The sequence below is a fragment of the Leucoraja erinacea genome, chromosome 29, assembly GCF_028641065.1.
Source record: "Leucoraja erinacea ecotype New England chromosome 29, Leri_hhj_1, whole genome shotgun sequence".
NCBI classification, from domain to species: domain Eukaryota; kingdom Metazoa; phylum Chordata; class Chondrichthyes; order Rajiformes; family Rajidae; genus Leucoraja; species Leucoraja erinaceus.
Window position 1 is genome coordinate 23,334,838 of NC_073405.1, and position 269,381 is coordinate 23,604,218.

At 42.3% G+C, this 269,381-nt stretch overlaps 2 protein-coding genes across 2 annotated transcripts; one reads left to right on the forward strand and one right to left on the reverse strand.

Moving 5' to 3' along the window:
• The first annotated feature begins 349 nt into the window (after window positions 1-349).
• polrmt (polymerase (RNA) mitochondrial (DNA directed)) lies at window positions 350-69,642 on the forward strand. The gene is made up of 21 exons (XM_055658900.1): window positions 350-659; window positions 7,043-7,141; window positions 8,164-8,942; window positions 9,510-9,643; window positions 21,046-21,232; window positions 24,383-24,532; window positions 25,125-25,292; window positions 27,199-27,369; window positions 28,163-28,402; window positions 35,836-36,624; window positions 37,819-37,941; window positions 41,774-41,896; window positions 43,053-43,232; window positions 46,197-46,283; window positions 48,388-48,501; window positions 55,126-55,178; window positions 61,621-61,719; window positions 64,285-64,357; window positions 66,404-66,495; window positions 66,827-66,900; window positions 68,282-69,642. The coding sequence occupies exons 1-21, from the start codon at window positions 536-538 to the stop codon at window positions 68,329-68,331; spliced, it is 3,909 nt and encodes a 1,302-aa protein (XP_055514875.1). The 5' UTR covers window positions 350-535; the 3' UTR covers window positions 68,332-69,642.
• A 39,542-nt stretch (window positions 69,643-109,184) lies between these two features.
• Window positions 109,185-221,387, reverse strand: hcn2b (hyperpolarization activated cyclic nucleotide-gated potassium channel 2b). Its single transcript, XM_055658901.1, has 8 exons — window positions 220,530-221,387; window positions 201,004-201,427; window positions 168,807-168,968; window positions 163,705-163,923; window positions 132,305-132,451; window positions 127,499-127,739; window positions 124,257-124,421; window positions 109,185-113,957 (listed from the first exon to the last, which is right to left on the reverse strand). The coding sequence occupies exons 1-8, from the start codon at window positions 221,183-221,185 to the stop codon at window positions 113,029-113,031; spliced, it is 2,943 nt and encodes a 980-aa protein (XP_055514876.1). The 5' UTR covers window positions 221,186-221,387; the 3' UTR covers window positions 109,185-113,028.
• Window positions 221,388-269,381: the final 47,994 nt, after the last annotated feature.

Consider the following 269,381-nt stretch of genomic DNA (forward strand, 5'->3'; position numbering starts at 1 on the left):
GAAAATTTAGGTCGCTGTGCTTCACGGTCACCCCGACTAGCACAGAAAATTTCAGCTCAAAAATCGGCCGTTTTCCATGTTTTTAACGGGTGGGAAAGTGCGTGTTTCCCCATTCACTTACATGTACCAAACTGAGAGATGTCCTCCAGTTAAAATTTTCGGTCACGTGAGGGGGGATCTACGCTCATTTTACCTTGAAATCACCCTATAGGAGGCCAATTCACTGGATGTTTTCAAGAGAGTTGTATTTAGCTCTGAGGGCTAATTGAATCAAGAGATATGGGGAGAAAGCTGGAACTGGGTGCTGATTTAGGATGATCAGCCATGATCATATTGAATGGCGGTGCTGGTTCGAAGGGCCGAATTACTTACTCCTGCACCTATATTCTGTTTCTTTACATTGTGCGCGGTGGGTGCTGGGATATGTAGTTCTCCTCCACTCTTCTTCAATTCCCGCCATGCACCGCGGCGGGTGGTGACTGACGCATGCGCGCCGGTGGAAGATGTGGCCCTTGACAACAGACGGCGAGGCGGCATGTCGGTGCTGAAACTCTGCACGGCCCGGAGCGCCGGCGTCCTCCCACTCACGAAGCTCTCGCTCCTCTCCCCGGGCTGCCCGCGATGTTTGCAGCTCAGGAGGCGCTCCGCTGGAAGTTCAGGTAGTGCCGCAGTCGCCCGGGCGAGGGGGTGGCCGGAGCCTGTGCCGGAGGCCAGGGCTGCAGCAGCAGCAGTCGTGGGATTCCCCCTCTCCCCCCTCTCTCCACCCCGGTTACTACTCTGTCCTCCTCTCCACCCCTGGCCACTGCTCTGTGCTCCCTTCGCCTCCCCAGGCATTGCTCTATGCTTCCCCTTTCCACCCCGGTCATTGCTCTGTGCTCCCACCGAGCCCTTTGCTCATGACAACCTCCAACCCACCTCGTGCAACAACATGAACTGCCCCTTCCTGCATGCACACAGAATAACCCCGACTGCATGTCCAGTTTTGCAACATGACGAAAGAGACAAAAAATCTGGAGTAACTCAGTGGGCCGGGCAGCATATCTGGAGAGTCAATGGATATTTTTATGGTGGAGGTTGATTGCTTGATTAGTACGGGTGTCAGGGGTTATGGGGAGAAGGCAGGTGAATGGGGCAGTGAGGGAAAGATAGAGTAGCGAATGGTGGAATGGTAGACATGATGGACTGAATGGCCTAATCCTGTTCCTATCACTGGAGAGAATCAATAGGTAACGTTTCGGGTCAAGACCCTTCTTAAGACTCCGAAGAAGTGTCTTGCCTGAAACGTCGCCTATTCCTTTTCTCCAGGGATGCTGCCTGGCCCGTTGTGTTACTCCAGCCTTTCATGTATGTCTTTGGTTTAAACCAGCATCTGCAGTTCCATTCCCTCCACAGACGCTGCCTGACACGCAGAGTTACGCCAGCATGTTATGTTTTCACCAAAAATGTTGCCTGGATTAGAGGTAGCCTCTAGAAGGAGAGGTTGGACAGACTTGGTTTGTTTTCGCTAGAGTGCTGGAGGTTGTGGGACACCTGATAGGAGTGTATACGTTTATGAGAGGCGTTGACAGTCAGGACCAATCCTTGCCCCAGGGTGGAAATGTCAAAGACTAAACGGTGTAACTTTAAGATGAGACAGACAAAGTTAAGTCTGGCAAATCTGAAGAGGGTCTCAACCCAAAACGTGACCCATTCCTTCTCTCCAGAGATGCTGCCTTCTGTCCCGCTGAGTTACTGTAGCATTTTGTGTCTACAAAGCTAAGAGATATGCGGGGAAAGATTTTTACACAGAAGATTCTTTACTCAGAGAGTGGTAGCTGTGTGGAATGAGCTTCCAGTGAAGGTGGTGGAGGCAGGTTCGTTTTTATCATTTAAAAATAAATTGGATAGTTATATGGATGGGAAGGGAATGGAGGGTTATGGTCTGAGTGCACGTATATGGGACTAGGGGAGATTATGTGTTCGGCACGGACTAGAAGGGTCGAGATGGCCTGTTTCCGTGCTGTAATTGTTATATGGTTAAGATGCTTGGAATACATTGCCATTCTGCACATGAGTACAAGGGGTGTTGAAGGAAACAGATAGAATAGTGGTATTCAAGAGGGTTTTAGATATTCCACTGGGTATGAAGGGATATGGATCATGTGCATGCAGAGGAGTTCAGTTTAACTTGGCATCATGTCTGACAGACAGATGGGGGCTGAAGGGCCCATTCACTTGCTGTTCTGTACCATATTCCTGCATACAAATGCACACGTACGCAAGTCACCACCCCGTTTGCCCTGGAGCCATGCTAGGGTGGACCCGGCGGCCGACGAGAACAACCAGCAGTTTCCCAAGAACAAGGTTGTACCCAGCAGGCGATGAGAAGAAGACCTGGCAGTCCACCCGCAGCTAAGGGCGGCAGCAGGACTGGGGACCCAGTGGACCACTGCATCCAGGAAGCTCAGAATACCTGAAAAGTGGACAGTCGAGGAGGACAGAGCCGCTGGCGACGACGGATGTGTGTGGGACTGAGGTATTGCCTCGAGCACCGTCAAGGTTGGTTGCAGGAGGTGCCCACCCCAGACACAGATGCGGTCGGGCAAAGAAAGGGACGTCAGGTCGTGGGCCTGCAACAACCTGGGCTTGCTTGGATTGGGATGCTCCAGTATTTCCAACATGTGGACTGGACTTTGGACTTTTCCATCGCTTTGTAAACGGCACCAAAATATGGCGACTCTGCATTTGTGATTGTGCAAAATAATTTCACTGTGCTATGCATACATGAGAATAAAAAACCATTGAACCATTCCACACTAATCAGACTATAATTTGATAAACCTCCTCCATCCATCCACTATGAAGGTTGAATCCAGCATCTTTGGTTCGCACCTGCTATCGCTGTCTTCTCCTGCCCATTTGCACCAAAACATACGAGTCGCAACTTTAAATAAAAGGCCAGGAAGTGTGTGACTTGGGCAGCATTTCTGCATACCTTGGATGCTTTCTCTGTAACAGGATATCGTGCACTCTGGTATTTTTCTATTGCATTTCCTATTCTACTTGGGTTTAGTTTTATTATTATTGTCACGTGTACAGAAGTACAGTAAAAAGCTTTGTTTGCATGCTATCCAAGCGGATCAAATAATACAATGCACAAATATAATCAACTCACAGATGATACAATAGATAGAACCAAGGCTAAGGTACAGATTGCAGAATACAGTTCTCAGCATTGTACTACATCAGTTCTGTGCGCATCTACACATCTGTTGAACTGATTTGCTACAATGTCCTCAACTTGTGTATAGCTTGATTGCACTCATATACAGTGACCTGATTTGACTATATATTATGCAAACAAAGCTTTTCACTATATCTCTGTACAGGTGACAACAGTATTAAACCAATACCATCCATGGATATTCTCTGCTGAGCATTTCCAGCTTTTTTGATTTATGTTTTGTGTTTGAGTTTAGTTTACTGTCACGTGTACCAAGGTACAGTGAAAGGTTTTTGTCTTTCCGCTGACTGATTAGCATAAAACAATGCAGGATTACAATAGAGCCATCCACAGTGTACAAATACATGATAACTGGAATAATGTTTAGTGCAAGATAAAGTTCAGTAAAGTCCGGTCAAAGATAGTCCCAAGTGTCTCCAATGAGTTCAGGACTGCACTCTTGTTGTTGGTAGGGTGGTTCAGTTGCCTGATAACAGCTAGGTAGAAACTGTTTCTGAATCTGGACGTCTGGGTTTTTCATGTTCTAAACCGCTTGTGGCGGCAGCAATTATCAGCTATCCGTGGGCAGTCCATCGCCATCTGCTGCCCACACCGACTCCAGGGCCCAGCCAAACTAATCTGGAACAGAGCAGCAACGGAGCGGGTGAGATCGGTCCGGAATCCGATGTCGGAGGCCTGAACCCCAGGGTGAAAGGCCCGATGTCGGAGCCCTGAGGTCAGAGTCCTGAGGTCGCACAGGGGGACCACCGAGCCCTAAGGGGGACCTGGAGTGGAGAACCATCGAGAACGAAAGGAGGGGACACAGTGTGGGAGGGGGCAACCAAAATCTAAGGGGAACCGACGCAGTGGGAGGGAGGGGCCATTGGGGCAATAAAAAGGGGTACTTGTACCTTTATTGGTACCCATTACGTGGCGAATCTTTGTATGCATAGGTATGCAAAACAAAGCATCTCACTGTGACTTGTCACGTGACAATAAAAGTATTTCATCTCACTTCTATACCTCTTGCCTGATGAGAGAGTGGAGAAGAGGGAGTAGCCAAGGTGTGATTCATCCTCGATTGTGCTGGTGGCCCTGCCACGGCAACGTGATGTGTAAATGGAAGGGAGGTTGGTTTCTTTAATGATCTGGGCTGCGTACACAATTCTCTGCAATTTCCTGCGTTCTAGGATGGAGTTGTAACCAAACCGAGCTGTGATGCATCCCGATAAAATGTTTTCTACGGCGCATCTGTAGATATTGATGAGTGTTGTTGGGGATATGCCCAACTTCCTTAGGGAAGTAGAGGCGTTGGTGTGCTTTCTTGGCCATTGCTGCAATATGGGTGGCCCAGGACAAGTTGTCAGTGATATTTACTCCTTGGAATTTGAAGCATTACTTCGGCGCTGTCTGTGCAAACAGTGGTATGTGTACCACTTTGCTTCCTGTAGGCGATCACTACCTCCTTTGTCTTGTTGACATTGAGGGGAAGATTGTTGTCTCAGCACCAGGCTATGAGGTCAAGTAGCCACAGTGTAGAGGGAAAAAGAGTTACACACAAAGTGCTGGACGAACTCTGAGTATGGCAATATCTGTGAAGGGAATGGGCAGATGGCATTTCGGTTCGGGAGCTGACGCAGTTTTGGAGGATATTCCCCAAAATTTTATCGTGCTGCCCTCTCAATTAACCGCACTGCTAACACCATTACCAAAGGAATGAACTTGGTTGAATTTTTGCTGTACCTCTTCACATTGTTAGGTAATCATTTTCTTTGGAGTTGACTACTTTGAGGATGTGTTACATGGGCAAAATACTATTATTTTCTTCTTGTATATTAGTAGTTGGGATTTATCTGCCAAATTCATTATTATTTACACACGTTATGGTTGCGTGTTGATTCTGAAATATTGGCAAAAATAATTATTTTTTAAAGTTTTTAATGATTTATGATCTTCTGTAATTAATTAGTAAATAAACTGTTCTTGCTAATATGCTTGCTGCAGAATTATATGCAATAATACATTTTGCCCTAGTGCATAGAACAGTACAGCTCAAGAACAGGTCTTTTGTTCCACAATGTACCGAATATCATGCAGTGTTGAAACTAATCTCTTCTGCCCGCACATGATCCATATCCCGCCATTCCATGTATATCCATGTGCCTATCTAAAACATCTTGAATACCGCTATCAGTTCTGCTTCCTAGTCCACATTCCTACAAACGTTTCCTATTGATGTACCTGCTCAAGTGTCTTTTAAATGTTGTAATTATACTTGCCTTTACCACTTCAGCAACTCCTTCCATGTATGCAACATCCACATTTTCCTTATATCCTCCTCCTTTCACCATGAACCTATGCTGTCTAGTTTTCGACTCCTATCTAGGGAAAGGATAGGATTATGATTATTCGCCTCATCTATGTATTGCGTACAGTTTTGGTCTCCAAATCTGAGGAAGGACATTATTGCCATAGAGGGAGTGCAGAGAAGGTTCACCAGACTGATTCCTGGGATGTCAGGACTGTCTTATGAAGAAAGACTGGATAGACTTGGTTTATACTCTCTAGAATTTAGGAGATTGAGAGGGGATCTTATAGAAACTTACAAAATTCTTAAGGGGTTGGACAGGCTAGATGCAGGAAGATTGCTCCCGATGTTGGGGAAGTCCAGGACAAGGGGTCACAGCTTAAGGATAAGGGGGAAATCCTTTAAAACCGAGATGAGAAGAACTTTTTTCACACACAGAGAGTGGTGAATCTCTGGAACTCTCTGCCACAGAGTAGTCGAGGCCAGTTCATTGGCTATATTTAAGAGGGAGTTAGATGTGGCTAAGGGGATCAGAGGGTATGGAGAGAAGCCAGGTACGGGATACTGAGTTGGATGATCAGCCATGACCATATTGAATGGCGGTGCAGGCTCGAAGGGCCGAATGGCCTACTCCTGCACCTAATTTCTATGTTTCTATGTTTCTATCTGTCTCCCATGATTTTATTTAAATGTCACTCCTCAACCTTGAATGCTCAGCCTATCCAGCTTCTTATAGCTCAAACCATTCAGACGCAGCATCATCCTCGTAAAACCTTATTTTCTCTCTCCAGTTTAATAACATTCATCCTATAGCAGGGTTGTCGGAACTGTACACTATGCTCCAAAATGTGGCCATACCAACGTCTTTTACAGATGTAACATGACATCCTGACTCCTGTACTCAATGCCCTAAAAAAACAAGACAAGCCCTCTAAACTCCTCCTTCACCACCCTGTCCACCTATGTCATTGCCTTCATGAAACTATGTATCTGAACCTCTAGATCTCTCAGTTCTACAACATTCTGCAGTGCCCTACCATTTGCTACGTATATCCTTATCTGGTTTGTTTTACCAAAATGCAATACCTCGCATTTATCTGAATTAAATTCCAGTGCCGTTCCTCGGCCCATTGGGCCGGTTGTTCAAGTTTCCATTGTAATTGTAAATGTAATGTCAGATACCAGATTTATTGTAGTTGCCTTAATTTATCTTTTCAGAATTTACATTTGTTGCAGGTTTTAAGGAAGATGTACATTATCAAGTTGTCGGCCTGTTAGACATATATTAATATTAATTAATGAAAATAATATTTATATTAATAGCCACTTTGCTGGTGAATATACAGACACTTCAAGTACAATGATAATTCAAATAACTGAATAGATGAAAATTGAATGAATCTCACAGATTAAATATTTATTGCATCTATTCTGCAATGTTCTGAACCGAAGAACACATAGCAGATAGTTACAGTTGAATATGTCCTAGTTTCATGGTCAGCATAACTAAATCCTTTGACTTATTTTTGCAGAGCATCCTTGGGATTTCTTCAGAAGAAATTACTCTTCTTTTATGGTTAAGAAGGATGATGGAAACGATCAAAACTGTGGCAGAGCTCATTTGTTGGAGGGTAAGATGGTGGGAGAAAATTGAAACATAGTGTGGGAAAATTAAGCATAGTTTAATAACATATTTCTAGTTTATGAATTACAAGGAGCGTTATTTGTGTGGCACTCTGCCTGTATCCATGCCACAGTATTAATTTTCCATCATTTGTTTTGCTAAGCAAATTATTTTAACATATGATCTTGATTTACTTAAAGAAACATTGTTATTGTGCCAATGATCTGACCCCTATTGTAGTCACTCAATGTGTAATGTGTTTTCCTGTAAATTTATTTATTATAAATTCAAATATTTTTAATATTGAGGTTTGTCGGTGCATAGGTCGAACTTTACCTAATTTCAAAGAATATCCGCCTCCTTGGCCAGATTTTCTCGCCCATCCTCCAATTCTCCCAGAGAATTTTTACATATTCCATCACATTTCGGATTAGTTCGCCGTTGCAGGAGCCCCGAAAAAGCGGTCCCGCTCTGCCTTCTTGACGAGGGTCGCACACCCGGTCTTGATGTTGGAGCCCCGGTGTGCGCTCGCAAAGTCCCGCATTCCAAGCCGCGCGGGCAGTGTGCTAGGCCCCGCTCCAGGAGCTCCCGCTCAGCCGACTCAGCAGCAGCTGAGACTGAACACTACTACTCCTTGCACACTACAGGTTTCTGCCTTCTTGAGAAGCTGAACACCTACTACTCCTTGCACACTACAGGTTTCTTGTTCCTTTGTGCACAGCAATAATGGAACTGAAATACTATGTGTTAAAATGTCATTTCTAGTGGTATCAAAATTAAGTGTACTGTTCATGGAAATTTTGGATTAACAAAGCTAGGAATTGTGATATGAAGCTTTGTCTCATTGCCAACATAATCTCCATATTAGACAACCTCATCGGTTGGTATCTTGTATCAGTAAGCATCCTTTTCAAATCATTATCAACCACTGTAAATGCTTTTTTTGGCACATGTGCATCTCTGAATTAATTGATAAAAGTTTCTAATTATCTTTTTTCAAATTTCCTTAATTCTACCCCCAAATGCCAGTACTTGAAGCTAGAATGCATCAACTTCAGGCAGATAATGTGACTGAAGTGAAATGTACAGAGGTACAATTTATGGATGAAATAAATGTAACCCAACTGGAAAGTCACACTAAGTCAAAGAATCTCACCTTTTTGCCAGCCAGAGAGTTTAAGAAATCCATTAACCCAAGTACAGCAGCACCCAGAAAGGAAAGGACTACTGAAAAGCAGCCTGGCAAAAAAGTTTGTGTGCAAGCAGCATATCCAAAATCTACGTTTGCTCCCAAAAAATGGATTGAAAAATTAGATGAAGAAAAACGCAACAAAACCAAGAGGCAGCTTAGTATTATTAAAAAAATGAAAGAAACTTTTACATTTCCCAAGAAGAAAGAAATGCCCAATGCTAAGTCTATGGAACCTGACAGAAAAAGTGCTTCGAAAGGCAATTCCACCAAGACTTCAGCAGCACAGAGAGGCAATTCGAATGCGTCGGGTACTCGAAGAGCAGTTAATGTGAACGCAGAATCCGCGGAATCCATGAAAGCTATTCTTTCTGAAATAGAAAAGCTCGAACAGCAACTCAACAACCGGGACCCATCAGCTAAACAATTTGAAGGTGGTGAGGGACATAAACATGTCGACACCCAACAGAATATATTATCTTACATTGAGGCCTGTGCATTTAACGATGACCTGGACAGAGCTCATCAGTGTGTCATGTCCAATCACCGGATTCTTACTCGTCGTAAGCAGTTAAATACTAAGATTTACAGTACTTTGATGCACCTGTGGGCTAAAAAGGTTAGTCGATCTACATTTACCTTTGCGCATGCCGCATCATTTACCATAAAGCACAGTTCCGTGGTTCTTTGATGTTTCTTGTTCATTAATTTCAAATTATTGACAGCCTTTCTATGTAAATAAGTTTTTTCATGAAGCCAGAATACTTTTACAAACTGCTGCAGCTTTATATGGGGAATTTTAATTCCCAGGTCTTGGTAGTCAGTAAAAGTAACCTTAATTAGTTTGCTACCAGACTCTACACAATGGCTGATGTAGCATTTTCCATTTTCAGATTGATGAAATGTAAATGATTTTTACATGGAACTGTTAAGAATAACTTGCTGTGAAGTTTATTTTGTATTTAACCACATCAGACAAAGGGTATTCTGTGGCCTGAACCTGTTCCCCCTTTCAATTAGACCATCCCTTAACCTTACTGATAAGTCATGTCTCCTTGTGATCTTTTGTAATTATCTTTATTCTACATTAATTTGCTAATGTTCCTAACAATTCTACTTGTCAATGAAATAGTATTGAGTAGAAAAGATTAATATTGGGAAATAACCTAAAATGATGTAATTGTAGGGTTCATTAGATCAGATTGGCAAGCTATTCAACCTGGTGGAGGAAGCAGGATTGAAGCCTAATTTGAACTGTTACGTGGCAGCACTGGAGTGTATGGGACGCATGGAAAATTGCTCGGTCCATGTGATTAGAAGGTAAGCAGTGATAACAATAAAAGAGCAGAATTAGACAATGAGCGTATCGAACTCTTACATGTTTAAATGAGCTATTGGAGTAAAAGAGCAGAGCAAAGCAATGGAATCTGGCTAGAGTGGCGTTGACTACACAACCTTGCATCACTGATTGGGAAAAATATTTTGAGGGTCTGTTATAAATAAGAAATTACCACCATTGATCTTTGATGCTGTTCAATTATTGACACAAAAATAGTAAGTGTATTTTGACAGGTAAAATCTGCTCCAAAATCTTTAGTTTGTGAAGGATATAGTCTCCTCAAGAATTTAACTTTTGTGAAATACAAACGTAATTGCGATAAATTAAAGATATTCTCTTCCCAAACTGAAAATGCTCTTGTCTTTGAAGTAGTGTATTAAATATCACATTGATACAAAAACTTCATGTCTTCGAAGCGGATACTTTGCGAGTTTAACAGAGGTTTTAGCCACTCCAACGCGGTATAAAACACAAAAATCTAATAAGCGAATTAAACATTTGTATGTCACATCATACATATCTTCCAGCCACCCTTTTAAAGAAAATGCATTTTTATAAACTTTATGAAATCAGTTTGTAGAAAAAACAAACACTTTGAAGCAAATATTTTGAACTTGAATCTGACTGATACATGAAACTAGTATAAAATTCTCTTGTTTTTCAATGTAATATGTCTATTTGAAAATTAGTAAGACATTTTTCTTTGTGGCAATTCTTTTTCCCCCTCATTTTTCCTTAGTTTAAACTAGAATTTTCTACGCAAACTTCTATATTTTACTCCATATCCAGAGTCGTAACTAGCGTACGCTGTAGCTTCAATCTTAATGTCAACATGCTCAGAATCTAAGGTTACACAAAAAAGCTGGAGAAACTCAGCGGGTGCAGCAGCATGCTCAGAATCTAGATGCTTCCTCTTAACATCACCTGAAAGATTGGGACCAAATTCCAATGATATGTTGATGACATTTAATTCTATACCTCTACATTATCTAACAATGCACATCGTGCTGAAGGTACTCAACAGGTCAGACAGCATCTGTGGAGTGAATGGGCAGGCAGGTCAAGTTCTTCTGCCTCCAGCACCAAACCATGTCTTCCAGAGATGCTACCTGGCCTGCTGAGTTCCTTCAGCACTTTGTGTTTTGATCAAGATTCCACCATCTGCATTTTTTTTGTTCTCTATCAACTCTTTTGACTTTTAAAATTTTATAATATTTTCCCGAATTGTTTTTAAACAGTGATCATATTCATACCATGAAAGACATGGATAGATTCATATTACTGATTACTTGTCAAGAATTAATTTCCCTCAGTGCACAGCAACATAGCATTAAGAGGAGGTTATTTGGCTCATCAAGATTATTGTATCATACAGCAGGATAATGGCTGATCTGTGACCTGACATCCCCAGTATTGCCCTCATAAGGTCATAAGTGGTAGGAGTAGAATTGGTCCATTTGGCCCATCAGGTCTACCCCACCATTCAATCAATCTCTCTCCTAACCCCATTCTCCTACCTTCTCCCCATAACCTCTGACACCTGTACAAATCAAGAAGTGCATGAAGTGTTAACAGACATAAGGTCGGCAAATCTTGTAAGAGATGAAAAGGCTATCATTGGCAAATTGGATGTTATGTTGTATCCCAATTGAATCACCTATATTCCAATTATGTAACGGGAGATAAGCATTGATTACCTGTCTTATCCAGAGGATGGCGCCACTGATCTATTGCCACAGATCGTGTAGAATTAGTAATGTACTGCAATCAAGGTTCTTTTTCAGCAGATAGTTTCTAATATATTCAAAAGCCTTCGTTTGATTTTTAAATGTAAGCAATTATCTCATATTTGCATTTTCCACAATGCATATAAGTGCCTGTAATTTAAAGTAGCTGGCCTTGGTTTTATGGACCACAAGAAAATAGAGAAGAGGGTACATAAATGACAAACACTATTCTTAGTGGAAAAATGTTGTACAGGGTACTTTATTTATAAATCAATTGTTCATATCCACTAATTTTGATGTCAGATGTGAAGCATAAATAATTTTCAGTTGCTAGATTGACAATTGTACAAAATGATCGACCAAACACGAAAGACCTCACCCTAAATACCATGATGCCTACTGTGTGATCTTATCATTCTATGAGGTGTCACAACAAGCAGCAGCATGACATGTATAATGGGTTTGAATTGAACCAGCACCAAACTTATTGTTAGAGGATTGAAATCTATTCAGCTGTAACTGTGTATAGGCGATGTTATATAATCATATCAGAAATTTAGTGAAGCATTTTGAACACGTACTATTATACATGATCTGAAGAAGGTCTCAACACGAAACATCACCCATTCTTTCACTCCTGAGATGCTGCCTGTCCCGCTGAGTTACTCCAGAATGTTGTGCCTATCTTCCATTATACATGGCTTGCAGTTCCCATGGGAGTATTTGGATAATTAAATACATTTCCTTTTTTATGACTGGTAAGGTCATTCTTGAAAATTTAAGAATGTGTTAACCTATTTCTAGAGTTGTTTTGGGAATCAGGATGACAAAGGTTGTCTGTTTGGTAGATTTCATGTCTTAGTTGTACACTGGGAGGATACATGGGTTGAAGTGAGTAGACAATACAGTGAAGCTGGTGGATGTTGATGTTCTTAACTACTCCAGAAATTATAACCTCCAGAGCAGTATTTATTTTTTTAATTAATCACTTTAAGGGATGTAAATATAACTGACATGCCCAATATTTATTGCCTGTCAACAATTTCAATTGAGAAGATAATGGTAAGCTGCCTAGTTGAACTGTTGCAGTCCTAGTAAGGCCTTGGCCTTGTGTTGATGGGTAGAAAGTTTTGACCCAGTGATGATAAAGGAAAGGCGATATGCTTTGAGATCAGAATGGTGTGTAACGTGTTGGGGAATGTGGGGTTCCCATTTGCTCTCCATCTCAAGTCTGTCATTGACTGCTGGGGAATACCGTTCTCTGGTGACTTCAGGAAACATTTTCAAAAATAAAACCTTATCAAAACACATGGCATGATGGAGGCAGTTTATCTCATTTTCTGAATGATGACTAGAAATTTGGGTTAATTAAACTTCTCTGTTCTCGGTCCATACCAGATTATGGGTTTTTTTTAAAAATATAAATGACCATCCAAGTACTTTTTATGTATGGTGAAGGTTTTTACTTCCTAGGCCACCCTTTAAGGTATTGCATTCCAGATCCTCACCATTTTTTAACAACTAATCCTTTGACAAATTAAGTTAAATGTATGCCACTTAGTTATACATGTTCTTACCTCTCAGAATTTAATATACCCCAATGAAATCTCAGTCAGTCTCCTTCCCGTCTGCCCAGAAATATACAGAGCCTGTCATCGTAGCTATGATTTGCCAGTGCTTCCAATGTGCTTGTAAATCTCCTTTGTATCTTCGCTCATTTGATCTCAGCCTTGTAATATGGTGACCAGAACTTTAAACACCCAATCAATATCTTTTGCAGCAGCTCTAGCTTGTATATTCTATGCTTTGTCCAACCATGCATGTCTACTTACCCGTCCTGATAATTTTCAGAAATTTATGGATATAATTTCAAACCTTCTGTTCCTCTGCCAATTGTAGAAAGCATGACAAAGGAAGACCAACTTTCATGAGCTAGAAAGGAGATAATCCAATATGGTTCAAATAATTTCGAAGTGTAAATTAGTAAGTTTATGTAACATTTCAACAAATTCAAATCAAGGTGAATGCTAGAACCAGTTTGTGGGTTAATCAATAAGCACAACTTTAAACATATCAACTAAAAAGTATCTATTTCCTCAGCTTTAAATGGGCAGCTCCTTATTGGAGTGTAATAAAGATTTGGCAATATATCCATTTGAAGGCTGATGTTTGTGTCTAGTTTTGCTAGTCCACGCATTTGGTTATTTTGGGTTAGGTAGTTAATGTCTAACTCTTCATTGTTTTTTTTATTTTTTTTTTTCAAAACGTTGTCCTTTGGAAAAATTATAAAGGATGGACAAGTCCTGATCATTTTACAGAAAATTTAACAGATATTTTGTCTTGATTGTGATGGTGTAATTTCTGGACCCGGCATAGAAATTACACTAGTGTTAGTTAATCAATCGTGTATGCACAGTCAGCTGCTAGTGTAAACTAGATTATGTTTAGAGGTAGAGCATGGAAACAGGCCCTTCAGGCGACTGAGTCCTCACCAGCTAGCAATCGTCCATTCACACTAGTTCTGCATTATCCCACTTTCTCATCCACTCTCTACACACAAGGGACAATTAACCCACAAAACCCACTCATCTCTGTGAAGAGGGAAGAAACAAGTGGGTCTCTGACAGTGTGAGGCACAGCTCTACAAGCCAGTTAGCAAATTGATTCATAGTGTGTGTAGGAAGTTGTATAGATATATTTTAAAACTGATTTTTTTTTTTTTAAGTATCATAAAATAGGGATGACATGTTTAGAACTGAAGGGAAACTTCGTGCCCTGTGACCTACGTATCGTTTTGAAGAAGCACAAGGTCACATTTTAACTCACTTAAAACTTACACTGGAAACTCTGGCCTGCAAAGCATCAGCTGTGTCACAGTGCACATGCAATATTTAAGTTAATACCTTTCTATGTGTTGCAAAACAGTTGGAATAATTAACAGATCTGAGTGCTGGCATCTGTGGTAGTTGAGCTGTAAAGACCAATTATTTATTCAACTGCATTGTGCTTCAGAAATCTCGTTATGAAACACTTGGTTTCCACGGGGTTGTTATCAAACAAAATCTGGAATAAGCGGTCAGTGGCCATAAACCAGAACAAAGCAGTAGGTTTTTTTAGAAACTACTGAAAAAAGGAGAAGATAGAGTTGGGAGAATTTGGGAAAGCAGGCTTAGAGCTGAGAACTTGTATAACAGAATGCATGCTGTCATTTAAAAATCATCAGAAATGTTCAGGACACTGACATTGGAGAAAGACAGAGATTGCATGACAAGGAAATTGATGGGTGCAGGTGTAGAATTGGTGGTGATTGTTGGATTGGAAGTAGGTAGAGCAGGTGCCTAGGAGAAATTGAAGGCAAGAATGAGAACTTGAAATGGAGACTTGCAAAGGGTGAAATGGGCTTGGTATACATAGAAACATAGAAATTAGGTGCAGGAGTAGGCCATTCGGCCCTTCGAGCCTGCACCGCCATTCAATATGATCATGGCTGATCATCCAACTCAGTATCCCGTACCTGCCTTCTCTCCATACCCCCTGATCCCCTTAGCCACAAGGGCCACATCTAACTCCCTCTTAAATATAGCCAATGAACTGGCCTCAACTACCCTCTGTGGCAGAGAGTTCCAGAGATTCACCACTCTCTGTGTGAAAAAAGTCTTCTCATCTCGGTTTTAAAGGATTTCCCCCTTATCCTTAATGCATTAGGATACAAGCAGTCTTTGAGTTGATATTGTACTCATCTGCTCTGATATTTGCGTGGAGGGCTCTTAATAAAATGCTGCTTTTTTTACTCCTGTTTGATATTTTACTGTCCCCATTGCTAGGTTACCTTGCGTTCTACATCTAGGGTTATATCTCTTAGGATGGTCAATTGATCCAGCATCTGACATGTTGAGATCATGGGAGACTCTGGCAGGTAATGTTAACAAAACCAGCTTGGTGTGTAAAAACTTCTGACCTGGACAGGACTCGCAACTATGGCCAAGTGTCTCTCCTTCCCCCTCCACCCCACAATCAGCCTAAAGAAGGGTCCTGACCTGAAGAGTCGCCTATCCTTGTTCTCCTGGGGTGTTGCCTGACCCGCTGAGTAACACCAGCACTCTGTGTCTTTTCTAAGCCAGCATATGCAGTTCCTCGTCTCTGCAATTACAGGTGCCGACAGTGTCACATGATGCAGCCCATGACAGGTTCAAATAATTGTTTTGAAAAGAACTGCAGATGATGGTTTAAATCGAAGGTAGACACAAAATGCTGGAGTTACTCATCGGGACAGGCAGCATCTGTGGAGAGAAGGAATGGGTGACGTTTCGGGTCGAGGCCCTTCTCCAGAGATGTTGCCTGTCCCACAGGTACAAATAAAGTTGTTTGAGATTCTTCTGCTCCTTCTGTCTTCCTTTCACAAATAACAACATCCATTCGACATCCAGAATTTTAAATATAACTTTCAAATATTTGATTATCAGAACAGTGTTGCAATAAACTAATACAGTCATGGGGACTTAAAACAGAAACATCTACAGAGAGAGAAACATTCAGAGCTAGAAATGTCACTCACATAGGTTCCATTGCTTTTGGCTATCAAAGTGAATCAGTCTGAGATTTAAAATCTTTATTTAAGTTTGCATCTGCATTTTGTAGTAGAGTGTTCTATAGCACTGCCACCCTGTCAGTACTATAGAAACATCCTTCAAATAGTTTGATTATTAGACTTTCTTTTCTGTAATATGTAATGATGTCTTTGCTGTTCAGCATTGAAGGGGTTGATGCAGGTATTTCTATACCACTGATTCATGATTGATTCAATCCAATCTTAACCTCTGACATCAAGAAGGAAGTCGCAATTCCACCTCCAATGATTACAGAATTATCAGTATTTTTTTATTGGGGACTGCATTCAAGGTGGAAAATTAAATTCAGAACTGTTTCAGGATTATCTCACACTAATCTACATTTCTATCATTGGTGAATGCATCAGTCTTTTCTAAGACAGACACAAAATGCTGGAGTAACTCACTGGGACAAGCAGCATCTCTATTAACATTTGTTGCGCAAGGTCATAGAATATAAAATGTGACTTATTGATCATTAATACACTTGGAGTTTTGCCACCTCATTAAGCATTTACTGTTCTATTTTAAGAGTTATTTCAACCAGAGACGACACATAGATCATCGAGTAACCAGTTTTCTTCATTGAATGAAAAGTGATAACTTATAGAAATATTCATGTTTAATGCATTGCCTTTTGAAGGGAATTGCAGTTCCATGTCATAATAAACACCTTCACAGTATATATTTCCTAATGCACTAATTATTGAATTGTACTTACAGGATGGTGCAATTACATAACATTTTAAGCTTTTAACATATTAATTGGTTTCCTGTGGTTTGCACAGTCAATTTTAAGTGCAAGCAGAGTAAAATGGCAGGCAATAATTGAAGTGGAACTGAGAGAGGCCTATTGCTGGACGTCAGAGAGAAGAGCTGAAGGTAAAACCATGTGATGGTATGAATAAGCAGGTGAAAGAGGGTTGGAAGTCAATTAAACAGGGTTTGAGATTTCTGGAGGAGTGTGGAGCTGGCAAAGGTAATAGAATAATAACGTGGCAAGTTTGAAGTTGGTGATCAAGAGGAGAGCGAGAGAGAGTATATTGCATTGAAGTCACTTTGAACATACTTAAGGAAATATTTTTGCATATGACGGAGTGATGAGCAAATGTCATCAATATATATGACTTGCATATGCATTTGGCGTTGTTCAAATCGTATGAGTGAACTATGGAATTACACTTGATTTCAACTGTGGAAATCATCCATACAGCAACAGGATTAAGAAATAGTGCATTGCTCCTGATCAAGTGAAATATATACAAGCAAATTAAATAGGTAATCCTGTTTTAGTGATTAACTTTGCAGAATTCATTTGCTGAATGTATTACAGGGAGCTTGAAGGAATCAGATAGTGAAATATTTTTGACTATATAATTTTCTTCACCCTCCCAGTATGTAGTCTTTGTTTATGGCCTAGCTGCCTGATGCCTCCTCCTATTACTTTTGTATTTTGCTTGTGAAATTAAGTAGGAAGCTGTGGTGTGGAAGTCTTTAACCAAAATATTCTCCTGTTTCTCTCCTGTTCAACTGATCAATGGATGCAATGGTCCTTCAGAACCTAGTCAAATAAACATATGTGGCAGTGTGTTAGCTAATTCATAAATGTTCATGCGCATTGTGGCAATCGATTTTGCCTCATCCTCTCCACATCCATATCCTGGTGTGGACTGAGACTATTCTGACTGCTGCTCTCTACTTAGATTGCCAAGCTTATTTGCAGTGCTCGTGGTCCACCTCTGACTCATAAACAGTAAAAAATGGAAGTTGAAGGTGTGGACTTTTTGTTTGAATGCTTAGAGTCAAACTTGTCTTTCTCTCTTGTTCTAATCTTGGCAAATCTTTCAAAGTGCTCGAAGGCTAGATACAAGTGCTTGGCATCCTAAACAAATAGTGCAAGAATGGAGCCATCTTGCAGTGCACTATTATTATATTATATATTATAAATATTTATAATTATTAACAGTGCAGTGCACTATTATTATAACTATATGAGATTTTACTTAATGCCTACAGTTTCAAAATAGAATGCAATGAAGCTTGGATGTTGCAGGAAACTTTCTTTACTAAACTGGGACCAAAGGTAGAATTTTTGCATGCTGAAATCAAAAACAAATAAACATCTTCAGATGTTGGAAATATTAAATAAATAAAAAGCTGCAGAAGCTCAGCAGGTTAGGAAACATCATGGAAGTAACAAGAGTTAGTGTTTCGGGCTGGGGATCTTTCATTAAGATGTTACCCAGATATCTGAAGATAGACACAAAAAGCTGGAGTAACTCAGTGGGGCAGGCAGCATCTCTGGAGAAAAGAAATAGGTTTCGGGTCGAGACCCTGCTTCAGACTGAGAGTCAGGTGAAAGGGAAACAAGAGATATAGACGGTGACATGGAGAGATATAGATCAAATGAATGAGAGATATGCAAATAAGTAACAATGATCAAAGAAACTGTCCATTGTTGGCTGTGGGGTAGATGATAACGAGTTATACAGACAATGAAATTCACCAAGACAACAGTGAAACAAGTACGACTAAGGTGGGGGAAGGACAGAAAGAGAAGGGTGAGGTAGTTGCCAGATATCCCCTGACCCCCCTCCCCTCCCATCCCCCAGCCTTCTGGACACCTCCTCCCCCGAGTCTGAAGAAGGGTTTCGGCCCGAAACATTTCCTTCGCTCCATAGATGCTGCTGCACCCGCAATTTCCCAGCTTTTTTGTGTAACTGTTTGTTGGCTGTGGGGTAGAAAGATTGACAATGAAACTCACCAAGACAACAGTAAAAAGTATAAGGTACATTTATCTGACCTCCCTCTTGGTCCTCCCGACTTTGTTCACAAATTCCAGCCCCCCCCCCCCGTCCCGTCCCCCCCCAACATCAGTCTGAAGAAGGGTCTTGAGCCGAAATGTTGCCTACTCCTTTTCTCCACAGATGCTGCCTCACCTGCTGAGTTTCTCCAGCATTTTTTGAGCTTTGAAACCCAAATGATCTTTTAAATCTGTAACAAAAGCTTTATGTAGAACAAGCATGATATTGTAGGATCCACAATTTGCTCAAATATTATTTTAAGTAGAGCACTACATGTAATAAATCTGTGCTAATGTTGAAAGCATTAATCTCCCACACTATTTGATATGTATTTATGGAATGTTAAGCTCATTTATAGATTCATGTTGCATGGAACACTGTGCACAAGCTCAGTATCAACTTACCGTTTATGATTAATGTGCTGGACAGTGACTCTGCAAATTTGATTTCATTATCTATGTTTCCTTATGATTGTTATAAATTTGTACAGAGTGAAATTAAAAAATATATATATATTAATTCTTTAATAGATGCTTATGAATGCAAAATTAATGTTACTGCCTGCCCAATTAAAAGGTTCTAGACTATCAGTCAGATTATGGTTGGTAATTAAATCATAATTATTAACTTTTGCTGCAGAATGTATTTATAAAAATACCCAATGGTGTTCATTAAAACTCATGACAGAGAAAGCAGAATTTCATCCTTATTTGGCTGATCTCTGTTGAATTAGTAGCAAACGTGGGGTGATTGTCATCAGTTAGCCTTGATTAAGTCAGGATAAACCTACAGTTAGATAGCCCCTACTACCCTCCTTGGAAAAAAGACTAAGAATAAAAATGTACTCCTAAGTGAAATGCGGCTGTCTGTGTTAGTTGTCAAAAGTGACTCAGTTCACTGATATAATTTGGACTGCACGGTCCAGGTTCTGATGGGTATAGTTGTTAGAATGAGTTTGTAGCAGGTAATGCTCGAACTAAGCTAACATAGGACTGTCACAGAACCATGCTTCAACAAGTTCTGAGATCAGGATTCATCCATGATCATGTTTATTTTTTTAATTTTGACTTGGGAAGGTCACTTGGTAACTGCAATAAATATTGTGTGTTCTGGGTGAAGAATCGTGGCATATTGAAGGTCTAAAATAAAATTAGTTGAACAAAAATTCAATACATCGCCCGATATAGTGTAATTATACATTTTGGTTGTGAAACATGCAACTAGATTGTCCGCTGCAAAGACATTAAAAAAAAATTCATTTCAATGAGATGACTTGGGGCTTTAGTCAGGGAGCAGGTGATATGCAGGGCAATGATATATCCTTGTATGTAGATTTTAACTCTTGTAAAGAGATGAAAATGAGACAAGAGCAATGGCTGGACGAATGTAACGGTTTATTTCTAATTGTGGATAGTGCCTTAATGCATTTAAATATCTCATATGGTTTAATGGCTCAAAGTGACTTAACACGTGTGGATTTGAAATATTCCTATGTTATCAACTTCCCATAAATAGCTGTTAAAAGAATGATCTATTTTTTCTTTCTTTGATGTTAGTTGAGGCTTAAATCCTGCCAAGACAGTGAGAAATCTTCCTGCTTTTCATGTGTATATTCTTTCCAAAGTCAGCACCTGCAACAGTGCAATATAATTATGGTACTACAAGTATCAGCTTTTATTTCTGAATCAGACCCTTTTTAATGAGCTGATGCCCACAATGTATTAACTGTGTGTACTGGCCTATTACAAAGGATCTAAATCAGAATCAAACGTACAAGGGCTTCTGTCAGTCACTTTATTTGGGTCGTATGATTTATTTATTTCTCAAATAAGTATATTTTGGAATTTTAAAAAGTATGATTTATGACTGTGTTGCTCTAACTTCAGTGCTGCCTTTGGGAGTTTTCTACAGATATCTTTCTTTGTTAACAGAGCCTGGTGACAATTCTCAGGTGTAGTCATTGATTCTACCCTCTCCTAAAGAAAATGCCACGGGGAATACTTTTCATCATAATTTGAAATGCAGATTAACAGAGGAATTTGCATTTTTTTAAAACTCAGCATACATTTGATTTCAGTGATCAAATTTATATTTGTGTGTTACAAACACCGATTTAAAACTGTCCAGGATATTATAGTTTGAGCAGTACGTTACATGAGATGGGCCTAACCCATGACAATTAAAAATTTCTACAATATCTATTGAATTATTGTTGCTCATTATCTGTATGAATTTATGTTCCTAGGTGTATTCAACAGCTGGAGGAAAATGGCTTCCAAACTCAAAATATATTTAAAACTTGTATATTCCATAAAGATGAAAGAGAAATGGTAACGAAAGCCATTCGTGTTGTAAACCCCAACTTCCAGCCCTTATCGGAACCTGAAGCAGCGATCTGCCAGTCTCCATTAGTGTCACGTTTTTATGCAGAGGTATGGAGGAGAGAGCGATGGTACAGAGAAAATAATTTCAACTAGATTCATTTACTGTGCACAATTGTAATTAGTAATAATATTTAATTTGCACTTTTAACATCTTGATTATTAATAATGATGAACATAAAGACTGCATTTGGTGGATCTCCTAAAATGTAGCTAAGAACTAAAACTTGTTCACTGAAATCTGATTTGCAAATTCTTGGTGAGGTTTGTATCAGTTGTGATGTATCTATATTGCCATTTCTGGCAAATATCATTGACTAAATAGCCCTGCATTATCAGAAGACGTGGAGATAGACCCTAAGTACTGGAGTAACTCAGCGGGTCAGGCAGCATGTCTGAAGAAAGGACCTGACCCGGAACATCACCCAACCTTTTTGTCTGACCCGCCGAGTTACTCTAACACTTTGTGTCTATCTTTGGTATAAACCAGGATTTGCAGTTCCTTGTTTTAATTATCAGAAGAGGTAGCTTGTGTGTATGGTCAGAAAGATATCAGTGACTTTTCAGCATCTGGTGAACAGGAAATATGATTGTACCTGTGACACACCAGCAAGCAGCAGCTTTGTAAGCTATTGGCAATAGCACCACCGCCGACTAAAGACCCGACTAAAGATTTGTAAAATCAGAATGTTCTGCCAAATGAGAAACCACTGCTGAAGAAAGCTGAAATTTTAATAGAATTAATTTTTATAATAGTGGAGGCTGCACTCGGCTTAAGTTTAATTGTACAATTGTAACCTTTAATATATCAACTGTTGTCAGAAAGCATTTTCAGAAGTAATATTTTAACACAAATCACAGGCAATATATTTTGAAAACATAGAAACATAGACATAGAAACATAGAAAATAGGTGCAGTAGGCCATTCGGCCCTTTGAGCCTGCACCGCCATTCAATATGATCATGGCTGATCATCCTTTATGTTGAATGTGCGCACATTGTTCCTGTATTTTGTGCTTATTTGACTCCTGAAAATTATACCTGCTACAAAAAGAAATGGGTTAATCAAGTTGATTGTCTCCAAGATATTATAATTCATCTGGAGCATTGTCTGAATTGCCAAGCATGTCTAAAGATTTTCTTCCAAAACAAAAAGGATACAGAAACGCAGCGGTTCATATTGTGTTCTTCTTTAGCCAGCCTTTCAGGCCTTATTTGTCACATAATAGTTGAGTGTGGGTCACCAGATTCAAACTATGCAACTATTATTTAGTGTATGTTATTTTCAGAGATATTTGAAAAGGCCATCAATTCAGACCAATGATCCAATCTGAGGTCCATTCACCACTCACTTACTGCTGGATGGCCATGGCAGCAATGCCTTCAGCTCCCTTTAGACCATTCCATGCAAGGATGCAAAACATTTGCAAAGAGGAAATGGGCCAGAGTGTGGCTGAGCAAATATTTTAAATTCACTACGTATACTAGACGATCAACAGCACCACCTTATAAATATTGAAGCTTCAATATTAATTGGGCAAAATTACAAATTATGAATTGATACAATTTTAATTTGGAGATAATTTTTAGTTACTCTTTTGTAAAAATAAACTTTAAACTTTGAACATGAAATATAATACTAGACATCTGCATGGTTTCTAATGGCACACATTGGATGCTTTTTAATTTTGTCTCCATTCAACATAGTTGTAGGGATGATACATAGAAGATAGACGCAAAATGTTAGGGTGTTTCAGCGGGTCAGGCAGCATGTTTAGAGAAAAGGAATCGGTGATGACTCGTCGAGACTCATCCTCACACCTTTCCTATCCCAGTATTTCGTGTCTGACTTGAAAGGTTGAAAGGTCAGTTTATTGTCACGTGTACCAATTAAGGTACAGTGAAACTCGAATTACCATACAGCAATACTAAAAAAAAGCAACAAGACACAACTGCATAAAAGTTAGCATAAACATCCACCACAGCGGATTCCCCAAATTATAGTCTAATCTTCTTCTTCTAATAAAGTCTAATCTTCTTTCCCTTTAGTGTTAACCAGCATCTGAAGTTCCTCCCTGCACAGTGATGGTACATGGTGTTCCTTGCACTAGATAGACAAATTATATTTTAAATACATCTTAAACTGACAAATAATGAAATCTAAAACATTTCAGGTTCTGAGCTTCATTTGTAATAGCTCTCTTGTTCCCTTGAAGAGAAATATGTGAGTTTATTACTCTGAAGTTAAATGTTGTTAATTCTTCAATGTTTAATATAGATGATTATTTTATTTAGGTTTAGTTTGGAGATATAGCACAGAAACAGGCCCTTCGGCCCACCAAGTCTGCACCAACCAGCAATTACCGCACACTTACAGTATCTTACACACACACACACACACACTAGGGACAATTTAGAATTATATCATGCCAATTAGACTACAAACCTATACATCTTTGGAGCGTGGGAGGAAACCGGAGATCCTGGAGAAAACCCACGCAGGTCACTGGGGGAATGTACAAACTCCATACAGACAACGCCCGTGGTCAGATTCGAACCCGGGTCTCTGGCGTGGTAAGGCAGCAACTTTACCGCTGCGCCACTGTGACGCCCAAAGGTACTAACGTTTCTAAAGTACTTTAAATGCAGATTTATAAAGTATGGATTAGTAGGTGCTCACTAAATAATTTCTTATTCTCAGAGTGAAATAGTTTCTGGAACAATTCCATAGCTTATGTAAATAATTTGTACGGCTACAAACTACAATTAAATAGTAGTCTGAGGTTGAGCTGCATCATGACATTATTCCTTCCTTTAACTACTTTGATCGTTTGAAATACAGCCCTGTATTCCCACAACATGCATGACATAAAGTGCTAACATTCAAAACAATGAATCCATTATTTATGTTAGCATTAATTGGTACTATTGTTCTAACCTTTATACAAATATATCACAAGGCTTAAATATATACTGTTAATCCTAGAGATTAAATATGTGATAAAGGTAGCAAAACTTGTAATAGTGGAGTAACTATTACAATTTAGCTTTCACATTGCCAAGTGAATAGTGCTTTCCAGTTTTTTGTTAAAAAAAATAACCGACATTTTTGAGTTGATGTAGTGCCGTAATTATTAGGCTAGTAGAATCCTGCTGCAAAAAAAATTATACCATTTGAGAAAGTATTGTGCTTTATTTTAGGTTGGGCCGGTGGAATATCCCAAATTGGATCTCTGTCTTGCAGAACTGAGGGAGAGATTTGACAGACAGCTAAAGAAGGAGCAAGCGGATACTGTTACTATTGATTCTGTTGAAGCAACAAAGTCTGTTACAGAGAAGATGAAAAAAATGGTACCAGTGCTTTTAAGTTTTCAGACTCGATAAAATGTGGAAATATATATATATTTTAAAATTTGTATCTCAGTTCACTTTGAAATGAAAGAAAAAAAAATCAAGTGTTTTGTATCACTTTGCAAATGATGTTCATGGAGATGGAAGTTTGTGGAGTTGTTTTCAACAGACTGACAAGAATACCTCCTCTGATTTTTCAGCTCTATATTTCATTTTTAGGATAATATACTGGGGCATAAAATATAAAAACTAAAGTGATTATGTCACCTTACCGATTTCCTTTTTTAAATACATAAGCACAGCCAATATTTAGTCATTATTTGCATAATTGATTTCCAGATGATATTTTTAATTGCACGCTAAGTTTGAAACACGGGGATTTTGTACCACTCTTATTCTGCCATTAAGCTACGGGACATTTGTATTAAGGGCTTTAAATCTATGAGGTTCCTGATGTAAACTTTAATAATAGCCATCTATTTTCAAAAAAGAAAGTATAGTTTTTCTAAAAGTCAAAAGTTCTAAACATAGTTTTACCTGTTGCTTGTTTGTTCTGATAACCACTAACTGAAATAATGTTGATTAAAATCAGCGGAAACGTCTGGCAGATTTACGCGCCAAGTGGCAAAAATCTCTTCTGCGGGCATTTCATGAGTCCAAGTTCCATTTGGCTGGCAATGGAAATTGTCCCTGGAGAATGAACCTCTATCCTTATCTATGTCTGCTGGATGATAAAGAGTATGTGGACATTATGTTACAGGTATGAAAGTAGTTTTTATAAAAATAAGATTCATAAAAGATTTATATTTAATATCATTAGGTATTTAACTATTTTAAGGAGTATGTTGCAGCCTCGTCTGAATTCAGCCCAGAAATTGGGAAATGCATGTATGCTGCCAAGAAATTGATATGTGAATGAATGTATCCCTTTTGTGTAAGCTAGTGATTTGTTTGAAATCTGTCAGCTGAAGTTGATTATGTCATATTATAACTAGGTGTTTTAATCAATCAAACTAAACATCAACGACTGCATCAGTGCTACCACCTGCACCTATGCAGAACGCACTGACTTCATTAACTTCCATCCTGGACTCAAATTCACTTGAACCATCTCTGACATCTCCCTACCCTTTCTTGGTCTCATCCTCGCCATCACAGGAGACAAACTATCAACTGACATCTATTATAAACACACCAATTCCCACAGCTATCTAGATTACACGTTTTCCCACCCTGCTTCCTGTAAAGACTATCTCTTACTCTCAATTCCTCTGTCTACGTTGCATCTGCGCCCAAGATGAGGTGTTCCATACCAGGACATTGATGATGTCCTCATTCTTTAGGGAATGGGGGTTCCCCCTCTTCCATCATTGATAAGGCCTTCATTAGAGTCTCCTTGATATCCCACAACTCCGCTCTTGCTCCAACATTTTTGCTATCTCCCAACGGAATCTCATCACTAGCCACATCTTCCCATCTCTTCTTCTTTCCTCAGAGACCGTTCCCTCTACAACTTCTTGGTCAACTCGTTCCTTCCTACCCAAACCGCCCCTTCCCCAGGTACTTTCCCATGCAACCGCAGTCTTTTCAGCAACCTTCCCCTCAACTCCCGTCCAAGGACCCCAACAGTCTTTTCAGTGAGGCAGAGGTTCACTTGCACCTCCTCCAACCTTTTCTACTGAATCCGCTGTTCTGTTGTGAACTCCTATATATCTTTCAAAAACAAAATTATTTCATACTGATTGTTTATGTCTATCTGAACAAGATCGCCAAAGCCAGATTAGACCACATGTATACTTCGTAAAATTCATGTTGTTTTAATGCTCCTTACAAATCTTAATAGTATTCTGCACCATTATGTACGAGGTTAGACTAATATCTTGTGCATTGAAATGTTGCTTCAGCAAGGAAAGTAGTGGTCACTGAATGGCCAGTGGGAAGACACTTTAGCGAACACACTTTTAAAAGGGCAGGATTGGAGATTAGAAGGTAGGAAAGTGAGGAATTCATACATATAAGTAATGACAGCATCTTACTTTTACATGGACTCTTTGTGGATGACAATGGCCTGAGGCTTTGCTTAATGGAATAGAAGAGGGCAAATGGCATCACAGAAATTCAGACTCGAGGATCTAGAAAATCATATCACTTGGGAATCTTCAGACTGAAGAAGGATCCCAACCGAAAACATTGTCTATCCATTTTACTCCACAAATGGTGCCTAAGGAGTTGAGTTCCTCCAGCACATTACTTTCTTGCTCAAGATGCCAAGCATCTGCACTTTCTTGATTGTCTCCAACTCTTCACAAATTTGTATCCAAGATTGGTTTCTTATTAAATAAAAAGTTGGATCATAATGATGGTTTGTTATATTGTTAGCCTTGAATGTACATCATCTAGGGGCAAGAAAACAACAGATCCATTAGGCCATTCCTGCGGTCTAAAATATGATGTATTTGTATGTGAGGAAATGATTAGAGAATTACCTGAACCTCGCAAGATTTTTTCCATTATCTATAATTATTCCTAACGGGAAACATCCAAGTCTGTAGAATGCATAAAATGGCAATGCTTTAACAATAATTTTGCACCTTAGCCTATTTGAACTATTTAGCGTACAAGATAATTGGAGATGTTTGAAGTGTAATATCTATGCTATTTTTCAGTGTATTGGCAGCATCCATCCAAATGGAGAGGCATTAGTGGTAATTGCAAAGGAATTGGGCAACAGAATCTACAACAAGTATTCAATACGAAAGAAGACTAAAAATGAGATGGTGGACAAAACGAGAGACATTTATCATGCCTATGCTGAACTGTTGGCAAAAGACACTGAGGTAATATTGACTAAATTTGATTCTGGTTAAAAAAATATTTGATAAACAGATAGTAGAAAGTAGTCATTAAGAATTTGTATAATGCACGTTTTTCTAAACTTTCCAAAACGGTCAAATTGGCAATTGGTTAAATTGAAGGCCACTGTCCATCAGCGGTAGCAATCAAGAAGATTGCTTTTCTACTGCAATGTAATAAAAGGTTAAAATCCCGTCTGACTTTTTTTTTAGAGTTAAATTTATGCCATATCAAAATTGCAGATATTCAGGAGCTTGCATTGAGAGGGAAAAAAGCAACGCAAAGTATCACAACATATTTTTTGTCACCGCTGTATTTTGAAATGTTCAAAATCTTTTGGGGACACTGATGTGACGCCGGCAGTCGTCGAAAAAATTGGCAAGTGGGACAGGCCTTTTAAGGGAACATAGACAAATTGTGGGATGGACAGACAAGCAACAGTTTGCTGTAGAACTGTGTAAACTAATGTATATTTGGAGGGAAAATAAGCATAGGGTATACAAGCTGAAAAGTCCGAAATAGGAACTGAAAATGTTGGAAGCACTTGGCAGGTCTGGCAGTTTTATTCCATCCTGGTGTCATTCCTATTTCCATTTTCACTGTCTTGCTGTTCATTTCCAGCATTTCTGTTTGTATTTTAACATTCTAGCAGGATCAAACTGGATTTTATGTAGTGATATTAAGAAGCCATTCAATGACAAATTCAACCAGCTTCTAACCTTTTATTTCTTTGTTATATATGATGAACATATTAATTAAATTATCTTTTAATTTCAGCTAAACAACTTCCTGCCTCGTGAATACATGACGCACCTGGAAAGGAAGATGAATGCTGGTCCTTCTCTGTTCAGTGAAGATTCGTCTTGGTCTGATGTTCTGACTGTACAATTGGGATCCCATCTCGTGGATCTGATGGTTCGCGAAATTAAAATCCCCACAAACATCCAACATCAAACTCGCGAGAAAAGTCTCATTCCCGTCTTGTACCACATGTACAGCTTTCGCAGTAACAGACAGGTAAAGCACAGTGTAATTTTTCTTTTGGACATTGCCTAGATTTGTATTGTGATTTTGAAGAATTTGGATTAACCCATTACCTTCCATTTTGTATTGTGAGAACAGATTTTATTTTGCACATTAGCTTAGCTAATGAAGTTTCTGAGCAAGAAAGATTTCTGAGCAACGCTCATGTATATTTGCCCTTTGTGACAGGGCATTTCAAAGTACTTTATAGTCCATTAAGTATCTTTAAAGTGTAATCTTTATTGCAATACAGGAAACGCAGTAAATAATTTGTGTATTTGTATGATAAAAACACAATTTTTTTTAAGCTTGTTGACGGAGGGATAAATGGCACCTGAGGCAGCTCTTTAAAATAATGCCTGGGGATATTTTGTTTTCAACTTGGATAAGGCCCTGCAATATCTCATCGGGAAAATGACGCATCGGGGTACAGTGCTTCTAAGCTCATGCATTTTAGATTGCATCAAAAATACCTACAAAGTATTTGACATATTTGACTAAACTTGCTTCATTTCACAAATGCCGTGAGTTTTGTCTAATACACCAAGGGGAGGTAACAAATATGCAGTTCATGGCAGACACTTAAAAGAGTGGTAGTGACCCAATGATTATCTAATGAGGCAAGTATGCAGGAACAGCTCCCAGCAGTCAGTATTAGGAGTATCGCTTTGCTTGTTGTATGTTAATGTACTAGATGGGTTTGGAGTCAATTGGGCAGTTCTGAACATGGTGCAAAACTCGACAACATATGAGCTAGTGAGCATGATGGTAGCAGGACAGAGACAGACAGGTGTAATGAGCACACTCATGCAGAAAACCATCAAAGGTCAATATATGTGAAGTGACACGCACTCATGTATGACAATGTGATTAGGCCATATGATGTAAATAGCACCATTTGTAAGGTCCTCAGAAACCTTGCCTGTTGCTAAAGAGGACACAAAGATCATTGTCAACCACCCCAGGAATCAGGCCTTGTTGTCCTCTCTCCAGGGCAAGGACATCCTTACTTTGATTAAGGAGATACAAAAATTGCACACAATATTCAAGATGTGATTTCACCAAGACCCTATATAATTGCAGCCAGACATCCCTGTCGACGACTCTTACAACGAAGGCCAACATACCATTTGCCTTCTTAACCACAATTGGACCTTGCCTCCAATCCCACTTGCTTTAATTTAGCATGCCAAACTATTATACTGAAAGCCAGTGGGATTCCCAAGTGAGATTATCCTTTTTGAAAATCCAAGCTGTTTTCAAAGTACTCTGCCATTGTTTTTTTTTATAATGCTCCAAACTCTGCTGTTGCATCTTTTATCATTTTCCGGCTACTGATGTCAGGCTAGCTGGTCTATAATTTCCTGTTTTCTATCAACTTCCATTTTTAAATAGTCACACGGCACGGGAACAGGCCCTTCGGCCCAACTCATCGATGCTGACCAAGATGCCTCATCTAAGCTAGTCCCATTTGACTGTGTTTGGACCATCTTTCTTTCAACATTTCCTATCCATTTACCTGTCCAAGTGCCTTTTAAATGCTGTTATATGCTGTTAAATCCTTCCTCAGTTACAAGCCCTGGCTGCTGGTTCCATATGACCACTATCCTCTGAGTGAAAAAGTTGCCCCTCAGGTTCCTATTAAATCTTTCCCCTACTCTGAGTAAAAAAACATGATATTATATGCCTCTAAAAGATCACCCCTCATCCTCCTGAGTTGCATGAAAATAATGGGGTTTTATTAGTTACCCTCCAATCTGTTAGAACAATCCAAGAGTCTATTTAGCATTGGGAATAAATCCAAGCAATGTATCCACTTCCCAAAGTCTCTAAAACATAGATTATCGGCTTTCTATGCCATTATTTTCCTTCATACCATTTCGTTACTGATACAGATCGCATGTTCCCCAATATTCCTGGTAGTTGTGTTCTCCTTTGTGATGACAGAAGCAAAGTATGATTTGATTGGTCTGCCATTTCTTTGCACGATAGAAACAAACAAATAGCTATGACTATAAAACTAAAGCTCAAGAATAGATCAAGCACAATTGGATTCCGCTAATCTAAAGGCACAGTTGACCCTGCACCAGAAATCTGTGAACAGCCCTGTTTGATATTGGATGCTGAATGCACAGCTAAACATTGTTTTTATTTCATATTTGCAGCATTTCCACAATTCTTCTCCCCATTATTCAACAAAGCATATTAAACTGTTGCTGGTTCAGTAAAAGTCAGTAAATTAATCCAAATAAGGCTGAGATTGAGCCTTGTTAATTATCAGATTGTTCATTATATTTTCTTATAACTGCAGTGGCACATGCTCATTTTAATTGTTTGTATTCTGAGAACTAGTTATTAATGACTAATTGAATAGCCATTAAAAACTTGAAGAAATCTGAATATACCACCATATGATTTTAAGAATCGGGCTGTAAAACGATCCACTCTGATAACCCTTTTAAAAACACTTTCTGTTATACAGAAATTAATCATGACATGCAGCAAGGGATAGTGGGTCAGAAGGCACTGCATTTGGGTTATGCATTGATTTCACCTTCACCTGCTAGTACCACCATTGCATTTGCAGAGCTGCCAAGTAGTACGGATTTTCCGTATTTTGTACGGAAATGCGATAAGAATACTGATGTATGATTTTGTGTTGTTAAATACGGATTTTAAATAGAGAGTTCAGTTCAGTCTGAAGTAGGGTCTCGACCAGAAATGTCACCCATTCCTTCTCTCCAGAGTCGTTGCCTGTCAATTTCCAGGTTTAAACAGAGTGCTGTCAGTTTAACTTGTGGGAATTTTAAATGAAGAGCTGTCGGCTGGAACGCTGTGGGATCTAAATATAGCGCTACCGGTTGGAGCACTATGGGCTTTAAACATAGCGCTATGGTCACAGACTGTTCAGGAAAATTCTCGTATAACAATGAGTCTTTGGAATTCTCTTTGCGCCTTTGATTATTTTTCAGGTAATGGTAGAATTCTGGATAAGCCTAATGGTGAAAGGTTACCAGTGGGATTGCAGTTACATTGGGATTGACCTTGATTTTACATAACAGTGGGTGGACTCAAGATGGAGAGGGAGGGGTAGAGAGAGGGGGAGGATGGAGAGGGGAGGGATAGAGGGAGAAGGAAGGAGGGAATAAGAGAGGGAGGGAGAATAAAGGAAGGCTCTGAGAGGGTTGGCAGCTCTGCAAAGGGCTTTAGGGAAAGAGGGAGAGCCAATACAGAGATGGGGTTGCTGGAAGGGGAGGAATGGAGGAAACTAAGGCTTCCAAAAGGCTTCTCCATCATCATCTGGTGCTAAAAGCAGGAAACAGCAGTGTAAAAAGAGATGGCAATGAATGCACTGTCAAGTAAGGTGCGTAGAAGACATGTCAATTGGTAGCAAAGTTATGCATTCTTGTACTCTTACATGGGTATGACCGCACATAAAAAATAAAAAGATTTCAGCAAAATGGCACCGCGAAAAATTATTGATTTCCTCAGCAAAATACTAATTTTCAGGCACTAGAATACTGAAATGCTCTGACAAAACTTGGCAGCTCTGCATTTGGCTTTAATAGCCGCATGGTTCCCAATACACCACTGGTGTTGCTGCTGTGGCTATCCCATGATTGGAAACTAAGCCATTAGCCATAGCAACCAAGTCCTTGCCCCCAGGCTGCACTCATAGCTTTCTGACAGCTTGTGCTGTCACAAGGCCAATTAGTCTCCAAATGTTTATGATCAGAGGCAATTAGAAGGAAGCGAGTTAATTAAAAATTAATAAAATGTAATATAAATTCATAAACACATGTAACTGTTGCAAAGTGGAAGCATTAATATTAATAAAAGTTTCAAACAAAACAGTCTTCACAATGAAGGTAGCCAACACGGATCAATTTAATGGGGTTGTGCTGATATGCCACAAGAGCTGGTATAAAGTGGAGGGGCCAGGTATGTGTGTATCCACCGAGGAGAATGTGAAATGCTCCTGGATTCAGCAGGAATTTCATAGATGGTGTGAGAGAATAGATGTTCGTACATCTAACCTCTTGTGCGTTACCGACTCTCACACTACATAGCATAGACATGCATGTCTATAATGTATTGTGTGAAATAGGCTAAATGTTGGTCCTCTATGGATCAGCAAATGCAAATTAGAAAACTGTGACAAACTCTGCCCAAAGTCAAAACATCCTGCCATTTCAAGGTTTTTAAATGAATGACAGCCAAATCTTGATTCTTCCAAAGCATTGCTGTCTAGATATTGGATCCCAATGAATTGTTTTATTTTCCATCCAGTGGGATCCTCTTTGGATAGGCAAGATGGAGACTGCATCATTTTCTGCTGTCTTTAATATTACAGTAGAAATTTCAACTGTGCTTCATCCTTGTAGTGATTGTCCAGTTAACATATTCTCCAACGTCATGTGTATGATTTGTAGAAAATTGATTCTATTTGTTGAGGGTTAATTGTAAGTCAGTGATCACTCCTGGAACAGTGTTATTTTTGTTTATTCATATGATTGGATATTGTTGAAAATTATGGCATTTATTGTCCATCTCCAACATCCTTCAATGTTGAAGCAGCCAACTACATTGGTGAGTCTGAATTAAAGATAGATGACAATAAATGTATTCTTGTAAAAGTCAACCATGTAGGTTTATTGCAAAAATCTGCCACTACAATTTTATGTGTCCTTTTGAAATGCAACATCATACAAACTGGAAGAAAACAGCATTTTTTGTAAACCAGCATCTGCATTTCCATGTTTCTACCCAACAAACTAGATCTGTCTGCTAACCTTTGCTCACGCCGAACCTTGTAAGAGCAGAAATAAATCACCGAACCCTGGAGCCTGATTTGTCGTTTTCTTGAATTTGAGGCAGCAGAAGTCTGCAGCAGGGTGATGCCATCCAGTTCGACATTCATAGGTGCCCGCCCTAAAAAGGGCGCATGCTCCAGGTTGGCGCCAAGCTGCGTTGCTGCTGCTGTCTCTGTTGTCGTTCGCCTGACTGAGGTCAGTTGTCAGGGCTCACCACGGGGAGTTCGACTACATGAGCCCCACTGATTTGTTATTCAATAAGATCACCACAGATGTGGTAGAAATTTCAACTCTGGCTTATCAAGTGTTTATTTAATTCTATCAATAGTATTCAAAGGCACTGCTTCCATTTTCCTTTGAAGAAGAATTCCCAAAACCTATGAGCCGATGTGAAAAATATAGTGTCATAGACGAAGTGGAGGGGAGGGCTGGTCCACCAACGCAATATTCCACCTCTCCACTAATTCCAATGTTGGTGGCCAGTGGGGGGAGGGGCTTTCTGGAGCGCTAGTATGGGTGTTGTAGGCTGAAGGGGCTGGTTTCCAGAGGGCTAGTATGGACATTGTGGGCCGAATGGATTCTTGGGCTGGCGGGTCAGTCACTCAAGCCTGATGTGCTGGCAGCTCACTCACGGCTGGTGGGCTGGCAGTTGACTCGCAGCTATTCCTTGAAATTCCATTTCAAGCAGGGTGCAAGGCCACAAAATTCAAGTGCAGTTTCATACCATTTCGAGCAGGGTGCAAGGCCACTAAAAGCAGCGAGTCATGACCTCTCCTCCATCTTGCAGAGACTGAGCCACGCCTACACGTCTGGGTTTTATAGTCAGTCCCTCCCTCCCATCAGAAGGGGCGTGGGCTTCATGGCATGATTGACAGGAGAGAGATTCTCAACATTTTTTAAACACTAATAACTCTTATTTTTCATCGATGTGAAAAATCCTCGGCACCTGATGAGCGGAGGGGAACTGAGTAAGATGGCCAAAAATCACAGCCGTACGTGGTAGCGTTGTTTCTAAAATCAATATAAAGCGCAAACAGGCAGTGGTCAAGATTAGACTTTTAATTATATAGAAGGCAAGGCAGCTTTAATTAGGCAAGGCAACTTTAATTAGGCAACACAGCTTTAGCATTTCCAAACCAAAGGCAACACAGCTTTAGCATATCCAAACCAAAGGCAACACAGCTTTAGCATTTACAACACAGCTTTAGCTTTAGCATTTACAAACCATATTTTCAAACCACATTAAAGGCACTGACAGGTCAGTAAAACCACTCACAGTTTAGTAGACATGTGTTCAGTGTTATTCACAGCTCAGACTGCGGGACTTGACCCTCTTGCTTCCCCATCTTGCAGAGACTGACTGAGGCACTCAACACTTCCGAGTTTTATAGTCCCTCCGGAAGGGGCGTGACCTTCAGGAGAGTGAATCTCAACATTTTTTAAACACTAATAACTCTTATTTTTCATCGAGGGGGACTCTGAGTAAGATGACCAAAAATCACAACCATAAGTGGCAGCGTTTTTTCTAAAATCAATATACAGAACAACAGGAAGTGGTCAAGATCAGACTTTTAATAATATTTTGTGTAATAATAGGCTTAAACCATGAAACTCTAGTTCTGAGTTCTGAGTTCTAGTTCAAAATTCCCCCACGTTCACCCTGTCAGGATCCTTCAAGAGCTCCGTAATTAATTTTAGTTGAATTAAAAGGCCATATAGTTTGCTGTCTGAATGGCCAGGAAATGGAAAACTTGTTCTAGGCCACTAATGGAGAATAACATGCAAGTGATTGTAGAGTTTAGGTGGTGAATATTGCGTAAAGCGACCTCTTATATTTCCACTTTGTTTCTCTGACCTTTGTTTCCCAGTGAATAACTGCCTTCAAATTTCAACTGGGTCCTCAGGCATAATACATAATGGTGTGATAATTGAATCATTTAGGTAGTGATTTGGGAGAGAAGAAATGGCTCTGTTCGCATTGCTTTACAGAAAGCCGTTGTCATGTAGTAATGGAGCATCACAATCAATAATAGAGGAGTCTTAGTTTAGTTTAGATATACAGGATGGAAACAGACCCTTCGGCCCACCAAGTCCACGCCGACCTGCAATCCCCACACAGTAGCACTATCAAACAAACACCAGGGACAATTTACAATTTTACCAGGCCAATTAGCCCATAAACATGTACGTCTTTGGAGTGTGGGAGGAAACCGGAGCTCGCAGATAAAACTCACACAGGTCATGGCGAGAACGTACCAATAGACTGGATCTGTAAGGCAGCAATTCTACGGCTGCGCCACCATGCCGCCCCTTCGTGTGAAAGGGAATGGTAAACCACAAAACAATTGAGTCAGGATTAGAAAGGAACCTAAATTAAAATGTTAATCTTTAATTTAACGATGAAGCAGTAAATTTGTAAAGAAGATACAGAGTTTCATTATTTTAACTAACACACACACACACACACACACACACACACACACACACACACACACACACACACACACACACACACACACACACTGCACACACACAAATATACAAAAGTGGGAAAATCTGAAAAATTAACATTTTTGTTTGCGCGTTTTATTTAATGATTCTTTTCTTTTGCAGATTGGTTTCATCAAGCCACATCCTATTCTAATGCAACTCCTTTCAGAAGCTGCGGAGACAACTTTGAGCTTTGACTCCTGCGTCATGCCCATGGTGTGTCCTCCCATCCCATGGACTTCACCCAAGTTTGGTGCCTATGTTCTGGCCCCTACCAAACTAATGCGGTGCGTGGAGGGAGCTGTACAGCACCAGTTACTTTTGGAGAAGTGCAGCAGGTCTGACTTGCACGCCGTATTGGATTCCCTAAGTCAGCTTGGAAACTGTGCTTGGAAAGTGAACGAACCAATGCTCGATTTAATTATCTCTATTTTCAATGACAAAGGGAGCGAGAAGCTGGAGATTCCACCTCCGCTTTCTGAAGCCCCAGCCATGCCCAAGTATGATCCAAAAAGTGACATGAGTCCAGCAACAAAATCTTCATTGAAAAGAAAAATTGCTTGGATCAGGAAAAGATCAGCTGAAATGCACAGCCTCCGAATGGATGCCCTTTATAAGCTTTCCATTGCCAATCATTGCCGACATGAAATATTCTGGTTTCCTCACAACATGGACTTTCGTGGAAGGACGTATCCTTGCCCACCGTATTTTAATCACCTGGGCAATGATGTTACCCGTGCCGTACTGTTGTTTGCAGAAGGAAAACCGTTGGGTGAACATGGGTTAAATTGGTTGAAGATTCATCTTGTTAATTTAACTGGCTTTAAAAAATCATGTTCTCTCAAAGAGAGACTTTCCTATGCTAATGCCGTAATGGATGACATCTTGGATTCAGCAGATAATCCTTTAACCGTGAGTGAAAACTGTCTCAAAGGTGTCTTTGGTGGATAAATGGTAGAATATACATGTTATAACTTGTCATATTACTGTTTGAAATGTGTATCAAATAGTGAGCGTTGAATGTATTCTGTGGATGTAAAATAATGGAGTATCAAGTGATTTTTACCTCCACATGTGGTTATTCCCTTGAGAAAAAACAATTCTGCAGTATTTGCTCCTATTAATTATTTACGACAATGGAGCCAGCTAAAAGGACATATACTTATAGGATGAGGAAAGCAGGGTCATATTCGCTCCTTGGTGTCATTAGATAATTCAGTTACAGACTCAAGAAACTTTGCCTACCAGTAACTTCAGAGTTTTGGATGAATACAAATTTACATTAGAGTTTACATAGAAACATAGAAAATAGGAGCAGGAGGAGGCCATTTGGCCCTTCGAGCCAGCACTGCCATTCATTGTGATCATGGCTGATCGTCCCCTATCAATAACCCGTGTCTGCCTTCTCCCCATATCCCTTGACTCCATTAGCCCCTAGAGCTCTATCTAGCTCTCTCTTAAATCCATCCAGTGACTTGGCCTCCACTGCCCTCTGTTGCAGGGAATTCCATAAATTCACAACTCTCTGGGTGAAAAAGTTTTTTCTCATCTCAGTCTTAAAAGACCTCCCCTTTATTTTAAGACTGGCCCCTGGTTCTGGACTCGCCCAACATTGGGGAAATTTTTCCTGCATCTAGCTTGTCCAGTCCTTTTATAATTTTATATGTTTCTATAAGATCCCCTCTTTACATAGAATAAGGGTCGTGGGCTTGAAGAAAATTGACTAATTATGCCCAGAGTTAACTAAGCGTTGCATAAAAATGACGGCTGTTTTAAATGAAGATTAAAATCTTTTGTGTAAAAAAGAACTGCAGATGTTGGTTTTCACCGAATATAGACACAACCGAGTAACTCAGCGGGTCAAGCAACATCTTTGGAGAGAAGGAATAGATGATGTTTCCGGTCAAGACTCTTCATCAGACTAAACTCTTTGTTCATTGTAACAGTTTAATGTGAATATTATTTTTCATTTAAATGGTCGACACCATCCAAGTTCAGTAAAAAAGAGATAGAGAGAGATAGAAGTAGGAATCACTTGCTGTTGATTAATGCTTTTACATAAAATAAGGTGTCAGTGTGTCTGAATAGCTGTTTGCTTTTCCCCAGGGGAGGATGTGGTGGATGAATGCGGATGAGCCTTGGCAAACTTTAGCCTGTTGCACAGAGATAGCACACGCAGCAAGATCACCTGATCCAACCAACTACTTCTCTTATTACCCGGTCCATCAAGTAAGTTCTGAAATATTTAGGAACATGTTTATTGTTCAGTTACTCCAGCATTTTGTGCATATTTTTGATTTAAACCAGCATCTACAGTTCTTTCCTACACATTGTACATCTGACTGACTGTGCTGACAAATGACTACAGACATGACTACATGCACCAACCATCTTCATGTGTGGATGTCCATATTGCATTGCATGGTCCTCAGTTCATTTGCAATTACTTGCCACTGAATAATGCCTGTACCTGCTCCATGTGGTAGTTGATATTTAATGTTAAAATAAATCGCATCCAGGCAACTTCTGCTCCTCGGTGTGACATTCAGGATCTGGAATTTCCCGAGTGAGACATGACAGGTAGAGGCAGCCAGCTGGAAATGCAAACTGGCAGAGGTATGCTATCTTCATGGGAAGTGCTTTGCCATCAAGACAAAGTAAACTCTGGGATGTGATCATCTTATGGCCGACTGACTCATTCCAACATAGAACCAACACATAAATCCCAAACCTGAATATTATGGCTTTTTAGCCAAGTGAAAAAAAACCTTGGCTAGCATCCCATATGGAGACAAACTCTTGGAGTAGTGTTGTCATAGCCAAGGATCAGTTTTGTCGGAGATGTACACAAGATATTAGATCGGTCTTTACTGGACTTTATCATGCACACAACGTTATTCTTTTTATCATGTATCTGTACATGGTGGATGGCTTAATTTTATTCATGTATTGTCTTTCTGCTGACTGGTTAGCACGCAACAAAAGCTTTTCACTGTACCTCGGTACAGGTGACAATAAACTTAATTAAACTTATAATGCCCTGATCCAGGCACTGGCACCTGTTAGATTCTATAACCAAAGATAGGCACAAAAAGATGTAATAACTCAGCGGGTCAAACAGCATCTCTGAAGAGAAGATATGTATGGCCCAAATACCATACCCCAAGAGCCCACAATTGAAAACCTATCAAGGACAGAGAGGTAGTCAACCTTCACTGGAAAGAGTAAGCATTCCATAAGCTATCCTGTGTAATCCTGACTGACAAGGAATTGAAAAGACAATAGACTATCTGAAAAAGAAAACTATGGGGGCAGGCAGTATCCCTGCTCAAGTACTAAAATTGAACTTGGGATAACTTCGGAATATCATGTGGGAAATTGCAAGTCAGACAATCAGAAAAATCACATCATTTTAGGCAGTTTAGGAAATGATCAAATGGACCAGTTCTCATTCTAAACAAATTTAACATGTGAGTAAATCAGGCAATTTGGAGGGGAAATGGTACTTCAAGAGTCAATTTAATTGTCATTTGGACCCCTGGAGGTCCAAACGAAATGCCGTTTCTGCAGCCATACATTACACACAAATAGACCCCAGACACAACATAATTACATTTAACATAAACATCCATCACATAGCTGTGATGGAAGGCCAAATAAACTTCTGTCTCCACTGCACTCTCCCTGCCCCCCCCCCCCCCCCGATGTCAGAGTCAAAGTCATAGCCCCCGGCTGGCGATGGCGATTGTCCCGCGGCCATTAAAGCCACGCCGGGTGGTGCGAGGTCGCACACCGGGTCTTGATGTTGGAGCCCCCGGTGTGCGCTCGCAGAGTCCACGGCCATTCCAGCCGCGCGGGGCAGTGGTGTCAGGCCCCGCTCCAGGAGCTCTTCGACCCCGCAACTCGGGCGGGAGAAGTCGCCGCCGCAGAAGCCCCGAAAAGCGGTCTCCCCCCAGGGAGCCGTGGGCTCCCGGCGCCGTCGTCCACAGACCTGTAGAGAGCCTCCGACTCTCCGCCTTTTGCAGCAACAGCATCAGCAGCAGAGCGATCCTCCACCGCTCCGGACTCGGCCAGCTCCGCGACGGCAACGGTGAGTCGACCAGAGTCCCCGGTCTCTTCCTGTTGGAGGCCGCTCCTCGTTGCGGCCTCAACGACGACTGAGACCCGACGAGAAAAGGTCGGGTCTCCAGTGCAGGGAGAGATTCAAAAAGTTTTCCCCCCCCCCCCCCCACCCCCCCCCCCACCCCCCCACACACACACCAACATAAAATAACAAACACTACATAAAAACACAGACAAAAATAATAAAAAATTTCACTTTTTGATTTTGATTTTTTTCTCCCTAGTGTGTAGTTAAGTGGTATTAATATGGAATTACAGTGAATGGGTATTCAGTGGCGGACTTATTGGCCAAAAGGCCCATTTCCCTGATGTTTGACTCGAGGTCAGTCTTGCAAAAGGAACAGAATTAAGCTTTTTGATCATATTCAACATTTTTCTAAAATGTTTTATAGTTTTTACAAGAATATTCTCATTGAAATCTGCACTTTTTGCAGGGCTGAACATGCTAGAAGCAGGAATGTTGTTTTTCTTGACTCTGGAGTCTAGAACTTGAGAGTCCATTTTGGAATGGTGAACCATTTAAGAGTGAGATGAGGAGACATTAGGGATTGTTGAATCTATCGCATTCCCTACTCCAGAGGGCGGTGATGCTCAATCATTTAATTTGTTCAAAATGGAGATTGATAGATTTCTGGATGTTAATGTGCTGAGGCAGATGATTGACCATGATCGTGTTGAAAGGCTGGAAAACCAGATGGCCTAATGCTGCTCATGATTCTTATATGATTTAGGAACATGTTATGTTTACCTTTTTCCTACTGCAAAAGTATGTCAAGGACTCAAATGTTGGTCTAATCCCCATGTGTAACATCTTGGAGCTATTGACCCAGAAATTGCTGGTAAATGCCAGCAGCTTAGAACAAAATCACTGGCATTTACCTGTCTAAATGGAAGCAATATCTTAGACTTGCACGTTAGTGTTGCCAAACAAGTCCCACAATGAATGACCGATATTTGAATGATGAGAAAAACCCAGCCCTTTTGATTTTAATTAGGAATCTTGGATCGCAGAGAATAAGAAGGTGTTGTGGTTTGGTTTACTGTTTTTAGTCATTTGTCACTGTGGATGTATAGTGAATTGTTTTCAAAAAGTTATTGCAATTATTGATATTTATTAATTTTTTTAATATACATTTGTTATTATATTTGGGGTCTCTTGGATCTCTTGCAGCTTTTGCAAATGGTAAAGCCGAGAATAGTGCTACACTGGCTTTGGGATAGGGCTTCTTCGATGTGCTGCTTAAGCTCCTGTTGTCGTTCAAACCTTGTTACTGGAGTCCCAAATGGTGATATTTCCACTAGTGGGAGAGTCTAGGACTAGAGGTCATAGCCTCAGAATTAAAAGACGTTATTTTACGAAGGAGATGAGGAGAAATTTAGTTAGTCAGAGGGTGGCGAATCTGTGGAATTCTTTGCCACAGAAGGCTGTGGAGGCCAAGTCAGTGAATATTTTTAAGGCAGAGATAGATAGATTCTTCATTAGTACCGGTGTCAGAGGTTATGGGGAGAAGGCAGAAGAATGGGGTTAGGAGGGAGCGATAGATCAGTCATGGTTGAATGGCGGAGTAGGCTTGATGGGCCGAATGGCCTAATTCTATTCCTATTCCTTATGACCCAAATGCTCCAGGCAAACAAGATCTCCAATTCTAGTAAAGTTAGGCACCGGAAGAACATAGGTAAAAAAAATTCTAGGCTAGTAAGATGCAGAGAGTTCTGTACTTCCAAACAGTTGACCAAATAATTTAATGGTCGTTTAGGAAACCAGCATGGTATGTTGATTTTAGTTTTCCTTTTGAAAAGCATGCAACGGTCAAAACAACAATGCACAAATGTTTTATTTGACATTGACGCCATATTTTTAGACTGATTTTCCAAGGTCCTGCGCGATATTCAACTTTGACCAACTCATCGGATATATTTGTGTTTTATCTTTTAACAGGACGGTTCTTGTAATGGCTTGCAGCACTATGCTGCTCTAGGACGTGATGTAATTGGCGCAACCTCTGTCAACCTAATGCCCTGTGAGGTGCCACAGGATGTCTACAAGGGAGTCGCACAGCAAGTAAGTGGGATGAGCTGCAACGATCCCTGTGATTGATCTGTTTGTCATTCACAGTTCATAGCCCCTTGGTGAGTGAGGCAGCAGCATGCTGTCACACTGATCTGACAATCTGCACCTTATTTCGCATCCCACTAAAAATAGAAGGATGTTAATATCACACATTGGTGATAGTATATACGTTTGTATCTGTTGGAAATAATTAATTCCGTTTTTATATTAATTTTGAAGATATATAATTACTTGTTTTCCATTGCAAAACAGTTGTTGAAAATATGACTCCCAAGTGTTAGAGTAACTCAGCCAGTCAGGCAGCACCTCTGGAGAACATGGATAGGTGATGTTTCAGGTCAAGACCCTTCTTCATTCTGAAGAAGGGCCCTGACATGAAAAGTCACCTATTCATGTTCTCCAGGGATGCTGCCTAACCTACTGCGTCACTCCAGCACTTTGTGTCTTTTTTGTAAACCGCCATCTGCAGTTCCTTGTTTCTGCCTATTGTTGAAAATATGTTCTGTTAATACCTGAGAATTACACTCATGTTGTACAAAAGTATAATTCAATTATTTTAAATCATAAATAGTTTTGCTATGCTTACTTCTAATGATACTCCCGATCTCTAATACTGTGGACAAGATACAATTGCAGATAAGTGATGTTTAGTGTAGTTTCCTTCGTCAGTGAGGAAATATTAACAATTGTGTAACTGTCGTGAAATGTGTACTGAGCTCATGAAAATTGAATGTTTTCTTTTAATTATGGTGAGGAAAAAAGATAAATTCATTCTCCCGAATGAGCTTTAGTCCAAATCTTACGTTATATTAGAAAGCCATGTATCAAATAAAATATAACGCTAGATCAATAACTTGCATTACGTTGTCTTGTATGACACTGGAAGCTGGCAAACAATATTCATCCGTTGCCTTTGGCACTTGCTCTATCCCTCTTTCTTTGAAGATGCATCATAACGCCTGTCTTTGATAAGTGTTTAGTCATATGTGTTAATAACTCCATGTGCAGCTGCAGATCTGTTTTTGGCTGGATTATGTTCTTCTGGATTATAGTGCCTTAGGACATTTTGCAATGAAACAGTGCTACAGATGGTTGAGTATCTTTTCCTTTGCTTCATTATTTAATGAGCTTGAATTTTTCCCTTCAGGTCGAGCAATTCAGAAAGCAAGATGCTGAAAAAAATGTAAAAGTTGCTCAAATCTTGGAAGGTTTCATCAATCGTAAAGTAGTGAAACAGACTGTAATGACCGTGGTCTACGGTGTGACACGGTTCGGTGGGCGGCTCCAGGTTGAGAAAAGATTGAAGGAAATTGAAGATTTTCCAAAGGTACTTAAGAATGTAGTGGTTTTATGGGCAAAGACTTAAAGGTTATTTAGTTTTATCTCTAGGGTAAGATGGAGCATTCTAGTCCATATAAAACTGATTTTCTGGACAAATAATTTAAAAACGGATTAACCTGCTGACAGACATTCCAGTTCTGTTTTCTTGCCTATCATAAATTAGTATGCGCAGCTTAGAAATGTTTCAGTTTGAGGATGAGAGGAGTTTATAAATGAGATATCAGCCTTAACTTGATCACAGTGCAAAGTTAAGATTTGGGCCAGAGGAATAGAATGAAAACCATTTCACACAAAGCTTGAAAAAACATAGAAATGCTCAGCAAATTATTCAACATGGAGCATAGAACAGTACAACACAGGAACAGGCCTTTTGGATCACAATGCCCGTGCCGACAGTGATGCCAATTTAAACAAATCCTATCTGCCTGCATAGAATCTACATCTTTCCATTCTCTGCCTATTCATCTGTCTGTCTAAATGCCTCTTAAACGTTACTATCATAGCTGCCTCCACTACTTCCCCTGGCAGTGTTTTCCAGGCACCGACCACTCTGTGTGTTTAGAAAAAAAAACTTTCCTCATAAAACATCTGAAAGAGAAATAAAATTCTATCCATGATTCAGTCAACCTCATTTAGTGCTCATTAATCTTTGAACTTTCTGTCATGCAAACTACTGCTTGGCTTTTTGAATAAGAACTTTGTTTTTGGTTTCAAAAGTAATATTTTGATATGGTCTCAGATTCAAAGAAAGTAACTGACGTAATCAGATAGTATTGTGATTTAACAAGGAGAGTCCATAAACGCATAAGAGTTAACTATGGGATTTTAGCAGAAATGAAACACAAAGGATCATAATTAACATTGTTTAGTTACAGAACAGTTTGGTTATAGTAAGTTAGGATGTTCTATATTTGACCCTGAACATCCTACAAAAAATCAATGACTTGCACTGAGTTGCAATGAAATATAAATGACCTTAAAATAAATTTAATCTTGTACATCAGTTGTTACTTCAAACAGAAATTACTTGAATTAGACAATTTACAACATACCAAGTATCTTAACACAGCAACACAGCATACTAGATATTAAACTTGGGGGTAATCTTCCATTTCTTCAGATGTATTAGTCTGATTTAACCATGAACACCGTTGTCACGGCTAGAGGAATAGTATGCAGCATAAGTATGTTGATTTTCAACAGAATGCATTTCCGATTAAACTAAATAATATTTTTTTAGTTTTGAATTAATCTTTGTTTCACTTTGGACTTCTATGTTCTAGTATTAAAACTTTATTTTTAAACACAAAATTGAAGATAACAACACCAACTTCAATGTATTTGCCGGTTTGACCTTGCTAAAACCTTATGACATTAATTGGGAAGGTCTATCCCTCAAATTTGGTTACATTCAAGCCCTGATCGTCGCCAACCTTTCAAAACGGGACTAATCTCAATGCTAGCCAGCATCGAGCAAAGTTGCATCTTTGCCTGTAACTGTCATTTTCACCTCATTTCCTGTCCTCTCAATGCATTTGTGTCTTGCCTACAGCAGGCACCTAAGGCACAAGGGAGAAATACCATTGATGCTGCCTCCGCAAAATCCTCCAAATCTACTGGCAAGAATAATATAACCCCCTTCTGTGTCAGTCACTATTTCCAACATTGAGGCCAAGTAACGCGCAGTTGGTGCCATTAGGCAGGCAATACCATTTGCATACCTCATACCAGCCTTCAGAAACAGACATTGTTACAAGTCCTTCCTCTGCTCATTTGTTCTACTCACAAAGCAAGGTTTCCTTAAAATTGCAAAATCCTTCCTGACTCTCAGGAATCCTTGGTCCACTCAAAAAGGAAAAAGAACATTCAGAATGACATAGGGGATCTTGCACCCAACTGTCAGGAGCACAAAAAAGTCCAGTGTAAACAGCAGAAGGAGCCTATCACCTCATAAACCATGCACCTGTCAATCTTAGAAGCAAGGAACTCCAGATGCTGGTTTACAACAAAAAAACACGAAATGCTGGAGTAATTTAGAGGGTCAGGCAGCGACCGTGGAGAATATCGATGGGTGATGTTTTGAGTCGGGATTCTTCTTCAGACCATTCTTCAGTTAGAATCACAAAACACTGCCCCTCTTCCTCCTTCCCCCACAACACCCCTCTCCGTCCCCTCCTTTTTCTGTTCCTCGCCCTCCCCTTTGCCCCATCTGGACTCGTTCCTATTTCTCCCCTCCCCTTTCACCTACATTCCTTCCTCCTGCGTCACAATTTACAACTTCAATCCTTTTGTCTCGCACATTTTGTCTTTTCATCTCTGGTCTTTGTCCTACCATCTGCCTATCCAAAACCTTCCTCACCTTTGTCAACCTATGAATCAGAACCAATTTGCCAGGCTTTATCCTGTCCCAGTGCTCTTTCACCTCCCCACAATCAGCCTGAAGAAGTGCCTTGTCCTAAAATATCACCCATTCATGTTCTCCAGAGATGCTGCCTGACCTGCTGAATTACTCCAGCACTTTGTGTTTTATTTCATTTGTAACTCATATCAGGCGTCACCTGTCGCATCTCTGGTGGTGTATAAGAGGCTATACGTTGATCTGATCAATCACCTCAGAACCCCCAGAGTTGGTCTGAAAGAAAGCCATCCGCAATTACCGGCACTACGTAAGAGAAGAGTAAAAGGCCAGATAAAAATGCAGCATTTTATGCTTTGCTACATTAAATGGCTAAAATGCAATTACATTTCTATTGAATATTTTAATTTCATCAATACAAAATGTATTTTAAGCAATCCATTACAGAAACTCCATTTGTTGGAATGTATAAAACTAATAATGTTATGTCATGCAGCTTCGTGTTCCTTCTGAATTGATGTGTCTCCAATGTCACTTCACATGTCTTTTGTTGTATGGGATGACCATCATATTTAAAGTGGATTTAACTTGCAGGACTACGTGTGGGAAGCTTCTTATTACGTGGTGCAACAAGTGTTTAACAGCTTAAAAGAGATGTTTACAGGCACCAGAGAAATTCAGGTAATTTCACTCAATGTGGTTATGTTGACGGCTAATCATTTGACAGAGTGGTCAAAGCTGAGCCATTATAATCAACTTTAAACTAAACAATTGGGATATTACCTGATCCATTTGGGATATTAATGTTTGTAGCATGACAGAAAAATGGACATGGTCAGATGTGTTATTGTTCTTGATTGAACTTGGCATTTAAATTAAACCAAAAATACTTCTTTCTAGATCCACTTTCTTGAAGTCATAATTATGTCTATGAAGTGAAAAAAAGAATATTTGAGAGCTGGAAGCAAAGCAGATTTCCGAGTGTGAAGAACAGAATTCAATTTTAATAAGAATGTGCTTTCTTTCAAATTGGGCAATCTTCCGAATTTTAGAGTCACAAAGTGCTGAAATAACTCGGCAGGTTAGGAGCAACTTGGAGAACATGGACAGTTGACGTTTCGGGTCGGGATCTTGTACAAAATCTTGATGCTTACTGTTGTGCGTAATTCTGGTCGCAGCATTTCAGGGAGGTTGTCATAGCAATCGAGAGTGCAGAAATGATTTGCTGGGATGTTGCCTGGAATGGAAGGCCGTAATTATGAAGTGAGATTTGAGTAAAAAGATTTCTTCTCACTGGAATATATGAGGCTAACGGGTGACCTTATAAAGGTTTATAAAATTCTGCAGGGCATAGATGGAATAGATAGTCAGTATCTTTTTTTTCCCCTTGGGGCAGGAGACCCTAGAATTAGAAGGTATGAATTTAAGATACGAGTGTAGAAATTTAGAGGAGATCTTTAGAGAATGTTTACTGCAAATGGGATTAGCATTGAAAGGCAACGCTGTCAGCGTGGTTGAAATGGGCCAAATTGTTGCATGTTTCTATGGTTCCTTGAGAGAACATTAATATTTAAATAGAAACATGGAACTGCAGATGCGGGTTTACAAAAAAAAAGACACAAAGTGCTGGAGTAACAGTGAGTAGCATTTCTGGAGAACATGGATAGGTTACATTTTGGGTCGGGACCCTTCTTCAGACTGCTTAGACTGGAGAAGGATCCTGACTCGAAACGTCATCTATTGATTTTATCCAGAGATGCTGTCTTACCTGCTGAGTTACTCCAGAACTTTGTGCCTTACTTTATTAATATTTCAGAGGTCTTCAGTCTGCAATGAAAATGACTAATAATAAAATAACCCAAAAGCATAACTAGCAAAATATATATTTGCTTTTTAAATTGTCTTGGTGCCTTCCAGTCCTTGGCAATGCTGCCAAATTCATTTGGGAATCTAAACATAAATTTGTCACATTGTGTAAACACACTGATTCATAGGGTGTTTAAAAAATTGATATTTCTACTTGAAAAATGCCCAGAGAAAGTGTTCCAAGTCTGTCTAGACGCAATATCCTAAACTAGATTTTTTTTTAAACCACATTTTGAAATCCCCAAGGATGAACTGAAAATACAGTTTACTAAAATAAAAACTCAAAGCAGGTCAGGTAACATCTGCAGAGAAAGCAATGAAGCATTTTCTTTCATATAATTGCCCAGTCTTCAAAACTTCCTCCCAGACATTACAGTTGAGTTCTCCGAGATAACAGGTTCCTCTGGCCAAGGAGTCCAGAGCAAAGGGTCGCTGTCACAAAGTGAGAGGTGGGCCATTAAGTATTGAAATTTCTTCACCCAGGGAGTGCTGAATCTTTGGAAATTGCTGAGAGCCATGGAGGCTATCATTGATTGTATTCAAAACAGAAATTTGTATATTTCTGGGCATTAAAAGGCATTGGGGATTAATCAGGAAGATAGGGAAAATTGAGGAACTTAAGGACACAAAGAGCAGTAGTAATTCAGCAGGTCAGGCAGCCTCTCTGGAAAACATGTATCGATGACATTTTGGGTCAAGGCCCTTCTTCAGACTACTTGAGGGAGAAGTTCAAACATAATCTATTGACTGACCGACTGGGCTCGAGTGGGCTAATTAACCTGTGGCTCTTTTTATTTATGTTCCTCCCAATGTAAACTCTCCATTAATGAGGATCAGGTTAAACTAAAACCCAACTAACATTAATAATTGCATGTTTTAGTGTATATTGGCTTCTTCATCTAATTGGTTTTCTCTTTAGGACTGGCTAACGGAAAGTGCCCGACTAATTGCCCGATCAGGAAGTTCAGTAGAATGGGTAACCCCACTGGGTCTGCCGATTGTACAACCATACCACAGGACCAGAACTACATTAGTAAGTACCACATGGAACTCTATTATCTATCTCCCCTCTCAGATCTTTTAATCAACTTAAACAGCTAAATGTGTAAGAAGGAACTGTAGATGCTGGGTTACACCGAAAAAAGACACAATGCTGCAGTAACTCAGTGGGACTCTGGTTTTAGTTTAGTTTAGAGGTACAGCGCGGAAACAGGCCCTTTGGCCCACCAAGTCCACATGGACCAACGATCCCCGCACAATGACACTACCCTACACACTAGGGCCAATTTATACTTGTTCCATGCCAATTAACCTGCAAACCTGTATGTCTATGGAGTGACTGAAGAAGGTTCACCCATTCCTTCTAAACAACTAAATCACTTCCCTAACCATATCATATCTCATGGTACACCCACACCCCTTCTGAAAGTCATTTAACGAACAATCTTTCTGTTTTCTGATATTCCTACCATAATCTAAAGAAATCCATGAATATTCTTCAGATTTGAATGACATGCACATCTTATCAAGTCTCTTTGGCTATCTTGTGACATCACTGCTGATCTATAACTCATTAACCTATCTTTGTCCCATATTAGTTAACAGAAACACAAATATAATAATGTCAAATTGAAGTAACTATGAAAAGGTTCATAAGAGATTGCCAGATATTGGCATTATTAATAAAGGCATCAAGTTTAAAGCAGCACAATTATGTTAAATCTTTATGAAAGATTAAGCTTCGACTACAATATTGGTTTCAACGCTGAGCATCTGACGGAGATGTTCTGACCTTCATGATTGAGGATTTTATTTAATAGATTGGAGAAGCTAGAATAATTTTACATGGGACAATTATGATTGACTTGATTGATATATTCAGAATTCAAGCTGCTCGATTGATTAATCATTGGGAAATTGCATGGTGGGGGGGAAAAGATCTTTAAGCAGAGGCTATAGATTTAAGATGATTGGCAAAAGCAGCGGGGCAACACAAGGAAACGATTTTTAATATTGAGTGCTGAAATGTTCTGCCTGAAAGATGGTTGAAGCAGATTTCTTTTTTAAAGGAATAGTACATGGGAAATTTTGTAGGGCATTGGGGAAAGATCAGGAGACTGAACTAAACTAGATTTCTCTTAACTCCACAAGTATCAATTGATATTTGATAATCTGACTATTTTATTTCTGAAGGTTTTACCTTCAAAAGGCTAAAATTAACTATGCAAATTATTTTGTAATGTTTTATATTACTAAGGAGAAGGTTCCTGAGAAGCTGAAAGGTCAGAAGGTGAATAAGCCACTTGGACCAGGTGGATTACATCCCAGGGTCTGAAAGGGGTAGCTGTAGAGCTTGTGGAGGCCTTGGTAGAGACCTTTCAAGAATCAGTAGAGTCGGGAAAGGTTTCAGAGGACTAAGATTGCAAATGCAACTCTACTGTTTAAGAAGCGAGTGAGGCAAAAGAAAGGAAATTATCAGCCTGTTAGCCTTACTTCAGTGTGTAGGAAGAAACTGCAGATGCTGGTTTGAACCAAAGATAGACACAATGTGCTGGAGTAACTCGACGGGGCAGGCAGCATCTCTGGGGCAAAGGAATGGGTGACGTTTCGGGTCAAAGTGTTTGGGACAAAGACCCGTCATTTATTTATTTGCCTCTGTGCTCCACAATTTGAGATTTGTAATCACATCACATGTGGCACATTGTCAGATTTTAATAAAGGCCATTTTTATACATTTTTGTTTCACCATGTAGAAATTACAGCAGTGTTTATACATAGTCCCCCCATTTCAGGGCACCATAAAGTTTGGGACACATGGCTTCACAGGTGTTTGTAATTGCTCCAGTGTGTTTAATTGCCTCCTTAATGTAGATATAAGAGAGCTCTCAGCACCTAGTCTTTCCTCCAGTCTTTCCATCACCTTTGGAAACTTTTATTGCTGTTTATCCACATGAGGACCAAAGTTGTGCCAATGAAAGTCAAGGAGGCCATTATGAGACTGAGCAACAAGAATAAAACTGTTAGAGACATCAGCCAAAGCTTCGGCTTACCAAAATCAATGTTTGGAACATCATTACGAAAGAGAGTACTGGTGAGCTTGCTAATCGCAAAGGGACTAGCAGGCCAAGGAAGACCTCCACAGCTGATGACAGACAAATTCTCTCTATAATAAAGAAAAATCCCCAAACACTTGTCCATCAGATCAGAAACACTCTTCAGGAGTCAGGTGTGGATTTGTTAATGACCACTGTCTGCAGAAGACTTCATGAACAGAAATACAGAGGCTACACTGCAAGATACAAACCACTAGTTTGCCACAAAAATAAGATGGCCAGGTTGCATTTTGCCGAGAAGTACTTAAAAGGACAATCACAGTTCTGGAAAAAGGTCTTGTCGACAGATGAGGCGAAGATTAACTTATATCAGACTGATGGCAAGAGCAAAATATGGAGGAGAGAAGGAACTGCCCAAGATCCAATGCATACCACCTCATCTGTGAAACACAGTGGTGGGGGTGTTATGGCCTGAGCATGTATGGCTGCTGAAGGTACTGGCTCACTTATCTTCATTGATGATACAACTGCTGATGGTAGTAGCATATTGAATTCTGAAGTGTATAGACACATCCTATCTGCACAAGTTCAAACAAATCCCGTAAAACTCATTGGCCGGCAGTTCATTCTACAGCAAGACAATGATCCTAAACATAGTGCTAAAGCCACAAAGGAGTTTTTCAAAGCTAAAAAATGGTCAATTCTTGAGTGGCCGTCAATCACCCGATCTGAACCCAATTGCACATGCCTTTTATATGCTGAAGAGAAAACTGAAGGGAACTAGCCCCCAAAACAAGCATAAGCTAAAGATGGCTGCAATCATCAGAGAAGACGCCCAACTGGTGATGTCCATGAATCGCAGACTTCAAGCAGTCATTGCATGCAAAGGAAATGCAACAAAATATTAAACATGACTACTTTTGTTTACATGACATTGCTGTGTCCCAAACATTATGGTGCCTTGAAATGGGGGGACTATGTATAAACACAGCTGTAATTTCTATATGGTGAAACCAAAATGTATAAAAATGGCCTTGTGTGCTATTTTGTCTACATCTCACAGTCTGCAGTCTTGCAGATATTCTTACGTTCTCTCCGTAACTTACTTTCCTGCCTTTCTTTTGGTTTATCTGAAAATTCACTAACCATATCCTTGGTGCCTTCATTCAAGTCATTTAAGTAAGCTGTAAAATATGTTTGAAGGCTCAGCCCTGATACCCGTGCTTCACTACTTGTCACATCTGCCAACCATATAAAGACCCACTTGTGTCCGCTATCTATTCTTGGCTCGCTTTATTGCAATCTCTAATTTTCCTTTCCTTGTCAATCTTTTAGTTTGATTTTATATATTCAATTCAGGCATCTGACCAGTCGGCTATCTTTACATTGACGTACATTTTAGTTGGCTTTAACCTTAATACTATCTTTAAGTTAACAACAGATAGTAGAATTTTTCTTTTTCCTCTTGAATGTTTCTGCAACTGTATCTTAACTGACCAACTCCATAAACCTAATTTGCCAGTTTACTTTAGTTAGCTCTGCTTTTGTGCCCTTTTCTTCCCCTTATGTGTCAAATTCTCTCCTCACTCTCAGAATTGAATGTAAGATTCAATTGTATCAGGATCACTGCAATCGATAGGTCTCATCATAATTAGATCATTAATTAATCCAATCTCATTACACTACACAATGTGAGGTATAGACTGCTTCTTTTTGGTTCAAGGACCATATGTTCGACAAGGCTTTCCCACAAGCACAATACACTTCCCATCCATGATGTGTAGGAAGGAACTGCAGACGCTGGTTTAAACCGAAGATAGACACAAAAAGCTGGAGTAACTCAGCAGGTCAGGCAGCATCTCAGGAGACATTTTGGATCGCGATTTTTTTTTTTTTTCCCCCGATTATAGGAATAGCAATAATTTTAAGATTAAAACCCCTTAAGATTATTGTCACACCTTTCTGACAAATTCCCATTATTTCTTATTTCGAGGAAACTCAGGAGATGATTTTTTTGTCTTTTATCTCCTTCTCCATCCAAACCACCCCTATATTCTGAATTCCTGAATTTGCATTGTTGCGTTCAACACGTGCTATTATTAATTAATAAAACAACACCCCCACCATGTCTTAGCTTCCTGTCCTTCCTAAATATCATTGTAATGAGAGAAAATTGATCACACTGAAGCTTACAGAATTCTTGTGATGCTTACGACGGTGGTGTTTCTCATGGCTCTCTTGAAAGATACTTTCAAGAGAGAGCTAGATAGGGCTTTTAAAGATAGCAGAGTCAGGGGATATGGGGAGAAGGCAGGAACGGGGTGCTGATTGGGGATGATCAGCCATGATCACATTGAATGGGGGTGCTGGCTCGAAGGGCCGAATGGCCTACCCCTGCACCTATTGTCTATTGGCTGGAATGTTTGGAATGAGGCCAGCAGAGTTTCAAAATAAGGCCTTGTTAATCAGAGCTTAAATAAGATGAAATTTCTCCTAGAGTAAGGAATCTTTAAAAATGTCCCACTGAAGAGGGCCTGTAGCTGAATATGAGAAGCTTTGTTTCTCGGTACAGGTGACAATAATAAACCAAAACCTATTCAAAATAGATGTAATTATACTTTTAGATATTAAGGAAATCAAATGATGTGTGGTGAGTATGGGGGGATGTGGTGCTGAGTTAACAGATAAGCTATGATCTTGAAAGGTGGAGTTGGTGTAATGGGTCAGTGGCCAAACTTCCTATTTCTTGCACTCTTATGTGTTGTGTAACAAATTAGCCTCTACCTGCGCCACTTTATTAATACAAGTCATTGGTATATGTGCAGGAGTCTGTGTCTCTCACGTTCTCTATCTCTCGGAAAAAGCTCTCTGCCTATTGTGCTCTGACCTATTGTCACAACTTTTGCTTTTGGAGGCAAAATAATGCCTTTTCCTGTTGCTCTTCTACAGAGATTTTGCAGATTTTACAGGATTCCCAGTTATAGAAAATGGAAATAATTATTAGGAAAGAAATATGGTATTTGCAGTAAGCAAAAGCCTAATATGTGTAACATTACATGGGTCAGAGAGGCTTTTAGGTCCATTTATCCATCAACACTTTAAAAGAATCATGCACTTCCCCAAGTTCCAACCCCGACTGTGGCATTTTTATTAGGGAACTAATTCAGAAATCTTGCCATGACACTGATTTCAATGCAGATGCTTCCATTTGATATTGTTAAAGTATAAAACACTTGGTGGTGGTGGACTGAACCGAGCAACAGCATTTCAGCTTTGCATTGTATAAATTAATGCAACCAATGTATGATACTTTGACATTGCTGCCAGAATTTGATATAACATAAGCCAATGACCTATTTTAAAACAAAATCTTTTATTTATGTTTGAAATTTAAGAGCATCTATTTTAAGAATGGGAATGATTATAAATATACTGTGTTGAAGGTGACTCTTGGTAAATGGAATAGGTTGTAATACATGAGAAAACCATCCAGATGATTTGTAGCTATATTTCAGAGATAAATGTGATCTGCATAAAACATATTGATAATCAAATGTAAATATATTAATGCAATTAAAGGATGATTAAATGTTTCTTTGCAGGATACATTAGCTTTTCAGTTACTCTCCCTTCCCGTCTACCTCCTCCACTCTCTTCTCTCTCCCCAACTTCCTTCTGATGGTTTGGATACAGTTTCTCTCCTAATGCCCATTCTTTTTTTTAACGCTTATTTTGATGGGATATTAATAAATAAAAAGATATTGCGTGCATATGTACTCCTATTTTCAATTGGCACCCACACTTTTTCTTCTGGTAAGGTTTCTGGGATGCGTGTCACGAATTATTTCAGGAAACGTTCAGTATCTTCAATTCTATGTGGCTTTGCTTTGGCACCAAGTCAGAAATGAACAAAAATACAGACTGAAGGGCCTGTTCTACTTGGGCGTCATTTGCGCGTCACGCATGTGGCTCGCGAGGATTTTGAGAATCCCAAAATCCTGGGGCGCTGCGAGCTACCGCGCATCACCGCCTACGCCAACATGCGCGCATCGTGACGCGTAAGTGATGTCGTGTAAATGACGCGCAAATGACACCCAAGTGGGACAGGCCCTTAATATTGCAAATTGTATGAATTAAGTTCAAGGGGTTCACTTCAACGTATATGTTTGCAGGCTTTCTTCTATTAGATTTACAATTGTTTAACTAAATTAAATTGAATGCAGTTTTTAATAGTATTTTAAATAAAAGCTAAATAGACAAAATGTTGAAATACCACCTAATAGAAATCAGTTGTGTGGGAAGGAACTGCAGATGCTGATTTATACCAATGGTAAACACAAAATGCTGGAGTAACCCAGCAGGTCAGGCAGCATTCCTTCTTAAACTCTCTGGAGAAATGGATTAGGTGACGATTTTGACTGAAGACGGGTTTCGACTCAAAACATGATCTATTTCTTTTCCCCAGAGATGCTACGTGACCCGCTGAGTTACTCCGTGATTTTGTGACTATCTTCAATAAAATGCAGTTGTTCCAAATCAAGAAATGGTTATTCTTTATTTCATTGAAAATATTGCAAGTGAAACCACATTCATTTGTTTTGCAGCTCAGAAGCCCTCTTCAGAATTTAAAACTTCAGATAAATCATGATGCAACTCAGTAAGTATTTGACTTTTTAATGAATGGCATATGTTGTATTTCTTATTTTCCAAATGCTTCAGGAGCTGCATTTAATCCTGAAGTATGCGTACACACTCATCAGGTGGATTGGTCAAAGAGAAGTCACTGTTCCCAAGCAAAGTGAACAAGGCAATTTACACACTCCACAAATCAGGTTGCAGGTTCTGGCACAAGGTTCTGGTTCAGGTATATTTTAAATATGTTGTTGTTCATCACTTCCTTCCAAACAACAAGTCTAACTCTTGTATCACTCTTGGGTGAAAAGAAAATCCTTATCTTCATTCGAGTCTAGGAACTGTAATTTTATTTCATCAAGATTTTGAGCTCTGTTTAGGGAAATTAGTATTTCTTTCTCATCCTGTATGAAACTCAAGAGGTTTATATGCTTTTTGTATGTTGCATAGTTCACACATTTCCCCCACAGATGTTCGTTGACCCTAGCACTTTGTGTTGCTTATGATTCCAGCATCTGCAGTTCCTTGTGTCTCCACTTGCTGGACTTTGGCCTGCCCCCACCTCTCTCCTCCAGCTTTCTCCCTCGTATTCCACCAGTCTGAAGAAGGCTTGCAATCCCAAACATAACCTGTCTGTTCCATCCACAGATGCTGAGTTACTCCCAAACTTTGAGTTTTGGTCAAAATTCCAGCATCATCAGTTCCTTGTGCCTCAAAAAAAGTCCCAATTCTTACATACATTATCTTGCCTGATAAAAAACACTATCTATATGCCTTTGTAATCACGTTATTGACTTAACTAACTTCATTGATCTGAGGACCTTCATTTCAAGGTCCCGATGTTACAGATATCCTCCCAGTATCCTGTTTTTTTAATTGTACATTCCCTTGCCTTGTTTGACAAATGCATTATCTTGCATTTCTCTAGCATAAAGTTTAGTCTTTTTTAATGAGCTGGCCAGTCTAATCTTAAAACTGAGACACAAGGAACTGCAGAAACTGAATTCTTGAACAAAGCACAAAGTGCTGGAGAAACTCAGCGGGTCAGTTGTGGAAGGAATGGACAGAAAATGTTTCGGGTCAAGATCATTCATCACAATGATCATAAAGCTGCATGTTTAAGTTAGTAGAATTTGCAACATTCAATACGATTTACACATTGAACAGATGTAAAATATTAAAACATTTATCTCGGTTCTGGAAATAATACTATTTAAATTTGCTCAATAAATAGAACACTTAAATGTTTTGTTGAGCTGTTCAGTGTTTTACAACAATATTGACCAAACGTGGGGAATTTATTTTGCATTCTGAATTAATTGCCCTGTTTAAAAAGCAAAGGCTAAAAATATAATATTTTGCACTTTTAATTTACATTGTTGCAAAACCCCAACCTGTGCTCAAGTTTTTTCTGGTATGAATCTTGAGGATGGCCAATAGTTCTATGAAACTTTAGCTTTCAAATGTAAGCACTTAATTCCTAACCAATTCCAAATAACAAAATAGTTTACTTTAGACTACAGAGATACAGAGGGGGAAAGGGGCCCATCGGCCCACCAAGTCGGTGCCGACCAATGATCACCTCATACACTAGCACTGCCCTACACACAAGGGACAATTTATAATTTACAGAAGTAAATTAACTTCCAAACCTGTACATCTTTGTAGTGTGGAAGGTAACTGGAGCACCCGGAGAAAACCCACGCGGTCACAAAGTGTAAACACCATACAAACATCACCTATAGTTAGAATAGAACCTGGGTCTCTAGCGCTGTAAGACAACAACTCTACTGCTGCACCACTGTGCTTAACTCTATTAGATTTATTTTTCATTGGTCAATTTATACTTTAAACACAACGCTAAGTATTTCTACAATTTCAGTGTCGTAAGTTGCCACATTTTGTTGTAATATAATTTGATAGGCCCTCGTTGTGTGAATCATTGAAGTCCTCCACGATTTATACGTTGAGCAGATTTGTTACATCTGACAACATTTGATTTGTGAATGTGATGAGCAGAAAATTGCTTTGTCTCCTCCAATTTGTGGTTCATTCTTTTCACATAAAACACCATAAAAATCTTTTTTCAGCTGAAGCCAGTTTGGAAAATCAAAATTAATAAAGCTTATAACATTATATGCTTGTAACCAATACCAGATTGAAGATATGAATATACATTGCAATAAATGCACTCTGATCATGAAGATTTGAAGCTTCAAATCTTGGGCTGAAAAAGAATTGTGCCAGAATAGTCACATTCACACCATGAAGGCCATTTTCTGAATGAAGTTCTGGCTGCAACTCCCTCTGGTAATAATCAAACCACCCTAGCCATCATTAAAACCAAAATTAAATCATTCTAGCATCACATTATCTCTGTTTGATTGCTCTTTTAATTTCGAATGTGAATCTTGAATGGCAAAAAATGACACTGGCATTACGATAAATTTGAATGAATTGCTTCAACTTATTACTGGAATTACCTCTCTGGTTAGTAGCAGTGAAAATGTCAAAAGAAATTATGAAGACCATGAAATTCAAAGCAGTTACCAGATGCAACTATCATTTTGATCTTTCTCTCCTTATTTTGCCTCCTCCTCCTCCCCTCCCTCTCTCTCTCTCCTTCTCCCCACTCTTTCTCCTCTGTCTATATCTCCTCTTTCTCTTTGCCCCCCTTCTCTCTCTTTCCCCCTCCCTCTCTCTTTTAACCCCCCTCTCTCTCCCATTCTCTCCTACCCTCTCCTCCCTCTCCACCCCCTCTCTCTTCCCTATTTCTTCCCTCCCACCCCTCTCTCTCTCTCTTCCTCTCGCTCTTCCCCCCCACCTCACTCCTCCCCCTCTCTCCCCCTCCCCCCCTCTCCCTCTTCTCTCTCTCCATTCACTCCCCCTCTGTCTCTCCCCTCTCTCCTGATGAGCGTGAGGGCGTGAGTCTCACGCTCAAAGCGTGAGAGTTGGCAGCCCTGACATTCGCACTAACATTTATCATTGGTGCGAAACTCATCTGTGAGGAAATGTGGCCCAACACTGAAGTAAAGCAGTGCAGATTGCCTCCTGCCAGCAGCGTGGTTTCTGTTTCACTTCATACTCTCCAAAGTGCAACCTATTCTGAACCAGTCATACTTAGTTTAGTTTAGTTTACAGTCACGTGTACTGAGGTACAATGAAAAGCTTTTATTTGAGTGCGGGAGCCAGTTAGGCTCTGGGAGATCGATAGGCCACAGGTCTCGGCGGACGCGGTAGGCCTCACTAGTCGGATCCTCATGATATTTGTACCACATCTGTTATAGAGCAGAACAATTTTGTATCAAGATTATCCGAAGATAAAAGTAGGAACTTTATATGGTTGGTCCAGATTGGTATTGAATCATTTGAGTGCAAGTGAATCCCAGGAAATAGGCCAGGATAATTCTCAAATTGATTACTTCTGTAAAATGTGTAAGATAGTTTCCTTCATGGATCTGTTCCCCAGATCATCCAGCTTTCAGATATTTACTGTCATCGGGCATAGTCATAAAAGACTTCACCTCGAATATTAGAGACTGATGTCGATATAAAACCATTTTTGTGTTTCACAATAAAAAATACTTCTGTTAAGTGGACACGCAAGAGACTGCAAATGCTGGAATCTCGAGCAAAAGAAGGAAGCCACTGGTGAATTAAATGTTTCAAGTCAAGATCTTGCATTTGGAGTGCAGATGAAGGATCCCAACCTAAAATATTGACTGGCGTATTTCAGAACTGCCTTCCAACCAATTGTGTTAACTCCAAATGAGCACTGACAGAAACAAGAACATTTAGATTACCAGGAAAAGTAATGCCCATTTTCACCTCGATCCTGCCCTCTTCTCCCCTCTCCTGTCGGATAGAAGATGCATAAGCTTGAAAGCACGTAGCACCACATACAGTAGCAGATTCCTCCCCGCTATTAACAGACGACTGAACTATCCTCCCATAAGCTAAGGTGTGGTTCTGTTCTTCCAACCTACCTTATTTTAAATGCTGTAACAGTATATCCTGCTCTCTTTACTCTACCCATTGTACTTGTGTATACCTTGATTGCACTCATGTACAGTATAATTTGATTTAACTAGGTAGCACGCAAACAAAATATTTTCACTTCATCTTGGTACACGTGGCAATAATAATCCAATATTAAATAATAACAAAAAAATACAGATTCTGGAAATCTGAAATAAAAACTGAAAATGCTGGAAACACTCAACATGTCGGACAGAGAAATAGTTAATATTTCAGCTCAGAAACCAACATTTCACGTCAAGAGTGTTTAATTGTCTTATGCATCGACATCGGAGTAATGAAATTTATTTTCTGGTTGTGTTTGGATTACCCCAGAGATCAGTCCTTTGTGGTAATTTTTATTCACCTTACGAAAGGAATATCTTTTTGAGTTACTAGGATATAATAATGACACAAACTTAAAATGATTAAGAAATGGAAATGTATAATAAATTGAGTAAATTGAATTTGAATAAATCAGAAATAATTTACCTTTTCAGCAGTTTTCCAGCTTGGTGTGAATAGACTTCTTTTTTTTTTAGATAGTTATTTGCTTTAAAATTGGGCATTTATACAATTTTACAGGGATCGTTGGTCGGTGTGGACTTGGTGGGCCGAAGGGGCTGCTTCGCACTGTATCTCTAAAATAAACTAAATCTGGATAGTGAAAAGGAATATTAAAGCGTGTTTTAGTTAATAATTAGCATTAAAACAAATATTGTCATTATAATTACTGTTGCTTGTTATAATAATTATAAATTGTCATCCTGTCAATTGAAGTAGCACGAGCATAAACCCCAAACAGTTAATTGCTTAATATATAGGCCGATCGTATCAAAGACAAATGTGCATTAGCTGAAACTAATACCGAATAAGTTTATATTCCTAGTGTAGTCGTTTATTTCAATTTCGACACTCATGTCTTGCTCTATGCATTCGCTGTAGTTTCTCCCATGTTCCTTCATGCTGCTCTGACTTCAGTCTAGTTCTTTGATCTTCTATGTCCCTGGCCTGTGCTTCTGTTCTTGATTACCAGTGAATCAATGCACCGTGTCTCCTGGGATTGTAGCACTTCCTGCCTTGCATCCTCTTTCATTTCGATAAAAGTAACTAAAAATACTTGCTTCTTTCCACATGAATATGCATCGGCCTGGTTGATTATTTGTGACAGTGGATTTCGTTCTTTTTAGAACTGTGGTAGCATTTTGTTCTGCAAACCCAAAGCGCACGGTGACATTTTCATCTTTAAATTAAATTGGCTTACTTTGAAGGTGGTTTTACAATTTTAAAAAGTTATTTGGTACGCCAAACGAATGTCAATATTTCAACAGAAGAATTACTATCTAAGCAGATACATCTGGTGTTGGTCCCATCGAATTGAGGAACAACGAGCCTTAAGATTCAACTTCCACCTGTCCTCAAATTCATGAGGCTTTCTATTCTAGGACATCCAAGATTCTTTATTAGGCATGCCTCCATCCCCTTCCACCCTCCCCCTGCTGTCATAGATGTATCCCTCACCTACATATCTGCATCTCCTCCGTGCCCCATAGTTCTGTTCTAGTTCCCCATCCCGCAGGCAGCACCAGGATTGAGTCTGAAGAAGTGGGTCGACCCGATACGTCACCCATTCCTTCTCTCCAGTGATGCTGCCTGTTCAGCTGAGTTACTCCAGCTTTTGTGTGTCTATCTTAGAGTTCCCCTGATCCTGTCCATTCGCCGCACCAGCTTCTGCATCCAACACATCATCCTCTGACATTTCTAGCACCTACAATGTGATCCCACCGCCTGCCACATCTTCCCATCCTCACCTCTTTCTGCTCTCCACAAAGACTGTATTCCCTGCATATCCATGTACCTATCCAAAAATTTCTTAAATAACATTATCTTGGCTGAGCGTTCCAGGCACTCGCCACCCTCTGGTAAAAAACAAAAAAAGATTGCCTCGTATATCTCCTTTAAACTTTGTCCCTCTCACCTTAAAACTATTCTTCTTCTTCTTAAGCCCTTTGCTCCTCTAGGAAGCATGGGCCATTGACAAATATCCTCCACCTCACTCAGTTGTTGGTCCCATCGAATGAGGAACAACCAATCTTAAGATTCAACTTCCACCCTGTCCTCTAATACATAAAGGATAATAAAGCTATTGCCTCTCGTAATTGATTTTTTTCTTCATCCTGGGGTAAAGGATCTAACTGTATAACTTTGTTGGGTCTTTCATAATTTCATATTCTTCTATCAGGTCTCCCTGTAACCTCCAACGTTCCAGTGAAATCATTCCAATTGATGGATTATGGATATTTAAGATTCTCATTGAATTGTAATCATATCTGGTAATATGTGGTAATTGGAAATTCATGCTGATGAGTATTGATGTAACTGTACGTTCTATAACCCAATGGCTCATGATTTATGGAAGTCTGACCACGATGTTTCTCTGTTTGCTGCAGGCGGCCTGACACAGTCAAGCAGAAGAATGCTTTCCCCCCGAATTTCATTCATTCCCTTGATTCAACTCATATGATGCTCACAGCACTGTATTGTTACAGGTAAGTTATTGATGGACAACCAGCATCTAGGTTAAACCGCACTACAAAAGGGTGTTTGTAACTCATTTCTGTAAGCAGATTTTAATCCTCATGCACCCTTAGGTTTTTCAGTTCACTTCCAAGCCTACGCTTTTAATCATTTATTTTACTGCAGCAAAATGTGTAATCTTTACCCTGAACATAAATCAAAACACGTACCAATGGTATTAACATTGAATTCTCCAGTTTCTAGAAATATCACCCTTCTGCCCCTCTCTTTCCTTACCCCCACCCTAAAACGCACCAATTTTTCCCACCCCCCGACACCCTGGTCTATTCTCCTCTGTATGCTGATCTTTCGTCCCTCGGTACCTTATTTCCCTTTTATTCCCCCTCCTTCCCCTCATGCCCTTCCACTCATATCCCTCCCTGTAGCTTTACATTTCACTCCTCCACTTCTCTTCTTATCTGACAGCCTTTTGTTTCCTTTTCACCTCGATCCTTTGTCACTTACTCCACCCATCTGCCAATTGCCCTCTCATCTGTATCCACCAATCACTTGCCAGGCTGTGTCCTACGCCACCTTTCTTTTCCAGCTTTCTACATTCTCCCCGTTCCAATCAGCCTGAAGAAAGATCCCAACCCAAAACGCCACCTGACCATTCCATCCATAGATGCTGCCTGAACCACTGAGTTCATCCAGCACTTTCTATTTTGCTCAACGAGCCCTTCATGTTTCTTGACAAGAATTGTATACATATGTAGTGGTATATGTATAATTAACAAGATAACATGCTGATTAACAACAATGTGGGAGTGGAAGGGCAGAACAAAGTGTGGGATGTGAACACAGGCAAGGGAGGCTTTGATAGGCAGATGGTTGGACAAAGGCCAGTGATTAAAACAGAAGGTATGAGATAAGAGGATTGAAGGAAGAAATGGAGGTGGAGAGGGACAGAAAGGGAGGTGTGGGGGGGGGGGGGTTAAATCTCTATACTTATAAAACTCTGATCTTGGGTGTGTGTGTTTATTTGTTTGTATATAATCACATCTTTGCGAAAAAACGACGCAGTAACGGTAAAGATGTTACATATTCCGGTAGGGATTTTCCCCGTGTAGTCCGAAATCGTCATTTCTGAAAATATCATGCTTTTATTTCTCGAGATATTAATGAAAATGTTCAAAACCCCGACAAAACTTTGAAATGAAAACGACTGTCTTTCGCCAATGACGTCACAATGGATCTGCATGTCTGCCGTCTTGCTCGCACTGCGAATGACGTCACCCCTTGACCACTCCTCCCCCCCCTCCCCATCCCCCCCTCCTCCTCTCCCCCTCCTCCTCTCCCCTCCTCCTCTCCCCCTCTCCTCCTCTCCCCCCCTCCTCCCCCCTCCTCCCCCCTCTCTCCCCCTCCCCCTCCTCCTCCCCCCTCCCCCTCCCCATCTACCCCTCCTCCTCTTCCCCCCCTCCTTTTCCCCCCTCCGCTTCCCCTCTCCCTCTCCCCCTCCTTCTCTCCCCCCCCCTCCTCCTCTTCCCCCCTCTTCTTCTCCCCCTCCTCCTCCTCTCCCCCCCCCCCCCCCTCCTCTTGTGTGTGTGTGTGGGGTGCTTAGTGTATATGTTTGATGCCACAGGCCGCCCCCACCCCCCAACCGGTCCCACTTGGTCTAGTGTTATCTAAAATTGGAGAATTCAATGTTCATTAGGTTGTAAGCTACCCAGGCAGAGTATGAGGTGCTGTTAATCATTTTAAGCAATTACTCAGTTTAGTGTAGCACCGGAGATGAGGGATATTCACGAGGGTGGGAACAATGGAAGAACTAGACCTTTTAAGGAAGGAGAAACGTCTGTAAGGTTTTGAATTGAATAATGTATTTGGAATATAGCAGCATGATGAAAGTTGCTTGAGAGGTACTGGTTTAGTGTGGAACAGGTTGCAGACCTAAATTGGCAGTGTTCTGGAGATTAAATTAATGGTGATCTAAATGTAAAGTATTGTGGGAGTGTGGACTTCAAATGTGTCCGTAGTCTTTGTGTCAATAGGAGAATTTTATTGCCGTAACTTGTCAACCTGGAATGGGTCCAGAGAAGATTTACGGGGATGTTGCCAGGACTAGAGGATCTGAGCTATAGGCAGACGTTGAATAGGCTGGGACACTATTCCTTGGAGCACAGGAGGATGAGGGGCGATCTGATAGAGGTGTATAAGATCATGAGAGGAATGGATCGGGTAGAGTCTCGTGCCCAGAGTAGGTGAATCGGGAACCAAAGGACAAAGGTTTTAGTTGAAGGGAAAAAGATTTAAAAGGAATCTGAGGGATAACTTTTTCACACAAATGGTGGAGGATATCTGGAACAAGGTGCCAGAGGAGGTATTTGAGACGGGGACTATCCCTACATTTAAGAAGCAGTTAGACAGGTACATGGTTAGGTCGGGCTTGGAGGGATATGGACCAAATGCTGGCAGGTGGGACTAGTGTAGCTGGGAGATGTTGGTTGATGTGGGCAAGTTGGGTTGAAGGGCCTGTTTCCACACTATCATTCTGTGACTCAATGACTCTAAGACTAACTTTCTACGTTTTCTTTCAGAGCTGGCATCACATTTGTCTCTGTACATGACTGTTTCTGGACACACGCTCTTACTGTAGATATCATGAACAAGGTAACTATTCTCATCAAATTAGTTCTGCCTTTTCAATAATGCCCAAGACTGTTGTGTAAGAAAAAACACTTTTTTAATATTTTTTCCATTTTGCATGCGATGTGATCTTTTGTTTCTGCCATATTTATAATAAAGTCTAATTGCTGGGTAGTGCATTGAAATAAAGTTATCTGCAAAACAGAAAAACATAGTTGTCATCTCCTCTCCTCTCAATTTTCTAATTCATGCTTTAAATAGCAGTAGCTTACAGGCTTTGGGGCTGTGAGGACGGGGTGGGAACAATACATCATAAACCTGACAAAACATAGCTCATTGACTCCTACAATGTGAAATCAGGCCCTTCGGCACAACTTACCACACCGGCCAACATGTCCCATCCACACGAATCCCACTTGCCTGTGTTTGCCCATATCCCTCTAAACCTGTCCTGTCCATGTATCTTAAACGCTGCGATAGTACCTCCTCCGGCAGCTCGTTTCGTACACGCAGCACCCTTTGTATGAAAAAGCTACCCCTCAATTTCCTATTAAATCTTCCCCCCTCACCTTAAACCAATGTCCTCTGTTTCTCGATTCCCCTACAATGGCAAGATACTCTGTGCATTTGCCCGATCTATACCTCTCATGATTTTGTACAGCTCTATAAGATCGTACCTCATCCCCCTATGCTCCAAGGAATAGAGTCCTAGCCTCCTCAACCTCCCTAAGGCTCAGGCCCTCAAGTCCCAGCAACATCCTCGTAAATCTTCTCTGCACCCTTTCCAGCTTGACGACACTTACAACTACTTACCATACTGCACAGTTCACTCACTTTTTCATGCAAATTTGTGATCTTGTGTTCTGCCATATCCAAAATAAAGTCGAATTGCTGGATAGAGCATTGCAGTAACGTATTGTGCAAAACAGAAAAACAAAGTTGTAATTTCCTTTCCCCTCAATTTTCTAATTAATGCTTTAAATAGCAGCTGCCTGCAGGCTGTGGGGATGAAGTGGGAACAATGCATCCCATAGTGTGAAGATTATTATCATAGTAATGACATATCATTATCATAAACCTGGCAAAACATAGCTCATGTTTGTTAATATGGAACAAATTAAAACATTCTATACTTAAAAGCAAAGTTAAAAACTGGACCTACATAAAGTGATGTTAAGGTGTTTTTATTTCTTAAACTAGCATCTGTTGCATTCAGTCTTATGGCTAATGTCATAATGGCTAGCATCTGCAGTTTCTTGGATCTCCAAGTAAATAAAATAATTCTACACCATCAATTGAATGAAAGTACCTTTGCTAAACAATGACAATTATAAAAGAATCACTGATCTGTTGCTTTAGAGATTTCCATAGCTGGCATATGATTTAATACATTTTACAGATTAAATAATCTGATACTCGAGTTATAATTGAATTAAGAAGTAGATAAAAAGTGTATTTTAGAATTGTACTTTTGATTGTTATCACATAACTTGATTTTGGAGTCACACGGTCTGTATATATCAGACTCTGATCAAAATCTGTAACATGGAATGTTCAATCAGCTGAAAATATAAGTGTTGGTACAATATAAGCTCTGCCAATTGTGAGAGATACATCAATCACTTGAACTATCCTTGGTGAATCTCTCCCCTAAAACCTTATCCCACCTGTACATCTATGTCAATGTTGAAAATCCACTCCAAAAAAATCTTGTCTAGTCTTTGTCTGTTTATTCTCACAGTGCAATTCTATAGTTTTATATCAAAATAGTTGTTTAACAAATGAATAGCCAAAGCTGTAGTTATAAGAACTCCACAGTAGATGAGCCAGCATCTGTGTAGAATGAATCAATGAACATTTGAAGAAGGGTCCTGACCCAAGATGTCACCTATCCATGTTCTTCAGGGATGCTGCCTGACCTGATAGAGACAAAATGCTGGAGTAATTCAGCGGGGCAGGCAGTATCTCTGGCGAGAAGGAATGGGTGACGTTTTGTGTCGTGACACGACATTTAGCACGTGTATCAATAACTTGATTGTTTCCATAATAAATGATGTGTGTATGTTGCAGATTTGCCGTGAGCAGTTTGTAGCCCTACATGACCAGCCCATTCTTCAAGATCTGTCCAGGTTCCTGATAAACAAATATCGTTATAACATTCCGTGAGTATCCTGTACAACAAACACATTCAAACATATGTGTAGGAAGGAACTGCAGATGCTGGTTTAAACCAAAGATAGACACAAAAAGCTGGAGTAACTCAGCGGGTCAGGCAGCATCTCTGGAGAGAAGTTCATAAGTCAGTCTGAGGAAGGGTCTCGACCAGAAACATCATCCATTCCTTCTCTCCAGAGATGCTGCCTGTCCCACTGAGTTACTCCAGATTTTTGTATCGACATGTGTATGATGAGAAGCACTTAAAATTGCTGAATGTCTTAATTTGTGTTTAAGTAATATGTTAATCTGGGCATGGTTGAATATGTGTCTTTGCAGTGTTGACAAGAAACCAAAACGACTCCAGGAGTACAAAAGGATGATGGATGTGCTGTCTAAAGTTCTAACGAAAGGTACCAGGAAAATTATTTTAAGAAAGAAAACAAGTCTGGCATTAGGTTAACTTTTGTATCTGTGCAATGAGTCAAGGGGGATAAATTAATACACATATTCTCACAGTAAAATGTAACGGTTTTAGAGTTTTAAGTTGAAGCTACAGAAGGAAACAATTGCAAATGGAGTAAAAAATAATAGCTGCATAATCGCCGCAACTCTTTGACGAACAAAACAAAAACTGTGCACAGCATTGAGAGTATGTTTTTTTTTAACTCGTTGCTAACAGTTTTTAATTCGCTTTTGTGTGGATACTGATCCCATGTACACAGCCTAAGGGTTTCGGCCCGAAACGTTGCCTATAGCTTCCCTCCATAGATGCTGCTGCACCCGCTGAGTTTCTCCAGCATTTTTGTGTACCAGCCTAAATAGTTGTTGTTCCCACTTTTTTAAGGATGGTACACAATGGTTCTGCTCCAAATTGTTTTAATGTATCTCATTTAATATATTTAATTTTTAAAGTGATTTTATGCTTATTGGCTTGTTAAATCAGAAGTTGATTGGTCACAAAATGAGGGGTGCATATGTGATGGGATAAATGTTTGTTACATGTAACTTAATTTTTAATTAATATGCTTACTTGCTCCTTGTATACAAAAAAAACACTGGTTATTCCCTATGTGAATTTTGGCAGTATGGCTGATTGTCATTCCCCAAGGGGAAAATGGTAAACCTAACTTAATGCAATGCACATACAATGTTTCCGCAAGGATCACTGAAACACTTGCCTTTTGCTCTTCCATGAACAAGATTGTTTACAAGAGGTGTGGTACCTCGCCATCATTAGAGTCATGGAGTGGTGCATTGTGGGAACAGGCCTTCAGCCCAACTTGCCAACATGTCCCAGTTACACTAGCCCGACCTGCCTGCGTTTGGTGCCAGCCTCAACTACCTCCTCCGGCAGCTTGTTCCATGCACCCACCACCCTTTGTGTGAAAATGTTACCCCTCGGATTCCTATTAAATCTTTTCCCCTTCACCTTAAACCTATGTCCTCTGGTCCTTGATTCACCAACTCTGGGCAAGAGACTCTGTGTATCTAAATATTGACTTTTGATTCAACCCACATGGATTAATTATGGGGCACACACTGGACCATCTGGATAGCTTTACACTGAATAAACCCATTAACCTACCACAGGGTCCGGGAACTGAATTCCCATCTGAAATTCTATGAACAGCGGCCCTGGTTTTCATAGTGATTTTGGCATTTGGTAGGTTAGACCTGCAAAGAAATCAAAATTGCCACTTGATACTTTTGAAGAATCATTTGCATCATCTCTTCCTTCCTTGTTCGACCTTGCATCAGGACTCTCAGCTTAACGTTCATTTTCCCTTGCAGGTGAATTTGATCTACAGAAGGTAAAAGACTCCACCTATTTCTTCAGCTGAAGATGGTAGAATCCAAGATTATTTGCCTTAAATGCCCTGTGGAAATCTCCCCCCATCGTACCTTTGCTGAGGGACAGTAACTTCTATTTCAATGAAATTGTTTTTTATAAATACAGTGGACTTGTATAAATTGTTGTATATTTATGGTATGGTCAATGAAAACTGAAAATAAAACTACTACATGCACAGTTGAACTACATTTTTATCCAAACAATAAAGTATCATTGACGTAAAGGAAACGGCAAAACTTGCTGGAGCAAACATTCAATTTCTTACAGTTATTCTGTTATTGGTCATTAGTCGTACAGAATGGAAAGTAGGCCTTCAGCCTAACTCATCCATGTCAACCAACATGGCCTATCTCATCCCATTTGCACTTTTAAATGTTGTTATGATTCCTGCCTCAACTACTTCCTCTGACAGCTTGTCCCACCACCCTCTGTATCATTCTTGCACCAGTGGAAGCAAATATTTGTTCTTTGCGATCGCAGCACAGTGTTTGGATATTGATGAGAGAGTTCACAGCATTCAAAGCCTCTGACTCTCAGTCTGAAGAAGGGTCTCGACCCAAAACGTTGCCTATTCTTTTTCTCCCGAGTTGCTGTCTGATCCACTGAGTTACTCCAGCTTTTTGTGCCTATCTTCGGTTTAAACCAGCATCTTCCTTCCTACATATCAGAGCATTGTGGGATGATTACATTACAGGATACTGTTTTTTTGCCATTTAGTATTGAAAAACGATTTGTCCTTCTTACAGCAAATCTTTAAATTTGTTTTATTGCAACAATAACAGAAAAATCCTTCCCTAAGGTGAACCCTTGCCATTCTATTTCCATGGAAATCTAAGCATCTGTTCTTGGTTATTTTAGAGGCAGGACTTTGGTGCTACATTACTTTGACAATAATAATGTCATGATAGTGGCAGTAACCAGAGGAATGTAAAGTAACAACATCCACAAGGGTGACAAAAATCTCTGGGTTAGAAGGAATTTAGCAACACATGGGCCATTTCTCTGATCTGAATTGTTTTCCGTTGAATTTTTCAATCATTGGCTTTGAAACCTCTATGATAAATGGTGCATTGATGCAGATGTCAATTTTATTTTGATTTAAAAAAATAAATGCCACTGAAGCCTTTATGACATTAGTTGGGTACTGTGGTGATCCATCACCTAATCTTAAAAAAAACGAAGAAATTGTGACATTCCTTGTTACATTTGTGCTGTTATGGATTGTTTCCTTTTTTGCAAACGGTTGAGAAATTTTATTTTTTGTAATAAAATGGTGCAATCCAAAAATATGGCTAAGAAACATTCTGTAGTATTTAGTTTGTTTCCGCAGAGGTTTTCGCAGATTCACTGAGCCCACACCAATCATCGATCACCCATTCACACCAGTTCATAGTTATTTCATGTCAGCATCCACCCCCAACACACTTAGGGCAATTTACAGAGGCCAATTAATCTACACACCCACATATCTTTGGGGTGCGGGATTAAACCGAAGCACCCGGGGAAAAACTCACGAGGTCACAGGGAGAACGTGCACATTCCACACCGGGGGTCAGAATCGATGCCAGGTCCCTGCTGCTGTAAAAGAAACATCTCTGCCACTATGCTGCCGTGTTGCCATTGGGAAACCTGATTGTTGACATGACCCTTGCATCAGGTGTATCCTCATTTCATTTAATGAATCGATTAAGTTAAATATGTTTGATATGTTTGTGAGATTTCCTCTGATTACATTCTAAACAAACTCCAGTAGATTTCCCCCTCATAAATATATCATGACTTGGAAAGATGCAGAATGGAAACTGGCCCTTTGGCCCTCCAGTTCTACGTCGCCATCAATCACCTGTTCACACTGGTTCTATGTTATTGCACTTTTACATCCACTCCCTACACACTCAGGGCAATTTACAGAGACCAATTTACCACCAAACGCACACATCGTGGTGTGTGAGAGGAAACCCATGCGGTCACGGAAAATGTGCAAACTACACATGGATTGCTCTCAAGGTCAGGATCAAACCTAGGTCTCTGGTGCTGTGAGGCAGCAACCTCTACCAGCTGCCCCTAATGCCCCCGTCCCACTTAGGAAACCTGAACGGAAACCTCTGGAGACTTTGCGCCCCACCCAAGGTTGCTGTGCGGTTCCCAGAGGTTGCACATAGTGGAAGAAGGTAGGGAGACTGACAAAAACCTCCGGGAACTGCATGGAAACCTTGGGTGGGGCGCAAAGTCTCCAGATGTTTCCGTTCAGGTTTCCTAAGTGGGACAGGGGCATAACTTTGCTAAATTTCATTAATGTGTTCCAAGAGTTCTGTTATTGCATTCTTCGAGCATATTCCCCATTACTGCCACTCGGCTTACTAGTCTGCAATTCCCCGCTTTTTCCATTTTTTTTGTTTTTTTTTAATTGTCTCCCTACATTTTTCACCCTCTAACTGCAGGGAAAGTTCCAGATTCCAAGAGTAAAGGTCTTGAAAGTGCAACTTTATCAGACTTGGGTTAGGCTGCATTTGGAGTATTGTGTGCAATTCTGGTCACCTCATTACAGGAAGGATGTGGAGGCTTTGGAAATGATGCAGAATGATACCACTCCATACAATGTACAGAGGCCAATCAACCTACAAACCCGCAATGAGGCAGCGGCACTACCAGCTGCATCACTGTGTCAGAAGTAAGAATTTCGTTCTTCTGTTATCTACATATGACGATTAAACTCTTGATTCTTCTTTCTTGGCTTTAAATGCTCTTGCCGGTTTTAGAAAGGACACTACAGTTGGCCGGGAGAGTATGACTCTAGATAGAACTTACTAAGTTGATTGAAAGATACAGCATGGAAACAGGTCCTGTGTCCCACCCAGTCCATGCCGACCATCAAGTTCTATGGTGTCCCACTTTCTCATCGGCTCCCTGCAGGGGCAACCACGAGGCCAATTAACCTACAAACCTGCACATGTTTGGGATGTGGGAGGAAAAACTGGAGTGCCCAGGGGAAACCCATGCAGTCACAGGGAGAATGTGCAAACTTCACATACACAGCAGCTGAGGTCAGGATTAAACCCAGGTGACTGGTCCTATGAGGCAGCAGCCCTATCAACTGTGCCAATAGAACATGGACATCAATGTGTTAACTAGAATGTACACTGGTTGGGTTTGATGTGGCAAAATTCCAGCTGGTGTCAAAAGCAGTCGCTTCCAGCCCTGCAGCAGCCAGCCAATCCATCCCACCGGACTCCCAAATGCTCATTTGTATTTGCGGTCTGTACATTTGTAAACTGGCTTCACGATTGCAGCTCCACGCTTTGAATCAATCTACAGGGATTTAAATCTCTATCAGAAAATGATCATTTTGCAGTTTCTTAGTGGGATAATCTCTGAATAAATCAAAGAAGCCTTCCTGTTATTCCTTAAGAGGTATGCAGGTAGGAAAAACACCTTTTAAAAGGAAAGACACAAAATACTGGAGTAACTCAGCAGATCGGGCAGCATCCCTGGAGAACATGGATAGGTACTTTCTTCAGTCCTTCTTTGGTCTGAAGAAGCGTCCCAACCCGATACGACACCAATCCATGTTCTCCAGGGATGCTGTCTGACCCGCTGAGTTACTCCAGCATTTTGTGTCTTTTTTTTGGTAAACCAACCCCCGCAGTTCTTTGTTTCTACACATTTTAAAAGGCAGGTTTGTACGGAACAAGTACTAGAGATACTGCAGAAGCGAAATGATTCATGATTATATTGTATCGTATTGTAATTCATTTATTAGCCAAGTATGTAAACACAAGGAATTTCATTTGCCATACAGTCATACCAAAAAAACAAGGCACACAACTACATAAAAGTTAACATAAACATCCACCACAACAGTTCCCGCACATTCCCCACTGTGATGGAAGGCAATAAAGTCTTATATTCTTTCCTCCTTATTCTCCCACAGACGGGGCAGTCGAACTATACGCAGTAGGGGTGATCAAAGCTCGGGGGGTGACACCTGTTTGGTCGTGAGTAGTGGCCCAAAGAGTCGCACCTTTTTCTGGTCGCCGCTGGATTTTCAACATTTTGAACATTTTCGCCGACCTGCTACGACTATGACGGGTGCCGACAAGTCGCCAAAAAAATTGCACGTGGGACAGGCCCTTTAGAGTTTAGTTTATTGTCACATGTACAGAGGAACAGTGAAAAGTTTTTGTTGGGAGCTAACCAGTCAGTGGAAAGACAATGCATGATTACAATCGAGCTATCGCCAGTGTACACATACATGGTAAAGGGAATAAAGTGAATAACGTTTAGTGTAAGATAAAGTCCAGTAAATTCTGATCAAAGATAGTCGGAGGGTCTCCAATGACGTAGATAGCAACTCAAGAATGCTGTCTAGTTGTTGGTAGGATGGTTCAGTTGCCTGATAACAGCTGGAAAGAAAATGTCCCTGAATTTGACATAAAGTACCAAAGGTACAATGATTTTAAACTTGTTAATGCGCAAAAAGTTGAGAAACCGCGATTCCCTTTTATTTTTAGCCAATCAGATTCCAAAATTATCTCTTGCGGGGCTTCACAATCTAAAAACGATTAGCAAGGAACATCCTGTGTGAAAGTGTTGCTGGATTAATGGTTCAGGAATGTATTTGTCAGTTGAGGTGAAGAATTATTGCCACTTCCTATTCTGGTACACTTACTTGTTGACAGGTTGGTGAAAATGTGCGGTTTTGCAGGCCGATAATTCAAGTGATAAATATGTCCCTGGTGCCTGCACCACCTGTACCTTACGTTTTCTACACATTCCTACACAGGTTTCTAGATTAGACCGTGTGAGAAGATTCGTTAAGTTTATTTATCACCAAGATAATTTTGGTTATCAACCTAAGTGCCCTCAACGATTTTAAAAGTACTGTGCCACAAGAGTTATTTGTTCTTATTTGGCCTCCAAGTACCAATTTAAAAAGAAATAGCAGAACTTAGAACAGTATAGCACAGGAACATTCAACTCGGCCTACAATGTCTGCAAAGCCAAATCCAACTGATCCCTTCTGCCTGCACGTGAGTGTGACCCATATCCCTCCATTCCCTGTATATCCATGTGCCTATCTTAAAGCCTCTTCAACACCACAACAGTAACTTCCACCACCACCACCCCTGACAGTGGAACCCACCACTCTCTGTTAAAACCTTGCCCGACACATCTCCTTCCTTGGCTTTGTTATTTCATGACTTTATTATTGCCACATGTACTAGGGCAGCACAGTGGCACAGCGGTAGAGTTGCTGCCTTGCAGCGCCGGAGATCCAGGTTCGATCCTGACTACAGATTGAATGTTCTCCCCATGACCACGAGGGGTTTCTCCAAGATCTTTGGTATCCTCCCACACGCCAAAGGCATACAGGTATGTAGGTTAATTGGCTTGGTGTACGTGTAAAATTGTCCCTTTGTGTGTGTAGGATAGTGTTAGCGTGCGGAGATCGCTGGTCCGTGTGGACTTGGTGGGCCTAAGGGCCTGTTTCTGTGCTGTATCTCTAAACTAAACTAAATATAGTGAAAAGCCTTTGTTTGTGTGCTATTCAGTTAAACCATACCATACATGAGTACAATCAAGCCATGCAGATGTACAACAGGTCGGCAAAGCGTAAACTACCAGAGTGCAGATTGTAATTTTACAGTGTTATAACATTACAGTTACATCAACAGTGCAGATTTTTTTTTTAAGTGCAAGGTCTGAAATGAGGTTGGTTGGGAGATTGAGTCAACACCCTAGCTTACGAGAGAACCGTTCAGCAGTCTGATAACAGCGGGGAAGCAGCTGTTCCTGAATCTGGTGGTACAGGTACATGTTTTTGTATCTTCTGCCCAATGGGTGAAAAGGGAAGAGTGGGGTGAAAATGGGGTGAAAATGGTCCTGAATTATGTTGGTTGCTTCCCATGGCAGCTTTAAATGGAGGGGAGGCTGTCAACAGGAGGAGGCTGGTTGGTTTAGTCGAAGGAGGCGGAGACTGGTTCTCTGACCTTAAAGCTGTGCCCTCAAGTATTTGACATTTCCAGCCTTGGAGAAAGATTCTAAGTTTATATTATGCCTCTCATAAAATAAACATATCAGGTCTCCCCTTAGCCTCTGACTAGAGAAAACAATTGAAGTTGGTCCAATCTCTTCTTAGCCTCTAATCCAGGCAGACTTCTGGTAAACCTCTCCTGCACCCTCTACAAAGTCCCAACATCCTTCCTGTAATGGGGGTGACCAGAACTGCACACAATACTTCAAATGGGTCCTAACCAAAGTCCTATAAAGCAACGGAATGTGTAGGAAGGAACTGCAGATGGTGGTTTACACTGAAGGAGTAACTCAGCGGGATAGGCAGCATCTCTGCAGAGAAGGAATGAGTGACATTTCGGGTCGAGACCCTTCTTCAGACCCTCTGAAGAAGGGTGAAGAAGGCTCTTAAATCGGCATCCATTGGTCTACCATGAGAGACCTTATCAGTCTTGCCAATGTTTATATAGATAACATTAATTGCCCGGCCCTCATCAACCAATCGGAGTCTGAAGAAGGGCCCCAACCTGAAACGTTGTCTATTCATGGTCTCCTGAGGTGCCGCCTGATCCGCTGAGCTACTCCAGCACTCTGTGTCTTTCTCATCAATCACTTCTTCAACAAACTCAATCAAGTTTGTAAGACATGATCTGTCCCTGTCCCCAACTATGCATTATCTTCCAAATTGGAGAATTCCTATCCCTAAGAATCTTCTCCAATAACCTCCATTCCACTAATGTGGCCTGTAATTGCCAGTTTGGTTTAGATTAGTTTAGTTTAGTTCATTGATACAACGCGGAAACAGGCCCTTCAGCCCACGGAGTCCGTGCCGACCAGCGATCACCGCACAATAACACTATCCTACATACACTACGGACAATTTTACATTTATACCAAGCCAATTAACCTACAAACCAGTACGTCTTTGGGGTGTGGGTGGAAACCGAAGATCTCGGAAAGAACCCACATTTGAGCGCACGGTCTAATTTTGTTTAATTGTCACCTTAGCACCTTATCAAAGACATTCTTAAAATCTAAATGCATCACATCAACTACTTTCCCTTATTTATTCTGTGAGTTAAAAAAACCTCCAACAAGTTTGTCAACCCTGATTTCTCGGACACAAGTCTGCGTTAGCTCTGCCAAATGTTGTAATTTGGTAACTTAAGTGTGCTGTAGTCACTTCCTTAATAATAGATTCCATCCTTTTCCCTAATGTTAATGTCAGGTTAATTGGTGCTTGGTTCCAGCTCTTCTCCCGCCATCCCCACTTCCTACCTGGTGGAAGATTCCAGAATCTGTTTGATTACATAATATGCGGACATTCGAAGAGCTGACAAGGAACTGCAGATGCTGGTTTCACGAAAAAGGACACAAATTGATCTTGCGTTCATCAGTGATAGGAGCAGAATTAGGCCATTCGGCCCATCAAGTCTACTCCACCATTCAATCATGGCTGACCTATCTCTCCCTCCTAACCCAAATTTCCTGCCTTCTCCCCATAACCCCTAATACCCGTACTAATCAAGAATCTATCTATCTCTGCCTTAAAACTATCCATTGACTTGGCCACCACAGCCTTCTGTGGCAACAAGTTCCACAGATTCACCACCCTCTGACTAAAGAGGTTTAAAGTGAGATGGGAAAGATCCTGATGGGCAACTTTTTCACTGTCTTCTTGTTCTTGATTTCCGCCACAGGCAATGCTGTGTGGAAAGCATACCTGGAATAACCCAGCAAGTCAGACAGCATCTCTGATGAACATGGATAGGTGATGTTTTGGGGACCTTCCTTCAGACTGATTGAAGTTTGGGGGGGGGGGCAGAAAGCTGGAAGAGAGAAGAGAGAATTGGGGTAGGACAAAGTTAGGCAAGTGATAGGTCGATACAGGTGACGGTGGGGGATTGCCAGATGATTGGACAAGGGCCAGAGCTGAAAAGAGCGGGATTTGGAGATACGGATAGAAGAGGCATGAATTGTGAAACCAGGGAAGAGATATAGGTGGAAGAGGATGAGGGGAAGGGAGAAAGAGGTATTGGAGCAACACTTGTAGGAAGGTATTGCAGATGCTGGTTTAAACCGAAGATAGGCACAAAAAGCTGGAGTAACTCAGCGGGACAGGCAGCATCTCTGGAGAGAAGGAAGAAAAGTCTCGACTCGAAACATCAGATTGAAGAAGGATCGCGACCTGCAACTTCACCGGATCCATTGAGTTACTCCAGCATTTTGTGTTAAGCGAAGGTTAATCATGTGTCTAAGTTATTACTATGCTGATGATATTGTAGATTATCGTTTAAATTAAGGAATAACCATTTTGATAAAGTATAAGGGGAAGAAGCACATCTGTGAAATTGAGTTAATAAAGTATTCGCCAGCTAACAAGATGAATGGACGTGAGGTTTAGACTTTGAATTCAAATAAGATAACACCTGGAGCCACTTGAGTTATCTTGGTTAGTTATGGGCTGGAAATGAGTTGGATACAGCAATGATTAATGATCGAGTCCTAGAAGTAATGGAAGGCGAGAGCGATGAAGCAAGTTTAATGATAATAATTACATATAGGGGATATTTGGGAATTGCAAAAATTCTGCAATGCAAGGGGTCAGCAAAATGAATAGTAATGAACCTGGAATCAAGCAAGCAAGGAGATGTGAAGTGAATATTCAATCCATATCTGCAGACAATAGAAGGGACGGAGTGCATTGGGCACCAATCTCCAGAAAGTGGCGATCGCACAATAAAATCCCAGTCATAAAACTAAACAGCCAGCACAGAAAAGGCCTACAAAATGCTGGAGCAACTCAGCAGGACAGGCAGCATCTGAGTGACGTTTCGAGTCGAGACCCTTCTTCACACTGGGAGTCAAGGGAGAAGGAGTCTAGAGAAATGGAGGGGTAAGGTGTGAAAACGACAGATCAAAGTTGAGGGCGATAAGGTAATGTAGAATGGTTCATTGTTAGCTGAGGAGAAGGTGACAAGGAGGCATACAATTAGTAAAATCAATCATAAGGACAGTCTGAAGAAGGATCTCAACCCGAAACGTCACCCATTCATTCTCTCCAGAGATGTTGCCTGTCCAGCTGAGTTACTCCAGTATTTTGTGTCTATCTTCGGTGCAGTTCCTTCCTACACTGAAAAAGCCCATCTTGTTCATGGCGGCCAAGTTCACATACAGAATTGGTCCCCTTTGCCTATATTTGGCCTGTAGCCCTCTAAACACTTCCTACCCAAATATCTGTCCAAATATATTTTAAAAGTCATAATTGTAAGCTCTTGTGTAGCTTCCTATGGTACATGGTAACTTGTTATAGATACGGACTACTCTCTGAATGAAAAGGTTGCCCCTGAGATCACTCTTAAATCTCTCCCCTCTCACCTTAAGCCTATAGCCTACTTTAAGAATCCTTCACATCGGGGGAAAAAGACTGAGAGCGCTCACTTTATCTGTGCCTCTCATAATCTTGTATGCTTCAATAAGGTCAACCCTCAGCTTCCTATAATCAAAAGACAAAAGTCCCAGTGTCCAATCTCTCCCTGTAACTCAAGCTTGCAAGCACAGGTAACATCCTGGTGAATCTCTTCTGTACCCTTTCCAACTTAATGTGCGAAGCAAGCTTTTTACATGGAGAGTGGTGGGTGCCTGATGGACCGGAAGAAGCAGATACGATAGAGGTATTTTAGAGGCTTTTAGATAGGCACGGAATGGAGGGGTATGGATCAAGTGCAGGGCAGAGGAGGTTAGTTTAACTTGGCATCATGTTTGGAAATGGCATTGTCGGCCAAAGGGCCTGTTCTTGTGCTTTACTGTTCTATGTTCAATGTTCTCTGTTCTATGTTGGAGGAACTCAGCAGGTCAGGTCCGAACCCCTGAGTTTCTCCAGCAGTGTGTTCTTTGTTCCAGATTACAGAATTTGCATCCTTGTATCTCCGCTGCCATTAATTTCCCCAACCAACCCTGACAACAAATTCCAAACCAACAACCACAAGGAAGGACAAGAGTGACAGAACCATGAGACTCCAGCAGCACGGTGGCACAGCTGGTAGAGCTGCTGCCTCACAGTACCAGGGTCCTGGGTTCGATCCTGATCTCGGGTGCTGCCTGTGTAGAGACTGCGTCACTTTCCACAGGGTGCTCGGATTTCTGTCACATCCCAAAGACGTCCAGGTTTTGAGGTTAATTAGTGTCTTTAAATTGCCCCTAGAGTGTAGGAAGTGGAATAACATAGAACTAGTGCCAAATAGGTAATCGATGATTGGTTATTGACTAAGTGGGCTGAAGGGCCTGTTTCCATGCTGTATATCTAAAACTAAAACTAAATCACCTGCAAGTCACCCTGTACCCTGACTTGGAAGAGATTTGCCGAACTCTCATCGTTGCTAAGTCTAGACATTCAGACTGTCCACCCAACACCATTGTGAGAGCAACTTCACCAAGAGGATGTTCCTTTAGAATGGAGATGAGCTGGTATTTCTTTAACCAGAGGATCTGGGAATTTATTGCCACAGATGGTGTGGATGCCAAAATCATTAGCATTTGTAAAGCGGATAAGTTCTTGATCAGTAAGGGTATCAAACCTATGGGGAGAAGGCAGGAGAATGGGGTTGAACGGGTAAAATAAATCAGCCATGATCGAATGGCAGATCATACTGGATGGGCTGAATGGCCTGATTGTGCTTATGATCTTATTTATAGAAACATAGAAATTAGGTGCAGGAGTAGGCCATTCGGCCCTTTGAGCCTGCACCGCCATTCAATATGATCATGGCTGAATCCAACTCAGTATCCCGTACCTGCCTTCTCTCCATATGATCCCCTTAGCCACAAGGGCCACATCTAACTCCCTCTTAAATATAGCCAATGAACTGGCCTCAACTACCCTCTTTGGCAGAGAGTTCCAGAGATTCACACTCTCTGTGTGAAAAAAGTTCTTCTCATCTCGGTTTTAAAGGATTTCCCCCTTATCCTTAAGCTGTGACCCCTTGTCCTGGAGTGGTTCAAAATGGAAGCTCACGGTAGGGTTGCCAACTTTCTCACTTCCAAATAAGGGACAAAAGGTCAAAATAAGGGACTATTTCGCGACAGCAATTCGTTGACCGACTCGGCCGTGGCTGGGTGAATCATGAATTGGCCCAGGTGCTGGACTTTGTGTGCAGCAGAGCACAAAGCCCAGCCGGTGGGCCAGCTGAGAAGTTTTGGCCTGGGCGCTGGACTTTGCGCCTCCTTAATGCTCGTCAGCTGGTCCGCTGCTGGGCTTTGTGTTCTGCTGCACGCAAAGTCCAGCACCCGCGCCAACTCATGAACCGATGATCAGCCATGAGAAGGAGGGGTGATGGTGTCGACGGTAAGCAAAGGTCCGAAGGTCGGACAGCTGGCCGGGCTGTCGAGGCCACGGGCGAGGCACTGCTGCTGCACTCCATGGGCTGCACCACATCAGGATGGGTGAGGCGGGGCCGGACACCACGTGGCGGTTCCGACCCGACAGTCCCCTCGACCTGAGTAGTAGCAGTCAAATAAGGGACAAGGGCAGTCCCATATGGGACAAACCAATTTAGCCCAATATACGGGATGTCCCGGCTAATACGGGACAGTGGCAAACCTAGCTCAAAATCACCTTCTCAAGGGCAGAACCGGAGTGGAAGCATCCTTGACCCCCCGAAGGAATGATGAGAAAAAAACATGCTGTTTTCTAAATCACGAAGCACCTCAAGTACATTAACGGGGATGTGAATGGTTCGGAGTTGATGTATCTTCCGGTTCTCCTCACTTGCATAATATTCCTGTCCTTCAGGTGATCTTGCAGTGCGGTCTAGTGTTTGCTGCCTACAACAGCCATCTCATCATACATGCGGCTGGAGTTATGTCTGCAGTGGAACCGTTGAAGCTGGAAATGACTGATGGTAAAAATCTGCAGACCAAAAATGTTGCATTAAATCGCTATTAGCAACTGGTAATGAGAAGTGAAAATCATTCCACAGGGAGGTGATTCCAACTGCAATGAAGAATTATTCTTTTGTTTTCCTTCCGAATTATTTTATTTTACGAATACTAAATTCCACGTTTAGTAAGATGGAATGTATGGAAGTGGTGACAAGGGAATAACACAAACACATGATGTAACAAGGCATAAGACTGAATGTCAAACAACGTGTCATCTTATCTTTAAGTCTGAAATTTGAATTAAATATTGCCATGCACTCGTGTGCCTGGTTGGAAGGGTGAAATCTATCATAGACACAAAACACCGGAGTAACTCAGCGGGTCAGGCTGGTGGTGACAAAGGAATAGGTGGCATTTTGAATTGATATGATATCCCATTTATTGTCACTATACATGTACAGTGAAACTGAAAGCTGCTCGTACTCGGTGCATACATACAATTTAGCACAAAAAACAAGAGACAGAAAAACAAAAAAACAGAAGGGAGAAGGGGGGGGATAGGTGCACAATTTCTGCGACGCTACATACATATATACAGATGGAAGTCCGTGATGTTGGGCAGTGAAGTCAGTGCATGTGTGAATTAGAATTAATAGCAGTTATAATTCTGGGAAAGCAACTATTCCTGAGTCTATTTGTCCTGGATTTGATGCACCTATAGCGCCTTCCAGAGGGCAGCAGGTCGAACAGTCCAAACGCAGGATGGGAGCTGTCTTTGATGATCTTCTTTGCCCTGCTAAGGCAGCGGGAGTTGTAGATGTCCATCAGGGAGGGGAGAGGGCAGCCAATGATCCTCTGCGCTGTCCTAGTTACCCTCTGAAGCCTCTCCCTGTCTGCCATGGTGCAGCTACCATACCATGCTGTAATGCAGTATGTCAGCAGGCTCTCGATGGACGAGCGGTAGAAGGTCAGCAGCAGGTTAGAGTCCAGGTTGTGCTTCCTGAGGACCCTCAGGAAGTGCAGCCGCTGCTGAGCCTTCTTGATGACCGCCGTCGTGTTGTCCGTCCAGGAGATATCAGCAGCGATATGGACGCCGAGAAACCGGAAGGTATTAACCGTTGATGTGTAGGGGGGCTAAGTCGGTGCTGTGCCTCCTGAAGTCGACAATGAGCTCTTTTTTTTTCCTGGTGTTCAGAGCCAGATTGTTTTCTGAGCACCAGGTTGTCAACTTCAGGACTTCCTCTCTGTAGGCTGCCTCGTCTCCCTTTGAAATAAGTCCGACTACAGTAGTGTCGTCAGCAAATTTGACGATGCGGTTGTTGTTGTGGGCCGGACTACAGTCGTAGGTGTAGAGACAGTATAAGAGGGGGCTTAGAAACATAGAAACATAGAAATTAGGTGCAGGAGTAGGCCATTCGGCCCTTCGAGCCTGCACCGCCATTCAATATGATCATGGCTGATCATCCAACTCAGTATCCCGTACCTGCCTTCTCTCCAGGCTGAGCAGTGGCTGCAGGAGGTGAGGGGGTCTGTGTGTGTGTCAGTGGGTCGATGTGTTGGCGGGCTGGAGAGGGCCCCTGCAGCAGTTGGGAGATCGTGTGGATCGGACGCTGCTGGAGGCTCCACTGAGGCAGAGTGAGCGGATCAGACACGGCCTGCAGTAACACGGAGAGGCAGAGCAGCAGTGGAGGACACCAACACCATCGCCAGGCCAGGTCAACCCCTGTAACACTGACCCAGTGCCGCCACCATGAGAACAGGACTTTAAGGACAAGATTAGCCTCTGTACCATTAAGAACGTTTAACTTGAAGGGCAAATGTTGGTGCCAGAAACATGGCAACCCTTTGTTTGGTTTAGTTTAGTTCAGAGATGCAGCACGGAAACAGACCATTCAGCCCACCGAGTCGACATCAACCAGTGATCTCTGCACATTAACACTATCCTACACACTAGGGACAATTTTAACATTTTTTACCGAGCCAATCAATTTACAAACCTGTACGGCTTTGGAGTGTGGGAGCAAACCGAACATCTCGGAGAAACCCATGCAGAACGTTCAAACTCTGTACAGACAGCACCTATAGTCAGGATTGAACCTGGGTTCTGGCGCAATAAGGCAGCAACTTTACCGCTGCGCCACTATGCACTGCCTCAGTAAAGTCTGCCATTCTTAAGGGGCTGTCCCACTTGGGCAACCTAATCCGCAAGTTCTGGCGAGTTTGCCCCCGACTCATACTCGCAGTATGGTCGACACGAGGTTGTAGGAGGTCTTTGTAACTCTCCTTCATGCTCGAGAGTAGTCCCCGTGCACTCAGCTAGGTCGCGGCGTATTTTTCAACACGTTGAAAAATGCCCGCGAGTAAAAAAAGGTCGCCATGGAAAAAATCTATACTTTTTTACTCGTATGTTTAGTTGTAGTTTGTCGTAGTAGGTCGGCATGTTAGTTATGGTAATCGAGAGTAGTCGAAGGTAGTCGTAGATAGTAGTTCATCATGGTCGAAGGGAGGTCGAAGGAGGTCGTCTTCACTCTCCACTATTCGGTGCCTAATTTTCCCAAAGTTAGTCATAGCTAGTCGTAGCTAGTCTTCAACATGGTCGAAGGAGGTCTTCAACATGACATTTTTCAAACTCTCCTAAACTCTTCTAAATTTGCCAATTAGGTTGCCCAAGTGGGACGGCCCCTTTATACCTACAATTGTTGAACTTTTGTACTTATCTATAATTGTGCTTATCTATAGTGTTATTTTACCAGATTGTATACAAAACAAAGAATTTCACTGTAGATGTGACAATAAAGTATAATTGACTCATTGGATCATTGAACTGTCATATTAAGAGGTTATATTTTAAGGCAACGAATCAACTTAACATGAAAAGTAAAGGTGTGTTGAAAGGTAGGTATGCAATTAGATCTCATTAGGCAATTCAAAATGTATTAAAATGTATGCCATGGATTAAAAATTGATGTAAATCATTTCTATTCCCACTGTCTTTTTTCCTGAAAAATTGGATCACTCTTCAATATTATTTTGGATAAAATTCCCAGGAAAAATGTGAAGATGGTTTTCAAGAATTCTGGATCAGCTGGGCACGTGGGCCGAGGTATGGAAAATGGGGTTAAATTTAAGTAAGAGTGCGATGTTGTATTTTGTGAAGTCAAAGCAGGGCTGGACCTTCACAGTGATCGGTCGGGTCCAGAGATGTGTTGTAGAGCATAGGAATGTAGGTGTGGTGTACAAGTGCATGGTTTCCTGAAACTGGCATTACAGGTAGATAGAATGGTGAAGAAGGCTCGCTGGCCTTCATCAGTCATGGAAATGAGCATAGAAGTCGGGACGTTACGTTGCAGTTGTACAAGACATTGGTGAGGCTACCATTGGAGCATTGTGCTAAGTTCGGGTCACCCTGCAATGGGGAAGATGCCATTAAGCTGGAAAGAGTGCAGAGAAGATTTACAAGGATGTTGCAAAGACTCAAGGGGCTGAACTATAGAGAGAGGCTTTGCTTTATTCCTTAGAGCACAGGAGACTGCTGGTGACCTGAGAGAGGTGTATGATATCATGAATGGAATAGGTAGAGTGAATACGCAGAATATTTTCCCACAGGGCATGGGCTGCCATAGGAAGTGCTTGAGGCAGGCACAATAACAACAATTAAAGCACATTGGGACAGGTGCGTGGATAGGAACTGTTTTGAGGGGGGAGGGCGGAGGATGCAGGGGAAAGGGGGAAGGGGAGTTTGTCTACCCCACGACAGAAGGGCGATGAGTTGTACAGTTTGATAGCCACAGTAAAAAAGGATCTCCTGTGTATTCTTTAATTGTGCACTCTGGGCAACTTGGTTGGGTTTTTTTGATTAAATAGCACACAAACAAATGTTTTTCACTGTACCTCAGTACACATGACATATACTAATAGATGGGCATCTTGATCAGCATGAGTTAGTTGACCCAAACAATCAGGTTCTGCGCTCTATGGCTCTATGAGGAAAATAGAGCATGAGTATGGAAATTAAACACTTGAAAGAGGTTTTGGCTTGCGAAGGTAATATATGATTGAATGGTTCATAGTTAGTCTCAGAACCCTCTCCTGTCCAATCGTGCAAGAATCAGTGAGATCACATTAGAAACCTCTGCATCATTGGCAGGCTGCATGTTATCACTCTGGCGATAGATTTTTCAAATAAGGTACTTGGTTGTTCATTGTGTTTTAATAGTTAGGATTCAATGGATAGATTTCAAATGTCATTGCTCAGTTTATCGAGAAATAAATATTGCACTTTAACACCCACAAGCAACTCGTCTGTTCTGTACGGCTGAGACACGAGACGCTGCAGATGCTGGAATCCTGAGCTAAAAAGAAAATTCTGGAGCAACTCGGCGAGTCAGGCAGCATCGACAGAGAGAATGGACATATGACATTTTGAGCCGGAATCCTTCTTCAATTTAAAGGAGTCGGAGGGGGGAAAGCTGGGAAAGAGGTGGGGCTGGGACAAAGCATTACAATGAAGACACAAGAAACTCTAGATGATGGAATGGAGAAATTCGACCACAACCTCTCTTTTCCAGCTTTCTCGCCCCAACTCCACCAGTCTGATGAAGGGTTCTGAACCGAAATGTCACCTGTTCATTCCCTCCACAGATGCTGCCTGACCCTATGAATTCTTCATGCACCTGCTCTGTCCAGTTTAATTCAGGCATGAGCATCTGGGGTCACCTATTGCCCTTTATGTTTGCATTGAGCTGGGCACATGATTACTGCTGGCTTTACAGAAATGCTGATCAGGGATTTATTTAATAAAACAGGCCAGAGATCCTCATTCCAAAGTTAAATGCCTTTGCGGTTGGGAGATTTGTGGGACAGCACAGGGGCACAACCAGTAGAGCTACTGCTTCACAGTTTCAGTGAACTAGGTTCAAACCTGACCTCCAATGCTGTCTGTGTGGAGCTTGCACGTTCTCCCCGCAATCACATTCAATTCTCCCCACATCCAAAGACATGCAGGTTGTTAGGTTAGAATTGGGTGGGGATGGGTGGGCATTCAATGAGAACGAATAGAGAATAAAATGGGATTAGTATAGGATCAACACCTTTAGATGCTTGACAGCCAGTACAACTTCATTGGGCTGAAGGGCCTGAAAGAGATGTAGGACTCTACAAGAAGCAATGTTAATGTGACAGACAATACAGGGATTTCCTTTCCTCTCTCCACTCTTCGCTGAGCTGAACACATCTTATACTCATGATAGACACAAAGTGCAGGAATAATTCGAAGGGTCAGGCAGCATTTCTGGAGAATACATGATGGGTGACGTTTCGAGTCGGAACCCATCTTCAGACATCTTATAATTGCAACCATTCCAGCAATCCCATGAGAAACAGTGTCCTGTCATTAACTAGTCATTCCATGAATCCTGTCAGGGAACGGCTAGTTCCTCTCTACAGACTGCAGTGACATTGTGCCCTCTGTCAAAGAATAGAAATTGCACTCCTCCTCTGAACCAACTCTTGTCACTCTCCCCCTCAGCCTTAACTAACAATATTTCAGATCTTTCCCTTCTCTTCCTTGTTTTTGCTTTAATGAGAAGTTAACATTGCAATGTTAGAATTTGTAAATTGCTTGTAATTTAAATAGTTACAATGAGTTGCTTCAATATTTCATGAGAATGATACACTTGAATGATAGGCAATTTTACAATCTCAAAGACTTTTACTGAAACACACTAGTTCTTGTCAATATTCTAGAGTAGACACAAAGAATGTCAATGCTGGTTACTCCAGCACTTTATTTCCTTTTGAGTGTTAACCGGTATCTGCAGTTCTTTGGTTCTACTCCAGAATTTGAAACTCGCTTATTTTAGCAACGTTCCAAGATAATATTGCAGAAATAGCTAGCTTCTGAAATGCTAAAACTCCAGATCTAGCAAATTCCTGTTATTGGCAAATTTGAATTATATTTTAAGTGTTTCCTATTGTTGATGAATTTTACTTTTGGCGAATAGACTCTGGAGTAATTCAGGCAGGCAGCATCTTAAGTTTAGTTTAGTTTAGTTTAGAGATACAGCGCAGAAACAGGGCCCCTTTGGTCCACCGGGTCCGCGCCGACCAGCGATCCCCGCACATTTAACACTATCCTATACCCACTAAGGACAAATTTTACATTTACCAGGCCAATTAACCTACATATCTGTATGTCTTTGGAGTGTGGGAGGAAACCGAAGATCTCGGAGAAAACCCACACAGGTCACGGGGAGAATGTACAAACTCTGTACAGACAGCACCTGCAGTCGGAATCGAACCCGGGTCTCCAGCGCTGCATTTGCTGTAAGGCAGCAACTCTACCGCTGCACCACTGTGCAGGCTGAAATGTTAAAACTCCTGACTTCAGTTCTTTAGTCTGAAGAAAGGTTCCAACCCGAAACATCACCTATTCCTTTTCTCCAGAGATACTGCCTGACACACTGAGTTACTCCAGCATTTTGCGTCTATCTTCGGCATAAACCAGCATCTGCAGTTCCTTCCAACACATTTTGTTACAAACCATTTTCTTCTTCAGCTCCTAGCCTGACCTAAGGCTGGAGAGCAGTGCAAAATGTTCCTGGGAAAATTGCAAATTTGTGCAAAGATAAATCTTCCAACCTTCTCGGGTCTGTTTGAGAGTAACTATTTGTGGGAATTAGGCGCTAGACTGGGACACCTGAAACATGAACCAAAATAGTTTAGTTCTGCCGTTTATTATTTATTATCCAGGTCAGTTCTATCTCAATCAAGTTACTATTGTTTCTCTCCTCCCCTGTGCCCCACCTGTACTCCCACCTTTTTCTCCCCACCTCCCCCATTCTCCTCCTGCAACTTTCCTCCCTCTAGCTCCACAATTTGAAACTTTTTAACCCTGTCTCACACCTTCAGCTTTTATCTCTGACATTTGTTCCGCCCATCTACCTATTTAAAAAAAACGCACTTGCCTGCTTCTGCCTATTGCCCGCCATGCTTTGTCCTGCCTCTCCCCACTTCTAGCTTTCTTCACCCCCGCTGCAATCAGTCTGAAGAAGGGTCTTAACCCAAAAACAAAAAACCTATCCATGTCTCCAGAGATCATGCCTGACCCGCTGAGTTACTCCACCCCATCACTTTTAAAATATGAATCTTTTTGCTCATTAATTCCCTCTGTATGCATGGCTGTTCCACATACATGCAGCATTTTATGTTAAAGTTTTAATAGTCCCGTTTCACTTTTAACTAGTGGAATAAGATGTAATTTTCTATTTGAATCATCTATTAAAGGGGAGATTCATTCCCAATAAACTTTCCAATTCCGATTGGTATTTGGAGTTGCTAGTTATATAGCATTTTAGTTTTAGCACCTGACAACATAACCCAGGAATATCTGGTTTTACATTACTCAGCTCTTTCATATCCTAGTTGATATCCTATTAAATCACTGATAGTCCTCCTTCAAGGTAAAATGCATTCTTGGATTTCATCAACAATTTACAATAATAAAGGGTGAAACTGGTAGTTTTCTGCCTCACAGCACCAGAGACCTTGGTTCAATCCTGACCTTAGTGCTGTTTGCTTGGAGTTTGCATGTTCTCCCTGTAGCCGACTGAGTTTCCTCCAGGTGCTCCGGTTTTCTCCCCCATCCCAAAAACTTGCAGGTTTTTGGATTAATTGGTCTCTGAAAATTGCCTCAAGTGTGTAGGGCTAAATATCGCATCTCAACTGTAGGTACATTACTCAAGTATTGTCAATAGAAAAGGGATAGCAAGCAATTGAAGGAGATTTGGGGTGTGGGATGGGAAGGGTTGTACTTGATTCTCCCTTCACCCACTTCTGTTGTCCACACATTCCATCATTCTCTAATCCTCATCCACTCTCCATTTACGCCTCTTCTTAAATTCAGCTCTTAAAAAAATGTTCAATCATCCGCCTTGTGTTATCTCCCATTATACTTCAGTGTCCATTTAGTTGGCACATGACATTCATTAACTGTTGATTATTTAGAACAGCATCCAAAGTAATAGCTGTTTTACAGCAGGAGACTCTGCCCTGAACGTGCATATTATGGAGAGACTGAAGCTATCTTCACTAGCCAGGATCTCATTAACTGGCCATCAACCCCCGTTATCAACTCGTGCTTTTTCCGCTGTTGCTCGTGAAGCCATAGGGAAGAAAACGGGTTTTCTTGTGTTTAGTTTAAAGTATAAAGACATAGCATGAAAACAGGCCCTTCGGCCCACTAAGACAACGTCAACCATCGATCACCCATTCTAACCAGTTCTATGTTATCCCACTTTCGTATCCACTCCCAACACATCAGGGGCGATTTACAGAGGCCAATGAACCTGCAAGCCCACATGTCATTGGGATACCAGACCACCAGTAGGAAACCTATGCGGTCACAAGGAGAACGTGCAAACTCCACACAGACAGCACCAGATCAGGCTCGAACCCTGATCTCTGGCACTGTCAGGCAGCAGCTCTACCAGATGCACCTTCGATGGAAGCATTAAATTTCAAGAAAGATTCATGCCAAAATAACTTTAACTTGTAATTGTTAAGTCATGCAATCCTCAATTAGTCTAATATACTGTCTTTAGCACAGGTAAAAATATTTATCACACTCATACATACAGCAATTAACACATTAGCACCTTGAGTAACAAAACTGACAGAATGTTTCTGAAAATAAAAATGGAACAATTCCCATTGAAAACTGGAGATAATTTTATCACTGGCAACATCTCTGGCAGATATATAATTTTAACCTTACTAATTAACTTTCACTTTCCTTTGAACCCCACTCCCACAACACGTTAACCGTAAGGTTACATCATGCCCACTAAATTTTCGTTTATTGCTTGCTGGGAGATTTGCTCCAAATAGAATCAGAATTTCTCTCTTTTCTCTCTCAGAGTTTGCACTGTTTTATTGATCTTTAGTCTATGGATAAACAATAGACAAATTACGGTGGCGTGGCACAATTGCATAGCGGTAGAGCTACCGACTTAGTGCCAGAGACCGCGGTTTGATCCTGACTACATGTAGTGTAAGGGTTAAACTAACAATTTCAGCTAAAATGTGAAATGGAGTTATCAGCTAAGTTAGCAGCCCTACATTCCATAGCCTCTCGAAAACAAGTTTCCACACGCGTTATCGCTTGCACCTGTGATCATTGCCTGGGAAAGGCTACGTTGGCAAACAAAACACAACAGCAATAATTGGGTCGACCACCCGTGCCCCCTGGCTCTAGTAGTTGCAGACAAGGGGGGCTTATGATTTGCTCGGGGTGGGATCAGTGGCGCGGTCTGCTCTGATCAGAAATCCAATACAAACTGGTGTTGGGCGCCCTTTCGGGGCGAGAACCCCAGCTTTGGACCGTTTCACGAACGATGCCAGGTAATCTTGAACAGAACACCCTGTGGCGTGCTCTTCTGTGTACGCGGGGATTGCACGTGCGTTCAGGGATATTCATGGATACGTGAGTGGATGTTCCTTATTTAGCAGTGTAATAAATTATTAAGTGAATGAAACTCTGTTTTCTGAATCCGATGATTTATCGAACACAACATTTGGCGTAGTCGGCAGGATTCAGATAACAGACACTTAGAAATAAAAATGTGCAAGTCAAAGATAGCAGTGGAGCCTGAAACTTGTCGGATTCCAGGAGGGTGGATATTACGGATGTGAGTTTGGCCAACTTAATTGCTCAGTCTGGGATGCCCATCAACAGGTCCGATGCACTAAACAACAATCCGAATGTTACAATCGGACATAATATATTGACACAGTTAAAATAGAGCGGGTTCCCCGAGGAAAAGGGAAGCCACAAAGGAGCATTCTGGCTCTTACTATCAATAGTTAAATCTCAACATGAGAATCTTAAACAAAAAGAACAAGAAGTGAAAAACCTAAAAGGCGAAATTGATAAATTAAAGGAGCACCCACTGACTCTATCAGAGGCAGCAGAGACATGCAGGAAACCGGGCAGCAGAGATGGAAAGCCGGACAGTGGACACTTATTGTGCGTTGGCCAGACTCCAGCATGATGAGGTGGCTAAGCGTGCGGACTGGCACGTTGACCCGATTTAAAGTCCGTTCACTAATGATAAGGGGGGAGGACATTCAGTATGATAACCACAACGGGGAACAGGCAGTGAATTAGGGTCCCTACCTTCCCCCACTGACAGACTTATGACCCCCCCCCCCCGCCCCCGCCCCCGCCTCCATGGTTCACAGCTGAGGAGGTGGCTGTGGCACTGAGACAATGTGCCCTGATTATGTCATTGTGTAACAACAATTGGAATATGAGAGTCCTGAGGATCGTGACTTTACTGCCTCCCTCCTTTCTTATTTGGTTAAGACTGCGACGCCTGGCATCGGGGGGGGGGGGGGGGGGAGAGCAGCCCCTAAATGCCCCCGAGGGGTTGGACCATTTGACTGCCCACACCTTCCTCAGGGCGACAAGTGAGGAGATTAGATGCATCCAATCCCAGACCAGGGGGTTGGGGCTAAGGGGCATCTATCCAAAAATGAACTCTTTCTGTCCCTCCTCCAAGCCGGAGTGGATAAGGAACAGATAGACAGCATTCCCACGAGCACCCTCTATGCCCTTCGGAAAATACGTTGTGAGAAAAATGGGAATTTTGGGCAGAATGAAGAAAACCCAGCCCAAGACGAGAGCCCCCTGGGATGGACCCCGTCGGTTCCCCTGCACTAGGGGTGTGGCCAAGGTCTCGGCGGCCCTCGCTCAACCGGGTGACCCTAGGCCTTATGACCTGTTACCCTCCCTGATGGAGTAGCTATGTCCCACTACATGGCTGAGAGGATAAATAATAGATCCAAGAAAAATAATGGATTGAACATTTCAGAAGTAAACTTCTTAATTTTAGTGAATGCTGTCATCCAACTGGATGGGAAAAGTAATAGAAAAATGTATAACCAATTCATGCTGCAAATTTCAATGAAAGGAAATAAATTACATTTTATTACATATTCATGATGTACTGTGCTATGTTATGTCGCATTCTATTGACAGTGCATTATGAACCACAGGAAGGGAGACAGAGACAGGGGAAGAGATGGCCTTGAAGAGATAATATATCAATGGTTTGATTGTTGGACAAGGTGATCAATATGTAATTGAGGAAGCCTTAAATAATGTGCATTAAACAGACATAATGGGCAGCGAGTGATTGGTGAGCCTTTTTGTTAGTTTAGTTTTATTGTCACATGTGACGAGGTACAGTGAAAAGATTTTGTTGCGTGCTCTCCAGTCCAGACTTGACGAATGGTCACATTATTTTTTCCCTGAGTAGGGGAGTCTAAAACTAGAGGGCATATGTTTGAGGTGATAGGGGAAAGATTCAAAGGGACCTAAGGGACAACTTTTTCATACAGAGGATGATGGGCATATGGAACAAGTTGCCAGAGGAGGTAGCTGAGGCAGGTACAAAAACAACATTTAAAAAGACATTTAGACAGGTGTGTAGATAGGAGATATTTAGAGAGATTTGGCCAAACAGAGACAAATGGGGCATCATGGTTGGGATGGATGAGTTGTGCCCAAAGGTCTGTTTCCATGCTGTGTAACTACAGGACTATAACCATTTTTCCCCATTTTTTTGCCACTGATCACTCGATTGCAATGTTCTGGCATCTTTTTATTACATTTCAAACTGGATTGATCTTCAGATCTGAATTGAACAAAAAAATAAAATACTGCAGTTGTAGAAAATCTGCATCAGACAACCCAGAAAATCCTGCAGTGCTAGCATGCAAGCTAAAATACAGGTATAGGCAGAATCTATCTATCTCGATCTCTATCTCTATCTCGATCTCTTTCTCTCTATCTATCCTTTCTATTACATAACTAAAACTCTGATCTTGTGCTCTTCCGGTTTGCACGGTTTTTCTATTTGTGCAAGAATGGTACAAGATAGCGCTACGATTGTTTGCCAGATTACTCATCGTTCTCCTGTGCTGCGAATGCAACAAGTTTTGTTCCGATCGGTGGTATATTGTAAAAGTTATTAAGGTTTAAAAATCTTAAAAACTGCGCATGCGCACATCCCTTCAGTCAGCGCCACACAGATTGGTCTCTTCTCCTGTCAGTCAATGCCATGGCCGGGGTGGCAACGCCCCTTCCTGCCCCACTGGTGGAGGCATCTCCCTCACAAACTCCTGAGGGTAGGGGAAAGGACAGGGAGAGGTGAGGGAGGGATTGGGGAGGAGAGAGGAGAGGGGAAAGATCCTGGGGAGGTGAGGAGGGAGAGTATAGGGGATTGAGGGAGAGGAAGGGGGTAGAGAGGGAGAGGGGGAAAGTGGGGGATGTGAGGAGAGTGGGGGAGAAGGGGGAATCGAGGGAGAGGAGAGAGCGAGTGGGGGATAGAGGGAGAGGAGGGCAGTGGGGGAGGTCAGGAAGGATAGTGGTGGGGATAGGGGGAGGGATAGGAGGGGGTAGGGATGGGAGAGGAGTTATGGAGGGGGAGGGAGTGACTGAGGGTAGGGGAAAGGAGAGGGAGGGAGAAGTGAGGGGGGGGGGTGGGGGAGGGGAGGAGGAGAGGGGAAGAAGAGGGAGGGTGAAGAAGAGGAGGGGGGGGGGGAGTGCTGGGGGATGGGGAAATGAGTCGCGCCTGTGCAGTTGGGGGCTATGCGTGAGTGGTGCAATATTGCGTCGGGGAGACGGGTTGTTATTGGGGGAATGGGTGAGTGGTGGAATATTGCATTGGGGAACGGGTTGCGTTGGGGGTCCAGGCCTCCCGTGTGACAGGGACCCAACGGGTCACACTTAGTCTAGTACTTTCTAAAAATCACAAAGGTTCCCAACAAGGGTGACACTGGGATTAGCATAGAACATACAACATAGAACACAGAACACAGAATATAGAACACACAACAATACAGCAAAGGAGCAGGCCATTCGGCCCTCAACATCTATGCTGACCATTAAGCCTATTTAAACTGTATATCTGCCTGCATGTTGTCTGCATCCCTGCTATGTAATGAGAAATTATATTTTTGGTTAGTCACCAATCAAAAAATGAAACAAAGCACGTCAATTAGTACAGTGCAGTTTAATTTATTGAATGATTGTAAATGAATGGAACTTTGCTCCGGTTTGGTTTTCTCAGCAGTGCCTTCTATTGGTGGTCTCCATTTTCTTGCTGATTTACGGCCATGTCCTGGAGAGGTTGGTGACGGGGCTCCTACACCTACATCCTCCAATGGTTCGCTGTTTCCCTGAAGTGAGCTGGCATTAGGAGAATCAGACACTTTTTTACACAGAGGGTGATGAGGGACATGAGGGTACACAGAGGGTGACAGAGGGTACATGAAATTGGTTGCAAGAGGAAAGACGTTTGGATGGGTATACGGATCGGAATAGAGGATAAAAATTAAAAGCTGGCAAATGGGCATAGCTTAGATGGGCGCCTTGGTCAGCATGGGCAAATGAGCCAAAGGGTTGTTTTGCATGCTGTATAACTCTATGACTCTAAATAGGCCAGTAAGCCTGACTTTAGTGGCTGCTAAGATTTTAGAGCCCATTATAACAGATGAGGTTTAGTACTTAGAAGTTCATGAATAAAATAGGTCAAAGTCAGCATGGTCTTGTCTGATGAATCTGTGGGAATTCTTTGAGGAAGTAAATAGTAAATAGCAGAACAGACAAAAGATAGTCAGTGAATGTTGTTTACCTAGACTTTCAGAAAACCACATGAAACTGCCAAAGAAGATGAGACAAAATCTCCATTGGACACCGGGAGCGTCAGAATAGATTGTGGCATCTGTAGAACCTGTGGAAATCATTGCTACAGGCAGCAGTGGAGGCTAAGTCATGGGTATTTTTAAAGCAGAGATTGATAGGTTCTTGATTAGTACAAGTTAGTTACAGTGAGAAGGCAGGAGAATGGGTCGAGAGGGAAAAATAGATCAACCATGCTTGAGTAGCAGAGCAGACTTGATGGATCAAACAGCCTAAATCTGCATCTATGTTCTTGTTTTTTAGTTTCAAAGATACAGCTTGGAAAAAGGCCCCTCGGCTCACCGAGTCCGCACAGACCAATGGTCACCCGTACACTGGTTCTATCCTACACAGATGGGACAATTCATAGAAGCCAATTAACCTACATACCTCCACGTCTTTGGAATGTGGGAGGAAACCAGAGTACCTGGAGAAAACCCACACAGTCACAGGAAAAATGTGCAAATTCCGTACAGGCAGCACCCATAGTCAGGATCAAAACCGTATTTCTGACGCTGTTTGTCAGCAGATCTACCGCTGTGCCATTGTGCCGCCCAGGTCTTTGACAGCCACCGACAGCACAGGTATGGTGATCTTAGCACTGACTGAGTGCAAAGTGACATGAGCATCACGGTGAGAGACAGTGAAGATAAATGTGATCAAAGGTACACAAAATTGCTGGAGAAAATCAGCGGGTGCAGCAGCATCTATGGAGCGAAGGAAATAGGCGACGTTTCGGGCCGAAACCCTTCTTCAGATTGATGCAGAGTGCTGGAGGGTGGGATAATAAAGGAAGAAGGAGGAGGAGGAGGAGCCCGAGGGCTGAGGTAGGAAGGGGAGGAGACAGCAAGGGTTAACAGAATTGTGAGAATTCAATGTTCATGCCACCAGGATGCAGACTCCCCATTTGGTCCTTGGTAGCTAAACATTGTCAGTCCCTAGATGTATCTGCTCTCTCTAATTTCTGTCCTCAAGCCAGAGATGTTCACTGTGCACATTGGCAATAACATCAAATAAACAAATGGCATCAGGAAAACTGTGCGAGAGTGAATTGTAACATGAAGTTTCTGGTCCCAGTTCTCAGTGGGTGGAATTTCAAAGGGAAATTATGATACACACTTCTAGATTGCAAAACAGCTTGCTCATACATAACTTGGGAGTTCAAATATTCATACATAACTTGGGAATTGCTTCTTGTCTGATCCAATTTCCAAGTTATTGTGCACGAAATGGAAAAGATGACAAAACGGAAATACCTGTTTTGTTAATGCTACTGCAAGTGATAATGTTAATTCTAGATAAACACTCATTGTCAGATTATGCCATTAGACGCGTCTTTGGGATGCGGGAGGAAACTGAAGCACCCGGAGGAAACCTAACACGATTACAGGGAGCTAGACAGATAGACACAAAATGCTGGAGTAACTCAGCGGGACAGGCAGCATCTCTGGATAGTAGGAATGGGTCAAGACCCTTCTTCAGACTAAGAGTCAGGGGAGAGGGAGATACAGAGATAAGGAAGTGTCTGTCAGGTGTGAAAACAAGACATCGAAAGGGGTGGAGATCAAGAAAAGATCATTGTTAGCCAGGAGAAAGTAATAACAGAGCAAAGAGAGGTAAAAAGAGATCACAGGGAGATTGTGCAACTTCCTACAGACAGCACCCGAGGCTGGGGTCGAACCTGGGTCTCTGGCACTGTGAGGCAACAGCTGTGCCACTGTTGTTTCATCAACCAAATTTATGCACCAGAACCTGATTGAAGAAAGGTAATTTGATTGTCCAGGTGCACAGACTATTCATGTAAGTTAATTTAATCAGAATTCAGTCAAGGAATGAGTCTTCCAACAACAGGCGGTAGAAGGCCTTATGCTTCAAAATCTGATTTTGAGCAATTATATGGATTTGTGTGGAAACAAATTAAATTAATGATGCTATTTAAAGATAAACAGTGCACGGCCTTGTTACTTTTTTATGTCTGTTTTACCTTGAAGATTTAATGAAATGCCAGTCCTTTGTTCTCAATAGCTACATCTCAGCAATAATCAGGCACTTGAACACTGCGCACACTGACCTCTGTAACTATCTTCTCTGCACTGTCTTTGGTTGGACTGTGGACTTTTGTTTTGAACTACTATGGTTACCTAGTATTCCAGTTATTAATTTATTATACAATTGATTAGTATATATATTTATCTGTGTGTTATATAGTTTACGGGCCTGTTAAGCTGCAGCAAGTAGGAATGTCATTGTTCCATGGCTGGTATATATGACAATTAAACACTCCTGATGCTTGACTGAATTATGAGACAACAGTGTTGGAAGTTTTTGAATCATAGCCATCATAATAAATGTGAATTATGAGCCAGTTAGTGATGGACTGCAGTTCAGCCGTCATGAGAGCCACTTAAAAAAGATCAACATGATCAAAGTGACAAAACAAATGGAACATTAATATGCAGTTGATGTATTAATCTCTGCCTGTTATCCATTGTTAAAGTTTATGATTGCATGTCTGTGCTTTCAGTAAACAACGTAAAGAATATAACTGGACTGAGATTATGCTTTGTGATTTTCTTAATTAATAATTAAAATGTCCAAAATGTATTAAAGTTATTTCATATGAATTCATGGTCATGTATAATTTACATGTTATAAGGATGTATTTCCAATCTGCCAAACTACCTAATTCAGGAAAAAAAAAAGACACAAAGTGATGGAGTAACACAGTAGGTAATGTTTTGCGTCGAGATCTGAAGAGGGGTACCGACCTATCAATGTTCTCCAGGGATGCTGCTTAACCCCCTGAGTTACCCCAGCACTTTGTATTTTTTTCTTTCACAAAGCAGCATCTCCAGTTCCTCGTTTCTACCTAATTAAGGATGTACTCCCAATCACCCAATCTACCTCACTCCATCCCTTGCACTTTTTTAAATCTGCACTTTCCTTGTAGATGTAACATTATATTCTGTACCCTGTTTCCTTCCTCTTTTTTGAACTGATGATGTACTCATGTATGGTATGGTTAGCTTGGACTGCATCAAAACAAGATATTCATTGTGTCTTAGTACTTGTGAGTACTAAACCAATACTATTTCAATATTAGACTGTTTTAATCCTTCACCTGCATCATGAATGCTGGGAGTTTATCAGCAGAAACTGAACTTTATAAAATGAAGTACAATGCTAATTTATTTTTAAGACTCTTCGAAGGGCTGCACTGTGACCTTACAGTGCCAGAGACCTGGGTTTGATCCTAACTACGGGTGCTGTCTGTATAGAGTTTGCACATTTTCTCTGTGACCATGTGGGTTTCCTCCCACATTCCAAAGACATGCAGGTTTGTAGGTTAATTGGCCTCTATAAATTGTCCCTAGTGTGTTGGATAGAAATAATGCACAGTGATCGTTGTTTGGCGTGGACTTGGTGGGCCTGTTTCCAAGCTGTATCTCTAAACTAATCTAAACTTAACCACACTTAACTAGATATCCACATTATTTTACTTCCTCTGCTTATTTCAAGTTTGAAAAATATTCAGATTGTTTAATTTAAGAGATGAGGTAGAAGGTACAGGGTTGGTTGTAAAGCCTTTTACAAATCGGATGAAGCTCCATCTAACTGCAATATACCTTTTCTTTATATGTGGCCAGGGAGTTCACTTTAGATCGCACATTCACTTGGTTTTATTGCAAAACAGTAAGAGGTTCATGACGTCGGTGGCTGTCAAAGTTTGATGATTTATTTAAGATCTAAATTTAGCTCACTGGGAGTCCACATTCCTGCTACTAAACCATCTTCAGATCACAACCAACACCTCAACAAATAGGCTAAGACATAAAAAGTGGAGATGTGTGAAAACATGTTGCTTTTTGAATGATGGACGTAGAAAATGGATGCTGAGGTCTTGGAGTTGGGCTGTTTTCGATCTACTTTGTGCCTTATCTTTGGGCACATTTTGTAGATGACACAAAACTTGGATGAGTGATAAGTAATGGGGGAGAAAATAATACATTTTGGGTGGACATTGAAAAGCTGGGATACTGAGCAAACACATGCCAATGGTTAACCTAAGCCAAGAAGAGCAACATCTTTCCCTGAAATGTATGGTTAAGAATTAGAATCCACCGGCTAAAGTGGTTCTTAACCTTTTTGGCACCAGTACGTGCATAGGAGAACAAAATGTGGTATGTACCTTTGTTGGGTTCCTAAACATGGGCTCAACAAATTGATATGTTATTTGTGTCCCCTTCATTACCACCGGCAAAGCCCCAAACGACCCCCATAGGGGGACCCCCAGGTTAAGAACCATTGGGGATGGTGGATATAGATTAAAAAGTGATGCAGCTGGTAGAGATGCTGCCTTACAGTGTCACAGACCCAGATTTGATTCTGACCTTGGCTGATGTCTGTGCGGAGTTTGCATGTTCTCTCTGTGACTACGTGGTTTCCTCCAGGTGCCCCAGTTTCCTCCCATATCCCAAATTCATGCGGGTTTGTGGGTTTACTGGCCTCTGTAAATTGCACCTAGTGTGTAAGGAGTGTGTAAGGAGTGTGTAAGGAGTGTATAAGTAAGTGGGATAACATAGAACCAGTGTGGCACAAAGCGCTGGAGCAACTCAGTGGGTCGGGTAGAATCTCTGGAGAACACGGATAGGTGATGTTGTGGGTCAGGAACCTTCTTCAGGGTCAGGACCCTTCGTCTGAGTCTGAAGAAGAGGTATGACCCGGAAACATCAGTTATCCATGTTCTCAAGTCAAGTCAAGTCAAGTTTATTTGTCACATACACATACGAGATGTGCAGTGAAATGAAAGTGGCAATGCTCGCGGACTTTTGTGCAAAAGTCAAACAACAAAACAACCAAACAAATTATAAACACAATCATAACACACATATTCCAGAGTTGCCGCCTGACCTGCTGAGTTAATCCAGCACTTTGTGTCTTTTTTCATAAACCAGCTTCTGTAGTTCCTTGTTTCGACATAGAATCAGTGTGACTGGGTAATTGGTGGTTGCCATGGACTTGGTGGGCTGAAGATCCTGTTTCGATGCTGTATTTTTATTCATGCTCTGGAGCACAGGTGGGTGCATTTCTAAGCCTCAAAAGAAAAAAAAGGAATAAATGCCTCAGAAGAAAGAGTGGGGGAAATTGCATTAAATTAACTTGAAAGAGTCGCCACAGACTCAACAGACCAATCACTTTTTCTTAAAGGAAAAGACACCGTGCTGGAGTAACTCCACGGATCAGGCATTATCTCTGGAGAACATGGATAGGTGACCTTTTGGGTTGGGACACTTCTTCAGGCTTTTTCTTTGCTATGCTATTTTCTGACACTTTGTAATGGTTTGATTTCTGATGTTTGCCTTTTGGAAAAAATCTAATTGAAGAAGGACCTTGCCACAACATTTCCGCTTGCACATTTCCTGCGAAATATGTGATGCACCCTGAGGCTGCAGTCTCAGGCTCACCTTGTTGTGTCAGTCTAATGCATCCCAAGAGGTTGTCTGATGAATTGGCTGAGATGAAATGAAGTGTGATTAGAAACAATTGCTTGGCGAGGACTGCAAATCGTTGCTCTGACTCATATCCTTGGACTTGTAATGTTTTGAACTGTGCCCGCATCCAAAGATAAACAAATTCCCATGGCACTGATAGCAATTACTGAACTACATGTTAGAGATATTGAAGATAAGAGGTGGATAGTAAACAATTCAAATTTTCCTTTTTTCATGTTTCGCTGATGTGTCCGCAACAAATATGGCAGCATGAGGAGAATTGTCATCTCACACTACTAAAGTCAATTATTCGAATTAGTAAGCATTCAATGTAAAATGGTGATATCTAGGTGGGAACTTGGGTGAGGGAGAGAGTGGCTAGGCTTCGTCAAAGAGACTTGGAATTCTCATCAGTGAGTTGAATGTCCGAAGGGAGATCCTGTGTCCTGTGGGGAAGGGTGGCGGAACAGTGTGAGTCAGGAGACCAGCCAAGAGGAAATCATAAGGTTGTAAGGTCATGTGATAGGGGTAGAATTAGGCCATTCGGCCCATCAAGTCTACATCGCCATTCAATCAAGCTGATCTATCTCTCCCTCCTAAATCCCATTCTCCTGCCTTCTCCTCATAACCTCTGACACCTGTACTAATCAAAAATCTATCTATCTCTGATAGGAGCTGTTTGAAATCTTTGTCAGGAGCTGCCTTGTCAGGAGTCATAGTCATTGAGTCATAGAGCATGGAAATATGCCCTTCAGCCCAACTTGCCCATGCCGACCAAGCTGCCCCATCTACACTAGTCCCCCTTGCACACTTTTGGCCCATATCGCTCGAAATCTTTCCAGTCCACGTACCTGTCCGAATGTCTTTTAAATGTTGTTATATCATCTGCCTCAACTACCTCCTCAGGTAGTTCATTCCATATACCCACCACTCTCCGTCTGAAAATGTTGCCCCTTGGGTTCCTATTGAATCTTTCCCCTCTCACCTTAAACCTATTTCCTCTGGTTTGTGATCCCCTACTCAGGGTTAAAAAAACTGTGCACCTACTGTATTCCTCTCATGATCTTGCACATCTCTATAAGATCACTCCTCATCCTCTAGTGCTCTAAAGAATAAAGTCCTAGCCTTCCCATAGACCTGCACCTGTTTCCTCTGTGTGTAAAATTCCTCCTTCAGAATAGCAAGCCTTCTGTGTGACTGGATTAGTGATTCACTTATTGTGTTCCTGACATTACTGGACTGTGAGGGATTATTAAATGTAATTTGGATTCACCTGCTTTATCATTGGTGTACTATGTCAATAGTGGCCCAGTGATGCAGCAGGACGAGTTGCTGCCCACTCATCTCTAGAGACCCAGATTCCCATTTGTTGTCTACAAAGTTTGTCTGTTCTCCCTTTGACCACGTGGCTTTTATCCTTGTGCTCCGGCTTCCTCCCATACTTCAAAGATATTCAGGTTTGTCGATTAATTGGTTTCAGTAAAAAAATGTAAATTGTCCCTAGTGTATGTAAGAAAGGGGCTGGTTTATGGTGATCACTGGTCGGCGCAGACTCGATGGGCCTGTTTCCATGCTATATCTCTAAACTAAACTAAACCGAACTAATTGCTTCCACATGCAGGCAGAAGATGGTGATGAAGAAGGCTTTTGGCACATTGGCAGTCATCTGTCAGAGTATTGAATATAAAAGGTGGGACATTATGTTACAGTTGTACAAGACATTGGTGAAGTCACACCTGGAGTATTGTGTTCAGGTTTGGTCAGGAAAGATGCCATTAACCTCGATAGAGTGCAGAGAAAAGTTACGATGATATTTGCAGGACTTGAGGGCCTGAAGTGTAGGGAGAGGGCAGGCTACGACTTTATTTCCTGGAGGGCAGGAAGATGTGACGTGATCTTATGTATGAAGTCATGAGGGGGAATAGTCAGGGTGATTGCACAGTCTTTTGCCTGGGGGAATCAAGAACCTGAGGACAAAGGATTATGGTGAGAGGGGAAAGGTGAAGGTCGTCTTTTTTGCACAGAATGTGGTGGGAAAATGGAACAGGTTGCCTGGAGAAGTAGTTGAGGCAGATACAATAACAACATTTAAAAGACATTTGGACAGACACACACGGACAGGAAAGGTTTAGAGGTAGATTGGCCAAACGCGGGCTAATGGGACTGGCTTGGATGGGGCTTCTTGATCAGCATCGACGAATTGGGCCGAAAGGCCTGTTTCTGTTCTGTGTGATTCTATGACAGGATGACCTTCTCTGCTATAAAGAAATATGAGAGCAATGAAGAATGAGAATTTGAGCATTATACTGCAACCTTCACATAATCTTTTAATGACATTAACTTATGTCAGTGGTTTTCATTCTGGAACAAATTTCTATGCCTTTGTGAAATGTGAATGTGGAGCTTCTTGGTAATAATGTCAGCTCTTGATCAGATGCCTGGGGGTTCAATCTATACTGAAAGTCCATCAAAAAAACACACTGGTTTATTGCTCCACCATTGCTGGTTAGCATGTGTGTTGGCTTACAAATCCCAATGGAATCCATTGGTTGTGAAGTGTATTTGGATATCCCAAGATCACTTAAATTGCAACTTTCCTAGAGTTTATTGCCCAGAATTTGGATGAAATAGGCCAGTTATAGTCATAGAGCTATACAGCATGGAAACAGCCCTTTGACTGTCCATGGACATATTGGTATATTGGGTTAATCCCATTTGCCTTAATTTGGCTTTTATCTCTTTAAAACCTTCCAAACAAAGGTTGTAGAAAGACAAATGAATTGTGTTCTAAAGGTTGAATCTTCTTTTCAAGGATGAAGGTAAAATTCCTCTCAAATAACCAAACATCTCAATACGCTTCAGGGCAGGGTGACACTTTGGGTCGGGACCCTTCTTTGGATGTTGTAGGGAGGAGAGTGAGTCAGCCTCTACTCCCCACCCCACACCCCAATCCCCCCCCCCCCCCCCCCCTCTCTACAGTCCCCAGTAGAAGGGTCCCGACCTGAAATCCACCCAAGATAGACAGAAAATTGTGGAGTAACTCAGCGGGACAGGCAGCATCTCTGGATAGAAGGAATGGATGACGTTTCAGGTCGAGACCCTTCTTTAGACTGAAGAAGAGTCTTGGCCTGAAACTTCATCCATTCCTGCTCTCCAGAGATGCTGCCTGTCCCACTGTTATCCCAGCCTTTTGTGTCTATCTTCGGTGTAAACCTGCATCTGCAATTCCTTCCTACACTGAAATCCTCCCATGCATGTTATCCAGAGATCAATTTAGTTTATATTGTTTATTGTCACGTGCACTGATGTACATTGAAAAGCTTCAGATGCTGCCTGACCCAGTGTGTTACTCCTACACTTCGTATCTTTTATTTGGGGACAGTTTCTTCCCAGCTGTCATCAGGCACTGAACCATCTTATCAACAACTAGAGAGTGGTCCTGTGCTACCATGTACCTCATTGGAGGCCCTCGGATTATCTGACTTTATCTTGCACTAAAGATCTTTTCCCTTTATACTGTCTCTGTACACTGTGGACAGCTCGGTTGTAATCACGTGTAGTCTTTTCATTTACTGGACAGCACGCAACAAAAAGCTTTTCAATGTACCTCGGTCGGTACACGCAACAATAAACTAATCTAAACTAAACTAAACTGAACTAAACTAAACCAGCATCTGCAGGTCCTTGGTTCCAAAGATTCTATAGCGAGCAAGATAGATCACTCGACGAAAAAGACGTAGTACGGTCGTGGGCAGATTCATGGGTAATTTTCGGCCCCATTTCCGTAACCGGCTTCCGTCTCCGCACCAAAGATCCCATAGCGGAGCAAAGATACTAGTGCGGAGACGGAAGCCGGTAACGGAAACATCCTCGTAAAAATAAAAGTTCTTTGGTAAAAATCTTCTCCTCATTTTCAGAATTATAATTTATTAACACAAACTGTTCCCCTGCAACAGTTGATTACACTGCGAGTCGGGTCGGGTCTAGTCGGGTCAAGTCGGGTCAGGTTACTGGAATGGATGAAAAAAAGGCCCACGTTCCGCTCCGTTGCTTACTACACGTCAGCCCATTGCATTTAGAAGGAGTGGTCTATCTTGCTCCGCTGTAGGATCTTTGCTTGTTTCTACCTCAACGAGCTTGATCTGGAAGTGATTAGACTGCTGTTCTTGGAACAAGTCCAATGTCTGATGAATAGCTTTGTTATGAAAACGAAAGATGAAGCCTACTAGGTTTGTGTGCCTCGGTGATTTTAGTAGAAAAGGACAACTGTTACAGAAGGTGCAGTGAAGGTACAGCCATGGACATTCATTCCAAATGCGTGTCACCTTGGCACTTGCCTTTTATCTTTGCTACAAAGTATGTACTATTGTACCTGCCAGCAATCTGCTATGTAGGATGTCTGAATCAAAGTAAAGTCTCTTCCATCATTGTATGGAAATTGTATTTGAATTTTTGTTACAATGCTGAGCCAGGATGCCCATTATCATTAGCACTATATTTTACCCCTCAAAGTTTGATTAATTTGTTCAAATAAAGAGGTGTGAAGAGAGAAAGGAGAGGGAGATTTCATCAGAAGGATATAGAAGTCCTGGTTAATTAAAAAGACGTGAAGACACCCCCCCCCCCCCCCCCCCCCCCCCCCCCCCCAGGACCATCGTGAGGAGATCATAGACGAGGTGGACTTTTTCTTTGTAGCGTCAGAAGCTGATGGGTGACCTTATTGAGGTGTACTGCCCTTCAGCCCAACTTGTCCATGACGACCAGGATGCCCCACCTGCATCTAGCCCCGCCTGCCTGCCTGCCTATGGCCCAGGTCCCTCTAAACCTTTCATATCCATGTACTTCCAAATGTCTATTAAATGTTGAAAAGCATGGATAAAGTGAACACTCCCAGGGGAGACTATGCACAACGTGGACAAAACTGGACAAAAATCACAATGCCACTCATTACTCATTTAAAACAGGCAGATGACATGTGACATCGCTCAAAACAGACATGTGACATCGCTCTGTTCATTGAGCACATCGCCCCACTCCTCTGAGACCCATTGTCACACGCAGACCTTCAGTCTGCTCATGTGTGTGACAGAGGCCAGATTGTCAGTGAAATCAGAGTCTGACCACTAAAAAACAGAACAGCTTTATGTGACATCCATTTGTGCGCACACAATAGGTCTTGCCTGTGAGGATTGTTAACAATTCCGTGCAAAGGTGTATCGACTGCAAGGTCTCCTGGCTCTGCAGAATATCTTGCGAGGACAGGAAAATGGAGGCCACCGTTCTCCTTGACATCATGGGTGACAAAAAGCGCTGGAGGAACTCAATGGGTCAGGCAGCACAGGCAGGAGGGATTAGTTTATGTTGGTATTATGTTCACAACAGACATCGTGGGCAGAAATGCCTTTTCCTATGCTGTATTGTTCTATGTTCTAATTAAGCAAAAGAGGGCTCATGGTCCACTCAAAACCTCCTGGTCCTCCAGCAGAAGCAACTAAGCATCACCGAGCATTTCTCATTAGCATTCTCCGTTGTCTTTGGATACCTCAAGTAAGGGCTGACCCTCATTCAAAGATTCAAACCTGACTTCAGGTGCTGTTTGTGTGGAGTTTGCATTCTCCTGTGACCGTGTGCTTTTCCTCTGTAGCTCCGGCCTCCTCCAACATTCCAAAGATGTTCAGGGCTGCAGGTTAATTGGCCTCTGCACATTTCCTCTAATGTGCAGGGAGTGGATACAAAAATGGGATAACATAGAACTAGTGTGAATGGTGATCGATGGTCAATGTGAACTCCATGGGCTGAAGGGCCTATTTCTATGCTGTATCTTGCAATCAATCAGTCAAAGAATTTCATTAGGTGCACTGGCAGACAACATTGCCATTGGCACTTCATGCAATAATCATTTGCTATACATCTGTATTAATAACAGATTTCTAAGCCAAAATATTTAGATGGGAGAGGGATGGAAAATACACTAGTGCAGTTTGGGATGATTCATATGAAACAATCAAATCGCTGCTCACACTCCTGGGTTAAACCTTTTGTAGGTTAATGCATTCACGCATGCTCACTCACTCTCCCGCTAGATGTGGGGTTATCACACTCATTTATTCCAAACTGTTTGCACGCTTGCATCTCTAGGTCCTCCATCCCAATCATTCACGCCAGGAGACATTGAGTAAAGAAATTGGGATGGCACGGTGGCGCAGGGGTAAAGTTGCTGCCTTACAGTGGCAGAGACCCGGGTTCGATCCTTACTACGGGTGTTGTCTGTATGGAGTTTGTTCGTTCTCCCTGTGACTGCATGGGTTTTTCTCTGGGTGCTCCGGTTTCTTCACACATTCCAAAGACGTGCAGGTTTGTAGGTTAATTGTCTTGGTATAAAATTGTCCCCAGTGTGTAAGATAGAACTCGTCTAAGGGGGATCGTTGGTCGGCGTGGACTTGGTGGGCTAAAGGCCTGTTTCAACGCTAAACTAAATGGAGTTGCATTTTAAAATTGAGCTGGAAAAATTGAACAATACTAATAAACCAGTGCACATTATTACACTTTATTTTTCTTTGGAATTCTCAACGGGCTTTAAATGAGTGGTTAAATCCAGCACTATTATATTTGTAACACCATTGATTTACTTCAGGCACAAACCTATCAGCAGGAGAAATCTGTACTGACATATAAAACCAAGCATTTTATTATGGAGAGAGATGATATATTATTCCATCAAACAACATGTTAACACAAAGACCTTAAGGTAAATACGCACATTTTTACGATTGCAAGTGTTATGATAAAATTGATAAGAATATATTATTTTGGCTGATGATAAAAAAAATTCAGGAGCTAAAATTTGACCCAGAGTTGTATGCATATTTCATAACAATTTGTTTTACTTTCATTCTATTATCTGGGAAGCTTTTGGAGTTTAGGTTTGAAAAGATTATTTCTATGTTATTATATTGCTGATAGTGGTAGAAGCGAATACTTGGTCACCACATCTCTGACATTACAACAGTGTGAATACAATTCAAAAAGTACTTGATCGGCTGTGAAATACTCATGAAGGTCCTGAGGTCGGGAAGAATGCTGATTAGAAGCAAGCCTTCGCTGAAGTAGATCAACATTGCAGCAAATCTACCTGACATTAACATCACATCATATATTATATTCCAATTAAAAAATAAAGAAGTTGAGAGTATAGTTAAAAAAAAATTTGAATTAGACACATTAGAGTCAAATTAGTTAAATGTAGCATATGAAGGAATTCCTTATCTCCAGATGCATAGCCATATAATGAAGCAATGTTTGGTTCATTATATCTGTGTGTAAATATATACATATATATTTATGTGCGTGTGTGTATATATATATATATATACATATATACACACACATATATATATATATATATATATATGTGTGTATGTATGATATATGTGTGTGTGTAATTAAACAATAGATAGATAGAATTGATATTAATGAAACCAAATATTATATATACAAAGCTAAATAAATATGGAACTTTTTGTTTAACATCTTATTTAGTCATTGTATTTTTCTCTCACACAAAGATGTTCATGTTGTGTTTGGTCCTTCAGCTGGGCAGCAATATAGATTGAATGCGTGGCCACAATTTGTTCCTAATGCCATTGCACAGACTGCATGCAGTGGTGTGGATTCTATGGCCTGGCTTTATCTGATTTCTGTTTATGGTGTCTGCTGCAATGCCATGCTCCATTTACCGGTTCAGTCCAAAATCAACCAAAATATCCAATAAACAATGCTATGCAAGCACAACACAAAAGGCTGAAAATTAACTATTCTATTCCTAAAGATCCCGGGACAGTGTTCTAAAAACTAGAATTATTACTAAGGCAGTTTCATAGTGAAATTTGTTGCTTTGTTACTGGTGCTTTGTGTATCAGCCACATCGATCACATGGTCCATAAATAATATGTCAACTCAGTTATTATTGTGCTGTGGAAAGTAATGAATGTCTGTGTGTCTGGCCATTCCTGATTCCAATATTCTGCTGGCACCACAACAGTGGTATAATAATATTGTCAGGAATAGCAGAATTCCAATTGATCTATCATTTTGGATAATGCATGAGATTCGAGGCAACATGGACTGGTGGATCAATTGGAAGGAACAAATGACGTCTTGGCTCCAGGGGGAGGTATTAGGACCATAACTCTTTTGGATTTATATTAGTGAAAATGGCACAACAAGAAAGGATAACATCTCAGAGCTTGCACTCCTTAGAAAAATCAGCTTCTAGCAATCACGCTGCATCAAAATTCAAGGGATGAAACATGCATACAGACATTGGATCAAATTGTGTGATGATGAACAAATCTAAATAATTAAAAGAGTTGTCAGTAAAAACCATGGAATCCAGGTCGATTTCTTACAAACAAAATACTGTGGGGGCTGGAAATCTGAAATTAATGTGGAATATGCTGGTGACACTCAGCAGGTCAGACAGTGGGCGTGGAGAGAGAAACATTAATAATGTATTTCTCACTGTGGTACTACCTGACTTGCTGAGAATTTCCAGGATTTTTACCTCTATTTGAGCTTCAGTCAATTAAGGCCCATGCCAATGATTCAACATATTCCCTTTGAAACATAAAACACACAGTCCTGAGATGAGGCATCTTTTCCACAAACTACACTCATCCTGTTGATAAGCCCACCTCATTAACGATAGTTTACACCTGATTCATTCAATAAGCTTTCACACAAGTGCTGCACTTTTTGTCCCAATTCTGATTTTGCCCCAACCCAATCCATAGAAGTCAAAGAGAAAATCAACATTGGAAAGCAAAATGAACACTTGACATTCTACGTGCAATAAGAAATTTAGGGGAAAAAAACACTCTTATTCTTTCATTTTCTTCCAAATGTTGGAAAAGATGTAGTATAGAAGAACTAAAGTATTTAAAGTTTGTAGACAAAAGGAACTGCAGATACTGGAATGTCGAGCAAAACAAAAAGTGATCAGCAGATCAGGCAGCATTTGTGGAGGATAGACACAAAGAGCTGGAGTAAGTCAGCATTTCTGGAGGAATGGATAGGCGACGTTTCGGGTTGGGACCACTCTTCAGACTTAAGTTTTGTACATTATTTTACAATTCAAACATAGAGAGCTGAGGAACTACTGGTGATTTTTTAGGTTTTAGGCATTGTTAATAAGGATAAATAAACTCTTCCCTTCCCTCCCGTACCACCCCCTTCCCGGGCACTTTCCGTTGCAACCGCAAGAAATGCAACACCTGTCCCTTCACCTCCCCCCTCGACTCCATTCAAGGACCCAAGCAGTCGTTCCAGGTGCGACAAAGGTTCACCTGTATCTCCTCCAACCTCATCTACTGCATCCGCTGCTCTAGATGTCAGCTGATTTACATCGGGGAGACTAAGCGGAGGTTGGGCGATCGTTTCGCCGAACACCTCCGCTCAGTCCGCAATAACCTACCTGAACTCCCGGTGGCTCAGCACTTCAACTCCCCCTCCCATTCCCAATCCGACCTCTCTGTCCTGGGTCTCCTCCATTGCCAGAGTGAGCAACACCAGAAATTGGATGAACAGCACCTCATATTCCGCCTGGTTTGCTTGCGTCCTGATGGCATGAACGTTGAATTCTCCCAGTTTTGCTAGCCCTTGCTGTCTCCTCCCCTTCCTTAACCCTCGAGCTGTCTCCTCCCATCCCCCCGCCCTCGGGCTCCTCCTCCTCCCTTTTTCCTTCCTTCTCCCCCCCCCACCCCCCATCAGTCTGAAGAAGGGTTTCAGCCCGAAACGTCGCCTATTTCCTTCGCTCCATAGATGCTGCTGCACCCGCTGAGTTTCTCCAGCATTTTTGTGTACCTTCGATCTTCCAGCATCTGCAGTTCCTTCTTGAAAACTCTTTCAAGCTTCCTTACATTTTATGTTACAGACAGCTAACTACTTTACATTGTAAATGGAATATTGGACATGCGTGTGGCCAACATAATTGTGCAAGAAAATATATTATATTCAGCACCCACATTCAAAAACAAAAATGCAAGTCTTATAATATCTAGACCTGCAACCTTCTCTGTGAGAGTAAGAAAATTGAGTTTATTGAATGTCAGTGCAACTCCTGTGCAGGCTTTAATATTGAAGCCTGCACAATTACAGATTAGTAAATCACAGAACACACAAGGAAAGCACAATATTAGGCACAAAATCTACAAACATGAAACAAAATTTGTTGCAGAAGATATATTGCCAGCATAAACATTTAATAAAATCTCTATCATCTTATGTACCTGAAGTACATATATGGTGCTATCCATGGACTAGCAGTGTAAGGCTAAGTAGTTACTACAAGTGGTTAAAAAGCCTGCCCTTATGAAACATCTAACACCATATTAACATCGATCTGCTATTAAGTGAGGTGAGGCATTTGCTTTTGACATAATTGCATAAAAGCAGTTTTGTTTAGTTTAGTTAATTAAGGTCAAGAGTTCTACAGCAATATCAAAAAACAAAGTCACTGGTTTTGGAGTATTTGCACTTCAAAGGGTCGCATCACTCATTCGAGAAATGAAAATGAAATGCATTTTAAAATCTAAATAGAAATGTTCTGTGACTGAGCAGCGGTTGTAACGCATGGTCTGCAGATATGAAGGAATTTTGAATGTCGGGACTATGTTTGAAGGTGCTATCATTATTAATTTTCAGTGGCAATCATACAGTCAAGAATTCAATATTCTGGATAAAAATAAAATGCTTTTTGGTACTATGGCATTCTAAGCTCGGGTAAGAGTGTCAATAGTGTATTCACCTTCATATGTATAAAACCTCTTCTGTATAAAATAACTCAAACTGATCAATATATAACTCAAATCATAATACAAAAGAATTTAATTTAATTTGGAAATCACTCTTACCTTTTAATTTACGATTTTTGGATATGTTAATGATAGAATCCAAAGTTGTATTGTGTAAAATCTTGATATGAATGCTTATTACCACTGCAAATGATTACCAGCTAATTTACAAATATTAGAAATTGTAAATTCAGTAATAATGGTGTGCGGTTTCATTCAGAATTTTCATGACAAGAATTTACAAGAATTTCACCCCAAATTTCACTGTAAATTAAGCTGTTTTACACACAAAGTATAATTGATTACAACAAAAATGTACACCTCTACATTTGGATTTCTTTCAGTATTTAACAAAATATCATACATTCTTTCATATCACACACATTAGCTGCCTATTGATTTAACATTAATTTCTTAAGGTCTCGTCTCAAGTCAGATCATGTTGTTGAGAGCCATGAATGAACGGCATTCTAGTTTAAGTATAATACATTTTATAATCAATAACCTCACAGCTGACAACACATTATAGATTACTGAGGACAGTACCATAATGACTTGACTGGACAATTTGTAAAAGTGACATTTCCCAGCACTATAGACCTGCACCAAAAAAGTGATGGAGACTTTCACATTTAATGCATCAAGGCTGCTAAAAATCTATTTATGCTACCAACAATTCGCTATTCTAGAAGGAATGATGGTTGAAGCTAATTTTTCATTTTCAGACATTGGGCAAACTTTGCCCAATTGTGTTTATACATTCAACAAAAATACCTACCTGTTACATTTTCTTTCTACTCTAAAGATATGGCTGCAATGATTATAGGCTCCTTAGTTTTGAGAGAAAAGCTAATATGATTGTTTTGATAAAAAATAGCTACATTCTTTGTAAAGGCCATTAATAGAGCAGCAGGATTATAAACTACAATGTCTCAGAATATTAACTCAATCAGAAACCAGAAATATCTAAATAATTCCCACAAAGTTTTAGTTTCATGGTGTTACCATTGTACTTCTATTAAAGAGATTTGACTTTAAGTATTTAACTGTTGTTCCAGTTTATTCAGTATTTCCACCAAATTGGAGACACAAGGGACTGCTATAAAAAGAAAATAAACAGAAAGTGGTGGAGTAACTCAGCATCTGTGGAGGGAATGAATAAGTGACGTTTCAGGTCGAGTCCCTTCTTCAGACTGAAGACTTTGTTTTTCACCAAATTATTTTGTCTTTATAGAACTGTAAAGGATCACAGCTACATCACTGTATGCAAACTTTAAAAATTAAAAATACAACTCAAGATTATAAATCTGTTTAAATGCAATCTTATGTGCATTAACAATATGGTGTTCATTTTGTCAAAGACAATAATTGAATAAGCAGCTATGGATCTTATACCATTTTAGGTGATAAGTGATAGGAGCAGAATTAGGCCATTTGGACAATCAAGTCTACTCCGCCATTCAATCATGGCTGATCTATCTCTCCCTCCCAGCCCCATTCTCCCACCTTTTGAAGAAGTAGATCAAAGCACCTATTTATTTTCAAACAGCTTCAAATGTTTGCTGGGATATTTGAAATAAAAGGTCTCCATGGTCAGAGTTGTGCTGTGCATTTAAATATTTAGAACGGCTATAAGTGCTGTACAGACTTTGTTATATTAGTAATAAAACTTCATGGGAAGTATTTATGAACTAAGTCAACACTCTTATTGCAGTGAGGTGTGTCTTTTCACCATATACACAAAATGGATGACTCAGCTAACTGGTTCAGTTGTTACTATTGCATGTTGAAGAAAAGGAATATACCAAGTTATTGTTGCAACTTGTTCATACTGCCACTTTTACGCCACACAACCGTTTGAACCTGAATAGACTGTTGGGCGATGACACCATGCACTAATCCAATAAGAAAAATGTAAGTCACCTATCGAGTGCATTCTGCTATTCAAAATCCACCAGTGCATTTTTCCACACAGTTTCACATAGAACTGCTTTTGGTCCGAATGGTACACACATTTAATCATTTCCATTTACATAACATCAGGCTTTTTTTTTAAAATCTCATAGGAATCCATCGACTCTCAAGGTACTAGTTATATACAGAAGAGTCAAAGGAAACTATTGATTTAATCTCCCTTAGCCTGTGACGCACCAGTAGATTACCATTATTAACTGGTTTTACTACACTGTACAAGGAAAAACACAACTCCTTTTTAATATTAAAATAAAAACATGTTTTCTAGCTTAGACATGTCCAAAAAAGGTTAAGGTCTGTCTGTTCTGCTGCTTTATGTTACAGCAACAATTTCCTAAAACGTTCAAATGTATTGGGCTAACAACTGACAACTAATTTTACAACAGTACTATGTTAGCAACACTGTAACACCTAATACCATAATAAGACTTTTTTTCCCTGAAATAAAAACACTCACACGGACTAATTGGTAAAAGAAATGAAAGCTAGTAAACCCTATCAAAGGACTCTGAGCTTATGTACATTTTCATTTGTTATACGTTTTGACACTGAAACAATTGCACAGATTTGGAGTTTCAGTGTGACAGGAATAAGATGTGTGGGGTGTTTAATTAGTTTAGGGTGTGCAGTAACCAGCAGCTTCTCCTTTCTGGATCACACAACTGTCTGTGATTTCTTTCTGAACCTTGAATCTCTTGTTGACCGCTAAAAATGCACGGTCGGTGCCTGAAATATCACAAGTTGGAGGAGAGCCTTGATTTGCCAGGGTCCGTGTCCATAACACACACGACTGAATCTTTCTTGGGGACGCCGGAGTCCTGCTGCGCACCTGGCATCCCCGGTGGCTGAAATATTGCGCCCGTGGACATTTGGTGGGTCAGGGCCATTCTTGGTGGGACGGATCCTCGCACTGATCCCTGGAGACCTCCCGTGGCCGGGTGCGCGGATATCTGACCTCCCATCGACGATGTCGATTCTCGGGTTGACTGCGGTGGGCTCGAGGTTATTGTCTGGGAGAGATTGTGAGGCAGCGAGGGTTGCGATGCGGACAGTGGTCTTGCCTCTTGGGATAAACTGCCCGTGTGCAACGCTTGTGTGCTCTTGTGAACAGCATGGCGGTGCGATGGGCTGCATATCGTTTGCTGCGTCAGTGATAACTGTGAGCCTGATTGTGCTTGAGACCCGTAATGGAAAGTTCGACTTGCTAGCGGACTTTGGTTTGGAGGGCTGGAGACTGCAGAAGGATAAGGACTTGGTGAGACCGAGGCCAGTTGCTGCTGCGTCTGCGACTGTTGACCGGGGGACACAGAGAGTGGGCTTGCTAAACTCTGGACAGTGTGCAGCCGTCTGACTGTCCTGGGTGACTGCACACCTACAGACCCAATGAAAAGCCCTGTAGATGAAGGACAGAAGCTCATAGCTACAGCCTGCTGGAGGGTAGCAATTGCCGAACTGCTAGCAAGTTGGCCTTGAGAATTGAACATGGGCCCGCCATGAAACGGAGGGGTGAGAGACATGGCAAGAGGGTGCTGTAGTTCCACTTGCTGAACCATCTCTCTATCGTACTTCACAATCTCCTGTATAATCTCATTCTCGCGGTTGTTGAAGACACCAGAGTTTAAATCATGCTGGACTTTGTGCAGCAAAAGAGAGTTCTTCTTTCCTGTGAGAAACAAGAAAGTACATTTTAGACTGGGTTAGACTGGGTTACACAAATCGAGCGCCAGAGACTCAGGTTCGACCCTGTGCTCGGGTGCTGTCTGCGTGGAGTTTGCACGTTCTTCTTGTGGAAACAGCATGGAAACAGGCCCTTCGGCCCAACATACCCCATCAACACTAGTCCATCCAAACCTGTCCTATCCATGTACCTGTCTAACTGTACCTTAAATGCTGGGATAGTCCCTAACTCAACTACCTCCTCCGACAGCTTGTTCCATCCACCCACCACCTTTTGTGTGAAACCACCACCCTTTGAGTGTAAGGTGATGCTCCAGTTTCTTCTCACATATCAAAGATGTGCAGGCGTGTAGATTAATTGGCCCCTGTAAAATGTCCCTAGCATGTCAGAAGTGGATGCGAAAGTGGGATAACATAGAACTGGTGTGAATTAGTGATCGATGGTTTGTGTGGGTTCGGTGGGCCCAAGAGCAAAACTAAATCTGCTGCAGAATTGTATTGTACTGAAAGGGATGTGAATATCCTCTATTTAATTAGTGGATCAACAAATTCATTTTCTAAAGTGTTCATGAATGCAAATTAAAATAACGAAAAAATGAAGTGAAATACAAAAATATGTCAGGAAACAAAACATTGGTGACTGACTATCAGTAGAAATTATGCTATCTTAATTTGGATGCTGTTTTATCAGTTGCTCTTGGGTGCAGAAACATCGTTTGGGGGTTAAGTAAATGAACATGATCGTTCGTAGCACCACCTGTGGATAATCTCCACCGAAACTAAATGTATCCATGTCCACTACAGTTGCTAGGCACTGTCTTTGTCCTCCCAGCAGTCTAACAGGCATGGATCTATTTAAACCACAGTCTGTTTCATTTAATTGAAGTATACCTCACCAATGCTAATGGAAAAGCGTCATATTGTCATTAAATACAACAATACCTTGAGGGTACACACAATCATATCAGTGTACAAATTGAATCTAAAAGGCTAGAGATTTAGCAACTTAAACAAATAAGTAACAACACAGACGGCACTGTGGCGCAATGGTACTGTTGCTGCCTTACAGCGCCAGAGACCCGGGTTCGATCCTGACTACGGGTGCTGTCTGGACAGTATTTGTATGTTCTCCCCGTGACCTGCGTGGGTTTTCTCCAGGGTCTCTGGTTTCCTCCCACGCTCCAAAGACGTACAGGTTTGTAGGCTGATTGGCTTGGTAAAATTGTAAATTGTTCCTAGTGCGTGTAGGATGGTGTTAGTGTGCTGGGATCGCTGGTCGGTGTGGACTCCGTGGGCTGAGGGGCCTGTTTCCGCACTGTATATCTAAACTAAATCAGTGAACAATTCGGATAGAGACACAAGGATCTGCAGATTGTGGATTCTTGAGCAAACCACAAAGTGCCAGATAACCCTGCGGGTCAGGTCACATCTGTGGAGGATATAGATAGCCAACATTTTGGGTTGCGATCCTTCTTCAAACTCAAATTGGATACTTTTCTATGCTGTTACATTTCATATTATGATGAATACATTGTACATACAACATACGAAGGTAACTAATTTTTATTACAAATACACAGAAGATTCGATGGGTAAATAAAACCTTGGGAATATCTCTTGAAACATCTTTATAAAGGTCCAAGTACATACAAGTGGTAATAAATTAAAAAAAGAAATTTGCAGCTGATTGCAGAATAGATTACATTGACAATAGTCAATTCAATAAAGTGGCAATTATTCTACCAGATACTATGTACTGAAGATTAGACTTTGTTTATTGGTTTGAAAACATGCTACATAATAATAGCAATTTTACCTCGGAGTCACGTGAGTGATTCCGTGAAGACCCCAGCTCCAGTGCGCAGGTGCGGCATTACGCACAGCGTGCAGAACGCGGCCAGCGGGAGTCGGGCTAGCTCCCGCATCCAGGGACGAGAGGTAAGTACTTACCTTAATCGGGCCTTGTGATTTTTGCTCCAGGGGGAGCAGAGTGAGGCATGGTGAGCGGCCCCGTTTCGACTCCAGCGTGGGGCCGACAGTGACGGGGAAAAGGTGCCACCCGGACCGCTAACGCTGCGGACCGCTGCTAGGAGCTGCGCTAATGCCGGTCCGCTGAACAGCTGTTCCGTACAGCCGCGGACCGGCGGGAAAAATTTAAAAAAACCCGACCGGCAGCCCTGCAGACTCCTGACCAGGAGAATCACCGCCCAGGAACCGCCACAACGCCGCCTGGAAAACGGCAGGCAGCCTCTACTTACAGGTAAGGGGAAATCTTACCAATTTACAGGTTCTACAGGAGCCATCTTCCTCCAAGCTGGAACAGGTTGGAGAAGGCAAAATAAGTATGTCTGTCTCCCCAAGCCAGAGGAGGTCATGAAGTTCACCTCCAGGAGAAGGACTGCCTGCCCAACTCCACACGAGGGTCCTTATCTGGGAGGCAGCCACCGGTAGCGGTGGAGCTATTTCAATGCTCCCGCTCACTCGACACCGAGCCGCTCCCTGTGCCGCCAGTGTAAAGGGGCACTGGCTGAATGCCAAGGGAGCTGACTCCTACCCCAGTGCTATTGCACTAGCCATCTCCCTTGTCGAGGGATTGATGCAACAGCGGAGTGGAGTGCTTTGCCTCCTCCCATTTAGCGCATCCTTTATGCTCCTTTTTTAAGGGCTAAGGAGGCCAGGGCTGGGCTGGCTTAAGCGCTGGGCAGGCGGACGAGAACAGCAGTATGCCAGGGGAGCAGGATCAGGAAGAGCCACTGGGTGTCGTGGGCCACTACATGGCTCCTCCACGCAACCATCTTCCCAACAAAAGCCCTGCAGGAGCAGGCCTTTCCAGAGGCAAATCCGCAGGCAGCTGGGTCTCGTAGACTCACAGACAAGCAGCGAATTCTACAGAAGGTCAAGATGTTACCACCTTTGCTCGCCTTTGGTGCTGACGCCTAAGATGTTCCCATATTTGGGATACTCGACTGAACGATGGTGCATATAGACCTGCCCGCAACCCCGAATATATGGGGCTATGCAAACCGCTGCTGCGGGGAAGAGGGAGCAGGCTATGGGACAAGCAGGACATCACATCCAACACCCAGCTGGCAGCACCCCTCGGCATCCACCAGCAATATCAAACAAGGACTGGTAAAAGCCTGGTGACCGCTGCAGATCCCCCATAGTTCTTTTTAGACGGGGCCCAGAGCGGAGCCGTGGGAAGATGCGCCGCCCCACCGACAGCACCAGCATACCAGCAAACTACGCCTTCATGAAAAACAACAAGCATGGAGGTAGGTAGTCTGGTTCCTCCCAGTTTACACTAAAACAAGGGTGTTCTACTAAACTGCATGGGGAGTGGGCTAAGCATGGGATGCTGTCACAAATAACCAAAATATACTCAACAGCATTAGAGGATAAAAACGAATTTAAATTGGGCATTTTACTGCCAGTTCAGCAATGCGCCCAAAGGGCTGTTTCTCCCTCTAAGAAAAGAGAAGTGAGAAGGCAAGCTGAACTAAACAGGCACATTACTAAACGGATTGGAATTTGTATCGAATATATTCACCAAAACTATAAAAGATGATGAATGTAGCATCATCATTGATCTAATATCACTAAATAAATCTGTTGAGTATATCCACTTTAAGATGGAGGTGGAGTTTTGTCACTGCCAGACATCTGATCTCCCTAGGATACCTATGGGGAGCATTGATATGGGAGATGCTAACTATCTTATACCATACACTAGGATCATTATAGATACCTAAATATATTTACCTGGATCATGGATATCCCGGTTAGGGCAACCATGGGAGCATATAGCATTTCATATGGTCTAAACCTCAGCCCTAAACTATTATAAATGGCCATGAAAATATTAAGAAAACAAGCATAATCATGGCACATATTGGATGATATCCTCATATTAGGGGAAACAAAGGAATTAGCTGTGGAGCAGTTCTAGCTACGAAACAGCTCCCTAAAGCTGAGGTTCATCCCACGCCCAGATAAACCAGAATTGAAGCATTACTACCAAGGATTATCTGGGCTTCAATAATAATTCCGTCCATATGACTGTTACTTTGCCAAGATACTTGGGTCACTATAATCAAATCATGAATGTACCCACTGAAGCTATATCACAATTAAGGTGGTGGGCAGACATATATTTGGCATAGTTTTCAGCCCTATTATCATCACCAATCCCAACTTGGTTATTTTAAAAACCAATGCCAGTACTTTAGGCTGGGGAGCAACTAAACTCCATATCCAGCACAGGTAACAGATGGACCAAGTCACAAACATCGTTACTACACATACCGGGCATCAACTTCTTGGGATTGGTGATCGCCTATTGGGCTAAAAAGCATATGCATTTCAAATGCAGCACGTACATATGTGGTTACGGATTGATAATACTATGGTGGTGGCTTATATCAACCATATGGGGAGCATAATAATCATTATTGTGCAACAAATTGGTCAAACAAATTTGGCAATGGTGTGTCAAAAGACATTTTAACTATCAGCTGCCTATGTCCTAGGAAGCTAGAACACAGTGGGAGACACCATGTCACGGGGTAAAATTTATGATTACATTGAATAGATGTCATAACCCAAAATATCTGCTAAATTTATTAAGCAGTTTGAAAGCCAGATATCAATTTGGTTGCACAAGACGGAATCACCAGTAACCCATGTATGTGACTTAGGAACCAGATTAGAGGCAGCAGCGATAGATGCCTATACGCTGGAAGGGGGAATTTCTGCTTTGCCTTCCTCCCTTCTGCCTCATCAGTCATCAATACAGATGGGATCTGTCTCCGAGATATTGAACGTGCCCGACCGGCCTACAGCCATGGTTCCCAGTTCATCACGACACGGTGGGCGAGTCACCTATGGATTTCCCTAGGGGACCATGGTTGCTGACTCAACCCAGTATCAGGCATAAGCCACCCATGCCAGGGAAACATCAAACTCCTGGGTGCAGGTTTTGAATAGACCTTACCAGGGACTGGGATTATCCAAAGGAACCATTACCACCATGTCGGCATCCCTGCGAACAGTCATTAAAAGCTAACATGGGTAAAATACTGCCACGACGCAGGGACAACGAACTATTCAACCACTGACGTATTGGAGTTCCTGGAACATCTACACCATGACTAAAAGGTGAGTTACAGTGCCGTAAATACAGCATGGAGCGCCTTATCTGCTTATCTAAAACCGCATGTCAGCAGAGCATGGGATCCCATCCACTGAAGGTAAACTTATGAAGGGCAACTATAATATAAGCCCCAAACACCCAGGTATATACCCATGTATGGGATATTGGTGTGATATTGACATACCTCAGAGAATGGCACCAGCCAGATCCCTCAGCTTGCTTAATCTATGTTTTAAAAAAGGCTCATGCTTATGGCTCTCGTACACGCTCAAAGAGTCCGGTCACTCCATAAACTAGACTGGATACATGGTGATTACCCCAGACGCATCAAGTTCATATTTAGGTCTGGTAAAATCTAACTCGCAGGTATATGGATTCGGCACGAACTAGCAGGGTCGAGATCGCCTGTGTTTTCCGTGCTGTAGTCGTTATATGGCTATATGGACCAGGAACACCCGATTCACTGGTGGGATTCCGGGCCTACCCACCAGAGTCCAGGTTGAGTGTGGTGACCCATTTACTACTATATATAGACACAACCCACTATCTTAGAGGGAGAGGAAAGCCTATGGGTCAACCACAGTAACCCAAGACGGGGTACGAGCCAAACCACTCCAAGGTGGCTCAAACAGGTACTGAAAGCTGCCGGAATAGATAATAATACATTTAATCCCATTCCACTAGGGCAGCATTGGTATCAGCGGCTGAACGAATGGACATCCCGGTTGACCACATTTTCAATACAGCAGAATGGTCAAGGGAACCGCGTTCAGAACATTTTTTATTATAAACCGTTGATAAACCTGATTTAATTGCAGGAGAATATTACAAACTGCAATATTAATTTAAGCTCAGAGGAGCTCTTTTATGTTGTTATTGTTAACAAATACCTTTCTGTTTCTTTTGAAAGCAGATCCACTGGTTGATTACGATAACACTTCCTCCCTCATAAACTTCGGCAGTGAGTGAAATAAAAACTGTTACACGGTTTGAAATCACAGACCTTTGAAGTCTTCACGGAATCACTCACGTGACTCCGAAGTAAAATAGTAAGATTAAACGAGTACTTACCAGTACGAAGTTTGATCTGTATTTTATGAGGAGTTACGGTGAGGGATTAAGTGCCCGCCGCTCCCACCCTCATTATACAGATCGAACTAGTAAACTGATGTCTCGTGATCTTTACTATCTTACTTCAAATATTGTGTCTATTCTGTGATTTCACACCGCTGCTTCGAAGTATGCCGCACCTGCGCGCTGGAGCTGGGGTCTTCACTTAATCCCTCACCGTAACTCCTCATAAAATACAGATCAAACTTCGTACTGGTAAGTACTCGTTTAATCTTACTATTAAATTTGTAAATGGGTAAAGTCTTTTCTCTTTTCTGTTTTATGTGTATTTGTAATAAAATTAGTTACCTTTGTATATTGTATGTACAATGTTTTCTTCATAATATGAAATGTATCACATGTGTTTATGTGTAAATATGTAAACTATTTTCTGTTTTAGCCAAGCATAAGTGAACAACTATAATGTCAGTATTTGTAGTATCTTCCTTATCTGATAAAAATATATAAAATTATGAGAGGGATAGACTGGGTAGACAGTTGGAACCTTTTTACCAGGGTGCAAAGTTTAAATAAGATGTGTGGGGCAAGTCTTTACATCGAGTGTGGTGGATGCCAGGGTTGGCGGTGAAGGCAATATGCTAGTGGCGGTTAGAGAGTTTTAGAAGGGTACTTGGATTTGCAGGAAATGGAGGGATGTGGATCACGTGCAGACAGATGAGATTGGTTCATCTTGACATCATGGGGGAGTAAGGGAAATGGGACGTAGCCAGCTTGGAGGAGTAAGGGGACTGGGAGTTAGCCAGCTTGGTGGAGTAAGGCGGAATGGGAGATAGCCAGCTTGAGGGAGTAACGGATGGGAGGAAGACAGATTGGGGGAGTAAGGGATGGGTGGAAGCCGGTTTGGCGACCGAGGGGTCTGTTCCTGTGCTGTTCGATTTTCTATGTTCATGTCCCTTTTTATAAACCATGACAAGGTTGGCAGCATTACGTAGTAGAGGAAGTGTGAACTCCCAGGAAATAAAGGCAAGTTTTGTCAAAGAATTGTTAAAAGCTATTCATACTTAACAAGGATAGAAATGTCATTCTGCCTGATCAATCACCTACAATGCAAAGCAACTTGACCTTGTAGGAAGGAGCTGTAAATACTGGTTTACACTGAAGGTAGACACAAAATGCTGGAGTAACTCAACGGGTCAGGCAACATCTCTGGAGAAAAGGAATAGGGATGTTTCGGGTCAAGACTCTTCTTCAGACTGAGAGTCTGAAACTCTAGTTTCCCTCTCCCCTAACTCTCACAGAAGAAGGGTCCCGACATGAAAAGTCACCCACTCCTTATCACCGGAGATGACTGACCCACAGAGTTTCTCCAGCATTTTATGTCTATCTTTGACCTTGTAGGAGATTAGTCAAATCCTCAGGCCAATGAGTCTAGTCAATGAACCACATACAGGGAGACATGGAGAAGCATTGCTGCTTCAGCTCAGGAGCATGGGGCTGACTTGGCTTTATATCTACACGATACACAAAGCACGACAGCTACAAAGTAAACAGTGAAGTGCAATTGTTACTGTTATGTGGAATCAACATATATACAACTAGACCTTTTGCTGTTGCCAGGACAACGGGCCTTTATGGCCGAGTTAAGACTACATTTTTAACATCTTTGAACATAAAGTATACAAGATGGTGTGGGAAATATGGCATACATTTAAGCTGAGAGGGGCAAAGTTTAAAGGAGTTGTGCAGGGCAACCTTTTTATACAAAGGATGGTGAGTGCCTGGAAATCCCTGCTAGGGTTGGTGGTTGAGACAGACACGATGGTGGGATTAAGAAGCTTTTGGATGGAGGGTTATGGTTGAGCAGGGAATGGAGGGATATGGATTATGCGCAGATAGATAAGAGATGGTCCAGATACTAAGAGATGGTCTTGGTGTCATGTTCACCATGGACATTGTGGGGCAAAGGCCTAATCTTGTGCTGTACTGTTTTCTGTACTATGTCTCTGACTCTTGTGTATTGCCTCAGTGGAATCTACTATTTTACACTCTTGTACTTAAAGTATGATTGTGCCAATGGATAGTAAGATCTTTACTGAACAGTATGCAAAAAAAGTAATTTCATTTTACCTAGGTACAATAAAGTACCATTGCACAATTGAACCATTGAACCACACCACAGATTATAATTGCCAGTTAGGCTATTTTCACACGAGGGAAGAATGTTGATCAGTTGACACTATGTTGACACTAGAAGAATGCAACTCATCATTGAATAATGGCATGGGTTATTATCAGGGTTTCTATGTGATGGTACGCATGGTCAGTGGTGGACCGATGGCAAGTGGGCCCCTGACTCCTGTCAACCAATATTTTTAGACCCAGTCCGCCACTGCGCATGGTTACGGCCTACCGGCACCTCTAGAAAGTCAAACGTTACCATTTTATTTCCAGCCAAGTGAAACTATGTTTATTAATCGTGTGCACTGGCATCTTTTGTCCACACGAGAAAGCACTGGTTATTATTAAAGGATGTCTATTTGAAACCTCATCCTGAAGATGGAACTCTGAAAAAACAGTAATTTGTCCACCTTTTTTTCAGGTTCTGGGCTGTGCCTGCATTTCTAAATCCAAACGAAGCCAACTGCATCTTATTAATCTAAATGTACAAAAGTATGATTTCATCTGGTTACTTCATATATGAAGTTTGTATGTGTATAATATTTGTATGTATATATATGTCTGTAGGTATTATGGGAAATTGCCTGGGGTAGTATTATTATTATTAATTAATTGATTTTCAAATATGGTAGAAGTGTTGGGGAAAAGGGGTGAGATTTAATAAGTTATTCTTCTTCTCACTCCTTTTCGAGCTTGTACAGACACAGAGTTGGACATTGGAAATTTGCTTTTTGTTCTTTTCATTGCTTGTAAATATTGATTGTAATGTCCAATTGTTTGATAATTTCGATTTTGTTACTATTAATGTCTTTAATGTCTTTACTTGTTCGGAATAAATAAAATAAATACATAAATAAATAAATAAATCTGCAAAATTACTCTGATATTACTCTGATATGAAATATAAGAAATATATACCTTATTTAAGGCCTGTATTAAAGGTATTTTGTGTGAAATCTTCCTGTAGTTTAGTTTTGAGATACTTTAGCCCACCAAGTCCATACTGACCTTTGCTCACTTGTTCATGCCAGTTCTACGTTATCCCACTTTCTCATCCACCCCCTACACACCAAGGGGATGTTACAGAGGCCAATTAACCTACAAACCCATTCGTCTTTGGGATGTGGGAGGAAACCGGAGCATCCGGAGAAAAACCATGCAGGCACAGGGAGAGCATGCAAACCCCATGCAGTCTGCACCCGAGGTCAGGCTTGAATCTGGATCTTAGGCACTGTGAGGTAGCAGCTCTACCAGCTGTGACACCGTGCTCCCCTGATTTAGTTCATTGAATGTGAAACGTTTGTTAAATAAAATCATCTTCCACTTCAATATAATAATTTTGTCTAGCGAATGATTCATCCTTCACCATTAAAATTCAGAGATCTAAAATTGAAACAGTAATCTAAAGGAAATTGAATAGAAACCAAAAACTTACCCTTTCAATGAATCAATTAATATAACAATTCAATTTCTGATATTATCTTATGCAACCATAAATATTATGAATAATACTTTCATTTCATCAGCAATTTATATTGTATTAACTGTGGGAACAGTCAATAGCAAAGTAATTATAAGTTACTACCATCATACAGAACAAAAACCCACTGGTATAGACTTTTGAATTTACTGTGCAATAGTTTATCGAAACATGATGTGGTGCAAGATTAAATCCTTGTAAATATTTTCTTTCTATAACAAGGCTATCTGTTGCTAGGATACAAAGAATTTCAAAGGTGCAGTCGGGAATATGTATCCAACAAGACCAAGTGATATATTTTTTAAACATTACAATTTAAAATCAAAGTCTATGCCTTCCTGGGTAATTATGTTTAATAGATTACAAAGAAGACATTGAACAGATGTAAGGGGATCATACCATACCTATTCTATCCAGTCTATCGATGGCAACGGTCTCGAAGGCACGACGCATCATTGGGTATTCTTCCAACACCTCATTAAAATGATCCACAGAGAGAGAGTACAAACGACAATAGGTATCAGCTCGCACGCTGGCAGTTCGCCTGCCTCTTGTCAACAAACAGATTTCTGCAAATTAGAAAAGAGTTGAACACAGTTGTAGCTTAGGGATGCAACCAAAGCCAGTTTCTGCCTAATTCCCTACCATGAGCCTATTACAGCAGTTCATAACTGCTGGGTGGCCTTTAATTAATGCTAGTAATGTGATAGGAGGGTGGGGAGTGGAGATACATAGAAAAGGGATAAGCCATTCACCCTCAGGGTCATCATTTCATGTCATAGGAGCAGAATGGGGCCATTCGGCCATTGAGTCTCCTCCGCCATTCAATCATGTCTGATCTATCTTCGCCTCTCAAACCCATTGTCCTGCCTTCTCCCCATAACTGTTGACAGCCTTACTCATCAATAATCTGTCAGTCTCTGCTTTAAAAATACCCAATGACTTATTATATGGTTATATGGTTATATGACTTAGCCTCCACATCTGTCTACATTGAGTTCAATATGAATTTGATATCGGTATGGTTTATCTAAATATTGACCCCCAACTTGATCTAAAGAGAGAACACAACTTCAAGTGGAATCATCTCTGCATATGATCAATGGCAGGATGTCCAGATTGAAAATGGATTCAGCCTAACACTCATTAGGTCACAAGAAACTGGATTCTTGACCAAAATACAAAGTGTTGGGGTGGTGGGAATGGACAGGGGACATTTTGGGCTGGGACCCAACATCAGAAAGGAGAAGGGTCACAACCCAAAATGTTGCCTCTCCGTTCCCTCTATAGATGCTGCCTGACCCACTGAGTTACTCCTGCACTTTGTGATTTGGTCATTAAATGTCAGTGGACTGGACAATTTATATATTAGTGTCCAAACAATAGAAACTTTATATAACCTTATACACGTTATATAACACTTTAGGCACAGTGGTAAAACTGCTGCCTTACAGAGTAAGCGGCCTATGTTCGATCTTGACTATGGATGCTGTTTGTACAGATACTGTACATTCTCCCTGTGACAGTGTAGTTTTTCTCACGGATGCTCCGGTTTCCTCCCACACTCCAAAGATATACAGGGTTAGTAGGTTAATTCACTTTGGTAAAATTGTAAATTGTCCCCAGTGTGTAAGATACACTAGTGTGCTATGAGGTGTATGATGGTATGAAGTGTATGAGGCGATCACTGGGTGGTGCGGACTCGGTGGACCCTAGATTCTGTTTCCCGCTGTACCTCTAAAGTCTAAACTGTCTATAATAGTGTAGGAGGCAGAGCATTGGTGCCCTTACAGGGAGGGAGTGTTCAGAACTATTAATCAAGGATTATTTTTTAGGCTCTGTAGTTATATTTTTGCTCTCTCATAAATCATTAGTAATAAAACCCATAAAAGCAATGAATCTAATATTTGTTTCAAAGCAGTTTTTTTTAATGAGTTTGTAAAAAGATACTAATTATAGCACGATCTTACAACCCTGTGAAATAATTATTTCCTTTAATCAGCAGTAGTAGATATTGAAAAGGAAATTTTAACCAGGTTGTTTCATTTTAATTCAACTCAAATGTTCAAAGAAGTTGAAAGGAGTAGACGGGGAAATAAAACATGTACAATATGAAAACCTAACTGATCTGAGTTGCTATCACTGCCGTCCTGGAAATGGTACCAAATTTCGCTACTGGCTAGAAAAATGTTCTGAGTAACAAAAAATAAAATATCATTGCTTAGAAACTGGACAGCAATATTTATAATGCATTGGTAGCGCTGCTGCCACACAGCACCAGAGACCCATGTTTGATCCCAACCTCGGCTGTCTGTGTGGAGTTTGCACATTATCCCTGCATGTGACTGCATGGCTTTCCTCTGTCAAGTCAACTTTATTTGTCACACACACATATGAGATGTGCAGTGAAATGAAAGTTGCAATGCCTTCGGATTGTGCAAAAACAACAGAACAGAACAGAATCAGTATTTCCACCCATATTCCAAAGATATGTGGGTTTGCAGGTTAATTGGCCTCAGGACATTGCCCTGAGTGTGCAGGGAGTGGATGCAAAAGTGTGATAACATAGAACTAGTGTGAACGGGTGAGCGGTGGTTAGCGTGGACTTGGTGGGCCAAAATACCTGTTTCCATGCTGTATCTTTAAATTAAACTAAACTAAAACCTCACTGGGTGTATTTCCAATGGATCCTCCCTATAAATCACAAACATTGTTTAAAAATAGAGTGCAACGAAAGATGCATTAAATTATGACTGTGTTGCAAGCCTTTACATTTCTGTGCATTATTCTGCCTCGGTTAGCCTGCTTCCCCACACTCCCTCTCTCACATGTAGCCCCACACCCTGTACTACTTGCCAGATGGCTTTTCAACCAAACACAGCATTGCAAATGTGTTTAAGAAGGAACTGCAGAAGCTGGAAATTCGAAGGTAAGCAAAAATGCTTATTCTCACAAAAGCACTTTTGGATAATTTGACCACAGACTGAGTGATTTGGACTCTGTATGAACATTCCCCAGAGAGTAATGGATATGTTTAGTGAAGTGTTCTGATGTCAACAGAAGGGCCCTTTATATGGTGCCTAAATGCTCTTTGCCTTCCAACGACTGTTAAACCAGAATGGTGCAGCTGGTAAAGTGTAAACCATGGTATCACTGCAATGGCATTCGACACAACTGCCTCCTTCATTTATTCCACTGCATTTCGTTGTCTCTGTACTGTACACTGTACTGTACACTGACAATGACAATTAAAGTTGAATCTGAATCTGAATCTGAATCTGACAGCCCTGAATGAACAAGGTTGGCTAAGGGAGGCACAAAGGCTGAAGGTGGCCGGGCGAGGAGAGGGACAATGGTTTGCCGGACGATCCGGACAAAAGCGACGGCTGGAGGCCCTGCAGAAGCCTGGGTCTCGCCTGGATCGGGCCCCGCTCCAGAAGTCCGAGCTGTCGACTGGACTTTCAAAATGGCGCTAAAACCTGGCAACTCTTGCATGCTATCTCAGTGGACTACTTCCATGCACTTTGTACTAATTGGGGATTGTGCTTGGGTATGGCAGTACTTTACTGAACCGCATGCAAAAAAAAAGATTTGTTATAATAAAGAACCATTGACCATTGAACTTGGTTTGAAATGAGATACAGACCTCCAAAATATGAACCATCTGAGAGTTTCATTGCCGTGTTGCCCTTTGTGTGGACACTGATCACCCCATGTTGGATAAAGTACATCTTTTTCCCTATCGTCCCCTCACGGATGATATAATCTGCAGGCTGAAACACTTCGAACTTCAGTTTGGTCAGCATTGCGGTCACAAATATCGGATCGGCATTGGCAAAGAGAGGCATGGAGGCCACCAGCTTCCTGCAGTTGAAATTCACTATTTCCTGCATTGGAAGATAAAGGAGTGCAAGTGAGTCTCTCTGCTTTTCAGAATGGTGACAATTACAACAGCCTGCTTGACAGAACCGCGCAGCGAATTGCCTCACTGGCAAAATATCTTCTTTATCTCATGGCGGCACGAGGGACTGCAGATGCTGGAATCATGAGCAAAAGAACAAAGCAGTGGAGAAACTCAATGTCAGGTAGCATCTGTGGAGGGAAATGGACAAACAAACAAAAAAACACAAAATGTGCAGGAAGGAACTGCAGAGGGTGGTTTACACTAAAGATAGACACAAAACTGCGGCTTAGGCTGCATCTCTAGAGAATAGGTTTAGGTGACGTTTCAGGTTGAGACCCTTCTTCATACAAAAAAACACAAAGGCCTGATCAGCGGGTCAGGCAGCATCTCTGGAGGACACAGATAGGTGACGTTTTGGGTTGGGACCTTTCTTCAGACTGATTGTAGTAGCAATGTTACAAAATTTTGAGATTTAAAAAATCAAGTCTGCAATTTATCCCATCAGATAAAGCATAACAATAAGTTTAATTTGACACCTAATTCACTTTCATATCTCAAGTAATAAAAAAGTTATGGCCATTTTCATACCCGGAAATTAGCATCTTGTTCCCTATTGATTTTCTATGGACATAACAAAAAAGCTGTGATCGTGGACAGTCAAAAGCCCATAACCTTCTTAAAAATTAAGAGAACTGAATGAAATTTTCAGTTATCATAGATTGAACCATTCTGAAACAAATATAAAATAATCTTACTTGGAGGACCTGAAATTAAAGCATATAATTAGTTAGTTACCCAATTGTAGCTAATTTCAAACTTCAATTACTAGATCTAAACATCTATCCATTTCTTAATAAATGATTAACATTTTTAAATAGCCCAAGTGTCCAAATAATATTCACAAATAATTCACAATAAAACATGATTTTAAAATCTCATTTACATTAATTTATAGGCCAAATGGAAGGAATTTAGTGTTCAATTGCTGTAAATTAAAGTCAATTTAAATCAGCTTTCTAGTGGGTTCCTGTGAACGCGCTGGTTTAGAACGTTCACATTGCGCTGGATTTGTGCCCTCAAATGCCCAGAAAAATACTGCGGGATATAAAGAGCCCAAAATGAACTATTCGCTATAGAAAACTTTATAACAGGGTTCTTAAGAAGCCCCTTTTAATGTAAAAATAAGGTACATACCTTTAATTGTTTGCTTTATAAAACCCTGGGGCTGCGAGAGGTCGCGGGTTGAGAGAGTGGTTTTTAAACTATTATAACTATTATACAAGGCCATAAAAACTAATAATACCTTTTGCGACGGGGTCTTTCAACGATTTTCCGTTAATGATTTACTAGGCTGAACATTTTCGATTGCAACAGCCTAGTAAAAATCACGTTTTAAACCCGCCCCCTCTAAACTCTAAACAGCGCCAAAATCACACACACGGCCTGGGGGCAGATTCTCATCGACGATTCGGGTGGGTTTTGTAACATACCTAATTGTAGTAGGTAGGTGAAAGCTGGAAAAGAGGTGGGCGTGGAACAAAGCCTGGCAAGTGATAGGTGGAAAATAGACACACAATGCTGAAGTAACTAAGCAGGACAGGCAGCATCTATGGAGAGAAGTAATAGGGGACATTTCGGGTCTAGACCCTTCTTCAGACCTGAACCAAAATATCGCCCATTCCTTCTCTACAGACATGCTGCCTGTCCCGCTGAGTTACTTCAGCATTGTGTGTCTATCTTCAGTGTAAACCAGCATCTGCAGTTCATTCCTACACAAGTGATAGGTAGATGCAGGTGGGGGTGTTTTTTTTAGAGAGAGATGGGTGGACCAAGGCTAAAGATAAAATATGAGACAAAAGAGTGTAAGGAGAGGAGGAGTGAAATGTGAAGCTAGAAGAAGGGATATAAGTGGAGAGGCAGGGGGGTGGGGAAAGACAAAATCATAATTCAGTCTGAGGAAGAATCCCAACCCCCCCCCTATCTATTTCCCTCCACAGATTCTGCGTTATTCCAACGTGATTTTTTACAATTCCTTATCTCACGTTCTAGTTAATGAGCAAAATTGTTCTCTGAGGTGATGCAAACTTGCACCTGGGAACCACTCTGATTAGATTTCAGTTGTCCCTGAGATAGCTCTGCTTGTAAACAGATCGTAAAATAGAATTCTGCAATCTATCTTTTGCTTTAATCAAGTGTTAGTACACTGCCAACAACATGTTTAAATTATATTTTAAGTGCATATTATAACCAGTACTTTATGTGTTTGGATTTTTGTTAAACATTTTACTGGGTAACAAAATGTGAGGTTGTTCAACAAAATCAAGCTTCGAATAATTTTAGAGAAATATTCATCCATCAGGTGTTTGCACGGGGCAGTGCTGGCAGCCAGAAGCGCTCAGAATTGCTAGTACCTATTTAGTACGCTGTCCATTTTACATTCAGCCCGAGAGAATCTATAGTTTATAGCTCATGCATGTTCAAGAGCTCATTTTTATGAAAAGAAAATCAGCTGGGCTTTATCAAGATTTCACGACAGAAAATTCTAGGATTCAGACTACTGTCAAAATCCCTATTTTCCATCTTCACCACGTTGATCAAGTGAAGATCAGACACTTGCCTGAAGAAAACTGCACAGATAAAGCTACATCATGTCCTTTAAACATTGATTTGGCCAAACCAGACAGCAACTGAGCGTATAATCACCTAACTTCAATGGTTTAGAGTTTAATCTGCGAACATGTCTGCATATGTTTGTGCCTAATTTAAATAGCTTTATAAGTAACAGGAGTTATGTATAATTTTGTACAGATAAAATGGATTTATTTTAATCTTCATAACAATTACATCCAAATAGGATTAACCGGAGTTACTGGTCCTTGGAATATATTGAGGTTCATTTTCTAAATATTTGATATGAAATCATTAGAAAATGTTTTCAACCAAACCAATGTTCATGCTATTAACGAAATCTTCATTTAAAATGATGGTGGACAATGACAGGAAAACAACAAACCCTCACAAGGGTGCAGAATATAAGCTATAATGTTAATATTTCTACTAGACTTTAGAGATACAGTGCAAACGCAGGCCCTTCAGCCTATCGAGTCCGTGCCAATCAGCCCATTACCATGTATACCAACACTATCCTACACACTAGGGACAATTTACAATTTTACCGAAGCCAATTAACCGACAAATCTGTACGTCTATGGAGTGTGGGAAGAAACTGGAAAACCCAGTGAAAACCCAGACAGTCACAGAGAGAAGGTACAAACTCTTTGCAGACAGTGCCTGCAGTCAGTGCCACTATTCTTCCTCTTTAGAATGCTGATCGCATTGTTGCACATTTCCACCATTTTCTGCCTTGCAGTAATTACAATTCATTTAAGATCATAAGGTCATAAGTGATAGGAGTAGAATTAGGCATTTCAGCCCATCAAGTCTACTCCATCATTAAATCATGGCTGATGTATCTCTCCCTCCTAACCCCATTCTCCTGCCTTCTCCCCAGCCTCCCTTTATTGTATTTATAATTTTATTTTTTTTAAATAAAATAAATTCTACTTTGGCCTCATATTGTAATTACCTGTTGGCTATCTATCTCAGTTGGCAGGTTTGGATGGTGCTACCTGGAATCGAACCATGCTGACTCACCCTTTCAGCTGTCAGATTAAAAAGACTATCTGACTGCAGGAGTTCACAGGTGGCAGTGCACCCCAGAGAAAGTCAGAATGAGATCTCATTAAATTGGTACAAGGGCACTTCTGACTGTCAGCATGCCTCATACAAACATGGCAGGGATGAAATTCTCTTCAAACTTAATTGCAGATTAAATTGATTGATTGAAAGATACAGCTTGGAAACAGGTCGTTCGGCCCATCGAATCCATGCCGACCACCAATCAGCTACTTGCAACAGTTCTATGTGATTCCACTTTCGTATCCACTCCCTACACACTAGGGGCAATTTACAGAGGCCAATTAACCTACAAACCTGCACATTTTGGGGGATATGGGAAGGGGACGTGGATAAGCCTTTTCCATTGAGAGTAGGGACGATTCAAACAAGAGGACATGATTTGAGAATTAAGGGACAAAAGTTTAGGGGCAACATGAGTGGGAACCTCTTTACTCAGAGAGTGGTAGCTGTGTGGAATGAGCTTCCAGTGGAAGTGGTGAGGCAGGTTCGTTTTTATTATTTAAAAATAAATTGGATAGGTATATGGACAGGAAAGGAATGGAGGGTTATGGTCTGAGTGCAGGTAGATGGGACTAGGTGGGAGTAAGTGTTCGGCACGGACTAGAAGGGCCAAGATGACCTGTTTCCGTGCTGTAATTGTTATATGGTTATATGTGGGAGAAAACCGGAGCACCCGGAGGAAACCCACATGGTCACAGATATCAACCAAGAGCAGGATCTTGTTGGGTTTACATGCAATAATCAGCCGAATATATTAAGTATCCAAAGCACTATATACCATTATTTAAATGATTAACAAAAATCAATGCATACTGTATGACATGCCAGTGCTTATAAATGTCAACTTACTTCTCTGAGTGGTTCACTTAGCTCCCCCAGTATGTTATCTTCATCAAACATTTTCCCCTGGTATCGATGTTCGTAATAGTCATGAATCTTCTGCCGGAAGTCAGCGGGTAACTTGTGAAAGGACATGTACTGCTCCACTTGCTTGTACTGTACAGAAAGAAAGCCTGTCATTGGATACAGTATAGTTTCAGTCAAGCAGAAAACAGTGCTAACTAGAAGCGTCAAATTAGTGAACAGAAATACTCTTACTGGGCACAGGCGCGTATCGAACAAGCTACAATTATTTGCAGTCAGCACGTGGATAATGAGCAAAGTTCTTGATAAGTGTGTAAAGTACCCAAAAGAACTTGAAACCCGTGCCCGTGGCCGGACTGATTGGCGTACAGCCACTGGGAAGGCGGTCAGCAGTTTCAAAGTCAATTGTCGAAGCCGACTCGTTAGTGCCAGAGACAGGAGGAAGGCTGCAGCCCTAAATCCTCTTGCAGCGGTCTTAATGTGCCCCCACTTGCGTGTGTGGCTCGCGCATCAGACACGTGAGCCACACTCGATCCCACAAGACATGAGACTGCAGAACCATGTCGTCTACGATGGGCCACCACCTCTTGATATTACCTCAGAGAAGTTGGATCTAAGTCTTCATTCAGAATTAATGGTCAATTAAAAAACTCTGAAACATTTTGCGAGGTGCCACATAATGATCAAAATACGGTGAACGCTTTGTAGTTCATTGTTCAATTCTATGATTTCTGCTTCAATCTTACTTTATAGAACTCATAAATCATTTAATATTTAAAACGTATTAATCAAATTGATGTTTGAATTGCAGGAGCCCGTTCCTATAATATGCAATAAATATTGATAAACAGTAGGGCCATCCAATGTATAATACAGCAATTACAATGAATCAGAGAGTCATGATAGAATCGTATAGCATGGAAAAGGGCCATTCAGTCAAACTTACCCACACCGACTGCTAGGCGCCCTTCTGTATTTATCTTATCTTCCAACCCTTGGTCTGCAGCGCACTAAGTTCATAAATTCATTACTTATAGGAGCAGAATTAGGCCATCGTCTACTCTGCCATTCAATCATGGCTGATCTATCTTTGCCTCTCAACCCCATTCTCCTGCCTTCTCCCCATAACCCCTGACACCCGTGCTAATCAAGAATCTATTAATCTCCACCTTAAAAATATCCATTGACTTGGCCTCCACAGCCTTCTGTGGCAATACAGACTCACCACCCTTTGACAAAAGAAATTCCCCCTCATCTTCTTTCCAAAGGTAAGCTTGTCACCATGCCTAAATGATTCAAGAAAATGCTTGTCTAGAAAACTTCTTACATGTGGTCAGCAAACTAGTTTCAGCCCGTTCTTTCGGCAGAGTTTTCCAGGCACTTACCACAAAATATCCATTGACGTGGCCTCCGCAGCTTTCTATGGTAAGTTGGAACACATTGTCCCTACTTCTGTATTCAATGCCCTGACTGATGAAAATCAGTATCACATATGCCTTCCTAACCATGTTATTCATCTACCTGTGATGCCACCTTTAAGGATCTCTGTATTTGCTCTCTGAGGTCCCTCTATTCAAGTCAAGTTGAGTTTATTGTCATTTGCACAGGTAAGGTGAAGTACAGGCATGATCAAAATTTTACTTGCAGGAAGTTCACAGGCATGTAAGTTATATATGAATTATACAAGACAGTGAAAAGAAAAAGACTGTGAAAAACAAGACATTAAACAGAATAAAAAAATGAGTTTTGACTTGACTATCTTCCACACTATAAATAACTCCACCAATCTTCATGTCACATGCAAACTTATTGACTGAGCCGATCTAATCACGGAAACAGTACTCTACCATCACTCTATGGGTCCTACTGCCAAGAGAATTTGGATCAATTATTCCGACTTGTCCTGGATCCCATGGACCCCCTAACCTTTGGAACCAGTCTCCCATGTGGACTGTGTCAAGGGCCCACTTTAATCACGCCTACTGTCCTGCCCTCTTTGACACACTTTCTCTTCAAATAATTAAATCAAATTGGTCAGACAGGATATGCCCTTGACAAAGCCCTGTTGGCTGAGAAATAGTCCCCACCTGAAACGTCACCTATACTTATTCTCCAGGGATGCTGCCTGACCCGCTAATTTACTCCAGTACTTTTTGTCCTTTTATGTATTAGCCAGCACCTGCAGTTCCTTGTTGGCCATCTCTGATTAGTCCCTTTCTTTCCAAGTGATCATTAAGTCTCTCCCTCAAAATATTTTCCAGTATCTACACCACCGCTGATGTTAGCCTCTAGTTACCTGTCTTTTCCCCGGTGCTTGTCCATGTTTGCCTTCCTTCACTCTTCTGCTACCTCACTTGCATCGAGTGAAGATCTAAACATCTCAGCCAGAACCCCAGTAATCTCTTTCCTCATCTTCTGCAGCAGCCTTTATTTACAGATTCACCCTAAACCTAAGATAGACACAAAGTGCTGGAGTAACTCAGTGGGTCGGGCAACATCTCTGGAGAAAAAGGACGGGTGACGTTTTGGGTCAGTCTCAGGTGGCGTGAAGAGCTGGAGGCGAGAAAAGACCAGGACCAACCAAGGCGAGCCTGTCTGCCAATTATGTTTCTGTAACCACTTTTAGCCTTCTTAATTATACATTGGTATTTTAATCTTTGCTATTGTTTTCATTTGATGACAGGATATTGCCGTAGGACAATAGTGCTATATTTTAATAACCTCATAGAATGATTGACACCTAAATAAACTGTAACAATTCTCATTGTCAAAAGATTCAAGTGGGGTTTATTTGTCATAGGCACCAGATATAGACAAGAACAATGACATTCGGATGTGATGAGACTTTACAGGCACATTAAATGCAACAAACACAACAAAAATAAATAATCAATAAATCAGCAGTCATTTGCGTAAACTAGACCATGGTCGAACAAAATTCAAAGTGTGTAGAGCAAAGTCCATAGAGGTTCGGTGATGAGGTAGAGTTGTGGTTAGCGTTGTCCAGGGTGGTTCAATAACTTGTGTGCTAGTGACAGAAGTGGATCTGCAATCACATATTACAATCGCTCCACTCTTTTAAATCTATACTCCGACAGCACTTCACGTTATTCCCTCTATTATGTATCTGTACACCGTGGATGGCTCGATTGTAATCATGTATTGCCTTTCCGCAGACTGGTTATGCCCCTGTCCCACTTAGCAAACCTGAATGGAAATCTCTGGAGATTTTGCGCCCCACCCAAGGTTTCCGTGCGGTTCCCGGAGGTTTTTGTCAGTCTGCCTACCTGCTTTCACTGCCTGCAACCTCCGGCAACCACCTGCAACCTCCGGGAACCGCACGGAAACCTTGGGTGGGGCGCAAAGTCTCCAGAGGTTTCCGTTCAGGTTTCCTAAGTGGGACGGGGTTTTAGCACACAACAAAAACCTTTCACTGTACATCAGTACACGTGACAATAAACCAGACTCTTAAACTCCTGATGGGAGGAACCTGGAGATTATACTTCCAAGGTTCCTACACCTTCTTTCCGATGGTAACAATGAGAAGAGAATATGGCTGGGATGATAGGGCCATTGATGATATCAAGTACTTTCTTGAGGTAGTGCTTCCTGTATATGGGGAGGTCAGTACCTGTGATGGAACGGGCAGTGTTCACCGCGTTCTGCAGCCACCTTTGTTCTTGAGCAGTCAAATTTCAGAACCAGGTCATGGTGAAACCAATCAATCAATCTACACATATGATGTAGTATTAAGCAAAATATCTAATTTCCTCAATTGTTTGGGCAACACAGTGGCGCAGCAGCTTCACAGCGCCAGAGACCCAGGTTCGATCTTGACTATAGCTACTGTCTGTATGGAATTTTTGCCTGTCCCTGTGACCGTGTGGTCTTCCTCCGGGTTCTCCGGTTTCCTCCAACACTCCAAAGATGACCAGGTCTGTAGGTCAATTGGCTTCGGTAAGTTGTAAAATTGTCCCTAGTGTGTTGGATAATGCCAGTGAACGATGTGATATCTGGTCACCATGGACTCAGTGGGCTGAAGGGCCTGTTTCAGCACTATACGTCTAAGGTCTAAAGTCTAGAGGCGTGGGTGAGCTATCTTTGTGATTGCATCAATATGCAATCCTCATGGATGGGGTAGGTTTAGAGGGATAGGGGCCAAAAGCAGGCTGGTGGGACTCGTGTAGATGGGGCATGTTGGTCGGCATAGGGCCGAAGGGCCTGTTTCCACGCTGTATGACTATGACTTTCTTGATTATCTGCACAATTCAAATAGAGATTGGCTGAGTGATACCCTGGGACACATTTTGTATTGACACTCTGCATTAGACACTCTTGGGAAGCAGTCCTTTTCTTGTGCTTTCTGATTTTGTCGCACCTGGTACCAAGACAAAATCCTACCTTATGGCAAGCAGAAAATTGAAAATTACTTTTAATGTACCTTAATCAGCTTGCATATTTTATCTGGTGAGGCCTCTGCAGTCCGTCTGTCTTTTTTTAATTTTTGTCCCGTTGAGTGTATAGTTTGTAATGGTTTATATATTGTTTTTAACTGTGTATATGTGGGGGGCGGGGGAAACTTTTAAATCAATTCCCTGTACGGGGGCCCGACTTTTTCTTTGTCGGGTCTCCGTTGTCGTTGGGGCCTAGCACCGTGGAGCGGCCTCCAACCGGAACAACCTGGGGGCTCCAGTCGCAGAGCCTGCGGAATTACCATTGTGGAGCTGGTTGGCTTCGAAGCGTGGAGAGCTGTGGTGGCGCGCAGCTGCGACCTGACTCCGGAGCTTCTGAGGCTCCAGCCGCAGGCCCGGTGGATGGTGCCATCGGGAGCTCGCGGGTCCCTGGTGTGAGACTGCTTTTCGGAGCTCCCGCAAAGGCAACTTCTCCCGCCCGAATTGCGGGGTTGAAAATGACCCGGAGCGGGGCCTTACATCGCCCGGCACAGCCTTAACGGCCGCGGGACTTACCATCGCCCACCGGAGGCTTTGACATCGAGAGAAGAATGGAGAACAGAGAAGAGACAAGACTTTGCCTTCCATCACAGTGAGGAGGAGATTCACTGTGATGAATGTTTGTGTGAACTGTATTGGTTGTGTGTCTTGTTAATTGTTTCTTTTTGTTGTATGACTGCAGAAACCAAATTTTGTTTGAACTTCATTTGAGGTTCAAATGACAATGAACTAAATTGTAATTGTAATTGTAATTGTTAAGATTAGTTCTGGTTCAACTTAAAGCATGGATAGTGTTCTGTAATTTACGATCTTATCAATATTATTTTTGACTATTTTATAACATGAAATCTTGATAGAAAAAAAAATATTTGGTGTCACTCTTTGAGACGGGTAGGTCACGGTGCTATTTTTATACTAATTAAACCTCACTGAAGCAAATCTATTGTCAAGTGTGTTCTTCAAGCAGAAATAATGAGGCCAAGCCAGAAAGCAAGCTGGGCCATTAGAAAATGCACTCAATATAATACGAAGGATCTGGTCATTGGCCCTAATTAGTTTCCCTGTGACATTAAAGAGTCCTCACTGTTTGCATAATGATGTGCCCATTATTTGAACCTGGTAAAGTCAGTCTGTTGTCATTCAAAGAGATGGAACTAAAATCAGACGTTGAAATCGCGATAAGGCCTAGATAGAATTGGCAATGATACAGAAAGGCAGGGCCTTTGCCTTTCTAGACCTGCAGGGCCCATTTCTGCTCCTACTTCTCACGAGCATGAACATTTGTTCCTGTTTGGACACCACAGTCTTGGCACCGTGAACTAGGCCAGGGTCCAGCATTAAACAACCCAGACACCATTTTTGTCCCACAGGCCCACAGGAGTGCAGAGAAGATTTACGAGGATGTTGCCAGGACTCGAGGGCCTGAGTTATAGGGAGAGAACGGGCAAACTTGGACTTTATTCCTTGAAGCACAGGAGGAAGAGGGGTGATCTTATAGAGGTGTATAAGATAATGCGGGGAATGGATAGGGGAATGCACAGAGTCTGTTACCCAGTATTGGGGAAACAAGAACCAGATGACATAGGTTTAAGGTGAGAGGGGAAAGATTTAATAGGAATCTGAGGGGCAACCTTTCACACAGAGGGTGGTGAGTATATGGAATGTATTTCCAGCGGAGGTAGTTGAGGCACTTACTATATTAACATTTAAAAGTACTTGGACAGGTACATGGACAGGAAAGGTTTAGAGGCAGTCTGAAAAACTGTCCCGACCCAAAACGTAACCATCCTTTTTCTCCAGTGATGCTGCCTGACCCACTGATTTATCCCAGGACTTTGTGTCTATCTAAGATTAAGAAGGGTATGGGTTGAATGTGGGCATATGGGACTAATGTCAATGGGGCATTGGTTGGAATGGGCAAGTTGGGCTGAAGGGCCTGTGTTCCTGCTGCCTGATTCTATGCCTGTTTCAGTCCAGGCAGTGATAAAACCTTCTTTTGCTGCTGCAAAATGTCATGGTTCTCCTGTCCTCAAATTAGGCCAAAGCAGGTTGTGTTGTGTTGTGTCTGGGCAGAGTGCCTGCAATGTAACTCCATCTTGATGGACATGCCTTATTCAACCTGAATCGCTGGAGAGGTGAGTCAGTGCCCTACCAGCCTTGTCACTGTGCTGCAATTCATTCTGGATTGACAGTATTAAATCTCCCAGCCAAAGCTCTGACGATGAGGAGTTGTAGATAATTACTAATTACACCGATGGTCAGTCTTCTGTGTCACTGCTCCACAACTCCACCTGTTGCCAACCGCCCACACATGTCTCTCTCAGAAAGCCTCATCGCCTTTTACTCTTGCTCTCTGTCAACCTCTCTCCTTCTAATGATAGACACAAAGTGCTGGAGTAATTCAACGGGTCAGGCAGCATCTTTGGAGAAAAATTCGGAATTCTTTTTCAGAAGAAGGGTCCTGACCGGAAAAGTCACAGGAACAGGCTCTTCGGCCCAACTTGCCTGTACTGACCAAGATGCTCCATCTAAGCTAGGCCCATTTGCCCAGATTTGATCGAATGTGAACTATTCCTGTGAACTATTCCTGTCCATGAGCCTGTCCAAATGTCTGTTAATCACTGTAATTGTTGCTGCCTCAACCATTTTCACTGGCAGCTTATTTAGCTAAGTTTAAAATTGTTATAAAAATGAGTATAAACATTTTCTCTGGAACACTGGAAGTTGCGGGGAGACCCGATAGATATACATAAAATTATGAGAGGCATAGATAGGGTAGACAATCAGAATCTTTTTCCCAGGATGGAAAAATCAAATACTAAAGGGCATAGCTTTGAAGGGAGGGGGGCAAAGTTTAAAGGAGCTGTGTGGGGTAAGTTTGTTACTTAGAGGGTGGTGCGTGTGTGGAACGTGCTGCCGGGGGTGGTGGTTGAAGCTGACACTTTAATGGCGTTTAAAAGCTTTTGGATAGGCATATAGTTATGCAGGGAATGGATGGATATGGGTTTTGTGCAGGTAGACAAGTGATGGTCCTGGCATCATGTTCGACACAGCCATAGTGAGCCAAAGGGCCTATCCTTGTGCAGTGCTGTTCTATATTCCATTAAATTTAAAAAGATTTATGGAAAACGCTTTAGAACATTATCACATTATTAAAAACAATAACATAATGTAAAATCAATATAAATTACTGAATTTATCCTTGCCCCTATCAAGTGCCAGGTCACGAAACCCCATTCAGATACGTGAGGATTGTAGACCTCTGCCATCTCCTGGCATTGACACTGGTGGAAAGTAGCCACAGAACAGAATGACAAATGCATTGACGATTATCACATAGCTTGTCCTGGCCTGTAGACAACATGCATGAGCCAAGGTACTCACCCGCCAGCAGCTGAATGCCAACATTTCCCAATTGACAGCTTAATTTAGATTTAGTTTTATTGATACAACACGGTAACAGGCCCTTCGTCCCACCAAGTCCGCGCTGACCAGCGATCCCCGCACATTAACACTATCCTACACATACTAGGGACAATTTTTACACTTGTACCAAGTGTACAAACCCAAGCCAATTTACCTACAAACCTGTACGCCTTTGGTGTGTGGGAGACAACCGAAGATCTCGGAAAAAACCCACGCGGTCATGGGGAAAACGTACAAACTCGTACAGACAGCACTCATAGTCAGGATCGAACCCCTGTCGCTGCCTGTCGCCGATGCTGCAAGCGCTGTAAAGCAGCAACTCTACCGCGGCGCCACCATGCCACCCCAAAACATTTAGACATGACCGGCACATAACCAGTGGCGGTACACACTGGCAAGGTACCGGCACCACTAACGTGACACGCATGTTTATTAATCATGCTTAGCTCATGGATAACATAAATGAATGAATTTGAACCTTGAGTTAGTTTAGTTTATTGTCACGTGTACCGAGATACAGTGAAAAGCTTGTGTTGAGTTCTATCCAATCAGCGGAAAAACAATACATGATTACAATCAAGCCATTTACAGTCTACAGGTAGAGGTGTTTAAGAAGGAGGAGTAGATATTTAAGAGTGTGAATCGACTGTAATATGTGATATGTGATTGTAGATCTGCTTCTGTGGCTAGCACACATATAGTTGCCCTCAGTTTAGACTGAGATAATAATAATAATCTTATTTATAAGATGTATATAAATAATAATAATCTTATTTATATAGCACATTTTTAGTCAACTTGCATTGACCCCAAAGTGCTTCACATAATTAAATTACATTTACACACAGGCAAAGGTGGGTGAAGTGTCTTGCCCCAAGGACACACGACAGTATGCACTCCAAGTGGGATTCGAACCGGCTACCTTCCGGTCGCCAGCCGAACACTTAGCCCATTGCGCCATCTGTCGTCCCTTATAGGGCAGCACTCAGGTGCAGTGGGTAGAGCTGATGCCTCACAGCACTAGAGACTCAGGTTCAATCCTCGAGTACTGTCTATGTGGAGTTTACACGTTCTCCCTGTGGCAGCATGGGTTCCTCCACATCCCAATGACAACTAGGATTTTAGGTTAATTGACCACTGTAAATAATTGCTCAGACCAGGCAGCAAAGGAAAGAGACAAATCGTTATCATTTCAGATTCATGATCTTTCATTAGCGCAGAGTGGTCCTGATGAAAGATTTTTAACCTGAAACATTAACTCTCTCTGCACAGATGCTGCAAGGCCTCCTGAGTATTTCCAACATTTTCTCTTTTTATTTCAGATTTATTGCATGTGCAATGTTTTGCTTTGGACATGAAATCTTGAAAAGGACAATTAAAATGCATATTTCTTTCATTATTCTGTATTTGACTGCATCGCTGTTTTATTATGGGCCAGGTTGAACTAGGCCTGGCCAGCAAGTCTATAGCAAATTTTAATAATATTATGATCTGAATATTAAGTAAATCAATAAATCAATAAAAGTGAGAACTGAAATTTTACCAACGTACTGAATTAATTTTATTCACAGTCTCCATTAATATTGATCCATGATTTTAGATGATGGGATTATATGCTGATGCTGATGTAAAGCAATGGAGATTTATGATTCCCTCTGTGGTATGTGCAGGGTCTGATCAGAAGGGACATTGGAAATCTGATTGTTAGCAAGACCAAGAAGCTGATCGTTGACTTCAGGATATTAAAGTGGGGGATCCAGGAAACTGTCTTCATCGACAGGATGGTGGTGGAGAGAATCAACAGTTTCAAGTTCCTGGGCGTACATATTTCTGGAGATTTATCCTGGGGCAAAAGAGCGTCACAGTGGCACAGCGGTAGACTCACTGCCTTACAACGCCAAGGACCAGGGTTCGAACCTGACTACGGGTACTTGTCTGTATGGAGTTTGTACCTTCCCCCCATGACCTGCGAGGTTTTTCTCCAAGATCTTCGGTTTCCTCCCACACTCCAAAGGCATACAAGTTTGGAGGTTAAATGGCTTGGTATAAAAATGTGAATTGTTCCTAGTGTGTGTAGGATATTGTTAATGTGTGGGGATTGCTGGTCGGTGCGGACTCAGTGGGCCGAAGGGCCTCTATCCATGCTGTATCTCTAAATTAATCTAAGCACATTAATGCAACCACAAAGAAAGCTCATTAATGCCTTTCCTTTCATAAAAGACTGAGGAGATTCGGTGTATCGATCTTCTACAGGTGTTTGCTAGAGAACATATTGACTGGTTGTTTCATGGCCTGGGTTAGCAACTCGAATGCCCAGGAGTGAAGTAGACTACAGAGAGTGGTAGACACTACCCAGTCCATCACGTTACTCCTACTGTCCAAGGGATCTAAAGGAGGCAATGGCTGTAAAAGGCACCCAATATCATCAAAGACACACAGACCCTTGGCCACACTCTCATATCACTACTCTCTTCAGAAAGATAGTACATGAGCCTGAAAACTGTCACCTCCAGGTTCAAGAGCAGTTTCTTCCATCAACTAAATGTTTCTTGAACACTACACAACACTAACCTCAGCGAAGATGATTTTCTATGGACTATGTTTTTTGTTGTACTGCAGACTTCGGTTTTTCTCTATTATGGATACCTTGTATTATGATTTATCAATTTATGGAATTTTTGATAATTATATATTTATCTGTGTATGGTTGCAATTACGGGCCTGTTAAGCTGTAGCAGATATGAAACATCTAGTCCCTGAGCTGCATCCAGCCCAAATTGATAGATGAAGCAATGACATCCTTCAACTTCATAGGCAAAAATAAATCACAATTTTCTAGAGCTAGCTTAAAGTAAAAATAGCTTGAAATAAGATTTCTCCTGATTTATAGTTTGTGCTTTACACGGTAAAGTTATATCTATTTTCTGCTATTGATTCATTCCCAACTCAATAAACAAGCCCAAATGTCTTTAGTTTAGTTTAGTTTAGTTTAGTTTTGAGATATGGTATAGAAACAGGCCCTTCGGCCCACTGTGTCTATGCCGACAATCGATCACCCGTTCACACTAGTTCTATGTTAACACACTTCCTCATTCACTCCCTACATTAGGAGCAATTTTACAGAGACCAATTAACCTACAAACACGCACGTCTTTGGGATGTGGGAAGAAACCAGAGCACCCAGCCAAAACCCATGCGGTCACAGGGAGAACGTGCAAACTCAACACAGACAGCAACCAAGATCAGGATCGAACCTGGGTCTGGCACTGTGAGGCAACGGTTTCCCCATAACCTCCGACATTCCAGACAAAACAATCCAAGTCTGCCCAAACTCTCCTTATAGCTAATACCATGTAATCTAGACAGCATTCTGGTAAACCTCTTGTGCACCCTCTCCAAAGCCGCCACATCCTTCCTATAATGGGTGACCAGAACTGCATGGAATATTCCAACTGTGGCCGAACCAAAGTCCTATAAAGCTGCAACATGTATTCCTGACTCTTATACTCAACTTGTCAGTGTTCTTCTGGATTTAATGGTGAACCCAATGATGGCAAATCAGATGCTTGGCATTTCATCAACAACTATGCATAGGAAAGGTTTAGACTGACATGGGCTAAATGGGGACAGGTGGGACTAGTGCAGATGGGGCATCTTGGTCGGCACGGGCAAGTTGGGCCGAAGGGCCTATTTCCATGCTTTATGAGTCGGTGACTCTACAACTCACCCGGCCCTTCCAAATTGAAATGAAACACCTTGATACCACCCATTATGATTTGATTAAACCCCTGAACTTTACCAGCTGCTGCATGGTTTGTGTTAACGTGCTATTATTTTTCCAGTAACATTTGGTTCATGATGTATAAACTGTGAGAGAAATGTTCTTCTATGATTTTTAACGAACATCAATTAACATTTGGTTGGTTGTTCTATAGCTGCTGTCACTTTAGAAGCAATCCTAACAAATTTTCTTTTCAACCTGTCAGCATTATCTGCTGCAATCTATTATATTTGAGTTTATCTTGCAAGTATCCATTGGTATAATCTGCTCTCGTACCAAATAAATTTTGATATGAATCATACAAGGGACAAAAATTGAATGGAACAACTGTATTCACCATTTAGATACTTTCATTCACTTTTCAGGATTCAAACATCACTGAACGACTGCACTCCTTCTGGTAAAGGTTCTCCTTCAGTGTTAATGGGCAGTGCCTCCTGGGATGAGCTTCACGTTTCGAGGTGTAAATATCATTAACAATTTGTCCCAGTACAACTACAGAAATGCTGTGGTCAAGAAACCACACCAACACCTCCACTTCCTCAGAAGGTCAAGGAAATTCGACATGTTTAGTTTAGTTTAGTTTAGAGATACAGAACTGAAACAGGCCCACCGAGCCCAAACCGATCATCAATCACCAGTTCCCACCAGTTCTATGTTATTCCACTTCCTTATCCACTCCGCACACATTGGGGGCAATTCACAAAGACCAATTACCATGCAAACCCGCATGTCTTTGGGATGTGAGAGCACCCTGGAGGAAACCCATGTTGTCACAGGGAGAACATGCAAACTCCACACAATCAGCACCTGAGGTCAGGATCGAACCCCGGTCTCTGGCGCTGTGAGGCAGCAGCTCTACCAGCTGCGCCACCGTGCAGTGACACTTTGTCACTGTCTCTCATGACTCTAGCCAACTTCGACAGATGCACGATTGAAGGTATCATATCCATATACTGGAATCCTGAGCAAAACTCAAAATGCTGGAGAACTCAGCAGATCAGGCAACATCTGTGGAAGAAATGGACAGACAATGTTTCGGGTGGGAACCGTTCTTCAGACTGATAGTTGTTGGGTGGCGGGGGGGAGGGTGAAAACTGGAAAAGAGGGGTAGGAGTGTGATAAAGTCTGACAAGTGATAGGTGGATGCAAGTGGGGGGAATTTGGATGAACAGGTGGTTGGAGAAAATGACAAAGTCTGGTGTAAAGGAGAGAAGGGTTTCCCGCACTTATGCCATTTTTTTCGGCGACTTGCCGGCACCCGTCATAGTTGCAGCAGTTTGCGACTCTTTGTGCGAATACTCACGACCATACAGGCGTCACCCCGCGACATAGTCACCCCAAGAGTCGTACCTTTTTCTGGTTGCCGCTGGATTTTCAACATGTTGAAAATTTTTGGCCACCTGCTGCAACTTTGACGGGTGATGTTGTCTCTGGCCATTGGACTGGGGAGCGTGTTGCTGTTGACCATTTTGTGGCGTTGGTGCCCAGGGCCGAGAACCACACGCTATCACGATGCTTCACCCCTGCCTGGAGGTCCTTTCTCCACCTACCCCGGTTCTCAGCAGCCACTTCCCGCTTGTCAGTGCTGCCAATGTTAAAATTTGTCATGTCTCTTTTAGTCGTATCCCCTCTGTAAATCCTTGGGGAAGCATCCATTTCCCATCCTGGCCACGAGGTACTTTCTGTATGAGAAGTACCGGCCTGGCCTGGCCTGCTCCATTGCCAGAGTGAGACTACATACAAAGTGGTGGAAATGTGGCCCTTTCTTTGCTCTTCTTTGTTGAGAGTGTTACTTGCCCTTGAGCAACCCTTGCCTGGATGTTGTCCAGATTTTGCTGCATGCAGGGGTGAGCTGATTCATTTGCTGATGAGATACAAATGGGATTAAAAATTGCCTAACCATCAGCGAACATCTACCTTTCTGACCTTGTGTTGGAAGGAAGGTAACTGAAGCAGCAGCTGAAAGTGCTTGAGCAGAGGACACTGGCCTGAGGAATTCTTATAATGATATTCAGAGGCTCAACTGATCAGACTTCAACAGCCCCAACCGGCTCCCCTTGTGTGAGACATGGCTCCAGCTTTCGCAGTGTTACTCCTTCCACGGTCATCGATTTCTGTTCTACTGGGATGCATCGATACTACACTCAGTCAAACATTGCCTTGATGTCAAGGGCAGTCACTCTCACCTCACCTCTGGAACGCAGCTCTTTGGTTTGCGTTTAGTTTATTGTCAAGTGTAGCGAGGTACGGTGAAAAGCTTTTGGTGCATGCAAACCAGTCAACGGAAAGACAATACATGATTGCAATCGAACAATCCACAGTGTACAGATACATGACAAAGGGAATAACGTGAACATCCATTCATCACTTCTAGCTGAACTTGGTTGCAGGTGTAGAAACAAGGAACTGCAGATGCTGGCTTACAAGAAAAATGACACAAAGTGCTGGAGTAACTCTGCAGATCAGGCAAGATCTGTGGAAAACATGGATAGATGAAGTTTTGGGTCTGGACTCTTCATTATGCACATGTGGCAGCCTTTCTTTTAATGCTAGCATCAGCCTGGTCGGTGATAATGCTTCCTAGTCACTCTTGGTGATGGACACTGAGGTCCCCCACATACACTGCATGCTGTGTCCTCGCTATGTTCAGGGCTATTTCTAATTGTTGTTTAACATGGAGCTGCATTCATTCATTTGCTGTGGGATAAATATACTTTACTTCAGACACAAAAAGCTGGAGTAACCAGATTGTTGTGTATATCTTCAGTTTAAACTAGCATCTGCAGTTCCTTCCTATACTTTATTTTACTTTAGCGATATAGCGTTCAACCAGGTCCTTTGGCCCAACTGAGTCCGTGCCAACCAGCGATCACCCGTACACTAGCACCATTCTACACACTAGGGAGAATTTTAAAAAGCCAATTAACCTACAAACCTGTACGTCATTAGAGTGTGGGAGGAAACCGGACCAACCGGGAAAAATCCATGTGGTCCCGGGGAGAATGTACAAACCCCAGGTAAACACAAAATGCTGGAGTAACTCAGCAGGACAGGCAGCATCTCTGGAGAGAAGGACTGGGTGACGGTTCTGGTCGAGAACCTTCTTCAGACTCGACATTTGTGGTTTTTTTGTGTCTACCTTCGAATTAAACCAGCATCTGCGGTTCGTTCCTACATACTATGTACAAACCCCATACAGACAGCAACCGTAGTCAGGATCGAACCCGGGTCTCTGGAGCTGAAAGGCAGCAACTCTACCGCTGCTCCACCGTGCCGCCCTGAACTGGTTCAACTGAATTGCTTACATCTTAAAAGGCTGTTTAACAACCAACCACATGGGATAAGTGTGGAGACATATGTAAGACTGACAAGGTTAAGAGGCAGATATTCTTCCCTGAAGGACATGAGTTGGCTTTTTTTGTCATGCGGTAGTTTTTAATGTAGTCATTGCTAAGACTAATAGTTTCTTCTGCCAAATTCCAACAGTAAATTAATTTAAATTTTATAGGTGCTTTGCTGGGATTTGAACTTGGGTCTCTCGACTAGTAATCAGGGTCATGCATTACAGGTCTGGTAATTTAACTGCTGCGCCATCATCCGATTTATTCAATGCAGAATTAGATGTATTTCAACAATGGAACTGCTGATGCACAATCTTTGTAATTGCTCAGTGGCTTAAGATGCAGATAAATAAAGAACATTCAAAATTAAAGCGTCTGCAGGTGCAGGAAATCCAAATAAAAGTATTAAAAGTGTGAAATACTCAGCAGATCTGGCCGCATCAGTTCAGAAATTGTTTTGTTTGATCTGTAATTAATCTTAAGCAATGAAAATATAACATAGAACAGTACAGTTCAGGATCATGCCCTTTGGTCCACAATGTCTGTGCCGAACATGATCAGGAGATAGTCCTTGCTGTCTCCTCCCCTTCCTCAGCCCTCCTGCTGTCTCCTCCCATCCCCCAGCCTTCGAGCTCCTCCTCCTTTTTCCTTTCTTCTCGTTCTTGTTCCCTCGGCTCTGACATTTCCACCCAGGGGAAAAAAGGCTCTGGCTGTCTATCCTATCTTTGCTCTTCATAATTTTAGATGCATCTGTCAAAGTCTCCTTCAACCTCTGGATTCCAGAAAACAAACCAAGTTTGTTCAATCTTTCCTTATAGTTAACACTCTATAATACAGGCAGCAATCCGAGCAACCTCTTCCACACCCTTTTCTAAGCCTCCTCATTCTTCATGTGGTTTAGTTTAGTTTTAGTTCAGAGATACAGCGGGGCAACAGGCCCATCGGCCCACCGTGTCCGCTCCAACCAATGATCCCAGTACAGTAACACTATCCTACACACTAGGGACAATTTACAATTTTTACTGAAGCCAATTAACCTGAACAAAGCTGAAACAGGCACACGAAGCTGGAGTAACTCAGAGGGTCAGGCAGCATCCATGGAGAAAACAAACAGGTCACACACCCCCGTCGGGCAACCAGAACTCCTTGCAATACTCCAAATGTGTTCTGACCAAATTCTTATAAAGCTGCATCATGATTATATTAAACATCAGATTCAGCAAGGATCAGGCAAAACTAAACCAAGGAGAACCAGGGCAAAAGTATCAACAACATTTTTTTTTTAGTTTAATAAATTTAACAATAATCTAAGTAATGTGTTTTACTGTAGGAACAGCAGCTATTTCCTGGGCCCCATTTATGAATCAAATTCACTCAACATATACTGTTTTCCCGGCAACATTGACCATTTTAATATGTGTGATAAATTGGACACCTTTTCAATCAGGGTTAAATTCATTAGTAGAAAATTGCACACAGTTTCATGGAGTGTCCTTGCGAGTCGAAGTCTTCTGAGCGCGTGACTGGAATTGTCGTTTGTGTGCTTGACATTTCAGACCCATTAAGACGTCCTCCAAGATAAAATCTGCTTGCACATAAGTGAAAGCTTTCCTTGGGCTTATCGGATGATGACATGAAGTAATGCTTTTACCCACTAAACTATTGATCTGCAATTGGTTACCCTGCTACATGAAAGATGATGATAAGCTGGAAAAACTGCAGAAATGATTTCCGAGAATTTTGCAAGGACTCGAGGGACTGAGTTATAAGGAGAGAGTGGACAGTCTGGGACTTTATTTCCTGGAGTGTAGCAGACTGGTCTTATAAAGGTGTATAAAATTAGGAAGGGCATAGATAGGTTCAATGCATTTAGTCTTTTGCCCAGGGTTGGGGTATCAAGAACCAAAGGACATCGGTTGAGGCAGGTACAATAACAACATTTAAAATACATGTTAACAGTAAAATGCAGAGGAAAGGTTCAGATATGTGGTACACAGCAGCAAATGGGACCATTGTAGATGGAGATCTTGGTCAGCATGGACGAGTTGGGCCAAAGGGCCTGTTTCTGTGCTGTGTGACTCTATATCTGTACAATGTAGTACTGGTACTCAATGGACAGAAATGACCCAGGCTGCAACATAACATAATAGTAAATTGTTATATTATTGAAAAATGAATAGAGATCTACGATAGTTATTGGTAAATATAAAGCATTTGTATATATTATACCGCATAACTCAATGCAAAATCTGTCAACAAATGGGAAAGTTCTGGACTGTGTCTCTAGCACAGAAGCCAAGGAACCGCTGCATTGTAAGATGGGCTTTTGTTGAAATAACCGAGGAAACTCCTATTTAGCAGGATCGTGGAAAGTAAAAATGCAGCTCAGACCAATCGTTGGGTTTGAGTGGGAATGTTAAATTATATTCAAATAGTAAGTCAAATTCCTAACTTGATGTTCCAATAGGGTGGCACAGAGGCGCGGCTGTACAGTTGCGCCTTACAGCGTCAGAGACCTGGGTGCGATACTGACCTCAGGTGCTATCTGTATGGAGTTTGCACGTTCTCCCCGTGACCACATGGGTTTCCTCCGGGTGCTCCAGTTTCCCCCCACACTCCAAAGATGTACAGGTTTGTAGGTTAATTGGCTTTGGTAAAATTGTAAATTGGCCCTAGTGTGTAGGATAGTGTTAGTGTACAGGGTGATGGTCGTTCAGCGCAGACTCGGTGGGCCGTAGGGCCTGTTTCTGTGCTGTATCTTTAAAGTCTAAAGTGGAAAACATTGAAGATGTGTATTTAAAGTCTGACATGTTAGAGCCTTCCACAAGGTGAATGGAACGAGCTGCCGGAGGAGGTCGTTGAGGTAGATACTATCACAACATTTTAGAAACATTTAGACAGGTACATGGATAGGATAGATTCAGAGGGCTAGATGGGCCAAAGGGCCTATTTATAAGCTGTACGACTCTCTGACCATGACATCGTCACTAACATGCATCCTTCAAACTCACTTCTTATTTATTACATGCAAGTCTTTCAATTGATAAAAAGCAGACAGAGCTTCAGTTCCTTGGCAACTCAATAACTGGATAAACTTTGATTTTCTGTCAATTGCTTTAATTTAGTATCCTCTGTAGCAAGTCTGCAGTTGAAGGTAACAGTGAATGAGGCTGGAGAATCAATAACTGTAGCAGTGCATCATCATGCAGGCTGCTTATATCATAAGATCATCCAAAAGTCTATACGAGTCTTGCTTCTGCAGTCATTTTCCGTCCACTGTCATATAATGTATATATATTTTATGTTTTTATGTGTTGTGTGCATCTATATTCCTGTGATGCTGCTGCAAGAAAGGTTTTATTATAACAGTACCTCATCATACTTTTGAGTATGGCAGTAAACTGTGTCGACATGTATTCAAAGCTGTTACGATCATTAAAAAAACTAAGATATTTTCCAATAATTAATTACTTTTTCTAGGGTGAGGCTTAATTTCCGATTGTATTTTCTTTCAAATGGAAACAATGATTTGATTTGGTTATAGCAGAGGACCAATCAAAAGCAAATTGACGTTCCTGAATTCAAACATACTTCAACCACTTACAAAAATGATTACTCAGTCTATGTGTGGAGAAACTATTGGATATTTATATACAGACATAAAAGAACTGCAGATGCTGGTTCCCAAGATGGCGGCATGGTGGTGCAGCAGTAGGGTTGCTGCCTTACAGCGCCAAATACCCGGGTTCGATCTTGACCAAGGATGCTGTCCGTACGGAGTTTATATATTCTCCCCATGACCGAATGGGTTTTCCCCGGGTACTCTGGTTTCCTCCCATGCTCCAAATGTGTACAGATTTATGGGTTAATTGGCTTTGGTAAAAAATTGTCCCTAGTGCATAGGATAGTGCTAGAGTATGGCGATCACTAGTCGGTGTGGACCCGGTTGGCCGAAGGGCCTATTTCCCTGCTGTATTTCTGAACTAAACTAAACTAATCAAAGTGATTGATTGAAAGATACAGCATGGAAAGAGGCCTTTCAGTCCATCGACCCCATGCCGACCATCGATTGCCCAGTCACATGCTTTCTATGTTATTCCACTTTTTCACACAGTCCCTACACACTAGGGGACAATTTACAGAGGCTGTTGATCCTGCAAACCTGCACGTCTTTGGGATGTGGGAAGAAACCGAAGGACCTGGAAGAAACCTACGTGGTCATAGGGCGAACATGCAAACTCCACACAGACAGCACCCGTGGCCAGGATCGAACGCGGATCTCTGGTGCTGTGAGGTGCCTGCATTTGGCCCATTTCCTTTTAAACCCTTCCTGTCCATATAACCTGCCCAAATGTGTTTTAAAACTCGCAAATTATATCTGCTTCCATAGCTTCGTCTGGCTTCTCATTCCAGATACGGACCACCCTCTAAGTGAAAAACATGACCCTGAGGTCCCTCTTAAATCTCTCCCCTCTCACCGTAAGCCTGTGTAGAAACAATTTCAGAAGCAGTTCAGGAGTGAGCTATATCAGCCTTAAAAAGCAATCTGCCCAAATAAAAGGTTTTGTCAGCTTAAATAAATACAGCCGGATACAATGCCGTAACACAGAATAATTCACCCACGGGTAATTTGCCGCAATTACAGTTATTCACTAAAGGCTCCATTATCACCCATCTCCTGCCAAGGTCTGAAGAAATATATAGCACTAGTGAGGGAGTGCTGAAAACAGAACAGTTAATCACTGGCTCTCTGAGGCTCTATGCAGGGATTATTTGGTGTTATTCAAACCACATATTGATAAGAGTCAATGATGAAAGTGAACTATAAATTGGATGTTGGCCTTTCATTCTGGCCCTACATTTCACATTATAAACAGAATAACTTCAGAAATGTTTCAAGAATGTAATTAATACAATTGTGTACTGGCAGGGAATACTGAAAGTAATAACATCTGGATATAAATGTTGGGTGTGTAGGTAGGAACTGCAGATGCTGGTTTATACTGAACTTGGACCAAAGTGCTGGAGTAACTCAACAGGTCGGGTGCCATCTCTGGAGAAAAAGGATGGGTGACATTTCGGGTTGGGACCCTTCTTCAGAGTCCGAAGAAGGACCCCAACCCGAAATGTCACCCATCCTTTTTCTCCAGAGATGCTGCCCCTGCTTTCTCCCCCCCCCCCCACCCCCCCTTCTCAGTTCTCCATCAGCCCACTGTCTCAGCCTCTTCCTTTCTTCTTTTCACTTATCGTTGCAAAGATAGGGGTTAGGGATGGGTGGCTAGTTCTGAGTTTGTGCATTTCTCCTGGTGCCCTAAACGTCACAGGGAAAAACATGGGCTGTGTTACAATTGCAGCAGGATTCCCATGCAATTTGAGGAGCTCTACGGGAACCCAGATTTTGTACCTCCCTATTCTTCGTGAAGTCCAGACTCTGCATCTTTTTTATTCCCTAGCAAGTCCCGTATCTAACAGGTCTCCTAATGAAATGTTTTTCCTCACCAGTCCCAGTAATTTATTTCTGAAAAGTTTTTAAGCAGTTTGCCTTTCTTGGGGATACATGCCAATTGATCAGAAGTAATTACTCGAACACTGCTGAATTTCCAGCATGGTATCGTATCCTGCAAACTTGCAAAACAAGGGCAGCACGGTGCCGCAGCAGTAGAGTTGCTGCCTTGCAGCGCCATAGACCTGGGTTCGATCCTGACTACAGGTGTTTGTCCTACGGAGTTTGTACGTTCTCCCCGTGATCTGTGTTGGTTTTCTCCGGGATCTCCAGTTTCCTGCCACACTCCGAACCTGTACAGGTTTGTAGGGTAATTGGCATAATTGTAAATTGGCCCTAGTGTATGTAGGATAGTGGGTCGAGGGGCCCGTTTCCGCACTGTATCTCTAAACTAAACTAAACTAAACTAAACAAAGCAAGGAGTTCAAAATTACATCATAAAGTATGACAACAACAAATGAAAAGCCGTGACCATTGGAGACACAAGGAATTGCAGATGCTGGATATCTTGAGCAAAACACAAAGTGCTGGAGGAACTAGCTAGTCAGACAACATCAGTGGAGGGAAGATGGACACAAAATGCTGGAGTTAAGGGACTGTCCCACTGCGGCAACCTAATCTGCAAGTTTAGACAAGTTTGCCCTCGACTCAAACTCACAGAATGGTCGACACAAGGTCCTCAGAGGTCCTATGAGGTCACTGGAACTCTTCTTCATGCTCGAGGGAAGTTCCTGAATACTCGTAGCCTCAGCTAGGTCGTGGAAAAATTTTCAGCATGTTGAAAAAATTTATGCGAGTAAAATTAGGTCTGCATGGTTCGGTGGAGTGGGTTAACTATTTAGTTACAGGCATTGGAGGGCAGCCGTAGGCAATCTCCTTCGCTGACCGGGCATTTTGATTGGCTCATTGGAGTTTTCAGGACCAGGGAAAACCGACCCGTAGGTTAAATGCCCGCTAAACTTTATTATACTTCTTAAAAGTGTTTTCACTCCTTCTCTCCCCTTCTCTCTCATTCTCTCCCCTTCTATCCCCCCCCACCTCTCCACGCTCCCTAAAGGACTTACCGTACACTGTGTAGCCGTTTTTCCTTCCTCTTCATCGCGGGTGTGAATTTCAGACAGCGCTCCCCCGCTTTCCCTGGCCCCCGCCTTTGCAATGTGTGTGTGTGTGTGTGTGTTGCGGGCGGGGGTGTGTGTGTGCGCGTGTGTTTGTGAGTGCTTGTGTATGCATGTGTGTGTGAGTGTATGCGTGTGAGTGTGTGCGTATGTGTGTGCGTGTGTGTGTGCGTGTGTGCGTGTGTGTGCGTATGTGTGTGTGTGTGTGTGTGGCGTGTGTGTGTGTGTGTGTGTGAGTGCGTATGTGTGTGCGTGTGTGTGTGAGTGCGTATGTGAGTGCGTATGTGTGCGTATGTTAGTGCGTATGTTAGTGCGTATGTGTGTGCGTGTGTGTGTGCGTGTGTGTGTGCGTGTGTGTGTGCGTGTGTGTGTGTGTGTGTGTGTGTGTGTGTGTGTGTGTGTGTGTGTGTGTGTGTGTGTGTGTGTGTGTGTGTGTGTGTGTGTGTTGTGTGCGGTCATATCGAGTGCGCTATGTGTGTGCTCAACGCGGTCAGTCGATCCAGCTCGGGGTTTCAACGCGGACGGTCGATCCAGCTCGCGGTTTACCAGGCGAGTGCCCTCGAGCATGAAGGTCGAAGACACTCTTCTTAACTCGCGGATTAGGTCGCCGCAGTGGGACAGCCCCTTAAACTCAGCGGGACGGGCAGCATCTCTGGAGAGAAGGAATGGGTGACGTTTTGGGTCGAGACCCTTCTTCATCAGTGGAGGGAATGGGCAGACCACGTTTCAGATTGGAGCCCTTTTTGAGACCAATGCAGGAATCACAAAGGAGCAGTGAGATCACACACTCCCAGCGCAGAGTTTCTAAAAGAGGGTGGCACGTTGGCACAGCAGTAGAGCCGCTGCCTCACGGCGCCAGAGACCCGGGTTAGATCCTGACTACAAGTGCTGTCCGTGTGGAGTTTGCATGTTCTCCCTGTGACCACATGGGTTTTCCCCTGGCGCTCCGGTTTCCTCCCACATTCCAAAGACGTGCAGGTTTGTAGGTTAATTTGCTTCTGTAAATTGCCCCTGGTGTGTAGGATACGATAGTGGGATCACGTGGAACTAGTGGTCAGGGAATCAATGGTTGGCGTGGAACCGATGGACCGTCGGGCATGTTTCCATGCTACACCTCTAAACTAAAAAACTAAACTATGACGAGGATAACTTGTAAGTATGTAGGCATAGTTTAAGGAGTGTTTGCAACGGGGAAGTCCGAAGAAAGGTGCCGACCTAAAATGTCCTTTGTTCATCTCCACAGATGCCTCCTGACCCGTTGAGCTTTCGACTATTATCCAGAAGGTTCAAATCAGCTTAGATCATCAAACTTGCCTGCTTTGCTGCTATTATTGATGTTATTGTCAGTCCCATGGTACTTTAGACCATGTTTCTGCCACGTTAGCTATTTGTATTGGTTCCCCTTGCCAACACTTTGTCATTGGGAAACAATGATATTCGCAGCAGGAGACAGACAGCTGCTAGTTTGTAACTAAAAAATGCAACCAAAAATATCCTGCAATTAATTCAAAGGCACGTAACAAGAAAGAGAGGGGGAGAGAGGAGGGGGGGGGGGGGGGGGGGGGGGGGGGGGGGGAGAGAGAGGGGGGGGAGAGGGAGAGGGGGGGAGAGGGGGAGAGAGGGGAGAGGGGGAGAAAGAGAGAGGGGGAGAGGGAGGGAGAGAGGGGGAGAGAGGGAGGGGGAGGGGGAGAGAGGGGGAGAGAGGGAGAGGGGGGGAGAGAGAGGGGGAGAGGAGAGGGGGAGAGAGGGGGGGGGAGAGGAGAGAAGAGAGGGAGAGGGGAGAGAGGAAGGAGAGGGGAGAGGAGAGAGAGAGAGAGAGAGAGAGAGAGAGAGAGAGAGAGAGAGAGAGAGAGAGAGAGAGAGAGAGAGAGAGAGAGAGAGAGAGAGAGAGAGAGAGAGAGAGAGAGAGAGAGTACAAATCAGGGTTCTGATAAAAACATAATGCATTTCTAATTAACTGGTCGGTGAATATCAACACAATCACCATGTATGTCATATGGACCACGTGCAGAAAGAGGAGACTAGTTTAACTCGATGAAGGGTCGTCGAGTTGAAATGTTCCCTCTTCACAGATTGATATCTGACCTTCTGACAGTATTTTTCTTAAATTCTGTTTTCATTTATTAAATTGTCACTTTGGTTAAATTTGTATTTTTGCCTTCTCTAACCAAATGTTGATACAAGATCAGCTTGCAAATAGAATCAAAAACTATTTGAATTTGTCATCGCTTTGTTTACTTTAACATTCAGAACTTTAATTCTCTTTGGTTCAAATTGAAGACTTTGCCCCACTCATAAAATACTTAGGTGTGTTAGGTCCCTATTCTATTTCATGTTTTATCATGGATTTTACTCAGAAAGGCAAGAAACCCAAATTATTGCCTATTCCTTTAGTTTAGTTGAGAGATACAATGCAGAAACAGGCCCTTCGGCCCACCGAGTCCCAGCCAACCAGCGATCTCCGCATATGAACGCTATCCTATTCAGACCTGGGACAATCTACATTTATACCAAACCAATTGAATACAAACCTTGGAGAAAACCCACACAGGTCACGGGGAGAACGTACAAACTCCATACAGAACGCACCTGTAGTCAGGATCAAACTCGGGTCTCTGGCGCTGTTCACGCTTTGAGGCAGCAACTCCATTACTGCGCCACCATGCCCCCCTTGTTATTGAAAAGAAGAGACTGGCCAATAGTAATGATTTACACTGACTTAGCTAATAGCAGGACCATCACTGGATAAGTTCCTTACAGTTTACTGAAATGCAGTGATTTAAAAAAAATGTTTTAGTTTAGATTAGAAATACAGCGCGGAAACAGGTCCTTCGGCCCACTGAGTCCACGCCAACCAGTGGTCCCCGTACACTAGCACTATCTTACACACTAGGGACAATTTTACAACCCAGGTCTCTGGCGCTGTACAGCAGCAACTCTACCACTGCGCCACGTGCTGCCCAGTGATGTCGTAACAGTCTTGAGTTAATATTCCCTAATGCAGCCAACTCTGGTATTCAGTATAATGAAAATGTTCCTCAAACCCATAGTGGCATTTAAAAGACCCTAGGTTAGGCATTTGGATATGCAGGGAATAGAGGGATAAAGGTTATGTGCAGGTGCATAAGAGGTAGTCTTAGTATCATGGCCGGAACAGACGTTGTAGGCCAAAGGGCATACTCTTGTGCTGTATTGTTCTAGGTTCCGAATCAAAACCAGATGCCTTTGCTTACAAGGATTTTATTTGATACCTCTCCATATATTACTACTGCATCAATAAGCTTCAATAAATGTGAAAAGTTTAATCACCTTTTAATGTACCCTTGATAAAGTCGGAGTATTGTTAATGCTCTATTACTGTACTCTTGTTGTAATTAATCTACTTCTTCAGTAATCTCATGGCATTCTCTCGGGCGGGCTTTTAAGCTTGGAAGCAAAAGCTTTTGAAACAATAGTCCACTGTAGTCTGAGACAGGGGCTAGTCCAAGAGTTAATTTATAGATTGCATATATGGTCAGCATGGATGAATTGGGCTGAAGGGCCTATTTCCATGCTCCACGACTCTTGATTGTAAGTAACAGCACTGACAGCTCTCTTATTACCTAACTACAGTAGAAACATAAAAATAAGTTAATGTATTCATTTGTTTTACAAATGCTGTATTAAATAAAGAAGTACATTAAATAACTATCTATTCTCTGTCGAAAACAAAATCGATATTCAACTCAGTTGGGTGACATCCAGGATTCACATTCCTGTTTTTTCATCGTTGACCAATTATTTTTTCCATTAAAAAAAAAAATTGGAACCAACTCACAATTATTTTTGGAGGTTTGTTCGAATCGATCTTATTGAATTAACAGAAATGTGTTGTGAGTTTGGTTTGGCTGTTAACTGTGCTTCTTGGCAGATAGCCAGGGCTTCAGAATACAACTAAATTGATGGACCACGCAAGTGAGTGAAGTTCTCATTGGAACAAGTGGAGGGCAAGTGCAATGACACCTGGTGAATCAAATAGGGGCTCAGTTAAAAAAGATAGGCTGGATAGATAATCTTATTACTTTAGATTGAGGATACGGCAATTTTGAAATGTTGACTTTGAAAAGGAATTAACATTAAGCTTCCCTCCACATTACCTCTCTCTCTTTGGCTCTCCTCTCCCGATGACAGATTTAATAGGAAGGTTAGAAATACCACTAGGCTCTGCTTGGTTTAGTTTAGAGACACAACGCAGAAACAGGCCCTTCATCCCACCGAGTCCGCGCCGACCACCAATCCCCGCACACGAACACTATTCGATACAAACTAGGGACAACTTACAATTTTACCAAGCTAATCGGCCAATAAACCTGTACGTGTTTGGAGTGTGGGAGGTAACTGGAGCACCTGGGGAAAACCCACGCGGTCACAGGGAGAAAGTACAAACTCCGTACACAGCACCCTTAGTTAGGATCAAACCCAGTTTTCTTGCGCTGTAAGGCAGCAACTCTACTGGTGCCACCGTGCCATCCTGCCACTAATAAGTGAACCAGTCAATGTTAGCATCCCACCTCCTTGTTCTCTTTCTGAAAATCTACCAAAGTCTTGAATATACTTCATCACTGACCATCCACACTTCTCTCACTCACTTAGACTCGAGACCCTCTGAAAAATGCAACTACTCTTCACTTCAGCCTAAATGGCTGACTGACTGTTTCTCTTGAGACCATGCCTTTTTAATGCAGCTGCTCCAGTTTGAGGAAGTGGTGTCTCAGTTTCTCTCCTGACAATCCTTCAAAGAAAATCATGCATACATTTTCCACATCTAACAATAGCCCAGAGCCCTACGTGTCTTCACTGGGCCAATGAAGCTTTCTGTGCGGTTAGAAAGAGTTTCAAAGCTCATAAGTCTCCCCCTGCCATAGAGCCGTGGAAGAGGCATCACATTCAAAAATAATAATGTACTTATCACACACCACACACACATACACATACACGTGCACACACAAACACACAAATATTACACACAAACATCACATACACATACACGCACACATACATGCATACACGCACATACACACACAAACATAAACACACACATGAAGACCAGACACACACATCAAAAACATTTTAATATGCTAATAATCAAACTTTGAACATTTAGAGTCATAGAGCTGTAGAACATGAAAACAAGCCCTTCAGTCCACCTTGTCCATGCTGACCAAGTTGGCATATTGGGCTAGTCCCATTTGCCTTCATTTGGCCCATAACCCTATAAAGCCTTCCTATCCATATGCCTTTCCAAAATGTATTTTAAAAAGTCATAATTGTATCTATTTTTATAATCTTTAACCCTTATGGAAAAAAACATGTGTTCACTTTATCCATGCCCCTCATGACCCTGTACACCTCAATAAGGTCACCCCTAAGCCTCATGTTCATAAGTTGTAGGAGCAGAACTAGGCCATTCGGCCCATCAAGTCCACTCTGTCATTCTATCGTGACTGATTTATCTTTCCCACTCAACCCCATTCTCCTGCCTTCTCCCCATAACCCTTGATACCCTCACCAATCAAGAAGCTTCCTCCTAAGCTTCAAAGGAAATAAAATCCAAGCTAATTCCAACCTCTCCCTATAGCTCCAGCCCAGAAACCCTGGCAGATCCTAGTGAATCTCTTCTGCATATTTTCCTCCTTAATGACATCGCGTTTTGTGCGATTTGAATTTGTAGACTTTGTCGTTGATCTACCTTACCTGTGGCATTGCCCCCATTTGAGCACATTGTAGAAGAGTTCTGGACTGTGCTGGTTTTGGGAACCTTGATCAGTGTTGCCCCGCACAGTTGGGTTTAGACCATCGACAGAGGATCGGTGTAGGAGACAGTTGTCTCCACTGCACAAATGTAAAAAGCCCCTTCTCACCCCATGCCCTGCCACTCCCCTCCCCCAAGCAGATCAAATCTGAATGGTTGAAGTCCATGGGGGGTAACGTAAATTAATTGCACTTGGTTTATAAAGTATCCAAATCTTCCAAAGATTTCTAACTGAAATTAGTAGGTGATTACCTGCTTGAGGTAATCTACTTGATTAGTACAGTTATGGGGGGAAAGCAGGAGAATGAGGTTGAGAGGGAAAGATAGATAAGCCGTGATTGAATGGCGGGGTAGATTAGATGGGCCGAATGGTTTACTTCAACTCCTAGGGCTTATGAACTTGAGGGAGCTCCGTTGATTTGATGCAGACTCAGTCCACATTCTAGCTCTCGATTTGTACTTGATCTTTAGTATCAGAAGGTCACATAATCCGCTTTGCAACATTGTTAATGGTGTAATGTGAATATGCCATCAATGACCTTTCTCCCCATTTTCTCTTTGAAAGGCTGTCAGGCCTATATTTCTATCTTATTATAACTGAGTCCTCAAAAGGTCAGTCCATTGGATTTTTTCTGTGTTGCTTCCCCGATCTAAATGCCTCCACTTGCTCTCTGTGTTCCGAAATGAATACAAAACTCTCATTGCGTACTTCCCAATTAACAAAATGCCCACTGGATTCTCAACAAAGTAACTTTGGTATCTTTAGTTAATCCTCAAAACATACATCAGTCCAATTTAATTTGATTGGAAGACCCTTCTTATCGCTCGGTAGACAAAAGAACTGGAGAAACTCAGCGGGTGAGGCAGCATCTATGGAGCGCAGGAAATAGGCAACGTTTCAGGCCGAAACCCTTCTTCAGACCTTCTTATTGCTCAACTGGTAATTCCAGAATTTCCCTGATTTGTACGAATCGGACACTCCAAGCCACTGGGAGTGTTCTTCCGACGCCAGAGTACCTGAAACATTGGGCCCTCGGCGACTGCGGAGGCCTCAAATAGGTCCCCGACCACGGGTGGACGAGAGGAAGAGTGCTGAACTTTTATTGCCTTCCCTCACAGTGGGAAACGTTGATTCTGCTTTGGGGGATGTTTTATGTTATATGTTAATTGTGTGCTGCATGGTAACTCAAATTTCACTGCACCAATTGGTGTATGTGACAATAAATGTCCTTTGTCCTTTCAAAAGGACACCAAGTACTGGAGTAATTCAGCGGGTCAAGCAACATCTCTTGGAAACATGGATAGGTGACGTATCAGGATGGGACCCTTCTTCAGATCCACTGAGTAACATCCAGCACTTTGTGTCCTTTTGTTTGAGCCAGTACCTGCAGATCCTTGTTTCTACATAAAAACTCCTCTCACGTTGTCTCACAGTTAAACATTCAGTTTGTTCTGTTAGACATGCTACACTAGCAGATCCTCGTGAGTAAAATCCAGCACTTTGAAATGTGAACACATTTTTCAATGCTATTCAGTACCTGCAGATCCTTGTTTACCCTAGGAAAACTCCACTCACCTGAATTTTATCTCACAGTTAAACTCTACCAAGCTCAGTTTGTTCCTGTTAGGTTTACATTTTCTACACTAGTCGTGTCTAATTTCCCCCCGCTCGGGTACCATGTCCCACACATTCTCCATTTCAATGCTATTCCGTAATGAAACCGTCTCCCCCACCTGGTTTGCCCCTAGGAGGGGGCTGTGGAATAGGCAGGACCACTTTCCATAGGGCGGATGAGCTTTAGTTTTAACGGCCGTATATACTCAATACCAAGCTGCGATTTGTCGTAATGGAAGGAACATAGAAAGCATAGAAACATAGAAAGCGGTTAGGTCCAGGAGTGGAGGACAGGGATTCGTCCAACACCGTTCCCGTCGGAAACCAGCACCACTGTGTCGAGCAATGCACCTCAGTACCATTCAATATATGAAGATTTTGCATGAAGTTCAAATCCAACTCAAATGTAAAAGAACATACCAGTGCTTCTTCTCCATACCCCCAGCTGATCCCCAGTTAGCCACAAGGGCCTTGTTATATGACAGGTTTTCATGTCTTATAGGATAATGAACTGGCCTGCAAGGTACCCTCTGTGGCAGAGTTCCTAGATTGATTCATGGATACCACTCTCAAAGCGTGAAAAAAGGCAGTTCTTCTGATCTCTATTCAGGTTTATTTTTATGATGACGTAGAAGGATGCAATTCAGCCATCATGTCAATGTCGGGGGGCAACAGACAATTCAATATTTCCCTTTACTGGTACCCTGTAATCCCGTGCTACCTTCTCCATGGTCGGGTAGTCGGCGACTAAACCGTCTCCCCCACCTGGTTTGCCAGGTGAGGAGGGGGCTGTGGACCCCCGGCAGGACCAAAAACAAGACCTGCCATAGGGCGGATGAGCTTCTAGCGAGTTAACGGCCGTCCACACTTCAATAGAAGTTGCGATCACTGTCGTACATAACATTGGAAGGAACGATGATAAAGCACACACACCAAAATCCTATACTTCCAGCGGTGGAAGTCCACAGGAACTGGAGGACAGAGATGTGTGGTGCGTCCAACACCGTTCCCGTCGGAAACCAGCACCACTGTGTCGCTAATGTATTCAATGATGATGAATGAAGGAAATGAACACCTCAGTACCATATGTGTATATGAAGATTTTGCATTAAGTTCAAATCAAGACACAAATGTAAAAGAACATTATTTCAGTGCTTCTTCTATTACAATATAAGCTGGTCAGCTGGTTCCTTCTGTCCAGTTTCACATCCATTCTCAAGTTTTGTCTTGTTATATGACAGGTTTTCATGTCTTGTTATAGGATAGGTTTTCATGCAGAAATGTGTGCAAGGTTACGTTGGAGCCAAGATGTTCCTAACATTGTGAAGGTTTACATGGATACCACTTCTCAAAGAGAATCAAAATCAGGCAGGGTATTCCTGCTGAGAAACAATATTCACCACTGTTTACTTACCCACTTATGATGACGTAGAAGGATGTAATTCAGCCCATCTAGTCAATGCCAGCTCGCAACAGACAATTCAATATTTCCCTTTCTGTTGCCCTGCAACTTATTCGCTCCCATATGTCTACCAATGTTGTCTTGCTGGTATTTTTACCACTTAAACTCGACTAAAGGGCAACGCGGGGGCAGCGGCAGTAGAGTTGTTGTCTAACAGCTATGAGACCCGTTAGGTCAGGGAATACGAAAGTCTGAGCCTTTGCGATCGCCCTGGGTGATTTTGCACACGGTCCTAACACTCAGCACAGGTTTGTAGGTTAATTGTTAAAATTGTAAATTGGCCCTAATGCGTTCCCTGCGCATGGTGCGGGTATCGCTGCTCGGCATGGGAGTGGGCCGATAGGTTTATCTCTAGAGTGAAGGGGAAACAGTGTGGAATCAGGAATCTACAGGGGTAACAATTTCCCAGCACAAAGTCCCACTGGTAGATGTCCATGGAACAAGCTGCCTAGAGGACCTGTAGTTACTTAAACGAGGGGATGGGAGCTATCCTCCTCTGCCATTTTCCATACAAACCAGTTAGGTGAAAAAGTTACCCCTCGGATGGGAACCTATGTCCTCTGATCCTCGATTCCCCTACTCTGGGTAAAAGACTCTGTGCATCTACACGATCTATTCCTCTCATGATTTTGTATACCTCTATAAGATCTCCCCTCATCCTCATATGCTCCATGGAATCGAGACTCTGCGTACCTAACCTATCCCTATAGCCCACACCCTCTAGTCCTAAACTAAACTAAAATTAATAAACTCCACACAGGCGGCCAGGATAGTCAGGATCGATCCTGGGTCTCTGACGTGTAAGGGAGCAACGCTACCACTGCACCAGTGTGCCACCTATGTACAATATTAAGCAGACATTACCACCAGCCCAACACACGTCTATCATCGTCCTACCTTTTCTTGGTATTGACGGCGGGAGGAATCCAAGGACTGGATGAGAGCAGTTGCATGACCAATGAACATGGCGTAGCAGGTGGCACCCACTATCATGCTGAGCATTGTCAGCCAGATGTCGGACATGCTCTGCGGAGCCTGCCGTCCATACCCTATGCACAGCATGTGGCTCATGGCTTTAAACAGCGCATAGGAGTAGAGCTCGCTCCAAGAATTATTCTGTGCAGGAAAGAAGATTGAAAACAGTAAATCCCAAAAATGTGAAAATACACATTAATTACATTTGTTGTAGGAAGGAACTGCAGATGCTAGTTTAAACTAAAGGTAGACACAAAATGCTGGAGTAACTCAACAGGACAGGCAGCATCTATGGAGAGAAGCAATGGGTGACGTTTCGGGTTGAGGCCTTTCTTTTCTGTAGTTTAGTTTAGTTACAGCGTGGAAACAGACCCTCGGCCCACCTAGTCCGCACCAAAACAATCACCCCGTACACTAGTTCCATCCTGCACACTCGGGACAATTTGCAGAAGCCAATTAACCTCCAAACCTGTACGTGTTTGGAACGTAGGTGGAAACCGGAGCACCCTGTGCAAATTCCCTACAGACAGCACCGCAGAGTCAGGATCGAACCCACGACTCTGAAGCTGTAAGGCAGCAACTCTACCGCTGTATCACCGTGCCACCCTATAGTCGTCTCTGCCTCTGTTTGCACTTTTGACATTTGAAAGTCAGAAGCCAGCCAATTATAAAAAGGCCACTGCTAGTTAACCTGATATATTTAGATATTAAAAGGTATGAAAAAGAAATTACAGTTAACAGGAGATTATGGTCAAAGCAAAAGGCAGCCAAGAAAGGGTTACGAGCATTTGAAAGCATCATATATCATCTTCCCGATGGGGTTACTGATTCTGGATGAGAGAAACCCTTGAGCCAGTGGACAGTGTTCCCTTGGGCAATGGAAAAGGATAAATCACTACACAGAGATTGATGAATTTTAAACACTATTGTCTTTAAAGGGAAAGAAGATGAGTGCCTGGAATGTACTGCTGGAGTTGGTGATTGAGGCAGATAAAATATTTTTTTTTAAGAAACTTTTGGATAGGCATATGGATATGCAAGGAATGGAGGGATATGGATTATGGGCATGTCGATAAGAGATGGCCATCCTTCATGTTCGGCACAGACATTATGGGCCGAAGGGCCTGTCCTTGTGCTGTACCGTTTTATATTCTACCGGCGCCTACTTAATTATTGATCCAAGTTTAAAATGTCTTTAAAAATCCTGCTTGATGCAAACAGCTCAATGGTTTAACTGAACCAGATGCCAATGGTGTCAATGTATCAGGCGAGCTCTTTGTAAGACGTGCTCAGAGAGAAAGAAGTAAACAATAAAGAATTTTAGATGTCTTCATATTTAACGCTCTGTGAACTTTGTTTTTAAAGCAGCGTTGATTTCAACTTGAAAATGTCGAAGTCAGAACTACACAGTTTTTTTTCCAAAGGGTTAACTTCAGTTGAATCACTTACAAAGTGGGGATTGGACAATTCCAATTATCTTATCGAAACAAGGAACTGCAGATGCTGGCAACAGATGAGCGGAGGTCTGATTCAAACTGATATATAACCTGATCAGTTCCCCTGAAGGGCTGATTGATTTTTCATTGATTTATCTATTTCTATTTTTCGATTTATTTATTTTTCGGGATTTGAGCATCAGGGAAAGGTCAGCATTTACTGGACTTTTATTACTGTCCTTGATACGGTAATGATGAGATGCCTTCTTGCACTGCTGCAGTCCTTCTAAAGTGTCCCCGACCCGAAACGTCATCTATCGATGTTCTCCAGAGATGCTGCCTGACCCGCTGAGCTACTCCAGCACTTTGTGCCCTTTCCAATTATCTTATGCTGAGCTACATTCTCTCCCCTTTGACTTGAGCTAGAATGGACCATGTTAATTTCACTGATAGAATAATTTAAGTTGCAATCTTTAAAAAAAAAATTATTAAAAATTGACTATCAGGAAACGAGCTTGAACAGCATTTTGATAGCACTGTAGGAGGATTACTGATACATGCATCAAACATCTTTGCACCACATTTAATTCATGCCTGATATTTAACGACAATATTTATATGGAGTGAATAATGTCCATTTTATTATTTTTAGATACCAAGTCTTCATCTACTTGGAAGTATTAAAGTTGATAGGACACTAAGGACAAAAAGTATTAAATGTCATTGAATCTACCACCTACAATATATATGTCCAATCTCTCAGCCAAATGGGATAGAAGGTATGGACATTTGTAAATGAAGATATAATTTTTTTTTTAATCACTCTGGTTCTTGTATCCTTATGGTAAAACTTTAACATTCATGCTAATAGGTAGGGATTATTTTCATAATAATGCAAGTGCTATCAGTCTAAATAATTAAATTTAGGAAAAAACTGCAGATGCTCGAAACCTGAAATAAAAAGCATGACATTATTAAATAGCAGGTCAGGCAGCATCTGTGGAAAGAACAACTTAACATTTTATTTGCACAGTGGCATAGCTGGTGGAGCAGCTCCCAAAGACATGGGTTCAATCCTGACTTTGGGTGCTGTCTGTATGGAGTTTGCACGTTCCCCTGAGACCACGTGAGTTTCTTTCGGGCACTCTGGTTACCTCACACTTCCCAAAGACGTGTGGATTTGTACGTTAATTTGCCTCTGTAAATTGCCTCTTAATGCATAGGGAGTCATTGTGATAATGGGATAACATAGAACTAGCGCGACCAGGTTATCGACGGTCAGTATGGCTTTGGTGGGCCAAAGGGTCTGTTTTCATGCTGTGTCGTTCAATCAATTTCAAGTTGATGACCCCTTATCAGTTCCTCCTTACCTTAATTTGCTTGGGTTTGTTTACTTGGTATAAGTTTGAATTGCCCCTAGTGGATGTAGGATTGTGTTAATGTGTGGGGATCGCTGGTTGGTGTGGACTCGGTGGGTCGAAGGGCCCGCTTCTGCACTGTATCTCTAAACTAAACTAAACTTTGTGTTTTCAATTTCAAAATTAATTTAGGGAGTTTGGAGGGCGTCACAGTGGCGCAACATTGGAGTTGCTGCCTTACAGCGCCCGAGACCCGGGCTCGATACTGACTACAGGTGCTGTCTATACGGAGTTTGTACCTTCTCCCTGTGACCACGTGGGTTTTCTCTGGGTGCTCCGGTTTCCTCCCACACTCCAAAGTCATACAGACTTAATTGGCTTTGGTAAGTTGAAAATAATTGGTCCTAGTGTGTGTCGGTTAGTGTACTGGGTGATTGCTGGTCGGGCCTGTTTCCATCTCTCTAAACTGTAAAGTCTAAATTACCAGTTATCTGCCATTTTCAATTATCACCATGGGAACATCTTGATGAAGGCAAATAATAGAAATCTTCAGTGAAAGCAAAAGAGGACAAAGAGAATTAGTGATGTTAGAAATCCTGGTAATTAGTACTCAGAAGGAGTTCTCTCCTACCACTGAGCCCAACCCAGGAGGGACTATTTTAGTTTTAATGCGATGTAACATGAAGTCTGAGCTGCTGGTAGGGCAATGCGATCGGATTCACTTACTTTAATTATGATGAAGTCTCATCTTCACAGCATGGGCAAAGAAAAATTGTTTTCTTATTTAATATTATAAAGCATGCTCTGAAGAAAATATTGCATAATTGCAGTCTATCCTAAGTCACATTGTAGAGGTAAAATGATTTGCTTGTTAAGATGACATTTTATTGCTATTGGCATTGGTCTATTGATGCAATTAAATCAGATCATACTATACATGAGCACGATCATGCAGCACCCAAGTATAACAGGTCGTGCAAAGGGAAAAATACCAGAGTGTAGACAATAGTGTTACAGCATTGTATTGGTCCAGCTGCAGAGATTATCATCAATTTGTGTTCAGGACAACCTCCTTATCAATTCCCCACCCATCACCGTATTTGTTGGACAGGGACTAGTCCATCACATTGAATTAACCATGACCTGTTACAGACCTGAAGATTGGTATCAGGTAGCTTTTTAGCATTCAGTTTTGGTGCATGAAGTTATTGCTTTCTCAAATCTTCACACATCCCTCCTATCATGGGGCAGCACAGTGGTGCAGCAGTATAGTTGCTGCCTTATGCCCCTGTCCCACTTAGGAAACCTGAACGGAAACCTCTGGAGACTTTGCGCCCCAGCCTAGGTTTCCGTGCGGTTCCCGGAGGTGTCCGGAGGTTTGTCAGTCTCCCTAATGGTCGAAGGTCGTTTCCGCTTCTTCTATGTTCCGGCGATTATTTCAAAAAATTCAAAACCGCCACGACTAAAAATAGGTTGCAGTTTTAAAAACCGGTAATTTTTTAGTCTAAGCCGGTTGCGATGCTAGTTGAAGGTAAGACCTTCCACTACCTGCAACCTCCGGCAACCACCTGCAACCTCCGGCAACCACCTGCAACCTCCATTTTCGACCATTAGGGAGACTGACAAAAACCTCCGGGAACCGCACAGAAACCTTGGGTGGGGCGCAAAGTCTCCAGAGGTTTCTGTTCAAGTTTCCTAAGTGGGACAGGGGCATTACAGTGCCAGAGACCCGGGTTCGATTCTGAATACGGGTGCTGTCTGTGCGGAGTTTGTACGTTCTCCCCATGACCTGCGTGGGTTTTCTCCGGGTGCTCTGGGTTCCTCCCACACTCTAAAGACATACAGGTTTGTAGGTTAATTGGCTTCAGTAAAATTGTAAATTGTTCCCAGTGCAATTAAATAATATGGTGTTAATAGGATAGTGTTAATGTGTGAGGATCGGTAGTCGGCGCAGACTCGGCGGGCTGAAGGGCCTGTTTCTGCGCTGTATCTCTAAACTCTAATCTGGATTTGGGGAGGGAGACATAGGAAAAATATTCCTATTTTAAAAAATTGGAAATTGGAAATTCAATGGTCATGCAGTTGAGTTGTAAACTACCCAAGTGGAATATGAGGTGCTGCTCCTCCATTTTGCGTGTGGCCTCAAACTGGCAATGTAGGAGGCCGAGGACAGAAAGTCCAGCCAAGATTACAAAATAATGGTTCATATTAAAGCTAAATTTCTACTTACCACCATTTTATTTAAAGACACCCAACAATCAGTTGGAAAGTCTTGTAGCAAGGGCACCAGAAACTGCAGACATCCATCCCAGTGGCACAGAAGAAGCATCATTCCAATTAGATTAAATATTCTCATCACCGCACTGGCAAGGTCATAAGTCATGTGGAATATCTTTTGGCAAGAGAAAGAAATGTAGATGTAATTACAGTCTTTGCTTTCATGTTCCAAAACATTGCGACGCAAGAGATAATTGGAAAGTAAAATGCAAATGTGAAAATTTGCACAAGTGCCATCCATAAAGCAACTAAAATTAAAATCTGGCAATTAACACCGGAGCCTTCAATTGTTTATCAGCTTAAATTAATGGGTGTTTCATTCACAAAGATAGCCATAAGCATTGATTAATTCCAACAAATTCAGATACACTAACATTACACAAAATAACAATCTCTGCAGATGCTGTGCACAATTATTTCTAAATAAAGAATACAAATTATCATTTTATTAATATTACAATATTAATATTACAATAAAAATCAAATAAATATTACATGGCGAGCGAAGTAATAATATTCATTACATATATAACATGTTTCTAATTGCAACTTAAGAAAGTCTTGTAATCTTAGAGCAGATTTATTAATCCAAAATATGAATAATATATTTATTGCAACTTTTATATTATTTCTAAATATCTTAAGCCTGCCTACGAAAATAATTAGAAATACCTTCTTAATTCATATTTAAATAAATCAGAGACAGACAGACAGACAGATAGACAGACGGACAGACAGACAGACAGACAGTTAGAACATTTAAGAAGCATAAAGACATTTTGTATAACTTAAGTAAACTCGTAAACTCTTATATATTGCCTTGTCCCTGATTATTATTTGCATAATCTGAAATTGAATTAAATATAGCTATCCATGTACTGACTTGCTTCAGTTTGCTCTGCAGTTTAATTATTATCAGTTTTTGCCTCTAATAATTCCCACCAAATCTTTCACAATAAATATTTTTGACGTGAATATAGTTTAAAATAAAATGCCATTCAAATAACTGTTTCAATGTTTAGAAGACACAGTTATATATCAGATAGTAAAGAAAATGAATGAAAATTTACACAATGGGATTATGTTCGGCTGTAATTTCAGAAATTGGAACAGACAGTACCACGTAGGAGGCAGATATAATTCAGCGTGAAAACATTAATATGAAGTTTAAACATTCATGACGCAGCTATATAGGACTTTGGGTCGGCTACATGTGGAGTATTATGTGCGGTTCTGGTTGCCCCATTACAGAAGAGACGGGGAGGCTTTGGAGAGGGTGCAGCGGAGGTTTAGCGGAATGCTGCCTGAATTAGAGGACTTCAGCTACAGGGAGAGGTTGAATAAACTTGGATTGTTTTCTCTGGAGCGTCGGAGGATGAGAAAAAACTTGATAGAAGTATATAAAATGATGGACATGGTAGACAGTCAGAACCTTTCTCCCAGGGGGGAAAATGTCCAACACTAGAGGGCATAAGGTGAGAGGGGGAATGTTTATTGGAGATGTGCGGGCAAGTTTTTTTTACACAGAGAGTGGTGAATGCCTGGAACGCACTTCCAGGGGTGGGGTGGTGTTTGAGAAGCTTTTACAGGAAGGATGTGCTGGCTATGGAGAGGGTCCAGAGGAGGTTTACAAGAAAGATCCCAGGAATTAGTAGGTTAACCTATGATAAGTGTTTGTCGGCACTGGGCCTGCACTCACTGGAGTTTAGAAGAATGAGGGAGGACCTGATTGAAACGTACAGAATAGTGGAAGGCTTGGATAGAGTAGATGTGGAGAGGATGTTTGCACTAGTGGGAGAGTTCAGGACTAGAGATCATATCCTCAGAATTAAAGGACGATCTTTTAGGAAGGAGATGAGGTGAAATTTCTAGAGTCAGAGGGTGGTGAATCTGTGGAATTCTTTGCCACAGAAGGCTATGGAGGCCAAGTCAGAGGATATTTTTAAGGCAGAGATAGATTAAGGATTCGTGATTAGTACAGGTGTCAGAGGCTATGGGGAGATGGCAGGAGAATGGGGTTAGGAGAGAGAGATAGATCAGCCATGATTGAGTGGCGGAATAGACTTGATAGGCCGAATGTCCTAATTCTACTCCTATTCCTTATGACCTTATGAGCTTAGATAGGCACATGGAAGTGCAGGGAAGAGAAGGGTATGGATCATGTACAAGCAGATGACAATCAGTTGAACTTGGCATCATGTTCAGCACAGATATTATGGGCCTACGACCCCATTCCTGTGCTATTCTGTCCCGTGTTCTCTGAGGAAGAACAACTAGTCCAGGAATTAAATTAAGAGGAAGTAGATTTTTTGGTTCCTAAATTACAAAATAATTTCTTCCCTGACACTGGATCCAATTCAGTGACCCTTTCACAAGTTTTAATTATTAATAGATATGCAATTTCCCATTGTAACCAACGTGATCTCAACTCAACACAAGCCACCACAGTGGACAGCAAGCCCTTATTGAAAACTGGCAGATCTGGGCAGGCACAGCATCAAGATGCAGGATGATTTGGTGGTAGGAAGATAGCTGGAATGTTGGAATAGGGGTGAAGAAATGGGAAGGAAGTCCAATATACCACTGACCACTCCTCATTGCTACAAATATAATTTTCCAAGCTCCCTCTTGAGGCCTCTATTTCAGGATCACGTTATTCCCTTCATCATGTATCTGTGTACTGTGGGTGGCTTGATTGTGGTCATGTATTGTCTTTCCACTGAGGGGTTAGCATGCAACAAACCCTTTTCACTCTACCTCGATACACGTGACAATAAACTAAACTAAACTAACTCTCACTTCTTGATTTTCCAGCAAAGTTGGTAATCAGGAGACCCGCAAAATGGCAGATGCTGGAATCTTGAGAAAAACACAAAGAGCTGGTGTAACTTGGTGGGTCAGGCAGCATCTGTGGAGGGAAGGGATAGATGATGTTTCCATGCTGTAACTCTAAAGTCTAAAGTCTAAGCCTTTCACCGTGTCTTCGTACATGAAACAATAATGAACTTAAAAATAGCAATAAGTGTGTGATGTTGAGGATATAAGGTCACGGCTAATAGGGTGCTGAGAGTTGTAGGACAACTGTTCAAAATCCCTGTCAATTATTTGGATGGAAGGATCGACTACATTCAAGTTTGATGAAGAGACAAAGAGAGTTGGGAGAAGTAGGTCGGGAGGTGTCAGAGGATGTTGACAGTTTATATGAATGTTTGAGGACACGATCGATGGAATATAGCTTGGAAAATATTAAGTCAATGACTCTTGCAACCCCCCCCCCCCCCCCTCCGCCCCATAAAAACATTATATATTATTGGTGAGGGATTAGAAAGGGTTGGTATTCAGAGGGATCTGGTTAACTTTTTGCACAAATCACAGAAAGTTAATATGTGGGTGTGGCAAATAATCAGGAAGGCATGTTGGTACGGACTTTGTTGTAAGAGGATTTGAATGCAAAGGGTACTGGAATTAGTTAGGGCCATGGTGATAGTTTCAAGAACTCATAGTTCCAAGCTATATTCCAACATGCCTACCACCAAATCCTGCTTGATGCTGTGCCTGCCCAGATCTGCCAGAATATGGTATTAAGGTCTGTTCTCCATAGTATGGAAGGATATACTTGCAAATATAATGAAGGTTGACCAGATTGTGAGAAAAGGGGTGTCAAAATGGTTAAAAGAAAATGTTGGAGTAACTCAGTGGGTCAGGCAGCAACTGTTTAGGGTCGTTTAGGGTCGGGACCCTTCTTTAGTTTGAAGAAGAGTTCCAACCCGAAATGCTGCCTATCCATTCCCTCCATAGAAGCAGCCTGACCCGCTGAGTTACTCCAGCACTTTGTGCTTTGCTTGAGATTCCAGCATCCTTGTGTCAGAAAGGCTAACCAGATTGATCTGTGGGATGGGAGGATTGTCCGATCAAGAATACTGTAGTAGACTAGGCCGATGCACTGTAAAGCCAAGAAATATCTAGATTCTTATTTGATAAGTTAAATGCAGTGATGATAGAAACATAGAAATTAGGTGCAGGAGTAGGCCATTCGGCCCTTCGAGCCTGCACCGCCATTCAATATGATCATGGCTGATCATCCAACTCAGTATCCCGTACCTGCCTTCTCTCCATACCCCCTGATCCCCTTAGCCACAAGGGCCACATCTAACTCCCTCTTAAATATAGCCAATGAACTGGCCTCAACTACCTCTGTGGCAGAGAGTTCCAGAGATTCACCACTCTCTGTGTGAAAAAAAGTTCTTCTCATCTCGGTTTTAAAGGATTTCCCCCTTATCCTTAAGCTGTGACCCCTTGTCCTGGACTTCCCTAACATCGGGAACAATCTTCCTGCATCTAGCCTGTCCAACCCCCTTAAGAATGTTGTAAGTTTCTATAAGATCCCCTCTCAATCTCCTAAATTCTAGAGAGTATTCCAAGCTATCCAGTCTTTCATCAGAAAGTCCTGACATCCCAGGAATCAGTCTGGTGAACCGTCTCTGCACTCCCTCTATGGCAATAATGTCCTTCCTCAGATTTGGAGACCAAAACTGTACGCAATACTCCAGGTGTGGTCTCACCAAGACCCTGTACAACTGCAGTAAAGCCCTGCTCCTATACTCAAATCCTTTTGTAATGAAAGCTAACATACCATTTTCTTTCTTTACTGCCTGCTGCACCTGCATGCCTACCTTCAATGACTGGTGTACCATGACACCCAGATCTCGCTGCATCCCCCCTTTCCCAATCAGCCACCATCGACATGATATTTCCCTTAGCTGGGGTGTCTGGAACTTGGGGTCACAATCACAAAATAAGAGGCAATGATAAACTGTGATGTGTAGAAAGGTCTTCACCCTGTGGGGAGTGAATCTAGTGGAGGCTCCGTCACTCAGCATATTGAAGATAGAGACTAATAGATTCTTATAGAGGCCAATGAATCTATAAATCGTGTTAAAGAATTATGTTGTTAGTTAGGAAAGTGGTATTGAGGTAATAGATCATACCATGATGCTGTAGAATCAGGTGTAAGGGGCTGTTTTGTCCAAGTCTGCTTATCTTTCTTATAAATGAGGGCACATGCAAAAGACTATGGTTTACTGAGTGACAGATAATGCTGGATATCTTATTATGCCACGTATCTGCACTGCCAATGATATCCCAAAGTGGACCCCACTCTTTATGGCATAACACTGGGGAAACCCAATTCAGATTCTGCACCGGAATAACACACAACTGAAGATGTCCACAATATCAGTCAGGATGTAGGTCTGTATATTAGGATATCTAAATTTCTGGGGGGTAAAAATATTTTAGTTTAGTGCTTAACATTTTTCATGATTTTGATGTCTTTTTTATGCATTTTACTTATTTTCTTGTTTTATTTTTATAAGGAACATTTCTTTAAATCATTTAGTTCCACTTCAATATTTTTTAAGAGATTCATTAGACATCCGCCCAAACTCTTTAGTTCCCTTTCTGGATAGGAAATAAAAGTCCCGCAAGTTTCATGTGAACGTGCAAACCATCGACCAGCATCGAGAAAATATCGGAGATGTGATTGGAATCCAGCGGAATCTGCACAGTTATGGTTTTAGTCACTGACCCAGATATAACCGTAAATGTTTTCCATGATAGTAATTTCTGGGTCATTGCATTAAATCAAACTTACAGATAGAGAAGTTGAAGATAACCATTTCTGATTAAACGTCACAACTGGATAAATTCACCTGCAAGGACAGCTCCAGCAATACCCAGGAAGCTCAGCGCCATAAGCTCACGTTCATAAGACATAGGAACAGAATTAGGCCATTCAGCCCTTCGAGTCTACTCTGCCATTCAATCATTGCCGATCTATCTTTCCAACTTAGCCCCATTCTCCTGCCTTCTCCCCATAACTGTTGACACCCTTAAAGCCCTGTCCCACTGTACGAGTTCATCCAAGAGTTCTCCCGAGTTTGCCCTGATTCGAACTCGGAGATTTACGGTAATGGCCGCTCGTAAGTACTCGGGGCTCTCGTGGACATTTTTCAACATGTTGGAAAATCTTCACGAGTGTTCCCGAGCTTACTGCGTTTCCCGAGTACCTGCCGCTGGCGTTAGGAGCCGGTAAGAGACGTCCCCGAGCTCCGACGTACCCGCTACGTTCATTCTACGTGCTTACCATGAGTTAGATTTTTTTTTTAAACTTAGGAGAGCACTTGAATTAGCTCGTACAGTGGGACAGGGCTATAACAAATCAGGAACCCACCAATCTCTGCTTTAAAAGTACACATTGATTTCTATGTAGGACAATGGATAGACACAAAATGCTGGAGTAACTCAGCGGGCCAGGCTGCATCTCTGGATAGAAGGAACGGGTGACGTTTTGTGTCAAGACCCTTAGTGTCAAGACAAGCAGCTTTATTGACCATCAACCATGCTAAACATTCATTCCCTTCATTGCAGTGGCTCCATTGCACATCAAGAATCAAGAGTGTTTAATCATCATATGCACAGGTAACATAAAAATAAATTACTACTTGCTGCAGCTTAATATATTTCTGCAAATTAAGTAAAGTGCAGAAATATATATATACAATCATTAATAATACAATAAATAAATAATCAGTAAAAATGAGATAACCAGACCTTAATAGTCCAAAACACTTCTGTGGTGAAACTAAAACAAGGTTTATATTCGATCATAGTTGCTGAGGTAAGGTTGTGGTCAGGATTGTGCAGTGGATTCCAGGAACCTGAGGGTTGTTGGGAAGAAGTTGTTCTTGAACCTGGTGATCGCAGTTTTAAGCTCCTGCATCTTCTTCCCGGTCATCACACAAAATGAAAGCATGGCTAAGGCGGTGTGGGGTCTTTGATGATATTGGCTGCCATTTTGAGGCAGTGCTTCCTTCCACGGTGGGGAGGTCAGTACCTGTGATGCACTGGGCAATGTCTGAGCAAAAAAAACATTTTCTGCAGCCCCCTTCGTAACATCTATATCTACAAAATATATGCAATTACTCACCCAGCCTACACCAGCAGCGCCTTCCAAACCTGTACATCTACCACCAAGAAGGACAAGGGTAGCAAGCACGCAGAAACACCAGCTCCTGCAGGTTTGTCTCTGAGTCATACCCCAACCTGATTTGGAAATACACTGTCTTTCTGTCATCAACACAGTGTCTACATCATTGAACTCCTTACCCAACAATAGTAAGAGAATCCTTTCACCAGAAGGACAGTAACCAAAGTTCAGTTTAGTTTAGAGATACAGAGTGGAAACAGGCCCTTAGATCCACTGAGTCCCCGCACACCAATACTTCCCTATACACATTAGGGACAATTTTACATTTATACTAATACCAATGAATCTAAAAACCTGTATGTCATTGGAGTGTGGGAGGAAACCAAAGATCTCGGAGAAAACCCACGCAGGTCACGGGGAGAATGTACAAAGTCCGTACAGACAAGCACCCGTAATCAGGATCAAACCCGGGTCTCTGGCGCTGTAAGGCAGTAACTTTACCGCTACACCACTGTGCCAAAAGTCCAATAAATGCTGACCTTTCCCAAATGCTCAAATCCTGATAAAATAAATAAGTGGAAAAATAGAAATGGAAAAATAAATGAAAAATCAATCAGCATATCAGGGAACCTTGTTTGAGGTCATCTCTTGCCGGCCCTGGTTTGTCCTGTTTTTTTCCTAGCTTTAACTCCCCCCCTCTTCCCCACTATTTCAATCAGTCTGAAGAAGGCTCCTGACCTAAAACGTCACCTATCCATTTTCTCCAGAGATGCTGCCTGACCCGCTTGAGTTACGCCAGCACTTTGTGTCTACCTTTGGAAAATAACTTGTTGCTTGGCCAATCTCATAGCCGACAGTGGCATTTTTAATCATCTTGAAATCACTACTCCACCGATATTAGCGTTAAATATTTCAAGAGAAGATTATACCTAATTATTTTCAACCAGTTTAATCCCTCTGTTAAAACATTAAAGAAAATTGCACAGTTATTTCAAGATGGATACGAACAAACATTACGTGTGAGTTCTTTAATCAGTGCAGACTTAACGTACAGGGTGTGAATACTTTCTGCAGCTTCTGAGACGTAGACAGCAACCAATCAAATAAACAGTGCCTAGCAACAGAAGGAACACTGGTGATGGTTTTGATGGAGGTTCTGCATTCGACCATCTGTGTTCAATGTGAAGCACTTCCTGTTGTGTATCCATTTCCCAGCAACAAGTCACCACCAGAGTCACAGCATCAAGATCACATTGCACTGATTACATCAATTATATACAATATGAAGACATCATTTTGCTGCATTAATACTAAACATATTTTCAGTTTCTTTAGTCAGAGGGGTGAATCTGAGGAATTCATTACCACAGACGGCTGTGGAGGCCAAGTCATGAGGTATTTTTAAGACGCACATTGTCGGATTCTTGATTACTAAAGGGCCTGTCCCACTTAGGCGATTTTTTTAGGCGATTTTTTTAGGCGGCTACAGGTGACTCAGCTGACGCCACATGGTCACCAGGGTGTCGCCTGTATGGTCGTGAGTCGTCTCCTCAGTCGCCCAAAGAGTCGTAGCGTTTTTCTGGTCACCGCTGGATTTTGTAATGTTCAAACATTTTCGGCGACAGTCAGTGCCAGTGGGCTTGACGCCAATGAGTGTAGCTTGACTTCTCCTGACGTAGGTGCTGCCGTAGGTTGTCGCCAGGTGACTAAGGTTGTCGCTGGTGCTGGCTTTGGTGAATTCTATTGATAACTACTTATGTCAACCTACGTCAACCGGCAACAGGCACCGGTGACTGAATTGTCTTCAGTCGTCGCCGGCAGGGTCGTGGTTTGTCATAGCTTGTCCGCAACCTGCTATGACTATGACAGTCGCCGGTATCACCAAAAAAATCGCCTAAGTGGGACAGGCCCTTAAGGATGTCAGAAGTTATGGGGAGAAGGCAGGACATTGGGGTTGAGAGGGAAAGATAGATCAGCCATGATTGAATGGCAGAGTAGACTTGATGGGCCAAATGGCCTAATTCTGCTCCTATAATGTATGAACTGATGAGTACAAAGACGGAAGAACCTGGGCAACACAGTGGAGCAGCTGGCAGAGCATCAGGCACCTGGGTTCGATCCTGACCTCAGGTGCTGTCTGCATGGGGTTTGCATGTTCTCCATGTGACATGTGGGTTTCCCCCAGTTGCTACAGTTTCCACCCATATCCCAAAGACATGCAGATTAATAGATTAACCAGCCTCTGTAAAATTCCCCAAGAGGGCAGGGAATGGATGTGAAAGTGGAATAACATAGAACTAGTGTGAACGGGTGATCGATGGTCGGCGTGGACTCGGTGCTGTACTTGTCAATTAAAAGAATTGCTCTCAACAGAGGTACAAGAGTTTTCAAAAAAATGGCAACACGAGATCAAAGTTCAAACTTGCAAACTAATCACTAAAATAAGCAAAAATTACAATTTTGCTTTGTATCACATTTAGAAAAACGTCACATTTTAATCAAGGCATAATGCAATGTTGCATTTTATCATGGCATAGAACTGAGAGCAGGACTGGAATTGCTAAATCAGAAATAATGTGAGTGTGGGTAAGAGTCTCTATAGGATTGGGGAGTGAAGGAAATGGAAGCAGATGGTGTTACAGAGAATGATGTCAGGAGAATTGGTGAGTGATAATATGTGGGTTTGATTCTCAGCTCACCACAGCTGTCAGTCAGCAATCAGGCAATGGATGACAGAGGTGACAACTGCTCAGAGAATAAATTAATGTGATCACAGGAAAATGGTTGAAAAAAAACCCAATATTTAAAAAATATTTGTGCACCTAAACTGGTGAAATGTTTTAGTCGAGGTAAACTTTATTAATACCTGAGGGCCAAATTTACTGAAAGGTCATTGTTTTTTGTCAATTGTTGAAAGTTACGTAACGGCTTTGGTTTAAGTTTAGATTTTAGAGATACAGGTTGGAAATAGGCTCTTCGGCCCAATTAGTCCATGCCGACCATCGATCACTCATTCACACTAGTTCTATGTTGTACCAATTTTTCATTCACTCCCTAAACACTTGGGGCAGTTTTTATTTTGCATAAAGGTCAATTTAACTACAAATCCGCACGTCTTTGGAATGTGGGAGGAAACTGGAGCACCTGGAGGAAACCAACGCAGTCACAGGGGGAACATGAGGACAGCGCAGTGGCGCAGCTGTAGAATTGCTGCCTTACGGTGCCAGAGACCCGGGTTCGATCCTGACCTTGGGTGCTGTCTGTACGGAGTTTGCACGTTCTTCCTATGGCCTCATATTGTTTTCTCTGGGTGCTCCGGTTTCCTCCCACATCCCAAAGACATCCAGGAATGTAGGTTAAATGGCATCCGTAAATTTCTCCTAGTGTGTAGTGTATGGGTGATCGATGATCGGCACAGACTCTGTGGGCTGAAGGGCCTGTTTCCATGCTGTATCTCTAAACTAAAAAAGGTAAGAATGACATATTACCTTCCTTGAGGGCATTACTGAATTTTACCACAACCCAGTAGCTTCATGGCAAACGTTACTGAAGTTAGCTTTCACCCTCCTTCAAATTCCCGATTTATTTAAGTGCTTGATCATTTATTTCCAAAGCTAGGTTTTAAACTCACATCGCTGGGTCAATGGTCCAGAACACTGACTGCTAGTCTAGCAAGTTAACCTGTATTTGACCACACAGCACAGGAAACCATTAAATAATACAGTAAAACCTGGTATAATGCATATCAAAGTTAATATTTTCACAGCATATCCACGTTCTGCAAGTCACCCATGCTTTCAACATGCCTTCACCAGGATGTTACCTGGCTTTGCAGGCATGAGTTATAGAGGAGAAGTTGGATATATTGTATTGATTTTCTTTGCAGCATAGGAGGTTAAGGGGTGACCTTACTGACGTGTAAAAAATCATGAGGGGCATGGATAAAGTGGACGCTCATTACTTTATTTCCAGGATAGATGTTTCTAAAACTAGAGGGCATAGGCTTTGGATGAGAGGGTAGAGACTTAAAAGGGACCTCAGGGGCAACCTTTTCACTCAGAATGTAACCTATACTTGGATTGAGCTGCCAGAGGAAGCTATAGAAGTGGATCCAATTACAACAGTTGAAAGACATAGGTAGACACAAAATGCTGGAGTAACTCAGCGGGTGAGGCAGCATCTCTGGAGAGAAGGAATGGCCGATGTTTCGGGTCCAGACCCTTCTTCAGACCGATGTCAGGGGAGGGGGGCTGGACAAAGATAGAATGTAGGTGGAGACAGCAAGATTAGTGGGAGAACTGGGAATGGGATGGAGAGGGAAAGCAAGGGCTACCTGAAGTTAGAGAAGTCAATGTTCATACCGCTGGGGAGTAAACTACCCAAGCGAAATATGAGGAGCTGTTCCTCCAATTTGCGCTGGGCCTCACTCTGACAATGGAGGAGGCCCAGGACAGAAAGGACAGTTTGGGATTGGGAAGGGGAGTTGAAGTGCTGAGACACCGGGAGATCAGGTAGGTTAAGACGGACTTAGCGGAGGTGTTCGGTAAAACGATCGCCGAGCCTGCGCTTGGTCTCGCCGATGTAGAGAAGTTGACACCTGGAACAGTGGATACCGTGGATGAGGTTGGAGGAAGTGCAAGTGAGCCTCTGCCTCACCTGGAAAGACTGTTTGGGTCCTTGGATGGAGTCGAGGGGGAGGTAAAGGGACAGGTGTTGCATCTCCTGCGGTTGCAGGGGTAAGTACCTGGGGAGGGAGTTTCGGATGGAACGGTCTCTGCGAAACTGTCAAGTTCTGACAGTTGAAAGACATATATGGATAGGAAGGGTTTCGAGGGATATGGGCCAAATGCAAGTGAATGGGACTAGCCAAATATGCTAACTTGGTCGGCATGAACAAGTTATGCCTGCACAAGGTATGAAAACTGTACAGCTCTATGACTCCATGACTCTATCTCCGTGAAGTATGTTTCCACGTGATTTAAAGGGCACTCCTGAGATTAGTCCAGATGTTGCGTCACCAATGTTCTGTGTATTCCAGCATCTGCAGCTTCTTACATCTCACTAATTTTATATTCCAATCCCCTCACCCTCATTCCTAATTGTGTTCCCGTATCCTCGCCTTTTGTGAAGCATTCACCAGGAAGCCTAAATTCTACTGCAATTTGAGCTTTGCAGTCTCTCACCATTTAGATATGAGATGGTCAGAGGGGATAGCTCTAAGGTGAGAGGGTGAAGGTTAAAAGGAGATGTGCTGGGTAAGTTTTTCACGATGGGGAGTGGTGGGTGCCTGGAATACACTGCCAGGGGTGGTGGTGAAAGCAGATACAATAGCAATATTTAAGAGGCTTTTAGATAGGCACATGGTCATGCAGGGAACTGAGGTACATGGATCACTTGTAGGCAGTAAAGATTAGTTTAACTTGACATCATGTTGGACAGGGACATTGTTGGCTGAATGGCCTGTTCCTGTGTTGTACTGTTCAATGTTTTATATTCTAATGTGCTTGTTTTTATTAAAAAGTATTACCACCTTGGTTGAATTACCAACAGTGTCCAATGTCCTACAAATTGGGCAGAATGGTAGCACATTGCCAGAGACTTTGGTTCGATCCTGAATATGCATCCTGTCTGTATGGAGTTTGTAAGTTCTCTCTGTGACTGCATGGGTTTTCTCCGGGAGCTCCGGTTTCCTCCCGCATTCCAAAGGCATACAAATTTGTAAATTGTAAATTGGCCCTAGTGTGTCGGATAGTGCTAGTGTACAGGGATCGCTGGCGGCACGGACCCAGTGGGCCGAAGGGCCTGTTTCGCACCGTATCTCCAAACTAAACCAAACAAAAAGTGATAAGGAAAAATTTGTAACGTGCAGATAAATCTTCTAATTCTTTAATGCAGATTCATGGGTTACAAAATGCTTCACAGAAATGTTTAATTCTGTTATGTCCATACCTCAATACCTCAACACTTTGGTTCCTGGCTCATTATTTAAAATCAGTTTCCACACAGGGACAGACGCTGGAGGTTTCAGTGTGTGCTATTTTTTATAAAGAATGAATTTACAATTTTATTAAGTGACACAATGAGGATATTTTACTGCAGGGGGGAAGCCAACATTTTATAACTGGAAACCTATCTTTGAGATTAGCCAGAAAAATAACCACTTTTGGTGCCGTCTCTTAGTTAATGTAACTATCTGATTTCTCAATTCCAGACGGTCCAAGATCACAGGACCGCATAGTTGTAGAGTTAGAATCATAGAGTCATATAGATTAGAAACAGGTACTTCAGTCCAACTTGCCAACGTCGACCAACGTGCCCCATCTACACTAGTCCCACCTGCCCAAGCTTGGCCCATATCCCTCTAAACCTATCCTAACCATGTACCTGTCGAAATGTCTCTTAATACACTGTTATGCTAGTATCAGTGATCCTGGTACAACTTGAACATTGCAGTGGTTCACCCAATGTTAACATGCAGGAAGTATACAGAAACAATGTGTTACCTTGCAATAACAATATCCATTGTATAGCTTGGTTACTATAGCAAACATCCCTCGGCTCTTCAGAAGAGAGTTATTAACCAACGATGCAGAGTCCCATGAGAGATATTAGGGCAAATGAACAAACGATTTGTCAGAGGTAGGTTATATGAAGTGGCGCTGGAGGGGAATGTTGGTACAGAGTTGAGGGGACAGCCAGAGGAGAGGTCAGAGAGCATGGCTGATAATGCCATTGCAACTTAATTTTGGGAATAACCATGAAGCCAGAATTAGAGAAGTGCCGATATTTAGAAGAGTTGTAAGGTTGGAAGTGGTGGCAAGAAAATGGTGGTGGTTGAAAACAAGGTTGGAAGATTTAGAACCAAGCTATAATAAACAAGGAGTTCACACAGGTCAAATGTAATTGGTGCTAGTTTGGACACTGGCAGTAAAATGTTGGAATGTGTGTGTGTGTTTAGTTTAGTTTATTGTCACATGTACCAAAGTACAGTGGGAAGCTTTTGTTGTGTGAACAAAGGGTGGTGGATCTGTGGAACAAGCTGCCAGAGAAAGTAGTTGAGGCAGGGACTATCACAACATTTAAGATGCAATTAGACAGGTACATGGTTAGGACAAGCCTTAGAGGGTTATGGGCCAAACGCAGGCAAGTGGAACTAGAGAAGATCGGACATGTTGGTTGATGTGGGCAAGTTGGGCCGAAGGGCCTGGTTCCACACTGTGTAACTCCATAACTATGACTAACTAGTCAGCGGTTTCCACCCACATTCCAAAGACGTGCAGGTTTGTCGGTTAATTGGCTTCTGTAAATTGTCCCTCGTGTGTAGTATAGTACAGGTGATGGTGGTCGACAAGGACTTGGTGGGTTGAAGGGCCTGTTTCCACGCTGTATATCTTTAAAAAAAACTAAGATCACACATATAGGAACAAGGAACTGCAGATGCTGGTTTACACAAAAGGAGAGGAGAGGCAGGACAAAGAGTGGTAGGTAGACAGATGATTTCCCCCCTACTACAATCAGTCTGGAGAAGGGTCTAGACCTGAAATGTCACCTATCCACATTCTCCAGAGATGCTGCCAGACCCACTGAGTTACTACAGCACTTTGTGACCTTTTTATAATCCAGGATCTGCAGTTAGCTTAGTTTGGAAACAGACCCTGTGACCCACTGAGTCCAAGCCAACCAGCAATCCACCAGTTCACATCAATTCTACCCTACACCACACTAGGAACAATATACAGAAGCCAATTAACCCACACACCTGAATGTCTTTGGAAAATGGGAGGAAACCAGGGCACTCGGAGAAAACCCATGCGGTCAGAGAGAACATTCAAACTCCACACAGACAGCACCAGAGGTGTGGATCGAACCTGGGTCTCCGGTGCTGTGAAGCAGCAGCTCTTCCAATGCTGCCCATAAAGTTCCTTGTGTCTACAGTGCCTTCAGCTAAACTGGTTTAGACATAGTGACTGCAAGGTCCGTCATATTATTTATTTTCCCATATAACTTGTTTGGGCTTGCTAGTTCTCATCCGCAGTCTGTATGGTGACAAATATTACGCAGAGTGGAAAATTGAAAATCATAATTAGGCCCTGAATTTAGAAAAAAAAATTATTTTGTTCGCATAAAAACTAATGCATTTGAAAATGAAACTGTCAAAGTATCATCATAAAAAGGGATTATCGTGGCTTGATGCGGGAAGTTCACTGTGGCTCTCATGCCAGTTCACCTGGCTCATGCCAGTTGAGCTGGCAAACAGACTAGGCACTGTCTTAATTCCTGCCGCCCCAGTGCCTGGCATACGTTGGTAATTATATCAGCTGTGACTTTGCGTGACTTGGCACTGAAGTGTCGCCCTTAGTTTGGTATTTGAGCCGAAACTGAGTGCAAGACTCACTCTAAGACACAGCCAGGCTAAAGAGTGTGGTTTGCCTTGATGGAACAGTCTTTAGACTTTAGATTTTAGACTTTAGAGATACAGTGCCCAAACAGACCCTTCGGCCCACCAAGTCCGCACTGACAAGAGGTCACCCCATACACTCGCACTAATCTACACACCAGGGACAAGTTACAATTTACTGAAGCCAATTAACTTGCAAACCTGTACGTCTTTGGAGTGTGGGAGGAAACCGGAGCACCCGGAGAAATATGGTCACAGGGAGAACGTATAAACCCCGTACACTCAGTACCCGTAGTCAGGATCGAACCTGGGTCGCTGGTGCTGTAAGGCAGCAACTCTACCACTGCGCCACTGTGCTGCACAAAGATGCAGAACCAGAATTCCATCTGCCCTATCTGGTCTTATGGCTTCAGTGGAAAAAGAACAGGGGAGTTTAATTTTGTCAAAACATTTATGCCTCAATCAAAATTGGATTATTGTTTGGGAAACTGCAAGATGCAAATTGGTTGCCATGTTTGCGAACAATGCAAGGGACGACATTTCAAAGTCATTCATTTCAGTTCAGTTCAGTTTATTGTCACGTGTACCAAGGTACAGTGAAAAGCGTGCTAATCAGTCAGCTAACCAATTCATTTCCTATAGAATCCTTAAAGCCCTGTCCCACGGTACGAGTTCATTCCAAGAGCTCTCCCGAGTTTGCCCTGATTCGAACTTGGAGATTTACGGTAATGGCCACTCATCGGTACTCGGGGCTCTCGTGGACATTTTTCAACATGTTGAAAAATCCTCACGAGTCTTCCCGTGCTTACCTGCCGTTAGCGAATCTTCCCGAGTACCTGCCGTTAGCATTACGAGCCGCTAAGAGACGTCCCCGAGCTCCGACGTACCCGCTACGTTCATTCTCCGTGCTTACCACAAGTTTGATTTTTTTTAAAACTTGGGAGAGCACTTGGAATGAACTCATACCGTGGGACAGGGTTAGGTTACGTAAGACTCTTTTTTGTACAAATTGCTTCCTTTTTTTCCCCAATTACATTATCATCTCCATAAGAAAAAATAATAATAATTTGATAATGCAGACAAATGAAAAGAGGGTGTTAGAAACTCATGCAAGTTATTTAGTTCAAATAAATTTAACCAGTTTTACAATATCTTGATCCTTTAAAAGAGGCTTTGTAAAAAAAGTTGGTGTTTACAATTTTCACCATCGTTTTCAAATGAATATGTCTGCTTGAGTGAAGCACAAAGTGCTGGAGTAACTCAGTGGGTTGGAGCAGTGTCTGTGGAGGGAATTCCTGTTTTTCCAAATAGAGAAACATGGGATAATGATGTATAAAAAAGATATAAAGTGCCGGCTTAATTCAGCATCTCCTCCAGAGAATGTGGCTTAGGAGGCATTTCAGGTTGAAGCCCAAAATGTCACCAATTCATGTCCCCCAGAGATGCTACCTGACCCGTTCAGCTACTTGACACACTATATATCTTTTCCTGATTTGCCAATCTCAATTGTATCAGACAAGATGTGTAGGAAGGAACTGCAGATGCTGGTTCAAACCAAAGAAAGACACAAAAAGCTGGAGAAACTCAGCGGGTCAGACAGCATCTCTGGAGAAAATGAATAGGTGACATTTCAAATTGAGACCCTTCTTCAGACTGAGAATCAGGAGAAATGGACACGAGAGTGATATAGAGAGATATAGAACAAATGAATGAAAGATATGCAAAAAAGTAACGGTAATATAGGAAACAGGCCATTGTTAGCTGTTGGGTGAAAATGAGTTACAGACAATGACTCAACAAGACAACTTTGAAGCTGATACAACTTGGTGGGGTAGGGATAGGGGTGATGCAAAGGTTCCTTGAAGTTAGACAAATCAATATTCAAAACAGACTGAAGAAGAATTCAACCCAAAATGTTGCCTATCCATTCTCTCCACAGAAGCTGCCTGACCCGCTGACTTACTCTAGCACTGTGTTTTGCTCAAGATTTCGGCATATGCAGTTACTTGTGTCTTCCTCTGTACCCATATCGCAAGCCATTTTGGATAGCTGTACTCCATCAAATCTCATCTCTAGATCTCCTGAATTTAATTCCTCCCCTTGTTGGCAGTTACCCTATCAGCTGTTAGCTGTTCATGAAGCTCTGAAAATCCTTCTTAACTTGACACCTGGATCGCCGGGGAGATGGCAGCCCTGCCGGCAGTCTGTTCGTTTTTTTTCATCTTTTTGTTATTTTTAGTGTTTGTTAAAAGTTTGATTTAATGTATTTCTGTTTGTTTTTTGTGGGGGGAGGGGAGGGGGGGATTGGGGGAAAGTTTTTTTCAGGTTCTTACCTTCCCGGAGATGCGATCATTTTTCGGATCACATTTTCCGTGTTCTGCGGCCTACCATCGCTGGAGCTGGAAGCCGCCTCGGACTGTCGTGAGCCCCACCGCGGGGCGCGGACTTAACATTGGAGCGGATCCCTAGCCTGGGATCAATCCCACCGCGGCCTAAGTACTTACCATCAAGGGCTCACAGTCTCGGGAGAGGCAAGTCGGGAAGCTCCAACACCGCAGAAGGTTCGACCAGCCCCGACACGAGGCTTGATCGCCCGGCGCGGGGAGCTGACAACCCCCCGATGCGGGAGCTGACGCCTCGACGCGGAGGGCCCGAACGCCGCCGACTACGGGAGTCAAGACCATCCCGTTAACGGGGGCTCGAGGCCCCTGACTAAGGAAGAACACAAGGGAAGGACTTGAACTTTATTTCGCCTTCCATCACAGTGAGGAATGTGTAGGAGTCACTGTGGTGAATGTTCATGTTAAAATGTGTTTTTGAGTCTTGTTGCTTTTAATTGTATGACTGACCTGGCCAATGAAATTCCTCGTATGTTGCAAAACATACTTGGTGAATAAAATCTGATTCTGATTATTTTCCTTAACTTAATTGGTGATGGCCGAGACCACCAGCCAGGAGGGCGACGGCTTGGAGGAGAACAACGTCATCCTGCAACTGCAGCCGGTCCAGCACGGCGTGTGTGAAGAAAGCGTTGAGTCGAATTGTAATGCTTTGGTTGTTTCTATGGAGATTCACACTTTTCTGAAGTTAGCAAATGGGGAAGGGATTGGATCTGACTCCATCACCATCTCTGGCAGCCGGCCAGAAGGCTTCCTGACGGGCTGCGGCTGTGGACTGGGAACGCGGCCAGACGCCCTTTATCGTGTGGGGCGTCGACAGCGGTGAGACCTTGGCAGCAGTGAATCCTCGCGACGATGCGACTTTGGCGGTGGGGCGACTCGCGGCGACGGTAATGCCTCGCGGGTCGACCCACGTTCACTGGTCGATGAGAGCGTGGAGGACCACCGTGAAGGAGGGGGGAGAACAATGGGGGAGCCAGCGTGCTTTGTAACTTTGTCAGTGCCCTAAGTGGCCGCTATTTGTATACATTGGGTCCGCAGCAAAGAATTTCACTTGTCACATGTGACAATAAAGTACTCCATTCTTTCTACTTCCTCGCCTTCATTTGAGCACTTTAAACCTTTCCACTGTCCAAGCATTTAGTCACTTGTCTCAGTGTCAATTTACGTAGGTTGGTGCCAAGGTTTGTTTATCGCACTCCAGTGAAGTATTTTGTGGCTTTTTGATACATCAAAGGAGGTCTATTTATATCAATTATATATTAAAACTGTGTGGCTGCCGCCTGCCGCCTGGCGCCCACTGCCTTTCTGCCTTTTGATTCGTTCCATCGTGTGATGTCACAATGCCCAATACACGCAGATGTCCAATTGGAATGGATCCATTTACATGGACGGCTGCTCCTTCCTATCAGCTTCCAACACACTTCAAAACAAAGTTGCAAGACAGGAACACTCTGAACTTTTCACCTCAATGGGATATCACAGCAAGTGCTTCAACAGGAGGGGAGGGCCAATTGGTATTGCAATTGGAACTGCTGCAGCAGGCAGGGAGGTGAAATTGGATTTTTTAAAAATCCACTGCTGAGGGAGGCAGGGGAGTGCTGAAATCTTACATTTGGGAACATGTTCAGTTCCGTTGGAGGAGACGGGTGCATGGTGGAATATTGGGTTGGGGGATCACATCATTGGGGGAGCTGCACTTGGTCTAGTACCTTATAATTATCTTTTCTAATGATTTCAGTCACAATCAGGGTTCTGTTCTACCTCTCACATTTAGTATTTAGTACAATTTGTGCAAGAGTTGTGCATGTAGCCCAGTCCATCACATAGACCGCACCCCCCTCCATCAGCTCCATCTACACTTCACGCTCCCATTCTCATTCTGGTCATTCCCTTTTCTCCCCCTTCCCGTCGGGCAGAAGTTACAAAAGCTTGAATGTATGTACCACCAGATTCAGGAACAACATCTACTCATCAGTTATCAGACTGCTGAATAGTCCTCCCATAAGCTAGGGTGTAGTCCCGATCTTCCAGTCTACCTCGTTGCGGACAATGGACATTTTCTTAGTAACTGTAGTGCTGTAAAACTATTTTCTGCACTTTGGTATTTTTCTCTTCGCTCAACCTATTGTACTTGTGTATGGGTTGATTATACTCAAGCATAGTGTGATTTGTTTTGACTGGATAGCAAACAAAAGCTTTTCACTATATTTCAGTCCATGTGACAATAGTAAACCAGTAGTAAGACCAGGTTAAGGGGAAAAAATGCACAAAGTGCTGGAGTAACCAGTTCTATTCTTATCGCACACCTTGTCTCTTGCCTTTGTCCAACCAGCTGCCTATATTTTCCAGCTATCTGCCCCCTACCACCACAATCAGTCTTGTGTCCATCTTCAGTCTGAAGAAGTGTCCCAACCTGAAACGTCACCTAACCATGTCCTCCAGTGATGCTGCTTGACATCTCTGAGGATGTCTGAGGATGAAAGCATGCAGGTACAGCACGCAGTAAAGAAAGCAAATGGCAGGTTGGCCTTCATAGCAAGAAGATTTGAGTATAGGTGCAATGAGGTCCTACTGCAGTTGTACAGGGCCCTGGTGAGACCACAGCTAGAGTATTGTGTGCAGTTTTGGTCTCTTAATTTGAGGAAGGACATTCTTGCTATCGAGGGAGTGCAGCGTAGGTTCACCAGGTTCATTCCCGGGATGGCGGGACTGCCATATGATGTAAGAATGGATCGACTGGGCTTATATTCACTGGAATTTAGAAGGATGAGAAGGGATCTTATGGAAACATATATAATTCTTAAGGGATTGGACAGACTAGATGCAGGAAAAATGTTCCCGATGTTGGGGGAGTCCAGAACCCAGGCTCACAGTTTAGGAATAAAGGGTGGCCATTTAGGACTGAGATGAGGAAAAAACTTTTTCACCCAGAGAGTTGTGAATCTGTGGAATTCTCTGCAACAGAAGGCAGTGGAGACCAATTCAATTGATGCTTTCAATGAACGTAGGACTAACGGAATCAAGGGATATGAGGTAAGATATAAAGCAGGAACGGGGTACTGGCTCAAAGGCCGAATGGCCTACTCCTGCACCTATTTTCTATTTTTCTAGGATGTGCAGGCTCTGGAGAGGGTCCAGAGGAGGCTTACAAGAATGATCCCTGGAATGAGTAGGTTAACCTATCATGAGCGTTTGTCGGAACTTGGCCTGTACTCTCTGGAGTTTAGAAGAATGAGGGGAGAACCTCATTGAAACATACAGAATGGTGATAGGCTTGGATAGAGTGGATGTAGAGAAGATGTTTCCATTAGTGACTAGAGTCTAGGACTAGAGGTCTTTTAGGAAGGAGATGAGGAAAAATGTCTTTAGTCAAACGGTGGTGAATCTGTGAAATTATTTGCCACCGAAGGCTGCGGAGGACAAGTCAGTGGATATTTTTAAGGCAGAGATAGATAGATTGTTGATTAGTACAGGTGTTAGAGGTTATGGGGAGAAGGCAGGAGAATGGAGTTAGGAGGGAGAGATACTGTAGATCAGCCATGATTGAATGGCTGAGTAGACATGATGGGCTGAATGGCCTAATTCTACTCTTATCCCTTATGACGTTATGACCTTATGACCCACTGAGTTCCTCCAGCGCTTCCTCCAGTGTGGGTTTTTTTTTTGTAAACCAGCATCTGCAGTTCCTTGTTTCTCCACATTAAGGGAATATTGATCTAAAACCTGCAGTCAGCAGAGAAGGACTAGTGCTCAAACCTAAGTGCAGGAATTTGCCTGCAAAGCTCCAGTAGAATCTGGGGCATAGTCTCCTGCTTTGCCAATGTCAGTTGTGTTCAGGATCAACTCGGGAGTTCCTGTTAATCCAGCAATTGTGATTTCATTAACTTGTCTGAGTGGCGCAGCGGTACAGTGGTAGAGAACCCGCCTGAGATCCAGGTTCGATCCTGACAATAGGTGCCGTTTGTACAGAGTTTGTACAGTCTCCCTGTGACCTCATGGGTTTTCTCTGGGTACCCGGGTTTCCTCCCACTCTCCAAAGGCGTGCAGGTTTGTAGGTTAATTAGCTTCTGTAAATTGTCCCTAGTATGCTGGATAGAACTAGTGTGCAGGTGAATGCTGGTCGGGGTGAACTCAGTGCATCGAAGCGCCTGTTTCCATGCTGTATCTTTAAACTAAACTAAACTAAAATCTATCACCTTAAAGATATCTCACAGACAGTGCATCAGGGAGGAAAATATTTAATTCATAGCTAAATATATGAACAATTAAAAAAGACAGTAGTTAGATTACAATTACTTGTTCACACTAGTTATATGTTATTCGACTTTCCCATCAACTCCCTACACATCAAGCACAATTTGCGGAAGACAATTAACCTACAAACCTGGACGTCTTTTGGAGGAAACCGGAGCACCCGGAGCAAACCCACGAGATCGCAAGGAGAAAGTGCAAACTTCACACAGTCAGCACCCGAGGTCAGGATTGAACCAGGTCTCGGTTGCTGTGAGGCAGCAGCTCTATCAGCTGCACCACTGTGCTGCATTTAGGAATTTAGAAAAGAAAAGCAGAGTAATAATTGAACTATTAATAAAAAAGAATGAATACTGGCAAGTTAGGAACAAGATGAACATTGCGATTCTTCGCACAATAGGTCCATCATGGAGGGATGTTTCTCTGCCGAGATATCCATCAGTGCATTAACTAACCCAAACCTTTTGTCTAATTAGTGTCCAGTTTCATTTCTGCTGAAGATTGCATACTGGCAATAACTTTTTCACCCACAGCGCCAACCTCCATTCTTGCTCAGAACAATAGAACCATTTACCCATTACCATTTATGTTCATGGAAGATACATTTCCCCATTTCGCACACTGAACAAAGTGATTATCAATTAGCCTGAAAGACAACTGTTGTTACACTTTGCCATTACTTGCATATCCAGATTTCTTTCAGTAAACTATCTAAGATATCCAAATCTATGTTTACTAGCTAAGTACATTTTTGGGCAAGATGGTGCTTAGCAAAATATTAAAGTAATAGGTTTGACAAAACGGAACATGTTCTCTAGTTAAAAATAGTTTCAAAGGGCTAGGATGCCAAGTCCGAATTAAAGGGCATAGTACATATTAAATGCAAATTAAAACAGACTTCCAGCAATTCCAGCAATTTGCATTTCCAAAAAGTCAATCCATTTTAATTTGAAACTTAATTATTAATTACTGATTATATATACAATTGGTTCATCTCTGATTTTGTCTTCAATAACAACTCTGTCCACGGAAGCTAATTCAGGGTTTTTGCTGCTGTTTGCCCGAATTTAGCCAACTACACATAGGCAATAAATTGAATGACAAATTTCTGGCATCGACAGCTTATACAAGTGATCAGTGTTTACACACTTGGCCACGATCTTGAGTTATGCTTATTAGAAATAAATTACATCACGGTCTGGCCTACCTGCACAGCAAGGGTGGCACGGTGGCGCAGCGGTAGAGCTGCTGCCTTACTGCGCCAGAGACCCAGGTTCGATCATGGCTACGGGTGCTGTCTGTATGGAGTTTGTACGTTCTCTCCGTGACCTGCATGGATTTTCTCCGGGATCTCCTGTTTCCTCCCACACTCCAAAGGCGTACAGGCTTGTAGGTTAGCTTGGTAAAATTGTAAATTGTCCCTTGTGTGTGTAGGATAATGTAAGTGTCCGGGGATCGCTGTTCTGTGCGGACTCGGTGGGTCGAAGGGCCTGTTTCCGCGCTGTTTCTCTAAACTAAACAAAACCTGCAGTTTAAGATCAAGAGACTGCAGAGGGCAGTGAACTCAGCCCGATCCTTCACGGCCATAGCCCTCCCTTGCATCAAAAGCATCGACATGAAGGGCTGCCTCAAGAAAGTGGACACAAAAAGCTGGACTTACTCAGCGGGACAGGTAGCATTTCTGGAGAGAAGGAATGGGTGATGTTTCGGATCGAGAACTTTCTTCAGACAAGTTCTGACTTCAAGAAAGTGGTACCTATCATCAACCCACCATTCTGGCCATGCCCTCTTCTCACTGTTACCATCGAACAGGAGGTTGAGAAGCCTAAAGTGCTCACTGTACTCATGCATATGATAATAAACTAGTATTTGATTGCCTCATATATATCTGGACAGGTTCACCTGATTTAAAGTTGGTTACTAATGTTAAATGGAAATCGGTAGAGCTACATTGAAACAAGCCACTTTCGTGACAAGGCTAGGATAAACATACTAGATGTTGAGAGGCTGCAACCTTGGTTCCCAGGCACATTGCTTCAATGATCAATTGATCAAACATCTTGGTCTACAATGGGGGTTGTCTATTTTTCTTATGTTCTGTCCTAGGGTGGATACAGTTATTAACTTAAGATTAAGATTAAAGGAAGCTAAGTAAATCACAAAATATGGGAATTGGGTGAAATATGGATTTGGAGCATAGGATCAGCCATGATTTTATTTAATTATGGAGCAAGCACAAAATGCCACGAGGTCTATTCCCAATTCTTATTTTCTTATCTTGTTTTCATTTAGTTAAGGAAAAAAAAAAGATCGAGGCTCTTACTGCAGCACCACGCCACGGTTGCAATAATGGCAACGAGAGAAAAATAGGTAGGTAGTGATTAGAAAACAGAAAATAGAACAAACAAAAGTAAAGGGTGGCACGGTGGCAAAGCGGTAGAGTTACGTAGAAACATAGAAAATAGGTGCAGGAGGAGGCCATTCGGTCCTTCAAGCAAGCACCGTCATTCATTGTGATCATGGCTGATCGTCCCCAATCAATAACCTGTGCCTGCCTTCTCCCCATATCCCTTGATTCCACTAACCCTTAGAGCTCTATCTACCTCTCCTAAATCCATCCAGTGGTTTGGCCTCCACTGCCCTCTGTGGCAGGGAATTCCACAAATTCGCAACTCTCTGGATGAAAAAGTTTTTTCTCACCTCAGACTTCATTCTAAGAATGTGGCCCCTGGATCTGGACTCTTAGTTAGTGTCTTACAGTGCCAGAGAGCCAGGTTCGATCTTGACCAGGGGTGTGGTCTGTATGGAGTTTGTACACACTCCCCGTGATCTAGGTGAGTTTTCTCCAGGATCTTCATTTCCTCCCACACTCGAAAGATGTTCAGATTTGTAGACTAATAGGCCTCAATTGTAGACCTAGATGATTGATTAGCTTGGCAAAATTATAAATTGTCCCTAGTGTGTAGGATGGTGTTAGTGTACTGGGTGATCGCTGGTCAGCACGAACTCGGTGGGCCGGAGGGCCTGTTCCTGCGCAATATCTCCAAACGAAAAAACGAAACTACAGCACAGGTACGGCCCAAAATGTCTGTGCAGTACATATTGCCAAGATAAACTAATCTCAGGATGAAGAGTGTGACTAAAAGTGTACAAACAAGGTAGATGAGGAAGCATGGTGAGATGCGGTCATCTCTCTTCAACACTGTTATGCTCATATGGAAGTGTCAAGGCCGCTCAATAATCTTTTTGAAACTCGGCACCCATGTGCGTTGCTATGGGCAACCTGTTAGTGTTACCTCAGGTGATCAGATTTCACAATACATACTTGCCAAATACGAAACAAAATATCCTAGCATTTCGGTAAATAATGGCTAAAATATCCATTTCCCACAAAATGATGTGCATAATATAATGTCTAGATCAAGTCTCTTGGGGATTGTTATTAATACACGTTTCTTCCATATTAAAAAAACACTTTACCAATATTTTCTCCAAAATCCCCACCCAACTCCCCCCACCACCACAATCACATAACCCCCACCCCACCTAAATCTTCTGATTTTTTCATTACAAACATTTTAATATCAAAATGATACCAACTGGACTAATCTACAATGAAAAATAAGCAGCTCATGTTGAGATATTTTATGATCTACTGTACAATAAAGTACGGTGAAAATATGAGAAAATTGAATTGCTATAGTTAATGAACCCCATGAAGGAGAATAGCCGTTAACAGTTGTTTCCGGTGGCGCTGCGAGTCGGCTGCCTTGCCTGCTTCAACTTTTATTGTTTTTTTTTAGTTTGCCCAAAAATATGTTTTAGTGTTTCTCTGTATGTCTTGTGTGAGGGGGTGGTGGGGGGGATAGGGGGAAACCGTTTCCGGGCACCTACCTCGATGGAGAAGTGACTTTCTTCCTTGTCGCTTCTTCTCCCCACACCAAAATAGTTTGAAAAAATTAAAATATATCACACTTTTTAAAAAAATGTGTTTAAAGCATTTAGAAGCAAAATAAATAATTTTAAAAAAAAAAATTTAAGTAATCATTTAAAAAATAACTTTTTTTTCCTATCATAAAGGACTAGGATGCTCGTTGAAATTGCGAGGGTCGCAGAACTTGCAGTGGGTCCAACGTGGCATGGGATTTAAGAGATAGTTTCCCAAATATAATTCTCAAGAGTCTGAAGAAGGGTCCCGACCTGAAACTTCACCTATCCATGCGCTCCAGAGATGCTGGCTGATCCACTCAGTTGCTCCAGTACTTCGTATTGTTTGTTTCTCAAACATAATGCTGGGGACTTGAGCAAGACAGAGTTACAGTACTGGAGAGACAGATCTCATGCCCCGCATCTGTCTGTAATTCCAAAATATCTGCCTTTGGCAGTGCATTTTGCAAATCTGGAACTGAAATGTGATTTGGAGAGCAAAATGATGGCAGTTCCATTTGGGATCATTAGTATTAGCCAAACAATGTGAGAAAAATATACTTAAAGAAAAGACTTACATTTTTACAGTGCTTTTCACACCACTATGGAGACATTGCAAATTGTTTCATAGCCAATAAAGAACTTTGTCTCAGGTTTAGGAACAATTTAGGAAATATACGCAAACTGATTTGCACAATTCAGCTCCACAAACAACAGTGTAATCATGCACCCAACACACGTTGGTTATGCTGATTGAGGGGGAAGTACAGGGCAGAACAGCACAATGGCGCAGCAATAGAGTTGCTGCCTCACAACGCCAGAGAGCCAGGTTCCATCCTGACTGCGGGTGCTATCTGTACGTAGTTTGTACGTTCTCCCTATGGCCGTGTGGGGTTTCTTCGGCTGCTCTCTCCGGTGAGAGGGATAGTTTAAAACTGATGTGCAGGGCAGGATTTTTAAACAGTGTTTAGTAGGTGCCTGGAACGTGTTGCAATGGAAGGTCACAGAAGCAGATACAGCAGCAACTTTTAAGAGGCATTGGCGCTTGAATAGGTAGGGAATAGGGGGATAGGGACAATGTGCAGGCAATTGAAATTAGTTAAATTGACAACATGGTCAGTGCTAACATTGAGGGCTGAAGGGCCTGTTATTGTGCTGCGCTGGTCTGTGGTCTAAAAATGTTCAAATACCTCTGGCTGTTATTTCACTGTGTCACTTTCCACTTAATAAATGGGGTCAGTCTGTCCTTGTTATAGAACGAAGAGGAATTAGGTGCAAATGGAATCCGACAGTGATAACAATAAAAGGGATTTCCACTTTATATCTTAGATACCTAAGTAGTCAAATGAACAGAGGAACAGTAAACAGTACCAGCAGTGAACAGGCCAAACAGTACGATTTTATTTATGATCAGGAAATTTGATTTACTGCGATAATATTTTATCTTTAACATAAACATTGTTATGTTTAAATATTAATATAGTTTAGTTTAGTTTAGAGATACAGAGCACAAACAGACCTTTTAGCCCACCCAGTCCGCACCGATAAGCAATTCCCGCACATTAACACTATCCTACACACACTAGGGACAATTTACAATTTTGCCAAGCCAATTAACCTACAAAGACCCGTATGCCTTTGGAGTGTGTGAGGAAACCAGAAATCCAGGAGAAACCCCACACAGGTCACAGGGAGAACGTACAAACTCCGTACAGACAGCACCCGCAGTCAGGATCGAACCCGGGTCTCTGGCATTGTAAGGCAGCAACTCTACCACTGCACCACCATGCCATCCCTATTTAAGAGTTAAAATCTGCATTTAACATTGGAATTAACCAATAGGAAAAACTGGGATTCAACGGATCGGCGACATGTACGAAATGGGAAACTTGTTATCATTTCAACAATTACAATCAAATTACAAGCTGAAAAATAACCAATACTTTAAATATCTTCAGAAATATCTTCAGACTTCCTGAAAACATATATACAAGGATACCAAACTTTAACTCTAGACTCATTAGAAGAAGCAATGAACAATAAGGCTGAATCAAGGAAATTAATATCATATTTATACAATAGTATCTTAAATAGAGAATTACCACAGACAGAGGCACTTAGAGAAGAATGGGAACGAGAACTTCTGATAAAAATCCCGAAAGAAACTTGGGAAAAACACTTGATATATATACATAAATGTTTGATTAATGCAAGACATAATTTAATGCAATTTAAAATTCTACACAGATTATATTATTCGAAAACTAGATTGCACAAATTCTACCCAAATACTTCCCCCATTTGTGATAAATGTTTATTTCAGAATGCCACTATAACACACTCTTTTGTTTCTTGTATAAAATTATACAAATTTTGGAGCGAAATCTTTGAAATATTTACAAAATTACTTTCCTTTTCTTACTTTCTGATATCACACACGTTTCTATTTCTTTTCTATTCTTTCTCAGTCTCCTTTTTATTGTTAAAATAAAAACAATAAGAAGCTGTACATGAATTGTAACATGCCAATATATACTAGGTACCTAAAAAGGTACCAGATTATTCTACTTACTTCTAATAAAAATTTAAAAATAAATTAATTAATTAAAATTAAAAAAAAAACACATTGGAATTCGATGAAGGTGGCAACTGGAGGCCCTGCAGAAGCTTGTGGCTCGCCTGGATCGGGCAACGCTCCATAAGGACAACCCCGCAGACCGGACTTTGTAACTTTGGAAATGGCACCCAGTCTGGTGACTCAAAAAAGAGTTTCACTGTGTCTTGCACATGTGACAATAAAGCACCATTGAATCCCATTGGAAAGTGGACAAGGTGCTTGAGAATAACACAAAGTGCTGGAATAACATCTGCGGAGGGAATGGATAGGCGATGTTTCGAGTCAGGACCCTTCTTCAAACTGATTGTATTAAGAGGGAGAACGCTGGAAAAGAAAGATAGGGTGGTACAAAGCCTGGCAAGTGATAGGTGGATGCAGGCGTTTTAGTTTGGTTTATTTTAGAGATACATTGCGGAAACCAAACCTTTAGCCCACCGAGTCTGTGCTGACCAACAATCCCCGTACACTCGCACTATCCAACACACACTGGGGACCATTTAGCAATTTTACCAACGCCAATTAACCTACAAACCTGTACGTCTTTGGTGTGTGGGAGGAAACCCACTCAGTTATGGGGAGAACATACAAACTCCATACAGACATGCACCCATAGTCAGAATCTAACCCGGGTCTCTGACGCTGTAAGGCAGCGGCTTTACCCCTGTGCCACCATGCTGCCCCTGTGAATGAGTGGGTGAACAAAGGCTTATTTCTTTCAGGCAATGAGGGGTTAAATATTGTATTGTAAAGGAAACCATTCTGTAAAATCACTGCAATCGTGCTTGGAAGAGATTAACTTAAAAAAAATTGTGATAAATATTGCCACAATTCTTTCAACCTTTCAAAACAATGGCCTTAATCGCAGTCTGAACTGACTCTCGACAATTATTTTCTATTTTCTATTGCATTTCCAGGATCTGCAATGCTTTAGTTTTGAATACGTCATTCAGTCCTACATTTTCCAACATGCATCCTGCATATTTTAATTGTGGATTTAAAAAAAATGTTGTGCAGCTTTGTCCCACTACGCCTGTAATCCCAGCCTTCTTCCTGGAACTCGCTTTAGTGGAGTCCTATGTGATTCAGTCTCTGATTTTCCCATCCAATCTTACTGAAAATTTGCTAACCCTCCATGATCCTCTTCACCCCTTGGATTAATCTGGAATTGGTAGCATAGGGAGTATGAAACAAACAGAAATTCACACATTGTGCATGCATTCTCCCAACTGCTACAGTGTAACAGCCAGAGTTCACATTCAAAATTCAAAATTCACTAGTGACTTGGAAACATATCAAAGATTTGTAACTGACAAAAATGCACATCCTGTCATCAACACAACAAACCAAATGCAGAACTAGTAGAAGGAGGCTCTGAAGAAGGGTCTCAACCAGAAACGTCACACATTCTTTCTCTCCAGAGATGCTGTCTGTCCACTGAGTTACTCCAGCATATTGTGTCTATCTTTGGTTTAAACCAGCATCTGCAGTTCCTTCCTGCACAGAACTAGTATTCTTGAGACTGGAAAATATATTGTAATAGATCCTCCTTTGAGTCTTTTTTTTCCTTTTTAAGGGAAATCTATATTGATCTTGAGCAAAAGTATTCTCAAGGAAATCACACAGAAAAGAGAATTATTTGTAGAAATTAGAATGCTATTGTTGTTAGTTGACAGAGCGAATTATGAATACTCAAATTATATTCAATAGGATCCATGGCTTCAAAAAGGTAACCAATATCATCAAAGACCCCCACTATCCTGGTAACTCTCTCATTTTGCTACTGACATCGGGAAAATGGTCCAAGAGTCCAAAATCAGTGACCACCTGGTTCAACTTCTTCCTAGCAACCGTCAGGCTCGTGAGCACCGCACAACACTAACCTTAGCAACGGTGATTTTGTATGCACTGTATCTTCGGTTGCACTGTGGACTTTGGTTGTGCACTATCTGGTTACCTGGTATTACTGTTATTAACTTATTGTAATAGTGATTATTATCTATTTATTTGTGTGTTGTGGCGCTAATGGCCCGTTCAGGCGCAGCAAGTAAGAATTTCATTATTCTGTTGCTAGTAGATTGACTATTAAGCACTCTTGAACTTGATTGTAAATATTAACGACAAGATTGAAAAATATGTGTCCTATAATCGCAATTCAAAGGTTGGCTACGTGGATTTTGTTAGTTCTCTTCATGTGCTGCTTCTTAGCTGATATAATGCCACATTGATTCCGCTGGATTCAGACATACCGCGGAGATTTGGCAACAATCATGCATATATGGTATGTAGATGAAGAAGGAAGGTGATACCTGGCACAAATATTAGTGATTATGTTTTATAAATAAATAGTACAAATATTTATTTTAATATGGCCAGCTTTGTAATGTAGGAAACAACAGCAAGATTGCGCACAGCAAGGTCACACTACAAGCAATGAAGAAACGGCATGATCATTTGATTGATTTCCAGAACACAGCGACAAAGTCTCTGCTCTTCCCTTAATTACGGCTTGGAATACTTTATATCAATATGAGATGGAAGAAATTTCCCACTTTGATGATATTTCCAACAATGCGACCTACCACAAAGTTGTCAACCTACATCATTTGCTCAAGATTTCAGTGTGGACTTAAAGTATTAATATTGTAAGCAATAACCAAGAACCATTTTGTTCTTTGTTTCATTCCTCACCACGCTGCGTGGCCTTGCTATTTAAACCTTCCCACATCCCATCCTATTGTAGACCTTTTGATTTGTTCTCTTCTCCCATCCCATCTTTGGCTCCATCTTAAACCTTATTTATCCACAGCTCCTCCCACGTGTGATGAAAGGTTGTGTACCCGAGACATTAATTTTGTTTCTCTTTCCACATTCACCCTGCTGAATATTTCAGTTTTTACACTTTTTATGCCAATAAATTTATCCTCATTAAGTCATAAATATCCAAAAAAAGTATGCATATTTCTGAATTAATTGTATTAACAGGTTCATAATGTGCATGACAGAATGTCCAACCAAAATGTAATCAAGAACTGGACACTTATATACAGGAGATTAGTTTGTAACTTTGTCAGTGCCCTTTACATGGCAACTATTTGCATACCTTGGGTAGACAAAAATACTGGAGAAACCCAGCGGGTGAGGCAGCATCTATGGAGTGAAGGAAATGGGCGACATTTTGGGCCAAAACCCTTCTTCAGACCCAAAACGTCGCCCATTTCCTTCGCTCCATAGATGCTGCCTCACGCGCTGAGTTTCTCCAGCATTTTTGTCTACCTTCGAATTTCCAGCATCTGCAGATCCTTCTTAAATATTTGCATACCTTGGGTAAGCAAGCAAAGAATTTCACTGGGACTTATCACATGTGACAATAAAGAATTAATTCATTCATTTATTCATTCGTTCATAGTTCTCGGCACTGCTAAAGGGAGCATTGTTGATTTCATTTAATATCTTTAGAAAAAGGCCTGTAATGAATTTATATCTCATCAAATCTAAATTACTACAGTTGTAATGATGTAATAGAACTGAAAAAAAGAGCAAAGCGTATTAATTTGTAAATAGTCTTACCTCTTCCCATTGGTGGATGTACCTAATCAATCTCGAGAGTCTCAATAATCGTAAAAGGCTGAGAATTTTTGTAAAACGTACAATCCGTAGAGCTCTGGCAGTTTTATAAACTTCTGAATCAATTCCTCTTTCTACTATCAAAAATATATAATCCACGGGGATTGAGGAGATAAAGTCTACAATAAACCAACTTTTTAAATAGGTCTTCTTAATTTTCTGTGGGTCCAGAATGATCTCAGTGTTATCTTCGAAAACAATTCCAGTCCTGAAGTTTAAGACCAAATCCATAAGGAAGAAAGTATCAGATACAACATTAAAGATAATCCATGGGGTTGTGGTTTCTTCCTTGAAAAAAGTGATTCCTACTGGGATAATTATGAGATTTCCAACCATAAACAACAACATTGTGAAATCCCAGTAAAACCTGAAAAGAGAGATAACAATTTAATTAACAGCCTCCCAGTATCCTTTTAAAATCTAAATGTTAGGTATAAAGAATTTGTAAACATTACTTTGAGAATCATTGAATCTCATTACTTAAAGGTTAATAAAAATTTAATGATAATAACAGATCTCTATATTTCAGGTAATCTATAACTCTATTATGACAATAAAAAATAAAATGCAATACCCACCAGAATATTTTTGGCATTTCAAATAACTCTGTCTAAATTGAGTGGATTTTGATTTCCACTTTACTTGGTCAATCGTTCCACAATGTACCACTCTTAAAATAAACATGAGTTCATTGCTTAATTTTTCTTCTCCTTACTTTAAATTCTATTCTCATGTTCTATAAGCCTGACTCACGGAATAATATTTGATCGAATTGTCTTTGTCATTTAATATTTTAAGAACCACATGAGATCTCACTTAAACCATCTTCTATCTGAACTGCTAAGGTCAAATCTCCCTAATATTCCATTTTGAAAACATGTCATCAGTCCCCGCTATTCTCTCAAGGACACATCCCCGACAGACTGGAGTGAAAGAATTGTGCATCCTTCTCCGAATTATAAAACCGTGCCATAACTTCTTTGGATTTAAGCTAATATTACCCACTATTTGTTCCATATGGAATATTTGCATTACTGATATTACATAATTCCTAATATAAAGTCTGCTTTTTGACTGCATTTTTTTTTTTACAAGCTCACATCTTGAGGCATTTCAGTCATTTTTGTAGGTGAGAAACAGCTTCATAAACTCCTTGAACCTCATAATTGTTGGGGTGGAAGATTGCAACCTTCATGTGGTCTGCCCTGTTTCACCGAATGCAATCAACCTGGTGTGCACAATCAAATAAAATCAAATAGAAACAAGTTGTACGCCAACTTAAAGCTGTGCACGCCATACGCAAGAAGAAGAAGAAGAACCTCATAATTGTTCCACAAATCTCATTCCCTCTGTAAAGACTCCTTTTTGACTGCAAATTTTTTTTTAGAGATGTAGGTATTTTTAGGTATTCCAGTCATGTTCGTAGGTGAGAAACAACATTGATTAGCAATGTTGGAATATTTGGACCACTTTTCAAAACCAAAACAAGAGATTTTTTTTCCCCATTGTTGAGTCTCTCAAACTCACCTCTCTATAAGATTTTGACGTACAAGTTATAGGTATTGTTGGGGCAGCCATTTTGGGGCAGAACTCCATGCTGCCAATACATGTGATTTTACCTGTGATAGTGGAAAAGAAGAGGGCTGACTACATTCCAGTTGACATCGAACCAGAGGTTTTGTGACAAAGCGGACTGAATCCGGTGTCAAAGATCATTCTGTACAGGTTAGTGGTTCAATTCCATCTGCCCTGATGTGACACTGCCATAAAATAATTATAATAGACCGAGTGCAATAAATCCTGAACATCGTTTTCAAAACATGGTTCTGTTTTAGAAAGTTAATTCATTGCTTTAATAATAATAAAAATAGCCAGTTTGAGTGACATAGGTGGCCTTTCCTGTGAAATATGGAGCCTTGTGAACTATAAATTACACTGTCTCTCCAGATGAGTAATTACCTGAAAGGCCATGTTATTACATTAACTCCAGCCCTATAGATAGAACCGTGGCTGTATCGGTGAAAATATAGCTATTCTCTTTAGCTTATATCCTGCATTTATTTATTAAAACAAAATTCAGAGATTTTAGTGAAACACCTTTTTCTGCTGAGTATATCCAATGACCATCAGCATTTTAAATGCCAACTTAATTATTCATCTTCTTGTGGAACCAACTATTTTCCTTAAGCAGTTTACATCTATTGTTTCATCAGAAAAAAATCTGTTATTTCCTACCAGAAACCTATAGGAATAATACAGGTTTCTCTCAAGTGCTTGTACCGTTCTCAAATAAAGAAAGCAAAAAAATGTTAGAAAATATTCGTATTAATAAAAACCTTCACACTACACACCCTCTTGATGTGCCACCATTTTATCTCACTGAAAAAATGTTTTAAAACATGAAATTAAGGACTTGAAAATGTCTGTCAGCAGAATGTGTGTCATGCAATGAGTTTCTCATAGTGAAAACTACCTTGACTTTATCTTCTCGAATACCCATGTAAGACAAATTATTTATCCTACATGGCGTTTATCTGAAACATGGTCGATCCATTCCCTCCATAGATGCTGCTTGACCCACTGAGTAACTCCAGTATATTGTGTTTTACTCAGGATTCCCGCACCCGCAGCTTCTTGTGTCCCCAGAAGGCAAATTGTTGTTTGGATTTTCATGTAGCCAACCGTGGTGACAAAAGTAAAATGCACAGCAAATACTACAATTTAGGCTATGTAAAGATGGTTTATTAGGGATGCAAGCATATCTAATACACCTAAAAAAGAGCACAAAGTATTAACATTCTTAATGTAGCATGTCTATTTGGCAGCATCCCATGCACATAATACTTATATTGTTAAACCAACAATAGTTGTAGTTATATAATTGTATTATTACTATATCAGCTGGTTAACAAATTATGTTTTGCTTCTGTTACTTCAATCACATGATTTGAACAAGAAAGTTGGTGTTCCATTGATTTGTGTAATGGTGATGCTGAGAACTACTTTAAAAGCTGTGTTAAAAGCCAATAATATTATTTACTAAAATTGAATCCCAATAATGCCACCAACATGTTGGGACCTCCAGAAGACTAAAACATCATTAAATAAAAATAGTGTATGGTTTCTTCGAGGCCTAGATAGATTGGACGTGGAAAGAATGTTTCCAGTAGTGGGAGAGTCCAGAACTAGATGGCACATCCTCAAAACTAAAGAAAGTAACTTTAGAATAGAGATGAGAATTGGCACATGGAGAGGAAAGGTGGAAAGAGATATTACCAATGCTGGGTAAATGGGACAAACTTAGTTGGGGCATTTTGGACAGCAAAGACAAGTAGGACCGAAGGGCCTGTTTCCGAGCTGTATGACACTTAATTGTATGAATGAAATAATCAAAATCATAAAGGCAACTGCTTGTGACTTTTTAGATAAGAGAAATGGGAAGCCTTGCATATTCTTCCTTGCACGTCATGCAGAGTTCTGCTTGTTTCAAGTGATAGATTTAAATATGGCAAAGAGTCAACTCTCGTGTTGGCACTTGGCTAAAACTGAAGTAATTCAAATGAGCCATTTGAGAGTTGCTTAGCTTGATGTTTCACAAACTACAGTCAAATTGCAATGATAGTGAAGTTAGGAGCATAGAGTCACAGAAACAGGCCCTTCAGCCCAACATATCCATGCCAGCCATGATGTCCCATCTCAGCTAGTCCCATTTGCCTGCAAATAATGTACATCTTGATAAACCTTTGCTATCCATGTACCTGTCCAGTGTCTTTTAAATGGTGTTAACATAATTCCCCTCTTAACCCTCCTCACCTGCCTTCTCCCCATAATCCCTGATACCCAGAGCAATCAAAAGTGATAGGTGGATACTGGTGAGGAGGGTGATTGGCAGATGGGAGGAGGCAGTGACAAATTTCTATAGGTGGAAAGGAGACAAAAGGATGTGAGGTAAGGAGAGAAGAGGAGGAGTGAAATGTAATACTGGAGCGAGGGATATGGGTGGAAGGGGATGAGGGGGAGAGTCAATTGAATCTTGACAAGAGGACAAAAAATACAAAATATCATAGAGAAATATCATAATCATGCAGCATGAAAAGCAGCTTATTCATCCCAACTTGCCCACGCAGACCAAGATGTCCCATCTACACTAGTTTCACCTAGCCACTTTTGCCCCATATCCCTCTAATCCTTTCCTTCGTTGCATCATTGCTCAAAGTCCACTGATTCAAATAGTCAGTGAAAATGTGGCCACGTGTTCTTGGTTCTTTATTCAATTCTGCTTGACTTCATTGTTTCCCTTCACAAAAAAGACTTCAAATTGTGAATGAACTGAACACTAAAGAGAAAGGGACTGAACAAAGGAAAGTAGACGAACAAGAACCGTCGGGGAAAGAGGGGGAGGGGGCTGCTTTTGGTGAATTAATTCATGGAATATCACAGGCAAGAGTTAAGTTTGCATTCGATCGGCACTCAAAAGTGTTGCAATGTGATATGGAAAGAGGTAACCTTAACGATTAGTAAAATGCAGGCATAATGCTGTAGCAAAGGAGGGGCACACCTGTTATCGCTGGTGTCAAGGCGGCAATGAATCTCTGGCAGATTGTGGCTAACACCATCGATTTAAGGTCACCAATGTACTTCAGCTCTCCTGGATCAGGTGACAGTGTCTCCTCCGCAAGGTCGGCACAAGGAGAGTCTGACTGCAGGAATCGCTCGTTTTTAAAAGGACCAGACTAGTGGGACATCTGCAGGCTTCCTTCTGAAGAGCACAAAACCCCTGTGTCTCAGACATGGGGAAGTAGGTAGTACTTCTCTTTTCTGAGCAGTAAATCACCTGCTCTTTCAACCGGGGAGATCCCCACCTCAAACTGCTGCTATGAATGTGGTTCGCTACACCTAATCATCAATTCTGAAAAAAATAGCAAGGTTGACTCGAGGAGTGTCGGCATCCTCGCTGCATACTGATGATCGAATGCACAAGATCGGCAGTCCGATAGTGCAGATTCAATTATAATTTCCTTTATACCGATATGCAACAAATGTGCACAACATTCAATAACTTTCTACAGTTATCAATGCTTTAAGTGGGAATCCGGTAATAAAATGTATTCAAACACTGACTGCTCTACTTAGCGTTCCTTGTGTGTTATGCTGGCAATCATGATGTTTGCATTTATTTGCATGTTTGCATGTAATCGGTGTGTTTTATCACACTTCCCGTGAATGAGAAAAAAAAACTAATTTAAATATAGAATTATTCCATCAATATAATTAGTTAAAATTATGTGGTTCAACTAAAATTAGCAATCAAATCCTATACACGTGAAATAAAGATGCATGCAAAAATTACTAACATCATTCTCTTTAAGAAGGTATATGCCTAAATGTGTATAGTTCCTTGATTTCATTGGTGAAGTGATTCAGAATACATATATTTCTTTTGAACCCAGTGTAAAAATGTATAGATTATTTTTATCTTCAATTCTGGTGGGCCCATTTAAATGGGAATAGTACTGGGTTTTAGAAACATAGAAAATAGGTGCAGGAGTAGGCCATTCGGCCCTTCAAGCCTGCACCGCCATTCAATATGATCATGGCTGATCATCCAACTCAGTATCCTGTACCTGCCTTCTCTCCATACCTCCTGATCCCTTGAGCCACAAGGGCCACATCTAACTCCCTCTTAAATATAGCCAATGAACTGGCCTCAACTACCTTTTGAGGTTAAGACCACCAACTTTTAATGGTTATCCATGCACCTTGTTCGTGCTCAGAGAAGAAGTAAGTTGACAGGGAACTGAGGCTAAAGCCACAAGGAATCGCAGATGCAGGGGATGGGAGGAGACAGCAGGAGGGCTGAGGAAGGGGAGGAGAAAGCAAGGACTAACAAAATTGGGAAAATTCAATGTTCATGCCCCCAGGATGCAGACTCCCCAAGCGGATTATGAGGTGCCGTTCCTCCAATTTCCGGTATTGCTCACTCTGGCCATGGAGGAGACCCAGGACAGAGAGGTCGGATACAGAGTGGGAGGGGGAGTTGAAGTGCTGAGCCACCGGGAGGTCAGGTTGGTTATTGCGGACGGAGCGGAGGTGGCGACAAGTTGGAGGTGGTACAACAAGTAATCCTCCGTCAGTTTCGCCACCTCCAACATGAACCCACCACTCGCCACATCTTCCCATCTCCCCCCATATCTGCCTTCCGCAAAGACCGCTCCCTCCATAACTCCCTTGTCAATTCTTCCCTTCCCTCCCGTACCACCCCCTCCCCAGGCACTTTCCCTTGCAACTGCAAGAGATGCCACACTTGTCCCTTTACCTCCCCCCCTGACTCCATTCAAGGACCCAAGCAGTCATTCCAGGTGCGACAGAGGTTTACCTGCATCTCCTCCAACCTCATCTATTGCATCCGCTGCTCTAGATGTCAGCAGATCTATATCGGTGAGACCAAGCGGAGGTTGGGCGATCGTTTCGCCGAACACCTCCGCTCGGTCCGCAATAACCAACCTGAACTCCCGGTGGCTCAGCACTTCAACTCCCCCTCCCACTCCGTATCCGACCTCTCTGTCCTGGGTCTCCTCCATAGCCAGAGCGAGCAACACCGGAAATTGGAGGAACAGCACCTCATATTCCGCTTGGGGAGTCTGCATCCTGGGAGCATGAACATTGAATTCTCCCAATTTTGTTAGTCCTTGCTGTATCCTCCCCTTCCTCAGCCCTCCTGCTGTCTCCTCCCATCCCCCAGCCTTCGGGCTACTCCTCCTTTGTCCTTTCTTCTCCCAGCTTCTCCCCCCCCCCCCACCCCCGACCAGTCTGAAGAAGGGTTTTGGCCCGAAACGTTGCCTATTTCCTTCGCTCAATAGATGCTGCTGCACCCGCTGAGTTTCTCCAGCTTTTTTGTGTACCTTCGATTTTCCAGCATCTGCAGTTCCTTCTTAAACACAAGGGAATTAAAGTGTTTAGCAACTGGGAGATCAGGTAGGTCCTGGCGGACTGAGCGAAGGTGTACAGTGTCATGATCGTGCAGTCTACGTTTGGACTCGCCGATGTATAACATGGAGTCCACATTTTGATCCACGGATACATTAGATGAGGTTGGAGGAGATGCAAGTGAACCTCTGCCTAACCTGAAAGGACTGTCGGGGTCCCTTGTCAAATCGAGGGAGGAGGTATAGCAACAGGGGTTGCATCTCCTGCAGTTGCAGGTGAAGGCACCTGGGGAGGGGATGGTTTGGGTGGGAAGGGATGAGTTAACCAGGGAGTTGCGAAGGGAATGATTTCTGTGGAAGACGGAAAGGGGTGGAGATGGGAAGATGTGACTAGTGGTGGGATTCAATAGTGGAAAATGTTGGAGGATTATGCTTTGTATGCGATGACAGGTGGGGTGAAAGGTAAGGGGACTAGAGGGACTCTGTCGCTATTGTGACTAGGGGGTGGGGGAGCAAGGCGGAGCTGTGGGGTACCGAGGAGACACATCTGAGGGCCTCATCTATGATGGAAGAGGGGAAACCCCATTCCCTAAAGAATGAGGACATCTCAGATGTCTTGGTATGTGACACCTCATCTTGGGCGCAGCTGCGATGTAGACGGAGGAATTGGGAATAGTCTTTGCAGGAAGCAGGGTAGGAAGAGTGTAGTCAAGATAGTTGTGGGAGTCAGTGGGCTTGTAATACAATACAATACAATACCGTTTTTTGTCATTTGAACCTCAAATGAAGTTCAAACGAAATTTGATTCTAGATGTTTGTCAATAGTCTATCTCCTGTGATGGAGACAGTGAGATCAAGAAAGAGGAGGGAGGTGGTCCAAGTGAATTTGAGTGCAGGATGGAAATTGATGGTGAGGTTAATGAAATCGATGAGTTCAGTATGGGTGCAGGAGGTAGCACTGATCCAGTTGTCAATGCAATGGAGATAGAGTTCGGGGATAGGGCCAGTGTGCGCCTGGAAGAGGGATTGTTCAATGTACCCTCAAAGAGGCAGGTATAGCTGGGGCCCAGCTATGATGCTGCTCCTCGTGGTGCAATGGCAACCCGGGTCTTGACTCCGTGGTGGTCGGGCAGGCGCATGGTCCAGTGGTGGAGCCTCGGGCCTGTGGGCGTTTGACTCGAGGAGTGTCGGCGGAGGGATCGGTCTGGAGGCGGGCAGGTTTGTGATCCTTAGTAGAGTCCAGGGAGGCAAGGAAGCATTTGTTGAGGCTGGGGATCTGGCGTCAAATGAAATACAGTTGGGGTCCATTGCGCGTCTGGGTGAGTGAGGCCCGGAGCAGCGGGGGAGTCAGAGCGAGGGCCTGCTGGTGCCGGCGCATCGCAGCCTGTCTGGAACGCAGGGCATGGAAATGGAACTGTTGTGAAAAGCGCAGATCAACTGTCGGAACCTGTAATCCGGGTCTGAACTGTGAGGTCTGGAACCAGAGATGGGATCCTTGAGGTACAAGATGGAGGCACAGGCAACCAGCAAGAAAAGATGTATAAGCACCAAGCACCAAGAAAAAACAATGTGCTGGAGTAACTCAGCGGGTCAGGCAGCATTGGTGGAGGGAATGGATAGGTAGCATTACAGGTTGAGACCCATCTTCAGACTGATAGCAGTTGGGGAGAGAAAGCTGGGGGAAAAATCATAGTGGGACAAAGTGCAGCTATTGAGAAGTGGATACAGGTGATGGGGGTTTAATTGGCAGATGGGTGGAAATGAAGTTGTTTCATTTAAAAAGGTAAATCATGTGGAATAATGGGTATCTGATGGATAGAGTCATACAGGGTGGAAACAGACCCTTCAGCCCGACTTGCCCACACCGACCAACATGTCCCATCTATCTGCCTGCATTTGGCCCTTATTCCTCCAAACCTATCCTATCCATGTACCCGTTCAAATGTTTCTTAAATGATGTGATAGTACCTGCCTCAACTACTTCCCAAAGCAACTCGTTCCATACACCCACCACCCTCAGGTTCCTATTACATTTTTCACCCCTCACCTTAAATCTATGTTATCTGGTTCTCGATTCCCCTACGTTGGGTAAAAGACTGTGCATTTACCCTGTCTATTCCTCTCATGATCATATACACCTCTATAAGATCACCCCTAATTCTCCTGCCCTCCAAAGAATAAAGTCCTAGCTTGCTCATCTTTTCCTTATTGCTCAGGCCCTCGAGTCCTGGCAACATCCCTGTAAATGTTCAGTGCACCATTTCCTGCTGAACCACGTCATTCCTAAAGCACGGTGATCATAAATGAACACAATATTCTAAATGTGACCTCACCAATATATTGTATACCTGTAACATGACCTCCCAACTCCTAAACTCAATGCTGTGACTGCTAAAGGCCAATCTGCCAAAAGTCTTCTTGACTACCCTATCTACCTGTGACGCCACTTTCAAGGAAGAGCTATTTCTCCAACAGCATTGCTCCCCATGATACACGTGGAAGTCAATTTTGAACTGATAACCTTTGGCCGCTACATAGTATCTGTTGGTTCAAGTTCTTCATTAGCACGATTGAACATCCTTTTTTCACGTACGTTTATGTGATGGCGCATCAGTTGGTGGAAGGAAGTTTAGAAATTCAACAGGAAAAACATACAGTCTCATCAATGTCTGGCACACTGTGAGTAGATTTGTACTGTAGAGGTTGTCAAAAGAAGGTCTTTATTCATGACCAGCATTTTTGATGCTAAAATTGCTCTTTCGTGCAATTATTGATAATTCAAAATGTATTAAGCTACTTTTGGAGAAAAAAAACATAAAAAACATAAAAAAACAAGTTGGCACACGTTTTTCATCAAAATCACTCCTGCTGAGTCTTTGTATTTAATTTCCGCATTTCCTGATTTGAGTAAATTTGAGGCAAACTCTCTTGCAGATGGATCACCAGTCAATTGTGCCCATAATTTAAAATATAATCCTTTAACATGAATTAATGCTGATGTTAAACACTATAAATATCAATTTATAAATATATAATGCTTTAATACAGACTTTTAATTCACCTGCTCTGGTAGCTCATGAAATTGCTGGTAATATTTGATGAGAACCTACAAAAGTAGGAACTCCTGTTAATTTATTATTCTGCCTAAGATCTTGCAGCATTTGATCTAATGTTTCAATGATTCTACATCACAAGAGTTTTAAAAGTTCTAAATATAGTTCCCTGGAAGGAGCATCATGATCAGGAGATAAAGAAGACTTTTTGAAAGCTGGCCTTCATCAGTCCTGGAAGTGAAGGTAGAGGTTGGGACATTACGTTACAGCTGTACAAGATATTGGTGAGGCTACACTTCGAATATTGTGTTCAATCAAAGGTACCCTGCTGTAGGAAAGATGCCATCAAGGTGGAAAGAGTGCAGAGAAGAACTACAAGAATGTTGCCAGGACTTGAGAGTCTGAGCTATAGAGAGAGGATGGGCAGGCTGGGACTTTATTTCCCAGAGCACATGAGGCAGAGAGCTAATCTTACCGAGGTGTATAAAATCATGAGGGGAAAAGATAGGGTGAATGCGCAAAGTATTTTTATGTGCGAGATATCAAATATAAGAGAGATTAAGTTTAAGGTGAGAGGGGAAAGATTTAATAGAAACATGAAGAACAACGTTTTCATAAAGAGGATGATGGGTGTATGAAACATACTGCAGGCAAAGTAGTTGAGGTAGGTACAATGACAACATCTAAAATATATCTGGACAGGTACATGGAAAGGAAAGGTTTTGAAGGATATAAGTCATAAGGCCATAGTGATAGGCTTAGAATTAGGCCATTCGGTCCATCAAGTCTACTCCGCCAATCAATCATGGCTGATATATCTCTCCCTCCTAACTCCATTCTCCTGCCTGCTCCCCACAACTACTGACACCTGTACTAATCAAGAGTCTATCTATCTCTGACTTTAAAATATCCACTGACGGCCTCCACAGTCTTCTGTGGCAAAGAATTCCACAGATTCACCACCCTCTGACTAAAGACATTTCATCTCATCTCCTTCCGAAAAGAATGTTGTTTAATTCTGAGGCTATGACCTCTAGTGCTGGACTCTCCCATTCATGGAAACATCCTCTCCGCATCCACTCTACCCAAGATGGGCCCAGTGTCGACAAACACTCATCATAGGTAACCTACTCATTACTGGGCCCTGCCATATGGGCCTAACATGGGCAGATGGGACTAGCTTCGATGTGCATCTTGATCAGCATGGAAAAGTGGGCCGGAGAGTCTTTTTCCAGCAGTACATCTATAACTCTATGACTGCTTTGTGAGCCATTGCACATCCATCCTAGGCAATACGTTTTTTTTTTTTAATCGATTTTTTTTCCTTTCTTTTTTCAGTTCCCTGATGAATGTTGGAGACACTCATTTGTCAAATTTAAACAGAGTTTAAAAGCTGAGTGTGCAATCTTCCCCTTTGCCAAATGGTTTGAAGCAATGTCTGATGATGCCACGGCTGGGGGAATCATGCTTAGACTTTGAACTTTAGCCAAAAGTAGATCAACGTTTTTCTCGTTCCACCAGAAATCCAGAATCCAAAAATAAAAATGATAATTGGTTATGGTAAACAGCTTCCATAACAATATCTCAGCATTTATTTGGAGTCTCACAAAACCTGGTTCATTTTCTCAGATATATTCATTTAATTGGTTTAAATCATAGCTGCAGAAACTACATTCACTTTTTTTTGTTGTTGATTTGTTTTGTGGTTCAGATCAACAAACCAAAGGTAGGTCAGATCCAGCTTAATATTTAGTACCTCAAAAATATCTGGAAAAAAAACTTCAGTGTTTAATGGAAGGGAATTAAGATTAGGTCCCTTTGGGTTATGGAAGGCCCTAATTGGGATCTTAAAAACACTGCAAGCGCTGTGCTTGTATTTATGCTAAACGTAACCAACAGGCAACATGTCTGAAGAAGGGTTTCGGCCCGAAACGTTACCTATTTCCTTCACTCCATAGATGCTGCTGCACCCGCTGAGTTTCTCCAGCATTTTTGTGTACCCCGTCAGATCTCTCGACTGGTCATTGGGCTGTGCGCGGGACTTTCTGTTGTATTATAAACCTTTAAATAAATCGTTGTAATTGATTTCCTGTAGTCACCTGTCTAAATTAGCAGGCACTATTGCTGTGCTTAATGTCAAGTGATGGGAAACACAGATCAAAAATAACGGGGAAACGTTGAGTTGTCATTAAAATTTAGTTTTGAGTTTGAGTTTAGTTTATTGTCATTTGTACAACAAAAAATGTCTCTGTTGCGTGCTAATTGTGGATGTTGGCTGCAGCCCCTGCTTCTAAATGGATGGGGGTTTGCATTGACATTTACAATGCAGCGAAAATCCAGTGGAAGTGGCAAGGAAAGTAGGCAGGAGAGATGAAGACGAGAGAAAAAGGGCCGGTCTCTCTGCGTGTGGCTACGCTTCAGGACCACAGACAGCTCCACTGCTGAACTCCACTGGGGTTCCAGCTTCAAGCAGCAGGCGCCACCTGGCAGCTTGTGCGCTCGAAGGATTTTCTGCCTGGAGAGTGAGCAGGAAGCCTTAAACTCCCCAGACAGATGAGACTATTCCCCACTGGCCACCGTTGCGATGCGACGTGTGAATGAATAAACAAAATACCGAGGGCAAGAGTGTAACTCATTCCGGATATCCCACTCTCTCATTAGTTGCCAGAATTCGCAACGGTGTCGAAATTACTCTCTGGTGCAGAATGAGTTCAAGGTCATTTCAATGTGAAACAATTTTGGTGAAATGTTTTTTTCTAGTTTTATCTCTGTGCAAAATGCTATATTTATTTTTTTCTGGACAGGGTAGTCGTTAAAACAATAAGGAATAACAAACAAAACGTGAATGGGGAAGAATAGTTTCTAAGAGAGAACGTGAGAGTTGAGATGGGTGGGGGAGTTAATTCAGATGTTGTGAACTTCCTGTTGGTCAAGGAAATTTAGTTTGAGGAATAAGGTACTTTTCAGTTTTATGTGGAGGCCAGTGCCATTTGAGGTAGATTGATATTAATTGCTGAATTTATGCTTTTGTGTTATGGTTATAGAAGCTATAAATGGTTATTCATAGCAAAAGGATTTGAGTATAAAAGCAGGGAGGTTCTACTAGTTGTACAGGGTCTTGGTGAGACCACACCTGGGGTATTGCGTACAGTTTTGGTCTCCTAATCTGAGGAAAGACATTCTTGCCATAGAGGGAGTACAGAGAAGGTTCACCAGACTGATTCCTGGGATGGCAGGACTTTCATATGAAGAAAGACTGGATAGACCCGGCTTGTACACGCTGGAATTCAGAAGATTGAGTGGGAATCTTATAGAAACTTACAAAATTCTTAAGGGGTTGGACAGGCTAGATGCAGGAAGATTATTCCCGATGTTGGGGAAGTCCAGAACTAGGGGTCACAGTTTAAGGATAAGAGGGAAGTCTTTTAGGACCGAATGAAAAAATCATTTTTTACACAGAGAGTGGTGAATCTGTGGAATTCTCTGCCACAGAAGGTAGTTGAGGCCAGTTCATTGGCTATATTTAAGAGGGAGTTAGATGTGGCCCTTGTGGCTAAAGGGTTCAGGGGTATGGAGAGAAGGCAGGTACAGGATACTGAGTTGGATGATCAGCCATGAGCCATGAGGTGCAGGCTCGAAGGGCCGAATGGCCTACTCCTGCACCTATTTTCTATGTTTCTATGTAAGCTCTATTGTACATTGGTTCCTGGCAGATGCATGACTCCTTCTGCTGGATTTGAATTCATTAAATTAGATGAAGGACCAATTTCCAAATTAGACGAATTAAGGACCAATTTCCAAACGTCACCACCAGATATTATCACTTGTTTGAATATCTATATCCATATCCACATTCATATCCAAGGTAGACACAAAATGCTGGAGTAACTCAGCAGGTCTGGCAGCATCTCTGGAGAAAAGGAATAGGTGATGTTTCAGGTTGAGACCTTCAGACCCTTCAGTGTCTGATGTTCCTCCAATTTCCGGTGCTCGTGGCCACCCCAGGACAAGAGGTCGGAGACGGAGTGGGAGTCACCTATTCCTTTTCTCCAGAGATGCAGCACCCGCTGACCCCAGCTTTTTTGTGTTTCGACTCCAGCATTGTGATGTGGTCTATCTTCGTGTCTGATGAAGGGTACCCGAAATGTCACCTATTCCTTTTCTCCAGAGATGCAGCCTGACCCGCTGAGTTACTCCAGCATTGTGTGTCTATCTTCGGTGTAAACGAGTATCTGCAGTTCCTTCTTATACATTTCATATTCATGGTGCGATTTGCCTACTGATTCTACTGGTTTGCAATAATTTTGGACAATATGCACATTTCCAATTCAAACCTAATGACTTTGTTTGCTATCATCTTATCGAAGTGCAGGTCTGTAGCCACAGGGGAAGCAATTCACAACTATATTTGTATTTGTTCATATTAGGAGAGGCAGCCTTGTCTGAATATTTACCACACATTATTCATGGCATTCAGACATTAAATCAGTGCTATTATATTTTATAAACAGAATTTAAACTCTGCTTAGAAAATAGCACTGTCATTATGTCGCAAAGTAATTGTGACTGAAGTTTACCAGCTGCATGAAATAATACATTCAAAATAAAGGCACCTGATAAAGATTTTCCATCACACCTCTGAATACTGCACATGTTTATGTAGATGAATAGACAAGTTAGTTTAAAATCTTCCCTTGTTCATTTCCAAGTCTCCTATTAAGGTAGGTTTCCGAAAACAATAAATGTGCAAAGTTATTGATATATTGCAAATATGAATTACTGAAAGAATAAATTGATTTGGAGTCTGTTTACCAGCAAATGTTTACTCATGTTATGCTCTTGATGAATCTGTGCTTGGACTCACCAGCTTGTTTGCTTAAATTTAGCAATTCACTTTCCAATTGCATACTGCCTATAATCCCTGAGATTGGGAATTCAGCCACTGCGCCAAAGCAAAATTCTACCAATGTGCCACCATTGTTGTATATATATACACACAGTGTAATTTCAGTGTGTGCGGGTGAGGGGGAGAGAGAGAGAGAGGGGGGGGGGGGGGGGAGAGGGGAGGGGGAGAGAGAGAGAGAGGGGAGAGAGAGAGAGAGAGAGAGAGAGAGAGAGAGGGAGAGAGAGACATGATCAGATTGAATGGCGGTGCAGGCTCGATGGGCCGAATGGCCTACTCCTGCACCTATTTTCTGTTTCTATGTTTCCATGAGAGGGAGAGAGAGCGAGAGAGGGGGGGTGGGGGAGAGGGAGAGGGGGAGGGGGAGAGAGAGGGAGAAAGAGAGAGAGGGGGGGGAGGGGAGAGGGAGAGGTGAGAGAGGGGGAGGGGGGGAGGGGGGGGGGGAGAGGGCGAGAGGGAGAGAGAGAGGGTGAGGGAGAGAGCTACTTCATGCTTTAATTATCTGTTCACCCATATTTTTAGCATAAAATTGCCATTCATCGCTGGAATCATGGGAGGCAATGCTGCCAATAATATCTGATGATTAATTTGCTAAAACACCTGGCAAACTCTCTTACTTTGGAATTGCTGTGGAATTCATTTGAAAAACAATCAAAGTGTCGAGATACTTGGCAATGAGGTGAAAGCAAATCTTATTCATCTCTGCTTCTGACTGGATGTCTGTTTTATCCCCTAGCTATCTTTATAACTCAAATTATCTCTTGCACAGTGTAATCACCAAAGGTCTCCATTATATTTCTGTAGAACAAATGAACAAACAAGGCAGTGATTGAGATTTTAATGCAGCTGATTGTTTAGTTAACAATGTTGTTTTTATTTATGGATGCCTTTGCACAGCCTGTGGAGAGGAACATGCAGGGTAATAGATTTACATTGTTTTGATTCATAAATGCTTTAATAGGCAACTGAAATGTTAATATATGAAACATCTCCACAATAAACTTTACTGTATAGGTTGCCCATACTTCTATATATTAATCATCTTGTGTACCACACACTTTGCAGTTATTATTTTACAGTGCCTTTGGTAAGATATTCCTAGTGCTGCAACTGTTAATATATCATTGTCAAACGTGGTGGCAACTATTCCACTGGGACTTCAGTTGAGTCTAAACATGCACTTAGATTCATCAGGAGATGTGGTTGGTGCATTTATCTCTCTCCCTCTCTCTCTCTCTACCTACCGCTATCTTGCTTAATCTCTCTCTGCCTCTTCGTCTCTTTATATCTAAGCCTCTCCCTCTCTCCCTCGCACACACATAACATAACCTACAACATACAGGGGTATTCCCTGCAGGCATTATTATCAAAATAGAATGGCAGGAAACAATTCACATTTAATTGGTGTTATTGCATATTAAAATGAACATAAACATATGGAATGGATATCTCAAAAGGCCAACCTTTCTAAAATGGATAACATCAACATTAATTTTCATAATAAATAGCTGTCCACCTTCAATCCAATGCATTCCCCTATTGCATGACCTTTACAATAAAAAATGACCTCAGTTATGCCTATTTTCAAGTTCCACTCAACTGTGAAGCCTGAAGAAAAAAATACTTGGTAGTTCCAAATGAGAGAATGGTGCATTGTGCAAATCAAAGCTTAAAAATAAATGAAACCTTTCCAAATCACTTCAAATAAAGTTTTCTGAAAGTGAGGAATGTAAAATTAATAATCCATTGTTCAAAATATGGAAACATAACATTTGTTAATTGCATAATTTATATGCAATCTATTCCACCACTGAATGGAAATTAGACCAGCGAAAGCTTCTTGCTTCTTTTAGATTAATTGGTGGACATTATGAACATAAGGAGAAGGTAAAGGGTAAGACAAGAAGATACAAATAAATTGATCTCGGTGGAAAACATACAAAATGGTGTGAAAATGGCTAAAAAAAAATCTCACATTTGGAAGCAATCAATGATTATCTGATATGACTTATTGGAACCAAAGAAGATGTTTTATGGTTTATGAAAATTATCCAAATATTTGCCTGGGCATTGCTGTTGGGATAAACTGAGTGGTAAGGATGCTATTATTACAATTATGACTTTTAGAAGATACATTTGGCCAGATATAGGGATTGGAAGGGTTTAGAGGGATATGGGTCCAATGCAGGCAAATGAGACACTCACCCAATATGCCAACTTGGTCAGCGTGGATAAGTTGGACCAAAGGGCATGGTGTATAGCTCTGTGGATCTATTCTGCATACTGGTAGCTCACTGGTTATAAATGCACTCTGTGAGTGAACTATACCACACTTATGGAGATACAGATCAAAGCAATTCCAGTTAAATTATAGAAGGTTTTGTTAACATTGTGTGAAATCGTTCATCTTTACTCAACAACCCTCATTCATAGGGGACACTATAAAGTAAATAAATTGACAGGATTGAGAGGTAAACTATGCCAAGAATGGTGTTAAAGAAAGATGAACAATAAGTTGGTGCTTTATTCAAATAAATACAAAGTGGTTTATATTTATGTTGGTTAGGCAACAGAAGGAAAGTGTAAGTGTAATGATGGGCAAACTGACTTAAACTTGTGCAGTAGTATCTACCATAAAATATGGATGTGAAAATTGACAGATGTATGTATTTTTTGCAATGAAAAGATAATAGTTATAAATTATAAGACACAACATAATGGGCCTTTATGTTTTGCATTGGTAGGAGCTACTTTACACCAAAATGCTGCTTAGATTAGTTGGTATTAGTTTACAAGGAGAGTTTGAGCAAATTTGGATTGTTTTCTCTGGAGCGCTGAAGATTGAGGGGGAGACAAAGTAGAAGTAGATAAAATAATGAGACATGGTAGACAGTCAGAACCTTTCCCCGGGGTGGAAATATCAAATACCAGAGAGCATGGGTTGAACTTGCGACGGGGAAAGTTTAAAGATGTGCATGGCAACATATTTTTTTGGGTGGTGGATGCATGGAACGTGCTGGCAAGGGGGGGCAGATGCAATAGTGGCATCTATTGCTAACGGATTCAAGTAGTTTGGGGAGAAAGTAGGAACGGGGTTCTGATATTGGATGATCAGCCATGATCATATTGAATGGCGGTGCTGGCTCGAAGGGCCGAATGGTCTACTTCTGCACCTATTTTCAATGTTTTCTAAGAGGCTTTCAGATAGGCACATGGATATGCGGGAAATTGAGGGATCTGGATCACGTTAGGCAGAAGAGATTGGTTTGTCTTGGTATGGGGATATTGTGGACCATTGGGACTGTTCCTGTGCTGTACTTTTCTATGATCTACGTATAATTCCAGATTAGTTCCAAATGAACTGATAAAAAAAAAATGTGCGAGAAGCCAGTAAACAAAACATTGGTTGAGGTTCCCAGGACTGTAAAGCCTCCAATTATTGTTTTTATTTTTTAATTTTAAAAAGAAGCAATTCTGCCTGCAGTGGGGAGAGCAGAATGTGTTTTTTTTTTAAATATAAAAGCGCCCCCCACCCTTCTCCGAGGAGCCGAACACACGCCCCTCCGCGACTCCACCCGGAGAAGCTGCTGATGAGACGGCTCCGCCGCTCCAGGGGTGGGGACGTGGTGATGAGAATGCTGCCTCACGCCCCAAGGACACAGAAGCCTCGGATATGCATCAATGACAATTTTTTTTTTGTGTGTAATGAATCCTCAGGTCACCTTTACACATTTGGAGTCCACATTTCCTTGTCACAGACAATGAAGTGAGCGTCCCTTCCTGGAAAGAACTAAATGTCACCAAACACTGTGCTAGTTCTGCAGACTATATACAAAACCTGAATATAATTAGCCGGTTTAAAGGGAAACGGCGCCACAGTGTGTGATTAGCAATGCCTGGAGACCATTGGGAGATATATAGGGCGGTGAGAAGTTAAGTCTGCGGTCTTTCTATCCCCCTGGACCACCTCCCGCCGGGAGCTCAGCGGCAGCTTACAGCAAATATACTTGGTTTACAGGCACTTCACCACCCCTCCCCACCCAGAGCAGAGGACAGTTTCCGTTCACTGCGGCCGTCTGGCCTCTCCTCCGGAGCTAAAACCTGATTCGCTTTTTGAAGCACGCACTTACTCTCCGACCCCGTGCGAAGGAGACAGGGGTCAGGAGCACAAAGTGAAAGGGGGGCGGCTGCATTGATGACTGGGTGTTTGCTAAATAATCTCCAATGTTATTTTTGGGAGTGCCTTGTTCGTGGGGATGAACAGGCAACTCATTTGAAGAGGTTCGTGTCATTTGAAGAGGCGACCTTCAATGTTGTAGGTGTGGCGAACGATGTAACGGGGGGAGATTTTGTTGTTTAGCTTTGCAGTCGTTATGTACAAGTGTGTTTGCATCAAGTTTAATGGCTGGCGGGCGGGGTGGGGGCAGATATGTGTGTGTGTGTGTGTGTGTGTGTGTTTCACTTGCACTTTATGTGCAATGTGACGAATAAAACCGTATTGTATTGTGTGTGTGTGATTGTGTGAAACAGCCAGGTACAAGTACGGTTTGAGTGCATCACGTTTTAACGCCCAGTTGCAACACTCACCGAAAGTCACTGTAAGGGTGGATGACCCAAGCCCCGGCCGACTTCACCCTCTCTTGCTCCCTCTCCACAGCCTTCTGGCTGCCAAACATTCGCAGGGAGAACTTGTTCACCCCGGGCTGTAGCATGGCCCCAAACTGCCTCTGCATGAAACTCGCCTGGCTGCCGATCTGGTCCCCATCCTCGGCCACAATCTGCTCAGCGCTATCCGATTTCAAGAAGCTGACGGAATTCCTCGCCCGGGGCTGAAGCTGGGATGATTTCCTGCTCGACACGGCGGAGAAAGCCACTTTGTTCTCTTTCTTGTCCCCGCTGTGGATGGAACCCCCTCCCTCCATGTCCGACTTGGTCTCCTCGCCCCTGTTGGGCTCTGCCCTGCTGATGGACGACTGGCTTCCTCGGGTCACCCTGCAGTCGCCGTTCGTGTTGCATTTCATGCTCACCACCGTCTCCACCTCTCCCTGCTTCGGCTCTCCTGGCTTGTTCTCGCTGCTGTTGTTCCCCCGGCCCGGGGGTGAAGGCATCGCCTTCATCCTGATGCTTTTGCTGCCACTGTCCTCCTCGTTGTCTTCCTCCTCGTCCATGATGCTGCCTTTGGGGTCTAGCTGCTGAGGTAGGCTGTAGAGCCGCCTTCGCATGGCGGGACGCAATCTGTCCATGGACGCTCATAGGGTTGGGAGAGGTAAGCGTTGACGTCTTATGGGCAGGATGTACGTGACATTTCTGTTCACGCGTGGAGCCGGCGACGTGGTGCCCTCTCTCTTTCTTCTCTAGAAGGTGAACCGACCCGGCGAGCTATATCTTAGAAGGAGGTTCCTAAATCCCTGCCCACTATCTATCTTAAGGTGGCCAGTTTCAAGTTAGACTAGGTGAGGGTGAGGGTGGGGGGAGAGAGGTCATGAACATGTTGTTTCGGCCGCAGAAATTCTCGAGGGCTGGTCTTCTGACGCTAATTGCCCGCAAGACTTTTTTTTTTTGCAAGGGACAATTTGGGATTACCTGCGAAAAGGGGAATATTTTATTTAATTAAAGGTAGGGTTGTTTTACCTAGCGCCCTCACGCGTGCGTTTGACATTGGCCGCGTTTCACACAACGATAGGGGTTTGTTTCCAATTTTCCCCCCAACACTTGCAAAATGTATCGAATTCACCCAGAGCTCGGGTGCAAGCGGGAACCAACCACCACCCAGAAAGTGCACGGGAAAGCTTACACCAGGTGTCATTTAAAAAAATTTAATCCACGCCCTCTAAAATTAGTTGATTTAATTCCTGGTATAGCAGCGGCGATCTGGGTATGAGGTTTTAGAGGTTGGTTGGGAGCTTGATTGAAATCATAGTGTAATGCATTTCGTTGTCTCTGCACTGTACACTGACAATGACAATTAAAATTGAATCTGAATCTGTATGTGAACTCACACAGACAGGGTAATTATTTTTTTAAGAAGGAACTGCAGATGCTGGAAAATCGAAGGTAGTCAAAAGTGCTGGAGAAACTCAGCGGGTGCAGCAGCATCTATGGAGCGAAGGAAATAGGCAACGTTTCGTCCCGAAACGTTGCCTATTTCCTTCGCTCCATAGATGCTGCTGCACCCGCTGAGTTTCTCCAGCACTTTTGTCTTCCCGAGGGTAATGATGACTGGAGCAAAGGCACTACTGTTGAATGAGTGCTGCATTTCCTTAAAGCACCGCTACTGATATAGAGCCAAACCGGTCTCGGAAGAAAGTCCATAACCATGCTTGAATTATTAACATCATCTTATTAGTCATTTGCAAACAAGTGTTTGCTTAACTTTTTTTGTGGGTGACGGAGTTCAGTCCTCTCCCTCGACTCTCCACACTCACCAAGGTAAACACTTCACTTCATGGCGACAGAACAGGTGATGTTGTACCTGCCAGCAAAACATAATGTGCTGGAGGAACTCGGCGGGTCAGGCAGCATCTGTAGAGGGACATGGAGAGAAAACGTTTTGGTTCGAGAACCAGACTGATTGGAGATTGGGGGGGGGTGGGTGGGGGATGTCGAATGCAGGAAAGAGCTAGGGGTGGGACAAAGCTTGACAAGTCATATGGGTGACAGGGTAACATAGAAAATAGGTGCAGGAATAGGCCATTCGGTCCTTCGAGCCAGCACTGCCATTCAATATGATCATGGCTGATCATCCAACTCAGTATCCTGTACCTCGATTAGAGATACAGATTGGAGGGTAGATTAGCAGATGGGGTGAGAATCTGTGACCAGAAGATACAACCTCAGAATAAAAGGACATACTTTTAGAAAGGAGATGAGGAAGAATTTATTTAGGCGGAGGGTGGTAAATCTGTCGAATTCATTGCCACAGACGGCTGTGGAGGCCAAGCCATTTGGGTATTTTTCAGAATCAGAATCAGAATCGCACTTTATTCGCCAAGTATGTTTCACAACATACGAGAAATTTAATTGGCCATGTCAGTCATACAATTAAAAGCAACAAATCACTCAAAAACACATTTTAACATGAACATCCACCACAGTGACTCCTACACATTCCTCACTGTGATGGAAGACAAAATAAAGGCAGAGATTTACAGATACTTGATTGGTACGGGTGAAAAGGGTTATGGGGAGAAGGCAGGAGAATGGGGTTGAGGGGGAAAGATAGATCAGCCGTGATTGAATGGCGGAGTAGACACGATGGGCCGAATGGCCTACTCCTGCTCCAGTGTCTTATGAACTTATAACAAAGGTTTGAGGTGAAAAGGAAACATTGATGAGGAAAGTGATCTGTACAGCTCGAGGGAGGGATGTGGATGGAACGGGGAGGGGGGTATAAGGGAGGAAATGGGGGATTCGGGGATGGGAGATGAATGTAAGAAGGAGAAAGGAAGAGGGGATGGGGGGGACATGGTGGGAGAAATGGCAGTACGACTGGGAGTGGGGGCACAGGGAATAATGAGAGGATAGGGGAAGTGTTACTTGAAGTTGGAGATTGGATGTTCATACTGTTGGGTTGTAAGCCCAACCCCAACAGAATCTGACGTACTTCACATCACACTGTGCCTGCTTCAGGTTCATAGTCTCCATTAATCTGCCCAAAATATACTGTTGGTCTTATTTTATCTTACTTTTTCTATGTTTATCTGTATATTCCAAATTCAATTCATGTTGCACATTGAAAAAAATCTATAAGGCCATTTGGACTACTGAGGTCGCGATAAATAAAAATGCCTCGTTTCAGTGTTTTGTTTCGGAGCCCAAAGATTGTGGATGATCAGCCATAATCACAGTGGGCTGAAGGAGCTGTTCCTGTGCTGTAAGTTCTATATTTGATGGTAAAATACACAGTGTCTCTTTCCTGTCTTTTATGTCAATTAATCTATAATAAAACTGCAAGTATATACATGCACTGTCCCTAATTCTTCAGATTGTAGCGTATATTATAACATATTTATTAATTTACTGAATGAATTTTGCGAGCCACACCTGCATTTATTGTTCATCTCTAACAAAAAGGAGGCAATTAAGAGTCAACTACATTGTTGGGCTTTGCATTAAAAGGCAAGATTAGTTTAGATTAGTTTAGTTTAGTTTATTGTCACGTGTACCGAGGTATAGTGAAAAGCTTTTTGTTATGTGGTAGCCAATGAGCGGAAAGACTATACATGATTAGAATTGAGCTGGCCACAGTGTTAGGATACAGGATAAATGGAATAATGTATACACAAGTGTAGATTGATGATGCATGTAAACAAGCACCAGACACAGACACAGTGTATGATTTAAACATATCTTTAATCAGCACTGAAACGTAACAGCGTTGAGGACGATAGGTTGTCAGTACATCCTAGCTGCTCAGATTGACAGTGCTGGAAACCAGTGTTAGTATAAGTGTTATAGTGGGGTGGAGTTAGTGATGCTGGCTTATGTGTGATTGGTTCACATGCATCATCAATCTACAATAAGGATGGTGGATTTTTTTCCCTAAAGGATTTCACCCAGATTACTGTTACTGTCACTGTTACTGGAAGACAAACACTGGAAGTTTGTAACAGTATATTGGACACATGCCGAATTTCCTCCATTGGGCTTGGAATTACATCTGGGCTAGACTAAATAAGGATGAGAGATTCCTTTCCTGACAGATTTCAACCAGATTGAACTATTACTGATCATTTGTTTTAATTTTCAGGTTTATTTAATTACTTGGATTTAAATTCTCCAGCTTTCTTGCTGGGAGTTGATCGTGCATTCAGATCAGTTGTCTCATCTTCTCATCTAGTAGCAGTTCTACTCTGCTAATGGATTTTATACTTAGCAAGGTTTAGAATTATCTATCATTTCCCAGAAATATATTATAATATTTGAATATATGCTCTCGTTCTCCCTTTCATACTAAAAGTTCCCAGTGATGTTTAGTTAGGCAGCTTTCTAGCAGATTAGAAGGATGACATGCATGTACAACAAGCATTTTAATACTGTGAGATAAGGCTATTATTATGGCCGATCCACTCAGCAGCAAATCTAACTCGATTATGCATTGCTGGGTAGTAATCCTTTTGAACGAACATTAATCTCTTCCCCCATTCATTTTTCCAGCACTCGTTTTTCAGTTAAAAGTAATTTAGGTTTCCCACATTGATTGAACAGCAAATATTCTGCCCAAAGTAGGTCTGATGGAAGTGTTTAGTGGAAGAAAATATTTAGATATTCCTTTTATTAGAAAAGCATTTTTGATATTTTTCACTATATTTTAGTGTGTTTAATCCACATGGTGCAATGTGCTTGATATGAAATTGGCCCTAGTGTGTGTAGGATAGTGTTACTATGTGGGGACCGCTGGTCACACTTGGTAGGCCGAACGGCCTGTTTCCGCACTGTATCTCTAAAGCTAAAAACTAAAACTAAAAAGTAAACTTATCTAACAAATAATTGGCTCAAGAATAATGTTTTACCATGTATAGTCTTTATTAATACACCAAATAAAATACCTAATGAGTACAAAAATTGGAAATCAAAATCAGTTCAGTATAGTTTATTGTCACGTGTACTGAGGTACAGAGAAAAGTTTTTGTTGCGTGATGTCCAATCAATGGAAAGACAAAACATGATTACAATTGAACCGTCTACAGTATATCGATACACGATAACCATTTTTCTGTTGGTACATGATCTACAAATAATATCTTACATGGAACCAGTGTCACTGTGAGAGGAAAGCAGGAATGTCACGCCACTGAAATCCAGAAGGATGGCCTCAGAGTTCAAACACAAACCAAATTACATTCAATATCTTGTACTTCTTTCACCAAAAGGTTTTCAAATCTGCTTGGAATTTAATAGTGATATCTAACTCAAATGAATCTCAAAATAGTGTGATCCTCAACAGATGCTTTTAAGCAAACATTAATATTTTATTCTAGACTGTTAGCATTTTCCTCTTTTTAGCCAGTTCAGAACCAATTATATTTCTTCAAGTGAACGTATTATTCTGTTAATTGACACCAAAAGCTGGAGTAACTCTGGATCGGGAAGGATCTCTGGAGAAAAGGAAAAAGTTATTGCCACCAAGTAGGGAGTCAAGAATGTTTAACTGTCAGATAAACTGCACTGTGAAAGAACAATTAAATTCTTACTTGCCACAAATTTACAGCCACATTAATGAAGCAACACATCAAATAACGACATAATAATCAATAATACAATAATAGATCATTGCTGAGGTAAGGTTGTAGGTGGGGTACTGCAGTATTAAAGAGCCTGATGGCTGCTAGGAAGAAGTTTTTCTTGAATCCCAAAAAAATCACAAATTGCTGGCGAAACAGCGTGTCAGGCAGTATCTTTGGAGAACATGCATAGGCAATGTTTCAGATCGGGACTCTTCTTCAGACTGATTATATGCATATTTCCTTATCTCACTACTTTTTGACCTTTCATCTGGCCTTTGTCCACCTTTCGTCCAATCAATTCCCCCCTCAGCTGTATCCATCTATCATTTGTCAGGCTTTGTCCTGCCCCCACCTCCCTTTCAACTTTCTTCTCCTTACTTCTCCTTCTTCAGTTTGAAGAAGGGTCCCGGCCAGAACCATCACCTGTTCATGTTCTCCAGAGATGCTGCCTGACCCGCAAATTACTCCAGCACTTTGTGTCTTTGTTTTTAATGAAATGATATAAGGCCATGAAAGGTGGGTGGAGTTTGGCCATTTAGCAGTGGATGTCAGAGAGGACAAACAGTCTGTTCCTCACCCTATGTTCTTGGGTGAAACTTTGCACAACCATGTACTCTGCCATCTAGTGGCAGGGCTGAGAAGAAGCAACATTTCTAGTGGAATTCCCCGAACCTTTGACATCAAGCGTCAAGTGAAGTCAAGAAAGCTTAATCATTAAATGCATCTGCAAGGGAAGAATTAAATTCTTACTCAATATGCAATATATTAAATTAATAACGGCAATAGTAGGTAACCATAGTAGTGTAAAGCAAAGAGCAACCAAAAACACAGTCCATAGAAGATTGTAATTGGTGAAATAGTGTTTAGTGTGGAGCTTTCAAGAGCCTCATGGTTGCTAGGCTATGTACCTCATTTCTCTGATGGCAGTATTGAGATGAGATCGTGGCAGGGTAGTGTGGGTCTTTGGATATTGGCTGCATTTTTGAGGCAGCGCCTCCTATAGGTCATAAGATCATAGGAATAAGAGTAGAATTAGGAGATTCGGCCTATCAAGTCCACTCCACCATTCAATCATGCCTGATTGATATATCCCTCCTAGCCCTATTCTCATGCCTTCTCCCCATAACCTCTGACACCTGCACTAAATATAATCAAAATATAGATAGATCCTCAATATAATCAAAATCATGTGTCACAGGTCTCATTTTTACTCGAGTATTGCTTTTGATTGTTAGATTCTGCATTGAAATACAGTAAATAAAACAAATATTGAGAACGCTTCACCAGACCTGTTTTCAACACATCACTTATATTTTCTGCAACAGCTACAGCTCAAAATACACGTCAGTTTTACGATCAAGCAGGTCCACTTAGCTTCTTCCAAACTGCCAATGCAGTTAAATAATTCAACACGTACAGTCTGTCTTGTCCTTTCTCTGTTTTTATTATTTTAAGTATGTCTTGAATATTTGTTTTAATGTCTCTTGGTATGTTATATGTGTGGGGTGCGGGGGGGTGGGGGGGGGATTGGGAGAAAGCTTTTTCAGTCACTTACCTCGATGGAGATGCGATTTTTCTCCGTGTCGCATCTCCGCTCCCCCTTTGCGGCCTAAAACGTGGAGTGGTGCGGCCTTTCCTGGAGACCGGCCCGAGCCGCTTCAAGCCGCGGAGCCTGGGATGTTTTCCTAGGATCGCCAGTGTTGGAGCTCCGACCGCGGGGCCTGTGGACTTTAACACCGTGAAGCCGCGGTCTCCGGTAAGAAGGGGCTCCATGCCGTGGAGTGGTCCAATCCGTCCTGACGCCAGAGTTTCGATCATCCCGACAAGTGGGCTTGAACAGCGGACCGTCCTCAACGGCAGTGCTGAGGGTTCAAAAGCCCCGACCACCACAGGTGAACAAAGGAGGAAGATGACTGAATTTTATAACCTTCCATCACAGTGGGGAATGTTGATTCCACTGTGGTGGATGTTTATGATAAACTTTATTTTATCTGTTGTGGGCATTTTTGCTTTTCACTTAGTATGGCTGTATGGTAACTCAAATTTCACTGTACCTTAATTGGTACATGTGACAATTAAATTGAATCTTGAATCTTGAACAAATCAAAGTTCTAATTCGACATTCTCTCTGAATGAAGTTATTCAATCTGCAATAATTATGCGTTTAAAATTTGAAAGCTTAGATATCCATAAGCAGTTGTCATAAATTTAAGATGAGGGATAGGAGAATTAGAGTAGATTTTCCTTCACCCAGTGGTTATTTGAAATCTGGAAAGTGTTGAGTGAGAGGGAAGTGGTGGAGACAGGTACTCTCCCAACATTTAAGTAGAAAGTAGAACAGTCTAGTGTCGGAACAGGCCCTTCACCCACAATCCCCATTGCTGCAAATGATGCCAAATTAAACTAATCCTGTCTGCCTGCACATGATCCATATCCCTCCACTCCCTGCAAATCCATGTGCCTAGTTTAAATTTCCGCTATTATATCTGCTTCCATCACCAACCCTGGCACTGTGTTCCAGGCACCCACCACTATTCATGCAAAATACTTCACCCACACATCCCCTTTACACTTTACCCCACTCACCTTAAAACTATACCCTCCAGTATTTGACATTTCCACCCTGGGGGAAAAAAATATTCTGACTGTCTTCCTTATCTGAGCCTCTCATCATTTTATAAGCTTTGATGAGGTCTCCACTCAGCCTTTGAATTAACTCTTGAAACTCGATGGCATAGAAAGCATCGCACAGAATGCTGGAAACCGGCATTAGTAGAGATAGATGCTTGAGGGCCAACACGAACATGGTGGGCCAAAGGGCCTGGTTCCACGCTCTACAACTATTACTTCATACTATACAGCACAGTTTTCAGGATGCACTTTGCTTCAATGGAACATCAAATTTAACCAACAATGGTAAGAGAGATAGTGATCTGGAATGCAAGTTCTAAAAGGAAGATGGAGGCAGAAACCTACACCGCTGTTGGATGACACCGTGACACAGTGGGAGAGCCGCTGCCACACAGCGGCAGAGACCAGGGTTCGATCCTGACCTCGGGTGCTGTCTGCGTGGAGTTTGCACCCATTCCCTGTGACTGCATGGGCTTCCTCCGGCTGCTCCGGTTTTCTCCCACTTCCCAAAGACGGGCTGCTTTGTTGGTTAATTGATCTCTGTAAAATTGCCCCTCGTGTGTAGGGAGTGGATGCAACAGAGAGATAACATAAAAATAGTGTGAACCAAAGATTATAGGTGTGAACGGTTGACTAATGCTCAACGAGGGCTGGAGGACATGTTTCAACGCTGTATCTTTCAATTCCATTCAATTCAATTTAAAAGTATCTGGATGAATTACAAGGCCATAGACAGAGAGCTGGGAGGTGGGTCAGCCCGAATCACTCTATTTCAGCTGAGATATGAGATGATACAGTGTTACACATTGCCATCTATTGAACTGCAGTGATTCTGTCATTCTGATTTAAGTGATACACGATGATTTGAGTCAATCACAAGCTTCACCCAATAGATTTCTGACCCTTGAGGTACGTGATTTCTGAAGAGATTTTATTTTACAACTGATGCTCCAGCCCAGGGATGGGGAACCTTTTCATGTTGGAACGCCGCATTAACAGTTGTAATCTAATTAAGGCCGCATCCAAGAAACTTCAATCAGATATACTACAAAATGTACATTATTTTGTTAAAATAGCCCTCATGACTTACTAATGAGTTAATTGTGGACGTCAGTCGAGGAGGATTATTTTTTATTTTAATTTTTTTAATTTATTAGAAGTAGTGTACATTACAGTGATATGCTAAAAATAATACATTACATATGTACCACTTAATATTTTAAACTTTAAAAAAGAAGAAAAGGAAAAATAATTAGATGGGATAGTGAGTGCGTGAAAGAGTGATCAAGAGAGGAGGAGGATTATTATTAATAAAAGATGAACAAAAACATATTAATAAAAATAAAATGATTTGTTCTACAAAATTTGGATTCATGCAAAAGGCCACACTTAGTGGCCTAGAAGGCCACATGCGGCCTTAAGGCTGCAGGTTCCCCACCCCTGCTCCAGCCAATATTATATCCAATGTTGTATAGATGGAAGTTTAAGACTGAGAGAGGATGAAATTATACATTTTGTTCTAATTTTGTTCTAGTTTTTTTGTGAGAAAATGACTCAGATCTATGCCAAGTCGTTGTGGAGTCTGTAATATTTATTCCGGTGTTATGTATGTTACAACAACCCTCTCTCCCCCCACTGCTTCATAATTCATAATTCATTCCTCTCTCCGTAATCCCTGACACCCTTACTAATCAAATCTCCACCTTAAAATATCCATTGGCCTGGCTTCCAGAACCGCCTGTGGCAATGAATTAACAATGCTATGGCAATCCTCACTGGCTGGCTCAGGCCTGGAGCAATCTATGTGAGGCTAATGTGAGTCTCTTTCAGATTGACCTGAAGGTGCCTATCTCCTCTTTAGAGTATGGATGCTTACTGCCACACAGTGGCTGCATCTGACCTTGGACTGTAGTTCACATGCTCTCATTGCCAAGGTTAGCTCCCTCTTGGTAAAGCTAGCTCGATTACTGGCATGGGACAGACTATGTAGAAACAAAGAACTGCAGATGCTAGTTTACAAAAAAAGACAGAAACTGCTGGAATAACTCAGTGGGTCAGGCAGCATCTCTGGAGACCATGGATAAGTGATGTTTCGGGGTCAGGACCCTGCCACAGACTCAATCTTCCTCAGTCCCGACCCCAATCATCACCCATCCATGTTCTGCAGAGATGCTGCCTGATCCGCTGAGTGACTCTAGCATTTTGTGTTTTTCTTTAATGGACCAGACTATTTTGGTTTCCATGGCACAATGAGGTGCACTGAGGGCCCTATTATGACATATCTCCATACCAGTTCTACGAAGACACCCATGTCTAGCTCTCGGGAAGTATTAGTGAATTGTAAAATAATTGTGATATACGTAAGAATCAATTTTTATCCATGTTGAATTTTATCATTTTACAATGAGCAGAATTTATATTAAATGAGCCCATGTGTCTCACCTTTGGAAAATTTAGAGCCCTGTTTGTTACCTGGAATAGCCTGGAAATAGACCTTTCGGTCCACTGAGTCCACACCGACCAACGATCATCCAAACACTAGAATGACTGTTATCCCACTTTCACATCCTACACACAAGGGGCAATTTACAGAGGACAAATAACCAACAAACCTGTACATCCTTGGAATGTGGGAGGAAACCAGAGCACTTGGAGAAAGCCCACGTCATCAAAGGGAGAACGTACAAACTCCACACAAACATCACCCATCGTCAGGATCAAACTCGTGTCTCTGGAGCTGTCAGGCAATAGCTCTACTGCTGCGCCACTGTTGCAATGGTTCTCTATATCAAGCATGGCACATAGTGATTTGTATTTTAAAGGGCAGCAAAGCAAATTTGTTTGCTAATTTTAATTATTCTTTTTTTGGTATTACTCCAGATTTCCATTTTTCGATGCTACAGATTCTACTTCTTAGTACAGGTGCACAACCTTTTATCCGAAAGCTTTGGGACCAGACACTTTTCGTAATTCAGAATTTTTCGGCTTTCGGAATGGAAGATTTTTAGCGTAGATTTTAACGGCCGGCTCAGTGGTAGAGTGCTCGGCTCGTATCCGCAAGGTCGCGAGTTTGCGCCTCGATCCCAGCAGTTACTCGATCGCGAGTTTGAGTCTTCAATGTAGTTTTTTCTTGCAGAATAGGAGAGAATAGGGAGGGTTAGGCTGGGATCATTCTCTGCGAGATGATCTTAGTGCGGGAGACAAGTGTAGGAGAGGTGTACTGACTGTGTGGGCAGAACTTTGGAAGTGATTGCCCACCATTCTCAAAAGCCGCTGAGTCTCCCTGTCCCTCCAACTCCAGAGGAATCCGCTCCCCGATGGGCCGCTACGGCGACAAGTGGCAGTTCGCCCACAGCCCGAGCTGCGCCCCCTCATCCGCAACCCGGGTTCCTCTGGAGTTGGAGCGGGGCTGGGCTAGAGTTGTTGCTGGCTGTGAGTCTCTGGGATCTCCGTGCTTGCAGTGGGCCTGGGGGTCGGTGTCCCGATGAGGGGGCGCAGCTCGGGCTGTGGGCGAACTGCCACTTGTCGCTGTAGCGGCGCATCGGGGAGCGGCTTCTGGTGGTCCTGACGTCTCTCAGCTCCTGTCCAGGGGGATGGCCGGAGACGTCAGGACCAACAGGAACCCGCTCCCCGATGCGCCGTTACAGCGACAAGTGGCAGTTCGCCCACAGCCCGAGCTGCGCCCCCTCATCCGCAACCCGGGTTCCTCTGGAGTTGGAGCGGGGCTGGGCTAGAGTTGCTGCTGGCTGTGAGTCTCCGGGATCTCCGTGCTTGCAGTCAGTGTCCCGTTGGTCCTGACGTCTCCGGTCACCCCCCTGGAATGGAGCTGAGACTGGGAACTTTACCGCCCTTGCCCCCTCCCTCTGCAACTGCAAACAACCCCACAGTTCCCAGTCTCAGCTCCTGTACAGGGGGGTGGCCGGAGACGTCACAGCCCGAGCCATCACCTTCTGCCCCTACGGGGACAGCGGAGAGCGTGTTCCTCTGGAATTGGAACGGGGCTGGGCTGCTGCTGGCTGTGGGTCTCTGGGTTCTCCGTGCTTGCAGTGGGCCTGGGGGTCGGTGTCCCGTTGGTCCTGACGTCTCCGGTGACTGGCACTGGCTCTGGCGTGAAGACAGTGCAAAGCCCCCGCGCCGGTGCAATGCGCGGGGAGCTGGAGAGGGGAGGGAAGGGGTCACACACATGGCCGGGAAGCAGAGGGGTGTAGGTGGGGTGAAACTGAAGGGAGCGACAATCTACTGCTGCCTGCACGCTGAGTTAAAAAGTTCCCACGCAAGACTCACGATACACTGTGTATCGTGAGTCTACCGTGGGAACTTTGTAACGCAGCGGGCAGGCAGCAGCATATTGTCAATTATTAACCCTCCCGCGCAATATACCCTCACCTTCTCTTTTATGAATGGGGATTTAGTTCCCCTTTCTTCGAGGACCGACCGGAGGTTCCGCTGTCACCTCTGCGGGCCGCCCTCGGTGAACGTTTTCAAGGACCTTTATTCAAGGACTGAAAAAATGTCGCTATTCGGAGGTTTTCGATATTTGGATCGTCGGATAAAAGGTTGTGCACCTGTATTAATGAATGTTTCTTAATAATTCACAGTACAGTGTTTTAATTAACTCTGGGTCATTAGAGTGTGGTAGCGATCTGGGCAACTGGTTGAAAGGCCATCGTGGATAAATGGCTGGAGCATGAAGAGAAGGAACAGCAGGAGAAATAGATTTGCATTTATATATTCCCTTATCTTTACACACATCTTCATTTAAAAGACATTTGGACAGGTACATGGCTTGGAAAAGTTCAGATAGATATAGGCCAAATGCGGGCAGGTGGGACTAGTGCAAATTGGGCATTTTGGACGGCATGGGCATGTTGGGCCGAAGGGCCTGTTTCCATGCTGTATGACTATGATCTTCAAAGTGGTTTCATTTAACAGTGAAAGCGGAAGCCTTCATCTCCTCTCTATCTTTGGTTTCCTATGTTTTCAAAGTAAAAATGGATGTTTTTCCCCCCTAAAAACTGGTAAAAATGTGATGCCAGTTGCTTCAAAAGTTCACGAAAGATGATGAAATTTATGGCCATTCGAGATCTCTATACTCTCCAGTCTGACCTCTTGTTCATTCCCCATTTATGTCACTGAAGGTCTTATGTATTGTTAACCTATCTTTGAAAATTGCTTACTGCTTGGCTTCATTATTTATGAATGAAGCCTAGACAATAATGTGGGAAGATTTGGACTGGGTCGTGCAGTGCACAATTTCCACATTTCAAATGACACCATACTTTGGAATCATAGTGAACTATGAGGGGGATAGTAGTGGACTTCAAGGAGGCACACCTTTGAAGTCCATTTGCCACCTATTACCTATGGAATATGTAGGTGATAGATGGCTAATTAATGATCATGCTGAGAAATGCAAAGTTTTATATTTTGGTGGAAAAAATGAGAATAAGCAACATAAAGTAGATAGCTGGAATGATATGCAAGCAGGTACTACGGATTTGGATCAATGAGTTCAAGTTCAAGTTCAAGTTTATTGTCATGTGTCCCTGATAGGACAATGAAATTCTTGCTTTGCTTCATCACACAGAACATAATAGGCATTGACTACAAAACACACGAATAAACAAACTGATAAAGTGCAAATAACAAATAATGGGTTATTAATGTTCAGGGTTTTGTCCGAGCCAGGTTTAATAGCCTGATGGCTGTTGGGAAGTAGCTATTCCTGAACCTGGTCGTTACAGTCTTCAAGCTCCTGTACCTTCTACCTGAAGGTAGTAGGGAGATGAGTGTGTGGCCAGGATGGTGTGGGTCTTTGATAATACTGCCAGCCTTTTTGAGGCAGCGACTTCGATAAATCCCCTCGATGGAAGGAAGGTCAGAGCCGATGATGGACTGGGCAGTGTTTACTACTTTTTGTAGTCTCTTCCTCTCTAGGGCGCTCAAGTTGCCGAACCAAGCCACGATGCAACCGGTCAGCATGCTCCCTACTGTGCACCTGTAGAAGTTAGAGAGAGTCCTCCTTGACAAACCGACTCTCTGTAATCTTCTCAGGAAGTAGAGGCGCTGATGTGCTTTCTTGATAATTGCATCAGTGTTCTCGAACCAGGAAAGATCTTCAGAGATGTGCACGCCCAGGAATTTGAAGCTCTTGACCCTTTCAACCATTGACCCGTTGATATAAACGGGACTGTGGGTCCCCATCCTACTCCTTCCAAAGTCCACAATCAGTTCCTTGGTTTTGCTGGTGTTTAGGGCCAGGTTATTGTGCTGGAACCATATGGACAGTTGCTCAATCTCTCTTCTATACTCGGACTCATCCCCATCAGTGATACGTCCCACAACAGTGGTGTCGTCAGCGAACTTGATGATGGAGTTCGCACTATGACCGGCTACGCAGTCATGAGTATAGAGTGAGTACAGCAGGGGGCTGAGAACGCAGCCTTGAGGTGCTCCCGTGCTGATTGTTATCGAGTCTGACACATTTCCACCAATACGAACAGACTGTGGTCTGTGGATGAGGAAGTCGAGGATCCAATTGCAGAGGGATGCGCAGAGACCCAGTTCTGCGAGTTTGGTAACCAGCTTGGAGGGGATGATTGTATTAAATGCCGAGCTGTAATCGATGAATAACAGCCTGACATATGAGTTTTTGTTGTCCAAGTGGTCCAGAGCGGAGTGGAGAGCCAGCGAGATCGCATCCACCGTTGATCTGTTGTGGTGGTAAGCGAACTGCAGTGGGTCCAGGTTTTTGTCGAGGTAGGAGTTGATTTTCGCCATGATCAACCTCTCGAAGCACTTCATCACCACCGGCGTTAGTGCCACAGGTCGGTAGTCATTGAGGCACGTCACCTTACTCTTCTTGGGCACTGGAATAATTGATGCCCTTTTGAAGCAGGTGGGAACCTCAGACCTCAGTAGTGACAGGTTGAAAATGTCCGTAAAAACTCCAGCCAGCTGGTCCGCACAGGTTTTTAGAACATGACCGGGTATACCATCAGGTCCAGGTGCTTTTCGGGGGTTCACCCCTCTGAAGGATTTCCTGACATCAGTCTCTGTGACTGAGACTGAGATACCATCACAGCGAATGGGGGCTTGGGAAGGCACATCAGTATTCTGCCTATCAAACCCTCAAACTGAACCCGAAAGGAAAACATAAGGTGACATTTTGGGTTGGGACCCTTCAGCAGGAATCAAAGAGGGGGAGCAGAGAGAGAGAGGGTCTCATAGAACTGCTGTTGGAGATGAGAATGGCCTCAAAGTAGGCTACCTTGAGATGACCTTCCTTGAATGGAGAAAGAACATGTTTACGAGTGAATTATCCTTCAAGTCCGCACATCTTTGAGATGTAGGGGAGGAAACCAGGTGGAGCACATGGAGGAGACCCACGCAGTCACAGGGAGAACATACAAAGACCAAACAGACTAGCGCCAAGGTAAGGATGGACCTGGGTCTCTGGCGCTGTGAGGCAGTGGCTCTACCAGTTGTGCCATTGTACCAATCAATTTTTACAATCACAACGGTACTAAGCCTGAAATAATAATGAGCAGTACAGCAAATATATATTCTAAATTGTTAAGACAGGCACTAAGCTTCAACGAGAAGCAGCTAGGAAATGCAAATGCTGGTTTACTAAAGAAGACACAAAGTGCTGGAGTAACTCAGCGGGTCGGGCAGTATCTCTGGAAAACATGGATAGGAGACGTTTTGGGTTGGGACCTTTCAGACCATTTAGATGCACAGAAACTGGCAGTTGCTCTTGTCTGAAGATTTTACATCTGACTTTCCTTAATACTGATGAAAAAACAAGAAACCCTCAAACTGAACCTGAAAGGAAAACATAAGGTGACATTTTGGGTTGGGACCCTTCTCATAGAGCAGCAGCAAGAATCACAGGGGGGGGGGGGGGGGGGGGGGGGGGGGGGGGCAGAGAGAGAGGGTCTCATAGAACTGTTGGAGATGAGAACGGATCAAAGTAGGCTACCTTGAGATTACCTTCCTTGAAGTCCCAACCCAAAACATCACCTATCCATGTCCTCCAGAGATGCTGTCAGGCCCACTGAGTTACTCCAGCACTCTGTGTCTTCTCTACTAAGCTTTACACGTTTCCTCAACTGTGCCTCATGGCACTCCCACAATGGCCTGGACAGGAGATTTGGGTTCCGAGGGCCACCGTCCCAAGGTCAGCTTCTGTTCAAGGTCAAGCTCGAGCCCCTCAACCACAGGGCCATTCCACTAGGGTCTTGCTCTGCACCTGGCGGCTCAGCGGGAGAGCCGCTGCCTCACAGCACCAGGGACCCGGGTTCAATCCTGACTGTGGGGAGTTTGTCCGTTCTCCCTGTGACCGCGTGGGTTTTCTCCGGGTGTTCCGGTTTCCTCCCACATTCTAAAGATGTGCAGGTGTGTAGGTTCATTGGCTTCTATAAAGTGCCCCTTGTGTGTAGGATGACATAGAATAGAACTATTGTATGGGTGATCGATGGTCGGCATGGACTTGGTGGGCCGAAGGGCCTGTTTCCATGGTGTTTCTCTCAACTAAACTAATCTAAACCTGGCATCTCCACCGATCTCTCTCCAACCCTTCTCGTTCTCCAGTCTCGCTGCGCTTGTTCGTTCTCCAGTCTCGCTGCGCTTGTTCCCTCTCAGTCCAAGCGATGGTCGAGTATCCTAAATCTATCCTATCCATTTACCTGTTTATTTGGTACAAGTTTTTTTTAATGTTATTATAGCAGCTGCCTCCTCTAGCAGGTCATTCCATACACCCATCACCCACTCTGTGTTAAATCATTTAACCCTCAGGTTCATGTTACATTTTTCCCCTATCTATCTATATCCTCTGATTCTTGATTCCCCACTCTGGGTAAAAGTTACCCTATCAATTTCCCCTCATGATATTATACACCTCTATAAGATCACCTCTCATCTTCCTGCACTCCAAGAAATACAGTCCTAGCCTGCCTATCCTCTGCCTATAGCTCAAGCCCTCAAGTCCTGGCAACATCCTCATTAATCTGCTCTGGAGGTGATGTTTCCTTCAGCATTTCACTATTTGATATGTTTGGCAATGAAAACTGAAGCTTGGTCCAAATGGGCAATTAATCTTTGAGTGTCTGCAGTCAGAGGATGGAAAAATAGATTTCTCTCTTCAGTCTATTGATGTGCTGTGAACTTCTAAAAAATCTCCATCAACTGGCAGCATTGTGTGAGAGTTAGAAGTCTATTTCAGGATTTTATTTTCAAGCAAGTGAAATATCTAACACCTTGCCCATCTAATTGCCTCCCAGATAACATTCATATTTCCTCGTGCACAAACCAAGGAGATTTGGGGGCGGCACAGTGGCGCTACGGTAGAGTTGCTGCCTTACGGCGCCAGAGACCCAGGTTCGATCCTGACTACAGGTGCTGTCTGTACGGAGTTTGTACGTTCTCCCCGTGACCGCTCGTTTCCTCCCCCACTCCAAAGACGTACAGATTTATAGGTTAATTGGCTTCAGTAAAATTGTAAATTATCCCTAGTGTTAGTGCTAGTGTTACTCATGTTATTCCCTTTATCATGTATCTGTATACTGTGGATGGCTTGCTTGTAATCATGTATTGTCCTTCCAATGACCACAACAAAATGTTTTCACTGTACCTCGGTACACGTGACAATAAACTAAACTAAACTACAGCTTGGAAATAGGTCCTTCGGTCAAACTCGTCAATGCCAAAATAAGTGTTGGTCCCGTTTGCCTGTGAGTGGCCCATGTACCTCTAAATCATTCCTATTCATTCACCAGTTCAAATTTCTTCTAAATGTTGCAATTCTACCCACCTCTGCCACTTCTGACAGCTTGTTCCACATACCCATGACCCATCGTATGAATAAGTTGCCCCACAGACCCCCTTTAAATCCTTCCCCCCCATCTTAAGTCTTATATCCAGGAAAACTTGTTTAGGTGACATTTTGGGTTGGGACTCTTCTTCAGACTGATTAAGGTGGAGGGGAGAGGGCCATGTCAAAGCCTGGTGAGTGATAGGTGGATACAAGTGGGGGGGGGGGGGGGGGGGGGGGGGGGGGGGTGTTGATAGGCAAATGTTTAAACAAAGGCCAGAGGTGAAAAGATAAAAGGTGTGAGAATAAGAATAGATGAGTTGAAAATTGTGAAGCCAGAAGAAAGAATATAGGTGGAAGGGAAGAAATGGTTGTGAATTGAGGGGGGCACAGAGAAGAGGATAAAAAACGAAGATTATTTGTCGGTTAATTGCCTTAGAGAGTTCGATGGTCATACCGTTAGTTTGTAAGTTTGATTTCCCATGTGCAAAACCATGCTATCCCTAATTGATTTTTTTTTGTCTGTCCAAATGCAGTTTGATCCTGTCTTTCAAAACCATTTAAAACCATGAGTACCCCTTATTTTTAGAATATAGGCATTTTTCTAGACATCAATATTCTTTTCCCTCAATTCCCTACCATTGTGCCAGCCTGTTACTTCGTAACTAAAACCAAAGTAGGCATCAGCAATTGGAGATTATAGATGCATTTGTCCTCAAATCACTCAATGCATGGGATCCAATCCTGGAGAATTCAATGTTTAAGAAAGAACTGCAGATGCTGGAAAAATCGAAGGTAGACAAAGATGCTGGAGAAACTCAACGGGTGAGGCGGTATCTATGGAGCGAAGGAATAGATGACCTTTTGGGTCGAAGACCCTTCTTCAGACTGATGTGGGGGTGGAGAGTTGGGAAGAAGAAAGGAAGAGGCGGAGACAGTAGGAGGGCTGGGAAGGGGAGGGGAAGGAGGTAGAAAGCAAGGACTACCTGAAATTGGAGAAGCCAATGTTCATACTGCTAGGGTGTAAACTACCCAAGCAAAATATGAGGTGCTGCTCCTCCAATTTGTGGTGGGACTCGTTCTGGCCATGAAGGAGGCCCAGGACAGAGGCCCAGGATTCGGAAAGTGAGGAGGAGTTGAAGTGCTGAGCCACCGGGAGATCAGGTTGGTTAATGCAAACCTGCACTTGGTCTCACAGATGTAGAGCAGCTGACACCTACAGCAGCGGATGCAATAGACGAGGTTGGAGGAGGTGCAGGTGAACCTCTGCCTCACCTGGAAAAACTGCTTAGGTCATTGAATTTAGTCGAGGGGGGAGGTAAAGTGACAAGTGTAGCATTTCCTGAGGTTGCAAGGGAAAGTACCAGGGGAGGGGGTGGTTTGAGTGGGAAGGGACAAACTGACCAGGGAGTTACGGAGGGAGCGGTCTTTGCAGAAAGCAGAAATGGGAGGAGATGCGAAGATGTGGCCGGTGGTGAGATCCCGTTGGAGGTGGCAAAAATGTCAGAGGATTATTTGTTGTGCTTCACCCAACATTAACCAACCTGATCTCCCGGTGGCTCAGCACTTCAACTCCCTCTCCCATTCAGAATCCAACCTTTCTGTCCTGGGCCTCCTCCATGGCCAGAGTGAGTCCCACCTCAAATTGGAGGAGCGGCACCTCATATTTCACTTGGGTAGTTTACCCCAGCGGTATGAACATTGACCTCCAATTTCAGGTTGTCCTTGTTTTTTCCCTCCTTCCCCTCCCCTTCCCAGCTCTCCCAAAGCCTACTGTCTTTGTCTCTTCCTTTCTTTCTTCTCGCCCCCCCCCCCCCCCCCCCCCCCCCCCCCCCCCCCCCCACAACCCCACATCAGTCCGAAGAATGGTCTCGACCCGAAACAACACCTATTCCTTCGCTCCATAGATTCTGCCTCACCCGTTGAGTTTCTCCAGCATTTTTGTCTACCCTGGGGAATTTAAGGGGATTTGGACAAGAGAATGTTTCCCTGGATAGTTCAAACCATTGGCCTTCAATAAGTAATGGTGGTGCAGCAGTAGAGCTCCTGCCTCACAGTGCCAGAGACCCGGGTTCGATCCGGATTACGGGTGCGGTTTGAACAGAGTTTGTACGTTTTCCCCGTTTTCCCTGTGACCGCGTGGGTTTTTACTCCAAGTGCTCCGGTTTCCTCCCACTTTCCAAAGATGTTCAAAGGTTCAAAGGTTATTTTATTGGTCACATACACCTAGGTGTAGTGAAATTCTTGTTGCCAGTGCAGCACATAAAAAAAGAATACAAACATGACAATAATAAATAACTTTAACATAAAAAACATCCCCCCACAATGGTTTCCATTATGAGGGAAGGCACTAAGTCCAGTCCCATCCCCATGTCCACCTATAGTCGGGCCTATTGAGGCCTCCACAGTCGCCTCTACGGAGGCCCGATGTTCCAGGCCGTTCTCGCCGGGTGATGGTGCTCCAGCATCGGGAGAATTTTCTCAGCAGCTTGGGACACCTGGAACGGCCGCTTCCTTACTCGAGACCGCGGCTTCCGAAGCCAACAAGGCCGCGCCGGATGGAGCTCCACTACTGCCGATCTCAGCGAGAGATCCCAGGCTCCCGATGTTAAAGTTCAGCGCCGCCGCCCGCGGCTGGCCGCTCCACAGACCCGCTGCTCCGCGATGTTTTTCTTGGCGGTCTCAGCTCACCGGAGCTCCAGCACGGCGACCCGGGCAAGGCATTGCCCGCTCCGCCGTGATAGCGCTGCCGCCAAAGCCATGGTTCTGAGCGGTCCCGACAGGAAACGCCGCTCCAGGCCCGCTGGTAGGCCGCGAGGACGGGTCGACAGTGCAGCCCGGAGAAAAGCTGCCTCTCCGACCAGGTAGGGACCCTGAAAGGTAGTTTCCCCCCCCACATAAAAAAGACTAGAACTCCAGAACAAAAACATTTTAACTAACTAAAAATAAAAAAAAAGAGTGAAAAACGAACAGCTACAGGCTGGGCAGCCATACCATACAGGACAACGCCCCCTAGCTCAGTATGTGTAGGTATGCAGGATAATTAGCCTCAGTAAAAATTGTAAACTGTTCATTGTGTGTGGGGTAGTGCTAGTGTGCAGGGATCGCCGGTCAGTGTAGACGCCGAAGGGCCTGTTTCCGCGCTATATCTCTTAATTAAACTAAAAAACTAAACTACTTGAACAAACTTTCATGGTTACTGCCCCCTCCTTGATAGCTCTCTTACTGAAAAAAATGGCTCTCTGGCTAAAAAAAATGTTTTACCTCTGAGTAAACAAATTATAATTTCTGTTCAGTGAATCAACAGTTCACACTGTGAGCTGAAGTATTTGTACAACATTATATAGCCTATTCCTGGTCCTAGCTGTTTGTTCCTCGGTTTGATGCATTATCCGAAGCATTCAAGTGTGAAGTAGAAGTCAAACTCTACCTCAGTAGTTCATGTGACGTGAACTCCAGTGATTTAGCACATGTTAATTATTAATTGCACGCAAACATTCTCCTGCACTTACATTAGCCTCGTATTCTTTGTACTTGCTCCAACATACACTGTGTTCTTCAAAGGAAAACGCACCATGTTCTTAAATACAGATTCAGATTATTTTATTGTCGTATGCACCAAGAGGCAACAGAATTCCTTGTTCACAGAGTAAACTACACACATATAGTAATGATAAATACAACAAGAAATACAAGGACGAGTACAAAACAGCAGAATGGAACAATCCTGAAAAATGCAAGATATAATAAAGTACAATAATGGAATGAGGTAGAATTAAGAGTAAGAGTGTGTGGCAGCACCTCTGGGAAGGCAGATTGGTTCAGGAGCCTGACGGCATTGGGAAATAAGCTATTTTTAAGTTTGGATGTCTGGGCTTTCAAGCTCCTGCATTATAAGATCTCAGTGGAAAGCTGGGTGCTTTCGTGCACAAAGAATTGATCAGCAGTGCACTAATCATATCCTTGAGAGATATTGCTGTATTCAAATTGGGAAATGCAATTAATAGCATCATTAAATGTCTTGAAGCAGTCCTAGTCATAGTGTCATAGAGCATGAAAACAGGCCCTTTGGCCTAACTTGTCCACGACGACCAACATGCCTCAACCACACTAGTCCCACCTGCCAGCATTTGGCCCATATCTCTCTAAACCAATCCCATCCATGTACTTGTCCAAATGCTTTTTAAACTTTCTGATAGTACCTACCCAAACTACCTCCTGCAGCAGCTCCTTCCATGAACCTACCACAATTTGTGTAAGAAAGTTGCCCCTCAGATTCCTATTAAATAATTTCCCCCTCACCTTAAACCTATGGTTTTTGGTTTCCTACTCTGGGTAAAAGACTGTGCATTTACCCTATCTATTCCTCTCATGATCTTATACACCTCTAGAAGATCACCCATCATCCTCCTGTACTCCAAGGAATAATGTCCTTGCCTGCGCAACCTCTCCCTATAGCCTCCAGTCCTGGCAACGTCCTTGTAAATCTCCTCTGCAGCCTTTCCAGCTTACCAACATCTTTCCTATAATAGTGACCATAATTAAACAATGCATTAACTGTGGCCCCACCGATGTCTTATATAACAATTCTTACTCTTCCCTGCTGTTTTGCTCATGTACGCTTTACAAAGCCAGGCCTAAAAGAGTTTTACCGTCCTCTGCTTACCCTCTCTAAATGGACACCCTCTTAAAATTGTGCCTGTCATTTACAATTGTATTCAAGTTAAATTATAATGTGGTCTTCAAATGACAGTCCCTATGTTCCAACAAACAACTCTACAAGGGGGGCTCTTCTGAACAATTAACTCCTACAGAATGAAACTGATTTTTTTGTTTCTGATCAATGCCCTTTCATCAGAACTGGGAAGAGTTAGACAAGAGAACATTTTAAGATGCAGAGAGAATGGAAGGGGAACTTATGGGAAGGCCTATAATAGGGTGAAAGGCAGAGAGATTAAATGACTAAAGGGGTCAAGTCAAGTTTATTTGTCACATACACATACGAGATGTGCAAAAGTAGGCGGACAAAAGACAAAAACAAAACAAACCAAACAAATATAAACACAATCAGAAAGAGTCCCTGGTGAGATGGCGTTTACAGTCCGAAGGGGTGGTAGCACAATTTAAAAGTAGGTGGACAAGAAAAAGATAATCAGAAAGAGGTGGCAATTGAGGAAGAAGTATATATAATGTGCGGTGCATGCTGGAAATCTGAAATAACACCATTAAATGTTGACCAAGCGCAAGAGACTGGAGATGCTGGAATCTTGAAAAAAACCCCACAAAGCATTGGATGAACTCAATGGATCAGACACTATCTATGGAGGGAATACGCAGACGACAATTCGGGTCAAGGCCCTTCAGTATGTTTTCTCTTTTATTGGTCTCTGGATCAATATCGGTACAGGTGTCAGGGGTTATGGGGAGAAGGCAGGAGAATGGGGTAAGGATGGGGAGATAGATCAGCCGCGATTGATTGGCGGAGTAGACTTGATGGGCCGAATGGACTAAATCTGCTCCTATCACTTATGAACTTAAAGTACAGCAATTAAAGATGATGACATTTCTGTTGTTCTTTCAGCTTTACAATATTCACAGTATTTTGCTTTTAAATTATTGACATCCTTAGAGTAATGAATTACTCATATAGTTCACATTGAACTGTATCTGTGAATTTACCAAATATCACAATCTTGCAATCGTGCCAATGCTAGGTTTGCTGTCTGTGCATGCATGTTTAGTTTAGACATACAGCATGGAAGCAGGCCTCAAGGCCCACCGTGTCCATGCCAACCATCAATCACCCTTTCATACTGCATTTATGTAATCACACTCGCTACACACTAGTGGAAGTTAACAGATTAACTTACAAACCCACACATCTTTGGGACATGGGAGGAAACTAGAGCACCTAGAGGAAACTCGTGTGATCACATGAAGAACAAACAAACTCCAAACACAAAGAGTACCCAAGGTCAGGATCGAACCTGGGTCTCTGGTGCTATGAGGCAGTGGCTCTACCAGCTGCGCCACTGTGCCGCTTGGAAGAAAAATATTAAGTTCAGGTATTGCAATTTAACGATGGGTTCATTTTAAATTTTGTGTACATTTTATATTGGATGGTTGGGAATGGAAAAAATTGAAATGCAGAATGTATCAGACATTGAAATCTGATTATTTTTCTAGAACATGTATTTGAAATGTATCTCTACTGCATTGATTTTGTTTATTGTTTATCCTCCCGGTGGCTCAGTACTTCAACTCGAACCTCCCATTCCTTATCCGACCATTCTGTCCTGGGCCTCCTCCATGGCCAGAGTGAGCCCACTGCAAATTGCAGGAACAGCACATATTTTGCTTGGGTAATTTACACCCAGTGTAGAAGAACCAACGAGAGAGCAGGCTATTCTAGACTGGGTATTGAGTAATGAGGAAGGGTTAGTTAGCAGTCTTGTTGTGCGTGGCCCCTTGGGCAAGAGTGACCATAATATGGTTGAGTTCTTCATTAGGATGGAGAGTGACATCGTTAATTCAGAAACAAGGGTCCTGAACTTAAAGAAAGGTAACTTTGAGGGTATGAGACGTGAATTGGCCAAAATAGACTGGCGATTGATTCTTAATGGGTTGACGGTGGATATGCAATGGCCGTGAGGAGGATGCTAGGAGGCTGCAAGGTGACTTGGATAGGCTGGGTGAGTGGGAAAATGCATGGCAGATGCAGTATAATGTGGATAAATGTGAGGTTATCCACTTTGGTGGCAAAAACAGGAAAGTAGACTATTATCTGAATGGTAGCCGATTAGAAAAAGGGGAGATGCAACGAGACCTGGGTGTCATGGTATACCAGTCATTGAAAGTAGGCATGCAGGTGCAGCAAGCAGTGAAGAAAGCGAATGGTATGTTAGCATTCATAGCAAAAGGATTTGAGTATAGGAGCAGGGAGGTTCTATTGCCGTTGTAGAGGGTCTTGGTGAGACCACACCTGGAGTATTGCGTACAGCTTTGCTCTCCTAATCTGAGGAAAGACATTCTTGCCATAGAGGGAGTACAGATAAGGTTCACCAGACTGATTCCTGGAATGTCAGGACTTTCATATGAAGAAAGAGTGGATAGACTCGGCTTGTACTCGCTAGAATTTTTAAGATTGAGGGGGGATCTTATAGAAACTTACAAAATTCTTAAGGGGTTGGACAGGCTAGATGCAGGAAGATTGTTCCCGATGTTGGGGAAGTCCAGAACAAGGGGTCACAGTTTAAGGATAAGGGGGAAGTCTTTTAGGACCGAGATGAGAAATTTTTCACGCAGAGTGGTGAATCTGTGGAATTCTCTGCCACAGAAGGTAGTTGAGGCCAGTTCATTGGCTATATTTAAGAGGGAGTTAAATGTGGCCCTTGTGGCTAAAGGGATCAGGGGGTATGGAGAGAAGGCAGGTACTAGATAATGAGTTGGATGATCAGCCATGATCATATTGAATGGCGGTGCAGGCTCAAAGGGCCAAATGGCCTACTCCTGCACCTATTTTCAATATTTCTATGTTTCTATGGTATGAACATTGACTTCTCCAATTTCAGGTAGTCCTTGCTTTCTCCCTCCTTCCCCACCTCTTCCCAGCTCTCCCACAACCTACTGTCTCCACCTCTTCCTTTCTTTCTCCCGCCCCGCCCCCCGACATCAATCTGAGGGTCTCACCCGAAACGTCGCCTATTCCTTCACTCCATAGATGCTGCCTCACCCGCTGAGTTTCTCCAGCTTGTTTGCCTACCATCAATTTTACAGTGTAACTTTATCCCAGTGGGCTAACATTGCTGATTAGCTTACTTTCACCATTCTTAAATGCAAATAACTCAACACTGTTGTGGTTATACAGCACCTTGGTCAGCAGGAAAAGTCCCAAGACACAACAGTATGATCGGGCAGAAAATGGCATTGCACCAAAGATGGAGATATTAGGAGGCATGATGAAGAGCTTGTTGAAAAGAAAGAATGAAAGCCCTAGGATAACATGATTATAATTTCTTTTGCTCTGAAACCTTAATTAGAGTGTAAAGGATGAAAGTTATCAACATATATTAAATGTCTCCTATGATCATTTTTCTCTTCCTTTTCTAAAGGCACTGCACTATTATGACTCGGGTATATGGTTTAAAGTTTTGGGAAGTTTTTAACTAAGATTTTTACACATTAAAAGAACCCGCCTGAAGGCTCGGTGGACTGCAATGCAATCACTTATTTCAAGATGGCTAGAATACAAAAACAGAAATGTAATGCTAAGGCTCTATAAGGTGCTGGTCGGGCCACATTTGGAATATTGTGAGCAATTTTGCGCACCATATCTGAGGAAGGATCTGCTACCACTGGAGAGGGTCCAGATGAGGTTTACAAGAATGATCCCACGAATGAGTGGGTTAACTATTGATTAGTACGGGTGTCAGTGGTTATAGGGAGAAGGCAAGAGAATGGGGTTAGGAGGGGCCAAATGGCCTAATTTTGTCCCATCACTTATGAACTCACAGCCATTCTGATACGTTTCACACCTACAGTCCGCACTGTTTATCTTCCAGTGAAGAGAGGGTCAATGAAAAGCAATTATATACTCGGAGCAGAGGTCGACTCTTTCTCTCTGTGCCTGTAGATAGATATCAGGCAGTCAATTTCAAGATTGTAGTGGAATTGACAGGATCACATTACAATCAGGATTGAAAGAGAGTCGAGGTCGACAGGTGATAAAAAGCAAGAGACAATTAAAATCAAAGTACATTTATTCCTAGGTATTAAATAAAGAGGAGACACAATGAACTACAGATACTGGTTTCTAAAAAAGACACAAAGTGCTGGAGTAATTCAGCAGGTCGGGCAGCATCTCTGGAAAACATGTATAAGACCCTGACCTGAAACGTTGCCCACCCACGTTCTTCAGAGATGCTGCCTGACCCGCTGACTTACTCCAGAACTTTATGTATTTTTTAGGTTTTAGAAACATAGAAACATAGAAAATAGGCGCAGCCTGCGCCGCCATTTGATATGATCATGGCTGATCATCCAACTCAGTATCCCATCCCTGCCTTCTCTCCATACCCCCTGATCCCTTTAGCCACAAGGGCCACATCTAACTCCCTCCTAAATATAGCCAATGAACTGGCCTCAACTACCTTCTGTGGCAGAGAATTCCACAGATTCATCACTCTCTTGTGTAAAAAATGATTTCCTCATCTCGGTCCTAAAAGTCTTCCCTCTTATCCTTAAACTGTGACCCATAGTTCTGGACTCCCCAACATCGGGAATAATCTTCCTGCATCTAGCCTGTCCAACCCCTTAAGAATTTTGTAAGTTTATATAAGATCCCCCCTCAGTCTTCTGAATTCCAACGTGTACAAGCCGAGTCTATCCATATTTTAAATAAACTTATTTAAACATTTTAAACTCATGAGTTTGTGCATATTTTATGTGCTTCAAATAGCTCAAGCAGCTGGCAATAGCACAAGGAGATTACAACTTATTATTAGAATTTGCAGTTGATTAGAAGTACACCACAGCAACTAAGATTTTTTTCAGGAGCTGTTTTCTGTTTATCAACAGTTTATACATTATGACACCTAAAATAGATGGATGTGAGGAATTGGTTGAACCTGTGCCCACAGCTGTTTGCCGCTTTTGATAACCAGTACAATCAATGTTATTTTTCAAGGAAGCATGGCCCTAGTGACTTGTAGCTGTCTGCAGTAAGTATATATCAGGAGTATTATTCTCATCACCATCAGAGCAACCTGCAAAGTTAGCACAGCATTATTTTTGTAAGGAAGACCTAGCAATATCAATTCTACCTGGAGTAAACATGCCCTTGTAAGTTCCTGGAAAGGTCTGGATTCTGTATTTCATGCAGCAAGTGACTAACCCCCTTACATTCCAATCATAAAACACTTCAGATCCTCATTATTTCTTGCAGTATTTGTTTGCTGCAGTGATATCAGGTGAAGAACTCGCATTGTAAAAAAGACACAAAGTGCTGAAGTAACTCAGCGGGTAAGGTAGCATCTCTGGAAGAAATGATAGGCGTTTCGGGGCAGGATCCTTCTTCCGATCTTCAGTCTGAAGAAGAATCCCGACCTGAAACATCACCAATTCTCGTCTTCCAGAGATGCTGTCTTACCCACTGAGTTACTCCAGCACTTTAAGTTTTTTTGTAAATCTGAGGTTCTTTGTGACTACCTTTACTGCTCCGCTGTGAAATCACCTCTAAGGATGCCTATTTTTCCTCCTCTTTCTAACGGACATTCTGTGAGATCCTCTCTCACTCCCCCCCTCTGTGATTCCTACTGCTTTTCTGTTCTTTGACCATGTTGAGCCTGAAAAAGAATCCCCACCTGAAATGCTGCTTATCCAGGTCTTCCATAGATGCTCCAACACTACAGGATTTTTATTTTGCAAACCAGCATCTGCAGGTCCTTGTGTTCATCATTGTATAGTCATCTATGAGTTGTACAATTATTATTGGTAAATATAAGCAGTATCTGCTGATATAACTGTTAAGGAAATAAGATATCTTCACACTCTATGTGTGTGGCAGTCATTGGGAATGAACAAGTAGTTTGACCATGCTGACCTCCCTCCGTGTATCTTATGATCATGCACTCAAAGGGTTGGCGACAGGTTCCCCGTTAAAAATGCTGAAGTGAAAATAAATAATCAAAAACAATTGGCGCAAAGACTTGTGAAAGATTAAGTGCTAACATGACAAAACATGCAACAATATGATCATAAAACATTTGCCATTCTGCGTCATTTCAGAGCTTGTGATATTGTCTGCTCTTAGCAACCCTGCACGTTAGATTATAAAAACAGAAACTGTTCAAAGCACTTCACGGGTCAGGCAGCAGCTGTAGAAGGAGATAATGGAGATCCCTTGTCAGAGATGTTAACTCTTTGTCCAGGTGCATTTAGTTTAGTTTAGTTTAGAGATACAGCATGGAAACAGGCCCTTCGGCCCACCGAGTCTGCACCGACCAGCGATCCCCGCACATTAACACTATCCTACACACACTAGGGTCAATTTTACATTTACACCAAGCCAATTAACCTACAAACCTGCACATCTTTGGAGTGTGGGAGGAAACCAAAGATCTCAGAGAAAACCCATGCAGGTCACAGGGCGAAAGTACAAACTCCGTACAGACAACACTCCTAGTCAGGATCGAACCCGGGTTTCTGGCGATGTAAGGCAGTAGCGCCACATGTTGAGTGTTTAGCCTACTATTTTTTCTGTGTGCTTAAGCAAAGCAAGAATTTCATTGTCCTATACAGGGATACATGACAATAAACTTACTTGAACTTGAACTTGAAACACTAAGGGGCAGAAAATGCTAGTGGGAGTTGTGTACAGGCCACCTAACAGTAGTAGCGGAGTTGGGGATGGCATCAAACAGGAAATTAGAAATGCGTGCAACAAAGGTAAAACCGTTATAATGGGTGACTTCAATCTACATATAGATTGGGTAAATCAAATTGGCAGAGGTGCACAATTTTTCAAAACTCTTTAGGTTCTGGAGTAGTTCCTGAGGATTGGAGGGTAGCTAATGTAACCACACCTTTTAAAAAGGGAGGGAGAGAGAAAACGGGGAATTACAGGCCAGTTAGTCTAACATCGGTAGTGGGAAAAATGCTACAGTTATTAAAGATGGCATAGAAATTCAGTCACAAATGGACCAAAGGAGAAATTCAGTCCAGCACAGAATCAGGAAAGGAAAATATATTATGAAAGAAAAATGGCAGGGAACATAAAAACTGACTGCAAAAGTTTTTATAGATATGTGAAGAGAAAAAGATTAGTTAAAACAAATCTAGGTCCCTTGCAGTCAGAAACAGCGAATTGATCATGGGGAACAAGCAGCACATTTGGAAAGTGGTGAAATCATTGGACAAAGTCAGCATGGATTTATGAAAGGTAAATCATGTCTGACGAATCTTATAGAATTTTTCGAGGATGTAACTAGTAGAGTGGATAAGGGAGAACCAGTGGATGTGTTATATCTGGACTTTCAGAAGTCTTTCGACAAGGTCACACATAACAGATTAGTATGCAAACTTAAAGCACACAGTATTGAGGGTTCAGTGTTGATGTGGATAGAGAACTGGCTGGCCGACAGGAAGCAAAGAGTAGGAGTAAACGGGTCCTTTTCAGAATGGCAGGCAGTGACTAGTGGGGTACCGCAAGGCTCAGTGCTGGGACCCCAGCTATTTACAATATATATTAATGATCTGGATGAGGGAATTGAATGCAACATCTCCAAGTTTGCGGATGACACAAAGCTGGGGGGGGGCAGTGTTAGCTGTGAGGAGGATGCTAGGAGGCTGCAAGGTGATTTGTTGGGTTGCAGGGTTGGGTGAGTGGGCAAATGAATGGCAGATGCAGTATAATGTGGATAAATGTGAGGTTATCCACTTTGGTGGCAAAAACAGGAAAGTAGACTATTATCTGAATGGTAGCCGATTAGAAAAAGGGGAGATGCAACGAGACCTGGGTGTCATGGTATACCAGTCATTGAAAGTAGGCATGCAGGTGCAGCAAGCAGTGAAGAAAGCGAATGGTATGTTAGCATTCATAGCAAAAGGATTTGAGTATAGGAGCAGGGAGGTTCTATTGCCGTTGTAGAGAGTCTTGGTGAGACCACACCTGGAGTATTGCGTACAGCTTTGCTCTCCTAATCTGAGGAAAGACATTCTTGCCATAGAGGGAGTACAGAGAAGGTTCACCAGACTGATTCCTGGAATGTCAGGACTTTCATATGAAGAAAGACTGGATAGACTCGGCTTGTACTCGCTAGAATTTTTAAGATTGAGGGGGGATCTTATAGAAACTTACAACATTCTTAAGGGGTTGGACAGGCTAGATGCAGGAAGATTGTTCCCGATGTTGGGGAAGTCCAGAACAAGGGGTCACAGTTTAAGGATAAGGGGGAAGTCTTTTAGGACCGAGATGAGAAAAACATTTTTCACGCAGAGTGGTGAATCTGTGGAATTCTCTGCCACAGAAGGTAGTTGAGGCCAGTTCATTGGCTATATTTAAGAGGGAGTTAAATGTGGCCCTTGTGGCTAAAGGGATCAGGGGGTATGGAGAGAAGGCAGGTACTAGATAATGAGTTGGATGATCAGCCATGATCATATTGAATGGCGGTGCAGGCTCGAAGGGCATAATGGCCTGCTCCTGCACCTATTTTTCTATGTTTCTATGTTTCTCTGGTTTCCTCCCACAATCCAAAGATCTGTAAATTGTCCCTACTGTGTAGGATAGTCATAGTGTACGGAGTAATTGCTGGTTGGCGCAGACTAAGAGCACCTCGCTGTATCTCTCTAAACACCAGAATATTAGCAGCGAAATACGTGTAGTCTAAGGGAAAATTCGTACACTCCACGCTGACAGCATCCGCAGTCTCTGGAGCTGGAACAAGGAAATCGTTTTCAAAAAGAGTTATTTTGACTTTTGGCCCGAATGCAATATTAATTTATTATTCCCAATTTTCAATTCTACTGCGGCCCAATACCGGTACTGATAATATCTCATCTATATCCACCTGATTGCAAATCTCTGCCTTTGCAATTCAAAGCTGTTTCAAGGTCAAAAGCTGCAAAACCAGTCTCAATTTACAAATCACAAAGACTGACTGGTGTTCCGCAATTCAAACTTGGGACTTGGCGTCCCTTGGCTGCAATAATGGAAAAACCTATAACTGTTGGCATGGATAATTCTGCCGAGATACTCTGAGTTCAATTTGTCTCAGTCTAGTTTTCACAAAAATTGGATCTGTGAACTGAAACTCAGTCTGATAATATGTCCAAGAATGGAAGCAGTAAAATCAAAATGAACACCTCCACCCCCCCAGAAAATGTTTATGTTCAATATTCCTCCTCCTGATAAATAGTTAACACCATAAATGGCACCATTTTGTATATTTTCTTATTGTTCATTCACAAGGCAAGGGGTTTTAAGGCCTAGTTTCTATTCACAGGAATCCCTAAACCGCATCCCAAAACTGCCTTTGAACTGAGTAGGTTGCCAGGCAATTGAATCGGCCTCAATGGTTCCGGATTGAAGTTCGTAAGTTCATAAATCAAAAGAGCAGGACTAAGCCTTTCAGCCCATCAAGTTTATTCTGCCATTCAATCATGGTTGATCTATCTATCCCTCTCAACGTCATTCTTCTGCCTTTTCCCCATTACCCTTGACACCCGTACCAATCAAGAATCCGTCAATCTCCGCCTTAAAAATATCCACTGACTTGGCCTCCACAGGAGAGCTTTCTCTCCAATGGTACGTCCTTTAATAAGTTCACAAGTTAAACATGATGAAAGTTTAATAAAATAAAATGCATGCATCATTAAATTAGATGGTCTGGCCCTTAAACAGCTTACGATAGAATCACGATCCACACCAAGTGCAAGAAAGGATATGCATACTGTCCACAAAAAAAATCACTGGTCTTCCCCTTAATACATTTTTTTTTTAAATATGCTGATCCTGAAGTTGACTTATTTTGTTGTCTTTAGACTTTACTTTAGATTTTAGAAGTACAGCATGGAAACAGACCCTTTGGCCGACCAACAATCACCCCGTACACAAACGCTATCCTACACACTAGGAACAAATTACAATTTTTACCAAAGCCAACTACCTATATACTTGTAGGTCTTTGGAATGTGGGAGGAAATCAGAGCACCCAGAGAAAACCCACGCGGTCACAGGGAGAATGTACAAACTCCGTACAGACAGCACCCGCAGTCAGGATCGGACCCAGGTATCTGGCACTTTAAGGCTGCAAGTATACCACTGCGCTACTGTGCCTACTTAGAACCCTTCCAGAAGCAGCAGGGGTTGCAGTCCCCTGAGGCACTAATACACCAAAACTTTCCAAACTCAGTTTTAAGAAACTAAAAGTTCTGGATGGGTCAAACAAGACAAATTACAGACTGGGATTTTTTAATTGTGGGAGGTAAGAGCCCAAATGGTACGGCAGGTTTAGTAAGACTATTTTTTAATTTTTTTAATATTAAAATTAAACCATGCAAGGTACAACATGACGTGACCCACACGTTGTGCATTGAAATGTGCAATTTATCAAATTCAAATCAGCATTAGTGACCAAGGCAGTGGATTAGGCATGGTTGAAATGTACAATTTAATTTGTCTTAGATTGATTAATACTCCAGCAAACATGTTCTAACAAGAGCTTAGCATCAAATTATCCATTTCAGAATATATAGCTAATGAAACAGGTTTCAACAAGTGAGAAGTATATCACTAAACTGGAAAGAGCGTTTTTCATGAACAAAAGACTAACGTCATGCTATTGACTAAACTGGGAATATTTATAGCTTTTTCCTGCTTTGAACGTAAGTATGGTTTGATCACTGAAGAAATGTTGCCTTTCCGAAGCTCCATCTGGTGGATATAAAAAGAATCCCATGGACTGGAACTTTCCCCCCACCTTCTGCTAAACATTTCTCCATCAAGCAACACGACCAAAAACCCGCACGTTCATTCATTCATTGTTAGCGAGGGCTTGCATTGAATAATTTAATTAACTACAAAGTTTAATTTAGTTCAATTTAGTTTATAAATATAACGCAGAAACAGGCCCTTCAGCTCACCGAGTCCGCACTGACCAGCGATCTCTGTACATTTGGACTATCCCACACACACAGGGACAATTTACATTTATACCAAGCCAATTAACCTACAAGCCTATACTTCCTTGGAATGTGGGAGGAAACCTGAGATCCCAGAGAAAACCCACTCAGGTCATGGGAAGAAAGTACAAACTCTGTACAGACACAGCCGTAGTCAGGATCGAACCCGGGTCTCTGGTGCTGTGAGGCAGCAACTGTACCGATGCGCCTCTACACCACCCCATATTGAATTGAATGCATTTCAAAAAAATCTTCACTATTTCAAGCAAAACACAAAGTGCTTGAACCTGTCAGGCCACCATCTTGGAGGAAATGGGTAAGCAATGCTCTGGTTTGGGACCCCTCTACTATTTCCAATGTGCTCTAGAATGTCGAGAGGAGAGAGAAGGCGGGAGAATAACAGCACAAAATCGACAAAATATGTTTGCGACCTGTCGACTGTGGTAGAAGGAAGGCATGGTTAAGAGAAATGAAAGGCAGTTTACATGTTATCAAAATGTTTTAATTTAAATTATCCATGCTGCAACTTCCACAGGTTTTGCATTGAAATGTGCAACGTTTGAAAATTCAAATAACGTTAGTGGTCAAAGTAATCGATCAAGCACGTTGAACCGGCTGCCCAGACGGCATCTGGCACTGCACCATTTAATTTGTCTTAGATTTCTGAGGAATCTGTCAAACCTGTCCAAACAAGAGATAATCATCCAATTATTTCTTTCAAAATATACAACAGAGTAAACATGTTTCAGCAGGAGAAAGGTATATCTCACTCAGCCAAAATTGTATTTTCCATCAACTGGAAGGATTAACAATGTAGGTTATTGACTAACGTACCAATATTTATGTGTTTAAAACTCTGCTACGAACGTGAGCGCATCCTTTAGTTGAGACTTCAGGCGTCACTGAAGGAGTGTTATATTATCACACAGATGATGTTCCAGAGACCCCACCTGGTAGAAATAAAGCGCTCCCTTGAACCAATGAAAGCAATAAAAGATTTTAATCTTGTGACCTGGTAAACAATCCTCCATCAATCAACACTGCCAGAATAGGTCACATTCATTTGCTGTCGATGAGGATTTACAATGTGTAATTTAGCTGCAATGTTTATAATAAATACGCTTCAAAAATTAATCTGAAGGGTCCTGACCCGAAAATTCACCTATCCATGTCTTCTAGAGATGCAACTTGACCTTGCGTTACTCCAGAACTTTGTGTTTTTTGTTCAAATTTAATCCATTGCTAGCAACATCTCAAGAAATTGATGAAAATTTTCAAAAATTGAAACATTATATGCATATGTATATTAAATTGAGTATAATACATGTGAATTATGTGTGTGAAGAATGTTCCAACCCCGAAACATCACCTGTTCTCCAGAGATATACCTGTCTTCAGTGGCGGACTGACCAGGGTGTCAACTTGCCCGATGGCAAGTGGGCCGCTGATGAAGTGATAGCAAGTGATGGCAAGTGGGCCCCTGTTAAATGATAGCATTGTAGTTGTGGGTGGGCCCCCTATTTCTCCTGGCAACCAATATTTTTAGACCCAGTCCGCCACTGCCTGTCTTAACTCCTTACTCTGGCAACTTGATCCATATCATATTATTGTTGAATGTAGACATTTTTATTCGACCGCATCATTACCTTGCAATGAAGAAAAGTCAAGGTTAATAAATTATGGTCCAAAATTCCAAGAGTACTTTACATTGAAACCTCATTTACATTGGACCTCATTGAATAGTGAAAGGCTTGGATAGAGTGGATGTGGAGAGAATGTTTCCACTAGTGGGAGAGTCTAGGACTAGAGGTCATAGCCTCAGAATTAAAGCATGTTATTTTAGGAAGGAGATGAGGAGGAATTTCTTTAGTCAGGGGATGGTGAATCTGTGGAATGCTTTGCCACAGAAGGCTGTGGGGGCAGTCAGTGGTATATTTAAGCCCGAGATAGATAGATTCTTGAATAGTATGGGTGTCAGAGGTTATGGGGAGAATGGGGTTAGGAAGGATATATAGATCAGCCGTGGTTAATTGAATGGTGTAGACTTGATGGGCTGAATGGCCTAATTCTACTCCTATCGCTTATCATCTGATGACAAGCCATAGGACATATCTGCTGGAACATTACCAACAAATGCAAAATTGATAGGTCCATATTGCTTGGAGGATCCCAGATTATCAGCGATTATTATTGGCACTAATCATACAATTAACACTTTGAAAAAAAGGGAAACAATAGTCTCTGATACCGATTGCTGTTACAATTGAGTGATTTACTAGATCGCTGTACGAGGCATTTGAAGTGTAATGTGGGTTTGGACACCTGCTGGGTATAGTGGGAGGTTTCCTTATCTGAAAGTTATTCGTGAAATAGCCAAGTATTTTAGAAAATTATAGCTCTGAGAAAATACCAGCCCACAGGCGGCAAGATTTATTGATTTCAGTTTGACAACATGCTATTACAGGATTGATTTCAAGCAGAGATCACTGCTGTATGCACAAGTACAGTGAGGTACATGTACAATGAAAGATCTTGGTTGCAGCAGCATCACAGGCACATACAGTGCCCTCCATAATGTTTGAGACACAAAATAAAGGCAATTTTTATACATTTTGGTTTCACCCTGTAGAAATTACAGCAGTGTTTATACACATAGTCCCCCCATTTCAGGGCACCATAATATTTGGGACACAGCAATGTCATGTAAATGAAAGTAGTCATGTTTAGTATTTTGTTGCATATCCTTCGCATGCAATGACTGCTTGAAGTCTGCGATTCATGGACATCACCAGTTTCCTCTGGTGATGCTCTGCCAGGCCTGTATTGCAGCCATCTTTAGCTTATGCTTGTTTTGGGGGCTATTTCCCTTCAGCTAACCAGAGCTGCAGTGTAGCCTCTGTATTTCTGTTTCTGAAGTCTTCTGCGGACAGTGTTCATTGACAAATCCACACCTGACTCCTGAAGAGTGTTTCTGATCTGTCGGACAGGTGTTTGGGGATTTTCTTTACAGGGATAATTCTTCTGTCATCAGCTGTGAAGGTCTTCCTTGGTCTGCCAGCCCCTTTGCGGTTAGTAAGCTCACCAGTGCTTAGGCTTACCAAAATCGACTGCTCTCTTTCTTCTTAATGATGTTCCAAGCAGTCGATTTTGGTAAGCCTAAGGTTTGGCTGATGTCTCTAACAGTTATTCTTATTTCTCAGTCTCATAATGGTTTCTTTGACTTTCATTGACACAACTTTGGTCCCCATATTGATAAACAGCAATAAAAGTTTCCAAAGGTGATGGAAAGACTGGAGGAAAGACTAGGTGGTGAGAGCTCTCTTATACCTGCAGTAAGGAGGCGATTAAACACACCTGAGCAATTACAAATACCTGTGAAGCCATGAGTCCCATACATTATGGGGGGGGGGGGGGGGGGGGGGGGGGGGGGGGGGGGGGGGGGGGGGTATAAACACAATTGTCACTTCTACATGGTGAAACCAAAATGTATAAAAATGGCCTTTATTAAAATCTGACAGTGTGCACTTTAACCACATGTGATTTTTTTCAATTACAAATCCAGGGCTGCCGACCTGAGAACTGCAGCCATTCCCTGGGACGCGATCTGATCTGGGAATGGCAGCCAGTCCCTGGGCACGCAAAATGCCAACTTGATCATTATGGACAAATTGGGCCAGCCATGTACATGTTGTATAACTCTGACTGTATGCAGATCTGAATGGGCTTAGAATGACCATTTAAGCAAAATTGCCCTCACCTTCCCCATTTTGATTCTTGAGATTAATATCCCTTTGCTCTGTTAACAGCATTAAAGTACTTATGAGGTCGAGTCAGGAAAAGGAACATGTTATTTTTTTTTAGTTTGCTTTAATTTGTTAGTTGATTTTTTGGTGACTGCCATAATTTCTGAAATGGTCTGAAAGAGTCAAGAGTCAAGAGAGTCAAGAGAGTCAAGAGTCAATTTAATTGTCAAAATTGTAACTTAAGTAACTTAACTGTTATAAAGCAGTAATAAGTGATTTATGTCCAAACAATTGGAACTTGCATAAAATGTTTGCATTATTAGCAGGGCAGCCAACTCAAACGCATTGAGCGTGAGACTCACGCATTTCACAAAATTCTCATGCTCTCACGCTGATCACAAAATTCTCATGCTCTCACGCTGATCACAAAATTTCTCACGCTCAAAAATCTGTGGGTGCTGAAAGTTCAAAACAAAGCAAAAATTGTTTTAGAGGTGATAAAAACCACGAGGGGAATATCAGGTGAATGCATAGTCTTTTTCCCAGGATATGTGATTCAAGCACTAGAGGGGAGTGGTTTAAAGCAGGGCTGTCAAATTACTGGCCTGCAGGATGATTTTTGGGGGGAAAAAAGTTGTTTAGTTTCTCCCATGCAGATGGTGTGATAGGTGAGACACGGCGGCAGTGGTCCCAGCACCAACCTCCCTCCCCCTTCCCCCCTGAGGCACGGCACACACCTCCCACCCTCACCTCCGGCGGCTCTATGTCCGTCGGCCCCTCTGTCCACACCCCCATGGAGTTTTAACCCCGGCCCGGAGCCAGGAGTGGACCGGGTGAGTGCCGCCTCCGGAGTCTACTATGGGAGGGGGAACATAGAACACCCCCTCCCACACCCTCCCCCCCTCAGTCGCTACGCTCCCTCGTAATTTCTCACGCTCAACTCTCACCCAATGTTGGCAGCCCTGCAAACACACACAGTTTGTGGAGTACAGAGGCAAATAAATAAATGATGGGTCTGTCCCAAACATTATGGAGGGCACTGTACACTTGGGACAAATATACAAGAACATAAATTATACATAAAATTGTACAAGACAGGTAAAAGAAAAAAAAGAAATTTGTGCAAAACACAAAGAAAAAAAAGCAACTCCATGTCTGTACAAGCGGTGGTTTGTATATGAGTTTTCCTATTCTTTTTCTCCAGAGGTGCTGCCTGACCCGCTGAGTTACTCCAACCTTTTGTGTCCATCTATGGTGGTTTGAAGTTTTCTATTCAGGACAGGGGTACATTGAGCCTATGCACTCTAGCACCATAATGATATTAATACACAGTACAAAAAAACAAAATGCTGGAAGAACACAGCAGATCAGGCTGTACCTATGGGGTGAACGGACAGGTGACATTTCAGGTCGAGTCCCTTCTTCACACACTCATTTAATATTCAGCATACTGAAACAGAGCCAACTCATACAGTCCCCTTCAATGTGACCAAAGCCAAGGTGGTCTGTTGTGAGTTAAATGCCTTTATATTAACTTTCCCCAAGCTCCCATTTCTCCCCTCGTTTCCAGCTCCACTATGAATTACTGGGCAATGGCAATTAAAACCAGAGTCTGGCGCTGAAAACTGTTCAGAAGCACATCTGTTACAACTAGGGTTGCTTAAGAACCTACGGTGTAATGAATCCATTGACGCCAGTTCTATATTCATGTTTCAATTATCTAACACAATGGCGCAACAGATGGAGCTGCTGCCTCACAGTGCCAGTAACCCGGATTCGATCCTGACCTTGGGTGCTCTCTGTGTGGAGTTTGCACGTTCTCCGCATGGATTTCATCCATGTTTCCTCCCACAAACGAAAGAAGTCCGGGTTTGTAGGTTAAATGGCCACCGTAAATTACCGCTAGTATGCGAGGTGTGGAAAAAGTGGGATAACATAGATCTAGAGTGAATGGGACGGTGTGGTCTTGAATGGTTAGTGTGGACTCGAAGGGCCGAAGGGCCTGTTTCCATGCTGCATCTTTCAATCAATCGATCAACGTTAATTTTTCAAACTCAGGCTTTAGCTGCTTCTCAATCCATTGTCGTAATGGAGTATCAGAGGCAATTTATCATCCCACTGCAGCTCTTGACCATTTCTATGTCAGGACCCAACTTATAATGACACGCTGTCTTTAAATATCTATCAAAGTCAAAGTCAAAGTATCCTTTATTGTCATTTAGACCTTGGGGTCTGAACAAAATTTTGTTGCCTTGCAGTCCTACATATAGTAAAAATGACAAAAACACACAAAAAACACAAATTAACATCCACCACAGTGAGTTCACCAGGCACCTCCTCACTGTGGTGGAAGGCAAAAGTCTTAAGTCTTTGTCTCTTCCCTCCTTATTCTCCCTTTGCGCCGAGGCGCTCCAGGCTTTGGATGTTGTGACACCGCCGGGCGATGGTAAGTAATGTCAGTCCCGCGGCTGAATCCGAGCTCCGCGAATGGGCCGGTTCAACTCCGCGGCCCGGGGTGGTCGAAGCTGCGGCCCTCCAGTCCAGCGGATGAAGCTGTTGTTGCGGGAGCTCCGGAGAACATGTCACCAACCTGTGACCTGCGAACTCCCGACGATGTCGTCAACCGGGTCCGTGGCCGATCGCCCGAGGTCGGGTCACCGCAGCCGCCGGAACACCACAGCTCCGGAGTCGGACCGCTGCCGCTGGAATGCTGCCCCAGCTCTGAGGCCGCCTATTAGGCCTAGACGGAGACGGGGGATACGACAAGAGAAGTCGCATCCCCCGAAGGAAGAGACCAAAAACATGTTTCTCCCTCCCACCCACACACATACACAACCTAATAAACCAAAAATTAACTAAAACAGGACAAAAGACCAACAAAAAAACAGACGGACTGCAGGCGAGCCGCAGCTGCTAAGGCAGCGCCGCCATCTTGGTCTTCCTAATCTTGAAGTATCTGTCTGGAGTTACATTTGGACCAAAATGGATAAGGAAATTACATTTCCATTTTAAAATGGCATTGGTGATCCAAGTGGGATTTAATATTCTGACAGTTTCATATTCACTGTTTCATTCAGGTTAATTTAACACGCTGAATTCAAATTTCTCAGCTGCTACAGTAGCGTTTGTATTCATAGGTGTATGTTGCTGGATATAACCCAGGAATCACAAGGAAATGGTAACCCCCAAGAATGACCACAGAGTGCCTTTCAATGTATGTGCAGTCTGTGGGAAAGGAACAGAGACCATTGTGACATGTTCAAAATATGCAGTGTTTAAGATAAGAGCCATACAGCGTGGAAACAGGCCCTTTGGCCTAACTTGTCCACGCCGACCTACTTGCCCCACCTACACTGGTCTCAACTGCCTGCGTTTGGCCCATATCCTTCCAAACCTTTCTGATCCGTGTATCTGTCCAGATGTTCCTCAAATGTTGTGACAGTACCTGCCTCAACTACCTCCTCTAGCAGCACATATACCTGCCACCATTTGCGTTAAGAGGTTGCCCGTCAGGTCCCTATTAATTTTTTCCCACCTCATCTTAAACCTATGTCCTCTGGTTCTTGATTGCTCCACTCTGGGTAAAAGACTGTGCATTTACCCTATCTAATCCTCTCATGACATTAAATGACCTCTACAAGATCACCCCCCATCTTCCTGCGCTCTAAGGAATAAAGCTCTACCTGGTCAACCTCTCCCTATTGCTCACGCCCCGAGTCCTGGCAACATCCTCATTAATCTTTGCAAAGATCATTGGTAACGGATTTTTTTAAAAACATGAGCATTCACAATGCGAGGTCATTTTAAAGTCTGAAGTCACATTCAGGCCACAGAGCAAGGAGTTCAGATTTCCTCTCCTAAAGGAGGACTTAAACTTCCTCTGTCCCCCACACTCCTCCCCATGCACCCTGATGATGCCCCTCCTCCCTCCCTCCACTTTCCCTTGCCCCACTCTTACTGCGACACCGCATGCCCTGCCCTTCTCCCAGATGGTCCAATATCAAGTAATTGCCTGCCGCCTCCACCCTACATCCCAACCTCACCCCCACCGCTAAATTATTCCAGCACTTTAATTTTTGCTCAAGATTCCAACATTGCAAGGTGGAAGATTCTCATGCCAACTTCGATGACTACATTCCTGAACAATACGTGTTTGTACATAAATGCCTAAAGATTCATCTGCAGGCAGCAGCACTACCTCACACAATAAACACATATTGTTGCATTAGAATCTTGTAATCTACATCCAAGATCATTCCCAGATAGTAGGTTTAGAGTTACAGATCAAGAGGCAATACATTTTAGCTGTAATTATTGACGAAAGGAAAATATGGCTCTGAATAAGTATTTAATTATTGTGAACTGCACCACCATCTATTTCTAGACACAAATTTGAAATCATCTGAAAGCCGGCAATAAGCTATTAAAATCTCTGTCTGTTGTACACACCCCTCTGTATTCTTGTCATCTAATTATAGCAAATTCAAGTGTTGGCAAAGAAACTTGACATGGATGAGATGAACTTGTGATATTCAAAGGATGTAAGCAACACATGACTTGAAACAATCTCGTCAAAGTAAATGGGTTTGAAAGACCAAAAGTTTCAATTTCTCATTTAGTCTTTTGGAGACCCAAGAAACTGCAGATTGAATTGATTGAAAATCACAGCATGGAAACAAGACCTTTGGCCCACCAAGTCAACGCACAACATCGGCATCTGTCTGCATCAGTTTTATGTCATCTCACTTTCGGATCCGCTCCCTACACTCAAGAACCATTTATCCGACAAAAACCGACACGTCTTTGGGATGTGGAAGGAAACCAAAGCTCCTGGAGGAAACACAGATGGTCACAGCAAGAATGTGCCAACTCCACACAGACAGCAGCCGAGGTCAGGATCAAACCCAGTTCTCTGGAACTCGCTGGCAGCCGCTCCTCTGTGCAGTCAGAGGCTGGAATCTTGAACAAAGCACAAAGTACTTAAGGAACTCAGCAAGGTCAAGCAACATCTGTGGAGGGAATGGACATATGATGTTTTGTGTCAGAACCTTTCTTCAGACTGATTGGGTTGGGGGGCAGGGGAAAGGCTGGAAAAGAGAAGGGTGGGATGAAGCCTACCAAGTGATAGGTGGAAACAGGTAAGGGCGGAGCGGGGGCAGGGGTGGCATCTGAAATAGATGCAGCCTGACCAACTGAGTTCCTCCTACACTCTATGTTTTGATTTTTGAGATGCAGGCTTGATTGTTCAAAAGCAACATGCATGAATAGGAAGAGAAGCAGTATCTTGTTTCATTATGATTCAGCAGAAGGCAGTCTTCATGACAAAATAATAGCATTATGAAATGATAATTGGAGGCCAAGATACACTGGACGTGGAAAGGATGTTTCCAGTAATGGAAGAGTCTAGAACAAGGGGGCGCAGCCTCAGAATAAAAGGACGTTGTGTATTTTTAAAGCATAGATTGATAGTTTAGTTTAGAGATACAATGTGGAAACAACAGGCCCTTCAGCCCACCGCATCCGCATCAACCAGCGACCCCCACACATTAACACTACCCTACACACATTAGGGACAATTTTACATTTATACCAAGCCAATTAACCTATAAACTTGTACATCTTTATAGTGTGGGAGGAAATCTCAGAGAAAACCCACACAGGTCATTGAAAGAACGTACAAACTCCGTACAGACAACACACGTAGTCAGGATTGAACCCGGGTCTCTGGCACTGTAAGGCAGTATCTCTACTGCTACGCCACCATGCCGCCCCAAGAACAGGCAACAACAGGCAACTATCCCATCCAGATTCTTGATTAGTAAGGGTGTCAAAGCCTACGCGAAGAAGGCTGGAGAATAAGGTTGAGAGCGAAAAATAGATCAGTCATGAATGGCGGAGTAGAGTTGATGGGCTGAATGGCCTAGTTATGCTCCTGCCTCTTATCTTCTGTAAGATGATTGGAAAGGAATAATGTTACAGTATATAAAACAATGCAATTTCTGATTAATCCTTCCTAGCACAAACTGTATTGATTTTATAGTACTTAAATCACAAAGTCAGTTTATCAGTGTGGGTATTGTTGTTCATCTAGTGAATGGAATGCAGACCACTAATGTTACCATGACCGTGGCTTTTTACATGACAATAATTGGATAGGCTTTGGTTCAAATACTGGTTTTGTTGAAAAGTGCTATATAAATAAAGATTATTATTATTATACCCATAAAATTAAAATATATACATTTGGAGAAGCCCTTTAAGATGTTGTAAGAACATAAGAAATAAGGGGAAGAGTCGCTGTTAGGCTGCTAATTCCTGGGGCTGTTATTAAACATTTTTTTAGCTGATTTTGCACTTCAATATTTTCCTGAACCATCTCAATATCACTCGATTCCTCTGATATCCAGAAATTATCATCAAACCTCAAGATCAAGGAAAAAGCTTCAAATTCACTAATGTTCTATTTCTTGCAGCGTGCTACAAACTCTTCACACTTTCCTCCCATACTGGATTCTCCCTGAACTCAATTTAATTCAGTCCGAAAGAGGATGGATATTGAAGTTCCTTTCTGATGTATGCTTAGAGATACAAAGAATACTTGTTTATTATCCATATAGACATGGGCATGATGTGTGGTTTTGTATTTGCCTGCATATATACATCAATCCTTTATTGTATTTGGGCAAGTTCATGAAAATATTTTGAGCAACCATGGTGGGACGGCACAGTGGTGCAGCGGTAGAGCTGCTGCCTACAGCCGAGACCCGGGTTCGATCCCGACTACAGGTGCTGTCTGTACGGAGTTTGTACGCTCACTGTGACCGCGTGGGTTTCCTCCCATACAAGACGCACAGGTTTGTAGGCTAATTGGCTTCAGTAAAATTGTAAATTGCCCCGTATGTTGGATAGAACTAGTGTACGGAGTGGTCACTGGTCGGCGTGGACTTGGTGGGTCGAAGGACCTGTTTCCGCGCTGCATCTGTATCTGTAAAGTATCTCGACTTCAGTGTAGTGAAGATGGAATGAGGCAAACGTAGTGGACACGGAACAGTGTTATGACCTTCAGTGAAATATGAGGGGACCTTCAAATTCCTCGGTAAATGCAACCATACCACTTTAAAACTGGGCATTTGAACACATGCAGTACATGAATAATAGGGGAACAGTGGATAAATAATTTGGAGACACGTGGAAGTACAGATGCTGGAATTCTGAAACTATGCCTGTCCATTCCCTCCATGGATGCTGCCTGACCCTTTTGAGTTCCTCCAGTACTTTGTGTGTTGAATAAATAATTTAACTATATGACCGCTAATTATCCCATTTACAGGACTTTGAGCTTCTTACAGTAAAAAGCCACAAGAGGGCAGCATCATTCAAGGTATCATTTTGTTTTGTTTGTGTGTGGATATTCTTCCAAACCTAATTATCTCCAGATTATTTAACCAAACCTACTTCTCACATTGAACTTATTGTAAGCAGAAGTTAAGAATGTAATTAAATCTTGGATCAATGTAACCAGGAAACAGTCATACCCCAAGACAATGTCTTGGCAAAGATCATTTTATTCCATACTTTTTCTTGGAAGATTCCTTGTTATCTGTAGAGTGAACACTAATTGTTAACCACCTTATCAGCTCTTCTCCAAAGAACCGAGTTTTTCGAGAGAAGCTGTGGACAAAAAATTCCACTGAAGTGCAACTGTTTGGTCCTCCATTAGCAAAGTCACATCAGATAAGCCCAGAATCCATAAAGTTTCTACTGAAAATGGTGGCCCACCCTACAATCATCTTGAGCCACGTGCAATAATATTCAGATTCGGGATCCGAATCCATTTTCAATGCAACTGTCTTGTTTAAAAAAAAATAAAAAATCAGATGTTTTCCTGAAAATAGCAACCACCTCTGATAAGGTGGTTAAGAAGGATTGCACTACATTGACCTCTGTCAGTTATGCCCCTGTCCCACTTAGTGAACGAAAACCTCTGGAGACTTTGCGCCCCACCCAAGGTTTCCGTGCAGTTCCCGGAGGTTAAGGGAGTGGAAGCAGGTAGTGAGACTGACAAAAACCTCTGGGAACCGCACAGAAACCTTAGGTGGGGCACAAAGTCTCCAGGGGTTTCCGTTCAGGTTTCCTAAGTGGGACAGGGGCATAAGGGTATTCAATATAGAAGTTATGGATGTTATGTTACAGTTGTACAAGACATACTGTAGATGAGGCTGCACATGTTCAGTTTTGCTCACCCTGTTATAGAATGTTGTTAAGCTGGAAAGAGTGCAGAGATTTATGAGCATTTGACAGGACCCGAGGGCCTGAGCTACGGGGAGAGGTTGGGCGTGGTAGGGTTTCATTCCTTAGCGTGCAGGAAGCTGAGGGGTGATCTTAGAGGTGTACAAGATCATGAGGAGAATAGATGAGTGAGAGAATAGGTGAGTGCACAGAGTATTTTACCCAGAGTAGGGGAAATCAAGAGCCAGGGGGCATTGATTTAAGGTGAGAGGGGAAAAATTAAATATGAATCTGAGGGGCAACTTTATCACATAGTTGGGTGGGTATATGGAATGAGCTGCCAGAGATGATCGTTGAGGCAGGTACTATAACATTTAAAACATCTAATAGGCAGGTACATAGGTAGGAAAGGTTTAGAGGGAGTATGTTGAAAATATCTACAGATGCTAGTTTCTATCTGGAGTATCTTAGCGGGTCAAGCAGCATTCCTGGTAAAAAAGGATTGGTGATGTTTCCGGTCTGAGGAAGAGTCCTGACCCAAAACGTTACCCATCCGTTTTCTTCATTGATGCTGCCTGAGTAACTTTGTGTCTATCCAAACTTTAGACAGAGGCAGGTGGGGACATCTTGGTCGTCATGCACAAGCTGGGCTGATGTGCCTGCTTTTGTGCTGTAGCTCTGAATAAGATTGCTTAGAAGAATGTTTGTTCTATGGTATTGCTTCAATTATCTTCATTCATTTTTCAGAACCTGAGCATTGTCAGCAAGGCCAGAACTTATTGCTCACCCCCAATTATTTTCGTGAGGTGTTACGGGAGGAATTTCTTTAGTGAGATGGTGGAGAATCTGTTGAATTCATTGCAACAGAAGGTGGTGGAGGCCAAGCCAATTGATATTTTTAAGGCGGAGATATTCTTGATTAGTACAGGTGCCCAGAGTTATGGGGAGAAGGCAGGAGAATGGGTTAAGAGGGAAAGATAGATCAGCCATGAGTAGACTTAATGGGCTTTATTTCTTTTGCTGTAGGCACCTCGGTAGTGCAGCAGAGGAAGGTCCTCCTGTACAGAAAAATAAATAACTCTATATTTCCAAGTTAAGATGATGTGCTACTTGGATGAGAATCTGCCAGTAATGGAGTTCCCACATCTAAAGACCAGGCCCTTCTAGACAGTAGAGGTAATGGGCTGGGGAAGTGCTCTTAGAGTAAAGTAGGCAGGAAACTGTACTTTGTCTTGTTATTATTTAACATCCAGTCCACTGCTGTGGTGTCATCTGCGAACTTGTAAATTGAGTTGAATTGGTATTTGGCTGCATAGGCATGAGGGCAGAAGGAGTATACTAGGGGGCTGAGAACACATCCTCGTGGGGAACCATTGCTGAGGATTATTGTGAAGGATATGTCACTTTTCCTCACTGTGGTCTGTTGGGCAGGAGGTCGAGGATCCAGTTGCAGAGGGAGTGCTGACTCCAAGTTCCACTGGTTTGGAGATGAGCTTGGCTGGGATAATAGTATTGAATGTAGTCTATGAATAGGAATCTGATGTAGGAGTCCTTCTTATCCAGGTGTTCCAGGGACGAGTGCAGGACCATGGCATCAGCCATGCACTTATTGTGGCAGTAGGCTAATGTCAGTGGATCAAGGTTGCTTGGAAGGCAGGTTTTACTGCAGTTGTACAGGGTCTTGGTGAGACCACACCTGGAGTATTGCGTAGTTTTGGTCTCCAAATCTGAGGAAGGACATTATTGCCATAGAGGGAGTGCAGAGAAGGTTCACCCCAGACTGGTTCCTGGGATGTCAGGACTGTCTTATGAAGAAAGACTGGATAGACAAAATTCTTAAGGGGTTGGACAGGCTAGATGCAGGAAGATTGCTCCCGATGTTGAGGAAGTCCAGGACAAGGGGTCACAGCTTAAGGATAAGGGGGAAATCCTTTAAAACCGAGATGAGAAGAACTTTTTTCACACACAGTGGTGAATCTCTGGAACTCTCTGCCGCAGAGAGTAGTCAAGGCTAGATCATTGGCTATATTTAAGAGGGAGTTAGATGTGGCCCTTGTGGCTAAGGGGATCAGGGGGTATGGAGAGAAGGCAGGTACAGGATACTGAGTTGGATGATCAGCCATGATCATATTGAATGGCGGTGCAGGCTCGAAGGGCCGAATGGCCTACTCCTGCACCCAATTTCTATGTTTCTATTTCATGTGTGCAAAGACCAGCCTCTCGCAGCTCGTCATAATGGTGGATGTCAAGGCCACTGGATAGTAATCATTAAGGCATGAGATAATGCTTTTCTTTGGCACCGGCATGATAGCAGTCTTCTGGAAGTAGGTGGGTACCTCAGAATGGAGTTGGGACCCTGGGAATATGCACACTTGGGTCTCACCGGACAAGAGTCATTGCCCTGTGGCCTGCTGCTCAAAATGAGCATAGAATGCGTTTTCACCAGTGATGCTGCCTGACTTTTATTATATTATTCAGAAAGAGTAAAGTAATATTGATTTCAGTAAGAATCAGCCTTCAGGCAACTTTCAAATGTAACTCACAAGTAGTAATCAGTTTTGAAACTGCAAGACAGCTGCATTAAAAAAACACTACGGTCTCAGATTCGGGCTGCAACACATTTCCTTATTTGCATGAAGCTCAGAGTAAACAGTATACATTATGATAGATATGACAAACACAAAATGGTGCAAAGATTACAGACAAATAAAGATATATAAAAGTAATAATGGAATAACTGAATGAAGTAGAGTTAAGTGTAGATAAAGGGGGGGTGGGAAGAAAGATTTAACAGGAATCATAGGGGCAGATTAACATAAAGGGAAGTAGGTATATGGAACGAGGTGCCAGTACATGCACAGGATAGGTTTGGAGGAATGTGGGCAAAACACGCAGGTGGGACTAGTGTAGTTGTCGCATGTTGGTCGGTGTGGGGGGGAAGTTGGGCTGAGGGGCCCGTTTCCCCACTGTACAACTCGAAGGAGTAATAAGAAACGCTTCCATCAGTGGGGAAGTAGTTCGTAAGTCTGGCAGTCCAGGCTTTCAAGCTTCCTGCATCTTCACGCAGAAGGTAGAAGACAGAAATGGAATTGGCCAGGATGCAAGGCACCCTCGATAA

Coding starts and splice junctions, on each gene's coding strand:
- hcn2b (XM_055658901.1), bottom strand. CDS start 221,185: ATGGACAGATTGCGTCCCGCCATGCGAAGGCGGCTCTACAGCCTACCT. Junction 163,924..168,806: donor TGTCTTTAAATAAAATGGTG/GTAAGTAGAAAT, acceptor TTTCCTGCACAG/AATAATTCTTGGAGCGAGCT. Junction 127,740..132,304: donor TAAGTGAACCACTCAGAGAA/GTAAGTTGACAT, acceptor CTTCCAATGCAG/GAAATAGTGAATTTCAACTG.
- polrmt (XM_055658900.1), top strand. CDS start 536: ATGTCGGTGCTGAAACTCTGCACGGCCCGGAGCGCCGGCGTCCTCCCA. Junction 660..7,042: donor GCGCTCCGCTGGAAGTTCAG/GTAGTGCCGCAG, acceptor TTATTTTTGCAG/AGCATCCTTGGGATTTCTTC. Junction 21,233..24,382: donor TGTCACGTTTTTATGCAGAG/GTATGGAGGAGA, acceptor GCTTTATTTTAG/GTTGGGCCGGTGGAATATCC.